The sequence below is a fragment of the Sitophilus oryzae genome, unplaced genomic scaffold, assembly GCF_002938485.1.
Source record: "Sitophilus oryzae breed Bouriz unplaced genomic scaffold, Soryzae_2.0 scaffold_942_pilon_pilon, whole genome shotgun sequence".
NCBI lineage: Eukaryota > Metazoa > Arthropoda > Insecta > Coleoptera > Curculionidae > Sitophilus > Sitophilus oryzae.
In genome coordinates, this window is record NW_022147575.1 from 2,856,520 (window position 1) to 3,144,877 (window position 288,358).

Consider the following 288,358-nt stretch of genomic DNA (forward strand, 5'->3'; position numbering starts at 1 on the left):
TCAGCAGACGGAATTTACACCGACCAGAAGTAAATCGCTGCAATCAAGGATTGGCCTAAACCTCGCGACAAACATGAACTTAGAAGTTTTCTGGGTTTATGCACCTATTACAGAAGATTTGTCAAGGGATTTGCCAATATAGCTGCACCCTTACATAGACTTACAGGTGATGAAGTCGGCTACGAATGGAACACCGATTGTGAAGTGCAAGATGGCGAAGAACGAGTGATAGAATATTACAGTCGAGTTCTATCTAAACCAGAAAGGAATTACTGCGTTACCCGGAAGGAGCTGCTAGCAATTGTAAAAGCAGTTGATCATTTCCATAAATATCTGTATGGCCAAGAATTTTTAATTAGGACAGATCATGCGGCTCTCAAGTGGCTTATGGAGATGAAACAACCTGAAGGTCAAATAGCACGATGGCTCGAGAAGCTCCAACAGTATCACTTTACCATCCAACATCGTGCTGGAAAAATGCATGGTAACGCAGACGGTTTATCCAGAAGACCCTGTCAAACCGATTGTAAGCACTGCTGTAAAACGGAACAACGTGAAGGCACTGTCATGATAAGGAGTTTTAAACTTGGAACCGATGAACAGTGGACGACGACACAATTGAGGAAAGATCAAATGGAAGATCCAGACATCGGAGCAATACTACGGCTCAAGGAAGGTAACGGCGAGAGACCACCGTGGCAGGATATTGCGGACAGAGGGCTCGTTTTCAAAGCTCTCTGGGCTCAGTGGAATTCACTGGTTATTGAGAATGGATTGTTAAAGCGCACATGGGAAAGTGCGGATGGCAGCACAGTAACAACTCAGTTACTGGTACCAAGGAAGAAAGTTACCCAGGTATTGGAAGAAATTCACGGTGGTAAAACTGGAGCCCATCTTGGGGTAAACAAGACCTTGAGCAAGCTGAGAGATCGCTTTTACTGGGTGGATTATTGCGAAGATGTCAAGAAATGGTGTCGACAATGTAAAATTTGTGCAGCCAGCCAAGGACCAAGCACTCGATCTAGGGGAAAAATGAAACAATATAACGTTGGACTGCCATTCGAAAGAATCGCTGTTGACATTGCAGGCCCATTCCCTGAAACGCACAAGGGCAACAAGTACGTTTTAGTGGCGATGGATTATTTCAGTAAATGGCCAGAAGTTTTTGCCATTCCAAACCAAGAAGCATCGACTGTAGCTGAAGTATTAGTCATAATGTCTTCAGTAGATTTGGAATTCCTTTAGAGCTTCACACTGACCAAGGAAGGAACTTCGAGTCAAGACTGTTCCAGAAGATGTGTGATCTGCTTGGTATTCACAAGACTAGGACAACAGCTTTACATCCGCAGTCTGATGGGATGGTCGAGAGATTCAATAAGACCATTGAAGAACATCTCTCGAAAATGGTGGATGAACATCAAAGAGATTGGGATCAGCATATACCACTATTCCTAATGGCATATAGAAGTGCAGTTCACAACACCACCGGACTTTCACCATCGAAGATTTTATTTGGTCGAGAATTACGGTTGCCTTGTGACTTGGTGTTCGGATCACCAGACGACAGCACCACGAACGTAGAGGACTACGCGGATGAACTGAAGGAAAGGTTATTGGGAATTCATAAGGCCGTGAGAAGTAAGATTACGCTAGCCAGTGACCGGATGAAAGCTCGTTACGACCTCAGAGCTAATTCTACGGGATTTCAACAGGACGATATGGTATGGTTATATAACCCACAGCGCAAGAAAGGGAGGTCCCCAAAGTTAACTCCAGCATGGGAAGGTCCTTATACAGTCATCAAGAGGATAAATGATGTTGTGTACCGGATTCAACGCAGCCCTAGAAGTAAGATGAAAGTAGTTCATCTGGATCGATTGAAGAGATACCAGACAGGAAACCTTGATCGGGACGATCAAATTTGAGAAGGGGGCAATGTCAAGGTGTATTACTGGTTGCATAACTGCATACTGCTAAAAACTCGCGGCGTGCCTGGCGTATTCGCCAGAAAGTAAAGAAAATTATAGAATTCTTTAGAAAAATCTAGAAACAACCGCCAGGGGGTATATAAGGCCCGCGCTTTGACAGTTGGACAAGTTTTGAAGTTTGAAGTTTGCAGTCTGAAGAAAGTTTTTGAAATTTGAATATACCGCGTGGAAATTGAAAATCGGACAATTTGGTGAAGGAATCTTATAAATAGTTAGTTTGTTGTGTGTTATAAGTTAGTAATTGTGTATAAAGTGAGAAAATAAATTCGTTAAGTATTTTATCGTGAGTTTAAATTAGTGGACCCACGGAATCCGTAACAATATTGTAGATACTTGTATGCAGTGGAATAAAGAAGACACATTTTTTAAAAAGACATTATTTATTATTATTATTAAATACTAACTAAAGTAGCTGATTTAGAATTTAGATCACATCAAGAGTGCGTCCGGCATCTGTAGGTCCTATAAAAATGAACTTAAAACATTTTCTTTAAGTCTGTACCAAAAATGTGTACTAGGATCTATTTCAGGAAAATATTTTAACTTCTACGTGTGAGTGGATTGAGATGATATTTTCAATGGAGCACCCTGTATATAAATTCATTTTTAGCTTCCTGTTTAATCACTTTACGTCGTCCTAAGATATTATTAAATTTTATTATATACATCGCAGTGTTCAGGGTGTTCAAAATTCTATGCCACACTTTTTAAAACATAAAAAAATCTTTTTTTTAATGGGACATCCTGTATTTTAATTTTTTTTTGTTAGATGTAGAATTAAGAAATGAATATTCCTTGCCGAAGTATTTTAAAATTCTTAAAGGGTAAGGATTTTTCAAGAGTAAAAATACCAGACAAAAATCATTAGGTAGCTATGATAAAAATTTACAGTTGAAAGAGCCATATGTAATATAATACCGCGAATATTTGCGAAACCGTTAAACATTTTGAAATACATACTTTAAATTCAACAAATACTAATTTTTTAATCCTGAATCTATAAAAAAATATACAGAGAATGTTCCCTTTAAAGAAAATACAAAGAAAAATTATGTTGTATTTTATATTTTGGAAAGTTTGACTTGGATTTTTGAACACCCTGTATGATTTAGCATTACTATATTTATTCCAAAGTAAATACAAACTAAATACAATAAATACCTTGTATAGTTTTGATTTTAGGACATTTCTTATATTTTTAATATTTTTTAACAAATGCTGAAATAGTTATTTATGGTATGTGCTAAAAGAGGGAATTTTATTTTGTGAGAAGGGAAGCTTGGGACACGACGCCGAAATAAAATCACTTTTAGCACACATATCATACACTATTTTTTCTACAAACAAGTTTATGCTCGTATATATCAAGGTATTATTACTTTTTACGTTAATGAATAATTCATAATAATATGTCATTCTGAAATCAAATTAATTATGAAGTTTATGGTTGCTAGGGTAATTGTTATCGCTTCAGTGTTAAAAGTAAATCACGTGACTTACTTTTAGCACCAGTGCTAAAAGTAAATGACTTTTACCATCCTTGACATAATGTCACATTTTAGGCACTGACAGCATGCGTTAAAAATTACATTTTTACTGACGTTTGTAGAAAAAATAATAATATATATTAATCTTTGAAACTAACAAAACAAATAATTTTTTTTATTTGTTTTGAGGATTATGGAAAGTGATCAGAAAAGAAACCAAAAATGCAATAATATACAGGGTGTGCCATTTAAAAAAAAATCCCGATCCACTTACACTCTTTTGAACCTAAAATAAATTCTGGTACATATTTTAGGTGTGTATATCTAAACAAAATTCCTAAGTTTTTTTATTATAAGAGCTACAGGTGCCTGACGCACTGTTACAGGACCCTGTATACTTGACAAAATATTAAATATATCACAATAAAAAACACTTAGCCCATTAATAGTTTCGTCGGTCCTAACAATTTTAGCATATGTTGAATAATATTTTAGCTGGTTACAAGTACATATTTAAGCGTAAATGATGTAAGTGTTTAAGTGGTTTCCTAAATATATAGTAATTGAACGATAATTTATTTGTTTTTCTCATAGAATAGGCGTAGAATTATTTCTGCGTCAACCAAAATTAAGACTCTGTGAGTTTTTGGTCGAACAGATACACACCCAGACCTTCACCGACTCTTTTCAGGTTGGTCACGTGGTCTGCGATTTCCTTGATGGCGTCCACTTGCTCCTGAAGGTAGTTGGTCTCCAAAAAGTCGCACAAATTCACGTCCATATGGCCCGAGGCAACGCTATGCAGGTTTAGTAGGCTCTATAAGTTGAAAAGATACGTAAATTAAATACAAACTAACAAAAATTACTTTATTACATATTTTATACATTTCGGGCACACATGAAGGTTAACCGCAACCTATAAAGACACCCTTAGTTGTAACGAAATGCGCGTTCAGAGTCCCAATTTAAACTAGTGCAGTGATGGGATAACTCGAGCGAAAACTCGCTCGAGTAGGTACTCGGTTATTGAAGTAACCGACATCGCTCGATTATGAACGAGCGATGCAAGTGACGAGTTACGAGCGACGAAAGCGATCCTAGAATGAAATAAATTGAAATCCGATTTTAATGTGACATACTCGATAAAAAGCCGAGCGAATTTTCTACATACATTGCAGGTAGCAAATTTATAGGACGCCGTATATATATACGGATAAATATATATTTATCCGTTGCGTATCTGAGTGACAAAATTTTACGACCTATATCGACAATGGTTTGAAATAAACTAAATCAAGCGAATCGCTCGTCGCTCTGTCTTTTTTTTACTCATAAGAAGGTAAATAAAATAAAAATATAATATGCAGGGTATCCCATTTAAAGAAACATAAGATTTGGTAATGTTTATTGCATCTTGGCTTTGAATAAACTGCAGTGATATATTTTTTCTTACTTCGTTTACTGTTTTCTCCAGTTCTAAGGCGGCGTGCATGGCCTCTATGGACGTGCCCCATTCTTGTTTATTTGGGGCTGAGATCTCGGTAAGAATGATCCTGCCTCCTCTCTTGTTCATGTACTCCATCAGTTTGTAGGCGTGCTCCCTCTCCTCTTCGGAGGCTTCTTTGAAGTATTTGTAGTGGCCTTGTAAGGCTACGTCGTCCCTGTTGAAATAGAAGGCCTGAAAAAATATTTTTTAGTGTTTAATATGTCTCAAACTTTGAATAAAAAGATTAAGAAAGGAGCACATATCAAAATTCTGGTTCATCAGTGCCGTTCTAATTTTATTCAAAACATGTAATAATATTATGTAGGGTAAACTAAGAATTTGTTGTAGGTTTTCAATAAAATGTTGGTATTAAAATTGTCATAAAATAATAAATATACAGGGTGGTCCGAACTGTATTCCGGAAACTTCGGCAGCTTATTTTGCAGATAAAAATAAGTAAAAAAGTTCGTATAAATGTATGTTCAAAAATACTTAGTTTCTGAGATACAGGGTGTAGACATTAAATTTTTATTTCGATTTTGGTTTGGTTAGTTTTTGTACCTATAGTTAATATTTGGATGAAAATTAGAGGTCTGGAAGTTTTTTTGACATGGGAAATTTGATTTTGATGTTAATATGGCTCCTACTTGTAGCCTACAGTATAGCTCCTACTTTTTTTTTTAGAATTTTTAGATATCTATCATATAGTATCTATCATAACATTATATTTATCATATATTACCTTTGAATTTTTTCCAGACAAACCTCTAATTTGTCCCTGATACACCCAGGGTTCCTGGGCTAGTACCATTGCATAATGATTTTTCTCAAAGAGTCTTGCTATTGTAGCGGAAGACCCTTTTGCATGGTGCAGGTTTATTTGGGATATCCCATGCATGGGGGGGGGGGAGGAAGAAAGGATGTTGGGTTTAGAGGTAAGCTCCCGACCCTTGTTAAAGGAGGTGGTAGCTTGAGTGCTACTAGCGCAGGACGGTCTCGCGCAAGTGTCAGCCACCTCTCCTGTAGTTTTCTTTGGGGGGTTTGACCCCTTGGAACTTTCATTGTTCCTGTTCCCAGTGTCGCTAGGGGGTTTCCCCACAGCTTCTCCGATGGTGTTTTTACTGTTATTTCTGGATCTCATAGTGTTCCCACGAGTCGCTAGGGATAGTCAGTCCACTTCTACAGAGCCCCGCATGTAGAAGTAAGGGGTAAATACAATGGGGTGCCCCTGATGCCCCAAGGTTGAGACCAGTAATGGCTAGTCCTCTATCTAGCCACGCATCCCTTTGACCTGGCCCCGCCATCGTAGGATTTAGGTTTTGGTGAGGTTGTCTCCTCTTGGTCCAGGCGGTTAAGCTAAGACCCCCCACACCCCTCTACCCGCGAGACATGCCCACAGACAGTAGAAGGTGCCTGGTTTAAATGTCTTGGTGCAATTCCCTGGCCACTACAGCCAGAGACAAGACAATGAGTGAGATGCTTCTTGGACCGAGCCAAAGTGCTAGAGGAGATTCTGCCAGCACCTGACAAGGAGCTTCCCCACCAACGACAAGGTCTTGCATCTCCTGAACAAGAACTGGTTTGAAGGCCAGTATTCAGATTATAACTTTCCATCCATACCTGTATAAAACTGAGTAAAAAAATATTCATTTAAGATGTTTTTTACACAAAAAAAGGTCTCTCGGTAAAAATCGCTACTCGTAATGGTTCTCGAGATATTTGGAATCGAACTTATCAATACCTCTCATCATTGACAGAAACATGTTGACTAAATAGTTACTAGACTGAAATCATAATTTTGAAAATGATGATTAAACAATTTCGTCATTATTTTTTCTTAGAAAGATTTATGATGAATTTAAAAAAATAAAAATTTCCCAAATTTATTATTTCAGTCAAATAACTATCATAGATAACATAATCATTTTATCCGTGTAACTATTTGGGTTCACAACGTGTTTATTTTTTATCTACAGGGTGAGTTTCCTACGATGTTCTCTATGGGGATCTCGGGAACTACTGGAGATAGAGAGTCGGTTAAATGGGGAAAGAATTGCAGTTTTGTGGGGTCATAAATATGCGCCTTTCAGATTTTTGAAAAAGTTCATGGCTTACTAGATATTTCGAAAAATACAAATTTCGGCTATTTTAAAAATTGTCCCTAATTCCATTATAATCTATTTTAGACAAAAAGTGTTCAGATAAAAGTTGTAGATAATCACATTCCTAATGAGTTTGTGTTCTCCGATTTTTTCTAAAGCCTGTCATTTTTGACTTATTACACAAACATATGTTTTTTTTTAATGGAAACCATAGTTGGCCATGACTTCATAAAAAGCGCCATTTTTTAAGCTTTTCAGTGATATAAGCTATAATATGTTTCTTTCACAAAATTACTGAGTTATAGCCAATTCTTATCTTTCTTGACTAATTTCACTTGGTTAGCCATGGAAACAAGTTCAATTGTGTTGCTCTCAGAAATGTGAAATTGTCACATCCAATCTTTTTAAATTAAAATAAACTAAAAATGTAAATAAAATTTCAAATGAAGGAAAGCGTGTTGGATTATTGGTTTAACTTTTCTTGGCTATACAGTTTCGAGGACACTGTTACGTTTTTCGTCGGTTCCGTGTGGCTAGAAAGTCACAATTTATTTAAAACTAATTAACAAAAACAATAACGATAAAAGACTTAAAGAACTATTTACAAACGATTTATAACTAGATAAGAATTTATTTTTGAATTTTAGCGCGTCAACTGCACTCGTTTATTTATAACTGCCCTCTCTAGGCCACAGCCGCTTTTATACATGGCTTTTATACCGACAGCTAAAGATCTCTAGAATAGTCCATAGATCGTTAGGTGCATAGAGAAGGTTTCGATTGTTCTGGTATGTACTACTCCATTCTAGTGAAACTCGATTCTTCTCGAATCTTCGAATGAATCATTACGGTGTCTATTCTTTAATGCGATGTTAAGGTCATCCGAGGCGGGCCATATAGCTAGGTTAGGTCGAGTCCACACCGGTCCGCAACAATACGTTGACCAGTGAAAGTTACTTACGTTTTTTAGAGAACGGTTTTCAATGGTGTTCTAATTTTGTTATGATTTATTACTTATAAAAAGATAAAATATATTATTAAACGGCTCTTTACAATTTGCATTAAACAAACTAAAACTTAAAAAAATAATATCACTATAAGTTATTTTAGAAAATTTTCAAAAAATCCGCAATTGTTTTGAGTAAATTGCATCTCTTTAAAACTGAATTTTTAGCTATTCTCACAGAACGACCGGTTGACTTAATTAAACTTCTCCTGTTCCGCTTCTTCGAGTGCCTCTTTCAATTCATAAGTTCTTTTGTAAACCTTGTTGTTAACCATACCGCATAAAAAATCTAAAATGGATAGGTCAAGTGACCGAGGGGACCTATGCAATTGGTCCACCTTTTTCTATCCGTGAGTCTACATAATTATGATATAAATAATTTTTAACATTTCTTTCATTGTGGGGAGGGGGGGGTTGGTGTGTCATAATGAAAGTCATGTTGAAAACACTCTTAATGCGCGAGTATCTAAATTTAAGTTTTCTAACATGTCTTGAAAACCTTTCTCTAAAAAACGTAAATGTTCACCGGTCAGCGGTCAACGTATCTTCGAAACTGTATGGCCAAGAAAAGTTGAACCAATAATCCTACATCCTACACGCTTTTCTTCATTTGAAAAACTCTTATTTACAATTTTTGTTTATTTTAATTTACAAAGATTGAATGTGACAATTTCATATTTCTGAGAGCAACGACGATTGAGCTTTTGTTTCCATGGCTAACTAAATGAAATTAGTCAAGAAAGATAAGAATTAGCTATAACTCAGTAATTTTGTGAAAGAAACATATTATAGCTTATATCGCTGAACAGCTTAAAAAATGGCACTTTTTATGAAGTCATGGCCAACTATGGTTTCCATTTAAAAAAACATATGTTTGTGTCATATGCGAAAAATGACAGGCTTTAGAAAAAATCGGAGAACACAGTCTCATTAGGGATGTGATTATCTACAACTTTTATCTGAAAACCTTTTGTCTAAAATAAATTGTAATGGAATTAGGGACAATTTTTAAAATAGCCAAAATTTGTTTTTTTCGAAATATCTAGTAAGCCATGAACTTTTTCAAAAATCTGAAAGGCGTATATTTATGACCCCACAAAACTGCATTTCTTTCCCCATTTAACCGACTCTCTATCTCAAGTAGTTTCCGAGATACCCATAGAGAACATCGTAGGAAACTCACCCTGTAGATAAAAAATAAACACGTTGTGAACCCAAATAGTTACACAGATAACATGATTATGTTACCTATGATAGTTATTTGACTGAAATAATAAATTTGGGAGTTAAGAGACATTTTTTACGTAAAAAGTCACGGAATTGTATATTTTTTTACTCAGTAGTTTTATACAAGTACGGACGAAAGTTATTAGTCTTCAAATCTCTTCAAACCATTTAAAAAAATATGTAAAAGTCAAAATCAAATTTCTCATGTCAAAAAATTCCAATTTTCATCAAAATATTGACGTTACTTCAGAAATTATTTGGAAAAAATCGAAATAAAAATGAGACTTCTACACCCTGTATCTCCGAAACTAAGCCGGGGGCCTACCCCATTTTAGGACATACATTTTTCCAATATATGATGAAGAATTTTATATACCTACATATATTCACAGCTTTAGGTAGGTAGGTATTATAAGGGTATTATAGATACTAAAAATACATTTGGACCAAAATAAAATGATGATGTATGAACATTTATGTTATATATTATTTTGTCATGGATAGACATTTTAGAGAACTTGACGCCGTTTTTACGATCATACGGTATTTTTATAAGGTCTATTTATTTTAGAAATTAGTCATTAATATTTTCCTTAATAGCTTCCTTAATTTTTCCTGGCAGGAAAATTTTAATTATATTTATTAATAGTCACACCTAATAAAATATTTTATTATTTTCTCAAGGATCACATAGATAAACACAAGTAACAGTGGATGTTGACTTGTATTTTGTATTGTTGATTATAGAAGAATATACAGGGTTGTTCACCACATACGACACGGAGTATTGTAGCTAAACGATTAGATTTTTACAAATTTTTTAGATCGTAAGTTTTGGGTTCGTTGAAGGACTATTAGAGCTACAATTTAAAATTATTTTTACAAAATACAGAGTGTCCCAAATAAGTAAAAAATATTATAGTTGTATTTTTTTAAATGGAACATCCTATATATTATTCTATTTTTGGATTCTACGATTGAATTAAAGGTAAATTTGATTAAGGTTTATCACACTTAAATCTTACCGTTTTTGAGATATTTTCAATTTTATGAAATTGCAGTAAAAATTTTAAGGGTTCATTTCTCCAAGAGTATCAAAGTTTTTAATACTAAATATTTACTGAAGATATTTATTTATCGGATATTGTGTTGCAGTAATTAAAATTTTACTACCTTATACAGAGTGTCCAAAAATTTATATTAAATAATAACTTGCTTTAAACGGCAATAGATTGTCTAATTTAAATGGAGCACTCTATATATTTTACGTAAATCAGATGCACAATGTAATTGTCTGTGAAATTGTAATATACCATTTTTTACCCATCTCTTCAAGTTTTCGTATAAAATGCATTTTCTTATAATTTAGACTTCATTTATTACTATACCTATGGAATTGAGATTTTAGCTTATTTTTAAAGATGTAACAAATTTTAAAAGGATACGGATACTAATATTGTTGCTATAGTTCGCTTATTTAATTAAAAAAATAAAAAAACTGTTTAAATATTTTTTGTTAAAGAGGACCAATTAATATGAGCCCAGTATTCATTATAACTAACCAAAACTACATTAATTGACTGTTTACGTTGATTAATAATAATTGCTCCAAATCCAAAAAAGTGAATTTTGTGTGTGTATTAGACAGTGTGGTAAAAAGTAACACTTTATAAATTGTATTTCATTTTTTGACGAATGCTTATTTATAAAAACAGAGACGTTCATTTTTATAACTTATTATTATATTGATTTCTGAGCCAAATCCATATTTATTTAGAATAGCTTATTAATTAAAACAATTTAAAAGTATGTAATTAACTAAAATTTTTGGTGTTTTTGGTCGGAAATAATGGTGGGCTATTTAATTGGTATACTCTTTTACAAAGATTTTAATAGTTATTTTATATGCCAATGGGCCTGCAATATTTACCACCTGTATATTTTGTACATATATAGTGCTATAAAAAAAATTGAAATGTCAATATTCCATAGGTATATTGATAAATGAGGTCTAAATTATAAGGAAACGCATTTTCTACGAAAACTTGAAGAGATGGGTAAAAATGGTATAATACAATTTAATAGACAATTACATTATGCATCTGATTCACGTAAAATATATAAGGTGTTCCATTTAAATTTAACAAGTTATAGCCGTTTAAAGCTAGTAATTATTTAATAGAAATTTTTGGACACTCTGTATAAGGTAGTAAAATGTTTATTATTGCAACACAATATCTGATCAGTAAATAATCTTCAGTAAATGTTTAGTATTAAAAACTTTGATACCTTTGGAGAAATGCAGCCTTAAAATTTTTACTGCAATTTCCTAAAATTGAAAATATTTCAAACCGGTAAGGTTTAAGTGTGATAAACCTTACCGGGTTGCGTAATCAAATTTACCTTTATTTCAATCGTAGAATCCAAAAATAGGATAATATATAGTGTGTGATTATCCATTTAAAAAAATACAACTATAATATTTCTTACTTATTTGGGACACTCTGTATCTTGTAAAAATAATTTTAAATTGTAGCTCTAATAGTCCTTCAACGAACCCAAAACTTAAAATTTGTAAAAAGTATAAACAAGGATTATTCCATTTTTTAATTATGTTACTATTTTCAATGATCGATATTTTTGATGGCTCTGCCCTGTATAACCTGTTATAATATGTCCTCGAATATAGAACAGATGCATCTCTAATAATATTTTTCTATTAAATTATAAGGCTGATTGATTTTATGGTAATGGGAACACATGATAGTTCAATGTCGAATAAATAGATTCTAATTATACATAAATACCGTATGACCGAAAAACACCGCGTCCAGATCCCATATAATTTTACATATAAAATGACAGCGATCTTCATTTCATAGCCATCTCTGACGCGGTTTTTTTTTCGATCATATTGTATACCCGGTGTGTCCCAAAAGTGTCTCACCCCTATAACTTTTTTATTCTTTCACATAAAAAAACGAGATTTGGTACATTACATCTGCTGGATCTGTGTCTATGAAAGGAATGCGGACAAAAAACATTTAAATAAACAGCAATATATTTTATACGTCGATTTGACGAGTGCGTCACCGCAAATCGCTCCGCCCACTCATTTTATTGGCTACTTGCAAATTTGTTGAATTTTTATTGATGGGACGCGTCGTCTATTTTTTACAAAAAACATCGAGAGAATATCGTTTCCCCTCTCACGGATACCCCGTAGCTACAGAACGGACAGACGTACTGTACCTATGTTAGTATATGACATAAATTAGGATTGATTGACGTATTTATTTGTTTTTGGTCACTTCGCCTGTTTCACCGGAAATGACTATAACTTTTGATTTTTAAATGGCAGCCTCGGCATTTTTTACTTTATTCGATAGAAAATGACACTCTGAATAGAATGGCATATCTTTCATATGTCAATTTTTGACATTTTCTCATATGGTTTATTTGAAATTGTAACATGCGGTTCAAAACGACAATTTGACTCGAAATACGAAGTGCGTGGTACAAATTATTCGTAAAAAATGCTTTTTCCAAATATGCTAATGAGCCACTCTCGTTCCATTTGAATAAAATGAGATGTGATTAAAAATGATGATATTACATCTTCTAACCGGCCAGGATAAGATACGAAAAACTTTCGATGATCAAATCTATTTTTCCAAGGCTTCTTGATCAAAAATTATTGTTTTTAACACAGCCACTCTAAATTAAAATTTGAATATGATTTTTTAAACGTTTTTTCAGAGTGTCATTTTTGTATTGAATAAATTTAAAAAAAACGTGCCATTTAAAAATCAGACCTCAGTGCGGAACTCAGAACTCGAATGGCCAGATGCTACGTCTTCTCTGTGTTACTATGGATGTGAGAGCTGGACACTGGATTCGCAGACCGAAAAGAGAATAGAAGCCTTCGAAATGTATCTATACAGACAGATGCTGCGAATATCATGGGTACAAAGGATCACTAACGATGAAGTACTCCAGCGCATGCAGAAACAAAAAGAGATACCGAACACCATCAAGGAAAGAAAAATGCATTACCTGGGTCATGTGATGAGAGGTGGTAGATACGAAATACTACGCCTCATAATAGAGGGCAAAGTGCAAGGGAAAAGATCAGTAGGATCGCCAACCTTCGGCAGGAGAGGGCGTGATAAGAAGAAGAAGTATTTAAAAATCAAAAGTTGTAGTAATTTCCGGTGAAACAGGAAGTGACAGAAAACAACTGAATTCGTCAATAAATCTTAATTTATGTCATATACTAACATACAAAATCTTGTTTTTTTTTCTGAAAAAAATAAAAAAGTTACAGGGGTAAGCCACTTTTGAGACGCACCTGGTATTTGTGTTCTATACACAACGTTTTTTCTTTTAAGATTAAATTAATAAAATGTCTATCTTTTTCTCTAGACACACTTTCTATTCATACTGTCCTCTATATTTATTTATACCGTATGGTCGAGAGAAAAAGCGGCGTCCAGGTGGCTTGAAAATGAAAATCGATGACATTCCTCATATATTTGAGAAGATCGCTGTCATTTTATATGTATATTTATATGGGAAATGTCATCGTTCGTCATTTCCCAGCCAGCTGGACGCCGTTTTTTTTTTCGATCGTACGGTATTACGAAGTGCGAATTATGGCAAAGTTACGCAATTTTATAGCCAAGAATTTTAATACCGTATGATCGAAAAAAAAAACGGCTGGGAAATGACGATCGATGACATTTCCCATATAAAATGACAGCGATCTTCATTTCATAGCCATCACTGACGCCGTTTTTTCTCGATCATACGGTATTTCCTGTGTTTATTTGAAAAGATATTTTAGGCTTTAAATTAATAAGCGCGGAAAAAGTCTAGAATTTAAAAAAAGTATTTTTTTTTAAAAAAATAATAAAATAGAAATCAATTTATTTCAGTTTACTATAAAATTTTCGCATAGCATTGAAACAAAAAATATTGTATGAAAATTTAGTATTATGTTTCCCTTGTGCACAGACAAAACAACAAAAGCATGGACTTACCAGAGACAAATACGAATAACTCGCGAACAGTTCCATATTAATTTGCTTATTAATAGCATCCTCGCAGTCTTTGTGAAAATTCTGCCTTACTTGAGAAGCTGTCATTTTGCTCCAGTTGAATTACAATATGTTTCACAAGATCCGGACAGGAAAACACGACCATTCACAACAAATTGCGATCAGCTGAAAGCACCGGCAGACAGACTGAAAAAAACACAAGGAAATGCGCGTAGGGGAAGCCGGCGCCTGGCGGACAGTGCGGCGTCGCTGACCAGTGGCGTAGGTTAAGTTTTTTTTGTGATAAAAGATTAACTTCATTTGCTTGAGAGAATGGTTACTTTATGAAGTCTTTCCATGATAATATATGAGTTATATTTTGCATATGGGGTTGGTGCATTTCAGTTGTTTTTTTTCTTGCGTATTAAATTCTTATAACTAAGTTCTAATTATAATCTAAGTATAATATTTTTACCACAGGTAATTACAGATATTTCTAAATTATAGAACATTTAAAAATATAACTAAAATAAATGGTTGTAAGTGAACAACTGTTTACATCTAATGCGAAAAGAGCGCTCAGTCTTTTAGATGTTTTGGTGTTACTTTCATTAATAGCTAACTACATAAAATATACAGATGTATTTAGTTTCTTTTTTGGATATGAATATAAATATCTTTTTAAGTTGAATTTAAGTAATACTTATTGGTAACTAGTTCTGAAGAAAGGATTAATTATATCAAAAACGAAATGCTAATTCTATTGTAAGGGGCTGAAAATAAAACCCTGTATATTTATTTACGTGTTTACAAAAACTTTTTTTTGATTTTTTAAGCTTTACAAAGAATAGAGTATTAAATTAATATGCTATTAAAGACAAAATAGTATAATTAAATTTTTTACAAACCATTTTTTGTTTATTACAGCCAATTTAAGTACGCTCTGAATACATAATTCAATTTTCTGAATTCAAAACGTCACTTATATACTTAGAAAACCATATTGAACAAAAATAATTTAAAAAAATACATACATAGTATCCATACATAGTTGATACATAGTAAGTTGAAATAAATTAAATAATTATTTTTTGTCACTTTTCGCGTTTTCGGAATCACTGTGCGCCGTCATGTTGATCGCATTAAAATAATATTGAAATCGTTATTTTGTCATAATATTTTAGTTATTTTTTATACAAGACGATAAAATGGTATTTTATCGTCGACCGAAAAGATTAATTCACTAGCGATGAAATCGCGAGTGAATTAATCTTTTACTTATACTTGAATTAATTTCAAGAAAAAATATTGTGCTGGGTTGGCGTTGGTTTCTATGTAATCTGACAAATAAATAAAACTGCGTTTTAATAATAAGCGTTTTAGTTGTCAGTTTTGAGTCAATATTTTTTAATTCTCTTTCGTGTCGATTGCTGATTGAATTGGAGCCAGAAATGGCTCAAAACGAAATAAGTAAATTACCAACAGATATTAAGGCTGAGAGGTAACAAACGCCATATCCAAACTACTTCCATTTAAATCCTGAATAACTTATGAAAAAGAATTCAAACATTTTCAAAAATGGAAGCAATTAAAAAACGTGCCAGAAGAAATAAAGCTTTTAACCTATCGTCGCTGTTAAAATATCATTTAATCTACCCTTGCGGTTAAAGTACTATGTTATCTACTATTTTTGATAGATATAAGACAATTTTAAAAACACTCAGGTACGAGGTTTGTGTGATAACATGCTGTAAAGGGTAGTAAAACATAAGTGAAAATTGTGTTGTGACAATTTCAAATGTTAATAAAATTGCTGAAACGCGTAAAGGAGATCGTTATGAAGGCGTTGTTGGGAGCAATAACATTCAATAATTCAACTTTGCCGGATATTCAACTCTTCCGAAGCAATATTTTTATAGCTTCATATAGTTTCTCACGCCGATTTGATCAAAAGCAAAAATGGATTCAAGCAGTTTCGAATAAACAAGTGAGTAAACAAAGTGCCCATTATATAATAAAAAAAAATAAATAGACATATACTATGAGAGGATAAAATATAATTTAAATTCTCCATACCAACGAGAAATTGTCCACTGATGTTAAGGTACATTCAGGCTGAGAGCGTCGAGCGTCGCGTCGCGCTTGCGTTGCGTCCGCGTGTCGAAATGGAATCAATTCACTTAACTTAAATTAGACCGTTCAGGCAGTTCGAAAACAGAAGCCAACTCGGCAAGGCTTTTTTTGAGACAACAGTTTTCGAAAATTGTCAATAAAGTTAACTGAAGATGACAGTTTTTTTAACAGACATTTTTCAATATGCAAAATATAAAAGAAAACCCTTGTACAGTACATCTGCTGGATCTGTGTCTATGAAAGGAATGCGGACAAAAAACATTTAAATAAACAACAATATATTTTATTCGTCGACTTGACGAGTACGTCACCACAAATCGCTCCGCCCACTCATTTTATTGGCTACTTGCAAATTTGTCGTTTGTATTCATGAGACGCGTCGTCTAATTTTTTACGAAAAACATCGAGAGAATATCGTTTCCCCTCTCACGGATACCTCGTAGCTATAGAACGGACAGACGTACTGTATAGCTAAACAGATAACACAGAAACTGGTTAAGTCTATATAGGTTCCCTCTCTAAGTATATTATATATTATAGTGTCAACAAATACAAAACAAATACAAAACCGCAAACATAATCATGCTACGCTACTGTATAGTTAATAAGCGATAAATTAGTCTAATAACCAGACTTAACAACAAGCTGTGTGCAAGCTTTTAAATAGTAGTGTATGCCAAGGAATGGAATTTTTATAACTTTTATAAAATATATCAGGAACATCGTTATTGGCAGTTGGCAGTTTATTTATAATCAATAATACCGTATGATCGAACAAAAACGGCGTCAGCGATGGCTATGAAATGAAGATCGCTGCCAATTTTATATGGGAAATATCATCGATCGTCATTTCCTAGCCAACTGGACGCCGTTTTTATTTGATCATACGGTATTTCTCCAACACTTTTAGTTCCTCCCATTATAATTATACTCCTAAAGTACAAAAAAATAGAAAAAAAAATGAATTCTGGCTTAATCTAAAACTAAATTTATTTATTTATGATTTTTATTGTAATCGTTGGATACTAAAATTGTGCAATGGCAATAAGGAATGTGTCTTTTTTTATTTATAATTACCCAACAAAAATAACAAGACACAAAATAAATCCACAACTTAAAAAAGAAACAAATAAATTAAGGGTTGATATTAAAACATCTTTTTTGGGTCATTTTATCTTCCATATCAGTAATTAAATAAAAACTTTTTAAAATATATAGATGTTATATTATATATAATAATATTTATATTGTTAATAAGGAAATTATTAAAATATTATTTATTCAGAAAATTTTCAAATTTATAAAATGTATATAAAAAGAATGGCCATCTATTGAAAATATTGCGAACTAATCCTTCTACAATATAGGAAATCTATAATTTTAGAGTGATGCTACAGTTAGACCATCGATAGATGTCGCAAGTAGTATTTAAAATTTATTAAAATTCAATCAAAATTTAGAAAAAAAACTTGTTAAAGCATAGAGTAGGCTAACGATAAAGTTCATAAACTCGTGTTTGTTTGAGACCCTTGATTATAGATGATATTTGAGACCTTTGAGAACATGTTAAATAAAAAAGATTTAGGGAATGGTAAGAAAAACCAATTAAAATTATTTTTTAGTACATATATAGAGTGATATAGATATAGCATATAATTTTTAAACGTAAAGAACCATCTATATTTTTTTTACTTTTAAACTCTACCTAACATTCTATAACTTTTTATATTTATACACCTACAACAAGTAGTTTTTGTAATATTTCAATTTATTTTACAAATATGTTATTATAGATTTCAGGAAGTTGGAGTACACACTTTTGGTAGGAGAGTTTTCTAGAAATGAACAAAAAGATATTAAAGATATTTTAGTTAGATGCTACAAGGTGGTTCAAAATAATTTTATGAATTCCGAATATTTCATAAATATAAAAATCATACTATTTTATGTGACAAACCCTATAGGTCTGTTTTTTTTTATTGATTTTACTGTACCATTCAATTCCAATTTTTTATATGATATACCTCGTTTGTATTTTTTGCTATTTATTCCCAGTTTTACAATTTTTATCCCTCGCTATTTAATTATAAGCGATACTAATTATACTCTTAGTTACGCAATCGAGGGCGCGATTTTTAAATTTATTGTTACCAACCATGGACATATTTGGCGCCAGGCTGACTAACTGGAGTTTAAATTTCCCGCTGGGGATTCAGGTGGTAGTTCTGCTGTAAAAAATGTCAAGGTGCCATATTTATTTATTTATTTCCTGACATTGTCATTCGTTTTGACACTTTAGTTTTGTATTACGAGTTATTTTATCCTTTAAAAGTAAGTTTTATAGTATACTTTAAGCTTAAACATTTTTACAAGCAGACCTAGCAGTCGAACATTGATCTTTTTAGAACCTCTTTTGGTGCAAAGTGTACAAAACAGCTTAATAGCCGTTGCAAAAAATTCATCGCAACCTTTTTAGATTATTTTGAACGGGAAAGTGGTAGTAAGCCTCTTATGTTCTTTAAGTGGTGATAAGGAGGTGAGCTTTGTTGATATAAATAATAAGTGTTTATATATTTATAATTAATTTATTTTTGTTTCCTAAAATAATTTTGATTAAAAGAAAATATGTAAAAGTGGGCAACGCTGTGCCGGTTAAGCTTAATCACGTGACTAAAAGTTTATTTGGTATGATCACAGACTAACTTAGAATTAAAAAAAATAAAAAAATAAAAATAACTGAAACACTTAAACTAATTAAGTATATTAGTTTGTGGTGTGATCTGTATATGGTGAAGTAAGGATGTATAAATAAAACTCAATGCGTACGAATTGTTTTCTTTAATGAAAATAATGTACACGTTATTGCCTATTTGTATTATTTATTTATTGCCTGTATTTTACACACTGGAAACAAAATTCTTAACATCGTCAACTTACTATAAACTGAACCAATACAAAATTCTGATTTTGAATCCATATCTTTTTCATTCATGTTTTCATTCAAGGTAGAAATTGATTTGTTTTTTTTTCTCCTTTTTGTCATCTATTACATACACAATTACATTAGTTTTGTATACTTGTTTTGCATATCTTAAGTTATAACACGTATGTATACTACACACATATACCTACTTGGATCACCTATATTCTAATAAAAGATTTTTACAAAGAAAAATACATCATTAATTTAATCGTAAAAATCTTTTATTATCTAATTATTACAAAATTATTTTTTCGACATACAGATATTTTTAAAATATACGATTCTAAAATTACACATTGATATGACTTTTTAAAGACTATGTCCACAGACTAACATTATATATCTTACAGCATTACAGATATGTAGTATGTTTTTACATGTGTTTAAAAAAACCTTCTGTGAACATTATTTTGTACAGTTTTTATACACATTCCTAGGATATTTTTTTATACAAAATCATTTCCATTTTTCCTTTAGAAAAATCAAATTGATTCGTAAAAAAATCTGTAAATATATGTGTGCGAAAAAAATATTTTTTATTTGATAATTTTGGGAAATTGGAACATTTAAAATACATTTATCTCGATGTCAGTCTCTAACTTTTTTATACACTTACGTATACAGCTATTAACTACTCTTTAATGATATTATTGTTATCGTTAATATCAACAATTAAATTTATAGGAACTTTATAATGCTTCTACTTGGTCCTCTTTGATTGAAAAAAGACCTACTAGACGTTTTAAATTATTTACACAAAACTTTTCATTCAACAAATCATGACAGTATAACAACCAAAATCCGTCAAATCTCTCGTTTTTACTACAAAGATTTTTTTGAAATGCATTATTTACAGACTTTGACAATAGTAAAATCGACAAGTGACAAAAACTAAGAACTTAATATTGTGAGACCCTGTAGACAGATAAATGTCACTTGTCAATTTTTAACAAAAAAAAAATGGAAAACATACAACGACACAAAAGAAAAATATTGTAAACATTTAAATTGTTTATTTTTTTACATTAATATACAAGCAATATAAAAAAAATAATAAGTAGATATATAAGATTAAATTATAGGTTTGTACATTATATAAGAGATATATAAAATTATATTATAAAATATGTTACAAAAGGTGAGGGGGTCGGAACATACACAAGATTTGTAGATAGAGTTGATAAATTAATATTAAATAAATATATAGGGTGGATTCTTAAATCTAAGCTCACCTATTCGTTTAAATGTTCTGTTTATATCGCGGTTTTATTGAAACTACTGTAGGAATAATGGTAGAGTATAATATAAGTGCCATTAACGGCATTTTAACGTCGGTTTTTTAGTCAAAAAAGAAAACAGTCAATGAGGATATTCTAAATATCGGAATTTTAATCAGACATTTTTATAATGTTCATTGAAATCACATAAACTTTATTCATTAGAGATTAGTTATTCATTAAAGGTCATGAGAGTTCTCTATGTGACAAAGATATTCTGAGACATTTTTAATGAACCTTTAGCCCCAAAAAATTATACATATAGACTCCGATGCAAAAAAAACGCAACGGAGAATATTTTGGTTAAATTTAGTGTTATATTTTTGTTATTTTTAACCCTATTTTCATGAATTTTTTAGCAAGCTGTATATAATTATATCAACTTTAAAATTCGTAAACTCAGTTTGTTTTAAACTTTAGTATTTGGCATATTATACAGTGTTAATCGAGGGGTTGTTTTCTTTCTTAAATTTGAAACACACTGTGCAATAATTTCGTATGTGAATTTTCGTAAAATAAAATTTTACGGTCTCCTGAGTATTTTGTTTTATGGATCATGTCAATGCATGCCTTGGGTAATTTTTAAGAGCGAAATGAACTTGCAACCAACAATTTGCAATTTTTTCAATTATCATTTCTTCTTGAAGTTATTTTTTAGTATGACAATGCGGCTTTGGTGATTATTGTTAACTATATACTACTATGCTAACTATATACTACTATGAACTATGTTCGACGTTTGGGAAATGCCTGGCAAAATAAGGTCACGAAGCGGTACCAGCTTCATTAAATGAACTTCGCTTGGTCCTTAAAGAAGAATGGTAAAACATAACGAAATATGAGATATGCAGCCTCAATGACAATATGAACGTACCTATACAGGTAGTTATAGTATCCAAGGGAGGTTATACAAATTAGTATTAGGGTAATTTTTACATTCTTTTTTCTGCTTGTATGACGATGATGTTTTCTTTAATATCGTTAGTTCTGTTATTGTTATTAATGTTTATTAAAACCCAGGCTGTATCGTTAGTCTTTAACGTTTTTCTTTAACGTTACGACAATAGTCACCAAAACCATCTCGTCATATTAAAAAATTACATCAAAATGTAATGATAACTGAAAAAATTGCAAATTATTCGTGATCAGTTCATTTCGCTCTTAAAAATTAACCAAGGAATTTATTGACATGATTCAAAAAACAAAATGCTCAGGAGACATGGTTTTGATCGTAAAATTATATTTTTGGAAAATTTACACACGAAATTATTGCACAGGGTGTTTTATTTTAAACTTAGGGTAAAAAACAACCCCTCGATTCACCCTGTATAATATACCAAATACTAGAGTTAATAAAAAAACTGAGTTTACGAATTAAAGTTGATATAATTATATGCAGTTTACTAAAAAATTCATGAAAATAGGGCTAAAAATAACAAAAATATAATACTTTAAATTTGACCAAAAAGTTCTCCATCTTCAATATTTTATTATAAATACTACACTTCTCAGATAATATTTAGATCATGTGCAAAACGTCAATGTAGACGCTAGTCGACAGTTACCTATATTTAGAATATTCATCAATTATTAAACAAAATAATTTAAAATGACGTTAACGAAACTTGAGAATACTGCGATAAAGAATGGCGTTGTAGTTTTATAAAGACGCGCATGTGTCTTGTGAAGGAACTCTTCATCAACTTCACGGAAGACTATTCGTTACGTAACCTCAAAAAAAAATCGTTTTTTTTTTGAGTGAGCACAAAACACTGCTTCCTGCTTCTACGATCATTGCACTGATAAATATCTCGACTATTCCAACGTATCTGTCTATATCTTTGGATAAAACACCTTCCTAGACCACTAATCCATAAAATGATCAGCGAAAAAATTAACGTGGGGTCATTCCTGCTTTACCATCACGTTCGGATTGAAGCTCTGATGGCTCGAGGTCACCAGAGACAAGGGACTACTAGCTAAGTTATTCGCTAGGGCGTATATTGGAGTCGTACCGTTTCCTATCGAACAAGGAGAGCCCATAGCTGCCGGGGGTGGGTTAATCCTCTTTTCTTTTTGTCTCCTGTTACAAAACCAAACTCTTACAACTTCCTTTTCCATGCATAAGCTATCTGCCAACATCGATATTTCTTCGGATGTCGGTTTGGGGTTTTGAAGGAAAGCCTTTTCGAGGGCTACCCTCACGCTGGTTTCTATAGAAGTGCGCTTCTTTCTTCTTCTGCCAATGGTTTCGGGTGTTGTCAGAGGATTGCTCAGGGCTCCGGGGTTTGTTAAGGTACTGTCAGCGTCTTCGAGCCATTTTTGGAGGAGGGGTTTCAGCTTGCACATGTTTTTGAAGCTGAGGTTGAGGGCCTCGAACCTGGAGATTGTTGTTTGGGAGAAGTCGTTGCCGTAGAGTTTGCCCATCGCCAGTCCAACGTCTCCTTGAGTGAAACCTGAAAGAAGGAAATTATCATTGAAGATGTTTATGGTATGAGGGAAAAAAAGTATAAAAAAATATCGAATTTGTTGATTCGACAAATTCAAAAGTATTGTCAAATACCAGTAAAAGTCAAAGAAATATCCAAACAAGCCAATTTTGAATTACATATTGACTAGTAAGTCAAAGTAGCCGTACGAGTTTTCAATAAAAAACTGAAACATTTAAATTAAAGTAAATTACTTAAAACTTTTGGCATGAGTGCTAAAAGTATATTACCGTTGATTGAAAGAATTGGGAAGATACGCAACCTATATAATGGGCAAATTCGTGACATGGATGATTTGATTTCCCCTTACGACTCAAGCGCTGTACCGTGGAGCCTCTACTCGTTCTGCGATCAACGCATAAGATACTCATTTGCTCTAATTCGGTTAGCAAAGATATATCGAAGACGGTGTGGAACCGAAAGCGACAGTGTTGCCATATTGAAATGTGTAATATCTGTAATAAATTTCGACGAAAATATGTTTGGATGAAAAATCCGCGTTTATGTATTGAAAATTTATTCGTTCGTTTTTTTTCATTTCATATATTGAAAGCACCCGTTACAAGTTATAATTCTCATATATGTAAACTAATCATGATTAAATACAAATCGTTATCAGTATCTAAAGTATCAATATTTAATAAGTTAATAGATTCTGAGAAAAGTATTCGTAATTGAAAAAATATATATTTTAATCAGAAAATTGCAAAGAAATCAATTTCATGATATGTTTGTGACTAATTTCAGAGAAAATAAATATCTACTTAAAATTTTAATAAAATTGATTGTTGATATAAACATTTAAAATTTAGATGACTATTTTTTTGCTTCCTTGTATGATTTAATATAAATAATTTATTTGTTTCTCATAGATTATTTATGATTTCTGACAAAAAAAGTGACAAAACTTTTTTTTTGTATTCTACTGCTAACTCTTTTTCATGCACTGGAATTTTTTCTTTTGATATCAAAATTATGTAGGCCGTTTAATGCCTATTAAAAGTTGACCTCCTTGATGAGATAAACGCAATTTTATTTAACCACAATAATTAATAAAATAACAATAAAATTAAAAAATTATATATTTTACCTAATTTATTATTAAATACTATAACTATTAGTTATTATTACTATTAGTCCAACCTACAGCCATTTCAAATAAAAAAAATAATGGTATTTAAGATAATTACAAAAAAACTAATTTTAAAAAGTTTTAACATCCTGTAACTCTAAAACTATGCATTTCCATGTTCATAGGAACTTTTTTCATATTTTTTGATGAGCAATCAATAAGTATTTATTTAAAACTTTCTCAAGTTAATTAAATTGATATTTTTTAAAGGTTGCTGTTAGATCGGATCAAGGCAAATTAATAAAATTGCGTTTATCTCACCAAGGAGGCCGAAGTCGACCAAATATCAAGAGACAGCTTTTATTCAGCATTAAACTGTTTACACTCTTTCGTTAACAAGAGAAAAAAAAGTCAGTGGCGCACGTAGTTTTTTTAAAAAAATATTCCAGTGATAACCCATATGCACGTCCATGGTTGAATATATCGCATTTATAGTAACTTTTATACTCAAAATTTTATTCTAAACGCTAAAAGTACTTGGAAGAAAATTATAATAAATCGAAAAAATATTAAGACTTTCACACTCTATAGTTACGAAACAAAGCAGAATCGGACCTATGTTGATATGAAAAATAAATCTTATCGTTACGTGAGGAATCTCCCCACGAGACATGGCACATGTTTTTTGAAACACCCTGTATAAACCTTTAAAATACATGAAAATTTTACGGTGCCCGTTTTGCGTGCCCCCCGTGACTGTATATTCAGACTCTTTCAGACTCGGTCAATATAATTTCGGTTTTTATAAAACTAGAAATAAATGCCGTACCTAATTTTATCCTCCTCTGCTTAAAAGTCTTCGCAAACTGTTCCAACTCCTCCAAATCTGTTGTTTCTTCAGGACTGGGCTCCATCAGCCTAGATGGTGTCTTCAGATGTTGCGGTGTCAGTCCTCCGGAACTCGGAGTGCTGGGAGTGAGTAAACTGGCGGGAATGTTGTGCCCGTTATTTGGAGGTGTTGTTTGATTTTGGCCCATGCCCTGCGAGAGTTGTGTGTTGGGAGGAATGGAAGTATTGAGCTGGTGAGGAGAATGTTGTTGGTGGGGAGATGATTGCTGATGGTGGCTTTGTTGTTGCTGTTGTTGGGCTTTTTGGAGTTGCTGAAGTTGTTGAGCAGCTTGTGCTATTTGATGGACCTAAAATACGAGAAAAAATTGCTATTACTTCCATTAATTGTAGATAATTTTATACATGCCAACATCGAACTATGGGATATCAATTATTGTTTTTCATGTTTTATGTTGCAGGCAATGTTAAAAGTGTTATTTAATTCTTTTAGATATTTTATATTGTAATTACTTGACAGCTGCCTTTTTAAGGATTTTAAAAGCAGTTCCTTAAGAGTCCATTTCACTAGTCCGAAAAAGAAGAAAAAAATAAGCGTTCGGCATTTAACTTTTTATGTAAAACTGGCTAGGTATTTTTACACAAATGAAGAAAGAAATTAAAAATAAAGGATTATACTATAATCGTATTGTAGCACATTTTTAGACAACTTCTTTATTTTTAAGATTTTGATGGTCAAACATCAACAAAATATTCCTTATGTTTGGACTAAATTTTCTCGAAAATATAGACACAATTTAAAATTCCGTGACAATAAGGAAATAGTTTGAAGTTTTGTGATTACAGTGATATATAATTTATATGGTTTTGTAACAAATTGGTCACTATTTTATGGCAAATGCTGAAGCTCTGCAAACCTTAATCAAGCCTTAATCAAAACACGTGTGTTTGGAATTTTGGGTGTGGCTTAACAGGACAGGACTGGGCTAAGCCTTAGGCAGATTTCTGAAATATAATATATATTTCCTTCGCCCGATCCCTGAGAGCGACCCGAACAGTACAGCGTAATAGACTCTTAAGTAAGGGAAAACAATTATTTAGTTATACATTATATAAAAGATCAACTCAATTTATAACTCTTATAATAACTTATTTTAATTTCATTTTAAAACCAAACAATGCTAGTTTAGTTCATAAATTAAACTTTTCCCAGAATCGTGCCATAAATTATTTCTTTGTAAAGTATAAACAATATTCTCCTAATTAATGTCAATTCGAGTCTGTTCTTATCTAATATAATTGTGCTCATAAGTGGGAAATTTTATATTTTTCATTTTTAGTACTAAACTTGTATCAATACAGATATTGTTTTATTGACCCACATTACTAAGTCCGCCTTAATATTTGATAAACATGTTGATATTTAATAAGCACTTTATCTCTAACATCGTAATAAATTGAAAATTTATTTTAAATCGATTATGTCTGAACGTTTATGTGTGTTTGTGTTTGTAGTGTAGACTGAAAGTGTATATATAAACATGCACTAAAAAAAGATCTAAGAAAAAGTGCATCATATACACGTACATTGAGAAAAATACATTCTTAATTTAGACAATAAACAACGATATAAAATATATTCACAACACAGTCGAAAACATTACCCACGAAAGTAGATATAGTATAAAATGATTTAACTCAGTGAAAACACACCTGCATTGAATGTGGATTTCTAGTCGATATACTTGATCTATGAAACCCTTGTAGAAATCCCTTAAAATTCAAAGTATTCTCGTGTTATTTTAAGAAACTCTTATACATTTAAGTAAAATCAAATCTTACCTGATTCTGTAAAAAGAATTGTGCTTGTGGATTTAAAGGTTGCCCGCTGGCTTGCTGAAGCATTGCCAATTGTAGACTTTGGGGGTTCTGAAACGCTTGCAAGCTACTCAACATTTGAAGGGGGTTGCCAAAAATGCTGCCTAATCCACCCAAGGCTGCCAAGGCTGAATTCACCCCCGAATTTGAGTTATTGAGTTGGGATGGTGAGGGTATTCGAGGTTGTTCAGGATGGCCCGTAACCTGTAAAGAAAAAAATTAGAAATATTAATAAGAAATATTTTAATGTAACTGGTAAAAATACATCATCGAATATGAAGACACAAAATTTAATTATTGACGTGAAACTTCTTCAGGCGCGTTGGGAGTAAAAATTCAAGGCCGTGACACAAGAGCTAGCGTCAGGAAAAAGTGGTAACGGCAGTATTGCCACAGCTACCCCATTCGGTGTTGCCAAACGCGGCTAATAAAATAACTATAATAAACTTGATACTGCACCTGTGTACCAGTATCCTATAGTTGTGTGCTAGAAAGTAAATTTTCATGCATATTTTCATCGATGGGTTTGTAGCTTGTCTAGGTAAAGCATCTAGCTCAATTGCCAGCTTAGAATTAGAATTATTAGAGTTAAGCAACTCGCATTTTCATTGGAGGACACTTGTCATATTTATTTGAAACCAATAATCAACGAGAATATTTCTATAATTTAACAGAATTACTCTAACCCACTATAAATACGAATTGTTGGTTAGGTTCAAATTTTTTTCTCTTCTTAAATAAATTTAAACACATTATTAGGCATTTGCATAAAAGTATGTATCTTGGGTTGTATTCCACAAAATTTGCAGGCTATAGAGAAAACAGAAAATGTATAGATTACAGAAATTAATTGAAATTAATATTTATATTAAAACATAATTACATTATGTCCCTTTTTCAAGGGACCAAACAAGTCATTCAAATCCATTCATTTTAATAGATGTTAGTAAGAAGTTTCACTTCAAATATACGCACATAGTGCACACACTTTATTTTTATAGTTTTTGACATAACCCGCTCATTAAAGTATTTATAGTCATTAGTTACATATAAAAATCTCAAAGTCTTCGAAATATTTAAATTTTCTGTTATTTTTAACAGAACGTCAACGGTTTCTTGTAGACGTATCTGTTTTAAAAAAGTAAAGTGTTCTCGAATAGTTGAATTTAAATATTTTAAATAGTTTTTTTCTTTAATAGTTTTTGCCTCCGACGACGGAAAGAGATAAACTTTCCGAAACTTTAAGCATTTTTTTCTTTGTTAGGCAAATTTGTATAACTGCAAACATAACTTCTGACAAGTAGTGTCCATTTGGGTTTAACGCAGAAGTGTTACAATATAACAAAAAATAACTATTTTATTTTGTAGATGTTCTTGCAGTGCACTGGCGAAATACCCATATAGGATTTTTTTGGAGAGATAAATCCGCCACATAGGTATAGACATTTTTTATTTAAATTTTATTTAGCTTCAAAACTACAGATCAATTTGTATAAAGTTGTTTATACCTAAATAATAGAGTGTACTTGAACTTGAGGTAATACAATTCCGTCTGTAGCATATCAGTAGTACGTGAATAGTGATTGTTTTCGACAAATTATATAAATAAAATAATTATCTTTATAGTAAACAAAAATTTAAATAGATGTGATTTAAATAATTTCCGATAATTCATATCTACATTACAAGTAGAAATCAACAGATACATTTTTATTAAAATAATAATCAAACGTATATATCATTAACGATACCATAAAAAGGCACTTAAAGCCAATTTTAAAAGTATATACATAAGTAACGAAGCATATCAGACCCGATTAATATTTTGAATAGTATTTCTTCCTTTTTTTCTCTGTGATGATGCACTTTAAAAATTCTGCTCGGTCATACAGTAATAATTGTTTTAAAATCATTAATCCAAGTTTTATTAGGATGAGCAAGCTCAATATAAAAAAGTAATAGGCGTAAAATTTTTACTAATTGCGGTCATAATGCAGGCCGGTTTAGTTTTTCGCTTATATTAACTAGATATAAAATGAAATTTCTAAATTATTGGGGTTTAAAAGTTGTAAATGAATTAAACATATATATCATTTTACCTAGAGATCCTAGATTGTAGAATGTATGGTTTATAATTAATTTTTTATAGGTTGAAATAGTGTTTAAAAAGCATGGAATCTTTAGTTATAATTTAAAATTTTACAGACATATTTGTTTAATTTCTTTTTTATTTTTAACGAGAGAATATACCGTATGATCGAAAAAAAACGGCGTCCAGTTGGCTGGGAAATGACGATCAATGACATTTCCCATATAAATTTACATATAAAATGACAGCGATCTTCATTTCATAGCCATCGTTGACGCCGTTTTTTCTCGATCATGCGGTATATGAACTATTTATAATACTCCATAGATAGCTATTCTATTATTAAACTATGTTATGTTATATTTTTTAACAAAATTTATTGATGTCTAAAAATTATAGTTTTGAACACGGGAGTGTAGTGGCAATATTTAAGTAATGTACTTGATTTAAATTAATTTTTTATCTAATTTATAAATTTCTTACTGGGAGGTATAATTACCCCCATTATTCCTCCTATATATACTCACCTGATCTTGAATCATTTTATTAGGATTCCTGGAAAAATTCCCGGGTTATTCACCAGTGAAACAGAAATCTACAAGATAAAAGTTATTTTTTCTTGTAAAACGCCTCTGCGTTAGACCGTCGAATGAAAGAATTGGGAAGATACGCAACCTAATGGGCAAATTCGTGACAAGGATGATATGATTTCCCCTTACGTCTCAAGCGCTGTACGGTGTTCGTTCCGCGGCCAACGCATAAAAAACTCATTTTCTCCAATTCGGCTAGCGAAGACATATCGAAGACGGTGTGGAACTGAGAGTAACAGTGTTGCCATATTAAAATGTGTAATATCTGTAATACGTTTGACGAAAATATCTTTGAATGAAAAATCCGCATGTATGTGTTGAAAATTTATTCGTGTTAAATATAGAATAAACAACAAAAATAAAAATTCTTTTAAAGGTACTGAATCTTACGCATGATCGAAAAAAATCGTTTAGTTAGCTTGGAAATGAATAAACGACATTTACCATAATATTTTACATATGATATAACAACGATCTTCATTCCCAAACCAACTCTCACGCCGTTCTTTATTTAATCATATAATATTATATTATATTGTGCAATGATAGAAAACCCGTATTATTAACGTACTGCACCGAAAATCCGTAAATCTACTGGCATCCGTAATTCTGGCAACACTGTCTCTAGCAATCACCCACTCTGTCGACTGAATGCAGAACTTCTATACAGCATTATTTATCCGCTGCGCTGTAAACGACTATCAGCGCGCAGCGGCGCAGAGCAAAACTAAATCTCGGACATGTAACGGTAACGCCATCTACATGTTGGACATGTTCTGTGCCACTATTTGTGCGACTCTTATTATTTCTTCAATCAACGGTTAGACGGAGATGGGCTAGTTAGTGACTTTTTTTACTCATAAACAAATTTAAAAAAATAAAGATGAGAAATAAATAAAAACAAAAACAAGAAAGCAAAACTAATTTTAATCGTCTAAACGAAACTATTATGCAAATACTTTGATTTTTTACTACAGATATGTCTATTAAAATCATTGACGAGTAGAAATAAATCTAATAAATAATAAAAAAATAATTCTGAAGTAAATTAATATTGTTCTGTCGTTTTTCTTGTACAAAACTGAAGGCCCCCTTTTTAATAATGTGGGCAAACAAGACTGGCAAGCATCAAACAAGCCCCAGGCAGCACAAGTCGATTTCCCTGCAGAATTTCAAGTTTTCCGACAGGAACAATTGCCCTTTTGACAGAATAGATTTATATATTATGTTTAGAACAAATGTTTAGAAAAAGAACAATTCTCCGTTGATCGGTTCATCTCCGGGGAATTCATATGTTGAGAAATTAGTAAAAGTAAATATTTTACGATCTTAATAATGTTTTAGTTTTAAAGCTATCGTTTGTATACTTTGTTTTTCTATTTAATGTTTGGCATTTTGAGACAATAATATAGAGCATACCAAATTTTAATTGGTATCGCTTATATAAGAATATTTATTCATAATTTGTAATAAATAAAAAAATATTTTTTTCCTAAAAATCGTACTTTCCCTAAAAGTATAAAAAGTGACGAAAGTATTAATGATACTTGACAGATTTGTTTACTTATTAATTATTCATAACACTTAAGGAAAAACACAAATATAAAAATGTACGAGGGTCGATTTATTTATAGATTTCATCATACAGCTTTATAAATATTAATAAATCTTCGTCAAGTGCTTAATAGAATTCTTCAAATTATCTTAAATGCAAATTTTATCAAACCAAAAAAAGAACGTTATCTATTAATTAGTATAGTTTAATAATAACATAAGCAGTTTAAATATAAAAATTGGAGTATATAAATAAGTGCGAGATAATTTGACAAGGGATATGTTTTTTGTAGAAACTAGATGTTTTGGAGAAACTTAGATGCAATAAAAATAAAAAACACAACGGATTTTTTTTGTGAAGTTTTTAAAGTGTTATATTTTTGAATCATGGATTTTTTACCAAACTGTATATAAATCTATCAACTTTAGTTCATAGACTTTTTACCCTAACTTTATGATCAACATCAAAAAGTAACGATAATTGAAAAAAAATGCAAAATGTTTGTGGCAAGTTCATTTTGTTCTTAAAAATTAAACAAGGTATGTGTTGACATGAGTCAAAAAACAAAAAAAATCAAGATACATTACTAAAATTAAACAGAAATGAAGTATTAAAACTTACCAAGTTAAGAGCTCCATCCTTTTCTGAATCGAGAGAGTTCTCATCGTGAATCTCTGGATTGTTGTCACTATTGATACTGTGATCGTCTCCACTAAAATCTTGATGATCGCCATCTGCAACAAATATATTTTTTTTAGTTTTGTCATAATCCAGAAGTATATGATTCACTATTTCTAATATCATAATAATATACAAAGTAATCAACAGGTTTCGACAAAATTTGTATAACACACGTTTATATTCTTCGTACTACTTCGTGAAACAATCACGGCCAAACGTTGTGGTGGCTTGAGAGTAAGTAAACATGGAGTATGAATAAATATCATTAGTTTGTAATTGAGTGTAATGTAATACCACTATATTTTAAACTGATATGAAAAATCATCTAGATGCACTGTTTTGCACGTTGTTTTCTGACAGTTGCCGATACTGATTTGTAATATATTTCCAAAACTTAAATTATATTATATAACTTAAATATAGTATTAAATTATTTAAAAAATGGTCTAATTATTTCTTATTTTTAATGGAATTATATCAAAGCAATGTTATTATTATATACAACAGTATCTTTTACAGTTTTTACAAACCAATAAGAGAACATTGTTTTTGAAAAATGTCCGTGGACCACACTTTTATTGACATCGGGTCAATCAATAATTCTTCCAATCAGTTCGATGTATTGATAATGTTGCCAGTGTTGTTCATCAAGCAATACTACTGTTATATATTAAGGCCGTAAATAAACATAAGATATACAATTTTATATACTAATTCATTTAACAAAATTAAATAATAAAAATATTGTAATTATATTCCTGCAGATTAAGTGAAAAGTTTTGGTCTTAAATATCTATACATATTATAAACGAGTGTTCAAATATTAATCTTGAGGAATCAACAGAAAACGAGATGTAATTAACGAAATGTCATCGCATCAACAGATATTTTAGAAACGTCTAGGTTTACTTATTTCACTGAGATTTATCAAAAAAAGTTCTTTGCCTCGGGTATGGATACCGACACGTCATGGAAATGAACCGAAATTGATCGAGACAACAGGTGACGCCAAAAAAAAATCCCCCAAGCCATTCTCCGCAATTTCACGAGTAGTTTTGAGGCGCTTTTAAGAGTCTATTACGCTTTACTTTCGGATCGCTCTCAGGGGTCGGGTTATACATATATCGCCTTAGCCCGATACTGTCGTGTTAAGCCACACCCAAAATTCCAGACACACGTTCTTTGATTAAGGCTTGATTAAGGTTTGCAGTGCTTCAGCATTTGCCATAAAATAGGGAACAATTTATTACAAAACCATACAAATTATATATCACTTTAATCACAAAACTTCAATCTACTTCCGTATAGTAACGGAATTTTAAATGATGTCTTTATTTTCGAGAAAATTTAGTCCAAACATAAGGAATATTTTGTTGATGTTTGACCATCAAAATCTTAAAAATAAAGAAGTTGTCTAAAAATTGTGCTACAATACAGATATAGTATAATCCTTTATCTTTAATTTCCTTCTTCATTTGTGTAAAAATACCTAGCAAGTTTTACATAAAACATTAAATGCTGAACGCTTATTTTGCTACTTTTTCGGACCAGTGAAATGGACTCTTAAGAACCTAAAGTAGGTAAGTCAAGACAAACCGAAATAGACCTACTGGACAAGAAAGACAATCGGAGACAAGTCAAAACGTGACAAAGTTAGGCGATGAAACAGGACCTTGACCTGCTTCGGCCTATTCTCCGAATAGTGAAGAGGGTGTATTAAGCTTGTATTTAACTGAAACTAACCTGGAGCTTTTTACTGAACACAAAAACAAATTAAAGCGTTTTTTGTTAACAGAAACCGCACATATTGTGCGCTTTTTTCTCTTTTCTTCTTAAATCGAATCGATTTGGATCAAATTTCACGGATTAGCTGGCCAAGTTTTTGTTCTGCCGTTGCAGCGACTACCCTTTGCCGGTTAAAAATTCACCCCAGTCGCCCTTAAACTGGCGTTTGATCGTCGCTGAAACGTCCGCTTTTTTATGATTGATTGGCGACCGAGAAGGCGAGAATATATCACCCCCTCACGCCAACGAACGATGATTTTTTATGGCTTCAATGATTTCAAATTGGACTCGAATTAAGGTAGGTTCATATACACGCGAATTGTGAAATGCGAATTGCGAATATTGAATTTCAAAAAATAGTTATTTTTTACGATATTACTAATTATATATTATTATTACGATAAATGGTATTTTATCGTCGTGTATAAAACAATACTTTTTTCATAGCGAGTTACGTTTTAAAAAATATTCAGAAATTATTATTTCAAGGAATTTATTACGAGTAGAAAAAATATTGTACTCGGTTGGGGTTGGTTTCTATGTAATTTGACAAATAAATAAAGCTGTCTCTTTAGTTGTCAGTTTTGAGTCAATATTTTTTAATTCTCTTTCGTATCGATTGCTGGTTGAATTGGAGCCAGAAATCGCTCAAAACGAAATAAGTAAATTACCAACAGATATTCAGGCTGAGGCGACAAACTCCATATCCAAACTACTTCCATTTAAATCCCGAATAACTTGAAAAGGAATACAAAAATTTTCAAAAATGGAAGAAATTAAAAAACGTTTGAGAAGAAATAAACTTTTTAACCTATCCTCCTTGTTAAAGTATCATTTAATCTACCTTTGCGGTTAAAGTACTATTTTATCTACTATTTTTGATAGATATAAGGCAATTTTAATAGTTGCTATGGTAAAAAATACAAATAGGCATCCCTAGAATTAATTTCGAATTTCGCTATTACATCAACTACGTAGGTAAATAAAAGATTAGGTTATATTTTGCGATATTTTCACAATTCGTGTGAATATGAATCTACTTTTAACGTGATTATTTTTTAAAACCATCTTTTTATGGTACTCTGGCTCCATACACGTAGTAGTAATTTTTTAAAACTAGAAATTTTATTTTTTCCAAATAGCCAAACACTAAAATACAGCTTTCTAGTTGTATATGAATTTGACATGACAGCCTCTATGTTGACTGCCGTTTAGTTGACAAAATGGTGGCAATCTGTTAAGTTTAATAATTTTAAATCATTATACATACTGTGTTTACATTCAGGGAAGAAAAAAAAAGATGACGTCCATACCTATCAATTTATTTCACTAAAAAAGTTTCTAATATTTTTTAACTATGGATGGATTTACTTTTTTTTTATATACCGGCGTCTCAAATATGGCATATAACATATAACTTTTATATTTTTTTCAGATAAACGAGATTTGGTATGTTAGTATATGACATAAATTAAGATTGATTGACCTATTCGATTGTTTTTGTTCACTTCCTGTTTCACCGGAAATGACTACAACTTTAGATTTTTAAATGACACCCTCGGTATTTTTTTACTTTATTCGATAGAAAATGACACTCTGAATAGAATGACATAACAAATGTCAGCGTGATATTTTCGCGTACGGTTTATTTGAAATTGTAACATGCGGTTCATAACGACAATTTGACTCGAAATACGAAGTGTGTGGTATCAAATTATTCATAAAAAAATGCCTTTTCCTAATATGCTAATGAGCCACCCTTGTTCCATTTGAAAAAATTGAGATATGATTAAAAATACGATTTGACCATCAAGAACAAGACATGAAAAACATTAAACGATTAAATCTATTCTCCCAAGATTCCTTGATTAAAAATTAGTGTTTTTAACACAGCGATGGCACTCTAGATTGAAATATAAAATTTAAACAAAAACATAAAATTTATGTTGAAACTTATTATGTCCTTACTTTTAGTAGTCCTTATGAATAAGTATTTTGGAAAGACGATACCATGCTGTAACTATATCTCCGCCCCAAAGAAATCAACATCCAATAAACGCCCATGTTTAATAATTTAAAAAGAGGCCGACACGTGTCGGGACAAGCTCGTGCACGTGCGACCTTTTTTATTAAAAGGGGTTAGGCGGTACTTAGGGTTTTATTTATCTTCTTTGGCTGGTTTCTTTAGAATTCACCGTCATTTTATGACGTATTTATATTACGTGATGTAGATTAATAATTTAAATACATTTTAAAATTATTTGATACTAATTCTGTCATATTTATTTCAAACCAATAATCAACGAGAATATTCGTATAATTTAGTAAAATTACACTGTAAATTAATATAAATAATGAATAATAAACACAACATTTAAATAAAAACAGACCACAGGCCACACAAAACAAATTTTTGGTTAGTAGTATTCGGAGATATATGTAGATGTAGGATAGGTCATAGAATTATCGTTTTTTAATAAAAATTATAATAAACATTATAAAATTATAAAGCTAGAATATAATATAAGATATGAGGCACCTGTCATTGTGCCTTCAATAAAAACAAGTGGAGTTCGAGTTTCGTGCATTATACCTGCCCATACCATAATGCTTCCTCCTTGAAACGGGACACGGTGTTGAGCAGCATTCAAGCGTGCTCGTCTTCCAGATGATCTCGAGACTAAAGTTCGTCGCGAGTCTGACACTAGGCCTATTCTTGTTTCATCACTAAATATGACGAAATTCCAATTAGGTCAATTTGCTCTCATCTCCTCAGCTCATTGTAGTCGCGTAATTTTGTGCTGTAAATTAAGCTTCGGAACACGTAGAGGCCTCCTTAAATGTAATACTCTGTCATGGAGTCTTCTTGCTATGGTCTTTCTTGAAATATTTACTCCTTCAAGGCGAGCTAACTCATATTTAATAGCAGTACTAGAAAACAGGGGATTGCGTCATGCAATTAGGGATATTTGACGGTCTTACACAGCAGTAGTAACTCTCTCTCTACCTCTTCCAGTCCGGTCTGTAACCTCGTTTGTCTCCCTGTTTTTTTTTAATATTCGCGAAACATCGCTTTGGTTAACTCCTACAATTTCAGCTATTGCAACTTACCGATAGCCCTGTAGAGACAGTGACTATTCTGACTCTATTAAACTGTGAAATAATGTTTCTAGGTATTTTAAGTCCAAAACAATGGTCAAATTTCTTCTGAAACCCAAGAGACCACAAATCAAAATATGCAAGAATTTGCATTGGGTTTGAACGACAAACATTGTTTACCATATCCATTTTAACAAAAAAAATGTTTATTACAGATTGTCAAAGCGATGTATAAAAAAAGATTCTTTAAATTCCTTTCCGGATATTTTTAAACGATATATGCAATAATTTTGGCCATGTGTATAGTTTGCTAAAAAATCATTAATATAGGGTTAAAAATAACACAAATATAACTATATAGTTGCGTTTTTTTGCATCTGAGTGTAATACATTTTTACATACATGTGGTGTTTTTTCTACGTTTTTTTTCAAACACGTTTTGGTCCATTTTAGGTCTATTTAGTCAGTTTGATGGAGTTTGGTGCGAAAAAATCACTGTTGCATGAGTGCTCCGGTCTCCCCTAAATGTAAAAATTCAGATGGTGTGAAATTTTCACTTGAGGCTTATCTGTCCGTTATTCGCTTTATCGAGGCCCATGCAAGACTTAACATGCTTAAGGAAACTGGCCCGGAAAATTGCTGCACATATTTTCCGCATTATTGTACACGCTTAGAGGTTTTCCAGTAAAAAAGTTACAAGAAAAACAAATAAACTGCTATTCAAATTTCACTTATTAAAATTACAATTACTTTAAGCAAAACCCATAACAGTTTTTTGTTTTTGTTTTTGTTTTTAGATGAAACTTGCCAATTACACATTAGTTTAGTGTCTAGTTTTTTTCTAAAAACCGGGAATTCCCGGTTCTTTTGAGACATCAAAAGACTGAGACTCGAAATTATTAATTCCCGGTTCTTTTGGTACTTTCGGGACTCGGTAATAATAATTAAAAACATATTTTTTTACGTGAGAAAGTCCTTTGATACTTTCAAGCGGTCGAAATCAAACTCTCCTAAATAAGCTATCTCTTACTGTTCTTACTTCTGAAGTTGTTTTGAATTTTCTATAATGTTTATTTATTAGCAATTATTGAAGTTTAAGTATGATATTTTATTATTTAGAATAATATTGCTGAATGTATTACATAGTTATATTGTTTTGTTATTTTTTTATAGGCATTTGCATCTTTAATTGAAAATTGAAATTATCTTTTTTTCTAATTTAGTTAAGTTGGTTTCGAGGTTGTTTGATGTTGTTTGATGTAATTGTTAAGCTACCTATGTGTTTTCATTTTTTTTCGCTTGTGTTCATTATTTGTGTTCATGTTTACTTTCTCATGACTTAATAATTTTATATTATTTTCGTTTGAAACTCAATTTTTTATCGGTTTTACTTTTGAGAACCATACTTTGCTTGCTAATTGACCAACTCCACAAACGTTGAACGAAAATAATTTAGTACGGTTCTGGAAACTCTAATTAATATTACCAGTTAGGGTTCAGATCTTTTTGGCCATCACCGAACCGGGCCTCGGTAACAATAATGAAAAAAATATTTTTTTGTTACGCGAGAAAGTCCTTTGATACTTTATAGCGGTCAAAATCAAACTCTTCTAAATAAGAATGATGCTATTTCATATTGTTCTTGCTTCTTTTTTCTTTCGAAATTCCTATAATATTTATTATGTTATGTTTTAATAGATATTTGCATTTTTAATTCAATATTTTAGGGCTTTTGTCTCAAATTCAGTTAAGTTGGTTTATGTTGTTTGAAATTTAAGTTACCTATACTTGTGTTCATGTTAATTTTTTGATGACTGATTACTTAATAGTTTTATATTATTTGCATTAAAAATCTTTTTTAAAAAAGTTTTTATCTATTTTATTTTGGAAAACCATCCCTTGCTTTCTGATTGATGAACTGCACCCACCATTGAACAAAAATTAGTCAGTACCGAAAAAAACGGTTCCTAAGAGGCGCGGTACCGAAATTCCCGGTTCCAAAAAACAGCTCCGGTTCCAGAAACCCTAATATTCTATAACAAGGTCTTTTAATTTTAATATTTTGTAAAAAACATCGCTTCCAGTGTAACCACATCGATCGTACGAATATTTTGTCCGAAGAATATTTATTTTAAACTTTTTAAATTCCATTTTAATCATCACCCTTCGCTATCAAAATGGCGCGCGCCTCGTCTATTCTTCTTTTTTCACTCTCAAAGGGGTCCTAACCCCTTCTCATTCTGCCGCGTATTATCGCAGGGGTGGCACGCTCGATTTTTGATTAAGAAAAATCACCATTGGCGCACGCGGTCTACTACTATACAGATTAGGGTTAAACCCGGTTTAGTGGAACGTTCACAATGCAAAAGAATCGGAGGGGGAGGGGGACAGACGCGGTAAACGACGTCATCAATCTCTTTTAATGACGTGGCGGTTTTGAATTTTGACTCTCCCTCAGAGAGCTGGCCCGCTGTTCGGTCACTTTTGGATTGGGTGTAAACAAGAATGCGATTAGCTGTTTTTGGAGGTGAGAATTTTATCGAAGAATAATTTGAGGCGGTTGGAATAAATGAATTTATAAAACAGTTGTATTTTTTGTTATAGAAAGCTCTAATATAAGTATGTTTTATACGAGAATTCGCAATTTTTGCTTAAAATATTGTTGGCACGTTCAATTTTTTGGTTTGGTTTGCTGCTATTTTATTATCCGTCTACTAAAGAGTCCATGACTATCATTCTAATTTATCGTCTGTCGAAATTTTCCCTGAATCGTTTTTAATTTTCTCTAAAACGGTATGGAAATTTGAAGTACAAACGGAATTAATCATTTTAAAACAAGCAAACATTTTTATAAAGGATGTTTTGTTTTCATAAAAAAGTTTTTCCTCTTGGGGACATACTGTACATAAGTGAGTCAGTGGGATAATTGTTATGTGGGATTATCTTATTTACTTAAGTTATGGAAAAATTATTATACTAATAATATTTATTATTAAACTCTATGTGTGTCAAGATAAAATAACATTAATTCGTATTAGCAATAAACTAACTGTTCGCATATATTTGTAAACTTTATAATATATTTTTCATTTATAAAAGCGGCAAGAAAAAAATATTTTTGACATATTCCATATAAAATATGAAAGTAACCTATGAAATAATTTTAATGTTATCTTATTTCAATTTTCTTTAAATTATTTGCTTTTAATATATGTATATTTTTTAATAGGTTTATTAAAACTATATTTAATTGGAATTCTAAAAATGGTAACAGTAAGTAGGTGTTATTATTTAAGCCAAAAAAAGGTTTGTGAACTTACCATCATGGGATAACGGTGTTGGGGGCTTATCTATCTTAGTAAGTAAATGCTTTGGTTCAGCTGAAACAACAGAAATAAAATTAGTTTAAAAGAAACTCATAAAAGTATTGGAAATGATTCGTTGAAAACATATGGTTGTATATTATTATCTTGACAAATGATTTTATGTTAGTGTGCAAATACAAGACCAAGACTTCATTGGTCTTCGCCTTGCAGGGTCCCGATGTCTTGTTCTTGGTTTGCTGCAAGACATTTGGAAGTTTTTTCAATTTAAAAGAAATAACATTTTGAGAACCGCTAGAATCAGTCAGTATAGATAAATGAAACAAGTTTAGATTGGAAAGTGCCCATAAGGACAATGTACACACTATTTGGCGCTATTCTTGCAACGGTCGCTACTCAAACCTTTTGATAATTTGGGATCGGTTCGGCTTTTTCCGGAATTATATCGTCAAATAATATTGTTTATTCAAATTTATTATTATTTTCTTTTAATTTTATAAATAAAATACAGTGTGTTGCATACAAGAAACTTTATTTTATATAAGGACATGCATGAAATAGCTATGAAACATTGGAAACCGACGTTATGTCACGATCCACCATGGTTTTTGCAGTTCACAGCACAGCTTTTTAAGTTTTTAATGCCACTTTTTCACAATTATTACGGGTTTGAGTAAATAAAACTTAAATTAAACTCACAAGATAGCATTTAAACACTTTTCGGAATTTTTTCAATGAGAGCGGTTTAGATTGGTTTAGATTTTGAAAGATTTTATAATTTTTGAAGATTTTAACAGTTTTTAAATAAAGTACTTTTCAATATTAAACACCATTGAAAACAAGAAGCAAACGTAAAAGCAGAGAATAGGTACATTAAAAATGCATAAAAGATAAATTTTATAATATTATTAATTCACAAAACATCTCCCTTTAGAACTTTTTCTTTAATGGCCATAAGTGGGAGTAAAAGACCAACCGCCCGAACAAACACTAGAGGCGCCACCGGTCACCAAATGGTGCAAAAATTCCGAAAATTTAATCATTTAATTTTGACACAAGGGGTCGCGCTTAACTTTTGTAATTTGATTTCAATATTCATTGCTTTCAAACTATATTATTAGACTTTGTTGTATTGTGTGAGTGCATAAAAATGTTTTCTTAGTATAAAGTTGCATTATATTAATTTAAATTATATTACATACCTATTTAAAATTCAAATATTATGACATGTATGTCAGTTGCCGTGTAAAATGTCATCTTGATCAAAATCTTGAAAACAAAAAGTTAATTATTGTCAGAAATAGTTAAAATCATGTTAAAATATTAAAATATTTACAAGTTATAATTAGATATTTTCATAATGGTAGAGCGTAATGTTGATATGCAGGTCCAAAACAAAAAGTGCCGTTATATTTTTCAGTTTTCGTTGTCAGCTGCGGAAGGTTCAGTGATTTTAGTATTGTCGGATATTTTTATTTGTGAAATAGAAATATTGCATTTGGATTGCAAAACTAAAAGTGGAAGTTTTATTGCAATGTAAGTAAGCGTTTGTCCATTTTATATTTTACTTTTTTCATACCTACGACAAATATACATATATTGAAATTTAAAAATTCGTTTTATTTAAAAAATGTTAGAAAACGAGCCTATAATCCTGTAATTGACATAATTGTAATGTAATATATTCCATTTAAATGCAATATATTACTTTACAATTAGAAAAATGTAAATTTAAAAAATATATACAAGCATTAGGTAATTGAAATTTTTAGAGTGCGAACAAACACGAGAGGCGCTTTATTATTTACTTTCATTTCTTAACATGACAGATGAACTTCTAAAGGGGGATGTTTTGTGGAGGTATTGAAATTTAAAAAACGTCAACATTTGACGTTTCCAATATTTTACCAAACCGTTCCGTATCAAACCGATGTTTTTCAGGAACCGCTTTTTACCCTAGTTTACCAGTCGCCTGGCTTTGCAACGGAATACAGCCTAAATTTATTTGGTTTAGTCAGTTGTCATGTTGTCAATATATTCAACGCCGGCGCCGTGTCAAACTTTGGCCGTGTGTTGCCACATGAACAAGAAAGTATACACTCTAAATTATGAATATGATAATAATTGTGAATATCAATTTAAATACATTTTTAGCAAGTGTACATTTAAGTGGCTAACTCATTTATACATACGCGTAATAATTATTTTTAGCGAATCATTATCATTAGAACTTAATAACCAAATTAGCAGTATTTAAAATTGTATACTTTTCCGCGTTTTTGACGGAATTAAGATAAGATGCGAACGATATGAATTTGTAAACATTTTTTTTGTCGACGCTTTTGATCTTGCCTTAAATATTCAGAATTCTAATCCCTCCTTTCGAGCATTTATTGGCAACGCGTTATCAGATATTAGTAATATTTACGACATATTACTATTCTAGATTTAAGTATGTAATCCTTTTTTAAATATTTATAACCTTTGTAATTTTTCTTGAGTGTGTCACTTTCTCCGGAATTATACAAGATGACAATTTGAAAAGCCGAAATAAGGAATATTTTTCACAGTAAAAATATTAGAAGTACGAAATTAAATACATATAGGCGGACTGAAGTGTTAAGCTTCATTCAGAACCTCGCAATTAGTGGAATAGCTTAATGGTTTCAATTAGCGTAGAAGTTTGTTCCTCTAATTTGAATGTCAGCATTTAGAACGTCAAAATTAGTGATAGGAATTTTCAATTAATGGAAAAAGTTAACAAACTTTTCACTTTTCCACTCTCTATACTTTAAAACTTGCGAGGAATGTCATTTTGGCCTTTGATCATCGTCGCCAAGAAGAAATTTGGTTAGAAATCAAAAGTTTATTGTTTTGTAAGCTAAATAATGGAGTTTCTCTATGTATACAACTGATTATCGCAAGATGTTGCTAGGATATTTTATTAATTTTAATTGTGTTTTTTAGACATTTTGAATGATCGTACACTAAAAAGTATAAAGGGTAACTGAAACCACTAATTTATTCCACTAATTGCGAGGTTCTGAATGAAGCTTTAATAAAAAATTAAATATAAGGAAATTGAAACAACTTTCGTTGCACGTCATCCATGACACCATGCGTCGTCTTACGGAGTTTGCTGTTGGTCGTATTATGATGTGCAACGAAAGTTATTTTAATTTCCCTGTCTAAGCCACGATTTTAATATTATTTCAATGCCATCAACATCGGAACTGCGTGAAATACAGAGCAAAAACTTCTGATTTCTGCTGTATCGAGCGCTGCGGTCGGAATTTTTAAAATCAACTGAAATGCATCGAGCCTAAAGTCTTCTTCTTCTTATAGTACCATCTTATAATGAAGGTTGGCAACAATCGCGGCGAAACACTGTCTGTCCTGTGCAGCTCGAAACAGTTCGTGTGAGTTCAGTCCAGTCCAGTCTCGTAAGTTTTTCAATCAAAAGTGCTTGCGTCTCCCAAGTTCTCTTCTGCCTTTTACCTTTCCTTCTACAATCAACTTCAGAAGCTTTGCTCTGCTATTGCGCATGACATGGCCCAGGTATGCTGTCTTTCATTTTTTTATATTTGCAAGTAATTCCCTTTCCTTGTTAAGCCTCCCAAGAACCTCGTCACTGCGTACATGATATGTCCAGGGTATTTTCAAGAGTCTTCTGTAGATTCACATTTCAAAAGCTTCCAACAATGGTGTTCATTTTAATCGTCCATGTCTCACAATTGTATAAGAGGATTGAGTATACATAACAATGGACGAAACGCAGATGTATGTTGATGTTGAGTGATCGGTTACATAGTAGGTTTCTCATTTTGTTAAACATTGATCTAGCCTATTCTATACGCGATGTAATTTCTAAGTCGGAATCAAGGTCCGATGTTAGCAAGGATCCCAGGTATTTGAACTTATTTACCGTGTCTACGCATTGTCCGTATACTCGTATGTTGGATGGTGAAATATTTCTCCTACTAACGATCATTATATTGGTTTTCGCCGTGTTTATTTTAAGGACCAATGGATCTCCTTCCCGAACTATGTCGTCTAGAAGTTCTTGAAGAGCCTCAGGGTTGTCAGCGATAATCGCGGTGTCGTCTGCATACCTAAGGTTGTTAATTGGGACGCCAGTTATTTTTATGCCAATGCCTTTATCTTGTAGGGCCTTATCGAATATATATCCCGAGTATATATTAAACAATAAGGGAGACAGTCCACATCCCTGACGAACTCCACGTTGTACTGGTATTTCGTCTGTTTCGTCTTGCTTTATAACCTTATGTATGCTGTCTGATTCCAATATAGTGTTTTTAAGTATTGGATATCGTTCTTGTCTAAACTTTTTTCTTGCAAGATGTTAAACAGCACAGTGTGTTCTACTTTATCAAAGGTCTTTTCGTAGTCGATGAAACAAATGTATACGTCTTTTTGTTGGTCTCTACATTTCTGTAAGAGAACAGACAGACCAAACATTGCTTCCCTGGTCCCCATTTAAATCAATTTCACATTTTTTGTAAATTATTCCTACAGACTTAGTGAATGAAAATAATAGAAAAATTGTACTTTACAGATAATAAATAAGGTTACTGTAAAAGAAAACCATCCATACCTCAAACATAATAGGAAATAAAAGTAGAGTCCATCCATTAGGCCCGAATGTCTCGACCGACGCGACGTAGGCGAGAAAATAGAGAATGTAAGGACGTGTATAAAGTAGGATATATGCAAAAGCCCCGAGTCCCTTCGGGCGTCGAATAATAGCCTGGGGTCGCCGGGCCCCAGGGAGCCCTAAAGGCTAAACTACCCGAGACGGACCGAGATGGACATTTTTCCCGCAAATGGTCCTCCTTATGTGTCCGCATTCATAAATAAGGCAACGGCTAATGTACATAGTTCCAAATGGAAACGCAAGCAAAGGAGACAGTATCTGTAATGGAAAGTAGAAAAGAGATAATGAAAAATTAAATTTCATATCACAACAGTACAACTTTTTGTTTCTCAAAAGTTCAAATTTTTTCAGATAAAAAATACCATACGCCGCGGAAGATTCAAGGAGAACGGTAGTTTATATCGAAATTAAATTTTGGCAGGATATGTAGTATAACTGAAAGCATTTTATAAAAATATATAGAGTTATACAGGGTGTCCCCCAAAAAAGTTACCTACACATCAAAGTTGTGTTTTTTTAATGGAACACCCTATATATTAATTGAATTTCCGATTCTACGAAAAAAAAATAAAGAAGACTTCTATTAAAGAAGCATACACCTAAAATCTAAGGATTTTGACATATTTCATATTTTGTGAAAATGAAGAGTAAATTTTAAATTTCGATAACAGCTACCTACCTAAATCTTAGTTGACCTTGTATAGCTTGATATTTAATTACAGTAACCATTGTATATTAAACCAAATTGAAATTTGACCCGAAAAGTTATACAGGGTGAGATAAAATTAATATTGAACATTAGTCCCCTTAAAAATCAAGTTACTCCTTTATTTTAAATGAAACACCCAGTATATTTTTCCGGTGTTAAATGGGGAATTTATATATCTTCAAAATATTATTAAGTTTGCCTACCCCTCAGACAAAGATTTTACTAGATATTTTAATTTTTATGATTTTGCGTCAGTAGATCTTTATTATTTGAAAAAAATCTAGGTGGCTGTGTGATATATCTTCTTTTAATTTACCAAAAATTAAAGATTGTAGAGTAAAATACTTAAAGGTAATAAAAAGATACACGTTTAAAACATATTTTAATTATTACAGATTTAAAACTAGATATAAACCTATTTATAATTATCTGACAAAAATTAGCTAGATGAAATCAAATGCTCAAAATGCTTCCTTTGCTGTTAACTGCAAAAATGATTGTCTTTTCAAAAGGCCGATCCAGTCGTGTTAAGCCATATCTAAAATTCCAAACACACGTGCTTTGATTAAGGCTGGATTAAGGTTTGCAGAGCTTCAGTATTTACCATAAAATAGCGAGCAATTTGTTACAAAACCATATAAATTATATATCACTGTAATCACAAAACTTCAATCTATTTCCATACTGTAACGGAATTTTAAATTATGTCTATATTTTTGAGAAAATTTAGTTCAAACACAAGGAATATTTTGTCGAGGTTTGACCATCAAAATCTTAAAAATTAGGAAGTTGTTTAAAAATCTGCTGCAAAACGGATACAGTATAATTCTTTATCTTTAATTTCCTTCTTCATTTGTGTCAAAATACCTATAGTGACAGTTTTACATAAAACGTTAAATGCCGAACGCGTATTTTGCTACTTTTTCGGACTAGGTATATACTGAAATGGACTCTTAAGATTGAAGCATCAGACCAAATCAAATCAGTATACGGTTAAGGGACACCAAAAGAAAATCCTATCAAACTGAAAATTAATCGAACAACAACGACAGAGCAAAAATAAATTTTGGCAATTAATAATAATTGCAATTAAGCGAGAACGAAATACGGCGAGACGAATGGAACAGGGGAGGAGAAGGAGAAAGGGGGGGGGGAGGGATACCAAACGCGCGGTAAAAAATTAATCGCTTCAAAAAGCCGGGCAATAATATCCAGTAATTGGATCGAAGCGATGGATTGGTCCAATAATTCACGGGCCGGTATCAAATGCAGCATCTCCTGCTGCAATTAAGTCCTTCGATGTAATTGAAATAATATTTTCTCGGTTATGTTTCGGAGCGCGGATGATTGGGTCTCGCTGGACATTTGGAATTGTCAAGCCGAGAAAAAAAAAACGATTTTTCACTGAATCGGTCTGGTTAACAAAAAGGATCGTATCATTTTTCTCCTTATATTGTAGCTATCTATCAAATCCTTAATTATTATTGAATTGCTGGTAAGATTTAGACAATAAAGGAGCTTTATCACAAGTCAAGTGACTTGAACAAGTCACAGGAATTCAACTGACATGAAATAATGTTGAGTGTTTACACATTTGATATCAAAAAGGTTCTGGACTTTGAGTAAAAAGATTAAAAATCTATTACGCTGTACTATTTGGGTCGCTCTCAGGGGTCGTGTAAAGCGGGTATGTGGCCGAAGGAAATATATATTATAGTTCAGAAATCTGCCTAAGGCCTAAGGCCCGATCCAATCGTGTTAAGCCACAAAATTCCAAACACACGTGCTTTGATTAAGGCTTGATTAAGGTTTGCAGAGCTTCAGTATTTACCATAAATTAGCGAGCAATTTGTTACAAAATCAAATAAATTATACATCACTGTAATCACAAAACTTCAATTTATTTCCGTATTGTAACGGAATTTTAAATTATGTCTATATTTTCGAGAAAATTTAGTTCAAACATAAGAAATATTTTGTTGATATTTGACCATCAAAATCTGAAAAATAAAGAAGTTGTCTAAAAATGTGGTACAATACGGATATAGTATAATTCTTTACCTTTAACTTCCTTCTTCATTTGTGTAAAAATATCTAGCCAGTTTTACATAAAACGTTAAATGCCAAACGCTTATTTTGCTACTTTTTCGGACTAGTGAAATGGACTCATAAGGAAGGAGTATAATGCTGTATTCATGCATGAGTACACAGAAGTAGGGACCTGGGGTGGGGATACTTGACAGTTCTGTTTGACGATTCGTTTGACATATTTGAATTTGATTTGAAATTTTCTTGATTTGTCAGTCTTTACTGAACTTATTTTATGATATTATTATTTATTTTACAACTGGTAATTGTTTAATGGTAGTAAATCTAGAAGGAAATTACAATTGCAATTTGCAAAATCTATTGCAATTTATCGAAAATGACGTAAAATAGTTGTACCACCAAAAAACCTTAAAGTTTTTAGAGTTATATACAGGGCGAGTTTTAAGTAGGTGCAAATATACATATTTAGGGGTGGTATATTTCGACTTCAGGAACACGTCTATGTTTTTTAAGCTAAATGAAAATGTTGATTTTTTTTTTAAATTTTCCTGTATATTTTAAACAACTTTTTAGAACTGCCTGTTCACCGCAAATTTTCCCACGGTATATCTTAATCTCTGATATTACCATGGTCGCTGTTTTGCTCTACAGCACTTACAGCTTACAGCACTAACAAGGATCCAAGTATAAAAGAAATCCGGTGACTCTCAACATTTTTAAAAATATATATGTATAGTTTTTCAAATTTTCAAATTTGAGTAACCCGTTTGTTTTGGACTTATTTGAAAAACGGTAAAAAGAAAATATATTTCTTTTATTGAGATCTACCAACCGTGAGAATATTTGCACTTATTTAAGACTCACCCTGTATATCATAAATGTTTTAAAGTTGTTTTAATGTAACTACTACGAGAACTGCGAATGACTAGGTAGATATTAATTTTTGACAAATTTTTGTGTTCGTTTTAAATAAATGACATGGTTGTACTAGACAAAAATTATCATCGTTTGTCATTTCAAAGGTCACTATGACATCTTTTTTTTTGGTATTTTAATATTAAAAAAAATAAAAAATAGGCGTAGATGTGAGACACTGAATAATGACTAAATCTTTAGTATTTTGAAATAATGGAGATAATATTTTATAAACATAATTAGTGTCAATAAAGATGGATAGCGGGTTTTGCAAATACTGAATTATTGTTAAAATAAACAAGACAATAATGCTAAAATATGGGTGTGTATTCGTTACGATATCAATGAACTAGTCATGCTAATGTAAGTGCATTTTGATATTTTACACAATTTAAGAAAAAAATAATCGTCAGAATTAGTATACCATAAAAAACGGCATTAAAGTAGGCTCGGGAATGAAGATTCGTATTATTTGTATGTAAAATTATATGTGAAATGTCACTATCGTCATTTTTAAGCCAACTAAAAGGCGTTTTTTCGATGATACCGTATATTATGTTAACGTTTATAGAAAAAAAATATAAGGCAAAAGAAATTATTTTTTCATCATTAATAAAACTGCAGAAAAGTAAACTATATTTTATGAAATAAAATAAAATCTAGATACAGTTTCCTTTTTATTTATACAGGGTGAGTCTTAAATAAGCAATATATTTTTAGAGCTGGTAGATCTCGATAAAAGAAAAATATTTTCTCTTTATCGTTTTCAAATAACTCCAAAATAATCCAGTTATTTTTCATTTAAAATCTAAGAAAAAAATGATTTTTGGTTAAATATTAAGAACTGCTGTATCTTTCCTGGGTTTTCTTTCTTGTAAATTTAATCGACTACTTATGATGCCATATTATCAAGAAATTATGTTTTTTAACTAAAAATTCCAAATTTTCAATTTTTTTTTCGTGATATTTTGTTGTGTTATTTTTTTTTTCGAAATATACTACCTCAAAAAATATTTGCACTTATTTAAGACTCACCCTATATAATATCATTCAAAAAATATTTAACTGGAGTAATAGAAAAAATGCTTATACACTAATGAAAATAATAAATAAAATAAACTGATTACCAAAACAAATAATTTTTTAAATGTTTTTGATGCTATTTATTTTTCGTTTAACACCCAAGATTGCCTTTCTGTTCTTATTTAAATATATAATTAATAAATATAACAGAAAAAATAATGAAAATAAAATCAAAGAAATTAAATAAAATAAAAAAAATGTATCATAAAATTAAGTAACAAAATTGTATGATATATTAAAAAACCAAATAAAAATTACCCATATAAAATGCATTAAAAAATCTTAGAAAATTAGCAAAAAAATCAGAAAGGCAGAAAAAAGTATCTCATAAACATTAATGCAAAAATCGATATTTTGAAAACTATTTGATATATTAATTTATTTAACTACTATGTAATGAATACAAAAGAAAAAAAATCACAAAGACAGAAAAAAATACAAAATTAATTCAAAAACAAGTAATAATTTAAAAAAAATATATGTTTCACTGGAATGCAAAAAATCAATATTTTTTCGGACTGTTTGACATAATATTAATTTAATAAAATATGAAATACTTCAAAAATCATCTATCTTTGACAATACTGATAATGATGCGTGCGTGTGTCACTTACCAAACGGAAACGCATTGAAATTTGGCACCGGCATATTATCAAAGGCATTAAAATAATTTTTGTACGGCATACCGTTCGATAACATGGAAGTCATATTGGAGTACTGAAGATAATCTTAAAAGTGAATATTTTAAATAAGATATATTTACTATGTGTGTATGCGTGTTATCGATAGATAATAATTAAACGATATTCGGAATAATATTGATAAGAGCGAGATCTCGCAAAGGTAACGCTGTGGCCGGTAGGTACATAGGCGTAGGTACCCGAGGTATACTTACTCACGCCAGGTAATTTTGGACTAAACCAAGTGAGTGATTGCTGCAGGGCCGTCCTGAGGGGTAGAGCAGAGGAGCAGTTGCTTCAGGCGGCCAAATTTGAGGGCGGCAGTTTCGGTACAATTGTACTGAATTCGGTACATTTTGACCAAATTCGGTACATCATCGTCATTTTTGAAAAAATGGTCATTTTCGGTACGAAATTTCCAACAGTATAAATGCAACTAGTAAACTGTTTCAGAATGAGAAACTCGACATCATTGAGTCCACAAAAGCTCTAAAAGCTATCGACGACTATTTTGCCAAAATAAGGACTGACAACCCTTTTAGAGAAATATTAGTGGATGCTGCAGAGCTGGAAGAAGAGCTGAAAGTTGAAGCAGTTTTTACTAATAACATTAGAGCTAGTTCCAGAAAAAAAACTAGACAGGTTTTGTATGAATCAGTGGATGAGCCAATTTTTGATCTACAGGAAAAGTTTAAAATCGAATTTTCCTTTGTTGTCCTAGATACAATCCATGAGGCTCTCCAGGAAAGGTTTGACCTGTTAAAAGCTCACTCGGACTATTTTTCGTTTTTATACGAATTCACAGTTCTCAGGAATATCAACGAGAGAAAATAGCAAAGCATTGTATGGATCTTCATCTCTATATAACGGACGGAGACAAACATGATATTAATGGCCTAGAGCTTCGGGACGAGATTTTAGCTCTAATTGCTCTAATACCACCGGATAATGCCGAAAACTTCAGTTGTCCAAAACACACACTAAAATATTTAAAAATTGACGATCTGATTGGAAACTTTCCAAATATTTACATCTCCATAAGAATCTTATTAACGCTGTCGGTTTCAGCGGCAATCGGGGAGAGAAGTTTTTCTAAACTCAAAATAATTGAGAATTACCTGAGATCAGGTATGACACAAGAACGATTAAGCGGATTACCTATCTTTTAATATCTATTGAGCACGAAATAGCGAACAGTCTAAACATCGACGATTTTATTTCAAATTTTCCCGAAAAAAAAGCAAGAAAAAAAAATTTTTTTAGTTATGTCCATGTTAGGAATTTGGTTTCTCAGGATTATGTCTATGTATTTATTACGAATTTTGTTTTGTTAATAATTTATATAACCTAGTTTTAGGTGTTAGTTTGGTTAATGTATCTTATAATGTTTTTTTTTTATTCTTGTTAGGTACCATGTGATGCTCCTTTTAAATACAAAATTTAAATGCTAATTCTGAAAATCTTGCAATATTTATTTCCTTTTTTTTTCGAAAAGCGTTTGATAATACCGTATGATCGAGAAAAAACGGCGTCAAAGGCGGCTGGGGAATGACTATCGATGCTATTTTTGACGAGATAGAACTCTAGACGTCAGTTACTGAGAACTGACATAAAATTTGTCAAAAATTAATACCTTATATAGAAAAACCAGAAAAGAATAGAAAGTTTCCAGATACACATATCTATTTCCCAAAAAATTGTTTTTCAAATGTTTCGATCTGCACCAGTTCTACTCAATAAAAATCGATATTAAATCATCCTTAATGCAGTAAACGCCTTTTTTCAAAATAAAGAAGAGTAAGGCCAGTAAGACTCTAACCTAACTAAATCTCGTCGTCCGACAAGCCTCCGACCGAGACATTTCGACAACATTTTGATTATTGTATTGTTAAAATGTACGGATTAGCCTTTTATTATTGTTTCATACACACTAGACCGTTCAGATTTACTAATATTGCATTGATTATAGCTGTAAATAAAAATGTGTGTTTAATACCAGTAAATAATCTGTTAGTTGATGGAAGAAGTATCGTGTTTATCGACAAAATTAATTGTAGGCTTTTAAATTTTGCCTAATATGGTCATATTTTGCAATATTCAACTCATAATTGTTGATACTTCTGGTGGATGATGTTCAATTTATACATATATAAAATATAAACAAACCAAATTGAAGTACTAGAAGCAATAAGGTGAGATAGTTATTTTTACGAATCCCTTTATTATTACTTCTTTACTTATAGAGTATCTGTTTCTGTGTATGCCTAAGTTTCTGTTTTCCAAGAAGCATATTAATTAAATGAACAAAACTGTGTCCAAGAAATAATCTATTGCATAGAGAATTTAATGAAAACAAAATTGGTGATGCTGTGTTCAAGTAAAGTTCCATGCAGGAATCAATGGTTATTGCTAAAATATTTTATTGGTGTATTGTCAATTTTATTTACTTATATATTACGTTATTTAATCTCAATAATTTTAGGCTCCTAAGTCATTTATTTACATACTTAACTTTTAACGTAACTACTGGTAGATTGTAGGAAATAATATACACATTGGAACAATTTAAGTAAATAAATGAATTAATATAATACATACATCAAGAAGTAATGTATAATTTTACAAAAAGCTGTATTAATCACTTTCGAAAATCATAATTGTTTTTTTTAGTAAGTCGCAGACAAATATTTTAGGTTTGTTATTAAATTAAATGATAATGTAATAAGTACAGATTTAGACTCTTGAACCAGGCATAGTATATTAATTAGTAGGGTTCACAGTAAAACATATTTTGTAATACCATTCGAAAGAAAATAAATACCTATATTATACTGTTTATAAAGTGAGTTTCATTGTAACATAACTTAAGAAAACAATTAATATGCATATGTCAATCATAAGAAAAGAATCTATTAATTTAATGAACTATACCCATAGTACTCGGCAAACAGTAAACCAAACCAAAGAAACTAAGACTTACAGTGTTAGATCATGTAGTATATAAATATTTTAATTTTATCATTTAATAAATAAATACAATATAAAATTTAAAATGCCAATTTTTTATTTTAAAACAAGTGATTTATATATGTATAAACAATTTACAATTATTTATCATTTAATTTATTGGCCACAGCTTCCGGGATTATAAGGCTAATATTTTGCTGCCTATAGTGCCTATATCTCAATTATGGTGCCTATATATCAATTTAAATGTTGAATATTATGGACTGAAAAAACTGCTTTCAATATTTCTACTTTCACTGACCGAAGATGCAGAAACCTAGAAGAAATTCAAAAACAAATTGTACAAACATTTTAAGGTTTTCCTTAAATCCTCTATACAATAGACTATTTCTTGGACATAGTTTTGTTCATTTAATTTGTTTCTTAGAGGTTATACACAGCTGTAGATATTCTATAAGTAAAAAGTAATAATACAGATTCGTAAAAATATCCCACCTTACCGTTTCTAGTACTTCAATTTAGTGTGTTTATATTTTATACATGTATAAAATTGAACATCATCCACCAGAAGTATCAACAATTATGAGTTGAATATTACAAAATATGACCATATTAAGCAAAATTTAAAGGCCTACAATTAACCTTGTTGATAAACACAATACTTCTTCCATGTATAGTAATGAACACACATAACTGGTTTACAGCTACAGTTTTACTAAATCTGAAGGGTCTAGTGTGTATTAGACAATTACAAAAGGATAATCCATACATTTTAACAGTAGAATAATCTGATTTTTGTTAACGAGTTATCGAAATGCCTGGAACTGGGACGGGCGATTGTTAGGTTAGAGCCTTTTTGATTTTTCTCTTCTTTACTTTTAAAGACGCATTTAGTATTAATTACGATTTACTGGATTTACCTAATATAGATTTTTTATTAATTAAAACTGGTATAGTTCAAATTATCAGAAAAAAATATTTTTTGGATATAGATTTCTGTATCCGGAAACTTACTATTGTCTTCTAGATTTTCTACATTTAGTATTAATTTTAATTAAAATTTAATTTTTTTGAAGATCTTTAAAGTGAAAAGAAGAAGAATTTTAATTAACTAAAAAAATCAAAATAAAGTTAATTAACTTTGAGCAGAGTTCGACCTCGTCAAAAATAGCATCGATAGTCATTCCCCAGCCGCCTTTGACGCCGTTTTTTCTCGATCATACGGTATTTCTTACCATCTGTAGCACAACTTCCATTTTTTTTTTCACACCTGATTCTTCGGATCAAACTTCGCACTAATAAAAAAACGATTGTCTGTAGGGGGGGGGGAGCATTTTTTCGGGCTTGCTCCAGGCGGCTAACAGTCTAAGAACGGCCCTGGATTGCTGGCTAAACCAGCTTTTTCCGTTTTTTGGGTTTCAAAAGGTTTTAGGCTTAAAGCTTAATTTTCATGTATCCGTTAATTTTATTGGTTGAATTTAAAGATTTTGATTGGTTAGAAAATTACGCAGTTTTTAAATTTATTGCATTTTCATGCCTAAATGTCAAAAGTTGACAGATGATATGTTATTTTATCCAGAGCGTCATTTTCTATCAAATAAAGTAAACATATTCCAAGGGTGTCATTTAAAAATCAAAAGTTGTAGTAATTTCCGTGAAACAGGGAGTAATCAAAAACAATTGAACACGCCAATCAATACTAATTTAGGTTATATACTAACATACCAAATCACGTTTTTTTTTATCTAAAAAAAAAATAAAAAAGTTATAGCCTAATTTTAAAGGCCAATATCGACTCTGATATTCAGCACAGAATTAGCAGCGAATTAAGAGCATTCTGGAAATTAAAAGACAAGCTTTTCTACAATCACGAATTGAGCACAAAGACGAAACTTGCAGAGTACCGAGCAATAATAATTCCCACCATGTTATATGGAAGCGAAATCTGGGTGCCGTACCGTCGGAACATGAACGCATTCAACGAATTGTAACAGAGACACTTGAGACAACTGTTGAGAATCAAATGGTACCATCATGTCTCAAACGTATCGATCCTTGAAAAAGCTAGCTGCGAGAGCGTCATGATTGTTAAATCCCGCTTAAAATAAGCTGGTCACGTATGCAAGAAAACCGCCTACCAAAATCTGTTCTTTACGGTAAGCTTGTAGACGGTAAGAGGAAACCGGGTGGACAACTCAAAAGGCACAAGGATATTTTCCATGAAAACTTAAAGGGGATAAGCATGCAGAATAAGTGGGAGAAAGCAGCTCACAATAGAACGCAATGGAGAAGAGAGTGAACTCAGTTAACAGCGACAACCCAAAAAGTAAAGACATAACAAAGTAATGAGATATTTGAACGTCCGGAGTGCGGAAGAGAGATAACATCACGTATCGGGCTTTTCAGTCACAGAAAAGCTCATGAAAGAAAACGCCTTGCGTAACCATCTTCTGATGCGTGTCAGATACTCGTCAGCGAGTAATGGTAGTAAGTAAGTAAGAACACTGAATCTAAAAAACATCCTGATTTTTTTTTCAGTTATTTACAGTTATTCATTACTGATGAAGAAAATTCAAAATCAGTTATGAATTTTTACCTGTGTTCCAACTTTTGTATATAGGGTAAAGGTATAATAATATACAGGGTAAGTCTTAAGACTGGTAGATCTCGATAAAGGAAACATATATTTTCTATTTTCTGTTTTTCAAATAATCTAAAATAACCGAGTTAATATTTGCTGCTTAAATTTTTGAGAACCACTTGATCTTTCCTGGGTAAATTTTCTTTCTTGTAAATTTAATCTACTACGTATGTTGCCATATTATCAAGATATGTTTTTTAACAAAAAATTCAAAAAAGTTTTCAAAAATCGCAAAAAAGGAGTTAAAATTCTATAATACCCCTAAAAATATGTTTTCACTTATTTAAAACTCACTCTGTATAATAAAATGTATAAAATTAAAAAAATATGTACTTTAACATACCTGTAAAGCACGTTGCTGATATCACAAAAATGAAGTCCATTATGAATAATATACGGTTAGTTTTATATTAAGTAAAGTAAAATAGTTATTATAAGTTTATCAAAAACCACACTGACACAAACTATAATTATAATAAGTAGCACCATTTTTTGAAACATGATTTTTTAACTCAATTATTTTCAAACTGTTTTTGGTTCTTTCATCTGTTAGGAAAATATTAAATTTAATTGTTACACTAATAAAAAATAGTAATTTTAATGTGTTTTTTAAGTATGTTATCTGGAACGCGCCGTTTTTAGAACTGATCGGTAAAATAGCCGATGGCCAAGCATTTCTTGAGAGTTTGACTTTTAATGTCATGCACCCTATACATCCGACACCCACAATATTATTGGGCCATTCTTCGAAAAAATATGATTTCCGAAAACTTTTTTTATACTCCTGAAAGGGAAACTATTCAACGTGCTAATGTTGTTAACTCTATAATACCTATTACCTAGGGTTCAGAACCGGGAAATCCTAGTACTGAAAGTACCGCGAGTTGGTTTAGTTAAGGTTGGTTGATGTAATTTTTAAGCTACCCATGTGTTGCTTACGCTTGTGTTCATGTTTCTTTTCTCATGAGTTAATAATTTGATTTTATTTTCATTTGAAACTCAAATTTTTATCGGTTTTACTTTTGAGAATCATTCCTTGCTTACTAGTTGACGAATTCCACAATCATCGAACGAAAATATTTTAGTACGGTTCGGGAAACTCTAATTAATACTGCCAGTTAGGGTTCAGATCTTTTTGGCCATCACAGAACCGGGCTCGGTAACAATAATTAAAAAACTATTTTTTTGTTACATGAGAAAGTTCTTTGATACTTTCTAGCGGTCGAAATCAAACTCTTCTAAATAAGTAATGATGCTGTTTCTTATTGTTCTTGTTTCTTTTTTTGTTTCTCTTTTGAAGTTCCTATAATATAGCGAGTTGCTGATGCTTGAAAAATATCAATTTCAACAATTCAACTGTAACGGAAGAAGAGTTCAAAAAACATTAACAAATGCCGAAAAAATGGAACTCGCTCAATCAATGACATGAGAACGTACTTACTTAATATTTTCTAAACAATATGAACTGATTTTAGACACACCCTAAAACTTATATATGACAAATAATGATGACGTAACGGTGAACGATGGCCGAACAGTCTTTAGTTACAAGTCGAATATATTAAAGATTGTAACTTTCAATGTGGCAGACAATGATTCAGTATATATATATAAGTCGATTCAGAACGTTCTACGACGTTTTCCGACACCTAACCTCCACTCTTCTCTATTTAGCCAGAGATCATCAGGTATTTCTCTATTTTCTAGTTCTTTATCCACACCCTCCCTCCAGTTTCGTCGCGGCCTTCCTCTTTTATTTCCGCCCCGAGGTGTCCACAGTAAAATTTGTTTTGGTATTCTGTGATCGGGCATTCGTTGCACATGACCAAACCATATGAGTTGTTTTGTTCTTATGTCGTCCACAATTGTGTATTCTGCTGCTCTGTTCTGCTTTTCAACTGCCATACTTCGCTTCCGTAAGTTATTATGCTTTTTACTACCGTATTATATATGTTCTTCTTATTAGCTTTAGAGATTCCTTGATTCCACAGTACACCATTCAACATAGATATTGCTCTCCTGCTTTGCATTATTCGGTCTTTTATACCCTCATGATTCAGTACTAAAACTAAAATAGTTTCGGACTTCCATTGTTTTTATTTATTTTTCTTACACAACGTTTCGGTCAGAAGTATCACTGACCGTTATCAAGTGTGAACTAAACTAAATACTAAAACTACTGACCTTATATTCTAGAGCCGAGCATTCTCCCGAGAATTTGTTGGGTACAGTCAAGCATGAGGTTTTCCACCAAAAACACCTGCATTGGAGCGTTTTATGAGTGGTTGCCGTATTGTTGAAATTTCCATACTTGGATTGCTAAAAATTTTATTATTGTTAGAAGTGAATACAGCCTCTTTAAATTTTCGCTTTTTCCAATGGGGTTCTTTATGAATAACCCAGGCTTCCGACTATTTTATGTTGTGATGCTTGGACCACACCTGATCTGCAATGCTCGACTTCATAGTTTCACCTCTTTGCGTATGTTTTTTATGTTTGTCAAGTCGTACATGTAGTTTCTCTTGGTTTGATGATTCAGGGTTTGTTTTTGTTAGGACATTTCTTAGTTCACACGTTCTAGACTTTCAAACAGTTTTGTTTCATCTGTAAGCAAACTAAATAAAGACAATGGAAGTCCGAAACTCTTCTAGTTTTAATATTAAAGATTGTGAAGCGTTTTGTATTTTTCTGGAAGAAGAACCCTTGTAACGCCATCCCTCTAGCGTCTATCCCTAGCCAGCTATTCCAAACGAATCTATAAAATTTTTGATCGTGCATTCGTCATTGCTGAATATTTAAAGATGTGACGTGGTCAGGTTGCGGCTTTCAGGGCTGCTACTATTCTAGTAGCAGTAATAATCTAATTCAATTTAGAAATTAATAAGCTTTCCCTTTTTGGCCTGGTTTTGATAGATGTGGGATTATTTAACTTGATATTCCTCGAAATAGCTTTACTAGATTCTTATTGTAAAAGAAGAAATGTGGTTAAAGCTTGTTAAAAAAATGTTTTGAAATTTACTGAAAGTTTTGGTCAAATGGATGATTAACCGTCTTGTGCTTTAACAACTACTGTGTGGTGCAATGGAAAACGGGACATAGGAAATCACATGTAAATTTTGAAAGGATCAAATATTATCTCCCCAGATAATTTTATGCAAAATTTGTATTAGCCTTTTTTGAAGAGGCGTTAAATTTGTACTTTTTTTCTAGAATTTCGTTTCATTTGGAATAGTAATTTAAAAGTTAGTTAGTAAAAGTTAGTTTTTTTTAGTTAGTTTGAGATGAACCGCCTATTTAAAAATAGACATATTTCTTTAAATTCAAAATATTCATTTTTAAGACACTCTGTATACATAAATAAAATTATTGATTTTTAAAACATTATTCATAAACTAGGGAGCGGGAAATCAGGCGACGAACAGAGATGATAGTTGCTAAATAATGGCTTCTAGATTATAGACTGACAAAGATAATAATATATAACATGTGTATGCATTTAATGGAATCTATTTATGCTGTAAATAATGTCAGTTTAAAAGTAATTTAAATAAAATCGCTTACTGTTCCTTCGTGCCGATGTTTGTGGTTTGTGAGAATAAGGGCCTTGATGAGTGTACTAACCATTAGCTCGCAAAAGGGCAAACAAAAACAATAAATAGAATAATTCATAGAACAATTTATAAAGATTCTAATATATATAATTTCTAAAGATATTGGCACCAAACCTTCAACTTTAGCATCGATTCCGCAACAAGGGACTTCGTACCTACGGGTGGGGACCCGTTAAACTAACAAAAAAACTCTTCAGTTTTGAACGATATAAATGTGGCATATTTTGAATGTATCAAACTATAAACCTAAGTATGAGGGCAGTTTCTATATTATTATTTCTCTTTCAGGACAGCATAGTTAGATTCTCTGGAATAGTGATCATGATTTTCTCTGCTGTGCTCTTTTACATGTGAATTCCAGGCAAAGTACGGCACTCCTTTCATTTCATTTAATAAAATAAGTAGGGCTATTTACAAATTTAGCGTTTTATTTATATAACCTATTCTCCTCAAATTTCCCAAAATATTGCTTCTGTCGAGGCGCATCCGAGGTAATCACAATAAAAAAATATTTAACACAAGGTAGGTTCCTTTCTTTCATTTAAATTTCTTGTTATACAGTTGGCCAAAATATTACCTCTTCAACTTTGTTGACGAATTTGGGTTGTTACACTACAAGTTATTTGCAAAAATCTACCTTCAAAGCAGTAAAATTTATAATAATACCAGCAAAAATATGATTGTGTTATTGTCAAATTCGATGTCACACTTTGTTTACAAAAATTTGAAGGTACCAACTAGAATAATTTTGTATAACATAATTATGAATTTCCCACCTTGTGAAAAAGTTACGATGGTTAAACGGCATTTTGCTGGAAATAGTATTCTCGCTGTGTTAAACATGTTCTCAGCTCAGTCTCCGGAAAACTATACCGAATAAGTCAACAGTTTAAAGAATAAACCAGAGGTTTGGAACGAACTAAAAGCATTAAGGTATTAAGTACCTGGAAAGGTGAAGACAAAAATAATTGAACAGGAAGAAAAGAACAATCACTTGAATATTCTTCATGTTGAAGAAAAGAGAAACATTGACTCCCGTTTATTGGGGATACAGGAGGAAAATACCATAGGATCTTTCGCCGAACGACTTCTTCCTGTGGGGCACACTCAAAAACCGCCTTTATGTGCATATTAAATACAGAAATTTAGATGGACTGAAAACGACACCTCTGTGTCTATATTTTGCAGATTCCCCATTGTCTTAAATATTGACGTTAGAATGACCATTGAAAAAAATGTCATTTCATAATAAAATAAAACTAATACGTAAAATTCCTAAACCTTGTACTAAAATCCCTATAAATCACCATGAGCTTAAACCGGTTATCTTAATACATTTATAATATTATTAATACATTAATATAATTTATAATATATTATTATTTAAAATACGAAAGCTGGCTTGTCAGAAAACTGTCCTGGAAAAAATATATAATCTTAAAATATCTTTATGGAATGATATTTACATAGTATTAATACATGGTTGAAAACAGATAACACAGGTGTTTGTATTTATTAAAAGTAAATATGCTTGATCTGAATTGATAATTTTATTTATATTTCATCACCGTTCGTTTCATCACATGTCAAAAGAAATCGAAAAAAGCTTAAATAAACTTAAGGAAATCATCTGTGCGCCAAAAAAATTTTCAAATATTATTACTAATAACAGTAATTATAACTGAGGAAATATACCCTCTTTCCATTTTAGTCCATTTCACCAGTCCGAAAAAGTAGCAAAATAAGCGTTCGGCATTTGACGTTTTATGTAAAACTGGCTAGGCAGTTTTATACAAATGAAGAAGGAAATTAAAGATAAAGGGTTATACTATATCCGTATTGTAGACAACTTCTTTATTTTTAAGATTTTGATGGTCAAACGTCAACAAAATATTCCTTATGTTCGGACTAAATTTTCTTGAAAATAAAGACATAATTTAAAATTCCGTTACAATACGGAAATAGAGTGAAGTTTTGTGATTACAGTGATATATAATTTTTATAATTTTGTAACAAATTGCACGCTATTTTATGGCAAATGCTGAAGCTCTGCAAACCTTAATCAAGCCTTAATCAAAGCACACGTGTTTAGAATTTTGGGTGGAGCTTAACACGAGAGGATCGGGTTAAGCCTTAGGTAGATTTCTGAAATATAATAATAGACTCTTAAACGTCAGGTATTTTTACTTAGTTTGGCAAATCTGCTTTTCGCCTATATCACATAAAAAATTCAAATGTGTATTAGGCCAGTATTACACTATCAAATTTTGTCAAAGATTTTTTATAGAAGATATTTGATGAAAAATTTTACAGGGTTATGGAACTTTAGTTTCGGAGATATAAATTTAATCGGACCTTTTTAAAAAAATTAATTTTATTTTTCAGAAACTATTAGAGACAGAGTTTACCAAAAATGCTTTTTATAACTACTAGTGGGTAAATGAATTTCTAGATATATTACGAATATTTTTGGAACTTTAGTTTCGGAGATATTCATTTAATCGGACATTTTTAAAAAAATTAATTTTATTTTTCAGAAACTATTAGAGACAGAGTTTACCAAAAATGCTTTTTATAACTACTAGCGGGTAAATGAATTTCTAGGTATATTACGAATTTTTTTGGAACTTTAGTTTCGGAGATATAAATTTAATCGGACCTTTTTAAAAAAAATAATTTTATTTTTCAGAAACTATTTGACAGAGTTTACCAAAAATGCTTTTTATAACTACTAGTGGGTAAATGAATTTCTAGATATATTTTATAAAATCACACATATTACTGTCAAATTCTTTCATAAAATAAAATCTTTGACAAATAAGTTTGATAGTATAATAGTGCCTAAGAGAGACTTAGTAAAATAGAAAAGCAGTTTCGCCAGCTTAAAAAGCAGCTACCAATGCTATAATGAATGATTGGGGGTTTTATACTTGAGTTCATCTCAATAGTGAGGTCGGATAGCATAAAAATATTTCAGTGCTGACGGCGAATTTTAATTTTTGGATTTGGATAGTACATATACCAAGCATCAAAAAACGCCCCAGACCCCAAAATTTGGGGTTTGGTTTGGTTTTGGTTGAAATTTCTTGTTTGATATCAGTTTATAGGTTTTTGGGGTCGACACATTTAGTGATGATATTAAAATTTTAATACGATACATCTACAACTAGATGCTACCCCAAACAACTCCTCAAAATTTTTCTTTTATACATAACTTCCCCAACACCCCCCTATGCACCAACCTTTATACTAAAATATATACTTCTATTTATGTTCATAATATTTTATTTCATCAAACGTATAAATAAAAACGACTTGAAAATTAAAAATAAGTGAACATTCTAAATAAAAATAACATTTTAATAAAATAAGTTAATACACCCTATTAATTGTTTTCAGAACAATGTCCTTCACATGCACACAGCTGTGTACACACCGAAGACCGTTTTTTACACAATTACATGCTGATCATCTTTGTTTGCAGCTACAAGCGATTAGTTCCTCACAGCTTTTCACAACATCTGGAATGGTAGACCACAATGGCTGAAATCCGTCGTTAGTTTTTTGCCATCCCCAATTATCAGGCAATGGAGCTTGAAAGTCTTTTTCCATACAGTTGTTCCATATAAAGGCTTGTAGACTGGCTCGTTTGATATGTTGAATCAAAGCGCATTTTGCGTTGGAGGTATATTCTCAATTGCCCTATTTTTTATGAAAAGGAAACGTCTACACTCGTTAACAGGACTCAAGGGTGATGTCGCATCATATCTCTTCCCATAAGCAGTTGTTCAAAAGCCGCATTAACATTAGGATCTGCTATCCAAACCTTCCAAGCTCCTTTCTTGCCCACCCCACAGAATGACACAGTATTGCAACCTGTTATAGAATGAAATATTGGTAGATATCTACCAGTCTCCTGTGAAAGCTGGGAACATAAGCCATGGATGCTAATTAATCTTTGATGTTTCCCAGTTCCAAAATCAATCCAGAGTTGTTGAATGTTTTTAATTTTAAAAAATGGTGACACGGCAATGACAACAACATCTGAATCCACCGTTCTAATGGTGACGCAGTTGTGGCCATTATCGACTGCATGTTTAGCATGCAGAAGACGGCGACCGTCTGCTTCTTCATGCCACGATGGCAAAATATCTGAAAGATTCAATTCTGCTGAAGAAGATATTACTGATTCTTCGAGCATACAAACTATTATTTTTCCAATAAAAGTTTCGCTCGTTTTCATCTACTCGTAAAAATTCGTTATATTTTTTGGGAATTTTTGTGGAAGGTGTAACTTGTATATGTTCCCCTATTCCTATTGATTGGCGTGTGTCAGCTTTCAATGAGTCAGAGCTATTTATCAAATTTATCAAATACCAAATCAATTCACTGTAAATTTTGCAGCAGCCGCAAAATATTGGTATAATATTCCAAAAACGTTTTTACGTTTCTTGGAATAAGTAAATGAACTATTGAACAGCACCATCTTTTTTTAGAATTTAGAATGAGTGGGAGGGGGGTTAATCACTTCGACCTTACAGATCCATTGTGTCCCCCTTCTTGAATCATAACTCATCATACAGTCCCAGGGCTTTGACAAAAGCCAGTATCTGGGACGGTTTTATAGAGGGTAGTTCTCCATCTCCAATATCAGTCGTACCAAAATTCATGGCACGAATGGTTGTCGTCTCGGCGCACTCAGTGATGAGGTGTACTCACCATCTTCCCCACAGAATCTGCATTCGCCGTTTCTTCTTAGTTTCAATCTACTGAGGTGTTCATTGAGGAGACAGTGTCCTGTTAAAAACCCCGTGACAATCCGAAGATTGTTCTTACTCAGACCCAGGAAGATCTGTGATTTTTCTTGATCATAAGCCCTCAGAAACTTCTTCGAGTGTCTTAGACCATTGCAAGATTCCCATTCCAGGTTGCGGATGGAATCTTCCAAGTTCTTGAGTTCCGCACAGCACCATCTAGTACTGCAGCAGATGTTTTATTAGATTCATCCAAATAAAATTTTAATACCATCACTAAATTTTCTGACCCCCAAAAACCTATAAATTGATATCAAATTCGAAATTTCAGAAAGAATGTCAAAATGTTGACATTTATGTAACAAAATGGTCGCCATATTATTGAAAACAGTTGAAAATATTTTCAAATAAATTATTTTAGTATAGAAAATAAAATTAAAATGGATTTTTACAGAAAAAAAAGTATTTCTATGCCTAAGAGCCGTTTTTTTGACCCCCCGCTTTAATGACGTCATATCAGTGGTCGAGGGTCTCAACATTTTGGAGTCTGGGGCGTTTTTTGATGCTTGATATATGTACTATACATATCCAAAAATTCAAGTTCGCCGCCCGAACTGAAATATTTTTATGATTTTCAGAGCTATCCGACCCCACTACAATATAAAATCCAATTTCTTATCATTCAATCTGAAAATATTAATAATAAAAAAGTGTTTCCTCTTGTAAAGACACTCCGGGGACATACTATATATATATATATATATATATATATATATATATATATATATATATATATATATATATATATATATATATATATATATATATATATATATATATATAAAAATAATTAAAATTGTCTAAATTCAGAATTTTGTGAAGAATCCGAAAATTATTAATATACAGGGTGTTTTGACAGTATAAATAAGTATTAGTCACTGTGTGTGTCCGAGCGTTTCTTCACACTGTATTATAAATTAATTTGGATAAAGTTATTGTTATTTTAGTGACAAATTATTGAAAATATCGATAGATATAAAGTACCAAAGCTGTTATTTCTTTACGAGTTTTGGTAAATTGAAGAGAGCAGCGGAAATATAAAAAGTCCTCTCTTATTAATAAGTGCCAATTTATCAAAAAGACATTAAAACCGTTCATAAAGGCGCAAGTCTAAGCGAAACTTTGAAACATTTATTAATTTAATTATCAAACTTTCAGACGTTTACTGTGCATTCCCCATTATTTACTGCCTTAATATTAGATTATATACTTTTCTTTCTCCTTGCGAAACGTCCATCTTTATTAATCCTTGTTATTTATCATCGTATTGGATTATATGGCCTTTATATTCTTGTTGGATTATACGTCAGAACATTATTAGACGATGGTATTGAATTCAGAGACTAACCAAAAAGCCAAATATAACGTCAACTTTTCGCTTTGAGTCTTGGAAGTTTTGGTAAAAACTTGAATTTTTGATATAAATTACTGTGAAAGATTCAAAAACGAATTGTAAAAGATTTTTTTTAATTCACCCCAAGAAGGGGTGATAATATAAATAAAGGATGATAATAGAAATTAAAAAAAAATATAAGTTGCTGAAAAATTCATACATTTAAGATTTTTATTCAATTTGTATGGAAAATTATAAATTTCAATTTGGTTTTTTTTAAATTCACCCCAAGAAGGGGTGAAAAATATAAATAAAGTGTTTTTTCCAAATTTCAGAGAAATGGTAAGAACTTTGAAAAAAATGCTTCAATAAAAGGGACTCACTTCTAGCCACCCTATCTCGGTTAATTTTGATTTGAGCAAAAAAATATAGAGACCATTTTTATGTAAAATTGAACGCTCTACAACTCTTATTTGAACTTTTTTTCTATTCTTTACCGCTTCTCCGAAATTTTGAAAAACTAATTTTATTTATTTATTTCACCCCTTTTCGAGGGTGAATTAAAAAAAAATAGTTTTTCTATTCTTTTTTAGACCTTTCAAAGTAACTTATATCAAGAATTCAAGTTTTTATCAAAACTACGTATTTGAAAGCCTATATAATTGGTTTTATGTTGACTAGATAAATCTGGAAAAGCATTGTGTCAGGACTTGAATTGCAGTGAGATTATTGTGTTATACTGTTTTTTTCCTGATAGATTCGTACAAAGATATAACTATTCGTAAATATACCACTTAGCTTAACAAAATTCGGGAAAAACCACTTGTTTTAAACAGATTTATTAATTTTTGACTTGCTTTATTGTATAGTGTTGTGCGCTATTAATCAAATAATCGAAAATAATCAAAAAAAAGTTTTAAAAACATCGATTTTTCGTTACGATCGTCGATACCAAACAGGCCAATGGTATATCAATGTTCAGTTTTTTTCTTTCTCATTTGAATCGACATAAAAAACTAGTGTTCCTTTTTTTATTTTTATGTCGTCACCAAAACAAGCGGGGTTATATCAGGTCTCTCCTACTTACAGTTGAGGGTTGGAACCTTTGGTGTTACACAGCAAAATAAAACACTAAATCACCACAATACACCAAAACACTCTACTTTTACACTGGACGCGCGTTTCGCTAACCATGTTAGCATCATCAGCAGATGATTATAAACTCACACCTCTCCTACTGAAAATTACCATAATCACAAAATTAAATAGGCAAATAATATGAAAAGATAAATAATTATAGTTAATAAAAATATTAATGGTATACTTGTTTTAGTCAACTAGTGCTTAAATTTTTTATGAACAATTTTGCTGCCTTACAAGTGGCTCTAAACTACCAGATTTAGTGGTAAAACCACTAAGGTGACAACACTGCCCATCACTACTTCATTGCAAATTTATCAAGACTAGTCAATTAAATAAATTCTAGTGATTGTCCAAACTTTAACGCTTGCTTTTATCTAAAAAGAAGCAAAATGAATTAATTTTAAGTTTAATGGCGCCTTATTATATACCGGGTGTTTCTCAAAAGTAGCTCACCCCCATGGTACAAAGAAAACAAGGTATGATCGATAGCGGCTCCAATTTCGTTAAGTTTGCGCATACCACCTGTGACGTCATACGCCATACAAAAAATATCCATATTGTTCAATTGCCACTAATAAAAAAAGACCTAAAATAGGGAAGAATTACGATATAACCCCAAAAGTTATGTTTTGACATCGAGCTTGACATTTGAAAAATTATTTTCACATTTTGACACAATCAAATTTCACAGATGACATAATCTGTTTGACAATTTAAAATTGGCGAGCAGAGCTTGCCGACCAATGGTGCCGTTTATCACATGTGGCGTAGTGACCAACCTGCGCAATATCATATCTTGTATTCTTTGTATCATGGCTCACCCCTATTTAACCTAACTAAGTTTTTAATTTTTTAGATAAAAAAACGAGATCTGATATGTCACTATAAAATTAGGATTGATTGACGTATTCATTGGTTTTCCGTGATTTCCTGTTTCATCGGAAATTTCAGACATTTTTCATAATATAATAATATAAATAATAAGATAATTATTTGTAGGTACTTTATAGATATCTACCGCCATCTATTATTCAATTAATGACAACTTAATTTCATTAGTTCAATAAATGTTTATACGATATTTACCTTATGTTCATAAACAAGCGATAAGGCATATAAAAACAGAAAAAAATCTGTGCAAACGTATTTTTAATGTTTAAATATTTATATAAATGAATTTAAATTAAGATAAAACTATTTATTGAAACTAATAAATGGTTTTATGTGTAAAAATGCGGATTTTTTTGGCTCTTCGAATTTCGATATATTCCCATAGCTATAGATATTATTTTACCATAACATTATTTATCATCATAAATATATTTAAAACAAATTGTAAATCGTATTAAATGTTTTATAAGTAAATCAAAGGAGTTTCAGATCAATTTATCCTTAATAAATATTTTTCTCTTTTTGTTTTAACAATTTTGAGCCATTCGCGGAATAGGTTAATAGATTACGTTTGTCAATAATTTGCTATTAATAAAATAAGGATATATATAAGAAAAAGTCTTTATTTAATTTCTCCTATCTAATTTCCTCGATTATTAAGGTATTTTATAATATCTAATTGTAAATTTATTAGGATTTACGACATTTTATTGTTAAAAATATTAATATGTTATGATCTATTAAAAAAAATCTACATTACGAGTTTACATGACAGGTTTATTGTGTAGTAATTTTTAATTTAACTATTAGCCCCCATACGCCAGAAGATTTGGCCTGCGGATTTGGCCTGTCGCATACCAAAACTCTCGTACCTTATAGGTAAAAAAAATGCTTTCAACGTCAAAAGTAAAGTTTTGAAATTGTTTTATGACACTCTCATGAATATTTTTCATATTAGAAGTTACTGTAAAATTATTATATTTATAAAATAAGTCAATATACAGGGTGGTCCGAACTGTATTCCGGAAACTTCGGCAACATATTCTGCTGATAAAAATAAGTAAGAAAGTGTGTATAAATGTATGTCCTAAAATGCTTAATTTCGGAGATACAGGGTGTAGAAGTTTCATTTTTATTTCGATTTGTTCCAAATAATTACCGAAGTAACGTCAATTTTGGATGAAAATTGGTGTCTGGGAGTTTTTTTACATGAGAAATTTGGATTTTGATGTCAATATGACTCCTACTAGTAGAGGGCGCCATCAACATATTTTTTAACTGGTTTGAAGAGTAATAACTTTTTGTCTGTACCTGTATAAAAACTGAATAAAAAAATATTCATTTACGATATTTTATACGAAAAAGGTCTCGTGGTAAAAATCGCTACGAGTAATGGTTTTCGAGATATTTGGAAAAGAAATTATCAATACCTGTCATCATTGACATAAATTAAACATGTTGACTAAATAGTTATTAGACTCAAATCATAAATTTGAAATGTTTTTGTGCCAAATGTTCAACAGAAACTGTTTTATCATCATTTTTTGCAGAAAAATTTATGATTAATTTAAAAAAATAATTAGAAAACGTAGGTATAGGTTAATGATTTCTGAAAATTCGACTTTTCAAGTGGAGAAAGATACGTCTAAATATTTTTCGATACCGTTTGATAGAGAGTTAACCCGTGGTCTAAAAGGAATTTTTAAGAATGTCAATTATAAACTTGTGTATAGTGCTAATAATAAATTACAACAATTATTAGGTAATCCAAAGGATAAAACACCTCCACTGGAAAGGTCGGTATTTATGAAATTTCTTGTAAAGATTGTAATCAAAAATATGTTGGGCAAACTAGAAGATCAATATTAACTAAATTTAAAGAACATTTAGCTCAGATAAGATATGGTAGACCGGATAAAACTTGCGTTGCCGAACATATTGTTGATAAAGAACATTGTATAGATCTTAATAATTTAAAATTAATTAAACAAGTCTCAAATTACAGACAATTAGATGCATATGAAAGCATCAGAATTAATAAATGTAAAGATAGTATGAACAGAGACAACGGTCCAATTCCTTCAAGTTCTTTGTTCCTACTACTCTAGTGGCGGAAATCTAACTGTTACGCTCAGTGGGCTCTGACTCGGTTGGCTAGAGTTTGCCACGCCCACTCGGTGCCCACTGGGCGAGTATATAAACGCTCAACTTGTAGATTGTACTTTAGTTCATAATCATCTGCTGATGATGCTAACATGGTTAGCGAAACGCGCGTCCAGTGTAAAAGTAAAAGTGTTTTGGTGTATTGTGGTGATTTAGTGTTTTTATTTTGCTAGTGAATAACTATCTAACTCAACGCGTTTATTTTTCGTCAATAATGACATGTATTTACTATTTCCATTCTAAATATCTTAAGAACGGTTGTTTGTAGCGATTTTTACAAAAAGATATTTTTTACGTAAAAAATCACAGATATATATTTTTTCGTTCGGTAGTTTTATACAGGTACGGACAAAAAGTTATTATGCTTCAAAACAGTTAAAACACACGTAGGTGTCGCCTTCTACTAGTAGGAGTCATATTGACATCAAAATCAAATTTCTCATGTCAAAAAACTCCCAGACAACAATTTTCATCCAAATATTGACGTTATTTCTGAAATTATTTAGAAAAAATCAAAATAAAAATGAAACTTCTACACCCTGTATCTCTGAAACTAAGCATTTTAGGACCTACATTTATACGAACTTTTTTACTTGGTTTTATCTGCAGAATATACTGTCGAAATTTCCGGAATACATTTCGGACCACCCTGTATACTAATATATCAGAGTAACTTTAAAAATAAATCGTTTGAATTCAAATATAAATATAAAAAAAAACATTTAAAGCAAAAAATGCGAAGACGCTGGTTTAAATGTAGTCTTGATTCTTGACTAAGGACAGGAGGGGGCGCTTTGACCTAAGATTTTACTATCAAGTTTCAAGTCTATCTTAACAGATGCCTATTTTCATTTATCTACGATTCTAAACTGGACAGATTTACGTGTTGTAGCAATGATAAAATTATAGTAAGGTTATTTTTTATTTAATTTAAAATTAATGAACTTTTCCTTCACCATTTTGTCTCATTATTAAAGAATAACGTGTGATTGAACTATAGTGTAATTGTTTTATGTGCCGTGGTTAACTATGTTACTATGTTACTTAAGGCTAACAAGGAACATTTTAGTTAGAATTTTACTATGTTTAGAGGAAAAATTCTTGGAGAGTCACAATGACATCTAAATGTAATAAGTGCTATTGCTATTTGGCGCTATTCTTACAACGGTTGATAACCAAAGATTTTGAAAATTTTGGAATGGTTCGCTTTTCCGGAATTATATCGCCAAATATTATTTATTCAAATTTATTATTATTTTCTTTTAATTTTATAAAGGACATGTATGAAGTACCTATGAACCTATGAAACATTGGAAACCGACGATCCACGATGTTTTTTGCAGTTCACAGTTCACAGCACAGCTTTTTAAGTTTTTAATGCCACTTTTTCACAATTATCACGGGTTTGAGTAAATAAAACTTAAACTCACAAGATAGCAATAATTACTTTGAAAATGGACGCTTTATACACTTTTCGGAATTTTTTTAATGAGAGCGGTTTAGATTTTGAAAGAATTTTATAATTTTTGAAGATTCTGACTTTGACAAGAGATATGGACAAGAGAAAATTATTTCTATATTTGTTTGCGGTTGTTTTGTTTTAGCAACCGCTATAGCAGCGCCGTACAACGGTCGCGACCCAAAACAATTTCGCGACCCAAAATTTTGACGGGCATTCCAATCTAAATCCGTAGATATCAATTCTGTTTTCAATTCAAAAACAAACCGGTATTTTTTCGACGCAGGTCCAAATTTAATAAAACAATTTTTTTACTATTTCTCATTGACAAGTTTACAATTATGTTAAATACATTTAAAATACATTACGTGTATTTTATAGGCAACCAAATAAAAATTATTTTTCCTACCACTAGCGACATACCGTGTCCTTAGTCAATATTAAATTATTTTCTCAAAATTTCACTATTTAGTTTCCAGGCAAGGACAATTTAAAAAAAAATGTAAACAAAGAAGTGTTTTCGAGACATTGATCGGCAATTTTGAATAAAACTGACATATTTATTATTAAACATTGAAACTGGGAAGTGTTTTCCCATTTCTAGGGTGGTTTTTGAAAGTTTCCTAGAAGTTGCTACATCAACTTTCTTTGTTCGTGCATATTTGAGTTTCCACCCCATACAGCTATGAGTAATTTTCCACATACGTACAGACCCACCCCTTAGTTCTATTCCATGAATATGTGTAATTTAACAAAGGATAATAATTGTTAATAAATTTCCAGTTTAGTAAATAATATGTTATGGCTTCCTTTCAAGGGGTAGGAGAGTGAGTAGGTACATAAAATAATACCTCTAAGTCTCTTTCTCTATAAATTCGAAGAAAAGTCTAACACCAGTTTTGCCTTCACATCATTAATTCTAATTAAAATATGCTAAAATAGTTTTTATTTGACAATGCAATAGTTTGTGGCAACATTTAGACAAAATTTCAAATATAACGTTTATAGAATTTTATTGGCTTTGTGCATTCTCCGCCGGTGCTGCCATCATAGAGGAATATCGTAAACAACTGGTATATACAAATACACGGGTTTAACTAGCGAGTATACGAAACATTTATTATACATATAATTATTCTGAAAGTTTAGGAAGTAAAATTTGTGAAAATTCTAAAAATAAAAATAAAAAAGTAAGTAAGATCTAACTTGGATTATAATAATTTATTATTCCAGCAAAAATAACTTTTTAAATGAGTTCAACTATGGTAGCGAGCATAGTTTTACGCACCCGTTTTGCTAGTGGAGTCATAATAATTGAAGCTATTTCAGCTATAACGAAATTTTTTAAAGGTACTTAATTATAAAAAGATGTTCATGAAAGATTGAATAACTAGCTGATTAAAAAAGTATACCATTAATATTGCAAATTATATTTTATCCTCCCATAGTATATGCCTATTTAATTTTTTGATTATGTAATGAGTACTTTGTTTACTCACTTGTTTCGACGAACTGCTTGAATCCATTTTTGCTTTTGATCAAATCGGTGTGAGAAACATTGAAGTTATAAAATGTTTAAAAACTGAACTCTAGGAAAAAACTAAAATACTTAAATTTGACCACAAAGCCACGAGGTCAAAATTATTTTAATGCGATCAACATGAACTGTAACCGGAACGGCGGAGGCGTGAAATACATAGCGAAAATTTCTGATTTCTTCCGTATACAGCGCTGCGTTCGGAATTTTTTGAAATCAACTGAAATGCACACTAAGCCTATATATAATAGCAAAATCATAAAATGAAAAAATAAAGCTTTCTCGAAGTACTGATTCATCCTTTATTCGCTATACAAAATACGTCTGTTTTACAATGTAAATTAATGTCCATCAAATATTTATTTCCTCTCTATATTCCATACTCTACGCCCCACAAAACGAATATAAAGCAAGTCCATTTGCCCTAATTTCCATACCACACAATTTGGCAATCGACGTAAAACAGGTCCAAGACAGAAAACAAAAATTTAAACTCTATTTACACAGCATAAGTAGGGTTAGACTCCCTTTAGAAAATGCAACTGACCAAAGAACAGCCCCGTCCACCAAGAAATTTATTCAGGGGAAAGAAGTTTAGAGCACTTACTTTGCGAACATTTAAACCGTATATCGAGTATACAGGGTGGTGGTGATTAAATAGCTGACAGAAAAACGCATTTTAAGGAGAAAATTTGATATTAATATATTATGAAGAAATATTCAATTCCAAATCTGATTGAAGAGAGACGTTAAGAAATTTGGGTAGGAGCCATTACTACCATTTTCCCGTTCAAAATATTCTATTAAGGTTGCAATGAGTTTTTTGCAACAGCTATTAAGCTATCTTGTACACTTCGCACTAAAAGAGGTTCTAAAAAGAACAATGTTGCAAGGTTTGTATCACAAATAGTTCATTTAAAGCAAAAACTCGTAATACAAAATTAAAGTGTCAAAACGAATAACAATGTCAGGAAATTGGCAACTTGATATTTTTTGCAGCAGAGCTACCACCTGAATCCCCAGAGGGAAATTAAAATTACAGTTAGTCAGCCCGGTGCCGAATGTGTCCATGGTTGGCAACAATGAATTTAAAAATCGCCCTCGATTACGTAACGCCCTCGATTACGTAACTAAAAGTTTAATTGGTATCGCTTATATCTTGCTATTTTAAAGTATAAAAAGCATAACATTTATAATTACTTTTTTCGTAGTATGAACTATGAAAAATTATGCTGCGTTAACATATTAAAGCAGCATAAGATATTAATAAAAAGTCAAAGTTGATAATAACCATATATTAAAGAACGAAAACCTAAAAATTACATTACCATAGATACACGTTGTGATTTTTAAGATTTGGGAAAAAAAATAACAACTATATTTTCATTTTTTTTTCTAAAACGTTATGTATATTTGGAGAAGTATAAACGGGGATTAAACAATTTTAGAAGAAGCAAAAACTTTAGGAAAGAGCTAATAATAAAATAGATGTTCCTCTTGTAAAGACATTCTGGAGACATACTGTATATACAATCTGAGTCTTAAATAAGTGCAAATATTTTCGGAGCTGGTAGATCTCGATAAAAGAAACATATTTTCTCATGACCGTTTTTCAAATAAGACCAAAATAACTGAGTTATTTTACTTTGAAAATTTCCAAAAAAAATGTTTTTGTTTAAATTTTGAGAACCACTGGATCTTCTCTGGGTTTTCTTTTTTGTAAATTTAATTTACTACTTATGTTGTCATAATATCAAGAAATTATGTTTTTTAATTAAAAGAATCTAAAATTTTTTTTAAAAAATTCCAAACTTTCAAAAGAAAATTTTTCGCGAAAAAAAAATTATAATCGTGTTTCTGGGGTCGAAATGCACTACTCTTAAAAATATTTGCAGTTATTTAACACTCACCTTGTATAATCTCTACGCTATGTCCAGAAAAGTAGATACTTTTATATACAAGAAAGACAGAAAATAAAAAATTTGTCAAGTGCGAGTCGGACTCGCGCACGACGGGTTCCGTACCATTCATTATCTATACAACATTAGACACTATAATATTATAAACTTTTTTCCGATTTAGCTGAAATTTTGAATGCGCGTATAAGTAGGTAATTTAACAAAAATGAAGAAACGCATTACTAAAAATTGTATTAATCAATAATAAATATGCAAAAAGTAAAAATAAATATGTAAAAATTAAAAAAACGATTAAAAAAAAGTCACCTTGACTAGGATTCGAACCTGCCTTACTACGGCTCCAACGTCGTAGCAGCGTAAAGTCCTAACGCTTTAACTACGCGGCCACCGAGGACTTGAAAGATTCTATGTAAAATTCTTACTTAAAAGATAATGTTTAGTGAAAGTACTTTTTTATTTATAAACATTTATTTAATTCTGTTTTTAAGTATTTGTTCTTATAGCGGCAACATAGATACATTATATGTAAAAAATTCAACTGCCTAGCTATAACGTTTCATAAGATAGACCTTTGTGACAGACGGATGGACGGACAGACAGCGAAGTCTTAGTAATAGGGTTCCCATTTCGACCCTTTGGGTACGGAACCCTAAAAAAGAAAGTATGTGATATGTTGGTAACAGAATTGAAAGACTGACGCCTTCTCTATGAAAGCGAATGATCTAGGGTCTCCGGGCCGTGTCCAGACGAACTTTACTTCCCTCAATGCATAGAATATTCGCAGGTCCTTTCGGCTATGGTCAAAGGTCCGCCTGTTTCCAGTGCAGGAACCGACCACTTACTTATGTATAGAAAATGGGTTTTAAAAAGAAAACGCCGCCAAGTAACGGCAAAGGTCCTGTTTTATTCATCACCATTTGAATACTGAATTACATCTAAACCTCTAAAGGCTGCCGAAAGAAATTATAATGGAAGAACGTAAGTATACTTAAATGCTACTTTTATTTTCACTGGATGAAAGTGGAGAAAGTAATAAGTAATTTAGAAAATTCATTAGATGTTTATAAAAACAAGTAAAAAAGTTCGTATATGTATGTCCTAAAATGCTTAGTTTCAGAGATACAGGGTGTAGAAGTTTCATTTTTATTTCGATTTTTTCTAAATAATTTCAGAAATAACGTCAATATTTGGATGAAAATTGGTGTCTGGGAGTTTTTTGACATGAGAAATTTGGATTTTGATGTCAACATGACTCCTATTTGTAGGGGGCGTCACTTACACGTGTTCTAACTGTTTTAAAAAGTAAAATTTTCGTCCATACCTGTATAAAACTGCTGAATGAAATATACAGGGTGCTACAAATTCGAGGTACGAGCATTGGTAACTCGGTAACCGTAATAGATACGAAGATGGTTAAATTGGGGCAAAGTTGCGCTTTGACATGTTCACCAAGATGCCACCAAAAAAGTTTAAAAAATTTCAAGGATTGCTGAGTTTTTTGGAAAAAACGGATATTTTTGAAGATCAATTTTATTTTTTCCTGTCGATACTTTTTATAAAATCAAAAAACTAATTGCACATTTTCATAGCCACTTTATTAGGGCTATCTGATAGTATTTTTTGATTTTCATATCAGCTGATGATACATTGTGAGATACAGAGGCCAACTTAATTTTTTTAAATACGGACCTGCATTTTATATTTCAGATTTTGAAAGAACTCGCTCTTCTGAGTACAATGATATGCCACACTTAATATTTTTATGTTTTGGAAATTTGGACACAATTTATTTAAACTAATTTCAAGTCCGGCTCTGTTTTTTTATTATTTAATATATTCATGGTTACAATATTGATAAGCTTTCAAACTTAACAGTGACGTGGGTTGAATACTGAAAATCAAATGCAATAAAATAATATAAATAAAATGTAATATAAACAATCAAATCATTTCCCCGGAAGATGGATTGGAAATGGTAGAGCAGTATAATGGCCGGCGAGGTACCTGGACCGTCTGATGATGTCAAGTAATTCGACAGGTCCAAATTTTACAAAACAGTGAAATCAACACATCTCGACAGTTACAATAAAGAGTACAAAGTACAAAATGCATTCAAAAGTATAAGAAGATCTATTGAAAAGCTATAAATAAAATTGAACGAAAAATAAATTTATGCAATAGAGAGGGAGGTAACCCTTTCGAACATATAGACTATGTAAAGCATTAGAAATTAGTTTATAGAAGTTAATTTATTCATAATAACTACGATTAATATTATGCAAATTATTAGATCGTACACTGAGAATTTCAAATTCACAATAAGAAAAGTTAAAAATAATATCTTTAAATTGTTGATCTGGATATTATTTCTTTGAATCTTTCAATTGGCTCAATTTTCCTTATTCAATGTTAATTAGCACTGATCAATATAGTTGCGATAAATATAATCAGATTAAATAATTTAAAAAACAGAGTCGGACTTGAAATTTTTTTAAATAATAATTAAATAGTTTTGTTGCTGTTAAGGTACCCAAAAAAAAAGTGTGGCATATCATTGTACTCAGGAGACTGAGTTCTTTCAAAATCTGAAATAAAAAATGCAGGTCCGTATTTAAAAAAATTAAGTTGGCCTCTGTATCTTACAAATTATCAGCTAATTTGAAAATCTAAAAATACTGTCAGATAGCCATAATAAAGTGGTTATGAGAATGTTCAATTAATGTTTTGATTTTCTGAAAAGTAACGACAGGAAAAAATAAAATTAGTTTTCAAAAAAATCCGTTTTTTCCAAAAAACTCAGCAATCCTCGAAATTTTTAAAACTTTTTTGATGGCATCTTGGTGAACAGCCCAAGGCGCAACTTTACCCCAATTTATCCATCTTCGTATCTATTACGGTTTCCGAGATACCAATGCTCGTACCTCGAATTTGTAGCACCCTGTATACAGGGTCTGGCAATAGTGCGTCGGGCATCTGTAGCTCATAGAATAAAAAACTTGAGAATTTTGTTGAAGTGCAGACCTAAAGTATGTACCAGGATGTATTTCGGGAAAATATTTTAACTTCTATAGGGTGGCTCAAAAAAGTGTGAGTGGACCTGGATGATGTTTTTTAAATGGAACACCATGTATATTATTGCATTTTTGGCTTCCTTTCAGATCACTTTACATAACCCTAAGATATGAATAAATATATTTCGATAGTTTCAGAGTTATTAAAAATTAAATCAAAAATATATATTTTTCAGCCCTTCTTAAAAAAATTATTAAAAATACAAGCACTGTCTTGAAATAAAAACTATATTAGGTATTTACATTAGATGGTCTGTTCTCACTTTGCTATAAATATGATAATCGTAAATCATACAGGATGTTCAATATTCTACGCCAAACTTTCTAAAATATAAAATATTTTTTCTTTGTTTTTTTAAATGGAACACCCTGTATATTATTTTTTTATTAGATGGAGAGTAAAAAAGTGAACATTTTTTGTATTTAGAGTATTTCAAAATTTTTAACGATTTCGCAGATACACGCAGTTATTTATTTCATATGGCGCTTTCAATGGTAAAATATGAGAGAAAAATCATTGGTTGTGGCTTTGATAAAAATTTACTGTGGAAAATGCCATATGAAATATAAAATCGCAAATATCTGCGAAACCGTTCAAAATTTTGAAATACTCTAAATACAAAAAAATGTTCATTTTTTAATTCTCAGTCTATTGAAAAAATAATATACAGGGTGTTCCATTTAAAAAAACGAAGAAAAATTATTTTATATTTTAGTAAGTTTGGCGTAGAATTTTGAACATCCTGTATAATTTACGATTTTCATATTTATAGCAAAGTAAGAACAGACCATCTAATGTAAATACCTAATGTAGTTTTGATTTCAGAACAGTTCTTGTATTTTTAATATTTTTTTTAAGAAGGTCTGAAAAATATATATTTTTGATTTATTTTTTAATATTTCTAAAACTATCGAAATATATTTATTCATATCATAGGGTTATGTAAAGTGATCTGAAAGGAAGCCAAAAATGCAATAATATACAGGGTGTTCCATTTAAAAAAAGTCATCCAGGTCTACGCACACATTTTTTGAGCCACCATATAGAAGTTAAAATATTTTCCTGAAATACACCCTGGTAGATACTTTAGGTTTGCACTTAAACAAAATTCTCAATTTTTCTACGAGCTACAGATGCCCGACGCACTATTGGCGGACCCTGTATATGTTACTGTAAATATCCGAAATGCGGTAAAACCTAGGATAAGCGCGGTAAACCTAGGACTTAACAAAAGCATTAACTAATTAGTTTAGCCTGGTTATTTGGAGGGTGTTAATGCATTTGTTAGCCTGGTTATTTAGAGGGTGTTAATGCATTGGTTAGCCTGGTTATTTGGAGGGTGTTAATGCATTAGTTAGGTGGTTATTTGGTTAGGTGGTTAAATAGTTGGTCGGTTTTTACTACCACTTGCTTTTGGTAAATCCTAGGTTTTACTGCATTTCGGACATTTATAGTAACATATACATTTCCGTGATTTTTTTACTTAAAAAATGTGTCTTGGTAAAAATCTCTAACGACAACCGTTTTCAAGGTATTTAGATTGGAAATAGTCAATACATTACTATTGACCAAAAATAAAAATGTTGAGATAGTTATTTGACTGAAATTATAAATTTGGGAACTTTTTATTTTTTTAAAATTAATCCTATTTTTTTCTTCGGCAAAATGATGATAAAACAGTTTCTGTTAAACTTTTGGCACAAAAACATTTCAAATTTATGATTTCAGTCTGATAACTATTTAGTCAACATGTTTAATTTACGTCAATGACGACCAGGTATTGATAATTTCAATTATATATTCCAAATATCTCGATAACCATTATACGTAGCGATTTTTACCGATTTAAGAGACCGTTTTTGCGTAAAAAAAACGTCGTAAATGTATATTTTTTTACTCAGTAGTTTTATACAGGTACGGACAAAAAATTAAAAAATATGTAGGTGTGCAAGTAGGAGTCATATGACATAAAATCAAATTTTTCATGTCAAAAACTCTCTCTCTCCCAGACACCTATTTTCACCCAAATATTGACGTTACTTTAGAAATTATTTGGAAAAATTAAAAATCAAAATGCAACTTGTACACCCTGTATCTCCAAAACTAAGCATTTTAAGACATATATTTATACGAACTTTTTTACTTATTTCTATTTGCAGAATATGCTGCCGAAGTTTCCGGATTGCAGTTCGGGTCACCTTCTATATCTATGTATTTCTATAACTATAAATTACTTTTCCCCAAATTCAGAACTTATTTATATACGTTAGTAAAAATGGCATACGGGCTTGTCCCGGAATATTCGGTCAACATACCGGACTTTCTCCAGTCCCCAAATAAAATAGATGTATATATCTTCGATCCTTCTGGGAATGGGAACGGTCACCTTATTGCTTTGATAGTCCTTATTGATATACGAGCAGGTCACATCCGTATTTTTCGGGATAAGACGTAGATACGTGTTTTATTGATATTGAAATGTTTTCCATACCTGGAAATTTTGTAATAAACAAGGGAGAATTTTCGCCTAAGGCCCAAGTCAAAATTTATTTAAGAAAAACATAGTTTAAATAGGGTTACCAACTTTCAAAATAAAAAATAGAGGATGAGAGGATAAAAAAGAGTCATAGACGGAACATTTTTTTGAAACCTCGTCCAAATGTCTAGAATTATTTACTAAAAAGTTATGTAAACGGTCTTTCTTTCTTTTTTTGAACTGGTTTGATTATTTTTTTAACCTGTTACATTTTTTGTATATTTTATTTTTGTAACTTAAATTGTAATTAAAGACTTATAGATAAAAAAAATCATTAATAAAAAAATTCATGCGGCATGAAAACCAAATTTGTATTTTTTTGAAACCCGCGCCTTAACATCCCAAATATTTATCTCTTTTTAATTATTTCCTCAGGACAATGAAAACTTTCCGCAAGACAATGAAAACAGCGACATAATGGTAAACGAATCGTAAAATCAGAAGAAGGATTGAAATAGCTAGGGCTGCTTTCCTCAACATGCGGAAATTCTTATGCCATCCGAGAATAGCTATATCAACGAGGCTAAGAACCTTAAAATGTTCCTTAAAATACTTCAAAATGGATGCGAAACATGGACGCTAAAACAAGAAGAGTATGCTGAGGATAAGTTGGACCTCCAGAACAACAAATTTTCAAGTTTTAAACAGAATGAAAACTCGTGCACACCTAACAGGCACCTAGGAGGAGGAGGAATTATTTCCTGTTCTAAAAATTTTTGGCGCTTCTTTCAAACGTCGAACTTTTGATACATGCAGCGCCATCTTAAGAGCTCCCTGTTTGATGATCACTTTTCAAAAAACGAAGATAATTCCCCTATCTCTACCCTCCATATTACTATCTTCCAAGGAACAATTTTATATCTCCCAGTACAATTTAAGTTCATGTCACAGTTTAAACTGGATATTTTTCATTAAATAATGAATTACAGGTTGGGGATTGGAGCCTTTGGTGTCACACAGCAAAATAAAACACTAAATCACTACAATACACCAAAACACTTTTACTTTTACACTGGACGTATGTTTCGCTAACCATGTTAACATCATCAGCAGTTGATTAAAATCTGCGATTTGAGGTTTTAATCATCTGCTGATGTGTTTTGATGTACTGTGGTAATTTAAGCTTCATTCAGAACCTCCCAATTGGTGGAATATTTTTTTTTTGGTTTCAATTACACTTTATACTTTTTAGTTTACGATCATTCACAATGTCTATAAAACAATTAAATTTAATAAAATATCCTAGCAACAGCTTGCGGTAGTCAGTTGTATCCATAGAGAAAGCATAATATTTAGCTTATAAAACAATAACTTTTGATTTCTAACCAAAATTTTTCTTGACGGGTGATAATCAAAGGCCAAAATGACATTTCTCGCAAATTTTGAAGTATAATTAGTGGAAAAGTCAAAAGTTTGTTAACTTTTTCCACTAATTGAAAATTACTACCACTAATTATGACGTTCTGAATGCTTACATTAAAATTAGGTGAACAAACTTCTACGACTAATTGAAACTACTAATTTATTCCATTGATTTCGAGGTTGTGAATGAAGCTTTAGTGTTTTATTTTGCTTAAATAATAAAACCCATTTTTATACGTTTCTTGTTTAAACTTTGATATAATTCAAATTACAGGGTTACATTAAATAATTAAGCCTTTTCCTCCCTTTGTGGTTTTTCTGCACCCAGGGAACTGCACAACGCTGCCCTCTGGCGTTTAATTAAGAAAATAATTGGGGTGGGGTCGAATTTATGTCGTCTCTGTCTTCCAAGGACGTTTATAATTGGTAAGCCGTGGTTATTTATTAGAGTAAGGGGTTCCATGCTGATTGCTTTAATATATTTAATCGGAAAAACCGGTAGGGATGGTCAGCTGGATATACGTTAAGCTAAGCAAAAATTTATATTTCGGGGAAGTAGAGTAATGTATAGATTTATACAGGGTGAGTCTTAAGTCCAAAATAACCGAGTTATTTTACTTCTCTATTAAATTAAAAAAAAAATTCTTAAATTTTGAGAACCACTGAATCTTTTCTAGGTTTTCTTTCTTCTAAGTTTAATCTACTACCTATGTTGCCGTATTATCAAGAAATTATGTTTTTTAACCAAAAACTAAAAAAAATCCAAAATTTTTTTCAAAAAATTCAAAATTTTCTTTTTCGCAAAAAAAACCTCATATCCTGCTTCTGGGGTCGAAATCTACTACTCCTAAAATATTTGGTACTTATTTAAGACTCACCCTGTATATCAGAAATTTCCTATACCGGCTGGTGTATCGTCGTTAGAAACATAGGAAATCCCATGCACATTTTTTTACTATCCAAATATTGGGTACCCTGTTAATTTTACAGCAAAGTCGTAAATAGTTTTTTTTTAAAGAATCTGTGTATAACTGATTACAGATGTCAAATTTGAACAATTTTTAAGAAGCCGATTAAACTAATTTAGCAAAAACTACTTCTATTTTTAAGTTAAAACTAACCAGAGGCAACAATGCAAAACTTTGTTCAAATAGATGGAAATCTGCCCTCTCACAAAATAAAATGTCACTTTAAATACTTATACAGGGAATAGTCGATAAAAATATAAAAATAAAACAAATAAATAAAAAATTAATAAATAAAATAAAAAAATAAAATAAGCAAAAATATATATACAAGGTACCACAAAAAGTTAAATACAAAAGTTATAGGGCTTTTAAAGGTCTAGTAGCTAGTAGTAAATTTAAGTATACAGGGTCGGTTATAAAGTTGTGGTACACCAAAATATATTTTTTTAAATGCTACACCCCGTGTATTATTGCATATTGCTACAACCTAAATTCAACCATTTCCGAATTATAAAGTTTTGATTATGAAATGTTAAACGAAAATTTTGTAATTTCCAGACTTGATATAATCTCATTTTATACATCTATAAATGCTAAATAATTGAAAACTAATGTCAAATATTATTAAGAAAGAAAGAAAGAAAGAAAGAAATTGCTTTATTGTCATAAAAAAATTTTACAATTTTGTTGACAAAGCTTAAAAAAAAAGAATATAAAAAACATACAAAACTTCACTTAACAATAGAAAAACATATAAAACTAACAGCAAACATACAAAACTAAAACAATACTTTATACAATTATAGAAATTGTACATTGTCAAAAATTTATTTAATTAAATATAAATAAAATATAAACATACATGTAAATAAACAACTGTATATAATGTCAATACTAAATTTAAATGGATAGAAAACAAAATCATTTCTTAAATTTAGTGAATGTGTGTTAAATTTAGAACCCTAGATATTAATAAAAAAATCGTTAACCGCGTAAAAGGCTTTCTCCAGTAAGTATGATCTCAAGGCTCTGCGAAATGCAGGAAAGGATGAAATGGAATTAATTTCAGATGGCAGATGATAGTGCATTTTTTTTTGCATTGTACAATTGGGAACTCTTTACTAACTCAGAGTGAGGGGTTGGCAGATACATGTTATGCTCTGCGTTCCTAATTGGATAGCCATGAACTGGCTCTAGAGAAATACTCGATACGTGCTTGCGAACTAGGCAGACGGATTCGAGTATGAATAGGGAAGGAAGAGTTAATATTTTATATCTTCTAAACAAGTCCCGGCAGTGAGCACAACTGGTTAGCCTCAGTGAATATCGCACAGCTCTCTTTTGTAATTTGAAGATACGCTCAAATTGAGTCGCACAACACGCACCCCAGAATGGAAGTGCGTATCGGAGATGCGACTCATAAAGGGCATAATAGACTGTCCTAGATGTTGACAAATTAAGCACATTAGCAACTGATCTAAGTGCGAAACAGGCAGAACTTAATTTTTTAGCTAAAGCATCGATTGCAAATCCCATTTTAAATAGTTGTCCACAACAAGGCCTAAAAATTTCACAGAATCAACGACGTCAATGGTGGTATTATCAAGTTGAAAAGGTAGCAACGTACTTTTATATGATAAGACTTTAGTTTTAGAGACGTTGAGACACAGATAATTAGAATCGCACCATGTTTTTATGTTGATTAAGTCACTGGAAATGGTTCTATGAAGTGCCGTGGTGTCCGGGCTGCTCCATGTGAAACAAGTATCATCCGCGAAGAGACAGATTTTACCACTGATGTCCAGACTAGCAATATCGTTGATAAACAACAGAAACAAAATAGGACCTAGCACTGAGCCCTGAGGTACTCCGCATTCTATTGGCTTGCAAGAAGACACAGTCTTATCAACCCTCACACGCTGGTTTCTGTTGTTAAGGTAGGACTTAAACCATTCAAGAGGCGTTCCCCTGATACCATAGTACTGCAATTTGTTAGTAGGATGTTATGATTAACACAATCGAAAGCTTTCGAGAAATCACAGAAAATTGTTGCTGTAACGAGACGGTTGTTCAGACTGGAGTATACATTATTAAACAGCGAAAACATAGCGTCATTTGTACATTTGTTACTCAAGAACCCAAACTGAAAGGGGTGAGTATTTTGTATTTTAGAAGAAATGATACAAGCCTCTTTTTAACCAGTCTCTCCATGATCTTCGATAACGTGGGAAGGAGTGCAATTGGACGATAGTTGGAAGCTTGCTCTTTATCATCTCCTTTATGCAAAGGAATAATTATCGCCGACTTAAGGCAATTTGGAAAAGCACCATCTTTAAATGACATATTAATTAAGGCTGAAAGATGGTTTAATGTACATTCCGGCATACTAGAGAACATTTTAAGAGTAAGTCCGTCAGTCCCTGCTGAAGATTTATTTTTAATATCATTTAATGTATTGCGAAGCTCTGCCAACCCACAGGCGTAAGGAAGAAACTGTGCAAATTAACATTATAGTCAGAGAGAAATGATAGAGGATCAAGGGAGGGTGAGATAGTATTCACTATATTCTTCGCCACATTTACAAAGTAATTGTTTAGGTCCTCAGGTGAAGTTGAGGTTATGTTGGACGAAGAAACCTTACTCCTCAAGTCATTCACAATCGACCATGTTTCTTTGGCAATATTACCGGACTCAGTCAACCTCCTATTGTAATAGATGTCCTTGGCGGCTTTTATAGTCTTATGGTAAATTTTCCTGTAAAGTTTCACGTACTCGTGAAAGAAGACACTACCCGAGAATTTTTAGGTGAGATAAAGAGCGCATGTTTTTGCAGATGTACGTAGGCCCTTAGTAGTCCAGGGTTTATGATGTTTAATTTTGACAGGCCTGAGAGGAAAGGCTTTGGATGCCAGACCAGATAATGTTTGTGTAAATCTGGAAAATTCAGTGTCTACATCACCAGAGATGACATGCCAATCTGTTGTTAGACAAAGCTGCTTAAAATTTATAAAGTTTTTTTCCGAAAAAATACGTCCTAATTTACGAAACAGATGAATTAGCAGGTTGATCTTGGATATTAAGTATCACAGTTTCCGCAGAATGGCATCGTTAAATCAAACACATCGAAATTAATTAAGTCGAATTGTTCAAGTGATTTTTTCAACTCGGAAACTGTTGGTTTGAGGCAAGAACGGTAAACTAATAGGATTGCTCATCTTCATAAGACGTACGTTCGCTACTTCCCGCGCTTCAGCTGACAGTAGTGACGTCATTGTAGTCCTTGTCATGATAATGTGTATTATTCGCTGTCTCTGGTAAACTTATCAAAAAATAACAGCTGAGAAATTTTGAGTTAATTATTTTGTCGATTTTAAATGTGAAAAAGGTGCTTTTAAAGTTATTAGAGCTATAGAGTGTATAAATTTTGTCTTTTTGACGTTTATTTTGTCTTGTGGATCGTGACTAAATGCTTACTAAGTGCCTACGATATTGTTTATTATTTATTTTAAAGCAAAATATGGAAGTACTCTAAAAAGAATACCTGCAAAAGGTGATGCTGGGAAATGCTCTTCTTAAAAATGCATTATCCGAGTATTTAATACGATTTATACAGTTAATTTTCTATACTGCATACACATAAGGTGTCTAAATAAATAAACTAAATAATGAATGTTTTGCTTACGGCAACCAATAATACACACACTATCAAGACAAGGACTACAATGACGTCACAAAGCGAGGAGTTTTCGCATGCACCTGGCAGACACTTTCGGCTGAATGAACAGTCCTATTAGGTTAACTGTTCTTGGGTTTGAGGTACATTGTGTGTATCTCGATTTTTGCTTAGAATTGAAGGAAGAATTGAAATATGCAATAATATACAGGGGGTTCCATTTAAAAAAAGTAAACTTTGATGTGCCACGACTTTATGACCGACGCTGTATACTTATATTTATTATTTGCTAATAAACATTTAAAAACCCTATAACTTTTACATTACACTTTTTGCGGTACTTCCTATATTTTACCTAATAATCGATCGTTCCCATATAATACCCTCTATAATAAATATAATAATAAATAATAAAAATCTGACTTAAAGAATAAATTTAAGTATACTCTAATACTTTACTATAAAGTGATCCTCTTTCAAATACCTTTATACAAAGATATTTAAACTGAAATAATACAAACCGAGTTTAAATATCTTTGCCTTTATACAACCACTACAAAATAATTTTATTCACACTCACTTGTTGCGTCTCTTCATACACCTGTATGAACCCTTTCTAAACTTTAAAAAGCCCACCTCACCTTTTTTACATAATGTTTATGTACGTATTATACAGGTATTAGGTCCCTCGTGGATTCAGATTACCATGTGATATGGTTACACACTACACGCGTACACGATATACATATTAAAAAAGGGCATCTTCGAAAGGGTGAATTTAAATATACCTGAAGGGCTTAAATGACGCTTGTCGCGTGTCATGGCCCCCTTATTCAAAATTCAAAGCGGTAACTTCTTGTATAATAAGATTTTCAAGTGGTTTTATTTATAAGGTGTTGCTTGAGGGGTGAGTGGTTATATAAAAGGGTTATTATAAAGGGATTTAGGTTAAGTAAAAGGGTTACAGAATCTTTTATTTTGTATTAAGGTGTTAAGGAGTACTATTTTATATAGAAAAAGTAGGTTAAATCTTATTTATACCTAGTAGCTTACAAAATCTAGCTGTATACCAAATTTGATTAACATATCTCGAGAAGTATTGTGTTTCTGGTGTTGACGACATTGCAAATCTAGACATTAGCGGTAAAATCTGCCTCTTTGTGGACGATTTTAGTTTCACTTGGAGCGGCCCAGATGTTACGGCACTAAATAATACTATATCCAGTGACGCACCATTAAATCTTGGTGCGATTCTAATCTCCTATGCCTCAACCTATCAAAAACTAAAGTTTTGTCATATAAAAGTACTACACAACTTTTTGTACTTAATAACTCCACTATTCACATCGAAGCTCTATCAAAGAAACTAAGCGCTGCCTGTTTTGCGCATCAGTTTCTAAGGAACTTAACTTATCAACCTCTAGAATAGCCTATTATGCCCTTTTTGAGTCACATATCCGTTATGCCCTTCCATTCATGGGGTACTTGCTGCGCAACAAAATTTGATCGTATTTTCAGATTTCAAAAGAGAGCAGTTCGATATTTATTGGGACTGAAGAGTAGAACTCACTGCCAGAATTTCTTGTAAAAATTTCAAAATACTGACTCTTTCTTCTTTATTCATTTTTGAATCCGTTTGCTTAATCCCCAAGTACAAATCTGCTATTTCCGAAAGGCCATCTCATAATTATCCACTTAGGAATGCGGAGCACGATCTTTATCTGCCAACCCCGAGCTCAGAACTAGTTAAAGGTTCAATACAGTACAATGCCAAAAAAAGGTGGCGCCCTCTACTAGTAGCAGTCCTATTGACATCAAAATCAAATTTCTCATGTCAAAAAACTCCCAGACACCCATTTTCATTTAAATATTGACGTTATTTCAGAAATTATTTAGAAAAAATCGAAATAAAAATGAAACTTCTACACCCTGTATCTCTGAAACTAAGCATTTTAGGACATATATTTATACGAACTTTTTTACTTATTTTTATCTGCAGAATATGCTGCCGAAGTTTCCGGAATACAGTTCGGACCACCCTCTATATATTTCGAATCTTCCTATTGTAAAATTTTATTGATACGGCTTTTTTGTGTTTAGTTTTTTCGTTTGCCTTTGTGAAATATTTTTTCAAAATTTAAAGACAAATCATAATTTTAACAATGTCCAACACAACAACTGCAAAATTAAAGCCTATAACGCCTCTATTTTTCATCTTATTCCCAATTGACTATGCTCGAACATCAACTGCTACACGGCAACATATGACACTAACTAGAAGGGGTGAGTCAGCAAGATAAACTGCCCCTAACAACGTGTCAACTAGAGACGCGGCCAGCAAAATCCGAAATAGGCCAAAATCGATCCCTTCCAAACCTGATGGTTTGTCCCCATTCTCAACAAAAGAGGCGAATAATAGGTGCACATAGGGCCCAAATATTTAAATTTATTCAAATGGAATTCCGAAAACGCATTGACACTGTTTCGTCCTAAAACAACAGATTAGAATTCAGTAAGACACCCTAAAGTGCTAGTTTAAATTGGGGTGGTTGTGGTGACAAAAGAATATTAGATGTTATTGGGAATATCTCCAATAAAAATAAAGATATTTTAAGATATTGAGATGAATCAAAAAACAAACTATCGAGAAAAGACGATGATAAAATAATGTTTAAATTCCTCGCGTTGTTAGCATATTCCACAGGGTGTTTCAAACTTTCACCAAAATTAAACATTTTGTTTTAACTCGTATAATTGAAAGATGGAAATTTTCGTTTTTAATTTAGAAAGATGTCAAATAACTTAGCTAGAGAACAAAATATATTAAACTTTAAAATACATCAAAATTTGATCAGGTTAGGTTAGGTTTAGGTTTAGGTTAGATTTAGGTTAGTTTAGGTTAAGTCTTTTTAAAACTGAATTGTTGCAGTTCTGGTGTACAACCTAAAAATATCATAAGAATAAATAAATAAAATAAATGCCTTTATTGTCAAAAACTCTTTACAATTTGTGGTCAAAGGTAAAGTAAACAAACAAACAAACAAAACATTATACAAATTCCATTGTCAGTCTTATTGTTTAAAATAAACATTTATAAATGTTTACAATGTCAAAGAGTAAAAAAATAAAAACAAGATTCAAAAATATTTAGTAAGTTTATAGTAAATATCAATGAACTCTAAATAAATTAATTTCGATGTCATTGGTAAATATAGTAATGGCAAACATTAGACCAGTATTTACAAGATCAAATTCGATTATAAAAATATAAGTTATTTACCGCGTAGAAAGCCGCGTCTGGTAAAAAGAATTTCAATGCTTTACGAAATGAAGAAAATTATGTTATGGATTTGATTTCAAATGTCAGGTGATTGTGCATTTTTTTCGAGTTGTATAATATTGAAGTTTTAACTAACCCTGAGCGTGGGGTAGGTAGATAAAGATCTTGCTCCGCGTTCTTGAGTGGATAAGTGTGAGATGGCCTATCTTGGGAAGCTGATACATGCTTACGTATTAGGCAAACGGATTCAAATATAAATAAGGAAGGAAGAGTTAATATTTTTATTTTTTAAAAAAGTCCTGGGCAATGAGTTCTGCTGTTTAGTCCCAGTGAATATCGAACAGCTCTCTTATGGAGCTTGAAAATGCGGTCAAATTGAGTCGCACAACACGTACCCCAGAATGGAAGGGCATATCATTTGAGGTGCAACTCAAAAATTGCATAATAAACAGTTCTAGCCACTGACAAGTTAAGCTCCTTAAAAACAGTTCTTAATGCAAAACAGGCAGAGCTTAATTTTTTCGACAAAGCGTCGATATGCATGTCCCATTTCAGATAATTGTCTACAACAAGCCCTAAGAATTTTAAAGATTTAACGACGTCAATGGTGGTGTTCTTAAGTACAAAAAGCTGCAGCGAGTTTTTATACGACAAAGCTTTAGTTTTAGAAATGTTGAGACTCACGAGGATTTAATCGCACCAAGATTTAATGGTGATTAAGTCATTTGATATAATCCTATACAGTGCAGTGACGTCCTTGTTGCCCCAAGTGAAGCTAGTGTCGTCCGCAAAAAGACATATTTCATCACTGATGTTTATGTTAGCAATGTCGTTAATAAAAAGAAGAAACAAAATACGGCCTAGTAATGAGCCTTGTGGTACTCCATATTCTATTGGCTTGCTAGAAGACAACGTGGTATCCACCCTCACAAGTTGACTTCTCTTGTTCAGATACGACTTAAACCATTCGAGAGATGTTCCCCTGAACCCATAGTGCTGCAGTTTATTAATTAGGATCTTACACAGTCGAACGCCTTAGAAAAATCAGAGAAAATTGTTGCTGTAGAATGATGGTTATTTAGGCAGGAGTGAGTCACTAGAAAGAAATTTCATGTTAAGAACTTATGGAATCGCACCTCTGGTGTACTGTACAAGATTTTAAAAAATTGAAACATCATATTATTTTCAAAATTTTGTTCACAACCCTATATCGTTATGGCGTTAAATTAACCTGTCAAAAGACTGAATGTTCTACATTATCAAGGGTTATCCCGTTGTAATTCCTGCCACGATTCAAACTCAAAAATCTACCACGCCCGAATCAACCTGCTAAACATATTCGCTGGCAAAAGGGCCCTCCTCTGTTTAAACCCTTCGAAGTGGGGTAGTAAAACAGTCAATCTTTATCGCGTCGGCACGTCCATTTGTGCCCCGATTGCCCTTCTAGGCCGACCCCCGCGCTTCCGCCCTTTCGGCCGTCCCTTCCACGACACTTTCTCTTATTTAAATTGAATTATACTCGAGTTAAAAGCGCCCTTATTTACTGGGGAGGCGAGCTTTTGAGAAAGTTCGATGGAGAATTAAAAGAGTTTTGGAGCGATGGAAGGGTCGTTTAGGGAAGTGTTCTTCCCAACCCTTGATTGTTTATTTATTTCGTTGAATAAAAATAACCTATTAATGAAGAAGATATACAGGGTCGTTCGTCGTTCACCACATACGACACGGAGTATTGTAGCTAAACGATTAGATTTTTACAAATTGTAAGTTTTGGGTTCGTTGAAGGACTATTAGAGCTACAATTGAAAAATATGTTTACCAGGGACAGAGAGTCCCAAATAAATAAAACATATCAAAGTTATATTTTTTTAAATGGAACACTTTGTATATTATTACATTTTTTGTTTCTACTATTAAAATAAAGGTAAATTTGATTAAGGTTTATCACACTTAAACCTTATCGTTTTTGCAATATTTTCAATTTTGTGAAATTGCAGTAAAAATTTTTTACTTGTTTCATTTCCCCAAGGGTATCAAAGATTTTAATACTAAATATTTACTGAAATTTATTTATTGATCAGTTAGGTATTATGTTTGCAATAATAAAAATAATACTGCCTCATACAGAGTGTCTAAAAATTTATATTAAAAAATTATGTTAGTACATAGCTAGTGCTTTAAACGACAATAACTTGTTTAATTTAAATGGAACACCCTGTATATTTTACGTGAATCGGATGCACAATTTAATTGTCTATCAAATTGTATTATGCCATTTATTACAATCTTTCAATCTTTTCAAGTTTTCGTAGAAAATGCATTTTCGTATAATTTAGACCTCAATTATCAATATACCCATGGAATATTGACATTTTAGATTGTTTTTAAAGCAATAAATATACCAAATGTACAGGTGTTAAAAAGGATAATAATACTAGTCCATTTGTATAAAAGAAGAAAACTATTTAAATCTTTATAAAAGAGTATAATTAAATATACCACCATTATTTCCGCCCAAATATTAATTAATTACATACTTTATTGTATTAGTTAATAAAATATTCTAAATAAATGTGGATTTAAATCTGAAATCAATATAATAATAAGTTATGAAAATAAACGTCTCTGTAAGCATTCGTCAAAAAACGAAGTAAAATTTTTAAGGTGTTACCAAAGGTGTTACTTTTTACCACACTGTCTAAAACACATACAAAATTAAGTTTTTTCCTCTTTAACAAATATTTAAACAGTTTTTTTTTTATTTTTTAATGAAATAAAAGTAACTATATCGACAATATTAGTATCTGTACTCTTTAAATATTTGTTACATCTTTAAAAATAATCTAAAATGTAAATATTCCATGGGTATATTGATAAATGGGGTCTAAATTATAAGAAAATGCATTTTCTACGAAAACTTGAGAGATAAGTAAAAAATGGTATAATACAATTTGAAAGACAAATAAATTGTGCAAAATAAACGTTCGGCATTTAACGTTTTATGTAAAACTGGCTAGATATTTTTATATAAATGAAGAAGGAAATTAAAGATGAAGGATTATACTATATCCGTATTGTAGATTGTAGCACATTTTTAGACAACCTCTTTATTTTTAAGATTTTCATGGTCAAACATCAACAAAATATTCCTTATGTTTGGACTAAATTTTCTCGAAAATAAAGACATAATTTACAATTCCGTCACCATACGGAAACAGGTTGAAGTTTTGTGATTACAGTGATATATAATTTATATGGTTTCGTAACAAATTGCTCTCTATTTTATGGCAAATGCTGAAGCTCTGCAAAACTTAATCAAGCCTTAATGAAAGCACGTCTGTTTAGAATTTTGGATGTGGCTTAACACGACAGGATTGGGCTAAGCCTTAGGCAGATTTCTGAAATATAATATAGATTTCCTTCGGCCACACACCCGCTTTACCCGACCCCAGTGAGCGACCCGAACAGTACAGCGTAATAGACACAGGTAATAGACTCTAAGCACAGAATATCTAGCTACGCGTAGCTAGATATTCTGTGCTCTAAGTCTGTTTAAAACTGATTTGTTGCAGTTCTGCTTCTTGTATTATTATAATTATTTCAGTAGTAATTAATGGCAGTTTAATTTACTTATTTATATTAAAGAACTAAATTTCAGTAAAAAATGTAATGTACTTACTTGGAGAAAGTGCTAATCTACTCTGCAAGGCTGCCTTCGACTCGTCAACAGATGGCGCTTGTACATCGGGTCTCCATGGAGTGTCAGTCTCACTCAACCACAGTTTTCCTAGAAAAACACAAAAAAATCAAGCTATAATAATATTGTGTGAATAATGTTGATTTAAATAGATCCATGCATTATAGAGAAGAGATTACACTAGAGCTAAGTGGCCGAGATAACTAATAACACGCCTGAATAAAAAAATAACCTCTAGAACAGTCTGGTCTATAATTATTTCATTACGATATAAGTTGCTTATTGCATGTAATTACAGAGCGATGGATGTTTTCTTATGGCTTGATCTTGCGGCCATAATGACTGGAAAGATTAGAAATAAAGCGTTTGCTTAATTAGTTTCAAATTAAGAAGCTTTTTCGGATTTAAGAGCAGAATATGTATATTCTCTGTTCTCTTCTAAAGGAATAAGAAGTAATACTATTAATTTCACTTTTTTCTTAAGGAATACAATTTTTTTTGGCTTTTCGGAATTTAAAAAAAATTGGACAACCGCCATTTTCTTATAAATTTCGCCACCTACATATATTTAACTGTTTTGAAGAGTAATAACTTTTTGTCCGTACCTGTATAAAACTACTGAATGAAAAAATATATATCGTCCTATTGCTGCTAAAAGTCACTAACATTTTACCGAATAATCTGAAAATTGAATTACTGACTATATTTTGAAGCGGAGAATCGATTGAAAAAGCCATTAACTACGATTTCTGGCTATTTATGCTGTATTTTAATTCCGAGTTGTTACTAACAACAACTTTATGCAATGCAATTAATCTTTAGACGCGTTTTTCTCCGAAGTAATAAAAAGTAAGTTAGTGACTTTTGGCAGCAAAGATATTTCCGTGACTTTTTACGTAAAAAATGTCTCTTGGTAAAAATCGCTACGAGCAACCGTTCCCAAGATATTTAAAATGGAAATAGTCAATACATGTCATTATTGACAAAAAATAAACCCGTCGAGTAGGTAGTTTGTAGTTATTTGACTGAAATAATAAATTTGGAAAATTTTAATTTTTTTAAATTAATCATATTTTTTTCTGCGAAAAAATGATAATAAAACAGTTTCTGTTGAACTTTTGACACAAAAACATTTCAAATTTATGATTTTGGTCTAATAACTATTAGTCAACATGTTTAATTTATGTCAATGATGATAGGTCTTGACAATTTCGATTCCAAATATCTCGAGAACCATTACTTGTAGCGATTTTTACCAAGAGACCTTTTTTACGTAAAAAATGTCGTAAATTTATATTTTTTTACTCACTAATTTTATACAGGTGCGGACGAAAAGTTATTATTCTTCAAACCAGTTAAAAAATATGTAGGTGGCGCCCTCTGCAAGTAAGAGTCATATTGACATCAAAATCAAATTTCTCATGTCAAAAAACTCCCAGACACCAATTTTCATCGAAACATTGATGTTACTTCATAAATTATTCAGAAAAAATCGAAATAAATATGCACTGAAAAAACTAATGCTTTAATAGCAAATGATTCCGCGCATTTGCCGTTTTAGCTTTTTTGCCAAGGGAGCAAACTTTTGCCTTAAATACAATAGCACTGCTTTTGTGCCAAACAAAACCACTGCAATTGGGGTAAATTCACCATGCATTTGCCTTGTTGTGCCTCTCAGGCAAATGAATTACTTTCACGTCAAATTTAAGAGTTTCAAATTAAAATCCATGCTTTTTTGGCAAATCGGATTTTAGCAGAAAATTATTGCATTTGGGCCAAATTTTGCGAGGATTCAACTTACTTCTTTTATTGGAATTATATGCTTTTATCTCCAATGTCCAATTTTTCAACTGAAAGCCATGCTTTTGGTAGCAAGTCGGCGCTCTTGGCATAAGTAGCCATTGTTGCCTATATTTGCATCGCGACGCGATCAACCTTTTACGTGCGTGTTAGTATTAGTATCATCGGCATCGGTCCCTTTGAACAACCAGCAAGTGGTGCGTGTTTTGTCGACGCATATGAGCAGCGTGGAAGAATTTTTGGCCAAGTGGCATGGCGCCTAGAACATTTGCTATCAACATTTCAAGGTACGTAGAAACAATAAGGCGTTGTTTGATTTTGTTTATGCATGATTTCCTAAGAGGATTTATATAAAAACAAATAAACAATGGGTGGAATGAACAAAGATAACGTGGTAAAAGGTTTTGCTTAAATTTCTGGAAATAAATTTATACACAGTTTATAAACAACAAACAAAGAGAGTACAAAGAAGCATTTACTATTTACTTTTTTTCATATTTCACCCATTGTTGGTTGTACTTTTGACTATTCAATCACGGCATAGAATGTTAAAAAAATATGATGCAATATAAAGCCGCGATCTACGATTGGGTTATATATGATTTTTACATAAATTCACCTTGGTAGCACAGTATAATAATATTATTATAGCACTGTGTTTGTTATAGTTTATTTGTTTAGCGAAATCATAAAAGTATCTTGGAAAATTCGTGATTTCATCAGATAGAACTATACAGACAATAAGTTGGTGATGGACGTCCATCTTTTTTCACCTGAAATCCTTCATGTCCTTAGGTTAAATGCGCGGGCATTTGTAGCAAATGCTAAATATTTCATTACAATTCAGCCAATTTTTTTTTATCAGCTTTTGTTCATATTTTGTATTGTGAATGTCTTGTTGGTAAAATATACTTGTTTTCTTGCAGAGCAAAATATCGACGGAATCGATATAATGCCTCTCACAAGAAGAAGTGAGCATTCTAGTCAATAATGTTCTAGAGGACAAAATCAAATTAATCAAAGCTATTGAAAGTCTGAAAGTAATAAATGAAGTATCCATCAGCCATCATCAACTTGATGAAAACAGTGATGTAAATGATATACATATATTAGTTTTTATTACAGTTGAGGGTTGGAACCTTTGGTGTTACGCAGCAAAATAAAAACACTAAATCACCACAATACACCAAAACACTTTTACTTTTAAACTGGACGCGCGTTTCGCTAACCATGTTAGCATCATCAGTTATTTAGCATAAGTTATCTTTAAAAAAATATTTTTGTTAAACAAAGATACATCCAAATAAGCAATAAAAATATTTTCAAAATTTTGTATTATTTTTAAATTAACCCTAACCCGAACCATACAAAGTCAATTTTTAATTCAAATATATTTGCTGCAAATAATTGATATTGTTGTGTACTTAATTAGGTATAAATAACGCCACATACACTCAAATAACACTTATGTGCAAATATATTTGAAAGAAAAATTGACCGTGTATGATTCGGGTTAAAGTGAATTTTTGTTACAAATTCCCAGTGCTTTAGTTACAAAACCACAGTGCCTTTGTTACAAATTCGCAATGGTTTTGTCGCAAACTTCCACTATGTTGTTACAAATTCGAAGTGCTTTTGTCACAAATTCGCAGTGTTTTATAACAAATTCGAAGTGTTTTTATCGCAAATTCGCAGTACTTCATAACAAAGTTGAAGCGCTTCTGGCGTAAAATTCGCAGAGTTTTGATAATGATCTTTGAAGAGTTTGGTATGAAGTCATGCAAATCGCAATACTTTCAAGATAAGGCTGTAGTCTTTGCAACCAGCGATTCTAAAGCGTTTATCCCAAATGCATCTTGAAATTACCCCAATTGAACCATGCATTTGGCATATATCAAGAGCATGGCGAAATTGGTTCAAGTGCGTTCGCCCTCGGGCCGATAGATTTGTTTTTTCAGTGTGAAAATTGTACACCCTGTATCTCCGAAACTAAGCATTTATTAGGACATACATTTATAAGAACTTTTTTACCTATTTTTATCTGCAGAATATGCTGACGAAGTTTCCGGAATACAGTTCGGACCATCCTGTATATTTTTTATTTATTTATTAATATCTTTGAAGCTATCAAAACATATTTAATAATATTTTAGGATTATGTAAGGTGACAAAGAAGCCTAAACAAGAGTAATGATATATAAAACAACCCCAGAGTTCCAACTCCGAACCCTGTATTATCGATAAAAATGGTAATAAAAATTGGTAAATAATTTTATTTTTTTGAAAAACTATATTATAACTAAAAATTAATTGTACCTTATGACTGAAAATTGAGAAGATATTTCCAAAGACGACACAAAATTGCTTCACAGAAAAATATATTCACGACTGCTACAGTAGCCTGATAGCTGACGACCATTATCTTAATAATAATACCTCTTATGTATACAAGTTTTTTTATGAGATAGTCATTAGGATTGGAAATTGTTATTTTTTCGACGCTGAAGGTTCCGAAAAGACACTCATTTGGAAGGCAGTAGTAATATTAACGGTAGTATTACAGGTTTCGTTTTTTTACTAACAACCGAATAACTTTGTTTTTGGGTACATTATATTTTACATAAAAAACAGAAGATGACTTTTATTTGATTTTGGAGTCTAAAGGAAAAAAGGGTAATGTTCTTTTTTGATTTAGTTTTTATTTTACTCAGATTAAGCTAAGTAGAATAAAATTGGTTCTAGGCATTATTACTTATATTATGTTAAAAACATATTATGGGAAATTTAATTAATTACCTATTTATGTAACAATTATATTGAATATTGTAAAAATACCCTTTATATTGTCTTTCAGTGTTTTTTTTTGTTTTTTCAGATAAAAACGAGATTTCGTATGTTAGTATATGATATAAATTAGGATTGATTGACGCATTCAATTGTTTTTGGTCACTTCCTGTTTCAACGGAAATTACTACAACTTTTGATTTTTAAATGGCACCCCGGTATTTCTTTACTTTATTCGATAGAAAATGACATTCTGAATAGAATGACATATCATATGTCTACTTTTGACATTCTCGCTTAAAACAAAATTGAATTTTAAAATTCAATCTAGAGTGCCATGGTTATGTTAAAAACACTAATTCTTAATCAAGGAGCCTTGGAAAAATAGATTTGATTGTCTAATGTTTTTAGTGTCTTGTCCTGGCCAGTTGGAAAATGCTCAAATCGTATTTTTAATCATATCTCAATTTTTTCAAATGGAACGAGGATGGCTCATTAGCATATTTGGGAAAACCATTTTTTTACGAATAATTTCGTACCAAACCGTTGATATTTCGAGTCAAATTTTCGTTACGAACCGCAAGTTATAATTTCAAATAAACCATATGCGAAAATGTCAAACGTTGACATATTATATGTCATTCTATTCAGAGTGTTATTTTCTATCGAATAAAGTAAAAAAATACCTAGGGGGCCATTTAAATATCAAAAGTTGTAGTCATTTCCGGTGAAACAGGAAGTGACCGAAAACAACTGAATACGTCAGTGAATCCTAATTTATGTCATATACTAACATACCAAATATCGTTTTTTTTAACTGTGAAAATAAAAAAGTTATAGGGGTGAGTCACTTTTGAGACGCACCCGGTATATTCGCCATTCAAATCATTCTAATAAAGTTTCGATGAGCTTTTTACGGTTATCCAGCTATCTTGTATCCACCTCGCACTAAAAGAGGTTCTAAAAAGAACAATGTTCGACTGCAAGGTCTGCTACTAAATTTTTTTAAGCTTAAAATATCACAACACAATTATATACAAAATTAAAGTGGCAAAACGAATGACAATGTCAGGAAATAAATAAATAAATATGGCAACTTGACATTTTTTACAGGAGAGTCGCCGAATATGTCCATGGTTGGCAACAAATTGCGCCCTTCATTACGTAACTAGAATTTTAACTGGTTTCAAAAATACTTTCAAAATTTGGACTTTCCAGTTATTAGTTATTTATTATTAATTATATTATGTATATTTTAAGCCGTCGTCGTGCTAATGCCAAAATAATTCTTCTTTCGTATTTACACTAATTTAAGACTCACCCTGTATAGAGTCGCTCACTTTCCCATTAGAAATTTTTCTTTCAATTTGCAGAAAAAATATTTTTGTATAATTTCTCCTGCCCAAATATTTCTTAGAAGAAAAAGCCTACCCAGACGATTTTGACAGAAACAAAATAGAAACGAAAACAAAAGCCCCGATCTCATTTATGCCCTCGCGTCCTGTTGCCAAATTGTGTACACTCACACAGGCAAACACTGGCGCGAAAGCATAGCGGGAATAAGAGAAATAAAGATGCAGGGGCTTGGCAGGAGACAGGAGGAGGAAGGGGGTAGCTGTAGACTAGCGGGCGTGCTAAGTAGGGTCGCCTCTAATCAATAACTACCCCCTCGCCCCTCGTGGGGACGGCTAGCATCCCCCCCATCCCCCTCATCGTCCTGCAGCCTCCCGTTTGGTCTGACGAAATCACGCAGCCTCGTCGTTGGGATAGAAGTGCCACAACAAATAATTTTGAGGCTATTGTGAGGTTCTTAACCTTGCCTGCTTTTACCGTTCGCTTTTGCCTGAAGAAAAACTTTTATATATGTTTGTATGTGTAGTAGTAAAATCTGACCTTCTTGCCAGTCGAGACACTTTCCCGGAGATTGTTGTTTTATCGTATTGTCGGGAAAAAGTTTCTGGATATATACCAGACGAGGTTAAAACAGTTAATATGTTGTATTTTTCATATTTTCTACCATTCTTCTTGTATCTTAATAATAAGAAGCGTAATATTTTTTATTTATTAACGACAATTTATTAAACAGATAGATGACAGACATCAGACATCTATATTTTATACCAATTTAACTTTTAATAATCGAGGGCGCGATTTTTAAATTCATTCTTGCCAACCATGGACATATTCGGCGTCGAGCTGATTAACTGGAATTTAAATTTCCCGCTGGGGATTCAGGTGGTAGCTCTGCTGTAAAAAATGCCAAGTTGTCACATTTTTTTATTTACTTCCTGACATTATGACTCGTTTTGGCACTTTAGTTTTGTACTACGGGTTTTTGGTTCACATAGCACAAATCACATAGCAAGGGAATCCTGGATTGATTATTTGTCAGAACTATACAAATCAGAAGAAATAGAGGTTGAACTAAATACACCCGAAATAATGACCAACGACAACGTACAGATTGAGGCAGCCGATATAATTACATCCCTTCGAAAGCTAAAGAATAGGAAGAGCCCAGGGCAAGATGATATCCCAAACGAATTACTTAAATATGGCGGCCAAAGTCTCATACAGCAGCTAACATTCCTGATTCAAAAAAATCCTTTACCAACACAGGATACCCGATGAATGGTGAACCAGCACCACTATCTTGATCTTTAAAAGAGGAGATAAGAAGCTGCCCTCAAACTATAGAGGCGTAAATCTTCTAAGCACCACACTAAAACTTACGACAAAAGTGATAACAACCAAAATTAACGACTTAACATGCTTAGCAGATGATCTGCAAGGTTTCAGATCGGGCAGATCATGCACAGACGCGGTTTTTGTCATAAGACAGATAACAGAAAAATCAATCGAATATAACAAACCAGCGTATATGTGTTTTATTGATTTAGAAAAAGCGTTCGACCGTGTGCAGCTAAGATACGTTGTACACCTTCTTTACAATAGGCGAATCCCACACAACCTCGTTAAAACCATACAAAACATATATGAAGCGAACCAAATTCAAGCTAAAATTAACGGTGTCCTGACCGAACCAATAAATGTAGGCTGTGGTATCCGACAAGGTCCATCCCTGAGCCCTCTTCTCTTCAACATCATTATGTACGAAATAATAGGAAATGTACGTTTACTGAACGCCGCGTATTGGTAGCTAATGAGAACGATCTACAGCGCTTATTACATCGATTTAATTGCACTGCCAAATCACTTAATATGATAATATCGACCCAGAAAACTAAATGCATGACGACATCAAAAGTACCACTAAGATGCAAACTGGAAGTCGAGGGCAATGTTATTCAGCAAGAGATGAAGTTTAAGTATCTAGGCATAGAAATCTCAGGATATGGTGATGTAGAAGCGGAGGTGCGAGAACGGACAACGAAGGCAACCAGAATAGCAGGATGCCTGAATGATACAATATGGCGAAATTAAAAACATTGAGGTGGAGACTAAAGCGAGAATTTACAAGGCAACGGTACGACCAATAATGACATACACTGCAGAAACTCGACCTGATACAGCGAAAACTAAACAACTACTAGAAACAACCGAAATGAGAGTACTACGCAGAATAGCTGGAAAGACGCTTCTGGACAGGGAGAGCAATGAAAGCATAAGAAGAGCGTGCAAGGTGGAAAATGTAAATGAGTGAGTACTCAGCAGAAACGACAACTTGTCAGTCTAACCGGTAGAGACGACGAAACCAAACTGGCGATTCGCCTAGTATGAAGAAGGAAGAAGAAGAAGAAGAAGAAGAAAAAGAGTTTTTGGTTTAAATAGTGTTGTGATACTTTAAGCTTAAAAATGTTTACTAGCAGACCTGGCAGTCGAACATTGTTCTTTTTAGAACCTTTTTTAGTGCGAAATGTACAAGATAGCTTAATAGTCGTAAAAAAATCATCGCAACTTTATTAGAAGCAAATTTATTAGAATATTTTGAACGGGAAAGCGGAAGTTAAGAAGGTGAGTTTTGGTGATGTAGATAATAACTGTTTATATAGTCTATAAAATGAATAACTTTGAATTTTGACCGTTATTTTTTACCAACGTGCCAAATATAAAATCCCTCTGTCAAAAAAATGATACTGATATTCTTTAAATTGAGTGCCTGAACGAATCAGATAGGTAACTCTTTTTACTTTCGTGAAATAGAAAAGGAAAATAATAAAACAAGTGATAGTTCTTCCTCTTCTTGCAAAAATCAACACGAAATGTCATAATTGTCAAAAGTAAAATGTCATCAGCTTTTGACATTTCTAAATATCAGACCAATGCCGTTTTTAACAGAACAGCCTTGGAGCGAGATTTATGACGCCACGGTAGTTAGATACTATGGATTAATAAATATGTTGAAGAATACATGGAAACCATAATTATTCCTCGTATTTTTGGATTGCATTTTAAAAATGATATAGTTTACATGAAATATACATAATATACAGTTAATAAATACAATATATATACCTATTTATAGTAATAAATACTTTGAAAAATAAACTATGAACCATACAAATGCAGCAAATGTTTTACAATATACAAATAATGAGTAGGTACATAAGATGATGGGTAAAATGTAAAATCTATTTTAAATTTTGGGGTTTGAAAATTTTGTTTTTCGGAAAATATTTTCATTATTCCAAATGCTCTTTGCTTATTTAAAGTATTTGTGGATCTTTTGACTATTTGATGTTAATCAAATTTCAATAATTTATCTTTTCATGGTCATTGTTGCTTGTAATTTGTAATACTTTTGATCATATAAAGCTATAAAATATACTTCTAATAAAAATCTCTTCTTCACGCATTTATTAATAATTTGATACGGATTCTCAAACCTCTGAATGAAACCAAAAAAACACGGCATTACGCATACCACGGCAACATTAAAATTTAATTTCACATATAATTAAATTCTCTGGGATCGAGAAGGTCAAAAAATAAATCAGAATTCGGCCGGAAAATAGATCCATCCTCCACAATTAGACGATTGTGGAACTGTAAAAAAAGCGGATCCTGGTGTTCGGGTTCGAGTAATAGAACTTTTTTTTCTCTATTATACTAAATTATGTTGATTGTTTTTATATCCCGTCTAAAGAGAATACGCGTTTAAGGTTCATTTTAATAGTTTTTTTTATATTATGTTTCTGAAGTACTGGTATATTGAAAATATTTTAATCCAATGATCTTGTGAAACAATGATGGTCAAGAAATCTCCTTTAATATCAATCAATATTGTAGTTCTCTAGAATCTTCTAATCTAAGCTTGGGACACCTTTAATACATTTTAAAAGTCATTTGTAAAAGTGAAATCAATATTTTTCAACATGTACAATAAAGAGTACAAAATGCATTCGGAAATATAAGAAGAAAATAATATGTTCAAAGAGCTATAAATAAAATTGAACGAATAATAAATTTGTGCAATAGGAAGAGTAGTAATCCTTTCGAGCATGTAGAAGCGTTAGAAACTAGTTTGTAGAGGTTGATTTATTTATAGTAACTACTGTTAATATTATGCATATTATTAGATCGTACACTGAGATTTCAAATTCAAAATAAAAAAAGTTAAAAATAATATCTTTAAATTGCTGACCTGGATATTATTTATTTGAATCTTTGAATTGGGTAGATTTTCCTTATTCAATGTTAATTAGCGCTGATCAATATTGTTGCGATGAATATAATCAGATTAAATAATTAAAAAAAACAGAGTTGGACAATAATTTTGTTGTTGTTAAGGTACCCAAAATAAAAAAAAATTGGCGCCGCCGGGAGGCACGTATAGCCGCCCATACTAAAATATGTTAATAAAAAGTTGGTAGGCAGTTCTTTTAGTTTCAAAGTAAAGGAATTTTTCCCATTTTGGTCCGCGGTTATTTCCCCTATCCGTCACCTGATGTCGCGTCCGATGGGAGTTTGGAGTTCTATCTACACGGATTTTCTCAAAAACGGACTACGGAAACACGGAATATCTCAAAAACTGCGACTTTGACTGATTTTGATGTTATTACAAATTTTGTTGCAAATATTATTCCTAATCTTAAAATGAAAACTGCGTTTCGCTAGCTACTGTAATTTTGGAGTTACGATTTTTTAAAATTTATATATAAATTAATATATTTATAATTAATTAAAATTAAATATTATTAATATATTATATATTATTAATATTTTATATATATATAAAATTAATATATTTATAATTTATGGTAATGTTAATTGCTGATAATTAATATTCAAAAAAAGTTACCTACCTATTTTAATTTGATTTAATGCAGGTTTACATAATATGATCTTTGTCTAATATTTTATCGTTGAAAATCCCATATGTAATGAAATACAGAAAATATTTGCACAACGCCTAAAAATTTAAGAACACTTTAAATACAAAAAATGTTCACTTTTTAATTCTACATCTGAAAGAAAAATAATATACTAGGTGTTGCATTTAAAAAAAATGAGATACAACATTTTAAATATTACGATTTTGGTGACGTCATAAAAAATACCCTGTATACGATAAAGCAAATTATTCTACACGAATTTATTCTGGTGTCCTTGTCATGTTTAAGAAAACATAGCTATGTATTAATAAAGTTATATTCACTCTAGTCTTTTGCCACTTTTCATATATAGGTAATGTTTTTAACCAAAGTTTTAGTAAATAAGAAATAGAATGGCAACACCGCAGTGTACTTTAAATAGAATCCAGTTATCTACAGAAAATTAAACTTGTTTTAAATAAAAAAAAATTGTAGAAAATCTCTGAAATAGATAATAATATAAAAATATGTCATTATATATATTTTCCGCATTTCTTCCCATCTGAAGATTTTCAGATACAGAAGAATTGTTACCTACACGAAATGTGAAAACATTCTGTTTTCAAGCAAGTTTTTACTCGATGATCAATTTATTTCATTTTATTGGGAACTCATATTTTTCTAAATACATATCTGTGAAATTACGGCGAGTGCCACGACTATACTTTGCCTAGTTAATAAACCACAACTATACAGCTACGTCAGTGGTCACGGGAGGCGAGAACAAGGTCATATAAAGTGGCAGAAAAAGAACAAAGGATTTGACAAGGAGTAAATCTACTAGTTTCCTTATACTATGATAATAGGTCAAGGGGACAAAGAATATAAAATACTTTAAAATGTGCATTTAGAAAGAAAAAATACCTCGAAAATTATTTAAACAAACATTTTTATTTCTTATCAGTGAGAAACACCGGCCTCGTCGGCGTTGAAGAATTTGTCGGGTATTTACAATGGTCGAATTGTATAATTGCCAGCTTTTATAGCATATCTAATAGAGAAAATGTATCTGGTCGATTAGTAACCAATTGGCACAGTCCGAAAATTATCGATTTTTATTTTCTCTGTTTTTATTGGTAGCTTCAAAATTCAGAGTAACAAAAAAAAACATTTCTGTAGGGAAACCGGTCCTGCCATCTAGTAGTCTTAGTCCATAAACGTCTTAGGTTGATCTACTTTAAAAATATATATACAAGGATTGTACTCAGGAGACTGACAGTTCTTTCAAAACCTGAAATAAAAAATGCAGGTCCGTATTTAAAAAAATTAAGTAGGCCTCTGTATCTCACAAATTATCAACTAACTTAAAAATCTAAAAGTATACTATTACATAAGTAACGAAGTAACGGCAGTAGAAAAGTTTTTTTTTTCAAAAAACTCAGAAATCCTTATAATTTTTAAAATTTTGATGGCATCTTGGTGAACATCTCAAGGCGCAACTTTGCCCTAATTTAACCATCTTCCCACCTATTACGGTTTTCGAGATACCAATGCTCGTACCTCGAATTTGTAGCACCCTGTATACTATATGGTATGGTATATAGGAACTACAGATGCCCGACGCTCTATTGCCGGACCCTGTAAACATGGAAAAGGTCTATGTGTGCATGTAAAGCGTGTGTCAATTTTCGCGACGAATCGCGCGAACAAACACCGCGCGCATTCGCTCCCCTCCCATCCCCTCGCCTCACCCCTTTTACATAATATCGATAAAAGATATAATGGGCGTGATAACGCAAGCGCAACATGCAAACTAGGCCGCCGCCCCTGCCCCTCCGCCTGCGGCGCGTCCATCCCCCCTCCCGCGCCTCCACTCAAACCCCTTTTTTTAATCTGCATACGCCGCGGTCGAGACGCCTCCCTCAACCGGTGTCGGGACGCTGCTTCTGGGCGTCGTCGGTTCGAAAGGAGAGAGGCGTCGAAGTGGACGACGCCATTTTCTCTCGAATTTTCCGCCAGGTTCATATTTCCCGGAGCAAGGAACTTTGTTGTAAAACAATGAAGATGAATTCTAGGAGAAGAAATTTTAGTCAGAAATATAAACCAGCCAGTTTTTTTCCTAATCATAGTGTTGAGCATAAGATGGCTAGTTTAAATTTCTTAGTTAATTGATTAGTTAGTTTTCGACTTGCCAATGAAAGATATGAAATAGAAAGAAATTACATTAGGAATGTAGCTGTGATTTACTTATACGTCAAAATATTTTTCAATACGGTTTGATATAGAGAGTTATCCTGTGGTTTAAAAAGAATTTTTAAGAACGTCAATAATAATGATAAATTTGTGCATAGTGCTAATAATAAATTACAACAATGATTAGACGACAATATGTTCAGGCGACAATTCACTAAACAGAGATATAAACTACACAAAAAATATATTAATAAAAAACGACAATCCACTATCTTTCATTGTCAAAGACATTAAATGAAATACAAACCCCAAATCATAGGCAGAATACACACAATGATAACAATACACAGTATATACAACTTACAATTCCATACATACCAGGCATTTCGGAAAAAATAAGAAGGATAAGAAAAGAATATAACATACGAACATCTTTCAAAACACAAAATACACTTAGATCCATTTTAACACACACTAAACCAATGAACACTGAACAACAAACAAAAAAATGTAATTTACAAAATACCATGTGAATGTGATAAATTTTATATTGGTGAAACATCTAGACCTTTAAATGTTCGAATTAAAGAACATAAAGATTACTTAAGAAAGGGCGAATTTCACAAATCTGAGATTTGTCAGCATTCATGGGACACAGGGCACAGAATAGATTTTAACAACGCCAAAATTATAATGAAAGAAGCTATAGCGTCTATAAGAAAAATAAAAGAGACTTTTTTAATACAATCTAATAAAAATAAATGTATTGCTCATGCATCTGTAGATGTTAATAATGTATGGCAATCGCTTCTTTGATTTTAAAGAACATAACATACGTAAAAAATAAATACGAATTAAAAATAATCATACAGGTTTTACCTTATTAAGTAAATGGTATCAGGTAGTAATTGTTAATTTTGAAATTTAACTTGATATAATGTCATTTTAACAGAACGTCAACAGTTTTTGTAGACGTATCTGTTTTAAAAAAAGTAAAGTGTTCTCGAATAGTTGCATTTAGATATTTTAAATAGTTTTGTCTTTGTTCTTTGTGTTTTTTTTGCTTCCGACGACGGAAAGAGATTACTTTACGAAACGTATGATGAGTTATAACGAGTTATAACTCATAACAAAAGCCAGTATCTGAGACGGCCTCACAGAGGCCAGCTCTCCATCTTCGACATCAGCCGTACCAAAGTCAAGGCACGAATGGTCGTCGTCTCGGCGCACTCAGTGATAAGGTGTTCTGGTGTTTCTCCATTTTCCCCACAGAATCTGCATTCGCCGTTGTTTCTCAGCTTTAGCCTACTGAGGTGTTCGTTGAGGAGACAGTGTGCTGTTAGAAACCCCGTGGGATAATCCGAAGATTATTTTTACTTAAATCAAGGAAAACCTTTGATTTTTCTCGGTCGTATGTTGGGCAAACTAGAAGATCAGTATTAACTAGATTTAAAGAACATGTAGCTCAGATAAGATATGGTAGACCGGATAAATCTTGCTTGGCTTATCATCATTATAAGTGATTCTCTGCAATCCAAGAATTCATTTTTTTTTCACAACAACTTTTAATTAGGATATTGAATACTGAGACGCAGGCATCGTAAAAGAACGTGAAAGAAAACCCTTGGAAAACGCGCTATTTTTCTCAGCTATATCGACACACGACGTCGACATCGAGAAGATACCCAAAAGTAAAAGAGGGAGGTCTTTAATCTTCAATTTCCCGAAAGTTAGTAGTCAAGGTTTCGGGTGGCCGGCACGGCAGATAAAAAGTCCGTTTAAATAAAAAAAATAAATAAAAGTAAAATGGAGGCTATTTTCACAGAGAACGGGATAGGGGGATTTCCTTTGAAGATTGTTGATTCGATTCTTGAAAGATGGGGATGGGGGAGCAAGATTTAGAAAAGAGAGGGAGGAGATAAATAAATTGCGGATGCATCTCTGATGTGGATAAGTTGTCTATGGATAGTTGGAGAGTTCTAATGGAGAGTTCAATGTTGACCTGTTAAGGATAGCCATTTAATCTACTTAAGAAATTAATATACATACATTAGTCATGCAGACTGATTTTTAATTATACAGGATGAGTCTTAAATAAGTGCAAATATTTTCAGGGCTGGTAGAAACATATTTTCTCTTTACCATTTTTCAGATAAGTCCAAAATAACCGAGTCATTTAAGTTTGAAAATTAAAAAAATATATTTTTTTTTCGAAAAAATGTCGAGAGACACCGGATTTTTCTGTATTTGCATCCCTTTTAGTACCGTGACCATGGAGTAAAGCTGTAACTATGGTAATATCAGAGATTAAGAAATTATACCCTGGGAAAATTTGCGGTGAACAGGCAGTTCTAAAAAATATTGATGTCACTAGTTTAAATGAGCTATTTGGAAAGTATTCCCACTGACAATGAAAAAGAGGCATTCAGAGCCATTTCTGAATTGCTTCCAGCAAAATCGAAACAGAAGTATGGCTATACATACTCTAAGTATGAAAAATGGTGCACCGGAAAAAAGTACACAACTGTGGAAATGAAAAGGTACTCATAACATATTTTTCCAATTTAGTGCAAAATAAATGTTTTACAAAATATTTTTTTCTCTTTGGTAGTCATCTAAACAAGGAGTGCGGTAATGAAAATGCTCTTAACTCACTCAAAATGCGTGAGTTAAGAGCTTCTTAACTCACTGACGATAAAAGTTTATATGAAACCCAGTACATTATGTTCCATTTACCCCGCCTCGGGATCGATCTAAAATAAAAGAAGATATCCCAGAATATACACATATCTAAAGAGTGTTGTGTGTCTGTAAATACCTAGAGACACATCTTGGGCACGAGTAAGTCTTTAAGGGTGTAGGTAACGTTAAAACCTTAAAAGGGGTGAGACTTTTAACGGTTAAAAATATAATTTGTGGCTTTTCATGGTTTCTTTACAGGACAACTGAATTTTTTAGGAATATCGCATATACAATAATAATAAAAAAAAAATTAGGACAGAGTAAACTAAAGTTTATATGCATACATTACATTTTACATTTTCTTATTTATACGCCTACCTGTATAACATAATTTCAAATTTCCTATTCGGACCGGACCAAGAAAAACCATCTTTTTAAGTGAAAATCGATTTCAATTACGTACACACAGAGATAAAGAGAGCGAAAATATAGAGGAGGAAAACCAACGAAAGCCAGAAAAACGTCTTCTTCCACCTTTCCCTGCATTTTGCGAAGGCAACGACTGATTTTCCTACCCTCTCCGGCCAAAATTAACCCTCATAAAATATAATTGTGCCGGGGTATGTTCCATTTACCCCGCCTCGGGATCGATCCAAAATAAAAGGAAATATCCCAGAATAAACACACATCTAAAGAGTGTCGTGTGTCTGTAAATACCTAGAGACACATCTCGGGCACGAGCGACTCTTTAAGGGTGTAGGTAACGTTAAAATCTTAAAAGGGGTGAGATTTTTAACGGTTAAAAATATGATTTGTGGCTTTTCATGGTTTCTTTACAGGACAACTGATTTTTTAGGAATATCGCATATACAATAATAATAAAAAAAATAGGACAGAGTAAACTAAAGCTTATATAAAACCCAGTACATTACTCTTCAAAATACATTTTCTTATTTATACGCCTACCTGTATAACATAACTTCAAATTTCCTATTCGGACCAGACCAAGAAAAACCATCTCTTTAAGTGAAAATCGATTTCAATTACGTACACACAGAGATAAAGAGAGCGAAAATATAGAGATGGAGAACGAACGAAAGCCAGAAAAGCGTCTTCTTCCACCTTTCCCTGCATTTTGCGAAGGCAACGACTGATTTTCCTACCCTCTCCGGCCAAAATTAACCCTCATAAAATATAATTGTGCCGGGGTATGTTCCATTTACCCCGCCTCGGGATCGATCCAAAATAAAAAAAAATATCCCAGAATAAAAACACATCTAAAGAGTGTCGTGTGTCTGTAAATACCTAGAGACACATCTCGGGCACGAGCGACTTTTTAAGGGTGTAGGTAACGTTAAAACCTTAAAAGGGGTAAGATTTTTAACGGTTAAAAATATTATTTGTGGCTTTTCATGATTTCTTTACAGGACAACTGAATTTTTTTGGAATATTGCAGTAAAACAAACATTCACACACAAAATATATATATACAGTACATAATATATAATTTCTTTCTCGTGTTAAAAAATAAAATAATTCATTAATACCATAGTACCATCGAAAAAAAACCTTACAGACTCGCGCAACCTCCCAAAGAATAATATAAATATATTCAAAACCAATTCAACTCTTAGTTACGTAATAGAGGACCCGATTTTTAAATTCGTTTTTGCCAACCATGGACATATTCGGCGCGGGGCTGAGTAACTGAAATTTAAATTTCCCGCTGGGGATTCAGGTGGTAACTCTGCTGTAAAAATTGTCAAGGTGCCATATTTATTTATTTATTTCCTGACATTGTCATTCGTTTTGACACTTTTACTAGTTTTACTAGTTTCGTATTACGAGTTTTTTGGTTTAAATGAATTGTGTTTTGATACTTTAAGCTTACTAATTTTTACTAGCTGATCTTGCAGCCGGACATTGTTCTTTTTAGAACCTCTTTTAGTAAGAAGTAGTACAAGACAGCTTAGTAGCCGTAAAAAACTCAACCTTATTAGAATGTTTTGAACGGGGAAGCGGTAGTAATGGCTCTTTATATCCCTTAAGTGCTGTTAAGAAGGTGAGTTTTGTTGATGTATCAATCATCTAGTCAATATTGGTTTGCCTATGTAACCAAAGAGGAAAACGTAACATTTTTATATAAAACTCCCTTTTATTTTTAATAGCAATCGCCTCATTTTCGAACTTATTCTATACAGGGTGTCAAAAAAGTAGTGTAGCTTTTTATTTTTTTAAACTAATCATAAATTTTTCTCCGAAAAAATGATGATAAAACAGTTTCTGTTGAACTTTTGGCACAAAAACATTTCAAATTTATGATTTTAATCTAATAACTATTTAGTTTACATGTTTAATAATTTATGTCAATGAAGACAGGTATTGGTAATTTCGATTCCAAATATCTCGAGAACCATTACTCCTAGCGATTTTCACCAAGATATCTGTTTTACGTAAAAAAACGTCATAAATGTATATTTTTTAACTAGCTAGTTTTATACAGGTACGGACGAAAAGTTATTACTCTTCAAACCAGTTAAAAAATACGTAGGTGGCGCCCTCTACAAGTAGGAGCTATATTGACATCGAAATCCAAATTTTTCATGTCAAAAAACTCCCAGACAGAAGATTTTCATCCAAGTATTGACGTTATTTCAGAAATTATTTGGAAAAAATCGAAATAAAAATGTGACTTTCTACACCCTGTATCTTCGAAACTAAGCATTTTAGGACATACATTTATAAGAACTTTTTTACTTATTGTTATCTGCAGAATGAGTTACCGAAATTTCCGGAATACAGTTCGGACCACCCTGTATCACCCTGTATATCAGAACCTTTTTTAACTAAAAAATTCCTACCAAAAAACAAACACACACGTTACTATTTGCACTCTTGGCGTACAGCTGACGAAACTTTTGCAAAATAAGGGTTGATCTGAAACCGTACTAATATGGAGGGTTAAATCTGCCCACCGGTAAGGGTTGGCAGAATTCAGGTAGCTTGGGACCGTGCCTTAACAATAGCCGACGCGAGTTGATTGAAAAAAAAATCCCTACAAATGGGCCAGGCTGCCGCCTGGCTTGATGCACAATAATATAAACGGATGTATACCTTTTTCTTCCAACGTGTGGCTGTCGTGTGCATGGAACAATGCCCATCGAAGGTTCTTATCGGAGCACAAGACGGTTACAAGTGTCTCTATGTTCATGGTCGTCTTGAAAGAGAGATCGGTTGACAAATAAGGATGAATAGAGTTTAACGGATATGTAGGGTTATTAAAATGCTTTTACCTTATTATAACTCAAGTAGAAAATGGATAAATTATCAGGCAAATTTGCTATACATCATTTAAAAGTGTCTAAAATGCTAACCAACCTAATAATATTTTTACAAAATCACAGTTAATTATTAAAATATAAAAACCACAGCTTAACACCCTCCACAAAAAAAGCTAACCAAAGCAACCCAAATCCTAACCAATCTAATAATATTTTTGCCAAGCAACCCAAATGCTAACCAATCTAACAAATATTTTTGCAAAATCATAATTAATTATCTATACTAATATATAAAATCCTTAAGTGACTGACATACTGATTAATCACGATCCTGCTCAAACCACTCAACGTAAGAAGCTCAATTTTGGCATACAGGTTGGTTCTAGGGTGTAGAGGTTCGATAAGAAGGGATTTTTCGAAACTCGTATTCTAAGGGGGTGAAACTATCCCTCAAATATTAAAATACTTTTTATTTTGTGGTGTCTTGGACCACGTGATTCCAACTTTACTGAGGCTGAGTAAAACACAGTTTGAAATTTGATACTTCTATTTCAACGCTCAGAGAAAGAATGAATTTACAATGTCGTACCATCAGTACCTTATGCCTGCGCATACATCTACCGGAAACGGATGGTGTACTATATATTATTTTACATATGGTAAAGGCGGAATATTTAAATATAATTTTTATAACAATACTACATATTTAAAAACCGGTGAGTTTTTCGGAAAAAATCTTAAACACGTATATTTTATTTTGTTGTTTTACATATTTTAACATTTTTTTATAAATTTATACAGGGTGTTTCATAAAATACGACCATTGAGTAATCACGTTTCTGCTTAAACTGCTTGACGTTTAAAGCTGATTTTTGGCAAACGGATTGACTGTGGAGTGTAGAGGTTCGATAAGGAGGGGTTTCTCGAATCTCAAATTCCAAGAGGGTGAAAACGCCCCTCAAATATTACAATATTTGTTATTTAAAAAACGGTTAGTCTTTCGGGAAAACGCTTGAACAAGCATAATTTATTTGGTTTGTCTACATATTTTGAAATTTCTTAAAAAATCATACAGGGTGTTCCAAAAAGTTGGGTAATTTCCTAACCACGATTCTGCTTGACGTATATAAAAAGCTTATTTTTGGCAAACGGATTTTTCGAAAGTAAAATTCCAACGAGATGAAACTACCCTTCAAATATTACCAAGTTATATAATAATATCGCCATATTGTTTTTTCTCATGCTGACATAAATGTGAGAAAGTTTTATCCAGTTTGTATGTTAATAGAAATTCTTGCTTTGCTTGATCATCACCATTACAAATGATTAATTCGACGCGAACGAAGTCGCTGGTACACGCTAGTTAATATATAAAAGAAAACTGCATGATCCAATGATTTTTTGTTTTGAATTAGCCCTATTTACGTTAAGCTTTAATAAAAAACAAGAATAAGTGCAACATTCCGAGGTACTTATAGTTTACAAGAACCTATATTATCTATTCTACAAGAATTGTTATTCCTCCGAAAGATGTTTTACCCCACCCAGCACCCCTATTAGCTCCCGGGTCCAGTAAGCTAATTTTTGACAATAAAGGCATTTATTTATTTAAAAAAATCAATCCGATCCACTTACACTTTTTTGAGCCACCCTATAGAAATAAAAATATTTTCCTGAAATATATTCTAGTACATACTTTTTTTAAGGTTTACACTTAAACAAAATTCACGGGTATTTTATTCTAGGGGCTACAATGCCCGATGCACTTTTGCCGAACCGTGTATTATATGCGCTATTTTTTATGAAATTTGCAAAAAACAAATACGTTTTATATGCCAAACACTCAAAAGACACACTATGCATATTTGGGCTTCCCTAATAATTTCATACGTTTATCAGTATAGAACGAAAATAGATGATATTCATACAATTTCTCAAAACCTATAAATATCAATGAATGTTTAATGTATGCTGTAAATTAATTCTTAACCACATACGGTCGAATAAAATTCAAATAAATTTAAACAAGTTTATTGCTTGGGCTTGGAAAGCCTAGCTGGTTTCATTTGATTGGTGAGTGATTAGGGCGTGGTTTTAACTGCATTACCATATTAACAGACGCCTTAAAATAAAAACAAGACCATAAACGATTCAAGGCGAAATGACACTTGATTTTTATATAAGGATTTGAGATTGAAAGAAAAAATATGGCTGACATTTAAAGACTGTAGTTACTGTTTTGCTATTAGCAATTAGCACAGTAACTAACTTATTATGTATCGAATATGGTTATCATGTATAGTGTTATTACGACAATTTTATAATGAAAGTATCAATTAAAAATAGTAGATTGTTGTGTATAATGTCAGTATTAATTCACTGTTCATTCAAATTGTATTACAAAAAAGTCGTGAAATTTTAAACTTAAAGACCAATATAAAGTAGAGTAGACTTAATAATTGTAACAGGTTAAAAAATAATAAAACTAATTTAAAAGAAAAACTCAATTTAAGTAAAAAAACAAAGCGATGAACGCAGCTGTTAGATAAAAACGTTAACGCGTAAAGGAGAGCGTAATTAGGGCGTTATTGGGTGCAATAACATTCAATAACTCAACTTTCCCGGATATTCAACTATCCCGAAACAACATTTTATAGCTTCATAGTTTCTTACACCGATTTGATCAAAAGCAAAAATGGATTCAAGCAGTTCGAAGAAACAAGTGAGTACACAAAGTGCTCATTACATATTGAAAAAATTAAATAGGTATATACTAAGAAAGTAACATCTTCTAAAATTATAATTATGTAGATACCTTTAAGAAATTTCGTTATAGCCGAAATAGCCCCATTTATGCCCCACTAGCAAAACCGGTGATTATAACTATGCTCGCTACCATAGTTGAACTCATCTAAATTTTTTTTTAAACTGGAATAATAAATTATAATACAAGGTAGACCTTCTGAAGATATCAAAATATTTACTTTTTATTTTTCTTTTTAGAATTTTCACAAATTATACTTCCCTAACTTTTAGAATAATTAAATAATATTTTTAGCCGACCATACCAACAGGTACGGTAGGCTATTAAAATCGGCAAAAAAAAGTTTTTTAATTTCACTCAAAATGAGTTATTTGGGTCATAAATGACCTAAATACAAAATATTTTCATGGTGTCTGTCTGTCTGTCCGTCTGTCTGTAACACGATAACTCAAAAACCGCTAAACCGATTTTAACCAAATTTGGCGCAAAAATAGTGTGGCCCCGAGACTCTGGCCATTAGTTTTTGGTGGGGGTGGGGGATTGGTAAGGGGGTATGGGAGGGCGTTAAAAAATTTAAAAAATAGTAACTCCAAAATTACTGTAGCTAGCGAAACGCTGTTTTCAATTTAAGATTAGGAATAATATTTGCAACAAAATTTGTAATAACATCAAAATCAGTCAAAAAAAAATCCTTTATTTTGAAAAACAACTTTTTATTAATATATTTTAGTATGGGCGGCTATACGTGCCGGGCGTCAATTTTTTTAACTAAATTAATAAATTATAATACAAGTTAGACCTTCTGAAGATGTCAGAATATTTACTTTTTATTTTTGTTTTTAGAATTTTCACAATTTATACTCCTAACACTTTTAGAATAATTAAATTATAAATTTTTCATATACTCGCTATTTAATTAAACCCGTATATTTGTGTATACTAGTTGTTTACGATATTCTCCGATGGTGGCAGCACCGACGCGACGGAGAAAGCACCAAGCCTATAGGAGATCTCGAGTGTCGTTTTTAAAATTAAAACATATTACAATATTCTAAAGGGATGCGGCGCATCATCATTTCAATGGAAGCTTCGCAGCTGGACAATACCACTCCAAAAGAAACATTTTATTTAATACAGTTTGGTTTGGTGGGACACAGTATACATTTTCTCAGATGCAGACTGCTTATTTTACACTTATCCATATGTTTTCATGTTTTTTTTCTGTTAAAAAAAACTCAAAAAAAACTCTTTCACGTAAAGCCCGGTAATTTTCGTAATGACACGGCAGATTCGTATTCGCCAAACCGAAGGAATAATTCAACGAACGAAGACTCGCGTGCAACGAGTCTTGGGCGCCATTTTAAATTTTCTATCGGTACAAAAGGTATACTTAACCCCTTCGAACGATCCCCGTAATTTATGCAAAACTGCATCGCCATTGGCCCGCCGTTTTCCAATCGAAATAAAAAACGGCCGATTTAACAATAGAGCATCGAGGAAGAGCGGTTTCAAGCACGCGATCCGTCAAAGGGTTGGCCCTCTGTTCAGCTCTACCTTGTTTACAAAAGAAATCCCGATCGCACGCTCCGTACATTTATCAACTTTTAAAACTGATATCGAAAAATATGATTCTTTTTCAATTCTAGTATTTGCTTTTTGAGTGGGGTCGAGTTTTGAATCGGAACAGTGTAAAAAATAACGAATTTTCTTTTGTTAGGTATGATCATAATGTTGCATAAATAGAGTTTTTTTAACATAGTCGTGTATAGAGACTATTTACAAATGAATATTTCCAAAAAATCCTTTATGGGTATTTCGCCACTGCAAGAAAATCTACAAAATAAAACAGTTATTTTTTGTAAACACTTTTGCGTTAATCCCAAACGGAAACTACTTATCCGAAGTTAGGTTTACAGTTATACCAATTTGCCTAGCGAACAAAATTAGAATTCAACTATTCGAGAACACTTTATTTTTTGTAAAATAGATACGTCTACTTACAAGAAACCGTTGGCGTTCTGTTAAAATGACATTATATCCAAGTTAAACTTCAAAATTAACAATTACTACCTGATAACAATTACTTAATAAGGTAAAACCAAAAAACCCCAAACTTTCTGCATGATTATTTTTAAATTTTATGTATGTTATATTCTTTAAAATCAAAGAAGCGATTGCCATACATTACTAACATCTACGGATGCATGAGCAATACATTTATTTTTATTAGATTGAATTAAAAAAGCCTCTTTTATTTTTATTTTAGAGGCTATCGCTTCTTTCATTATAATTTTGGCGTTATTAAAATTTATTCTGTGCCCTGTGTCCCATGAATGCTGACAAATCTTAGATTTGTGAAAATCTCCCTTTCTTAAATAATCTTTATATTCTTTAATTCTAACATTTAAGGATCTAGATGTTTTACCAATGTAAAATTTATCGCATTCACATAGTATATGGTATATTACATTTTTTGTTTGTTGTTCTGTATTCATTGGTTTAGTATGTGATAAAATGGATCTAAGTGTATTTTGTGTTTTGAAAGATGTTCGTATGTTATATTGTTTTCCTATCCTTCTTATTTTTTCCGAAACGCCTCGTATGTATAGATTTGTAAGTTGAATATTGTGTATTGTTATCATTGTGTCTATGATTTGGGGTTTGTATTTCGTTTAATATTTTGTCAATAAAATATGGGGGATAGTCGTTTTTTATTAATGTATTTTTTATGTGGTTTATATCTCTGTTTAGTGAAATGTCGTCTGTACATATTATTTTTGCCCTATCATATAAACTTTTAATAACACCTTTTTTTACACATACTGTGATTAGATGTGAGATTTAAGTATCTATCTGTGTTTGTGGGTTTTCTGTAAACATCTAAAATTAGTTTATTTTGAAACTTTGACACTAAAACATCAAAAAATGGCAAACGATTACCTCGCTCTACTTCTAAAGTAAATTTTATGGTACACTGTAAAAAATCAGCCTGAGTGAACACATATTTCTCAGGGAGTGAATTTTTTGAGTGAAATAATTGAGTACATTTTCATCTAAAATAGAGTAAATTCATCATTTTACTCAAATATGATCTTTATTTAATCAATAGCGATTGAATAAGCTCATGTTCGAGTTATAACCCCTATCTTTGATCTAAGATATGAGTAAATATATTTCGATAGTTTCAGAGTTATTATTAATAAATAAATAAAAATATACATTTTTCAGCCTTTCTTAAAAAAAATATTAAAAATACAAGAACTGTCCTGAAATCAAAACTATATTAGGCATTTTCTTTAGATGGTCTTTACTTACTTTGCTATAAATACGGTAATCGTAAATCATACAGGATGTTCAAAATCCTACGCCAAATTTTCTAAAATGTAAAATAATTTTTCTTGGTTTTTTTATATAGAACACCCTGTATATTATTTTTTAATAGATGGAGAATTAAAAACAAACATTTTTTTAAAGTATTTCAAAATTTTTAACGGTTTCGCAGGTTTTATATTTCATACGGCATTTTCCACAGTAAATTTTTATCAAAGCCACCCAATGATTTTTCTTTGATATTTTCTTCGTTCTAGCCACAGATATAGATAACCATGTGGCAAATCGGTTACAATACTCCTACCCAACCTATTTTTTAAGAAACCTGAAATAATATTTACCGAACTTACTGAGACCTTAAAGAAAAAAATCCATTGTATCCATACCTGCGGCTTAGAATGAAAGAAACAGAATTAAAAAGATCGATTAAAGTAGAAAGAATCGCATGTCAACCCCCCGAAGCATTCATCTTATTTTTATTGAAAGGCAAAAAACTCGACACATTAAAATCTAACGGTTTTTATTCTTTCTTTTTCTAAAAAAATCGAAATTTTAGACCTACATAAAAACGATAAAAAATCTGAAAATTCCCACGTTCTACATTCCGCGAAATATAAAAAAACGGCGAAAATTCACCCCGAGAGATTTAAAATTCATCCCCCTTATTCAAAACGTACTTTTCACCCCATTTTGTGCGATTTTTACCCTATTCGGCATCAGTTTTTTAGCAATCGGGTGAAAAAATTGTGCCGAGGGGTGCGGATGCAGTTCGAAGGCACCTTGTTCTTCAATTAAGCGCATTGAAGATCGTCTAGGGGGATGAAAAAACGCTAGATTTCGCTAAAAAACGACATTTTTGACCCCGATTTTTGAGGGAATGGGGTGGAATTGATGGTATAACGGAATTTCCCACAGATTTTTGGGTAGAAACTGCCCAAAAACGTTATTGTTCTCAGGATATTTTTGGTGATGGTTTAAGATTTCCAAAAAAATAACCTTTTTTCGATGGGGTTCTGAATCAATTACTCCCTTGATACTTTCAAAAGATTTATTTTAAGAAAAAAAAACCGTTGAACATTTTACTGACGGTTTGCTGTTTCTTTGTAAAAATAAGGAAGGGAAGGGTTTCTAAAATTCAACGGTTTTATGTAAATTGAACCTTCAATAGACGTATTTCATTGAACCAATAGACATTTTCGTTGAAAAATAAACGGAGTATATAATAACGGTTTTTATATACTTCTTGTAAGGAGGTAACATTGGAAAGTTCGTTATAGAGTATATGTATCGCACCATTGTTGTGGTGCTATGTACAATTTACTTTACGTATAATGATGTATATAAGGTATGATTTTGAAAAAAAAGGCTGTGATTGGTTCCTTTAATGTATTTTTGTTTGATACTGAGTTATTACGATTTTAACGACATTTTGTAACGGATATCGAATATTATAGAAGCCATTTTGAAAGTGACATATAACGGATATTTTTGGTCGAAGGGCATGGTATATACAGTGGCACAAATAAAATCCACATTAGGTATATGGATTTTTTTTTGTATTATCAATTTAGGTGATATTTGACCTAGGCCCCGTGAGTTTTTCTAAAGTTCTAATAAATTTCTTGCTTTTAGATATCTTGCAAGTTGGATATTTTGAGTAATGTGGCTAAAATGCATAAGCCGAATTTTGAAAAAATTTAATTAAAAAATATTTCTTATTTATATTTATACAGGGTGGCGCATCTCGTTCGCCTCGGTTGATTATACGAAAACGGAAAGATGTAGACACCAAAATTTTTATGGGTGTATGTAGAGAGGCAATGTACATAATTTAAAATTATTTTCGAATGTACAGGGTGTGTCAGAACTAAGATCCATACCAAAGTTATATTTTTTCTTATGGAACACCCGGTATTTTATTTCATTTTTGAATTTTTGGGCATAAAATTTTAATACTTAATTTTAAACGCATTTAGTATAAGGGTTTAATATGTTTATATGATCTGGTTTTTGAGATATTTAAAGATATTTAAATATGCATGCTCTGTACTCCCTGTACAGGGTGGGTCAAATTCGACGCTTTTAAATGGAAACACCCTTTTCTATAGGAGATAGACGAAAACTAATACCGGTGTCTGGAGCTCAATTTTCATCAAAAACATGATGGTGAAAACCGCACATCAATATCTGTTAGCGTTTCGGAGTTACGGGGTGTTTTTCAAAAATGTGCATTTTTAACAAATCGCTGTAACTTTTTTGCTATGGAAAATTTTGTATTTCTATAAAAACATTTCCAAAGCTCCTTTTTACGTAGAATTTAATGGTTTAAGTATAATTTTTTTTAAATTAATATTTTAAGAGTTATCTACGGAAAAATTGATTTTTTATTTGGGACACCCACTATATTTTTAATTAGCTGAAAAGGATTTAAAATTACCTTTCCAAAAATATAGCACACTTGATATTTTGTTATAATCCCCTTCGAAATACAGAATTTTTAAAAGTTCCCCACTTTTAACTAGTAGGCTTTGGACCCCTTATTGATGATATGCCCTTAATAAAACTCGAAAACATATTTTTCCAGCAAGACGACGCACCGCCACTGAACGCTGAAGTTATCAGCAAATTTTTGCAGCCAATTTCAGGAATAATAACTGTATAGCTAACCTAGATCCCAGCCGTTGGCCGTCGAGGCCGCCTGACTTAGTGCCCATGGATCTAATCCTATGGATATATTTGCGGAAGAATAAGGGTTCCTTATTCTTCCGTATAATCTAGACAAGAATTAGAAATACTTAGCAGTTATGAGAGGGTACCTTTCACCCCCACTGAGTTAATGAATTCCGCGATGAATGTTCAGAAACGGTCCCGTCTGTCCATAACAGAAGACAGTCGATATGTCGAACACCTGTAGCAAATCTCATGTCTTGGTTGGCTATTTATTTTTATTGTTATTAGATATAGTTTAAATGTGTTGATGTAGATTAAATATATTTTAAATTGTTATAAAATTATGCATCTCTCATAGCAAATATAATTTTCCTTTTAATTGATGCTCACAGCTAGAATTTTTTGCATTACAGCCGGTGCCGTTCAAAGCCTACTTATTTAAAGCGGGCGAATTTTTATATACTCTATATTTCGAAGAGGAATCGAGGAAAATATCAAGTGTGTTATATTTTTGGAAAGGTAATTTTAAATTATTTTCAATGAATTAAAAATATACAGGGTGTCCCATATAAAAAATCAAATTTTCTGTTAATAATTCTTAAATTATTAATTTTTAAAAAATTATACTTAAACTATTAAATTCTACGTAAAAAGGTGCTTTGGAAATGTTTTCATAAAAATACAAAATTTTCCATAGCAAAAAAGTTATAGCGATTTGTTAAAAATGCATATTTTTGAAAAACACCCCGTAACTCCGAAACTGTAACAGATATCGATATGCGGTTTTCACCATCATGTTTTTGACAAAAATTGAGCACCAGACACCGATATTAGTTTTTGTCTATCTCCTATAGAAAAGGGTGTTTCCATTTAAAAGCGTCGAATTTGACCCACCCTGTACATTACTTTCCAGAGTTAATTATTGTGATAACTTTTAAACCAGAGAAATAAACTTTATACTAATAAATTTTATTGCTTCCTTAAATGTATACAGGGGTATCAAAAATTGCTGGTCTATTTTAAGTATCCATTTTACATAAAAACTTCGTTATTTGTATAAAACTCGACAATTAACTATGTATTTTTTTTAAAATAAGTCGAAGCAGATTTAAATGCTCTTTTAAACTATATTAGGGTTTTCTATACCAATCTGGGTCAGATTTTGAATAAAAAGTGCTTTTTCAATAAAATGGTAATGAGGATGACATGTCGCCATGGCAATTTGCTAGTGACAGTTATTAGCTATTTTCAAAATCGACAATAATTACTAATACTTTTATTTAATTTACCTACAGTAGTTTAATAATAATGACTACAGTAGTTTAATAAGGATGACTTCTAGACATATTGGATTTTCTATAAAAGAACCAATTAAGGCAAATTCAATTTCCTCACTTCTAACGACAGGTTTCTGCCTAATAGGTTTTTCAGATAGGTACCACACTATCAGCTCTGCAAAAAAGGAAAAGTAGTTATTCAAAAGAACGCTGGTCAAGAAAATTCCTATTTGGATACCTTTGAGCATAAACCCTTCAGGCCAGCAAGCAATTGTTCTCACAAAATGAAATCACTAGTAACATATCCATTCCTTCCTCCAGCTGATACTGATTCATTTTTATTGATAAAATAATAAATACTTACTTATTATAACCTTATTGTAGGTAAATTCAATAAAAAAAAACTGTTAGAAATTTAAATAGATTCCATAAACTAATGTCGATTTTGAAAGTAGCTACTAAGTGTCACTAGAAAATTGCCTTGGCGATACCAGCCATCTTAATTAGAATTTTATTGAAAAATCGCTTTTTATTCAAAATTTGAGCTAGGTATAGGAAACCCTAATATAGTTTGAAAGAGTGTTTAAATCTGCTTTGACTTATTTAAAAAATACATAATGTTGCATTTGAAATAACGAAGTTTTTATGTAAAACAAATATTTAAAATAGACCAGCAATTTTTGATACCACTGTATACATTTAAAAAAGCAATCAAATTTTTGTTTGTAAAGTTTATTTCTTTGGCTTGAAAGTCAGCACAAGAATTAATTCTGAAAAGTAATGAACAAGGTGTTGACAAATTTCAGTTGAATAGTTTGAGGAAAAAAATCAAGTACAAGAAGTTAATTTCATTTCATTTTTAAAATAAGTATTTAAATTTTACTAAGAGATAATGATTCTACTTGAACCAACAGCCCTCTATCTACAGGTCTTTCAAGAAGTCCCGTTCTCTATTATACAGGGCTCAAACAAAAATCCAATTATACTATCGACATTGAAATCTGAAAAGTGCTTGAAAACAGGTAGTTTTTGGCATTTTATCATAAACGAATGTAGAATGATTGACGTGTCTAAGCATGCCACCGGTCGCCTCGCATTATACTATCGAAGGCAAAATATGAATTTCATAGAAACCGACTGCAAATGGGCTTCGGTTAAAGGAAAAATCGGAGAAAGACGCCATTCTTATTAGTTAAAATGCCCTTACGTTGAGTCAGGTTAATTTCCTGTCGATAGACTTGAGGAACAAAACAAATTATTAGGTCTGACCCAAATTTTCAAATTAGGTTTATCGTTTTACGATGGAATTTGAATTCATATCTAGCCTTCAAGGAAATACGATATTTTATATTAATATTTATAATGTGTTTCCATAGCAACCATTAAAATTGCCTTATATCTATCAAAAATAGTACTTTAACCGCAAAGGTAGATTAAATGATACTTTAACAACGAGGATAGGTTAAAAACTTTATTTCTCCTCTAGTCATTTACTTATTTCGTTTTGAGCCATTTCTGGCTCCAATTCAATCAGCAATCGATGCGAAAGAGAATTAAAAAATATTGACTCAAAATTGACAACTAAAGAGACAGCTTTATTTATTTGTCAAATTACATAGCAACCAACGCTCAGCCAGCACAATATTTTTTCTACTCGTAATAAATTCCTTGAAATCATAATTTCTGAATAATTTTTAAAACGTATCGTCTTGTTTTATACAAGACGATAAAATTGCATTATCGTCTCCCGAAATTAATTCACTCGCGATTTCATCGCTGTTCAATTAACCTTTTCGGTCGTTTTTATTTATTTTTTTTCGGTAATTTTGGTCAGATTTATCACCCCTTAAAATACTTGCACTTATTTCTGGGACACTCTGTATAGTTGAAAAAACTATTTTTCTAGCGAGCAACAAACGGAACGACGAACAAGTCTCCTGCTTCGGATAAACCTAAACAAAAATTATGTTAAATTATAATGTTCTGCTGGTAGGTGTTACGCCATGATTGTCACACATCCAGGCCGCATTAAAATCAAATTAGCGGTAATCTGAACGTGATTCTGCTTTTTTCTCTATGCCCCCCGCCCCCTCGCTTTCTTGTAGTGACGATTCTCTTACGTTCGGTGTTGTCAGTTTTTTCATATTTTCAGAGATTTTTCAGCAATTTTTTCAACTTTTCAAAACCATAAAAATTCATTATCAATAAATGATAATATTACAGTTGAGGGTTGGAACCTTTGGTGTTACACAGCAAAATAAAACACTAAATTACCACAATAATCACCGTTTCGCTAACCATGTTAGCATCATCAGTAGATGATTATAAACTAAGTCTAGTTTAGAATCATCTGCTGATGATTATAACGCACGCGCGTCCAGTGTAAAAGTAAAAGTGTTTTGGTGTATTGTGGTGATTAAATGATAATATAATATCAAAATATCTATTTTCATGAAAAAAGTCTGGATATTTCGTCACTGAAAAGGAAGTCTAAATAATAAAAAGTTTTTTTGGCAAAATGTGTAGTATCCAGGCGGAAATCAGCTTGTACGTAGCTATTATACAAATTTGCCTAATCACCAAAATATGTTTCAGGTAAAAGAAACAATTTGAACATCATTATCTTTTTTCCATAACTGTTAAAATTGCCTTATATCTATCAAAAATAGTGGATAAAATAGTACTTTAACCGCAAGGGTAGATTAAATGATACCTTAACAGCGAGGATAGGTTAAAAACTTCATTTCTTCTCGCACGTTTTTTAATTGCTTCCATTTTTAAAAATTTTTGTATTCCTTTTCATAAGTTATTCGGGATTTAAATGGAAGTAGTTTGGATATGGCGTTTGTCGCCTCAGTCTGAATATCTGTTGGTAATTTACTTATTTCGTTTTGAGCCATTTCGAATCGACACGAAAGAGAATTAAAAAATATTGACTCAAAATTGACAACTAAAGAGACAGCTTTATTTATTTGCCAAATTACATAGAAATCAACACCAACCCAGCACAATATTTTTTCTACTCGTAATAAATTCCTTGAAATAATAATTTCTGAATATTTTTGAAACTGAAAACGTAACTCGCTATGGAAAAAAAATATTGTTTAATACATGACGATAACATTGAATTATCGTCTCCCGAAATTAATTCAATTCGAATTAATATTTTCGGTCGACGATAAAATACCATTTTATCGTCGTTATACAAGACGATAAAATGGTATTTTATCGTCTTGTATAAAAAATAACTATTTACAAAAATGATCGACAAGAGACCACCAGCTTAAACCACCGAAATTCTATTCATTAAATTGTTTAAAATACACGAACAAAAGTGGCGTGTTTAAGTAATTAGATGATTTAGCGGGGTATCGACAGCTGGAGAACGCATGCAGTATGTAGGCGGTGGCGCCATCTTGCTTTCCGACAATCGAATGGCGAAGAGTCAAATAATTACATACCATCATCCCTGTCGTCAAGTGCCAATAGTGCTATTGAAGCGTACTTGTTCATTTCATGTCCCTTTTCATTATTTACCCCTTTTTTCGGTGCTTTCGTAGTAGCGAATAAAAAAACTCGGCCGGTTTATCATTAAGAAGCCCTGACTATTATTTCTTTTTATTATTATATAGCCACCGGTAAAGTGGGCATTTCGGCCTATAATTTCACGTTTTACGATGATCCGCCTCTGGATCGCTAATGATTTCCCCGAACGGACGCTAGAACAGTCAGTTCAAATGTAATTTGTTTAATTTTATGATGGATAATGATGAAAAAATACAGAAAATTAGGAACAAAATAGGAGAAATTGTCTGTGAACAATTTTTATCTGTTAAATAATGTGGATGAAGACAAAATATTATGAACTTCCACTGGCCATAGCCTTTATAGACTTTGAGGAGGCTTTCGACTCGATATAGCGAATCAAGGTATTAACAGGCCTTACATAGAAACTCTAGTCAATATACAGGGTGGTCCGAACTGTATTCCGGAAACTTCGGCAGCATATTCCGCAAATAAAAATAAATAAAAAAGTTCGTATAAATGTATGTCCTTAAATGCTTAGTTTCGGAGATACAGGGTGTAGAAATTTTATTTTTAATTCGATTTTTCTCAAATAATTTCTGAAGTAACGTCAATATTTGGATGAAAATTGGTGCCTGGGAGTTTTTTGACATGAGAAATTTGATTTTGATGTCAATATGACTCCCATTTGAAGGGGGCGCCTCCTACATGTGTTTTAACTGTTTTGAAGAGTAATAACTTTTCGTCGGTATCTGTATAAATGTACTGAGTGAAAAAATATACATTTCCGTGACTTTTTACGTAAAAAAATGTCTCTTAGTAAAAAACGATACGAGTAACCGTTCTCAAGATATTTAGAATGGAAATAGTCAATACATGTCATTATTGACAAAAAAATAAACACGTTGAGTAGATAGTTTTATGACTGAAATAATAAATTCGGGAAATTTTTGTTTTTTAATTACTCATAAATTTTTCTGCGAAGGAATGATGAAAAAACAGTTTCTGATGAACTTTTGGCACAAAAACCTTTCAAATTTATGATATGAGTCTAAAACCATTTAGTCAAAATGGTTAATTTATGTCAATGATGACACGTATTGATAATTTCAACTCCAAATATCTCAAGAACCATTACTCGTAGCGATTTTTCCCAAGAGACCTTTTATACGTAAAAAATGTAGTGAATGTATATTTTTTTACTCAGTAGTTTTATACAGGTACGGACTAAAAGATATTACTCTTCAAACCAGTTAAAAAATATGTAGGTGGCGCCCTCTACAGTAGGAATGATATTGTCATCAAAATCAAATTTCTCATGTCAAAAATTTTCCAGACACCAATTTTCATCCAAATGTTTACGTTACTTCAGAAATTATTTGGAAAAAATCGAAATAAAAATGAAACTTCTACTACACCCTGTATCTCTGAAGCTAAGCATTTTAGGACATACATTTATAGGAACTTTTTTACTTATTTTTATCTGCAGAATATGCTGCCGAAGTTTCCGGAATACAGTTCGGACCACCCTGTATACAAAGAAGCCAAAGAAATAGTAATATGTGATATAATAACAACCCCAGAGTTCCCAACTATCAAAGGAGTAACAAAACTTTTTACAGCAACACTAGAAGAAATCTTCCGTCATCTAGACTGGACCAACAAAGGATTAAAAAAAAGTGGAGAATACCTTAATCATCTAAGATTCGCTGATGATATATTCCTAATAGCCAATAGTCCTGAAGAACTACAAACACAAATTAACGAACTAAATACAGGCAGCAATAAAGTAGGCCTCAAAATGAATTTGATAAAAACTATAGCAATGTACAACGAACTAATAGACAGAAAAGACATTGTAATAAATAACAAAAAACTGGAAATAGTAGAACACATACATACATACTGCCATAACTCGCTGACAGTCGCACAACGCACAATGGAACGAAATATGCTGGGAATAAACAGGAAAGACCGCAAAAGAATAGAGTGGATAGGACAAAAGACCCAGGTAATAGATGTCATCCACAGAATCAAATCCCTCAAGTGGCAATGGTCAGGACACCTGGTAAGAAGAACGGACAACAAATGGACCACAGGAATTATAGCATGGTACTCACGAAGAATTAAGAGACCTAGATGAAGACTAAACCTGAGATAGGACCATGATATTATTAAATTAGCAAGGATAATTCCTAATATCATTGTGAGAGAAAAAATCACTATCACATGTGAGAGAAAAAAGTAAATATTTCAGTTAACGTCTCCTTTTTGCTGCCAGGGCTAATCTGGACGGGGCCTACTTTGTTTACGCGGAATCCGAACCGCGGTCCTCGGCCATATCATGGTCAATGGCCTACCGACTTGGTAAGTGTCTAAATCAACTCTTACTCACGAGATATCCGATCTCATCAGGCCTCGAACCGGCGTGAATGAGCAGTGTGTGTCAATAAATTTTACACTTTTGCCTTTTTTGGACAACAGCACGATACAGAGTTTCGAACATGTGAGAGAGGCTACACTATAATTGGTAATGGTTGAATAAGCTGGAAATGATGAAATAAATGTAGATGAATGAATCTTGTGTTTAAATCGCAATTTTCTTATGACGATGGTATCAATCAACGGAATCACTCTGTACATACAAAAATTGAAAAATGTGTGGTATTGTTTCAGTGGTTTACTACTAAAAAGAAACAAGAAAATAAACGGTGCTTTCACTGAACCAGCGTGCGATATAGAGTTTTAGCGGTGACTGATTTCTAACAATCCAAAGTTTGTCGCCAAGATGTTTGTTTTATTCGATTTATAAGCGGAATGATTACTTGAATCATCTAAAGCAAGTGTCAGAGAAATTATAAAACTGTTATTTATAATTAAGTAAAAACTTATTGTTTGGAGATATTAGAACATAGCGGTTTTATTCAGGATTGACACAGTAAAAGTGTTTTGGAAATGTAAACATTAATATTAATCAACAAAGTAAATAAAAATATAATAGTGAATTTTATATAGGGATAGGCGTCTTTTGCTGCAGTTTGGGGACTATGTTTATGTAGATTTCGGGGTCCCACTATTAATACATATACATATATGTCATTAGGCTAATTAGGCTGTCATTTTTTTAATGAATAAGGCGGGTATTGCAACTTGACGCCTCATATAGTGACTTCTATTTAAAATTAGAAAATTTCGGTACCTACTTCCACTTAAACTGACAGTGATAGGAAGTACCAAAATCTTAAAATATAGAGTACGATCGTCATTTTTAATACGTCTCTATTACAAGTTTAACATGAGATTTTATAAGTGACATCAAAATAAAAACGTGCATAAATGCAAAAATTGAGAGGAAATTAAAGTCCTACATTATGGGATGCTTAAACACATTAATTTACAATCGTACTGTGTTTGTAAAGTAAAATAGTAGGTTGCAACAGTACAATAATAATAAGTAATGCTAAAACTCGTCATTTTAGGTATGATGATAATTGATAATATGTCTCCCTATAATGATAAAACCACAATATGGCAATAGTATTATTCAATTACAAAAGCTTTTTAACCAAAAAATTGTAATGTAATTAATACATATCCATACATAATTTAACAGCTATTGCGTTCGATACTGATTGACCTGATTTTTTCAAATCGCAGATTTTTAGAATGTCATAATCAAATAATTAAATAATACCCGAATGTTGAAAAAACCTGAAGAAACGCGAATTTGGTTCAAAAATATATTGCAAGATCCTTTTTTTACTGTTTTTGGTTTCGGTACTATTCGCAAGAATTTCCTAGAACCTTCCATTTAGCAGGGATTATAAAAACATTTTTTGTACCTTTTTGTACCTACCTGGGTTTTTGACTAATGAAAAATGATCGGTGTTGGGTTTTTTTCTACCTGTAGAAGGTAAAAATGATGCGTTTTTTGGCGCCAATACGAATATTACATGAATAATTTTTACTCGTATTTTTTAAAAAATCTTTGAGATAATACTATTTCGAAAAAAACGTAAGCAATGAAAAAAAAACATTGAAGGGAAAATTTACATAAATATTTTTTATAATCCTGAGTAATTAAATAAAATCAAAAAAGATGATTCTCAAGAAGAGTGATATGGTTTCTAAAAAATGTAAATGTTTAATAAAAAAAGACCTTTATTTAATTAAATAAATACGATTTTATGTTAACTAGTCGCTACTGAGGTATTGTATGTTAATGTGAACTTCTTTTACCATATACCCATTCAAGGTTGCTAAGTAATATTCATGCGGAATATATGATTATTCTGAATTATTCTTTTGCTACCTTATAAAGACTTTTTCTGAAGTGAATATCAGTGGTTTTATTTTACGTAAATAGTAAATTAAAGACTATTCTATCCTACTTTTAACTGTCTATAACTTTTTTATTTATAGAGAAACAAGATTTATTAAAAAATACAAACAAAAATTACTCAGCCGTGACTATGAGCGCGGGAAAACTATGCGTTTTCGAGTACAATAAAGTATTTAAATATTTTAAAAATACTTACTGCTTTCAAATTTTCCAATATTTCCTTTTACAGTATCCAAACTATTTAAAAACGTAAGTCAGAGAATTCAAGGTGTCTTGTTTTTCAAATTAATATTTTTTAGAAAATATGCGATAATGGTTTTGAGTAGTTTGTGTGCAATAAATTAATTTATTTTAATAATTATTAATTAATACTTTAATAAAAAAGCTCATCTTATTTAAATAGAGATGCAAAAATATTAAAAAAGCAGTAAATATTTTTAAAATAATTAAATACTTTATTGTACTGGAAAACGCATAGTTACGGCTAAATAATTTTTGTGTTTAGAGGATATTTGGTCATTACAATCTGTCTGACTGATTAAATATAACTTTATAATAGCTATCTTGATAAGATATATGTAAAACTCAGACATGTAAAAATAAGTAAAGCTCATTTATTTCTTTTAGGTACCTTTCTCACCTGGTATCTCCCAAGGTGTGTCACAGAGCGAACCCCACAAACACGCGAGTATTCAAAGCACATGAGAGCCTAAGGTTTCATACTTGTGAAAATAAGTTATGTAGGATCGCTTTGGGATCTTGGACTAATAAGAAAATAGAAAGAACACTACTTAAAAAAAGTTTTTGGGATTCGTGTATAAAACTATTTTATTAAAGTCAGCGGAAATAAAAATACAGTGTATTAACACAAAAAAAAGGAGATTCATTGAAACGAAACAAATTCAGTTGTGGCCTTGGACTAATTGTGGTGGTAACATTTTTTCGTTTACGGACCAAATAGCGCATAATACCGCTCAAACCGCCAATTTTACCGAAATTAAATTAAAAGTCGATGCAAATCAGCCACCCGCTAATCGTTACCAGCAATTTTCCGGTTAATTCTAACAGATTTTCCGCTTTGGATGCCAAATTACACGGTCGGAGACCAAAAAGAAACTGGCTTAGCTCTCTTTTGGCCGCAAGAAGATTTAATTGCTTTATGATTTTTAATAGCGCTAAAAACCCGATCTGTGGTTTATATAGTTATATCGAACGGATTCCAATCAGGGATGGGCAAAATTAATATGTCCTTATTCTACACTATTAGAAGAGTTAATAGCTTGGGCTGTATTCCGTTTCAAACGTTTGTTATGGGTTTCTGTCGCGTTTCTTTCATTATTATTTGAGTTCATTATTAGACCTCAATGAATCCTCTGGTGAATTTTTCTACCGCTTATAGCGTGCTGGTGTCAACAAACAATTTCATTAATTTTCAACAAATTAATAAGAAAGGACACAAAAATAAAGTAAAACGCATTTTTTAGGAATTTTTTTCTGGAACAGAAATATAACTTGGCTGGGAAACCCATAGAAATTAAAAACATATATATTTTATGATTTTACCGTATTATTAAAAGTACAAACAACTGAAATGTGAAGAAGTAATAAACATAAATTATTTTCAACAAAACTGTAAACTTGAATGCACATAACTTTTTCAAATACAGTTTATGCTGATATAGGATCTGCATTTGCCGCACATGTATCGTGCACATTTGATTCATGAGATTTTTGTTTTTTTTTCATTTCTTCGTTGACATATACCACACATGTTTTCTTTTCTGGTATTGATTATTCAATTTTCTCTCTTCTGTTAGTAAGAGATTCAGAATCGGAGTTATGGTTACTCTTCGGAGAAAAATCAATGTCTCGATGATCTTCATCTCACTTAAGCCTAAGTTCATCAAACCATTCAATAAATGCTTTCTCAAAATTAGCGTCCCAGTGAGGCACACTTTTTAGACTACCCGCCATCCTAATAATGAAATATTCTTGGCGTGGTGGTGCCACACAGACCCCAATGAAACTTTAGTCCGCGCTGGTAGAAACAATACTTGATAAAATCAAGTGCGCCTTTAGCAGTTGCATATTGGTACCCTTACTAAAAATGGCGCGGCGAGGCCTAATTCTTAAACGTAAACATTTTACAGAGGTTTAAATAGAGCTTGGGGTCCGCTAGACCCCACCACGCCATTTTAGGGTTATGGATTACGGTTCCTGAAAAATATTTATCATCATTTTCACTACGGCTGTCTTTTATTGTTCCCTAACAGTTTGATTAAATAGTAGAAATGTTGATATCTTTTAAATTTCCATACATTTATTACAGACTGTATATTTAATATTTCATTAATCTTTTCAGTGAAGTTTATTATTGACAAATACGCTTAACTGTACAAACTATTTTTCTATTTATACTTTATCGCCAAAGCAAGAGTAATGATAACCCCAGAGTTCTCAACTGGCAAAGAAGTAAGACACGTAGACGTAATATCCTCAAAACTGTTTACAGTAACACTAGAAGAAATCTTCCGTCAACTAGACTGGACCAGCAAAGAAATAAAAATCGATGGAGAATATCCTAATCATCTAAGATTTGATGATGACATAATCCTAATCGCCAATAGTCTTGAAGAACTACAAACACAAATTAACGAACTAAATACAGTCAGCAATAAAGTAGCTCTCAAAATGGATTTAACAAAAACTAAAGTAATGTAGAACAGAACAGACATTCTAATAAATAACACAAAACTGGAAATTGTAGAAGAATACATTTATTTAGAACAACTAATACACAGCTCGGGATTTCTATACTACCAGAAATCATTGGAAGAATTAAATTAGCATGGATTTCTTATGAAAGAAACTCAATTATATTCAAATCTAGAATGCCACTTTATCTAAAGAAGAAAACATTCGACCAATGTATACTACCTGTCATGATAAGAAAACTGCAGGTCGCACAACGTTCAATGGAACGAAATATGCTGGAAGTAACCAAGAGAGACCCTAGAATAGAGTGGATACGACAAAAGATCCAGGTAATAGATGTTATCCACAGAATCAAATCCATCAAGTGGCAATGAGCAGGACATCACCTGGCAAGAAGGACGGACAACAGATGGACCACAAAAATTATAATATCCACGAGAAATTAAGAGACCTAGAGAAAGACCAAAGCTGAGATGTAACAATGATATTACGAAATTAGCAGGGATAACTTGGGCCCGCATAGCCAACAATAGTCAGCAATGGGCTCGATTACAAAGAGATCTAAATATGCGAGGAAAGCTACACTAAAATTGGAAATGGTTGAATAAGCTGAGAATGATGATACTTTATTGTAAAATATAAATATTTTACAATTCTATAATAAAAATATTCAAATTTAAAAAACGTGAACATTATTTGACATTTCTTCTATTGTATCACATCGTTCTCTATTTAACCGACATTTTTCAGAAACCGATCTAATTAACCTGGTCTTACAAATAAGAACCCAACCCTGCTTTTAATATATTACTTGCAATATCGCCTTGCACTTTCATAAAACCCTTTTTGTCGCCAGCTTTTTTCATCATTACCTACCATCTTTTGTCACCCATGATGCGATATTTCAAGCCATGGATGGGTGCGGTGATATCGTTATAGAAGAAAGTGAGGTTACGGTTATCTACTTTGCAGCTTTACAGTTCGGGGCGCAAATGTGATTGGCTTGGGCGAGTTAACTGTTTACGGACCAGAGAAAATATTCGAGATGTTTTTAACAACGAACGACTCGAACGAATGACGGTAACAAACTTGATTTTGCTGAAGAGAGTTTAATAGAAAATGTTTTTTGTTGGAGGATTGAATTTGGATTTTTAGACGACAGTGTTGCAAAACATGATACTAAATTATAAACATCTTAAAAACAAATACATCATGTTGATATACACTCCAAGAAACTATGAAATTAAGTTTAATTAAATTTAATGTTTTAGTTGGCAAATTGTAATGAATTATGAATTTTTTAGCTATTTTAGACTATTTATACAGGATGAGTCTTAAATAAGTGCAAATATTTTTAGGGGTAGTATATTTCGGCCCCAGAAATACGACCATGAGTTCTTTTTGCGAAAAAAAAAAATTGAAAATTTTGGAATTTTTTGAATTTTTTCCTATTTTTCTTTAGTTAAAATACATAATTTCTTAGTAATACGGCAACATAGGTAGTTGATTAAATTTACATGAAAGAAAACCCAGAAAAGATACAGTAGCCCTCAAAATTTAAGCAGTTATGTTATTTTTTTTGGAGATTTGAAGTAAAATAACTCGGTTGTTTTGGACTTATTTGAAAAACGGCAAAGAGAAAATATGTTTGTTTTATCGAGATCTACCAGCCTTGAAAATATTTGCACTTACTCTGTATTTCTGTATTAGATTGCAATTACTGATTGCGAGACTCTGTATTATTTCTAAACTTAAAATGAATTCTTGAAAAGATTTTTTGACATTTTATTTTAGACATTATATTTTAGAAATTTGTCTCTTTTACAAGACAAAAGAAAAGGGTTGGAGAATATCCTCTGGAATAGTTTAACAAAATAAAGTATTTAAAATGCATTTCTTTCGGCAGTTTTTTTTATTTTTCATTTCATTGGCTTTCTTTGTATTGGACATGTTTATTTTTGAAGAAAACAGTATCGATTTACAGCAATTTTCGCAATAAAAGAATGTTTTAGCTCTTGGTTCTAATCAACATCGCTATGCAATAGTTTTTATTGTTTGTGTAATATCACTGTAATTGCCAATTTTATTATTGTTTGTGTCTGCAGATCCTCTAGTAGAGATGGTTTTAAACCAGGAAATTGATCTCTACGATTTTCAACCAAAGCCAAAACAATTAGCCGATAGGTACCACTTCTGGACTAAAAACCATCTCTGAATAATAATATGACATTTCAATGCCAGTAACATTACCCAAAAATAAATACTATAATAATAAATAGTTACTACATTCTTTAAAAACTAATATTTCCAAGCAAAAAAAGGCTATCGAGATGAAAGTCTGAAAGAACATAACTCTTTCATCTGTAGTGATAAAATTTATGTTGCATTCATCGACCTAATAAAAGCATTAAACATTAAAACGTTAAAATAATAATTATTAAATAATTAAAATGCATTATATAAACAAGTTGCAACAGTTAGTTACCTTAAACAACTGTTAAGAATGAAACGGTAACACATCATATCTCAAACGTATCGGTCCTTGAAAAAGCTAGCTGCGAGAGCGCTGAAGTCATGATTACTAAATCCTGCTTAAGATGGGCTGGTCACATAGGCAGAGTAAGGGAAAACGGATGGGCAAGTCAAAAGGTACAAGGATATTTTCGTCGAAAACTTAAAGGGGACAAGCATGCAGACTCAGTGGCAGGAAGCAACGCACAACACCGTAGAACGCAATGGAGAAGAATTGTAAACTCAGTTAAACAACAACAACCAATAAGTAAACAGGCAACAAAGTAATGAGATTTTTGAATGTCCGGAGTGCGTAAGAGAGATAACATCACGTATCGCGCTTTTCAGTCACAGAAAAGCTCATGAAAGAACGTCTTGCGTAACCATCTTCTGATGGGTGTCAAATACTCGTCAGCGAGTAATAGCAGTAAGTAGAATATAGAATGTTTAGGAGGAGAGTTAATCACCGCGACCTTATAGATCTATTGTGTGTTCCCCTTTCTTGAGTTATAACGAGTTATAACTCATCATACAGTCTCAGGGCTTTAACAAAAGCCAGTATCTGAGACGGCTCCACAGAGGCCAGCTCTCCGTCCTGGACATCAGACGTACCAAAGTTCAAGGCACGAATGGTCGTCGTCTCGGCGCACTCAGTGACAAGGTGTTCTGGTGTTTCCCAATTTTCCCCATAGAATCTGAGGTGTTCTCCCTACTATGAGGTACATCTCCCTACTGAGGTGTTCGTTCAGGAGACAGTGTCCTGTTAGAAACCCCGTGACAATCCGAAGATTGTTTTTACTTAAATCAAGGAAAACCTTTCATTTTTCTCGGTCGTAAGTTCGGAGGAACTTTTTCGAGTGTCTTAGACCGTTGGAGGACACCCATTCCAAGTTACTGATGGAGTCTTCCAGATTCTTCAGTTCCGCTTTATAGCAGTAAGTAAGTAAGTGATAAAATTGATTGCTTGACTTAGAAATCAATGATTCGTCTGACTTAGAAATTGGAAGATGTATATTTCGTCGGGCAAGGTTACCATGGCGTATCAAATACTTCTCTATTTAGAAACAAAAATGTATTTAGGTAAATTAAATCAACAGGTAGTATACCAAAACCAAAGGATATTCAATCGTACATACAATATGATAATGATAAAGGAGAATTCGGTCTATCAATAACCCCCGCCGACTGAATCAAAAAACGATCAATAAAGCTCAGCAGATCATTAAGCGTTGCTCGTGTTCGTCTTCTTGTGGGAAATTAGGATATAAGTAAATTAATTTCAAGACAAATTTGATGACCGGTGCCGGACCATCGATATCTCCTCCTATAGCGCTTTAAATGGCTCGTACCAAACACAAAGTACGACCTTTTGATAAGGACGTTTTCGACGGTACGACTTTAACGTACCGTTAAATATCAAAGCTTTATTATATTATATTTTTCTAATTCTGGTAAATTTTAACTGAATTTTGAAAATTTGGAACCTGTGACCTTTACTTCCTTGAATTATCTTGCTTACATTTTTCCTTTTGCTTCTTTAAGTGAAGTATTTTAATAAAGTACCAATGTTAAAATAGCATTTTATCCAGAGAAACACAGACAAAAAGATAGAGTCCACTTACTCTTTCAATCTCTTGCTACAGAAACGAGATACCTACCTTTATGTTGAAAACAATATGGTAGAAAAAGACACCACGTAAAATCATCTGCATTTAGGTAAAGTGCGACAATAAAATATTTTCCTTGATTTAAGTAAGAACAACCTTCGAACTGTCACGGGCTCGGTCACGGGGCTTTTGAACAGAATACTGTCTCCTCAACGAACACCTCAGAATACCTCATCATTGAGTACGTATCAAGGTTGTAGATTCCACAACAATAGATTAAAGAAAGAAATTCGAAAATATTAACAAGGAAAAAAATTGGTCAAGTGCGAGTCGGCCTCGCGCACGAAGGGTTCCGTACCATTCATTATCTATGCAACATTAGACTCTATATTATTCTAATTTTTATTCCGATTTAGCTGAAATTTTGAATATGTATATTTTGTTGTTTTTTATCCTAACTTTTAAACACCATGTGCAATAATTTCGTGTGTAAATTTTCCTAAAATATAATTTTATGGTAAGAACAATGCTCCTGAGCATTTTGTTTTTTGGATCACGTCAATGCATGATTTGGTTATTTTTAAAGAGCGAATTGAACTGATCACGATCAATTTGCAATTTTTTCAGTTATCATTACTTTTGATGTAATTTTTTAAGAAGGCGAGATGGTTTTGGTGACTATTGTCGTAACGTCATATTACGCTGCATCGGATACTCTATACTAAATTTAAAAAACATTTTTTAAATACTAACGATACAATCCTCGTTTTACTAAACATTAATAATGATAACAGAACTAACGATATTAAGGAAAACATCTGTAATACTGAAGTAAGTATACAAACAGAAAAAAAATTGTAAAAAATGCCCTAAATGCTTTGTATTGCCCCCCCTGGTTGCTATAACTCCCTGTATACGTTTGTTCATACTGTCATTGAGGCTGTATATTTTATCATATTGCGTTATGTTTCCCATTCTTCTTTATGGACCCAGCGAAATTCATTTAATGAAGCTGCTAACCGCTTCGAGACCTCTAACCCTTCTGCCCAGCATTTCCCAAACGTCGAACATGATGGGCAGTTTATAGTAGTATATAGTTCACAATAATCACCAAAGCTGCCCTGTCATATTAAAGAAAAACTTCAAAAATAAATTATAATTGAAAAAATTACAAATTGTTGGTGGCAAGTTCATTTCGCTCTTAAAAATTGACTGAGGCATGTATTGACATGATCCAAAAAACAAAATGCTCAGGAGACATGGTTCTGACCCTAAAATTATATTTCAGTAAAATTTACACACGAAATTATTGCACAGGGTATGCCAAAGTTAGGGTAAGAAAACAACCCCTCGATTAACCATGTATAATATGCCAAATACTAAAGCTTATAAAAAACTAAGTTTACAAATTAAAGTTGATATAATTATATACAGCTTGCTAAAAAATTCATGGAAATAGGTCTAAAAATAACACAAATATATCAGTTTAAGTTTTACCAAAATTTTCTCCGTTGCATTTTTTTTTTGCATCTGAGTGTATGATCATTCTCAGAATCCAAACAATTATAATTAAAAAAGATATAAATAAAAGAAAAAATAAAACAAATACCAAATTATAGTAGTTTTTTTCAAATCAAAAGGATGCAACAATAAAAATAGCAAGAAAATATGATTTCAATCCATTGAATTTCGCAAACGAACCGTTTGGTGAAACGGTACCGCTAAAACTCCCCGTTGATTATCTCGACTTAGCTAAAACGTAAAGTAGATGCAAGGCGGTACCGACGTGGTGGTACTTAAGGCCGCGCGGTACTCACAAAGCGATCGGCCGACTTGTATTAATCATATCGCATGCTTTCGAGGAGTAACGTATTCAAAATTGTCTGAAATATTGCACACTTTTTTACGGGCCGCCGAGGATTTATAGTATGGCGCAAAGTCAATCAGGGATTTATGTTTTCTGCGCTAGGAACTTTTAATAACCTTTTGGTTGATATACTGGACGGTCAAAAAGTAATAATAAAAAATAACAGATACTGTAGAATACTAGATTGTAGATTCTTGAGTGACAACTCATCATACAGTCTCAAATAGTGATGGGTTGTTATTTAACCATCTGTTATTTTATAACAATTATTTAGAAATAACATAACGCAACCGTTACTGCTTTTAAAAAATAACAGATATAAAATAACGACACGCAGAGATCGAGTGTTCGTGAAACGAAGTCGACGCTCTGCACCGCCACGAAATTCGATGCTGCTCGTAAATTAGTTAAAATCGGCTTGTCCAAAATATTTCAGTATAGGCAGACATTTAAGAAACCTATTTACGACTTCGCTGTAAAATTAATAGGAGAGCCAATCTTTCGATAGTTCAAAATTTGCATGGGAGATAAATTTGATATTATACCCCCCGTTCTGTTTATTTTTTCTCTATATTCTTTCAAACTTTTGAGATTATTCATGCAGTATTTTCAATTATATAAACTGACTAACGAAATGTCTAATTATTAAATGTAACTGTTACGTAAAGGTGCGTTCACACTGGCTGCGCCGCTCCGCGCTCGCCCCGCCTGTAATTTTTTTAACATATACTTTTGTGCGCGCTAAAAAAAATACACTTCAAAAGTACATGTTAAAAAATGTTTTGCGCGGAGCGGCGCAGCCGGTGTAAACCCACATTTAGGTTAATTCTAATTAGTATTGAATGGCTTCATTTATAAAATTAACAATCAATAACACAAAGAAAATTCATCTATGTTAGAATAATATAAGATTACTAGCGTGTACCGGCGACTTCGTTCGCGTCGAATTAATCATTTGTAATGGTGATGATAAAGCAAAGCAAGAATTTCCATTAACATACAAACTGGATAACATTTTCTCACATTTATGTCAGCATGAGAAAAAACAATATGGCGATATTATTATATAACTTGGTAATATTTGAGGGGTAGTTTCATCTCGTTGGAATTTGACTTTCGAAAAATCCATTTGCCAAAAATAAGCTTTTTACGTCAAGCAGTTTAAGCAGAATCGTGGTTAAGAAATTACCCAACTTTTTAGAACACCCTGTATGATTTTTTATAAAATTTCAAAATATGTAAAAAAACCAAATAAATTATGCTTGTCCAAGCGTTTTCCCGAAAGACTAACCGTTTTTTAAATAACAAATATTGTAATATTTGTGGGGCATCTTCACCCTCTTGGAATTTGAGATTCGAGACACCACTCCTTATCGAACCTCTACACCCCACAGTCAATCCGTTTGCCAGAATCGTGATTACTCAATGGTCATATTTTATGAAACACCCTGTATAGATTTATAAAAAATCTTAAAATATGTAAAACAACAAAATAAAATATACGTATTTAAGAGTTTTTCTGAAAAACTCACCGGTTTTTTAATAAAAAAATATTTTAATATTTCAGGGATAGTTTCACCCCCTTAGAATTCGACTTTCAAAAAATCCCTTCTTATCGAACCTCTACACCCTAAAGTCAATCTGTTTTCCAAAAATCAGCTTTTTACGTCAAGCGTCATTAATCCATGACCAGATTTTTCGAAACACCCTGTATACATTTTTAAAAAATCTTAAAATATGTAAAAAAACAAATAAAATATACGTGTTTAAGTGTTTTTTCGGAAACTTGACCGTTTTTTAAATAACAAATATTGTAATATTTGAGGGGTGGTTTCACCCTCTTGGAACTGGAATTTCGAAAAATCCCTTCTTATCGAACCTCTACACCCTAGAATCAACCTGTATGCCAAAATTGAGCTTCTTACGCTAAGTGGTTTGAGCAGGATCGTGATTAATCAGTGAGTCAGTCACTAGTAGTATAGATATCAAAGTATAGATATCAAAATACTCATTAATTAATAAGGTAAAAAAATGTTATTTTCCATTACTTTTATATCTAGTATATGACTATAACTTGATTAATTTTTTTATTTAATAAAATTGTCCTAGAAAATTTGTCCGTTATTAATTCATTTTATATTTACTTGTTTAAGTGGCTTTTATAATTGAATTCATTTATAATATTAATTATAACTTGCTAAAACTCTTTAAAATATTTTAACTATCGCAGATTCATGATTTACAACAAAGTCGCCACCATTGAGGCAAAGATTTGATTTTCTTTTACTTGCTTTGTTCTTTAGTCTACCCTTCTCCGAAATACTGGCATCAAAAACAAAACGAAAAAATATCTCGAATGACGTGACTGCTTATTATTTCAAACCGACGACTGAAAACTGTTAATAATAATCCAAATTATCCCGTAACTCGGTAGCATCTCCATTTTCTATATTCTTTTTATTGTAGAAGTCCCTGATGTTAAAACTACAGGGTGTATGTACACATTTGTGTAAACTATAATATATTTTTTTTTGTTAATTATAATAGAAGAAACTCATTCATATTCAAATCTAGAATGCCACTGTATCTAAAGAAGATGACCTATGCATGCGAAACCTGGTCAATTAAAACGGACATTATAAGGAAACTGCAGGTCGCACAATGCTCAATGGAACAAAATATGCTGGGAATAACCAAGAAAAACTGTAAAAGAATAGAGTGGATACGACAAAAGAGCCAGGTAATCCACTAGCATCCACAGAATGAAATCCCTCAAGTGGCAATGGGCAGGACACTTGGCAAGAAGTGTTAGGACCACACAATGAACCACAAAAATTACAGCATGGTACCACAAGGAATTTAGAGGGCCGTCGTGAGAGAAATGAATAATTTTGTAAATAACGGACACCCTAGTGTAGATAGCACAACAAATTACATTTGACAATACTAAAGTCATAGGTTGGCAAAAAACTAGTAAAGTCATTGGTTTTGAATTGTTAAGGAATTAAGGGACCTAAAGGAAGACCAAACCTGAGATGGGACCATAATATATTAGGAAATTTGTAGGGATAACTTGGGCCAGCATAGCCAACAATAGACAACAATGGGCCCAAATACAAAGAGAGTATCTAAATATGCAATGGAGGCTACACCATAATTGGAAATGGTTGAATAAGCTGAAAATGATGATGATATTTTTGGTCAAGGTGAATATTAATGAACTACAAACTATTACGAATTCGTAGCCAATAACCGTAATAGATATCACTAAAAGAGTGTGTAAATGAATATTTTTTTGTATGAATTCTTATGAATTTGTCCACAATCTTGTAGGAATCCCATCAATATAACAGCCGCCTTCTAAGCAAGGTTTTGACACACCTTGTACATCCAACTTCAGTTCTAACATCGCCAGGACCGGCGGTTTTACCTGCACGATCTTTCGGTATATTTTAAAATGCATTAAGTCATAATTTTGAAGGCGAAAATGCCAGATGGCCGTCAGAAACAATAGCGAGAGACAAAAGATGCTCACAAGCAAAAAAAGGACCAGAAATAGATGAATAGCAAAAATGTATAACTTTGTGCTGATGATGGCGTCGGAAAGCAAAAAGGAAACGCTTATGTTTTCGTTACTAATAGTCCTTAATTATGGTTATTATTAAGAGAGACGGATTTTTGAGGCTGGTTAAAGTGATATTGGATCCTTGAAGCAAATATATGTATTTTTCTGGTTTGTATTGGGAGTAATTTTACAGGTTGAATAACTAACATAAAATATTTATTTAGTTATCTAAAAAAACTGATAAAGGAAATCGTTCTTTTTATATGTTAGAATAGCAATTGCAAACAAAAAACTGCAACAATTGATGACAATATTGCTCAAGTTGACCAAATGGTGTTAGACAATCACTGAATTAGAGAAAGAGAGGTAGTAGAGACCAACATACATGTCCTAATAATGTTTTTATTACGAACTCTATGTCATAATTTGAGTTTGAGAATGATATTTGCGCTCTATGAATGCCCACTACGTATCAAAAATCGTTACACACCAGAACAAATTATGTAAAATCTTGCTTAGGCGTAAAAGTGCATCAATTTTATGCATTAAAGGCGTTAAAATGACGTTCTGTCAATCACGTCGCAAAAATTAACATTTTTGTTTGAAAAAAAAATATTTAGATTATTTAGTTTCATCAAGACAATGTGCCATTACATCTCTCTCCGATTGCCAAGGCAAAAATTCACGTGTTACAGTTTACAGTTGGGAGTTGGAACCTTTGGTGTTAAAATAGCAAAACAAAACACTAATTCACCACAAAAGCAACTGCAACACCTAACCGTGGTGTTGCAGTTTGAACTGCTAGAATAGCCTCCATATTCGCCAGATTTAACTTCTAGTTACTTTTTATTCTCCAAGTTGAAAGTTGCGTTTAGAAGGCGAAGAATTTCGCTGAACGAATCGCCTTTGTAAATAATTGAACTATCTTGCTGATAAATCCACCAATTACTATTTCCGGTTGTTGAGTAAAATTAAAATTAATATAAAAAATATTTTGTATCACTATGAGTGCGGAAACTTTTTCAATTACCCTCGTAGTCTCCCCCGTATTAATACTATTAAGATATTTAAAAGCTTCTTCTACTTTTCGATACACCCCTATTCGGTAGTTAAATGTAACTTTACAAATTCGTCGGTTAACATTCTATATCTATCGGTCTTTCACAAAAGGCATTTCGTTCAATTAGGCTTAAAGAGCTGCGTTGTTCTTTGGATGTCTACCTGCCGCCGTTTCTGCCTTTGTAAAGCGACTGAGATGGAAATACAGAGAACAGAGAGAGATGGAAAAACCGCGGCTCGATTAATGATCCGCCCGCCCTCCTGAAGAGAACAAGTTCTACCGATACATAATAAAATCATCGACGGAATATAAATATATGGAGCTGCTCCTTCGAGAGGTTTGTTTTTACATGTGTTTCTTCGCCAAGAGGCGGCTCATTTTTGTTCTTTTGCTCTTGGTAGTGATTCAATAACTATAAACTTTCATGGTTTCTAATACTGCACAAGAATTTAAGATTTTTCAAGTCACAAAGCTGCCCACAGTTTTGTGACTTTTTTATTGAATTATCCTGATTACATATTCAACCATTTCCAGTTATCGTGTAGCCTTCCTCATATATTTAGATAATATCTTTGTAGTTGGGCCCATTGTTGTCTATTGTTGGCTATGCGGGCCCAAGTTATCTCTGCTAATTTCCTAATATCATGGTCCCATCTTAGATTCGGTCTTCTTCTAGGTCTCTTAATTCCCGTGGATACCATGCTGTAATTTTTGTGGTCCATCAGTTGTCCTTCCTTCTTGCTATGTGTCCTGTCCGTTGCCACTTGAGACATTTGACTTTGTGGATGACATCTATTACTTGGGTCTTTTGTCGTATCCACTCTATTCTTTTGCGGTCTTTCTTGGTTATTCCCAGCATATTTCGTTCCAATGAGTCTCTCGATTACGTAACTAAGGGTGTATTCCGTTGCTTACTTTGGTTATGGTTTTATGTTCCGTTTCTATCGGTGTCCTGAAAGTTTTCTTATTACGGAACACGGTTCCTGAAAAATTCGGTTATAACTGTCACCAAACTAAAGCTACATTCGAAATCAATTCGCTGGCCGAGTGGCACTTCGACGTTAAAGTCGGCAAGAAATTTACCATTAACAACAAATTTCAATTCGAATTTTGCGCATGCGTGTTTAAACGTTCTCCTGACATTTTTTAGGTTAGTTGTTGGTTTTGATTTTGGAAGAGTCAAAATCCGGGACAGTTGTTAATTAAGTTTTCCAAGTTTTTATGTTTAGAAAAATGGAAACAAAAACGTCATTTATTGATGATTTTTTTTCTAAAATGTGTCTCAAGCACTTAAAGGCTTTATACATTGGTAATATGGGTCGGACACCCCTCATTTTTGGGTTTTAGGTAAACCCCTTGGTTTTCAGTCCAGCTAATTATTGAGCTGCAGCAATAGTTGCCGTTTTTCTAACAACAAAGCCACAAGTCCTAATAAAATAAAAGAATAGCGTCCTTCACTCATTTTTTTCTTTAATGGTTATTTACTTTTCACAGGAAAAATGAAAACTGTAACGACGACACAAACAAAATAATTATTAAAAATTTAAATGTCAAATTTGTCATAATTGTCAAACGAAAATTCCGTGCTGAAGTGGAAGTTTGCAGCTTGCAAACCAATCCAACTTCTGCACTCTGGCGTCGAATTTTATTTGTGAATGAGTGCGATTAAGCATAGAGATAAGCTTGGTGTGCCAAAATTTACGACTCGGCCAGCGAATTGATTTAGAATGGGAAACTTAACCAGCGCGAGAAGGTTGGTTTTTCTGCTTTTGTTTGTCAATCAATGTCATTTATGTGACAAAAAACAAGCAAATATTGGAAGTTCCAGTGAAACTCTCATTTAATTTCTAAAATTTGTAATAATATTTGGTATTTACATCCAAAAGCAATGGAGGTAGGCTGTAAAGGTAAATAAATTTCATTAACTATATAGAATGACTTTTTAGGACCATTTAAACTTATCATGCAGCCATTGTTTTTTAAAGTCAGGAACATTTAATGAAAACATGAAAAACAAGACACCAAGTAATCGTGAATGTTTTGTAAGCTGTAAAAATATAAATATTGATTAGATTTGTTTATTTATTATTGATCTGTTTTAATATTGGACCTCCAAATCTTCACTTGGTCTGTCTAACGAGTTTAACAGTTTATTAATAAAGTACTTTTCAATATTAAACTCCATTGAAAAGATGAAGCAAACGTAAAAGCAAAGAATAGGTCTATTAAAAACGCATAAAAGATAAATTTTATAATAAAGGTATTGAGATTTAGAAAACGTCAACATTTGACATTTCCAGTATTTTACCAAACCATTCCGTATCAAACCGATGTTTTTCAGGAACCGCTCTTTACCGTAGTTTACCGGTCTGATTCGCCTAGTTTTGCAACGGAATACAGCCTAAAAGTTTAATTGGTGTCGCATATACCTGACATAATTAAGTATATTATTATGATGAAAGGTCAAATTATAGTGTTATAAAGATAATATATAACCGAATAAAGATAATCAGTTCTGTGATCCTCTTCTATTTCGAAATGGAATCAATCAGAGCCAGATCCAAAGCAAAGATAGACGCGGACAGTTCATAGAACGCTCCCCAAAAAAACAGAGGAGATAAAAGAACGGAATGGGCGAATCGATGATTCCATTTATGCGGGGAATGAATATCCATTTGCGAATAAAAAGAGGAGAGGATCACCTCTTTGACCCGAGCGCATTTGCGACCAAATTGCTCCTTATATTTTTTTATTTCCTATGGCGGGGGCATTCGATTACACCAATATTTCTGTAACCGTGGGTTACATTGCGGTAGGTCCGAGGACTAGGGGTGATGCAGCATGTCTGAATGCCGAAATCAGATCAGAGATCAAGTTACAATGCCGGAGTAATTTAGGTACGATTTTTAGAGGTTTTCGTTGATATAGTTCTTTGTTATATGAAATGTTTAAACCTAAGCAGTGTCATTTAGCCTCTTTATTATAACACAAAAATTAGCCAAAATATGAAATCAGAATTCTAAGCAGTACTTTAGTTATTATACTTTAAAGTTGTCCTAAAGTATACTTTAAGACAGATAAATTTTACACGCCGTAAAGAAGCATTTTGTACCAATGATGGACACACAGCTATAGGCATATACCGTGTGCGTCTCGAAAGTGGCTTACCCCTATAACTTTTATATTTTTTCAGATAAAATAACGAGGTTTGGTATATTATATACTATAATATGGCATAAATTAGTATTGATTGACGGTATTCATTCAATTGTTTTCGGTCACTTCCTGTTTCATCGGAAATGACTACAACTTTTGATTTTAAATAGCACCCTCGCTATTTTTTACTTTATTCGACAGAAATTATCGTTTATAATATGTTCGACCTAATTAAAGCACACAAAGTGTTCTTATTGGCCAGGACAGATTAGTGGGTTAACTCTAATCAATATCCAAAGATATTGAAATAAATGTTGATGTTGTTATTGATAGGTTTTCCAAACAAAGGTACTAGAAAACTTGATTTTTGTTTTGTAGTTTTATTTATAGTTTATAGTTTTTATAGTTTTTTTGATAGTTTAGAGTTTTTTTTTTATAGTTTATAGAAAATTAACTAATAAACGTCGTTGTTTCATTTTTGTTTATGTTATTTACAAATCTATATTTTAATTTTTGTGTTATGTTTTTATATCTTTTTGAAGAAAAATCGCCGTCGTTTTAATTCGACAAAAAAATTCCGACGGTGATTTTTTTTGCGACTTAATCATAGTACCACCCCCAGAGCATACACCTATCTACGCCCCTGGCTATAGGCATATACCATGTGCGTCTCAAAAGTGGCTCACCCTTATAACTTTTTTATTTTTTCAGATAAAATAACGAGGTTTGGTATATTATATACTATAATATGGCATAAATTAGGATTGATTGACCGTATTCATTCAATTGTTTTCGGTCACTTCCTGTTTCATCGGAAATGACTACAACTTTTGATTTTTAAATAGCACCCTCGCTATTTTTTTACTTTATTCGACAGAAAATGACATTTTGAATAGAATGACATATCATATTATGTCAACTTTTGACATTCTCGCTTAATAAAAAATCGTATTTTAAAATTCAATCTAGTGTGCCATGGTTATGTTAAAAACACTAATTCTTAATCAAAGAGCCTTGGAAAAATAGATTTGATCGTCTAATGTTTATAGTGTCTTGTCCTGGCTAGTTAGAAAATGCTCAAATCGTATTTTTAATCATATCTCAATTTTTTCAAATGGAACGAGGGTGGCTCGTTAGCATATTTGGAAAAAGCATTTTTTACGAATCGTTTGATACCACACAGTTAGTATTTTGAGTCAAATTTTCGTTACGAACCCTAAGTTACCTATAATTTCGAAATATACTGCGAAAATGTTAAAAGTTGACATATGATATGTCATTCAATTCAGAGTGATATTTTCTATCGAATAAAGTAAAAAAATACCGAAGGTGCCATTTAAAAATCAGGAGTTGTAGGTTGTAGTCATTTCCGGTGAAAGAAGAAGTGACCGAAAACAATTGAATACGTCAATCAATTCTAATTTATGTCATATACTAACATACCAAATCTCGTTTTTTTAAATGAAAAAATCAAAAAGTTATAGTGGTGAGCACTTTTGAGACGCACCCGGTATAACCGTTAGTAACATTTTATATTAACTGAAATAAGTGTTCAGAAACTCAAACGATAAAGGAGGAACTCTGGCATTCCCCATAACACTTTTCGATTGCACCTTGATTTAGTTTGCCATAAGTTGGAGGAAAACCGCACCACCGCTCGGCCATTTTGCTCCTCCTCGTCCTCCAGTAATTGAATTGTCTTGTTAAATTGTCGGCAACGCTGGAAAAAGTGAACAACTCGCGCCCGAGACTTAAATGGACGGTCCCCGAGTTACTTATCGCAGCCAGTAATTGAGTTTTACCCTTGGATGTATATTTACTGTCGGATAAATCCAGTTCCGATAGGTGGGGAGAGTCTCTCTCTATCCAAATGAAAATATAAATAAAACCAATTGACACATGCACGATATTATTATTGGGTAGATATACGGTTCGTATCAAATAAACTTTAAGTTACGTCATCGAGGGCGCGATTTTATATTTCATATCCGGCGCCGCGCCGGCGCCGTGCTGATTGAACTGGAATTTAAATTTCCCGCTAAGGATTTAGTGGCAGCTCTGCTGTAAAACATGTCAAGTTGCCGCATTTATTTATTTATTTCCTGACATGCGTTAATATTTATCTCACATGGATGATAGAATGACATTTCTTGACATTCCTTTACTAATTGTATGCGGCAAAATATACGATTTATTGTTTAACTGTATACATAAATTTTATACAAAATACATAGAAAAACAAATACATAATTATTGTATTAAAATAATTCTCTTAGAACATCACCGATTTTGCATATATCGATAAATCAATAAATATCAAACACGAGTACAACCTTGAACGCAAGTAGGTATTTTAAATACTACTGTAACTTCCACATTTGCAACAGCGTTATCGTGATAACCACTTATTAAACCTAGTAGGAAATATATACCGAGAGTGAGATTCCTCAGGCATTTGAATAATACCGTTATGTTATTGTTGATTAAATTTATTTCAAGGTGGTGTAACGTTATATACTATGCTGGTATTTTAACCCAGGGGTGACAATAAGATGAAAGAATATGGATTAAACCATATAAAATGCCTAGATCATAATATATACTTACGTAGATAAATCAACGCCATAAGTTTAGCATTAAAAAATATGTCTCCAACATCACGACATGCCATTTTCAAACCTTCTTTATTGCACTTATGAAACGTTCAATAGGTTTGTATATCTCGGGGACCTTGCTTTGCGCATGCGCATTAAAAGTTGCACGTATTTCCTAAATAATCACAATTTTATATGGTTTAAAAAGTACAAATTATACATTGTTATGGAAACCAAATTTTCATTGTCATCATATTGTCATAATCATATGTCATAATTTTATTTCCATTGTGTAACGATGGTGTAACGACGCTTGTTTTTTTGCGTTTTTTAATTTAAAAATTGTTTTAATTTCTTTCTTATTGACCGCTTTTATAGAGCCCCAAGGATGCAAGTGTGTTCAGTGAGAAGTTAATTTTAAGTTTGTTCAATTATATTTCTATTTTTTTTTTCGTTTCGACTTTCTAAATACTCGTAAAAATGACTAGAAAGTGTTTAGTGTGTGAAAGTTCTAATATAAAAGTCCCCGAATTATCTTTTCATAGGCAAGTAAAGTATTCAGTTGTTCTTTTATTTATATTAAGTCACATGCATACTTTCTGGTTAGATTTCCTAAGAATATTGATATTCGTACGGAGTGGCTAAATGTATTTTTTATGTAATTTAATTTTTGTGACAGTAAACGTTCAATTTATTGTTCAAATATAAGCATTTTATAAATTAAATTTTTAAAATTAATGTTCAAATTTGGCGCGCGGACGATAGGTCCTTGACAAGGATAGATAGAGTAGAAGCACCGCGTGTGCAACAAAAAAAGAAAATAAATGGAAGTCGTTGATATGTTTGCGACAGTTTCCATAGTGATTTACTTATCCACGTAAGTATATATGTATGATCTAGGATTAAACCATATAAAATGACGTCTACTAAAAAGCTTTACAGTCTGACTGTGTATATTAGATCTACTTATTAATTACTAAAAATATATATTTATATGTAATTAATTATACAATAATCTGAGGAAATGCTATATTAAAAACTTACGTAAAAAAGATAATTCGATAAAGAATAACGCATCCATAGAATGAATGAATACATACCATACGTTTATGATGTGATTTGCATGAGCAAGATACCGTGACAGGTGTATATTAATTCCGTTTTTATTGTGAGCTCGAATGTTTATATTAATATTATAGACAGAGCCTGAGTTTTAGTAAAATTAACATTAAAAGCTAAAACGATTTCTCTAGACTTGAACAAATTATAGATGTTTAATTTTTTTATTGTTCCTTTTCGTGCAATTAGTTCAGTGCTTTTTATTACCACCGTTTTTATAGTTTAATAATTGGTTAGTAATAATATGTTAATAAGAGATGTTTTGGTTTGAATTTTATTAATTTTTAACTGTGTAGTATATTATATAATTTGACAGGGTGTCCCAGAAATAAGAGCAAGTATTTAGCGCCACCCTGTATATACAAAAGAAATCAAGTTAGGGTCTCTAAGAAAAATACATCGTGGAGCCTTTTAAAACAATTTGATCTCCCTGTATATTTTAATTTAAAATGTACAGGGTGGTCCGAACAGATTAAAATAAGTAAAACGGCTCTTATAAATGTATGTCCTAAAATGCTTAGTTTCGGAGATACAGGGTGTACAAGTTTCATTTTTATTTCGATTTTTTTCAAATAATTTATGAAGTAACGTCAATATTTGGATGAAAATTGGTGTCTGGGAGTTTTTTGACATGATAAATTTGATTTTCATGTCAATATGACTCCTACTTGTAGAGGGCGTCACCTACTTATTTCATAACTGGTTTAAAGAGTAATAACTTTTGTCCATACCTCTATAAAACTACTGAGTAAAAAAATATACATTTACGACTTTTTTTAAATAAAAAGGTCTGTTGGTAAAAATCGCTACGAGTAATGGTTCTCGAGACATTTGGAATCAAAATTATCAATACCTGTCATCACTGAGATAAACTAAATATGTTGACTAAATGGTTATTAAACTGAAATCATAAATTTGAAACTTTTTGTGCCAAAAGTTCAACAGAAACTGTTTAATCATCATCTTTTCACAGAAAAATGTATGATTAATTTAAAAAATATATTTTTTTTTATTTCAGTCAAATAACTATACTCAACGTGTGCTTATATTTTGTCAATAATGACATGTATTGACTATTTCCATTTTAAATATCTTGAGAACGGTTACTCGTAGCGATTTTTATGAAGAGACATTTTTTACGTAGAAAGTCATGGAAATGTATATTTTTCCAGTCAATAGTTTTATACAGGTACGGACGAAAAGTTATTACTCTCAAAACAGTTACAACACATGTAGGTGGCGCCCTCTACAAATAGGAGTCATTTTGACATCAAAATCAAATTTTTCGTGGCACAAAACCCCCAGAGACCAATTTTCATCCAAATATTGACGTTACTTCAGAAATTATTTGGAAAAAATCGTAATAAAAATGAAACTTCTTCACCCTGTATCTCCGAAATTAAGCATTTTAGGACATCCATTTATACGAACTTTTTCACTTATTTTTATTTGCGAAATACGCTGCGGAAGTTTCCGCAATACAGTTCGGACCACCCTGTATATTGTCAAAAACGAATAATTTTCTGTTAAATACAAACAACCGTGAGAACCATGAATTAAACAAAAAATATTGCGGCATCATTATCATCAGTTTGTAATACATAAAAGGTATATTTGTATGTGTGTGTATGCTTTTCTAACCTCCATATATACCATAATGAAATTACCTTTTTTGTCAGCAGCTAGTTGCTAATGTGTTGGTAATTAACATAGCGGTACTTTATGTAATATAAATTCTCTTTGATTCTCCGATTTATTTTATATTGATTGCGCACAAGTGATTTGCATAAAATTTTATGGTATACATATTAATAATTATATTAATAAATTACTTTCAATATTTTAAGTAATTTATTTCAAAAACATCAGAAAATTATATATCTACTACCAGGCAAACCTTACCCTAGGCCTGGTGCAGTTCAATTTATTTTAAAAAATTCGACAACAGCGCTCGATACGGTAGAAATCAGAAGTTTTCGGTTCTAACTAGTATTTAGAAATACACGGGTTTAAATAGCGAGTATACGAAAAATTTATTATTTAATTATTCTAAAAGTGTTAGGAAGTATAATTTGTGAAAATTCTAAAAATAAAAATAAAAAATTAAATATTTTGATATATTCAGGTCTGTATTATAATTTATTATTCCAGTTAAAAAACTTTTTAGATGAGTTCAACTACTGCAGCAAGCATAGTTTTAATCACCGGTTTTACTAGTGGGGCATAATTGGGGCTATTTCGGCTATAACGAAATTTTTTAAAGGTACATAATTATAATTTTAGATGTTCATAAAACATTTAATCACTAGTTGATTAAAAAAGTATATCATTAATATTGCACACACACACAAATTATATTTCATCCTCTCATAGTATATGTATGTTATTTAATTTTTTGAGTTTGTTTACTCAATTGTTTCGTCGAACTGGTTGAATCCATTTTTGCCATGATCAAATCGGTGTGAGAAACTATGAAGCTATAAAATGTTGTTTCGGGAGAGTTGAGTATCGGGGAAAATTGAGTTATTGAATGTTATTGCACCCAACAACGCCCTGATTACGCTCTCTTTTATGCGTTAATATTTTTCGGCAATTTTATTAACATTTGAAATTGTCACAACACAGCACGACGCGACGTCTAGTTCGAATTTTTTTTCACTTATTTTTTACAACCCGAAACAGCGTTACATCTAGTGTTGCACAAGAGTCTTGAAAAAGTCTTGCAAGACCAAGACTTTTTCAAGAAATTCAAGACAAGACTTTCAAAATTTCTTGTCTTGAATTTCAAGACAAGACAAGACTTTAATATGCAAGAAATTTCAAGAGTCTTGCAAGATTTCTTGAATTCAAGATTTCTTGAAAGTTAGAAATGATACATTTTTTTAAGCGATAATTAGGTCTTTGCGCAAGTTATGCCGGGTTTATACAACATTTATATGGTCGTAATCACAATCATAGTCATAATCATAAAAGTTAAATTATTCAATTCCTATAAACCTGTTGACATCTACCATGAACTTAGCCTTTAATTATGTTACCCAACTTCACTGATATAAAAATTATGATTATGAAAATGTTCTATACACGCACATTAAAATTGGGTTGTGATTATGACGATGATTAGGACTGTGATTATGTTCCGACTTATGCAAATGTTGTATAAACCCGGCGTTAATATTGACCAGTGATAAAATAAAGTCGAGGCAACAAACCGTATATTGGTAATTGGTATTATACACAAAATTCTATTGGTATAATGGTATTATAAAAAAACGAACGGTAGAAACTAATGGTGGGTTCGTGGAGCACGCTATTTGCGCTATTTGGTACTACTTTTCATGCACGAAATTGCTCCGCGAGCAAAAAGTAATATCAAATAGCGCAAATAGTACACTCTATCATGACCTTTCCGTATTCTTATTCATCTTTTATTTGGTAATGGCCCCTGTTTCGTCAAACGGGCGAGTTGACGTAGTTCGTTTGCGGTCCGTTAAGATTTTTTTTGCTAAAATTAGCATCGTTGTTGTTCATTTTTTCCCTATTACATTTTGTATACGACGCTTTCTATGAAATAAAATATAGAAATATTATTACCTTTTTGTTAGAATGTAAAATTTTTCAAGACAAGAAATTTCAAGAGTCTTGCAAGACAAGACAAGACTTTGCCATTCAAGAAATCTGCAAGAAAAGACAAAAAAAAATTCTTGCCTTGAATTTTAAGACAAGACAAGAAATTGAGAGAGATTTTTAAGACAAGAATTCTTGTCTTGTGCAACACTAGTTACATCATACAAACGAGTGTTTTCTAGTTCCAATAACTGCACTAGCAAAAAACTAAAATATTTAAATACTATGACAAAACCACGATTTCAATATTATTTTAATACGATCGACATGACGGCAGCGTGAAATAAAAAAATACTGATAATTTCTTATTTCTGACGTTGAAGCGCTACGGTCGGACTTTATTGAAATCAACTGAAACGCACCAACCCTATGGATACCTGAAAAATATGACAATATTATAAGACGAATACAGTATTTTAGAACACTTGTGAAGTAAATTAACTTTTTCTCCGGACATCGTATATATTTAAATACATTGAAAATGAGCGTTTGAAGTATTCTTTTAGAATATGTTTTTGCTAGATGAACTTTAGGTAATAAACTTAAAATAAATTTTCAGAATTATTGCAGAATATATTCATCTATCTATTTTTATTACCTGTATATTTTTTTCTAATTCTATACTGTTCCCTTGTGCATACATATTCATAAAATGCATATATTCGTATCTCCCTAACGCGAGCCGCACTGACTATTTAAATTTTAAAATGATTTAATGAAGCTTCATTTCAATCTTTAATAACTAACTCGGCCGAATTTGCATAACGCCGATTAGCATTCCTCAAATATTAATATTAATTACATTTTTTTCCATTATTTGCCCTCGGAGGTTTATTTAAATCTTGATGATGTTTCGTTTTTAGTGGTTGTGAAAAAGTTTTTCGAATAATTTTTTCTTTCAGGTTTAACATACCAGGAAACGACTTGAATGAATATTGAAAAGTACCAAGAGATCGAATTAAAAACTGCGTCAAAATGGCATGTGAAAAGACAATTGATGCAGCGTCGTTGGAAACATGGGAAATCCCATGCAAAGTTTGAAATGTCCAAGTATTGGCTTTACTATTGAGTTTACAGCAAAGTCGTAAAAGTTTTTTAAAGATTGTAGCTTGCTGAATACATATTCCAAATTTGAGCAGTTTTGAACTAGACGATTTTAACTAGAGGAAGACCAAGGGATAACCTGGGCCCGCATAGCCAACAATAGACAACAAAGGGCCCGATTGCAAAGAAAGTATCTAAATATGTGAGGGAGGCAACACCATAATTGAAAATGGTTGGATAAGCTAAGAATGATGATCATGATGATTATTAGTATTACATTTTAAAATTATATTGATATACATATTTAAACAAATAGACATTATACAGGGTGGTCCGAACCGTATTCCGGTAACTTCGGCAGCATATTTTGCAGATAAAAATAAGTAAAATAGTTCGAATAAATGTATTTCCTAAAATGCTTAGTTTCGGAGATACAGGGTGTAGAAATTTCATTTTTATTTCGATTTTTTCCAAATAATTTCTGAAGTAACGTCAATATTTGGATAAAAATTGGTGTCTGGGAGCTTTTTGACTTGTAAAATTTGATTTTGATGTCAATATGACTCTTATTCGTAGGGGGCGCCACCTACATGTGTTTTAAATGTTTTGAAGAATAATAACTTTTTGTCCGTACCTGTATAAAACTACTCTGTAAAAAATATACATTTACTAGGTTTTTTACGTAAAAAAGATCCCTTGATAAAAATCGCTACGAGTCATGGTTCTTGAGATATTTGGACTCGAAATTATCAATACCTACCTGTTGACATAAATTAAACATGTTGACTAAATAGTTATTAGGCTGAAATCGTAAATTTCAAATGTTTATGTACCAAAAGTTCAACAAAAACTTTTTTATCATCATTTTTTCAAAGAAGTTCCCAAATTTATAATTTCAGTCAGATAACTATTTACAGCGTTTTCAGATGGAGCGAAGCGTCCGCGAGTTCCACGAGTTTAAATGAACAATTTCACATGAGTCGCGTATGCTCCGTCCGGATGAGCTATCTTGAAAAAAACGGTCCGCTCCATCTGAAAGCGCTGTTACTCGACATCGTTTATTTTTTGTCAAATGACATGTATTGACTATTTACATTCTAAATATCTTGAGAACGGTTGCTTGTAACGATTTTTACCAAGAGATATTTTTTACGTAGAAAATCACGGGAATATATGTTTTGTCACCCAGTGGTTTTATACAGGTACGGACGAAAAGTTATTATTACTCTTAAAATCATTTAAAACACATAAAGTGGCGCCCCTACAAATATGAGTCATATTGACATCAAAATCAAATTTCTCATGTGAAAAAACTCCCAAACACCAATTTTCATCCAAATATTGATGTCACTTCAGAAATTATTTGGAAATCTCCGAAACTAAATATTTTAGGACATACATTTATACGAACTTTTTCCTTATTTTTATCTGCAGAATATGCTGCCGAAGTTTCCGGGATACAGTTCGGACCACCCTGTATATCAATAAATAAAAATCACCAAGTCCCTTTGTAGTTTCAATATAATATAAGTTATAAGTATGTCCTTGGATAAAGGCTTTGGTATGCTTATACCCCTGTAAGATTCTCTTTTTCTTTTTGCATATAATATACAGTATGTCTCCTGAGTCTCATGATTGTCTTTACAAGAGGAAAAACTTTTTTATTATTATGATAAAAATGCATTCTCCATAAAAATCTTTGCCTGTTCTAAAACGGTTAAAATATATTTGAAGAGTTTTGTCCTAAAAATCAAAAGGCATTTCTATGGTAATGTAATTTCGATTAAGATGGCTATATTTAATTTTGATTAACGTCATATTTTTTGCTGTTGTTAAAGTATCACATTTTCCGATAACTATTAGAACCCTTTCCGTAGCATTGAGCTAAATAAATGTTATGATTCTTTAACATTTTAGAACAGCAAAAAATATGACGTTAATTAAAATTATATCAATAAAAATCTATCAAAGAATGAAAACGAAGTTATGTTACCATAGAAACGCGTTTTGATTTTTAGGAATCTCTTCTAAAAAATTCAACCATATTTTCATATTCTTTTTAATTGCCTCTAAAACGATATGGAAATTTGAAAAAGTATAATCGGAATTAACCATTCTAGAACAAGCAAACATTTTTATGAAGAATGCATTTTTCTCAAAATGTCAATAATAATTTTTTTTGTGCCATATATGCTTTTAATAACTATTTTTTACTGGGCTGACCAAATTATCCACTATCGATCGATATAAACGAACTAGTATCACTCTACCTTTTCTGAGAAAATCGAAAATCAATACAAACCGACAGTCGATCAATTAAAACTGTTCTGTTTTTGTTGGCGGAATTTATTTGAGAACTAGACCGGAGGAATTTTTCTGTTAAAGGCAAGACGAGGCATAAAAATTCTTCCTGTATCTGATCTGAAACGGGGCAAACACAGCTCCGATGACGATAATGTAAATGAACGCAAAAACGGTTAGTTCACAGTACTGCCTTATTGCTTTCTCAGTCGTGTTAACACGGCCTTAAACTGAATTGAATTCTTACGTTTACTCTACGTATTTTAAAGTCTTTTTAAAAGAAGAAAATGAGTGAAGCAAAAAGCTCCATCTTTTACAAAAGTTTTATACTATTAGCCCACGGCCACACAGAAAGCGTTTTTTGCGTTTTTAGCGTGAAGCGTCTTTTGCGTCTAAAACAAAATAACAGGATTATATAGGAGTGGCCCCACCAAAAGCGTCTAGCGTTCGGCGTGTCTCGCAAAAAACGCAAATGAAAACAAATCAATTTGTTTTCTGTAGCGTCTTTAGCGTTTGCTATGAGACCCCGTCATAGGCGGACTTAATATTTAATAATATAATAACAATAAATTAAATAGTATGCATTTTTTTCATTTTAGAGCAATCTAAAAATATTTTTATGCAGAACATCTAGCCTTTAGGAAGATTCTATTAAATTCAAAAATTTAAAGGAAATGTTTGAAAAAGTGTAGTTTGAAATGTTGAAAAAGTAATAAATTAAAGGAATATTTTCTTACGCGCAAAAAAATAGTTTCTTATGTGTAAAAAGTGTTTTTTTTTCTGCGTAAAAAAGGTTTTTTAACAGAAACAAATAGGTTTTGACGCGCAAAAATAGTTTTTTACACGTAAAAAATTTTTTTTGGGATAAAAAAGTTTTTATTACCCGAAACAATAAGTTTCTGACGCGTAAAAAATAGTTTTTTACGTGTAACAAATAGTTTTATAAACGAAAAAATATTTTTTTTTGCGCAAGAAAGGTTTTTTTTACCAGAAACAATAAGTTTTTGACGCGTAAAAAATAGTTTTTTACGTGTAACAAATAGTTTTTTACACGTAATTTTTTTTGCGTAAGAAAAGTTTTTTACCAGAAACAATAAGTTTTTAAGGCGTAAAAAATAGTTTTTTACGCTACCAAACCAGAAACAATAAGTAGATTACCAGAAACAACAAATAGATTTTTACACGTAACAAATAGTTTTAAACGCATAAAAATAGTTTCCTGCCAGTAACAAATAGTTTTATACGCGTAAAAAATAGTTTTTTACGTGTAACAGATGGTTTTTTACATGTAATAATTTGATTCACTTTTATAAAATTTGTATTAAAATATAAACATTTTTGATAAACACGTGGACTGCTCACAAATACACGACGCGTCATTAAGTATTTCTAAGCCGTTAACAGGTTTCGTTAAAACTAACTCGTGTGTCAGGGCCGTCTCGCTAGCTCGTATGTCACGGCCTTGAATTTTCACTCCCAGCGCGCGTAAAGAAGTTTTACTCAAAAAGTTTTATAAATCATGTCCTAAAATTGCGTTAGCAACTAGTAATGTTTACTATTCTATTATAATAATTATAATTATTTATTATATTATAATTATAACAAGTAACCACTACACTACAACATAAAAAACTAAATACATATAAACTAAAACTCATAAAATAAATGGGAAATAATAATTATTATTTTTACACACACCACTGGTACTAGCAGTAGATTGTGTTTGTCGCCGATTGTATGCCCCGGCCCGTCCACAATTCAATCCCAGCATCTTTTATCTTCGTCTCTTCAACGCTAACCGCGCCGATCTCGCCTATCTCTTTCTCACAGGATTGATTGTTGAACGGGCCGGGAGTCCACGAGCTTGCGACGTTACTAATTAACATCTTGATAAAAACTACAGACCTGCCGCGTCTTTTGTGTTGGACATAAATCGAAAAGAAAACGCTTAAAACGGTAAAATCGCAAAAAGCGCTTGAGACGCAAAAGACGCAAAACGCTAAAAACGCTTTCTGTGTGGCCGTGGGCTTATTATTAGTAGATACTCTAGATGGCAGACTTTTTGTATGCATTGATTTTCGGTAAATTATTGTCGAAAAGGGTGTAATTAAGGGTGAAAACTTGGTATAAATCTTTATAATCGCTGGCTTTAGAAGTACACAAATTTGCACAAATGTTTCTTAGTCCTCTGGTAATCGCTCGGGGTATTTTAATGCCCCACAAGATGTTTTACTAGATATCTTTGTGAGGGAATGTCAAAATGACATGTTAAAAAATACATGAGGCGGATGTATTCTTTAACAGTAGTGTGTAGGTATTATAGGTACCTATGTGCACTCACGCCACTTAAATTTAAGAATTACTTCTTATGGATGTCGAGGAGAGGTAGGTACGTCATTTTCTTAAAATATTACATCTGTAAAAAAGCCCAAACCTATAAAACCAATTGAGGTGAATCAAAAAACAAACTATCGAGAAAAGACGTACCTAGATGCTAAAATTATTTTTTGCTTTGTTAATATGTCCCACAGGGTGTTTCAAACTTTCACTAAAATGTCAACATTTTGTTTACTTTCGTATAATTGACAGATGGAAACTTTCATCACTTTTGCCAAATAATTTAGCAACAAATGGCTCAAAAATCATCAAAATAAAAAAACACTCTGTAAATCCAATCCCAAATAGGTATTAATTCAAGCATTTCGATCAGTTTCTTAAGAAATGTACGTTTATTTTTGTATTTGCATTTTCCTCAAACGAACAGTCTGGTTATTTGCAAAGAATTCGAATTACAATTATTATTCACTACATTTCAGTTTGGATTTTTCATAATCGAGCCATAATCTCATTCAAATGCGACAGTAACATATTTATGACATTTATTTTGAATTATGGAATGAATTCAAACTGGGTGCTTATTTCTAGACATCGTTGCTTTTTCATTCCGTTTAAATCAAAATGTAAATAACAGATAGAGTATACAGCAAAAGATACCATAGAATCGAAAAGAAAAACGGCGTCGAAGATGGCCGGGAAATGAAAATCAATGATAATTTTAGCGATGTCAAGCCTTAAACGTCATTACTTGACCCGTGCTCTTCTTTATTTTTTGTAATGGCGCTTACTGCCAGTTGTCTTTTTTTATATTAAGTAAAAATTATTTTTAAACGGTGTAAATTTCGAAAAAAAAATTTTTTTAGGAGTAGATTTGTGAGTTCTGTTTTATTCTTTCCGAAATTAGTATAATTCCCTATTTCATCGTTAAAAAATCGCGATTTATCTAAATGACGTCTTAATGTGAGTGCTATTTATTATTTACAAAAAAAACGCACATCTATAATTGCATAGTAACATAAACGCACCTTGATAATTTATTAATTCGCAACAATGAAAGTAGATCCTTTTAAATCAATTATTGTTTAGAGATCGGCATGAAACAGTTCTGCTGTTGGATAAAACTTAGAGAATTGTCATACCTTGGGGCCATAATATTTACCAATTTTATTGAAAGAAATCGTTTAGCAAAAGGGCTGCTCGTGAATGGCCTTTCGTCTTGGAAGGGCACACGCATCAGGGCAACAGGTTTCGAGGCTCTTTTCATAAGCATATTCCTTGGGGGAAATTTCGACACCGTCAGGGGGAGAGGAAGTTTTTAGGCTTAGGCCAGGGGGCACGCGTTCCTGTCAAGACATATTTTTTAACTGGTAACAGATTTCGGCCTAAAGGGGGTGAAATCCCTTTATTATTATGTGTCGAACAAGTGTTGGAAGGTCGGGCGAGATTGTCGTCGCCTGTATGCAGCAGCGGCTTGCGATAATGTCATTGATATTTTTCTGGGGAATTTATTGAGTGGTAGGTATTCACAGGGCCCTCCAGCAGAGAAGAAGTGCCATAAAAATCATGTTGGTATATAGGGTTTTTTAAACAACTCGTTTATGGGAGGTATTTTAGATTTTAGGATGTTGGAGATTTCTATAATTAATATACAAATCTCAATGTTTTGCTACGTCTTAGAAAAAATCGTCCGATTTAAGGTTGATTTGATCACTATACTTTCCGTTTCCATTCCATATCTGTTCCTTATTTTTTATTGTATTGACTCTATACGCCAGCTTCCGTTCCGTGTCAGTTCCATACTTTTTATTGTACAATTTATATCATTACGAAAGTTTCATTTTAAAAATTAGTATCTTTTGAAAAAGGTAATAAATTCAATTAAGGGGTGAAAGAATAAATAAATATCAACCAAACTTTAACAGAGCTGGTACAAATGTAAGAGCTTGACAACTCTGTTTCCGATACGCTTCAGTCCGTCCGCCAAAAAGATGTATGGAAGGAAAGGATATGGAACGGAAGGGAAACGGAACGGATAGTGTTCGTTGTCCTATTCATTTACATGATGACTTTATGTAAACGGAAGAGAAAAAAAATCGTCCGATTAAGGTTGATTTGATCACTATACCTTCCGTTTCCATTCCATATCCGTTCCGTATTTTTTTATTGTATTGACTCTATACGTCAGCTTCCGTTCCGTATTAATTTATATATACGGGATACGGGAGGTATAGTGAGAATCAACCTCTAAATGGAATTTGGTATGTCGATAGATTGGCCCAAGACCAACATACCACACGTGTCATTGTGACAGTTAGTTTTGACGTAAGAAACGTCAAAAGTTGATGTCGTCCGATCGCGACCAAATTTAGTGGGTAGGCTATGTGAGCGACGGTGTACACGGTCCCACCCTGCAAAGATGGATACGACGTTTCGTTTACATCTTCATCAGGGTGGGACCGTGTACACCGTCGCTCACATAGCCTACCCACTAAATTTGGTCGCGATCGGACGACATCAACTTTTGACGTTTCTTACGTCAAAACTAACTGTCACAATGACACGTGTGGTATGTTGGTTTGGTTTGGTTTGGATGGATACGACGTTTCGTTTACAAAGATGGATACGACGTTTCGTTTACATCTTCATCAGGGTGGGATTAAGGATTTGAAATAAATGTGGGTCGATTTCGGCATAATTGGGGACGGGCTACAGGATGACGCCCTCGACGTTTCGAACCGATGCCTCTAAATGGACGAAATCATCAGGATTTTTCTTAACTATGGGTCTGTTGGAACCAAACTCGGCACGTGGATAGAGGTACCCGAATGGAATCCTCAGGCGGACAGACGGTTATTTTAATAGAAATTTTGTGAAATTATTTATTAACTTTTAATTTATTGCTTTTTCAACATTTCAAACTACACTTTTTCAAACATGTCCTTCAAATCCGTCAATGTAATAGCTGTTACTAAGAACTGACACTACAAATATTCGCACATAGTGCACACACAATTTTTTTTATTATTGATTCACTCCTTATTAAATACCATATAAAACAAATTAAATAAAAAAATAAATCGTCACATTATTTCTCAAAACTTTCGAATCTAAATTTTGTAAAATAAACAGGCGACAATTTCATATTAAACGATCAAATTATAATGTTTCCAGTCCCATTGTTCTGTTAGGTAAACGAAAACGGGGAATTTATGGTGTGTTAATCATGATAAGGATCTCCAAATTTCTAAAACGAAATAAAGAATATAATATGTATAAGAATTAAACCGCTATAATTTATCTGAAAGTTCCTTCCGTCGCGGCGGCAAAGATATCCATCGGCTCATAACACTGTCAAACGAAATCGAGGTAGGCGTAAATGACAATGGTTAACTATCCGTGAGTTACTGCACTGTTGAGGTTGGTCACCGTTATGGTTGGTGTTTATTTTTGCGATAGAAACACGAAAGAAAAATAAAGATGATTATACAGGATTATTCAACACATATGCCACGGAGTATTGTAGTTCAACGATTAGATTTTAGCAAATTGCAAGTTTTGGGTTCGTTGAAAGACTATTAGAGCTACAATTTAAAAATATTTTTAGAAGATACAGAGTGTATATAATAGCGGAAATAATAGTGGTATATTTAATTAATTGTATGCTCTTTTATAAATATTTAAATAGTTTTCTTTTTGCATACAAATGGACTAGTAATATTATCGTTTTTAGCACCTGTACATTTGTTGCTTTGTTTCTAAAAACAATTTAAAAACAATATTCCAAGGGGGAATATTGATAAATGAGGTCTAAATTATAAGAAAATGAATTTTCTACAGAAACTTAAAGGGATAAGTAAAAGATGGTATAATACAATTTGATAGACAATTAAATTGTGCATCTGATTCTCCTAAAATATACAGGGCGTTCCATTTAAATTAAACAAGTTATTGCCGTTTAATGCTAGGAATTATTTAAAATAACCTTTTGACACTCTGTATGAGGTAGTATTATTTTTATTATTGCAACACAATAACTGATCAATAAATAAACTTCAGTAAATATTTAGTGTTAAAAACTTTGACACACTTGGAGAAATGAAGCCTTAAATTTTTACTGCAATTTCACAAAATTGAAAATATTTCAAAAACGGTAGGGTTTAAGTGTGATAAACCTCAATCAAATTTACCTTTATTTTAATCGTAGAGACTAAAAATGCAATAATATACAGGGTGCTCTATTTAAAAAAAATACAACTTTGATACTTTTTATTTATTTGGGACACTCTCTATCTTGTTAAAATATTTTTAAATTGTAACTCTATTGGTCCTTCAACGCACCCAAAACTTAGAATTTGTAAAAATCTAATCGTTTACCTATACAATACTCCGTGTCGTATGTGGTGAACAATCCTGTATAGGGTGACACAGCATTCCGAAAAAATGTTCTATATCAACTTCTTGGTTTCTTTGAATGATCTAGTATCTTTAAAAAGTATGAAATATTTCCCTATTTAAACTAATGAGATGTAAGGTCTTTTAAAATATCAAAGAACAACATATGAATTAAAATTTATTTATAAAATTAATGTATAAACTTGGTGCATTCTATCGGAGAATACTGTAAACAGCGAATTAAAGCAATGCACAGATTTAAACAGCGAATACTCGAAAAATTTGTGATATAATTATTCTAAAAATGTTAGAAAGTATAATTTGTGAAAATTCTAAAAATAAAAATAAAAAAGTAAATATTTTGATATATCTCCAGAAGGTCTAACTTATATTATAATTAATTATTCTATTTAGAAACACTTTTTAGATGAGTTCAACTACGGTAGCCAGCATAGTTTTAATCACTGGTTTTGCTAGTGGGGCATAATTGGGGCTATTTCGGCTATAACGTATTTTTTAAAGGTACAGAATTATAATTTTAGAAGATGTTCATAAAAAATTTAAGCACTAGATGATTAAAAAAGGTATACCATTAATACTGCAAGTTATATTTTATCCTCTCATAGTATATACCGTATGATCGAGAAAAAACGGCGTCAACGATGGCTATGAAATGAAGATCGCTGTCATTTTATATGGGAAATGTCATCGATCGTCATTTCCCAGCCAACTGGACGCCATTTTTTTTCGATCATACGGTACCTATTTAATTTTTTCAATATATATAATGAGCACTTTATTTACTCACTTGTTCCATCGAACTGCTTGAATCCATTTTTGCTTTTAATCAAATTGTCGTGAGAACTTTATTAACATTCGAGATTGTCACAATATATCGCGATGCCCTGTTTGGGTTCTTTTTCACTTAATTTTTACTACCCGAAACAGCGTTACATCACACAAACTATTTTTATTCCCATGTGATATCCATTATTATTTAATTAAAATAAACCTGCAAAATATTTGAGTATTTTGCTTCCTTAACCGCAAACCCATACCCCCATGCCATGTATAGAAAACCGCCTTTTCAAACAGGTGTCTTTTATTCAGCAAATTAATTAGTGTTGACGAATTTCGTGGTCCGCTGGAGGGGTCACAAAACTCAGCAGACCATTCTACGTAGGTTCCGAGCCCCATAAAACCCTAAAGGCATCAAAAAATAATATTCACCAAACTTTTTTTCCAGTTTAATTTTTAACCATAGCCATAAAAAGTACCCCTATTTAAAAAAGAATTAGAGTTAAGAGTAACAATTTTTTAAAACTTTAAATATTTTATTGAAGTAAGGGTTTTTTACAAGCACAAAGGTTTGCGAACTTTTTTCCGTTTTTTTACAGCGTCCTATAAATATTTTAAGCTTTCTATTGCTTCGAAAATATTGACGTTTGTGAGTTATATGATTTTCGCAAGAGAAAGTTTTTTAAGAGTACAATTTTAAAATATGGCCAGTTCTTTGTGAAGAAGCTAAAACATGGTTCTAAGAATAGTAAAAGGGTTCTCTAAAAGGGACTTACCATATTGCTTTTCGGTAGGAGTGTTTGGTGTTGAGGTCACTAAGGTATCTGAAAAAAAAAACGTTTTGCTTTAAAATCTTGACAGAAATATATGAGGCTATGAGGAATAAGATTTAAAGAGCTTTGTTAACATATGAATTTAAAAAATATATCACGTATATAGAGTTGTTGTTCACCACATACAACACGGAGTATTATTGTATCTAAACGATTAGATTTTTAAAAATTGTAAGTTTTGGGTTCGTTGAAGAACTATTAGAGCTACAATTTAAAAATGGTTTTACAAGATACAGGGTGTCCCAAATAAATAAAAAATATCAAAGTTGTATTTTTTTAACTGGAACACCCTCTATATTATTTCATTTTTAATTTCTATGACTAAAATAAAGGTAAATTTGATTAGGGTTTATTACACTTAAACCTTACCGTTTTTGAAATATTTTACATTTTGTGAAATTGCAATAAAAATTTTAAGGCATCATTTCTCCAAGGGTATCAAAGTTTTTAATACTGAATATTTACTGAAGTTTATTTATCGATCAGTTATTGTGTTGCAATAATAAAAATAATACTACCTCATACAGAGTGTCTAAAAAATTATTTTAAATAATTTTTAACTTTAAACGGCAATAACTTGTTTAATTTTAATGGAAAGCCCTGTATATTTAGGAGAATCAGATGCACAATTTAATTGTCAATCAAATTGTATTATACCACTTTTTACCTATCACTTCAAGTTTTCATACAAAATGCATTTTCTTATAATTTAGACCTCATTAATCAATATACCCACGGAATATTGACATTTTAGATTGTTTTTAAAGCAACAAATGTACAAAATATACAGGCTAGTAATATTATCGTTGTTAGCAAAACGATAATATTACTAGCCCATTTGTATGCAAAAAGAAAATTATTTTAATCTTTATAAAAGAGTATACCATTAATTAAATATACCACATTATTTCCGCCCAAATACTAATTAATTACAAACTTAATTGTGTTCGTTAATAAATTATTTTAAATAAATGTGGATTTGAATCAGAGATCAATATAATAATAAGTTATGAAAATGAACGCCTCTGTTGTTATCAATAAGCATTCGTCAAAAAATGAAATATCATTTTTAAGGTGTTACTTTTTACCACACTGTCTAATACACATACAAAATTCAGTTTTTTAGTATTTGGAGCAATTATTATTAATCAACGCAAACAGTCAATTAATGTAGTTTGAATACTGGAATCATATTAATTGGTTCTCTTTAACAAATATTTAAACAGTTTTATTTTTTATTTTTAATGAAATAAATAAAAATTAATAGTAGTATCTGTACTCTTTAAAAGTTTGGTACATCTTTAAAAATTTTGGTACATCTTTAAAAATAATCTAAAATGTCAGTATTCCATGGGTATAACTGATCAATAAATAAACTTCAGTAAATATTTAGTATTAAAAACTTTGATAACGTTGGAGAAATGAAACCTTAAAATTTCTACTGCAATTTCACAAAATTGAAAATATTTCAGAAAATGTAAGGTTTAAGTGTAATAAACCTTAATCAAATTTACCTTTATTTTAATCGTAGAAACTAAAAATGTAATAGTATATAGGGTGTTCCATTTAAAAAAATACAACTATGATATTTTTTATTTATTTGGGACACTCTGTATCTTGTAAAAATATTTTTAAATTGTAGCTCTAATAGTCTTTCAACCTTCAACGAACCCAAAACTTACAATATGTAAAAATCTAATCGTTTAGCTACAATACTCCGTGTCGTATGTGATGAACAACGATGTATGAGGCTACGAGGAATAAGATTTAAAGAGCTTTGTTTACATATGAATTTAAAAAATATATTAAGTATACATAGAGGCAATTTGTTAAAGAAGATATTATTTCAATTTATACAGGGTATGTTATGTTTCTTTGAAGATGGAAGACATATATAGCATAATATAATGGACAGTTCAACATTTGTATGGGATTACTTATGTTGCCAACGCTGATGCACCACCCACTATATTATTATTGAGGATGTATGTATCGGTTGCCTTGTATTTTGATTTCTGTGTCTAGTATCTATGGCCCTATATTAATCAAACTATCGACATATCCAAAGGTAAAAAAAGTCGTTTGCTAATTATATAGTCGCAGGTGTACAACACGACTATCTCGCCTGTGGTTTGCTTTGCGGTTTGGGATCTTTAATTTTTGAAAACAGGAAATGGCCTCCGTCCCTCTGTGTGCATGTCTTTAATAAAATACGTTCAACATTTGATTACGGACTTTCTGGCTGTGTCATTTAGGCAATTGGGTAAAAATCTTCTTCGGGTTTTTAGTATTATATTTCCTTTTTTTTAAGCTGGAGACACCACCGTAATTTTCTATGGTTCCGAAGCTACCTATTAATTAGGGTCCCTTTTTTTCGGTGGAGGTCCTCTATTTATGTAAAATTGACTCTGTCATTCATGAGAACCACATTAGACAGCTTGAATGGTCTAGGTGTATTATATGATTCTTTAAGAAAGTTTGCCGACAAAAACTAATCATACAGTCTACTGGATTATCTCTAATTTCTCCAGCTCTAGGCGAGAATAGACTCGTCAGTTTGTCTCCAATATCGGTCGAACCAAAATTTATCGCACGAATGGTTGTCGTCTTGGCACACTCATTATTGAAGTGTTCTGACATTTCCCCATTTTCCCCACAGAATCTGTATTCGCCGTTGTTTCTCAGTTTCAATCCACTTTGGTGTTCGTTGAGGAGACAGTGTCCTGTTAGAAACCCCGTGACAATCCGAAGATTGTTTTTACTTAAATCAAAGAAAACCTTTGATTTTTCTCTCAGGAACTTTTTCGAGTGTCTTAGACCGTTAGAGGACACCCATTCTAAGTTACGGATGGAGTCTTCCAGATTCTTCAGTTCCCCTTCCAGTTGGTTCCCGTTTGGAAAACAGAATTCCTTGGTGAGCAGGCACCCAGAGTAGGAGGACTTTATTTTCTTTGTCTAATTTGTTGAGCTTCTCTAGACATTCCTACCTGAAGGATGCTGGGGTAGGTGCCTATTGATAGTTCGGAAGATTTTTTACACACGTAGTTCACTTTACAGCAAAAAAACTGCAATAGACAAATTGTTATTAATGGAAACAACCAATTCCTATTTTTCAACAGCTATTATATCGAATAAATCAAAATACCGTCTTTATTACATTCTACATATTACAATATATTAAGTACTTTATGCACACGCGCTTAGTTATGCATCTAACAGTCGGGAAACGGAAAAAATGAAATGAAAAAGTTCTTATTAATGGAAAGGAGCCATAGCAAAGTTAATTAGAATAATAAACATGCAACACTTCGTGTTCGGTCGGTGTGTTCGAATTAAATTTTAAAGATTAACTATCGATTACTGGTCGGAGTGGCTGCCTCAGACTGTAATTAACGCAAATACTTATTTAATGAGTATTAGACAAGCGGCATTATTCCGAAGAACAACAGGAAACGTGCCGCGATAAGTGGCGTCCATGATAACTGCGTCGAACTTGACATTTTTTTACGAAAACGACAATTTTTGTGACTGTTAATTGTGACTAGAAAAACCCAAATATACCAAAATAATTTTAAAAATATGTATATACATAATATGTACAATACATGCAAAAGTTTACAGAATGGAAATTCTGTGTCTGAAATGAAAAAAAGTAAAGAAAAAAAGTCATTATATTTAAGAAGTTACATAAAATTACCCACACAAATTTTAAATTATACAGGGTGGCGCCTCTCATACGCCGCGGAAGCTCCAAGGAGAACGGTAGTTTATCTCGAAATAAAATGTTGGCAGTATATGTAGGTTATCTGAAAGCATTTTATAAAAATATATAGAATTATACAGAGTGTCCCCAAAAAAAGTTATACATCAAAGTTTTGTTTTTTCTAATAAAACACCCTATATGTTAATTGATTTTCGGATTCTAGGAAAAAAATAAAGGTGAATTTTATTAAAGAAGCATATACCTAAAATCTATGGATTTTGACATATTTCACATTTTGTGATAATGAAGAGTAAATTTTAAATTTCGATAACAGCTACCTAAATTTTAGTTGACCTTATATAGCCTGATATTTAATTACAGTAACCATTGTAGGTTAAACCAAATTGAATTTTGCCCCGAAAAGTTATACAGGGTGAGACAAAATTAATATGGAACATTAGTCACTTTTAAAAGCAAGTAACTCCTTTATTTTAAATGGAACACCCAGTATATTATTCCGGTGTTCAATGGGGAATGTACATATCTTCAAAATATTATTAAGGTTGCCCACCCCTCAGACAAAGATTTTCCTAGATATTTGAATTTTCATGATTTTGCGTCAGTAGATCTTTATTATTTGAAAAAATCTAGGGTGGCTGTGATTTACATTTTGTTAATTTGACAAAAATTAAAGATTGTAGAGTAAAATACTCATCGGTAATAAAAAGATACACGTTTATTACATATTTTATTTATTACACAATTAAAACTAGATATAAACCCATAATTATGTGACAAAAATTAGCTAGATGAAATCAAATGCTCAAAATGCTTCCTTTCCTGTTAACTGCACAAAATGATTGTCTTTTCAAAATCATCTTTTCATTTTAAAAGGCATTATGTGGAGTTCTACCTCGAAAAGCAGCTACAATAATTTCTCTCATGTTGTCGACAATAGCTGGTCGAGTTTTTTAAACACTGTCTTTAACATATCTCCGTAAAAAAAACAAACTAGACAAAATTAGGAGCATTTAAGTATTCTATTAATTGATGAATGCACACTGCATTCACCAACTAATAGAAGCATATCACTTCTCTGTGATGTAGGATAAGTTTGCATTTTCGGCAAATTTCTGAGAAATTTTCTTGTTTTAACTGATACAGAATGATAACTAATTGTTAAATTTGAACTAATTAGACAGCTATGTTGAAGTAACGTCAGCCATATGACAGCCACCTAGATTTTATCAAATAATAAAGATCTGCTCAGATCAAATCATGTAAATGAAAATATCTAGGAAAATCTTTGTTTGAGGGGTAGGCAACCTTAATATTATTTTGAAGAGACATGAATTCTCCATTGAATATCGGAATAATATACTGGGTGTTCTATTTAAAATAAAAGAGTAACATGCTTTTAAAGGTGACCAATGTTCAATATTAATTTTGTCTCACCCTGTATAACCTTTTGGATCAAGTTTTAATTTGATTTAAAGTAAAATAGTTAATTTAACTACATATTAGGCTATACCGGGTAAATTCAAATTTAGGTAGCTTTCTTTGTAATTTAAAAATTGTTCTTTATTTCTAGAAAATGTGAAATATGTCAAAAACCTTACATTTTAGTCATATACTTCTCTTATAAAACTCACCCTTATTTTTCTCCCAGAATCCAAAAATCAATTAATATATAGGGTGTTCCATTACAAAAAACACAACTTTGATATGTAACTTTTTTTGGGGGTACCCTGTAGAAACTCTCTATAATTTTAAAAAGTGCTCTGAATTAACTTACATATACTCACAAAATTTAATTTTAATAGAAACTGTCGTTCTCCTTAGAGCCTCTGCGGCGTATGAGAGGCGCCACCCTGTATTACTTATACATACCGACAGTGGCGGCTCGTGACTCGGATGTGACTGGGTAGGCGACAAAATTTTAGTTGCGTCTATTCCCCCCCCCCCTTAAATTTACATAATACCATAACCCAGTTCGTAAATATATGTTATCTTTGGGTTAAAAACATAGCTCAAAAATATTTAGGACAAAACGAAAGCAAAAATAACAGCATTCAACGTAATGACATAATGATTGACATAATGTACAAGTATATGTTTTTTTATCTATTACTATGGAGTACACCATAGAATTTTATTTTATTTTTATTTACAAAAACTTAAAAAATTGGTAGTATTGAGAAAAAGAATAATTATGTTTTATATATTAAATTGATGAGTCGGTCTCTTGGTAAAGAAAAGTTATTTAATATTATATCAGTAAAATCATCAGATTGGTGAAGAGCTGCGAAAAGATTTTTTTAGATTGAAAGTGAGGTAAGTGGCGATCAATGTTTATTTTTCATGGAATCTCTACTATAAATTTTAATGCATTTCAAACATGAAAAATGTCTCTTAACCCAAGTACTTGTAAATGGTGTAGTAACAATCAAAACAAACAATTTGAAAGTCTCTGGATATATATTTCCAGGATTATTCTCTTTAAATTATTTTATAATCGAAATTATCATATCTATTATTAATATCTGCAATTTATTCATTAATTTATGTTGGTCAATAACATGTTTTGTTTGTTAAATTATTGGAAATGTATCAATATAACAAGTTTGTTAAATCAGATATTAAATGCGTTTTATAAAATGAAATTTTTTATAGGATTCTTTTTAAATTTCGGATTTATTAGGATAAATAAAAATAATTGAGACATACGAGTACCTATCTGCAAACCTTATTTCCAAATGTATAATAATGTTATCTAATATTTCATAAACTTATGCTACATCATAACTGGAAATGGTTGATTAAGCTGAAAATGATGATGATAATGATACATACTTCCAATCTTAAAACAAGCTGATAACGTGTTCAATATCTACAGGGTGATCTAAATTGTATTCGGGAAACTCAATATGAGTCCTAATCGTAAGAGGCGCCACCTATATGTTTTTTAATTTTTTTGAAGAGTAGATAATAACTTTTTGTTCGTATCTGTATTACACTATTGAGAGGAAAATCGTCGTTTTTTTTGCGTAAAATATATCTTGAGAGCGGTGGCTTTTAGCGATTTTTACCAAAAGACCTTCTTTATGTAAAAAATGACGGAAATGTATATTTTTCTCTAACATGTACAAATAAGAAATTCTTACTCTCATAGTTAATACAAATATAAATTATATAGGTGGTGTTCCCTAAATGTTGTAGTTATGTAGAAGAATATAGGGGGAGTGTAATTATTCACCGCAACTTTAAAGATCTATCGCCACCTAAAGTAGGAGCTATAATTAGTGCGCCATGGCTGTGTTAAAAACACTAATTTTTAATCAAGTAGCCTTGGAAAAATAAATTTGATCGTCTAGTGTTTTTCGTTTCTTGTCCTGGCCGGATAAAATATACCCAAATCGTTCGTATTTTTAATCATATCTCAGTTTTTTAAATGGAGCGAGGGTAGCTCGTTAGCATATTTGGAAAAAGCCTTTTTTACGAATAATTTGGTACCACAGACTTGGTATTTCGAGTCAAATTGTGTTGTTATAAACCGGATGTTACAAATTCAAATAAACCATATGCAAAAATGTCAAAAGAACATATCATATGTTATTCTATTCAGAGTGTCATTTTCTATCGAATAAAGTAAAAAAATAACGATGATGCCATTTAAAAGTCAAAAGTTGTAGTTATTTCCGGTGAAACAGGAAGTGAAAGAAGGGAATTGAATACGTAAATCAATCCTAATTTATGTCATATACTAACATACCAAATCTCGTGTTTTTATCTGAAAAAATAAAAAAGTTATAGAGGTGAGCCACTTTTGAGTCGCACCCGGTATCTAACATAATGGTATATATATGTATAACGAGTATTAAAATAATCAATTAAGATATTCGTTTGGAGTTAACAAATTAATGTTCTTATACTTGCATTTTCATACAAGTTAACTTTAAATATTTCGTTGATTTACCCATACATAATACATATAATCTAATGCGTATAAACGTAATTTCGATCCTCTCTCATTCCATACATAAATCTAATAATTTCCATTAGCATTGCTCGCTCAAAGAACTCACAGCGATTCATTATCAACACCAATTTAATTCATTAAAATAAATTCATTTCTTTTACCTCTATGACTCAGCTTTTTGAAATACTTAATATGTACCTTGATAGACACTCCTAGCGGTACAATAATCAGCGTTGTACACTTTGGTTTTGGTACTCTGATAAATAATTTGCATAATATGTTGGTTAAAACGTGAGTTTGCTATGCTAATTGGACTTAATAAGACTTAGACTATTTTATGTCGTAACGCTTTAATGTCCGATGTTGAGACAGACCTTTAATAAGAATGTAATATTTCATAAAATGGGATAGTATGGTAAACAAATTAGTATATACTTATTTCTCCTTTTACAGAAATATTATGTAGTATAACGATAAATCTGTATCAAGTTCTTAAAGTTTTTTAGTATAAGTAGTCTATGAAAAAGTACTACAATAATTAATTGGTATTATGTAAAGTTTTTTCTTGGTATTTTACTTTCATCGATTATAACTCTGATATACAGGGTGTCGCAATATTCCGTAGACATAGAAACTTTTTTTCATATTTTTTGATGAGGAATTAATGAGTACTTATTTGACACTTTCGCAAGTTAATTATATTAAAATTTTTTAAACGTTGCTATTAGACTTGGATCAAGGCAAATTAATAAATTGCGTTTATCTCTTCAATGAGGCCGAAATAGACAAAATATCAGGAGACCACATTTAATTGGCATTAAACTGCTTACAGTATTTCGCTAACAAGAGATAAAAAAAAGTCAGTGGCGTACATGCTATTTTTTAGAAAAATATTCCAGTGATATCCCATATGCACGTCTCTGGTGAATATGTCGACACCTTTTTAGTTTTAAAGTATGTCGCATTTTATTTTACTCTCAAAATTTCATTTGAACTCGCTAAAAGTACCTACTTGGGAGAAAGTTATAATAAATCTAAAAAATATTAAGACTTTAACACCCTGTAGCTACGAAACAAAGCAGAATAGGACCTATGTTGATATGAAAAATAAATCTTTTTTAATATGAGGAATCTCCCCACGAGAGATGGCACATGTTTTTTGAAACAACCTGTATAATTATTCTAAAAGTGTTAAGCTTCATTCAGAACCTCCCAATTAGTGGAATAAATTAGTGGTTTCAATTACACTTTATACTTTTTAGTTTACGATCATTCACAACGTCAAAAAACACAATTAAAATTAATAAAATATCCTAGCAACAGCTTGCGGTAATATCCATGGGGAAAGCATAATATTTAGCTTATAAAACAATAAACTTTTGATTTCTAACCAAAATTTTTCTTGACGGGTGATAATCAAAAGCCAAAATGACATTCCTCTCAAATTTTGAAGAATAATTAGTGAAAAGTCAAAAGTTTGTTAACTTTTTCCACTAATTGAGAATTACTACCACCAATTATGACTTTCTGAATGCTTATTTTAAAATTAGGTGAACAAACTTCTATGACTAATTGAAGCTACTAATTTATTCTACTGATTTCGAGGCTCCGAATGAAGTTCTAGGAAGCATAATTTGTGAAAATTCTAAAAATAAAAAAGTAAATATTGGGACACTGTGTATAAAGTACCGTATGGTCGAAAAAATATGGCATCCAGTTGGCTGGGAAATGCCGATCGATGACATTTCCCATATAAATTTACATATAAAATGACAGCTGTATTTACAAATAATATAGACCAGCTATACTGGTTTTACATTAGGAAAACCTTACTACAAATTTTAACACTTTCTTTCTCTTTAATTCGATTTAAACCAAAACGAAACCATTTTCTTAAGAAATTATATCGTTATTAACACTCTTCTTCTTCTTTTTCTTATTTTTGGTGAGAATTGGCGCTTTGGTAAATTGATGACTGAGGCGCTTTCACGGCCACGCAGCAACGCATTAGCCGCCTAATAGGGGAGCTTTTGCATACATTTGCATGGACAAAAAGTAGAAGAAAAGGAAGAAGCAAATGCTCGCTTCCGTTGATGACCGGCCCTGAAGAGCGCTTTTTCTCGCCGGCCTAATTCAGTAGGGATGCGTGGACGTATCGATATTTCAAAATATCGATATACCATATTATCGATATCTCGAATATCGATATTATAAACCTTTTTACTTTAATTTTTTTTTCTTACACTTCTCGACTACCACTATGTAATTTTTCTGGTCTATCTTGTTACCTGTTACCTGTTCATTGAAATTTAATATATTTAACTGTGTAGTATCACGTCAGTTTTTTGAGCTTCTGTCTTATATATTACTAGCGTGTACAAGCGACTTCGTTCGCGTCGAATTAATCATGTGTAATGGTGATGATAAAGCAAAGCAAGAATTTCCATTACAAACTGGATAAAATTTTCCACATTTATGTCAGCATGAGAAAAAACAATATGGCGATATTATTATATAACTTGATAATATTTGAGGGGTAGTTTCATCTCGTTGAAATTTGAGTTTAGAAAAATCCGTCTGCCAAAAATAAGCTATTTACGTCAAGCAGTTTAAGCAGAATCGTGGTTAAGAAATTACCCGACTTTTTGGAACACCGTGTATGATTTTTTAAAAAATTTCAAAATATGTAAAAAAAACAAATAAATTATGCGTGTCCAAGCGTTTTCCCGAAAGACTAACAGTTTTTTAAATAACAAATATTGTAATATTTGAGGGGTGGTTTCACCCTCTTGGAACTGGAATTTCGAAAAATCCCTTCTTATCGAACCTCTACACCCAGGAACCAACCTGTATGCCAAAATTGAGCTTCTTATGTTGAGTGGTTTGAGCAGGATCGTGATTAATCAGTATGTCAGTCACTTAAGGATTTTATATATTAGTATAGATTCCAAACATGCATTGCTCTGTTGATGTTTATACTAAAGTTTAGAGAATATACCACCTGGAGTTATTTTATTTAAATAAAATACAGCACTTTTATTTCTAATTTGGATTTAAAGAAGAGGTTTGCGATGTGTTTGAAACCAAACTATTTAAAATATTTAAATGCAACTATTGTGTTGCAAACCAAACACAAGTTTTTTTAAAACAGATACATTGAAGATACGTCTATAAAAACCGTTTTCTTAAAATGACATTATAGGTATCAAGTTAAACTTCAAAATTAACAATTACTACCTGATAACAATTATTTAATAAGGTAAAACCAAAAAAACTTCAAACTTTCTGTATGATTATTTTTAATTTTTACGTATGTTATGTTTATTTATGTTATGTTCTTTAAAATCAAAGAAGCGATTGCCATACATTACTAACATCTACAGATGCATGAGCAATACATTTATTTTTATGAGATTGTATTAAAAAGCCTCTTTTATTTTTCTTTTAGAGGCTATCGTTTCTTTCATTATAATTTTTGCATTATGAAAATGTATTCTGTAACCTGTGTCCCATGAATCTCAGATTTGTGAAAGTCGCTCTTTCTTAAATAAATTTTATGTTCTTTAATTCGAACATTTAAGGGTCTAGATGTTTCACCAATCTAAAATTTATCACATTCATATATTATTTGGTATATTACATTTTTTGTTTGTTGTCCAGTGTTCATTGGTTTAGTCTTAGTGTGTGGTAAAATAGATCTATAAGTATATTTTGTGTTTTGAAAGATGTTCGTACGTTATATTTTTGTTTTCCTACCCCTCTTATTTTTTTTTCCGAAACGCCTCGTATGTATGGAATTATACGTTGTATATATTGTGTATTGTTGTCGTTGTGTGTATTCTGTCTATGTGATTTGAGGTTTGTATTTCGTTTAATGGTTTTGTTAATAAAATATGTTGAATAGTCGTTTTTAATTAATGTATTTTTTTTGTGTTTTATATCTCTGTTTAGTGAATTGTCGTCTGAATATATTATTTTTGCCCTATCATATAAACTTTTTATAACACATTTTTTTACACTTCCATGGTCCCAATCTATAAGTGCGGGGTTAGGAATGTATCAATACCATTCATTTATAATATTAAGACATAAAAAATTGATATCGATTTTTTAGCAAAACTACGTCTCTAGTAATCATTTGGCACACGACTTTGTGATTCCAAAGCTGGCTTAATCTCTTTCCGATTAGTGCACAGGCAGAATGATATAGATGGCGTTAAAAGAGTTAAGGTTACGTAAAGTACTTTTGAGATCGCTGCATAGATTACGCTATTTGCGAGAGAATTACGCGTGCTTTTCGATGTCGGTGCTTAATTATGTTTATTTCATTTACATCCATAGATAGAGGTAATTATTCAAATCATTCCATTAAGAGACATATGTTTAGTATTGTTCTTATAAGTATGAAGATATTAATGGATACACAACATTAAACAAACTACAAACCCCAAATCATAGACAGAATATACACAATGATAAAAATACACAATATATACAACTTACAATTTCAAACATACGAGGCCTTTCGGAAAAAATAAGGAGGATAGGAAAACAATATAACATACGAACATCTTTCAAAACGCAAAATACACTTCTAGATCTACTAGATCCATTTTATCACACAATTTTGATCCATTTATCACACAATCACACAAACCAATGAATACTGAACAAAACTATTTTAATAGTCCTGCCAAAGGGGGACTCGGGCACGGCCTCCGAATCGGCCGGATTCAGTATTGCGGTATAGAGTACCTGCCGTGGAGTCATTAGCATGGGAAACCGAACGCAACCTCCTCCACTCCGAAACAAAGGTCGGCCCGTCGATAATATTATGCGAAATATGCCTGGCTTTGACGAATGCGTCGATCGGTAACCATGGGCGGTACCCAACTGGGGTTATTGCTGGGAACCGTCGGCGTTCCGTTAAATTATCTTGAATAAATGTAAGGTACCACTTTACTCCCATTTTAATATGGCATTTTAATAGATCTTGTTTTGAATTTATTCAGTATGATATCAATGATATTATTGAGTTTCCAATTGTAGTCTCAGGGCTTTGGCGAATAAAGCCAGTATCTGAGACAGTTTTACAGAGGTTTTTACAGGAGTCGTACCAGAGTTTATGGCATAAATGGATGTCTTCTCTGCGCATTCAGTGATGGGGCGTTCTGGTGTTTCCCCATTTTTCCTACAGAATCTGTATCCGCCATTGTTTCTTAGCTTCAATCCACTGAGGTGTTTACTATTAAAATGACCATTTGTCCGTCTGTGGATTCCATTCGGGTACCTCTATCCACGTGCCGAGTTTGGTTCCAATCGACCCATAATTAAGAGACAAACCCTGATGATTTCGTCCATTTAGAGGCATCAGTTCGAAACGTCGAGGGCGTCATCCTTTAGCCCGTCCCCAATTATGCCGAAATCGACTCACATTTTTCTTCAATATCAAATCGTTAGTCCTACCCTGATGAAGATGTAAACGAAACGTCGTATCCAACTTTGCAGAACAAAATACGCTGGGAATAACCAAGAGAAACCGTAAAAGAATAGAGTGGATTCGACAAAAGATCCAGTTAATGGATGTCACTCACAGAATCAATCCCTTAAATGGCAATGGGCAGGACCCCTGGCAAGACCACTGGCAAGAAACAAACAGATGGACCACAAAAAATACAGCATGGTACCCACAAGGCATTAAGAGACCTAGAAGTAGACCGAACCAGAGATGGGGCCATGATATTAGGAAATTAGCAGGGATAACTTCAGCCCGCATAGCTAACAATAGACAACAATGAGCCCAACTACAAAGAAAGTACCTAAACATCTGAGGGAGGCTACACTCTAATTGGAAATGATTGAATAAGCTGGGAACGGTGATGATGATGACATTAACATACTAGTATTTGATATTATCGGAGAATGGTCTTCAACATGACATTTAATGTAAATTATGACATACCTTTTTAAAAACTAGGCTGTATTCCGTTGCAAAACCAGGCGAACCAGACCGATAAACTACGGTAAAGAGCGGTTCCTGAAAAACATCGGTTTGATACGGAACGCTTTGGTAAAATACTGGAAACGTCAAATGTTGACGTTTTCTATATTTCAATACCTCTATTATAAAATTTATCTTTTATGCATTTTTAATGTACCTGTTCTCGCTTTTACGTTTGCTTCTTCTTTTCAATGGAGTTTAATATTGAAAAGTACTTTATTAATAAACTGTTAAACTCGTTAGACAGATCAAGTGAAGATTTGCAGTTCCAATATTAAAACAGATCAATAATAAATAAACAAATCAAATTAATATTTATATTTTTATAGCTTACAAAACATTCGCGATTACCTACTTGTTTTGTTTTTCATGTTTTCTTTAAATGTTCCTGACTTTAAGAAACAATGGCTGCATAAATGGTCCTAAAAAGTAATTCTATTTAGTTAATGAAATTTACTTACCTTTACTGCCTACCTCCATTGCTTTTGGATGTAAAAAATACAAAATATTATTACAAATTTTAGAAATTAAATGAGAATTTCACTCAAACTTCCAATATTTGCTTGATTTCTGTCACATAAATGACATTGATTGACAAAGAATAACCAGAAAAAAGCCAAGGGAAAAAAGCAGTTTTCTCGCGCTAGTTAGTTTGGTGACAGTTTTAACCGAATTTTTCAGGAACCGTGTTCCGTAATAAGAAAGCTTTCAGGAAACCGATAGAAACAGAATATAAAACCATAAAACCAAGGTAAGCAACGGAATACACACTTAGTGTTTAAATATAACAAACACTTTATCGTTCTCTACATTGCTACAAAGTATGACCAATTCCCAAGTCCCAAAAAAATAAATAAAAAAAGGGACCGCTATGCAAAACATTTGGCCATAAATATTTTAATTTGCTAGAGGGCGTTACTTCGCGCCTATGCCTCGATTCTGAAAGAGTTATCGTTCAGTCGTAATAACCCTTTTAGAGATCTTTTTTAGATAAAAGGCAACCGAGCTGTATATAAAGCGGTATCGAATTAAATTGATACGAGTGGCGTGAGTTAAGGTGCTATGTTTTCGCTCTCGGTACATTCGCTTTCAACATTTAAAAACATTTTTATGTCTCTTTAATCACCATAAAGATTCATACATATCGGTTTGTTTCTAACAATTATTTACCATTTTTAATAAAATATGTATTACGGTTTTGCTGTAAAATGAACAGGGTAGCCAATATTTGAACAGTTCAAAATTTACATGTTACACAGTACCGGTAATTCCTAGACAATAAACGTACCTAATACCCTTAATACTGTCACATGGTTGTGAAAATAGTTTATCAAAATGATTCACAAAACATCCCCCTTTCGAACATTTTCTGTAATGGCAATGGAAGTAAAAGCTATACTGTGCGAACAAACACTAGAGGCGCTGGTAGTCATTAAAAAATTATCAAATACTCATTTGTTTTTTAAATATGTCAATATTTTTATTTCGTTGTGTTTTGTGAATATTCGGTGTGTGTAATTTTGGTAATTTTCTCATTAATTACTGGTGTATTTGTACTTATTTTACCAAGTACATTTTATTTTAATTATTCATATTCAATTACAATGGTTTTTTTCGACCGAGAACGCAAACCTTCGAATAAAAGAAAATTTTTTTGAAACAAGTTTTTTTCGTTTTCCAAATCCCGGAAAGATTATAACAGAATAGTTTTCTACGCCTTTTTTTCAGTTTATATGTATGTAAAATACACAATTATTATTTATAATATGTTTTATTTTTATAAACGTTCGATCGGGTATTGATATAAACATTTTTTTTTATTGTGACGAAATAGGTATATTAAAATTAAATTATATGTTATATTTATATGAATTACAATTTTTTATTGTAATTTTTAATATACAATAATGTAATTTTAATATACCGTTATTCGTTATTCGTTACAATTAAAAAAATGTTTCTATAAAATTCAAAAAAAATAAATAAATTAAATATAGGGATGGATATTTCATGAACTTACTGCGCGAACAAACTCAAGAGGGCGCTTGTTATACATTCATTTCATGACATATAAGTCAAAATTCTAAAGGGTTATGTTTTATGAAATGGTTTAACCTTTGAATAAGAAGACTAAGGAAGGAGCATATCAAAAATGTTAGGTCCGACTTAAATTCCGGTATATCAGTGCCGTTCTAATTTTATTTAAAAAATGTAAAACTATGATGTAGGGTAGACGTGGGGTAGACTCAATAATTTTTTTTTTTATTTTCGGGTGAGAATAAATGTTGGTAGTTATTAAAATCGTTATAAAAATATAAAATTCTCATAAAAATAGATAAGTTATAATAATTATTTATAACCATATACATCCGATACGCTATTGAAGCAGAGGTAAGTCAAATTGACGTATCTAAATTATTTGACATGTAGTAAATAAAAGCAAAAATGCAAGAAAAAATATATAACTAGTTAATTTAAGTGAATTTCATAAATGATCGGTTTACTACACGTATGTATATTATATAGTCACTTTGTTCCATTATTTCACTCGATTTTTGCCGAGATCTACCGCACGCTACACCGCTACACAACCAACTATTTTAGAGTATTTTTCGATAAATCGCGATAGTGTCACTGTTAATTTAAGTTCTGCCACAATTTCCATCTAGATTTACTACCTTTATACAACTATTAGTAGTAGAATAAATAATAAATAACATAAAATAAGCTCCGTAAAGGCTGACAAATCCACAAAATTTCAAATCAAATTCAAATGTGTCAAATGAATCGTCAAACAGAACTGTCAAGGATCCCCACCCTAGAGTCCTTTTTCCACCCACCATGCATGAATACATGGATAGCGTTATGCTCCTTCCTTAGTCTTCTTATTCAAAGGGTTTAACTGTTCAAATTTCTAGTTACGCCACTGACTTAATTACAAGATAATTATAAAACTATATATAACTACAGGCTAATTGGCAAGAAATATCTACTTTGAACTAAGTCTAGAATCATATTTAAAATAAGTTTAGATGTCCAGTCGAAGAAATTATTGACAATTGACAACCATCATCTCATGACTTTTTCAGATATTGATTGAAGTTTAATCTCCTTATTATCTTCACGTTAAGATTAAATATATAGATATATTTCCTGAAATAATATTTGATTTAAGTTGATTACTGTATCTGGAGTTAACTAAGAATCAAGATTTGTTGCAGATTTAGTGTTATAAAGAGATTTCTTAACTTGATAGCTTACCATAAACTTGAACTTTCAAATTATTTAGATTATATATTTCAGATTAAAATGTATTAGTTTGATATCAATGATTAGCAGAAACTATGTACATAAAAATTTATATTTATGTTTATAAGGACAAGTTAGAAAATATCTATAGGGCTATCTATAAGGATTTTTTCCTAAATTTGGATATTTAATTAGAGATACCTGCTCCATGTATCCAAATTGAAGGTTCCAGGGAAAAAACATCATTGCAAACCGGCTGGTGGTTATCAAATACTTTACCTGTATTCTATATTTATACTAGGTATACCGGGTGCGTCTCAAAAGTGGTTCACCCCTATATTTTTTTTATTTTTTCAAATAAAAAATAGAGATTTGGTATATTATTATATGACATAAATTAGGACTGATTGAAATATTCAATTATTTTCTGTCACTTCCTGTTTCAGCGGAAATGACTATAACTTATGCTTTTTAAATGGTACCCTCGGTGTTTTGTTGCTTCATTCGATAGAGAATGACACTCTGAATAGAATGACATATCATATGTCAACTTTTGACACTTTCGAATATGGTTTATTTGAAATTGCAACATGCGGTTCATAACAATTTGACTCGAAATACCAAGTGTGTGGTACCAAATTATTCGTACAAAAATGCTTTTTCCAAATATGCTAATAAGCCACCCTCGTTCCATTTGAAAAATTTGAGATATGATCAAAAATACGATTTGGGCATCTTTTAACCGGAAAGGATAAAACACGAATAACATTAAACGATCAAATCTATTTTTCCAAGGCTACTTGATTAAAAATTAGTGTTTTTAACACAACCATGGCTCTCTAGATTGAAATTTAAAATTCAATTTTGTTTTAAGCAAAAATGTCAAAAGTTGACATATTATGTTATGTCATTCTATTCAGAATGTCATTTTCTATCGAATAAAGTAAAAAATACCGATGGTGCCATTTAAAAAACAAAAGTTGTAGTCATTTCCGGTGAAACAGGAAGTGACCAGAAATAATTGAATACGTCAATCAATCCTAATTTATGTCATATACTAACAAACCAAATCTCGTTTTTTTATCTGATAAAATAAGAGGGGTGAGCCACTTTTGAGAAGCATCCGGTATATCATAGGATTTAACTACTTATTGCCCTGCAGAGTTTATATATTTTGCAGGGACCAGTTAGACCTATAACTATAATATTGTAAAATCCTAAAATTAAAAAATTGGCGCTTATCTAGTTTTACCCCTGAACCCTTCAATCATTCTCAGAGCTACAGCTTTGCCTCTTCATCGTAAAAGCAATAGAATTTTTCAAAAATTCAATATTGTGTTTTGCCAATTATTTCAATCATTGTTGTTCGCTCAGTATCTACAAAATCGTTCATTATCTCAAAATATGGTGCTGGTTTCAACACAGCAACTCTGAACTCGTCTCTATGTATCATATAGTCCAAGATCTATGCTAACAAGAATCTGTATACCTAAAAAATTGTGTATTTACGTATTTTAGACCATTTTTCCTGAAACCTCCGGCCAGGTAAAACACCCATTTAGGCTTCCCGTCCATTGTTAGGCAGAAATACCTTCGAAAAAAATTTGAATAGACCGACGCACGCATTATTCCACCACGATGTGAGAACCGTTCGAAATATCGAATTTGAATATAGTCAATGAAGGAACTAACTATACGTGCTAGGTCCATCTGCTTTTTGGCAACGTTCTACCTGCCTCGTCGAATTCAAAGACGCGCTGGGCCCGATATTACGATGCACAAAACCGTCTCTTTGTGCAGGTGTGAATGGAAGATGCACACACGTATCGGCGAGGGCGAACTAAATTTCACGGTGGATTTTCGATTTCGGAATTTTGTTCTGCTCGTGATCGATCGATTGATTACGGAGACCCTATCAAGAAGGCAGAAGGGTTAACAAGTGTTCTGGGAGGCGAATAGAAAATCTGCAAATTCTATTTGTATATTAGAATGTAGAATGTTTAGGAGGGGAGTTAATCACCGCGACCTTACAGATCTATTGTGTGTCCCCTTTCTTGAGTTATAACGAGTTACAACTCATCATACAGTCTCAGGGCATTAACAAAAGCCAGTATCTGAGACGCCTCCACAGAGGCCAGCTCTCTCAACATCTTCGACATCAGCCGTACGAAAGTTCATGGCACGAACGGTTGTCGTCTCGGCGCACTCAGTGATAAGGTGTTCTGGTGTTTCCCCATTTTTCTACTGAGGTGTTCGTTGAGGAGACAGTGTCCTGTTAGAAACCCCGTGACAAACCGAAGATTGTTTTTACTTAAATCAAGGAAAACCTTTGATTTTTCTCGGTCGTAAGTTCTGTGGAACCTTTTTGAGCGTCTTAGACCTTTGGAAGACACCCATTCCAGGTTCCAGATGGAGTCTTCCAGATTCTTCAGTTCCGCTTTCAGTTGGTTCCCGCATGGAAAACAGAACAGTTCTGGTCCAGTTAGTGGAGTGTCCGCTCCTTTTCTAGCTAGATCATTTGCTTTTTCATTGCCTTCTATCCTTTAGTGAACAGTGAGCAGGCACCCAGAGTAGGGGGACTTTATCTTCTTTGCCTAATTTGTTGAGTTTCTCTAGGCATTCTTTGACCAACTTCGAATTAATGGTTACTGAGTAAATCGTTGCTTGACTATCGAATATGATAGCTATTTCCTGTTTTCGATAGTTCCTATCTAAGATAAATTGTACGCATCTTTCGATAGCGTAAATTTCTGCTTGAAGGATGCTGGGGTAGGTGCCTCTATTTTTAAGAGCAAAATTAACTTGTCACAAACATTTTGCAATTTTCTCCATTATCGTTACTTTTTGATGTTGTTCTTCATAATGACGAGGTGGCTTTGGTGATTATTGTTATGTACGATTGAATATGGTTCTTAGCGTCGAAGATTGTGCAAAAGTCACTGATCTTGTTGAAGATGGCCGAAATTATGAATATTCGCTTGATCCTTGAAGAAGAATGGGAAAACAGAACACAATATATTTGCAGCTTCATTAACAGTAGGACCCGACGTCTAATGACAGTTATAACAGCCGGAGGAAGCAATAAAAAGTATTAGAGTATTTTAACAAGTTTTTTGTTTGTTGGTACACTTAGTTATTACAGTTATTTTTTTTAATAACCTTATTTATTAATTTTAAATACTGGTTAAACCGCGAAATAAAATATTCCTAAAGTGGTTAAACGAATAAATACTTATATGATCAGTAAAACCATCAATAAATTCCTAATGATAGCGGAATCATTAGAGATAAATCATTCGAAGACAGATTGCTAATAACGATAGAAATGCCGATTTAAACAGAGTTGAAAAAGGAATTGCGTTTAAAACATTCAAGATGAGAGTGTTATTTGATTGATATTACTAATAGAAAGGATTACTTCATCGTGTAATTTAGATTGTACATCTAATTGATTTTTATTTACCAACAGCATTTTTAGCTGGCTTAGAGATGTCGATCATTAATATTCACTATATACCATTTTACGTATAAAATGACAGCGATATTCATTTCTTAGCAAACTTTGACAAAAATTCAAGACTTGGGATGATGGGGGGATGGGAAGAGATAGACTTCCCGACACATAAAGCATTTATTTGTCTGTTGCAAACCAAACCAAACCAAATCACTGCTGACAAGTGACTAATCTCCGATAGATTAACACAGCAGTGTTTACAAAAAATAACTATTTTATTTTGAAAATTTTCTTATAGTGGCGAAATACCATAAGACTTTTTTGGAGAGATGAATTCGCCAACTATATGTATAGACATTTTGTATAACTGTAATCTGTTCAAAATAACTTCATTAGTAACCATTTTCAGTTAACCGGAACTGCTAAGACATGGAAAATATGCGAAAAAGAAAGTAAACCACAAAATATTCTACAACAAAAAAACTTTAACGAACGAATTATGTGAAAACCCTTATAGACAAAAATAAAATAAGCTAATTTCGAATCTGTAAAAATGTTGATTCTCACTATACCTTCCATATCAGCTCCCTTCCGTTTCCCTTCCGTTTACATAAAATATTATATCATGTAAATGAATAGGATAATGCACACTATCCATTCCGTTTCCCTTCCGTTCCATATCCATATCCATACATTTTTTTTTGGCGGACGGACTGAAGCGTATCGGAAACAGCGGTGTCAAGTTCTTACATTTATACCTGCTCTGTTAACATTTTGCTGATATTTATTTATTCTTTCACCTCTTAATTAAACCTATTACCTTTTTCAAAAGATACAAATTTTTAAAATAAAACTTCCGTAGTGATATAAATTGTCCAATAAAAAGTATGGAACTGATACGGAACGGAAGCTAGCGTCAATACAATAAAAAATACGGAACGCATATGGAATTGATATGGAAGGTATAGTAAGAATCAACCTTAAACCTAAAATTGAATAATTAAATATGGCATCCCGTGTTTTTCGCTATATAATAAAGTTATTCAATAAAAAATAAATTAAGAAATCGCTCGTCATTAAACGAACCACATCAATCTAAGGCAACCCATGTCGTCATTACTTAAAAAAAAACATGATACCTTAAGTTAATTCAAATGATCTTTGCTACATAAGATGAATACATAATGGTTTGTATATTCTGCAAGTGATAATTCGCTCACCAATGAGAAACAAGTTTCGTCACTGTAAATCGTATTCACTTAGGCAATCCCCATCATTTGATATACAATTTAAATTAGGGTTCTTAACATGCAACTACGTGATTAGATTTTTATTAGTATTCTTATTAATTTTTGTTTATATTTCTTCTTTTCATTGTGTTATTTATGTTTTTTTTTTCTTATTTAAACTTTCTATTTTATGAAAACGCTTGTGTGTTATCTAAAATTTCTAGCCTTATAGTCTAAGAGCTGGCCACATAAAAAACCTTATCATCGTTACATGGCTAATTTTTCTTGTGAAGTCTTCTTATGTGTAGCCATTATGAAATAGTCATGTCTGCCAATGCGATCCCGGGGCTTAAAACGGGGGCGGCCAATCGAAAGGGTGAAATTTTGACACTAAAAATATTATAAGGTACACGAGTTATAATTGCGAAAATGGCCTTTATTTATTATTAAGGAACGTGAAAAATTATTGGCAGACATTTCTCTTGTCGTTAAAATGCCGGCAGACAACGCAAAAGAGGCATGAAATAAAAAAAAATACGGCTCATATGCATGCCGATTTGTCGAATGTCATATTTATTCATTTTAGAAGCCGTATGCAAAAGGGTAGACAAAAAGATCGTAGCTAAATCAGCGGCAGACATAGAAAAAGCGCGATATTACTCTAGCGCTTTCAGGGAACTCTCCCCGCCTTGAAAATTGTGCATTTTTTTAAATTTTCATTTATATTTTAGAAAACTTTGTAGAACTGCCTGTTCACCGCAAATTTACCCACGGTATAATTTTTTTAATCTACCATGCTTTTACTCTATGGTTACGACACTAAAAGAATGGATGCAAATACAGAAAAAAACAGGTGACTCACAAAATTACTTAAAAATAAAGCTTTCTAAAAATGTCTTTTTAAATTTTTAAACTTGAACGGTTATTTTGGACTCATTTGAAAAACGGTAAAGAAAAAATATATTTTTCTTTTGTCGAGATACCAGCCCTGAACATATTTTTTGTCTGCCCTTTTGTATACGGCTTTTTAAATAAACAAATATGACATTCCACCAATCGGCATGCATGTATGCGATAATTTTTATTTGTCAAAAATTCATGCCTCTTTCGCGTTGTCTGTCGGCATTTTTGCCACGGAAAAAATGTCTGCCAACAATTTTCCACGTTTCTTAATAATAAATAAAAACTATTTGGCAATTATAACTCGTGTAACTTATAATACATTCTACATTCTCTAGTGTCAAAATTTCACCCTTTCGATTGGCCGCGTCTGCTTTAAACCCCGGGATCGCGCTGGCAGATATGATTATTTCATAATGGCTACACAAAAGGATACTTCACAAGAAAAATTAGCCATGTACCGATGATAAGGTTTTTTATGTAGCCAGCTCTCCGTCTATTACACTACGATAGTTGTATAACGTATTAAAATGCATCGAAAATGTGTCGAAAAAGTTACACAATGCGGCATTTCTGCTAAAAACAAATGTCACTGTCTCAATTATCACGCCTTATTACCTTTCTTTATGCTATAAATAAATTACAGTGAAATAATTGTTGCGTTGCATGCGATATGGTAATTATTGCACGCGCAAGAAACTTTAAAACGTACGAGTTCACATGTTACATCCGTCTTCTAATGTTTTAATATGATAATTTGGATTCGTTATTTATTGGATACATTTGTTGGGCTAAACTATTCTTAAATTATATAGCTATGGATTGTATTTAATATAATCCTAGATCATATACCGTGTGGTGAAATCCTATGTTAATTTTGAAAAGGTCAAATATTACTTCTCCAGATGATTTTATGCAGAAGTTGTATTAGACTTTTTTGAAGAGGCGTTAAAGTTTGTACTTTTATTTAGAATGTCGTTTTATTTGGAATAGTCATTTAAAAATTATTTGCAAAAATCTACCTTCAAATTAGTAAAATTTATAATACGGCCCAGAGAAAGCTATAAGTAAAATATCTTAATAGAAGATTATTTTCTTTTATCTATGGTAAAATACCAACAAAAATGTGAATGTGTCATTGTCAAATTCGATGTCACATTTTGTTTACAAAAATTTGAAGATACCAAACAGAGTAATTTTGTATAAAATAATGGAAATAGTATTCCCTCTGTGTTTTCAGCTCAGTCTCCGTAAATCTTTACTGAATAACTCAACAGTTTAAAGAATAAACCTTAGGTTTGAAATTAAAGGCACTAAGGTATTAAACACATGGAAGTGTGAAGGCAAAAATGGGTCTTGTGCAGAACAGGTCCCCACGAAATCGTGGTTTTTTTAATTTTTAATGTGGATCCCATAGTTAATGGAATGGTTTAAAAGAAAAAAATTGTTGGATGAACCACTTTTTCTACGAAAAAAAATAATTGAAAATTCCAAATTTTCACTACATTTCAATGCGAAAACTCCCTATATTATAACCTTCATAAAGACAGTAAAATACAAGGTTATGCACAGTGTTGCCATACTCACCCTGTGTAAAATCGACGACAACGTTCTACTTTATATTCATTTTTTTTACATTTAGTACGCACTTTAAGAACACGAAAAATTAAAAATATAATAAACGAGGCAAAACAAAAACACTATAAAAATAAATTGACAATAAAATCATTACACAGTATTTAGCACAATTGTTTAAAAATATTACCGTTTTAAGTCCCTCCACAACAACTTTATTTCAGAAGAAAATCATATAAAGTAATTTTATTGACAACGTCGCAAATTCTATGCGAAGGCCATAGATGACATACCGATGATCGATTAACTGTCAATCGACAAAGTCATAAAATTGCTAGCTTGAGCTGATGTAAATAAATATATTTTCTTAATTTTTATGCTTACAAAGAAGATTCGTTATATTTTTGTGCTTAAATTAGATCATTCCACGTCTATATAAGGTAATAAAGTACTAATATGTGATGTTTTTACTGAATCCGTGTAGAAAATTTAACATATTTAGTCTCCGTCGCCTGTACCTAAAATACGTTTTTTTGCCGCTTTTTAAAGATAAAACACATTCATCCAACAATTTTTATGCTTAAAAATATTCAGTTTAAGATAATCTTGCAAAAAAATCCCAAAAAAGTGTTAAATGCGTGGGGACCTATTGTGCACCAGAGCCGGCAAAAATAATTGAACAGGAAGAAAATAACAATGACTTGAATATTCTTCAGTTTGGAGAAAAGAAAAACGTTGACTCCCGTTTATTGGCTAGGAAAAGACTACAGGATCTTTCGCCGAACAACTTCTTCCTGTGGAGCACACTCAAAAACTGTCTTTATATGGGCATATTAACTACAGAAATTTAGATGGACTGAAAACGACACCCCTGTGGAATGCTTAAGATTCTCCCTTTAACATTTTTGTATTGGGAGGCGCGAATTTCACAATCATTTGGGGTATTATTTGGCTGTGAATGGGGAATTATGTAAACATTTTATTAATTAGTATCCATACATATGTATATAAAAGCTCAAAGGTTTTTGTTGTTACATCCATCCCGCCGAAATCACTTCACCAATCTTAATGATTCTTTTTTTAAATGAAAGGTATATGTGTGTAGATTTGTTATGAAGTATTTTTATATTGTTTAATGGCTATTTCTTTGTGTAAAACGACTAAATACTAAAACATACCTGAAAAATACCTACACACAATACCTCCAGAAATAAATTATTTGTCATTGTCAGTTAGATTATATCTCAAGTTTTTAGATATTTTAGGGGTCAGTTCATACCGCCAGCTTTAGATACATAAATATTAGCACAAAGATTCGTTTAAATCACATTAGTGATTAGTGAATTAACTACGTAAAACGCGATTTTAGGAAATTCATCCTCTTAGGGTGTAAAATTATGTCGAACAATTTGTTGTATGAAAATTCCTTACTATCTGGTCTAGCAGAATGAAATTCTACAGAAAGAATTAGAAGAGATTTTTGAAATTTATCAACCAAATGGGTAAAGTTAGTCAAAATGTAAATAAATTTTCGTGACCTCTGGATTATACACATAAAAAGTTGCACAAAGGATCATTTAAAAGACATGAGTTAATTATTTAGACAAAGCGAATTTATGAAATTCATACCCTTAGGGATTAGAATAGGGAATGAAAGTTGGCTGTACGAAAATGCATTACTATAACATCTAGAAGTATAAAATTTTATACAAGAGTTTATTTAGTGATATCGTTAATATGAACGAAATATTTCTTCTTCAAATAATCCGTCTAGGAATAAAAAATAACGTATAAAGAGTGTATTAGTGCTCTTGAAAAATAAAAAAAATAAGGGGAGTATAGCAAGAAAATCGACAATTGAAAACTTTATTTGTCAGAGCTATTTATTTTAGTCATACAGTTTATATGTGACCATTGGTAGGGTTCTATCCATAGAGGGTACATAATCATTTGACTATTTATGTTTTTCGAGAGATTTTCTTTTTTCAGATTTAGCAAAATTTCGACTTCGGTTTTAGTTTAAAATAACAAAATCGATTTTTTAAACAGGACGAGTCTTAAATAAGTGCAATTATTTATAGCGGTAGTATATTTTGACCCTAGAAACACGATTAGTGAGTTTTTTCGCGAAATTTTTTTTTTGGAAAATTTGGAATTTTTTGAAAACCTTTTTTTAGTTTTTAGTTAAAAACCATAATTTCTTGATAATATGGCAACATAGGTAGTAGGATAAATTTACCAGACAGAAAAACCCGAAAAGCTCCTGTGGTTCTCAAAACATAAGCAAAAAAAATTTTTTTTGAAAATTTTTAAAGTAAAAACTCGGTTATTTTGGAGTTATTTGAAAACCGGTAAAGAGAAAATATATTTCTATTATCGAGATCTACCAGCCCTGAAAATATTTGCTCTTATCCTTCTCTTATTCACAGGGCCGGCGGAAGGGCCGGGCGACCCGGGCGACTGCCCGGGGCACCTGATGCGAGGGGCGCCACGACAGCAACTAAGACATTTAAAAACAGTAATCTAAACAAATAGTAACGAATAACCAGATCAATAATTAATCAATACTAACAATTTTCACATTAAAATATCAGCAGTTATCACACAACATAGGGAAAATATCTGACTAAACATTATAAACACTACTAGATATATCCTAGACCTATCCTATTATAATTTACTGAAACTATGCTCAACAAATCTTTAGCACTTTGTTAGCACGAAAGTTTTGGGAGAGTTTCGATTTTTATCTATTGGTAACTGGGATTTGCAAATTCTTAAACAAATTAAAATAAAAAAATATAAATCAAAATGATTTGTTCGTGGTATTTTACTTATAACTCAAAAGCTGTAAATTTGTAATGCAATTTTTTGTAAATAACCCTTCTTTCTATAATTCTTGTTGTTATAGATTTTTTAAAAACAAATTTGTTTGGTTCAAGAGCCAGCAAAATTGACAGTTTTAGACTGACTGCTTTACTTTTTTACTGCTTTTTTTGCACGCCCTTTATTTGTTATTAATGGCTGATATGCTCTAAAATTATATGAGGCAAAAATTCATTCGCAAGAAGCTGAAGAGGATCCTGATATCCTTATTATAAAAAAAGCTTATAAGTTTGCCTCATTAATTAAATTACTTTATTAACAGTAGTGGGAAAAGATATCAATCTTTTGGTGGCTTTGATTGTTCCGGATTGAATATTTAGTAATACACAGAAGATGGTAGTGGAATCGTAGAATTTTCTCATTTGCGCAAAATAAAGGAATGCATTTCAATCACTGGCTGAACCTCATTTTGAAGCCGACAAAACTATATCCGATCATATACCATATACCTACTGATTCAGCACGAAATAATTGATTGTGAAAAAGAAATGAAAAGTTTCTTAAATTCTTATAGAAAAATAACGGAACTGCTTGCAACTAAATACTAATGTTTTCAAAGATCACTTATGCCAGAACGAAACTGCCGAAGTTGGAATTCTAGTTCTTATAACTCGGATTCAGCACGAAATAATTGATTGTGAAAAAGAAATGAAAAGTTTCTTAAATTCTTATAGAAAAATAACGGAACTGCTTGCAACTAAATACTAATGTTTTCAAAGATCACTTATGCCAGAACGAGACTGCCGAAGTTGGAATTCTAGTTCTTATAACTCGATATACCGGGTGCTTCTCAAAAGTTGGTCGCCTCTATAACTTGTATATTTTTTCAGATGAAAAAACGAGATTTGGTATGTAACTATACGACATAAATTAGGATTAATTGACGTATCCTATTGTTTTTGGTCACACTGTTTCACCGGAAATTACTACAACTTGTGATTTTTAAATGGCACCCTCGGTATATTTCTACTTTATGACATATGTCATAAAGTTGAAATTGTAATATGCGGTTCATAAAGACAATTTGACTCGAAATACCAAGTGTGTGGTACCAAATTATTCGTAAAATTATGGTATATTCTTTTTCCAAATATGCTAATGAGCCGCCACCCTTGTTCCATTTGAAAAAATTGAGATATGATTAAAAATACGATTAGGACATCTTTTAGCCGGCCAGGACAAGACACAAAAAAGATTAGATGATCAAATCTATTTTTCCAGGGTTCCTTGTTTAAAAATGAGTGTTATTAACAGTGTCATGGTACTCTAGATTGAAATTTAAACTATAATATATATTTTTTGAGCAAAAATGTCAAAAGTTGACATATGATATATCATTCTACTCTGAGTGTCATTTTCTATCGAATAAAGTAGAAATATACCGAGGTGCCATTTAAAAATTAAAAGTATTAGTCATTTCCGTTGAAACAAGAAGTGACCAAAAACAATTGAATACGTCAATTAACCCTAATTTCTGTCATATACTAACATACCAAATCTCGGATTTTTTATCTAAAAAAAAAATAAAAAAAGTAATAGGGGTAAGTCACTTTCGAGACGCTCTCGGTATAGAAAAAACGACGAATTGAACGAAGAGAAGAATTTTGAAGTATCTTTAAGTGAAAATTTATTGATAAAGTAGCATAAATATGCTTAGTTGTAGTTAAAGTATAGTATTGAAAGAGAGTTATAATAACTATGGGGAGGCGCCAGATAGGGCACTCGCCCGGTCTCCACATTTTCCTTCCGCCGGTCCTGCTTATTCAAGACTCGGCCTATATAATATCCAGAAAATCGACAAATGCAAATTTCATATGAAATACGAGTAGCTAGAAAACTGTTAATAACGTAGTTTAAGTGCATTTGTTCACAACAATCATTCAAATCAATGCATGAACGATTCGAGGTGCAACGCGAACGTAGTCGCGGGAAAAAAGCTAGTAGTTTAATAAAGTTCCTTGTGATAAAAATATTTCGATTATTCCTTGAATTATTCTGGATGCATGTGCTATGCGCGAGGCCTGCAAATGATCGAGTAATGAACAGCAAACAAGTCATACACCGCGAGTACTATTCTCAATTCAACTAATTCTTTTAGAGGTGATTATTTCAATTCAGAAAAATATTAACCAACTTTTTCAAACCACAGGAACTTTAACAAGACATCTTATTACTTTGCAATTATTTTAGACAAACTCAAAATTACTTAACTTTAAGGGGTTATAAACTTATTGTCAACTGATATTTCTGTTAAACATGACAGTGAACATACAGGGTGACGTTTGTATCAATAGGTATTTTAGAACCTCTAGGTTTATTTATTTCTCTGATGTCTTAGCATTAATATAGTTAATTATAAATTTAAAACACTTCATGCTAATTAATTTACATAATGAGTGTGTCACAATGAGCTTTAAAAACCTAAATGTCAACAAAGAGAAATTATGAAAGTGCATTTTTTATATGTAGTTATATTTTTAATTTATTAATTACAGATATTAAATCTACTAATTAATTAGCTTATTCCTAGTGGTTTTAGTTCATAAAAAATAGATAAACTACTTTATAACGTCATTAAATTTATTATTCTTATTTTATTTATATTTTTTTTATTTATTATTTCTTATTTTATTTATATTTTTTTTATTTATTATTATTCTTATTTTATTTATATTGATAAATTGAACACTGCTTGGTGGTAAAACTAAAATCTTTTGTGGACAATAAGTGGATAAATAAGCAATAAATTAAATTAGCACTAATCAATTAACAGTTATAATAATTAAATATGATTAAAATTAGTTTGGTGAGTATTATTCTTCTCCTTTAGCGAGAAGTTATTAATCAACGGCATTTTGATTATAAAAAAATATAATTTTATTTCTATTTTTCTATTCTCAGCAGGTACTCAAGTCTCTTTTGCTATTGTGAATTTTTGATATATTTATTAATACTTAATTAATATGTTTGGATTAATTATCTTCAATAATTTATTATAATTAACCCTCCCCCTCCCCCAATTTTATGTTACTATTACCATCAATTTTTATTCTTATCTTATTAATTATTGCGTTTGATATTTAAAATATTATGTGCAATATTTATAAGATAAAATGATTTTGCTGCTGACTGGTAATTGTTCTTTTATACTTACAACTAACGATATTAACAAAACTATATTTTTATATATTTATGAGGAGTTATTTAAAGAAACAAAGAATATTCTATTAGAAATTAAATATAACAAATTAAGATGAATAATTACGAAGAAGAAAAAAGATAAATTAAAAGAATGAACGAAAAATAAAATAAAAATTTTGAAGAAATTAAAGATTTGATTATACAATTTGGTGCATTTTTACATAACTTTTTTTCTATCTGTAGAGATAAGAAAACAATAAGTATTTATGGATATTTATCATTTCAGATGTATCTCATCAACGTTTTGTAGCATCAAGGCGTTGTTTATAAGAAATAAACTCTAATCTTTGATAATACTCTCGTCATTTCTTCAGAAGAACAAAATTATATTTTCAGATGCTTATTGCCAATTTTTTAATGAACTATGGTATTTTTATAATAAAATAACAATAAACAATGATGAAAACATGAAATAAGATGAATTGGATGTTTGGATGAATACTATAATTATTTATTAGTTCATATGGGCTATGACAATTATTATTGTTCTTCTGGCAAAAATAACAGATATATTTATACTTGCATAACAGCTCTTTTATAGGAATTGAGACAAATTTTATCAAAAACTGTAGTACTTAAAAGATGAAAAATCTTGAATAAGAATGATTGGAAGATAGATAATTAAACAACTTAATGTATCTATTATACACCTCTCAGTGTTTTTAGTAACAAGAATGCTACATTTTTAGATCATTCTTATTAAAATGTTTTGCAGAATTAAGATACTTTTCGTAAAAAATTAACTCAATCACTGACTGATTATCATTTCTTCCTTTAATCGGGTTTTTACCAGGACTCATCGGTTCTAGAACATGAAAATTACATTTAGCTGTTTGTTTCCAATTTTTATTAACGACTTAATCCATCAATTAAATAAAATAACAATAATAATTGATGGAAATGTAGAATAAGACGAATTGGAGGTTTAGAGAAACACTATATTTATAAATACTTGTTATCAGCTTTGTTAAGAATGCAATTTAAATGATATAAATGATGATGCATCCTAATAACTGGATGAAATAATAGAATTAAATACACCCAATTTAATTAAACAATTTTACGTATTCATCATAATTTTTTGTGAAGATACGGTATTTATATTAGAAAAATTAGCAGGTGTTACTGATAAAAGGTTTGAATTAAAATAATTTAAGATGTATAATAGAAAACATCCTGATGCAGTCACTCTAATTGCAGTTTTGACACTACAATAGAGAAATACACTTTAGACCTAATAATAATCAGGATTTTTATAAGAATCAAGGGGATGCCAAAGATTTCTTGAAGAAATTAGGTACATGAAAGACGAAAAATAACATCTTCTGGAGAAACCTTTAAAGGAATGGCAATTACATGCAATTAAACAACCTGATGCATCCACTCACCTTCCTCCTTCATCAGCCTCACCCCTGGACTGCACCTCGGACTCCCCATCGGGGGTCCCACCCCCTCCTCTTCGCTACTACTCGAAGCTGGAGAACTGCCCCTCGTAAAGCTCTTGTTATTATTACTCCTATTAAAATACAACCCGTTACTCTGCAAAAACATCTGCTGCACGCTACTATTAAACTGCTTGATCTGTGAAGCCACAGTTGCGTTCTTCGTTTTAAATTTCGACATGGTAAAGTCCAGAGGTTGGTCTGTTTCGTGACCCGCCAGCAGCATGTGACTGGGGGGTTGGTGCAGCAACATTGGCATGTCTTGGTGGTGCGGTTGGAGATGGTTCTTCCAAAACGTCGTCGACGTTTGACAGAAGTCTATGGTGTTGTTGTTGTTGTTTAGCTTCTTGGGGGTGGAATCCAGCGGCGTGGGAGATGGGGTGGACTCTACCCACCTCCTGACGGTGTCACTTTTTAAATCCAGATTCGACGCCAATTTTGACAGTTTTTTGGGTCTCGCGATAACTTTGGAACCGGAAACACTATAAATTCGAGTCTTCTATGTCACTTATACATCAGTCCTTCGCGCACGAGGAACAAAGTCACCTTGATGTTGATATGCGTGTTTTTTTTTTCGATAAAAAATGTGTGTTTTGGACGTGAATGGACATACAGAGAATGCGATAGACTGGTCAACATACACGCTGCTGTAATGTTACCGGCGCCAACGCTGCTAGCCGTATAGCGGTCGGTATTTTGCTACGTCCCTTTCAGCCGCTAAAATTCCGGTGGTGGGGGTTTCGAATCCGGGGCTTCGCCAAGGTGGGAGACCCAGAAGCGACCAATGGGAGCGCGCCGAGCCTCGATATACAATAGTACATAAATTCTATAGATTATTTATTTATTCCTCATCTTATGTATGTATTTATGTGAATATATGTATAGGAGCAAAGGATTACGTTTTTGTTGGGCTCCGGTTTTTTTTCTTCGTTTCCAGTTTTCAGTTTTAAATCAATATATCTGATAAAATGGTGTATTATAGGTACGATTCTTGGATTATGTTTATCATTGTTGGGTTTATTGATAATCAAGCTGATTTATATTATCTCTCTATAACTTTTTAGGGTATTTTTGAAGCAAATTTTTAACAATTTTACCAATAAATCAAATATTTAATAAAAATGGTATTTCTTTTGGCCATTAATTGACATGAATGTTGAAGTAGGATCTTTTTTACTAATTTTTTATTATTTTTTTATTATTGACATATTGAGTAAAATTTATTAAAATTTTTGCCTATTTTTTTAGCTGCAAATTTCCACGCCGTTTTAGAGAAAATTAAAGAAAAACATGAAAATATTGTTGTTGTAAAAATTAAAAGGCCTTTCTATGGTAATATGCTTTCAGTTTCATTCTTTTTTGATTAAAGTCATATTTTTTGCTGTTGTTAAAGTATCGTAATTTCCGATACTTAATAATAAATTTTGTGCTTCTCTTCAATATTTAAATAACAGCAAAAAAATTTACGTTAATTAAAATTCTATCAATAACAATCTATCAAAGAATGAAAACGAAATTACATCTCCAGAGAAATGCGTTTTGATTTTTAGAACGTGAACATATGGTTAAATTTTTAGAAAAAATTAAATGTTAGATAATGCGTTTTCTGCACTATTTCAAACGGAACATTTAACATCATCAGTAGATCATGATGTTCCAACCCTCAACTGTAATATATTTTACAATACTTTATCAATAAATGAAAATGGTAAGTATACACCTCCCCAAGAACCACTTCCCCCCCTTTCTTGGGTGTCTATGTTTAGAAAAAATTCTAGAATGAAAAACAGAAGCATGTTTTAAATCCGTTATTACCAAATTTATACGTTATTTTTTACCCCTAGAGAATTGATTTGAAAAAAACCAATAGACAATATACAATTATTACTGATGTCTGTGATTTGAAAAAAAAACTTTATACTTCTAGATGTGATTCATACCCTTTTAAAGCTATGTCTTTTAAATGCCTATTTTTCTTTGAGTTAATTTTATATGACTATAATCCACTGGTCACGAAGTTTTATATGCCTACATTTTTACTAACTTTACCTATGTAGGGGATCAATTGCGAAAATCTCTTCTAAGTGTTCACTCAAGGATCGTTTATGCAGAGTTTCATACTTCTATACACTAGATAGCAAGGAATTTTCGTAGAACAAATTTTCCAATACATGCAATTTTACTGCCTAAGAGGACGAATTTCCTAAAATCGCTGTGTGCAGTTAATAAACTAATGCTATGATTTATAATTTATATGTATATGTTACGGTTAAAGTGCGATGTCCGGTTAATGTCGACATTAACAGGTTAATGTTTGGGTTTGGTTTTGTTCTTGATCGTTTTGTTTTGTGTTATTCTCGAGATTAACCGGGTAATGTGATATTAACCGAATATCGGACCTTAACCCTAACATATAAGGCAAATTAAAACAAGTTTGGGTGCACGTCATCAATGACACCATGCATCGTCTTATGAAGTTTGCTGGTGGTCATATTATGATGTGCAACCAAAGTTATTTTAATTTCCCATTTCTTTCCCATTTCCCATATACTGAACTCTATTTCAAATAAAAACTAATGACTCTAAGTGACATATCACTGACAATGACAAATAATTTATTTCTAAAGGTGTCTATATTGTGTTGTTGTTTCTCAGGTGTTTTTTAATGTTTATTCGTTTTATATAAAAATACCGATTAAACGATACCAAAAAACTTCATAAACAAATATTTTATTGTATTTGATTTTCCGTATTCAATGTTTTATCCCACGTCATTGTTAGGTTCTAAATCTCATCAATATTGTAACGATGAATATTATATTAAATATTAAAAAAAGCAGAGCCGGACTTGAAATCAGTTTATATAAATTGTGTTTAAATGCCCGAAACAAAAAAAGAATATAAAGTGTGGCATATCATTGTACTCAGGAGACCGAATTCTTTCAAAACCTGAAATAAAAAATGCAGGTCCGTATTTAAAAAAATCAAGTTGACCTATGTATCTCACAAATTATCAGATACTATCTAAAATAACTATCAGATAGCCCTGACAAATGGCTATGTGATTATCGAATTAGTTTTTTGATTTTCTGAAAAGTAACAAAGAAAAAATAAAATTGATTTTCAATAAAATCCATTTTTTCCAAATAAAGGTTAATTCTCACTATACCTTCCATATCCATATCAGCTCCCTTCCGTTTCCCTTCCGTTTACATAAAATATTATATCATGTAAATGAATAGAACAATGCACGCTATACGTTCGATTTCCCTTCCGTTCAATATCCTTTCCTTCCATACATTTTCTTACATTTGTACCAGCTCTGTTAAAATTTTACTGATTCATTCTTTCAGGTCTTAATTAAATCTATTTCCTTTATCAAAAAATACAAATTTTTAAAATAAAACTTTCGTAATGATATAAATTGTACAATAAAAAGTATGGAACTGATATGGAACGGAAGCTTACGTATAGCGTCAACACAATAAAAATACGGAACGGATATGGAATGGAAACAGAAGGTATAGTGAGAATCAACCTTAACTCAGCATTCCTTGAAATGTTTAAAACTTTTTTGATGGCATCTTGGTGAACATCCCAAGGTGCAACTTTGCCCTAATTTAACCATGTTCGTATCTATTACGGTTACCAAGATACCAATGCTCATACCCTGAATTTGTAGCACCCCGTATATGGATATGAATTTTTTACTTGACTGATTTCACTAAACAAAAATTGAGCCCTTTACTTTATTTTCTTAGTTTTAATCGTACTTTGGTAGTTGTATAGGAAATCACTTATAGTATCTTAAAACAAAACGATATTGACTTTAGTTACGCTCCTGTTTAATCGGCTAGTTATACATAGTGCAAGTCCATGCAGAATAAACTGTCAATCGGGATGATAACTGGAACGAATGGCGACAAAAACGATTGATTAGTGGCCGTGATTGTGTGAAAAAGCGGCGCTGAATCTATGGTTGGAGCAGATCGTAACAGAGCAGAATTAATATCGGGCAAAAAAACGCGAACGTAATTATAGGGTACGGTATAATATCTTCACCATATCGAATAATTTGTTTTCAGGAATCCGTTTGCAAGAAGTTCGTTTTTTTTTCTGTATTAATCCTATTAAACGCTCCTATTTGCTTTTTGTCAAATCCAAAAAGACTTATAAAAATATACACGTAAGTTTCCTATAATCGATCTTCAGTTAAGCAGGTATATTCTGGAATAAAATTTAACATATACCTAAACAATTTACAGGGTGGTCCGAACTGTTTTCCGGAAACTTCTGCAGATAAAAATAAGTAAAAAAGTTCGTACAAATATATGTCCTAAAATGCTTATATAGTTTTGGAGATACAGAGGTTCCATTTTTATTTCGATTTTTTCCAAGTAATTTCTGAAGTAACGTCAATAATCGGATAAAAATTGGCGTGCCGTAGTTTTTTGACATGATAAATTTGATGATTAAAATTAAATGATTTTGATATCAATATGACTCCTACTTGTAGAGGGCGTCACTTTCATATTTTTAACTGGTTTGAAAAGTAATAACTTTTAACAACGGTACAATATACTACAGACAACTTGGACCACCCTGTGTAATAAAACTGTTATACAATTTCATCTGTCTGTAATATCTAAAAAAAGAAAATCCTTTAACACAGTCTTTTTGGCGGAAAGTCTATAGTGTTTTGTTGAACAAATTATACAAAGTGTTTCAGAAAATGTGTGCCATCTCTCGTGGAGAGATTCCTCACGTAAAAATAAAATTTATTTTTCATATCAACATAGGTCCGATTCTGCTTTGTTTTGTAGCTACAAGTGGTTAAAATAATGAGGAATCAATAAGTACTTATTTAAAACTTTCGCAAGTTCTCCCAAACCAAAGATCACGATACAATTTTTAATTGGCATTAAACGGCCTATACAATTTTGTTATTTGTTACGACACAAAAGAAACAAAAGTCAGTAGCGGATTTATAGTAACTTTTACCCTCAAAATTTCATTGGAATCACTAAAAGTACTTGGAAAAAAATTATAACAAATCGAAAAAAATAAATAAAACCAACACCCTGTAGCCACGAAACAAAGCAGAATGAGAACTATGTTTTGATATAAAAAAATAAGCCTTATTTTTACGTGAGCAATCTCGATAGATAGCACGCGTTTCTTGAAACACCCTGTAGTTAAAAATTAAACTCCCATACCTAAACTCTCGTAAAACGACACATGGCGTTAATTTCTCGAACCATCCAAGACGATGGGCGGGTGGTCCAAACTTAACTGCCACCAGCCCTTCGCTCCGGTACTGTAAAACACGCGCCGTACCTACAAAGGAAAGGGTTTCTCGATATTTCTAACCCTTCCTCTGGCACGGGACACGGCCGAACTTAACGGTAAAGGGATGAAAAGGGAAAAAAAGGGTCGTGACGATTTACATTTCCGCTTTAACGCGTGGCTCGAATTACGTAACCATTAAAAAAGATTTTTACGATTTAAAATGGCGGAAGGCGTGGCGGGTGTAGGTCCAGCACGATGAAGGGACGAAATTGGAAATTTATGTGGCGAAAAATGAGGATAATCGGTCACATTGTTGTTAAAGGGCAAGCATTTTCATAAAATAATCCGTTATCAGAGATGCAAGCTTACAGAAAACTTAAGTCTTTTTTTGCTTTAAATCATTTTAATGTCATTTTTCGAAAGCTGACTTAAGATTTAAATGTTTTTCAAAATGATATGTAATTTAAACTTTATTCCGAAATAGGAAAAGATTTAAGTCAGATTTTTATATATTTTTATGATAAGTTTTTAACAGCAGCATTTATAACTGAAAGGTAGTATCAGACACAGCTACTTTTGTTGCGCAATTTTTTTGCAGCCGCTGCAAAAGTTGCATACGGTGTTCATACACCAACAGAAAGAAGCCCAAAACGCGCAGTTTTAATTCAGCAGCTGCCTAAAAAAGTTGCAGGTCGACAATACATGCTTTTCATGTGTTCACACCAAAGCACTACTTTTGCAACGTATTTTGGTAACCGCACTTGGAGGGGCAACATTCAACAGTACACAACCCACAGCTCAAGATATCGTGTGTATGCCTTTTGGTAGAGCAAACCGGATTTGGAACTTTTCATTTTTGAACGTTCTTTCGAATATTGTGCACGCAACGTGTGAATTTTCTTTTTTATGTCTTCATCGGGCATATGTAATTCAGAAAAAATTTCCGAAATAGCGGCTCGTCTTTTCGTTTGGTTGTGATAGAATAGATTTTTTTTACGTTCCATAAACACTCTCTTGCTTCTACCGCTTCTATTAAACATTTTACTTGTTCTCTTTTCCAAATCTCTTGTTTTGACTTCGACGACATCGCAATTTGTCGGTTAATTCTTTACTAAATACCTACATATAAATCCTGGAGTTAATTGAAAAAAAGTGTATATATTTCGGGCATACCACCAGAATACTGCACTGATGTCCGCAGTAAAAGTTTCAACTGATTAGTAATCTTTTGCTGCACTTGCAATCGTCCTCAACAACTGTTCACACACGGCTATTTCTTAAACTGCGCGCAACAAAAAAGTAGCCTACTCAACCAAGCTGCGATGGCAACGTTGCAGGTTGCCTAGGCACCACACCACACTTGCAGCACTTCTTCACATCAAAATAATAAGTATTTATATACCGGGTGCGTCTCAAAAGTGACTCATCCCTATAACTTTTTTATTTTTTCGGATAAAAAGTCGAGATTTGGTATGTTAGTATATAACATAAATTAGGATTGATTGAGGTATTCAATTGTTTTCGGTCACTTCCCATTTCACCGGAAATGTCTACAACTTTTGATTTTTAAATGGCACCCTCGGTATTTTGTTACTTCATTTGATAGAAAATAACACTCTGAATAGAATGACATATCAACTTTTAACATTTTCGAATAGGATTTATTTGAAATTGCAACATGCGATTTATAACGACAATTTAACTCGAAATACCAAGTGTGTGGTACCAAATTATTCGTAAAAAAATGCGTTTTCCAAATATACTAATGAGCCACTCCGGTTCCATTTGAGAAAAAATGATTTATGATTAAAAATACGATTTAGGCATCTTTTAACCGGCCAGAAAATTTTTATATTATTATATTGGTTTGCTCCATCCTTATTTTTTTCATCTTTACTTTTTATAATTCTATGATCTCCTAACTACTAGATACTAAATTATTAGATGCACCATAAATACCGTATAATCAAATAAAAACGGCGTCAAGGACGGCTATGAAATGACGATCGTTGTCATTTTATATGTAAACTTATATGGGAAATATCATCGATTGTCATTTCATAGCCATCGCTGACGCCGTTTTTATTCGATCATACGGTAGTTCTGAGGCTAATCCATTTCCTCGCCTATATTCTTCTTTTACGTTTTGTTTTTTTACGTAATAAACTTTCTGTTAATTCTATTGCCATTATTTGGCAGTTTGAATTAGAGCCTTGAGCACTGTCGTCATTTTAAATATGCTTTCAAGTCAGTTGAATTCAAGTGACTTCATTATTTCACTTTAACACGCCTTCAAACAGTCACTGACATAAAGTCTTAACTTAGTGACATTTTGAAATTCTTTAAAAAAGATATTCCTACATTCTGTATTGACAAAGTTGGATGGGATAAATAATATATAATTATTAAAATAATATTTTTTATTTACTCTTTTCTTTATTATTATTTACATTGTACTTTATTATTTTTAGTAATTCGTTTACTTTCAACCCGGCCTTACATCTTAACGATATTTTTGTTTTGCTTCCTTTCCTTAATTCGACTTGCTTTGATGTACATTCTCGGTATTTTTAACAAAAAAAGAACGAATAAAATGGCAGATACGCTATATATCCTTCCCGTCAGTTCTTTTTCTATATTTTTCCCCAACCATCACCCCACAACATCATCCCCCTCGCAGATCCATAAAAAGCGCCAATGGCGCGTGGCTTTAAACTAAAATATCTCCGTCCCCCCCTGCGGGTGGTTGCGAATCCGCATTGGTGCATACCTAATGCGAGGCGAGTTTGCGCAAACTCACCTATATCATATCAAAATCTGATCTGAATATAGGGCGCCCTTTTGCAAGGGCGGAAGCGGGACGAGGAGGGAAATCAAAAATCCTAGAGGAAAAGGGTCGGGAAAGTTTGATATATATGTGTGCGAGTTTCTTCGCGCCTGTTTGATGCGCTGTTTTCCTTCTCTGACTGCTTAGTTTACCAGATCGATAGGTCGATGTGAGCGTGTGAAAAAGTACCTTAAACGAAAATGTATTAAAAACGAGGAAAAAGTTATAAAAACTTTTAAGAAGAATCTAGAAAAATCCATGTAAATATACAGGGTTATTCACCTCATTCGACACGGAGTATTGTAGCCAAATAATTGGATTAGAATTATTTTCAAAAGGTACAGAGTGTCCTAAATAAATAAAAAATATCAAAGTTGTATTTTTTTAAATGGAATACCCTGTATATTATTACATTTTTAGTTTCTACAGTTAAAATAAAGGTAAATTTGATTAAGGTTTACCGCACTTTAATCTTACCGGTTTTCAGATATTTACGATTTTGTGAAAATGCAGTAACAATTTTCCTATACAGCACATCAAATCACATTTACGATGTGTTTACATTATTAGATGTAGACACAGGGTGACACAATTCCCCCGATGTAAATATGCTACGTTTACACATTGTAGTTCAACACGTATGAACAAAGACAAAGGTTAAACGTCCGCCTCACAATGTAGCCACAGTATAGCATTTACGTATACACAAAGTAAGGGATACACAGTGTGCCGTAGGATACACAGTGCTTGTGTATTACGTTTAAACTATGTTTACACATTGCAGTTGTGATTACCGCGTGTATACGTATGTATTTTACTTCGTATATACATCTTGTGCTAGATAAAACTACTTCTTATGAACGAATTTAGGAAATAATACAAGTTTTGGTGAATAACTTTTCGTTCTTTTTAAGAAATATTTATTCAATGATACCAATTATATCTTTTTAGAACCAAAATTAGGAAGGCAAAACTTTGTATTTTCCAAAAGTATCTCGATCGTAAGTTCAAGAGAAGTAGCCTTAAAATTGTTCCATTTTTGTTTTGTATTAAATGTATCATTTTTCTTCCATAAAATGGATTAAGTGGTTAAAAAATAAAATTCTTATATTTCTTTATATCATGGAACGCAATAGCGCAAACAATACAATAATAATAATTATTTACACTGCAGAAACCAGAAGTAAGAAAACACTGTAAAAGAATAGAAATTGTATCTAAATGTATTAAAAATATAAGTACCTAGTATAACAACATACTAAAATGGTAAACACTGGTATATCGCCACGATTTGGTGGACCTCGTTTAGTCATTTTTTCTCCTCTTTTCCCTCCAAGCAGTTGGTTTATTAGCATACTCATTCAACGAGCACTCTGTTGGACTTTGTTGTATTTTATTTCCAGATTAACAATCTCACCCTTAAATTTTATATGAAACTGATTATTGAATATTAAACATATCTGTATAATTATCCATCAATAACTTATCGAATATCAGTGTAAGAAGTTCTTTGAAGTGTTTAAATCTTTCTTTCACTGGTCCATTTAGATTTGTATTATTTCCAAATTAAAAAAAAAATATATTGCAGAGCTAACTCAGCTAACCTCTTTATCATTATACGAGAATATTTGGAGTTTTCATTCATTGGAGTCAAAATTTGGTAATTTGGGTATCGAGTAAGGGACGAGTCGCTGCTATAATATTAATAATACTCTTAGGAAGGTGTAACAAGGTAATTAAAAACTTGGACTTACCTTAAAATCTCTTTTAAACTACACACAAACAGAACATTTATATAGAGCTTCCGAATGATAAAACAATAATGGCTGCTAACACATACCACTCCTAGAAAGGAGAAAGGAGAGAGGACACATAAGATACACTTAGTCGGTGTATCTACGCTGAGGCTATCCGCGCACACCTTCATTTCATGCTAGAACGTAGACACAACAGTACACTATTACAAAGTGTCTTTATAGATATTTATATTATGTGTATACGTCACATTTTTACAAGGTGTGTACTACAGGCACAACTATGGTACGAAGTATCACACAGGCATATGACTTATACATTGTATGTCTCATATACAGACGTCAGACTTCATCATTTGAATAATTATTTGTTACGTTACAAAAAACTCTTTAGAATCTTGAGTTCGTACGGTATACAACTAGTAAACACTGTATCACACAATTTTATCAATATAAATCTACGATATATCTCATATGTATATGTTAGAACTAAATGAACACTTAGGTTCACTTTAACATATGTTGTTTCTCATGTGTCTTCCTTGTAGAAACGTAATTTCATTTAGACGTGCTATATGGGTTAATGCTTCATTTCTCTAGGCGTAGGTATTTAAGTTTTTAAAACCAAATATTATACTGAAGTTTTTTCATTTACTAAATTTTGTATTGCAATAATAAAAACAATACTACCTTATATACCGGGTGCGTCTTAAAAGTGGCTCACCCCTATAACTTTTTTTTCAGATAAAAAAAAACAGATTTGGTATGTTAGTATATGACATAAATTAGGATTGATTGACGTATTCAATTGTTTTTTGTCACTGTTTCACCGGAAATTACTATAACTTTTGATTTTTAATTGGCACCTTCGGTTTCATTACTTTATTCGATAGAAAATGACATTCTGTATAGAATGACATATCATATCATGTAGGTATACAGTGGCGGATTCAGAGGGAGGGGGGCATGGGGCCAAGCCCCCCCCCCTAAAATCTATAGATTGGGTTAAATATTACGCTTTTGTGTTAAAAATGGCACTGTAAAAACATAGTCTACATTACTTTTTATTTGCCCCCACCTAAAATAAATTCCTGTATTCGCCCCTGTAGGTACACCATTTAAAAATAATTTTTAGTCAATATAAACTTTACAGCAACTCGTATTCTTTTTTTTTATTTGCTTTACAAAAATCGTATTTTAAATTTCAATCTAGAGTGCCGCAGCTATGTTAAAAATACTAATTTTTAATCAAGGAACCTTGGAAAAATAGGTTTGATCGTCTAATGTTTTTCGTGTCTTGTCCTGGCCAGTTAAAAGATGCACAAATGGTATTTTTAATCATCTCAATGTTTTCAAATGGAACGAGGGTGGCTCATTATCATATTTGGAAAAAAGCATTTTTTTACGAATAATTTGATAACATATACTTGGTATATTTCGAGTTAAATTTTCCTTATGAACCATATGTTATAATTTCAAATAAACAATATGCGAAAATGTCAAGAGTTGACATGTGATATGTCAGTATATTCAGAGTGTTATTTTCTATCGAATAAAGTAAAGATATACCGAGGGTTCCATTTAAAAATCAAAAGTTGTAGTCATTTCCGATGAAACAGGAAGTGACCAAAGACAAATGAATACACCAATCAATCCTAATTTATGTCATATACTAAGATACCAAATCGTTTTTTTATAAGAAAAAATAAAAAAGTTATATTGGTGAGCCACTTTTGAGATTTGTATTAAATAATTACTAGCTTTATAAACGGCAATAACTTGTGTAATTTAAATGGAGCACCCTGTATATTTTACGTGAATCAGATGCACAATTTAATTGTCTATCAAACTGCATTATACCATTTTTATCTCTTCAAGTTTTCGTAGAAAATGGATTTTCTTATAATTTAGATCTCATTTATCAATATACCCATGGAATATTGACGTTTTAAAAAAAATAACTATTTTATTTTGTAGATTTTCATGCAGTGGCGAAATACCTATATAGGATTTTTTGGAGAGATGAATAGGTATAGACATTTTTTAATATTGATTGACAGTTGCTCCAAACACTAAAAAAAATGTTGTGTTGACTTTCTACACTAATAAAGTATAATGAGACACTGTAAATTGTAGAGTATGGGTGTAAACACCAAAACGTAATGGTAAAATCATGAAATGAAGTAGTGATATTCCTTCATTCAAGTTTGTTGATAATCGTGTTCAGAAAAAAAAATATGCTAACAATTTTAATTTTCGCAAATTTACACATCAATTTCTCGTTGGTATATGGAGAGACAATAGGGAAGCTAGAGAATAAATTTTAAAGTCCTATCTGTACCAGCTGACGCCACTGCATCGCATGCTCTTTAACCGCACAGCTGACATCTTTCTATTGGCCCTTAATTTTTTCTACAAATTAAGTTAGTTAAGGCTTTAGGGGCACTATCATTGTTAGTCTGCAGTTTTCTTACTTTTTTCGAATAGTTTTATACGACATTTGGTAGTTATACGACAATCAGGCTAGATAAATCAGGAGTATTTAAATAGTTCTATTAACTGATGAATGCGCTCTTCATTTACCAATTAATAGAATCATAACATTATTTATTTCTGCTGTATGATAAGTTTCTACTTTCGGCAAATATCTGAGAATTTTTTTCGTTTTAACTGATAAAGTAAAAATATGATGTAGGGTAGACGTGGGGTAGACTCAATAATTTGTTGTTTTATTTTACGTTGTCAATAAATGTTGGTAGGTAGTTATTAAAACTGTAATATAAAGTATACAATTCAAATAAAAATATACAAGTTATAATAATTATTTATTAACACAAACATCCGATACGCTACTGAAGCAGGTAAGTCAAATTGACGTATCTAACTTCTTTGAAATCTAATCTTTGACAAGTAGTAAATAAAAGCAGAAATGCAAGAAAAAATTATTTTAAGTGAATTTCATTAATGATCGGTTTACTACACGTATGTATATTATATAGTCACTTACTAGCGAAAAGTTATTCCATTATTTCCCTCGATTTTTGACCGAGATCTACCGCACACTACACAACCAACTATTTTAAGTCTTTTTCGGTAAATCGCAATAGTGTCACTCTGTTAATTTAAATTCTGCCGCAATTTCCTTCTAAATTTACTACCTTTAAACAGCTATCAGTAGTAGAATAAATAATAAATAACATAAAATAAGCTCAGTAAAGACAAATCCACAAAAGTTCAAATCAAATTCAAATGTGTCAAATGAATCGTCAAACAGAACCGGCAAGGATCCCCACCTTAGGGCCCTTTGTCTGTCTATCTTGCATGAATACTTGCATTATACTCCTTCTTTAACATTTTTATTCAAAGAGTAATAAAGATCTAGGTTAGGTTAGGTTAGGTTGCTGGGGTTTGGGATCATATTTGATCCCTCACTCGGCCTTGGGCCCATTGCGATACACCTGTATTGTTTTACCAAACCTTCCTCTCATTCTTTCTTTGCGTTAAAACACTTCCAGCTCTTTGCAAAGTTCCCGATGTCGCTGATGTTGGCTTCTGCTACTTCGTCTAGTCCCTCCAAAAAACTTTGCCCTACAGTTTTAAAGCGTCGGTATTCCAGTGCCGGACAGTGGCAGAGCAGGTGCTCTATGGTTTCTTCTTCCTCTCCGCATTCTCTGCAGTAATCGTCGTCGGGAACTTTCCATCTTACGAGGTTTACCCCCGTGGGACAGTTTCCAGTGACGACACCTACAATTATGCGTACTAGGTCCTTTTTGTGCTCTAGTAGTTGTTTTGTCTTTTTGCTGTCTACCACTGGCCAGTCTAGTCTTCGAGCTGTAGCGCAGTCCTCACGGTGTTGCCACGTCTCTCGCTGCTTGGCTTTGATGGCAGTTCCTATAGCCTCCTTCAGTGTGTTGATCGTCACAAGTGGTGGGTCATCTGCCACGGCCTCTCCCCTGAGCCCGTCTTTGGCGAGTCTGTCTGCTTCCTGATTGCCCACCACATTGCTGTTAGAATGGCACCCAGCACAGAGTAGTCCCGCCCCGACGCAGCCAGGACAGTTTTTTTTGTTTTTTTGGGGGTGTAAAATACCTTTACGTACGGAGTGTGGGACTCAATCTCTCCTTAAGCTGCCTGGAGGACACTACCCACTAAACATCACCCCCTCGCTCCTGCCACGTCTACCTGGACCCGCTGGACGCATCTCCTCAAGTAGACACCGGACTGTTCTTTTTGTTTCATTACCCCTGCTCTTCGCTGTATTTTGCCTCTAGTATATTTTGGGCCAGTTTTGAGATGGCTTCAAAGTTTTCTCTTCTTTCTGTTACCGATTTTAAGAAGGTATCCGCGGAGATGTTGCCACCAATCGTCATGCGTGCCTCACATCTTTCCTGTTCCCATCTTGGACAAGCAAACATTGTGTGTTCTAGAGTATCATTGGGTTCAGCACTGTATCGGCATTCCGCGACTTCCCTCTTTCCAATTTTACACAGGTAACTCCCAAAATTTCCGTGGCCACTCAATATTTGAGTAATATAGAAGTTTACCTCTCCATGCTTTCTTTTAATCCACATATTTATATTTGGGATGAGCTTATATGTCAATCTTCCTTTTTGTGATACTTCCCATTCTGCCTGCCACTGCTGCACTGTGCGGTTTCTCTCCATCTCTCTGCTTGCCCTGGTTTGTACTTCATCCTTGAGAAAGAGTCGTTCTCTTTCTCTTGAGAGAAGATGCAAGGGCACCAGACCCGATATCACCAAGGCTGCCTCAGTTGACGTAGTCCGATACGCCGAGCAGACCCTCAAAGCCATGACTAGCCAGGACAGTGCTTCTCGGCATTCCATCACAGTTTTCGATCTCACTGATTGCATGGTGATGCTTCTTAAAGCGGCCAAGCTGCCAGAGTATATCACTATATCCCCTATTGGTCTATCAGCAATTTTCTCTCGTATACAACTAGCCGCTTCCTTTATGGCGTAAGCCTCTGCTTGTAGAACATTACAGCCATCCGATAGCCTCAAAGATCGTCGGATGTCTAGTTTCTCTGAGAAGATGCCTATACCTGTGCCCCATGAATTTGCGGATGCATCTGTGTAGACTGCTATCTCTTGAGTGTTCATTACTCGGTTGCTTTCCCATTCTTCTCTTGTCGGGATGCGAATCCTTATCTTTCCTCCAAAATCATGTTTGGTGAGCATATAGTCCGTTTTCTGGTCTAGCCAGATGTGTTCACCATGATTTTCCCTATCACTGGCAATATCCTCGAGTGACCGTAGTTGGTCTGGTTCCACAGTTTGGATTCCCTTAATCTTAGGACACCTTTAGCGGCCAGATCCTTCACGAGCCAGTCGACTGATTGCAGGTCCAGAATTGCTTCTAGCGCAGCTTGCGCTGTGTTGTTCCTTGCTCCAGTTGTACCTAGAGCTGCTAATCGCTGTACTTTTGTGAGGCTTTTTCTATTAGTACCGCTTCTCTTTTCCCTTTAAGTACCTACCGCTTCCCACCATACTAGTGCTCCACAAGTGATTATTGGTCTAACTATAGCAGTGTACATCCAGTGTATAATGTACGGTTGCAGACCCCATATCTTTCCAAATAATTTTTTACATGCATAGAATACATTTATTCCCTTTATCATCCTTTCCTCCGTGTTCCTTTTCCAGGAAAGCTTCGAGTCCAGAATGATTCCTAAATATTTTGTCTCCTTAGCAAGTACAAGTGTCTTCCCTTCCAGCTTTGGTAGCGTGAACTTGTATTTTCTTGTAAACAGAATTAGCTCGGTTTTGTCTGGGTTGATGCCCAAACCATTCCTTTTTGCCCATTCCGTTAACTTCTTCAGAGCAGATTCCATGATGTCACTGATCGTCTGCAAGTCTTTGCCAACGATCAATATTACCAAATATTGCCACGTCGTCTGCATATGCCTTTATCCTAATTCCCTTCATTGTCAGAGAGGTCAGGATCGGGTTCATTACAATCAGCCACAGCAGAGGTGATAATACCCCTCATTGTGTGTGGCGTGCCTTTTGTTGCACACTTTTTGGCTGAGCTGTTTCCCATCTCCGATGTGATAGTCCTGTTCTCTAGCAATTCTAACATCCAGTTGATGGTTAACTGCTCTACCTTTAGTTCCTCCATGGCTTTTTTTGATCGCCTCTGTCTTTACATTATTGAAAGCACCCTCTATGTCTAAGAAAGCCACTAATGTGTATTCCTTATCCCTGAGGGATTTTTCAATTGTACCTACTACCTAATAAAGATCTACTGACACTAAATTATAAAAATGAAAATATCTCACAACATTCAGCAGTGGGCAATTGAGCCCTATATCATCATTGTAAATACCTGAGTAAACTAATAGTATACAAAAAATAAAAACCTACAGGGTCATATTGTAAATACCCTTTCTACTTCAAAGTGATAATTATAAATAATCTAAAAGGTAACTTTGACAATGACCCATTGGCCATTTAAATTGCCTGTTGATAATTTAAATAATTTAAAGGTTGGGAGTAAGTATTGACTGTAATGATCTGAAGAAAGATAAGGAAAAAAGGGACACAATGGCTCTATTTCTAGTCTAATAATCATGCCGCACGTAAACATTATTATGGGGCACAATAGGTGAAAAATCGACATCGGATAGCTGCATCGGAGTCCTGGTAGCAATAAAATAGTTACAGGGTTGTACTAGGAATGTTTTTTTTACGGAGAATAATAGAGTTGACATTTTTTCTTTATTTTTACTGAACAAAATTCAAAATTGTCGGTAACTTTAACAACATCTATAACAAATAATTCTCAATAGTACCAGACCCAAATTGATTTAATCTTTTTTATTTTTGTTTACATTCCTTTCAAGTATTTCCTATACAGGGTGCCCCAGAAATATGTGCAAGTATTTTAACTGGTTGAATAGTTCACGTTCCACACCAGGAGACATGCCCATGAGGTTTTTTTGAGAAAAAAAAAATGTTGAAAACTTGATGTTTTTCTTGACATTTTCCGGAAAATATTGAAAAACTTATTCAGCTTTCAGAAATTTGTTTTTCCACTGTACGTTCTCTATGTTTATAAGTTATAAGTTCACATTTTTAAATTTCCACAAAAAAATACTTACATTAATTTTATACCTTGTAGATTTTTTAATCATTGTAGAATACCTACTTCTCTTGTGAAATTGAACGAGCGTATACATAGTCTCTCGATATACAGGGTATTCCGAACTTCGGAAGCATATTTGCAGATAAAAATAAGTAAAAAAGTTCGTATAAATACAGGGTGTCCCAGAAATAAGTGCAAGTATTTTAAGGGGTGATAGGTCTCGATAGAAAAAACATATTTTCTCTTTATCGTTTTTCAAATAAGTCCAAAATGACGGAGTTATTTTGCTTTTTACGAAATTTTCCAAAAAAAATGATTTTTTGATAAAATAATTTTGAAAACCACTGGATCTTTTCTGGATTTTCTTTCTCGTAAATTTAATCTAATACCTATCTTGCCATATTATCAAAAAATTATGTTTTTTTCTCTAAAAAGTAAAAAAAAATCCAAAAAAATTTTCAAAAAATTTCGAATTTTAAATTTTTTTCTTTCGCGAAAAAAACCTCATAGGCGTGTTTCTGGGGTTGAACTATACTACCAGTTAAAATACTTGCACTTATTTCTGGGACACCCTGTATATATGTCCTAAAATGCTTAGTTTCGGAAATACAGGGTATAGAAGTTTCATTTGTATTTCGATTTTTTCCAAATAATTTCTGAAATAACGTCAATATTTGGATGAATAATTCACACCAGAATTTATAAAAGATGCGAATACCAACTAGACGAAACTCAATTTGGATTTCGCAGTGGCCTAGGTACTAGTGAGGCGTTATTCGGATTAAACGTTATCACTCAGCGTTGCAGAGACATGAATGTCAATGTAATCGCTTGTTTTATAGATTATAGAAAAGCCTTTGACTGCGTTAACCATCAAAAACTTATAGAAGTCCTCAAAACAACCGGAATAGATAGAGAAGAAATTCGATTGATTACAAATCTCTACTGGCAGCAAAACGCAGTGGTTAAAATTGAAGGAACATCGTCAGAAGAAATCACGATTAAACGAGGTGTAAAACAGAGCTGTGTGCTGTCACCGCTCTTATTTAATATATATTCAGAGGCTATCTTCAAAGAAGCTCTAGAAGGAATCGAATGTGGAATTAAGATTAACGGGAAAGTGATCAATAATATCAGGTATGCCGACGATACATTGTGCTGGCCGAGAATGAACAAGATTTGCAGAGGCTAATGAATGAATTAGTTCGGCATAGTGAAAACTGCGGTCTCCTCATAAATACCACAAAAACGAAGGTTCTTGCATTCACCAAAACACCTGTGCAGATTCACCTGGATATCAACGGTGACCCAGTAGAGCAAGTGTCTTCATACAAGTATTTGGGGTGTATTGTAAATGATCAATGCGACCCGAAGAAAGAAATTAGAAGCCGCATAGAACAAGCTAGAAAAACATTTATAAATATGAGACAATTTTTCACAAGGTCAGATTTGAGTTTGGAGCTACGGGTACGCATGGTCAGATGCTACATTTTTTCAGTTCTCCTGTACGGGTGTGAGAGTTGGACTCTTGACATATCGTTAGAAACAAAACTAGATGCCTTCGAAATGTATATTTACCGCCGTATATTAAGAATATCATGGGTCCAAAGAGTTTCAAATGTGGAAGTTCTTAATCGAATGAGAAAACAGAAAGAACTCATGCTTACCATCAAAGAAAGAAAAACACGCTACATAGGCCACATAATGAGGGGTAAAAAGTATGAACTTCTCAGATTAATAATTGAAGGCAAAGTCCAGGGCAAAAGATCTATCGGCAGACGCCAGAATTCCTGGCTAAAGGACATTCGTAGATGGTTTGGTTGCTCATCAATCGACATGTTTCGTATGGCTGTATCTAGAATGACGTTAGCTATTTGGATCGCCAACCTTCGAAAGGAGACGGCGTCGTAAGAAGAGAATTTGGATGAAAATTGTTGTCTGGGAGTTTTTTGACATGAGAAGTTTGATTTTGATGTCAATATGCCTCTTACTTGTAGATTGTAGAGGGCGCCACTTACATATTTTTTAACTGGTTTGAAAAGTAATAACTTTTTGTCCGTACCTGTATAAATAATAAAAATAAATATAATATAAAATACCATTTTATCGTCTTGTATAAAAAATAACTATTTGTGCCTGCCTGTAATGTGAAACGTACAGTCTCGCACTAAAACGTATCATTTTTACTACTAATAAAACAATATACAATTACTTATTTTTTTCAAATCCGGACCTGTTGGAATTTTATTTCGCCATCGCCACTGGGGCGTAGGGGGTGTAGGGCCACTCTGCCCGCAGGTAGTTCCAACCCCCGACGGTTCAAGGTGACGTTTTGTTCGCAAAGATATTTATTAAAATTGGGTCTAGCGGCAGCAGGCTGCCCTTAAAGACCGGCCTCAGGGCTCGAATAGATAAAAAATAGGACCGCGCCAATGCTGGGGTAAAAAAGGGCATTAGGTGGACGAGGAATGCGAGCTTAAAGGAGCCGCATTTCACTCTAGAAACGTTAGATTTACTTAAAGGTAATTATAGTAATTAGTTTTAGTAATTTTTGTATAGTTACATAACCCTAGCTCGAGCCCTAGATTTATATTTAAAATTAAATAAATTTCAGAAAAAAAGAGGAGCAATAAAAAGAAGAAATTAATCAAAAAGAAAAAATAAGAAAAAAAAGAGGATAATGTCATTCAAAGATTGAGGGGAAGCTAGGTGGTATTGAATAAAAAAAACTAAGAGATGAGTTTAATGGCTGTTTCATGCTTCCAATTCATGGTTCATGCATCGATCTTAGCATTGTCTTAGTCCCAACGAGTCCTAAGTTATAGGAAAAAAAATGTATTCTTAAGGCTATACTGAAAGCGGAACTGAAGAATTTGGAAGACTCCATCAGTAATTTGGAATGGGTGTCCTCCAACAGTCTAAGACACTCGAAGAAGTTCCTCAGAACTTACGACCGAGAAAAATCAGAGGTTTTCCTTGATTTAAGTAAAAACAATCTTCGGATTATCACGGGGTTTGTATTATATTATCAGCAGGACACTGTCTCCTCAACGAACACCTCAGTAGGCTGAAGGTGGGAAACAACGGCAAATGCAGATTCTGTGGGGAAAATGGGGAAACACCAGAACACCTTATCACTGAGTGCGCCGAGACGACGACCATTCGTGCCATGAGCGTTGGTACGGCTGATGTCGAGGATGGAGAGCTGGCCTCTGTGGAGTCGTCTCAGATACTGGCTTTTGTTAAAGCCCTGAGACTGTATGATGAGTTATAACTCGTTATAACTCAAGAAAGGGGAACATACAATAGATCTGTAAGGTCGCGGTGATTAACTCTCCTCCTAAACATTCTACATTCTGCAAGGCTACTTTCGAAGCCAAAATAATTTACGCAATCAGTGCAAGAATCCTTGTCTCACAAACTTCTTGGCGAATGATTTTTTTCACGTTACAATTACTACAACTGATGTATAATAGTATATTTGATATCAATTAAACTTTTAGTTACGTAATCGAGGGCGCGATTTTTAAATTCATTGTTGTTAACCACGGTAATGATATTGGGCGCCGGGCTAACTAACTGAAATTTAAATTTCCCTCTGGAGGCTTGTACTATGATTCAGGTGGTAGCTCTGCTGTAAAAAATGTCAAGTTGCCGCATTTATTTATTTATTTCCTGACATTGTCATTCGTTTTGACACTTCAGTTTTGTATTACGAGTTTTTGGTTTTAATAAATAGTTTTGTGATACTTTAAGCTTAAAAATTTTTAATAGCAGACCTTGCAGTTGAACATTGTTTTTTTTAGAACCTCTTTTAGTGTGAAGTATACTTAATAGCCGTAAAGAAACTGATGGCCGTTTATATCCCTTAAGTGCTGTTAAGAATGTGAGTTTTGTTGTTGTAAATAATAACTATATACCATATGATCGAATAAAAACGGCGTCAGCGATGGCTATGAAATGAAGATCGCTGTCATTTTATATGTAAATTTATATGGGAAATGTCATCGATCGTCATTTCCAAATCAACTGGACGCCGTTTTTATTCGATCATACGGTATTTATAATTATTCTTTATATTTATTTTTGTTTCCTAAAATATTTTGATTAAAATAAGATATGTAAATGTGGGCAACGCTGTGCCGGTCAAGCTTAATGACGTGACTAAAAATTTATTTGATATGAACTGTATATTATTTTATTAGGAGTAAAATTGACATTTTCGTGACGAGGCTGTACGTTGACACGCGTTGTTTTTTACAGGCGAGGTACAAAAAGTCATTTTTACTCCGAATAGAACATGCTATTTTTTTCAAAGGTCACAAATAATTTTTTAAACAATTTGAAACGTTGCAAATTATATAAAAAGATTTAAAAGTAACACCTTATAAATAATCATACAGGGTGGTCCGAACTGTATTCCGGAAACATCGGCAGCATATTCTGCAGTTAAAAATACGTAAAAAAGTTCGTATAAATGTATGTCAAAAGATGCTTAGTTTCGGAGATACAGGGTGTAGAATTTCCATTTTTATTTCGAATTTTTTCAAATAATTTCTGAAGTAACGTCAACATTTGGATGAAAATTGGTGTTTGGGAGTTTTTTGACATGAGAAATTTGATTTTGATGTCAATATGACTCCTACTAGTAGAGGGCGCCACCTACATATTTTTAACTGATTTGAAGAGTAATAACTTTTCGTCTATCTTATAAAACTACTGAGTAAAAACAATACATTTACGGCGTATTTTACGTGAAAAAGGTCTCTTGGTAAAAATAGCTACGAGTAATATGGTTTTCGAGATATTTGGAATCGAAATTATCAATACCTGTCATCATTGACATAAATTAAACATGACTAAATTGACTAAATAGTTATTAGACTGAAATCATAAATTTGAAATGTTTTTGTGCCAAAAGTTCAACAGAAACTGTTTTACCATAATTTTTTGCAGAAAAAATTATGATTAGTTTAAAAAAATAAAAATTTCCCAAATTTATTATTTCAGTGAAATAACTACCGTATGATCGAAAAAAAACAGCGTCCAGCTGGCTTGGAAATGCCGATCGATGACATTTCTCATATAATTTTACATATAAAATGACAGCGAACTTCATTTCATAGCCATCGTTGACGCCGTTTTTATTCGATCATACGGTATCTACTCAACGTGTTTATTTTTCGTCAATAATGACATGTATTGACCATTTCCTTTCTAAATATCTTAAGAACGGTTGCTCGTAGCGATTTTTACAAAGAGATATTTTTTACGTAAAAAGTCACAGAGATGTATATTCTTTCGCTCGGTAGTTTTATACAGATACGGACAAAAAGTTATTACGCTTCAAAACAGTTAAAACACATGTAGGTGGCGCCCTCTACTAGTAGGAATCATATTGACATGAAAATCAAATTTCTCATGTCAAAAAACTCCCAGACCCCAATTTTCATCCAAATATTGACGTTGCTTCAGAAATTATTTAGAAAAAATTGAAATAAAATGAAATTTCTACACCCTGTATCTCTGAAACTAAGCATCTTAGGACTTACATTTATACGAACTTTTTTACTTATTTTTTTCTGCAGAATGTGCTGCTGAAGTTTCCGGAATACAGTTCGGACCACCCTGTATGTCGAGAAACTATGGTTACGCTCAATGAATTTGACACTTTATGTTAGTTTAATAATATATTTTCGTACTTTTGTGCTTAGGCGTAAAAGTGCTTCACTTTTATGCCTAGACGTTAAAATGATATTTTTTATTGTCAATCACGTCGCAAAAATTAATACTTCTGTGACGTTTGAAAAAAAAACACTATTTTAAAAAAAATACCTGTAATATTACTATTTAATATCTATTCAGAACTCGAATTAAGTCATTACTATATCTAAGCAAAAATATAATAACACAATATTCTGTCCAGCCACCCCCATAAATTAATATCGATCTCTTAATGCGTTAATCCCCCACAGGGCAAAAAGGGTTCTAATGAAATAAATAGCCTTAAGTGAAGTGAGACAGTAAATCTATCATGAGAAATATAAACATCCGGTCCAGTTCTCTTACTCTTTTTGTTCTAATCTTTTTGAACGCATCCATCTTTAGATTATCGAAAATGACAACTGAAATACGAGAGTAGTGTAAAAACTATCTTGTACACTTCGCACTAAAAGAGGTTCCAAAAAGAACAATGTTCGTCTGTAGGGTCTGCTAGTAAAAAAAATTAAGCTTAAAGTAGGTCACAACACCGTTAATTTAAACCAAAAACTCGTAATACAAAACTAAAATGTCAAAACGAATGACAATGTCGGGAAATAATAAAATAAATGTGGCAACTTGACATTTTTTACAGCAGAGCTACCACCTGAATCCCCAGCGGGAAATTTAAATTCCAGTTAGTGAGATCATGGTTGGCAACAATGAATTTAGAAATCGCACCATTGATTACGTAATTAAAAGTTTAATTGGTATCGAATATACAGGGTGGCGCCTCTCATACGCCGCGGAGGCTCCAAAGGAGAACACTTTTTAAAAGTATAGAGAGTTCTAGAGGGTGTCCCCAAAAAAAGTTACATATCAAAGTTGTGTTTTTTGTAACGGAACACCCTATATATTAATTGATTTTCGGATTCTGGGAGAAAAATAAAGATGAGTTTTATAAGAGAAGTATATGACTAAAATGTAAGGTTTTGACATATTTGACATTTTCTAGAAATAAAGAACAATTTTTAAATGAAGAACAATTTTTAAATAAAAAAAGAACAATTTTTAAATTACAATAAAAGCTACCTAAATTGGAATTTACCCGGTAGAGCCTAATATGTAGTTAAATTAACTATTGTACTTTAAATCAAATTTAAACTTGATCCAAAAAGTTATACAGGATGAGACAAAATTAATATTGAAAATTGATCTCCTTTAAAAGCATGCTACTCTTTTATTTTAAATAGAACACCCAGTATATTATTCCGATATTCAATGGAGAATTCATGTCTCTTCAAAATATTATTAAGGTTGTCTACCCCTCAAACAAAGATTTTCCTAGATATTTCCATTTACATGATTTAATCTGAGTAGATCATTATTATTTCATAAAATCGAGGTGGCTGTGATATGTCTGACGTTACTTGAACATAATAGCTGTCTAATTAGTCCAACTTTAACAACTAGTTATCATTTTGTGTCAGTTCAAACAAAAAAATTTTTCAGAAATTTGCCGAAAATGCAAGCTTATCCTACATCAGAAAGAATTGATATGATTCTATTAGTTGGTGAATGCAGTGTGCATTCACCAATTAATAGAATACTTAAATGCTCCTGATTTCATCTAGTCTGGGTTTTTTACATTTTTGGATATGTTAAAGACAGTGTTTACAAAACTCGACCGACTCGACCATCTATTGTCAACAACATGAGAGAAATTATTGTAGCTGCTTTTCGAGGTAGAACTCCACATATGCCATTTAAATTGAAAAGATCCTTTTGAGAAGACAATCATTTTATGCAGTTAACAGAAAAGGAAGCATTTTGAGCCTTTTATTTCATCTAGCTAATTTTTGTCACATAATTATAAGTTTATGTCTAGTTTTAATTCTGTAATAATTAAAATATGTTTTAAACGTATACATTTTTTTACTACCGTTGAGTATTTTACTCTACAATCTTTAATTTGTGTTAAATTAACAAAAGGTATATCACACAGCCACCTAGATTTTTTCAAATAATAAACATCTACTGACGCAAAATCATAAAAATTAAAATATCTAGGAAAATCTTTGTCTGAGGAGTAGGCAACCTTAATAATATTTTGAAGATAAAATTCCCCATTGAACACCGGAAAAATATACTGGATGTTCCCTTTAAAATAAATGAGTAACTTGCTTTTAAAAGTGACTAATGTTCTATATTAATTTTGTCTCACCCTGTATAACTGTTCGAGTCAAATTTCAATTTCGTTTAACATACAATGGTTACTGTAATTAAATATCAGGCTATACAAGGTCAACTAAAATTTAGGTAGCTGTTATCGAAATTTAAAATTTACTCTTCATTTTCACAAGATGTGAAATATGTCAAAATTCTTAGATTTTAGGTATATGCTTCTTTAATAAAACTCACCTCTATTTTTTGCCTAGAATCCGAAAATCAAATAATATATAGGGTGTTCCATTAGAAAAAACACAACTTTGATGTGAAACTTTTTTTATGGACACCCTGTGTAATTCTATATATTTTTATAAAATGCTTTCAGTTAACCTATATATGCTGCCAAAATTTCATTTCGATAGAAACTACCGTTCTCCTTGGAGCTTCCGCGGCGTATGAGAGGCGTCACCCTGTATGTAGATATACAGGGTGGTTCGAACTGTATTCTGGAAATTTTGGCAGTATATTTTACAGATAAAAATAAGCCAAAAAGTTCGTATAAATGTATGTCCTAAAACGCTTAGTTTTGGAGATACAGGGTGTAGAAGTTTCATTTTTATTTCGATTTTTTCCAAATTTTCTAAAAAGTTTTTTGACATGAGAAATTTAATTTTGATGTCAATATGATTCCTACTAGTGGAGGGCGCTACCAGATATTTTTTTAACTGGTTTGAAGAGTAATAACTTTTCGTCGAGTAAAAAAATATACATTTACGACGTTTTCTTACATAAAAAAGGCCTCTTTGTAAAAATCGCTACGAGTAATTGTTTTCGAGATATTTGCAATCGAAATTATCAATACCTGTCATCACTGACATGACTAAATAGTTATGAGACTGAAACTGTTTTAGCATCGTTTTTTTTGCATAAAAATTTATGATTAATTTAAAAAAATAAAAATTTCCCAAATTTATTACTTCAGTGAAATAACTATCGACTCAACGTGTTATATTTCGCCAATATGACATGTATTGACTATTTCCATTCTAAATATCTGTTGCTCGTAAGGATTTTTACAAAGAGATATTTTTTACGTAAAGAGTTACAGCGATGTAAATTTTTCCCTCGGTAGTTTTATACAGGTACGGACAAAAAGTTATTACGCTTCAAAACACTTAAAACACATGTAGGTGGCGGCCTCTATTAATAGGAGTCATATTCATATCAAAATCAAATTTCTCATGTCTCAAAACTCCCAGACACCAATTTTAATCCAAATATTGACGTTCCTTGAGAAATTATGTGGAAAAAATCGAAATAAAAATGAAACTTCTACACCCTGTATCTCCGAAACTAAGCAATTTAGGACTTACATTGATACAAACTTTTTTCCTTATTTTTATCTGCAGAATATGCTGCGGAAGTTTCCGGAATACAGTTAATACCACCCTCTATAATATCTTTAACAACCAAATATCGTCCTATTGCTGCCAAAAGTCACTAACTAACATTTTTCCGAACAACCAAATTCCATCACTATGTTTTGAATCGGAGAATCGATTGCAAAAGTCATTAACTACGATTTCTGGCCATTTATGTTTTATTTTAATACCGATTAGTTACTAACTCTTCAATAGTTAGTTCAATACCGAATAGTTACTAATCTTTATGCAATGCAATTCATCTTTAGACGCATTTTTCTCGGAAGTAATAAAAAGTAAGTTAGTGACTTTCGGCAGCAATGGGACGATATAAAAATTTCTACAATATGGCTTACCTCTAATAAAACAAACTCATATTGGTCAATTTCAGGCTTAACTACATCCACACCGTCATGGGCTAATATCTTGCTCTATATTATAAGCTGAGTAGTTTTGACATTTGGATTATTGATAACGGTCAGTGATACATCTGAAAAAAACTATATTATGTATAATTTTTTCATAATTTATCATTTTCCAGCAATATCAAACAAAAGTTTTATCTTTTTATGTCATTAATCCCTTTAAATGTCGTTTAAAATTTCAATATCAAAGATAGTATCAGTGCGAGAAGATATTATTTCACCATTTTCATTACTATTTTGAAGAGAAAAGATTTATTAAAGCCACTGTCGATTTATGATTAAACAGCTTTGCGCGGATGCAGGGCTGTATATCGGTCTGCGGAAGAAATTCACGAAAGACCAGGCGTGTTAGAGGCGATTTTCCCAAGCAAAGACATTAAAATCAATACAGGACAGTATATGCCATAATATATCTGCAGTTCGCCATTTCCATAGAGCCCGGACTCGATGTAGTACGAAGTTCGCTGTACTAAATAGTACGGAAATCAAAGATAATCTAAGCATAATAAAATCTCTTGTAATAAATATACCGGGTGCGTTTCAAAAGTGGCTCATCCCTATAACTTTTTTTTTTCAGATAAAAAAACGAGATTTGGTATTTTAGTATCTGACATAAATTAGGAATAATTGACGTTTTCAATAGTTTTTGGTCACTTCCTGTTTTACCGGAAATGACTACAACTTTTGATTTTTTTTTCAGTTTTAATTTAGTGTTTTTTTACTTTATTTGATAGAAAAGGACACTCTGTGAATACACATCATCTGAAAATAACATTCTGACCTTTGACATTTTCACTTAAAAAATCGTATTTTAAATTTCAATCTAGAGTGTCATGGCTCTGTTAAAAACACTAATTTTTTCAAGGAATGTTGGAAAAATAAATTTGATCATGTAATGTTTTTCGTGTCTTGTCCTGGCCGATTAAAAGATGCCAAAATCGTATTTTTAATTATTATCTCATTTTTTTCAAATGGAACGACCGTGGCTCATTAGCATATTTGGAAAAAGCATTTTTTTACGAATAATTTGGTACCCACACTTGGTATTTCGAGTCAAATTGTCGTTATGAACTGCATATTACAGTTTGAAATAAACCATCTGAGAAAATGTCAAAAGACATGTGATATGTCATTCTATTCAGAGTGTAATTTTCTATTGAATAAATTAGAAAAACCGAGGGTGCCATTTAAAAATCAAAAGTTGTAGTCATTTCTCGTGAAACAGGAAATTACCAAAAACAATTGGATACGTCAATCAATCCTAATTTATGACATATATACTACTGTCTACGCCAAAAACGAACAATTTGAAATTTTCATCTATGTTTATCACTTTGATATTAAGTGTCAGATTTGTCGACAGATTTGTCGCCTTTTTGCCTAGTTTACATGCACGTCACTGCCGCTTGTAGCGAAAAGACTTTGTTAACAACAATTTACCTAAATAAATTGAGTAAAAGTCGAAAAGAAAGACAACAGAATAATATGGATTTTTCTTCAAATTTGAAGCATTCCATCGAAATACCTTGGAGAATGGACTAACAGGCCCCGTTAGCGACGGTATAATTAGACTTTTCCATTTCCCTGCAGTTTCCACCGTTTTCCAGGCCCCGTCATTCGCCGAGAAGAAAGTTTTCCGGATAGGGATGTCTTTAATTCAAACATATCGATATCTGAACTTTTTTTCATAATTATTAAAATACAGTCTCACAAATAAAGACTACTTTGTATGGGAATTTTTTTATATTCATTCGTTAAAGTGTGTAGTATAACATACGGTCTTCTCCTAGGAGATGCAAGACCTTGTCGTTGGTGAGAAAGCTCCTGGTCAGGTGCTGGGGGGAATCCCCCCTAGAGCTTGGCTTGGTCTAACAAGCATCTTACTCATCGTATTGTCCCTGGCTGTAGTGGTTTGGTTTGGTTTGGCCAGGGAATTGCACCAAGACATATAACGATGCCGGACGGGGCTACCCCTGTCCGTCATACCAGGCACCCTCTTCTGACTGTGGTCATGTCTCGCGGGTAGAGGGTGTGGGGGGGGGGTCTTGGCTTAACCGCCTGGACCAAGAGGAGACAACCTCACCAAAAACCTAAATCCTACGATGGCGGGACCAGATCAAAGGGATGCGTGGCTAGATAGAGGACTAGCCATTACTGGCCTCAACCTTGGGGCATCAGGGTGCACCCCATTGTATTTACCCCTTACTTCTGCATCTGGGGCTCTGTAGAAGTGGACCGACTATCCCTAGCGACTCGTGGGAACACTATGAGATCTACTAAACACCACCGGTGAAGTTGTGGTGCGCCCTAGCGACACTGGGAACATTACAAATTAAAGTTCCAAGGGACCAAATCCAAAGGAAACTATAGGAGGGGCGGCTGACACTTACTTGGTATCATCCTTCACAAGTGGCACACAAGCTACCACCTTCTCCAGCAAGGGTCGGGAGCCTACCTCTAGACCCAATAAAAGACATAAGCTACCGTTTCGTCTACCCGGCCTGGGTCAACCAGGCGGGCTAAACGATCCTCTGAGAGTCATTTTTCTTAGTCTTAGCGGAGCAGAAGCACGGAGATACCTCCGACTGCTCCACGAGGAACTTGTATGCTCCAGAGGAAAAAAACGCGAAAACACTCCTCCGAAAAGGGGAGAGTAAAGAAACCAAGAAACAACTTGACTCATCTCCATCAAAGGGCAAGAGAGGGAGCGAGAAACTCTCACCTCTTCTCCGGCAGGGAGAGAAAAAGCCAGGATGGAAAGCCGTCCAACACCGGGAGGCCAGCAGGGACGTATCACCAGCTTTGCCGCTGTTGCTGGATAAGTGAAAATGGCGGTGCTGCCAAAGGATTTCTCAGAGGTTGCTCTGACCACCGACCAGCAAACGTCTCTAGATGAATCTATACTCGACGAAGTGGTGGCGATTTGGTGGTGATTGCGAGGTTGTTCAACAAAGTTGAAGTGGTAAAATTTGTTCCAACTGTACAGCAAACAATTTAAAGGAAATAAAAGAACATATACATTTTATCTGGACATACCTTGGATGCGCTTGACAGAACAGATTAGGGAAATCTGAATAGGTTATATAAACAAAACGTTAAATTTGTAAATAGCCCTACTTAGTTTACTAAATGAAATGAAAAGAGTGCCGTACTCTGGCTAGAAATCGTTAGGGAAAAGAGCATAACAGAGACTACCTTAATCGCTATTCCAAAGAATCCAACCATGATGTTCTGAACTTCAATAAAGAGGCAATGAATCGTTGAATTTGACACTTTATGTCAGTTTAATAATATATTTTCGTACTTTTGTTCTTAAGCGTAAAAGTGGTTTACTTATTACTTTTTATTATTACTTAGCCTAGGCTTTACAATTACTTTTTTATATTGTCAATTACGTCACAAAAATTTATACTTTTGTGACGTTTGAAAAAAAATATTTTTTCAATTAATTAGTTATAGGTAATTACCAAAATTGCGTTAATTAATTTCATAAACCTTAATTAAAATTTATCAACAATACTTATGTCGTTTATCGATTCCCTATAATTAAGCAAAAAGTAGAAAAAAGTGTAAATAGAGTAGCGTGTTATATTTAAGTCATTTTATTTATATTAAGTATTGCGTAGTTTTCGATTTTAAAATTAAAAAAATACGCTTTTGTCATGTTTTGTCCTGAAAGAAAATAATAATTTTGTTAATTTTGCCGACTGCTAAGAGCTCGGCGCGGCAGATGAAGCGCGGGTACGCAAAAATTAAAGTTCCCTAGCTGGCTAGTGCGTCAGCTGTGGTAGCACTAGTCACTGTAGCTAATTTATTAAAGTATCGATATTTTAATATGTACACTTTGTACATCCCTACGCGACGTCACTAATGAGGTTTAGTGCCGCTAGACTTTTCGACATTTACGTTTAAGCTTATTTCGAATCGAGGTTTTTCGCTTTTTCTTTTTCATTTTTGTCTTTTGAACATGGCGAACGGAATTATGCTTAGCGATTGGACGGCCATAGGAAGTAAAAAGAAATACAGAAGCATAACGAAGCCAAGTTTGGTTATATATAAAAGGAGAAAATTGACATAAGCGCATTTTTCTCGGGAAATTTTCCGGTAAAACGTAACCTACTTTTTTCCTATTTTTCACTAGATTCATTTTTTTAAACTTTCTTTTTCTTTCCCTAGTAACTCAATATTCTTGTTTTTTTCCCTTATAAACTGATGTATTTCAAACAATATCTAGACGTAAAAAAAGATTTGAAATTTTCGAGGAATAATAATAATAATAATTTTTTTTTCAAGCGTCACAAAAGTATTAATTTTTGCGACACGATTGACAATACAAAAATGTCATTTTAACGCCTAGCCATAAAAGTAAAGCACTTTTACGCCTAAGCATAAAAGTACGAAAGTATATTATTAAACTGACATAAAGCGTCAAATTCAACGAACGTAATCATAGTTTCTTGATATATAATTACTTACAAACTATTACTCTTAAATATTTTTATATTGTTTGGTTTAAAATTGTTTAAAAAAATATTTGTGAGGTTTGAAAAAAAACCAGAATATTCTATTCCGAGTAAAAATGATTTTTTGTGCCTCGGCTGTAATGTCAAACGTACAGCCTCGTGTCATTTTATATGTAAAATTATATGGGGAATGTCGTTGATCGTCATTCCCAAGTCAACTGGACGCGGTTTTTTCGATCATACAGTACAATTTTACAGAAATTGGCACAGGTGACAATGAAAATGAACCGACAATGATATTGACATGACAACTATTGCTTTTTCGGTCAACTTTCTGGTTCGTGAAAATGTTCTTAGGTTTCTAAAATATTTTTGTTCAATTTTCCATTAGGGCAATCTTCGTTTCTGTGAGTTGCTTTCGATCAATATTCCTTCAGTATATTTGTTTTCAGGTAATTTTCCGGATACAGTAAAATCTACTCTGTGCCCTGTGTCCCATGAATGCTGACAAATCTTTGAATTGTAAAAATCGCCATAATCGAGCAACAATTTATACACTCGTTGAATTTGACACTTAATATCAGTTTAATAACATATTTTTGTACTTTTGTGCTTAGGCGTAACAGTGCTTTACTTTTATACCTAGGCGTTAAAATGACAAAAATTAATACTTTTGAGACGTTTAAAAAAAAATTTTTGATCTGAAGTGAGCGACATTTTGCGAAGTATATTGGTGACCGATGTGGAAAAATGACAAACGCACCCTAGAATTATTAATGTTATCGAAATCAGGCAGAGTTATACAGATTTAGCCATTTAGGATAGGACTTTAATTGGAAATAGGTCCTAGTCATTTGGAAATCCGATTTAAATATTGTTTTGAATTAAAATCAAAAAAATCTGATTTAAATAAAAAAAATCCGATTTAAATAAAATAAATCTGATTTTTTTTATTTTTTTTTAAAATCATGATTTTTTCCAACCCTGCTTTTTAGGGAATTAGTGTCTGAACATATTGTTTTGACTCTATTATATTTACCCTCAGACCAAATTTTGATCTGAATATTTATAACCATCGGTTAAAAAGGCAGGGAAGAATGAGATGAGTGGTGGCCCTCAATATTTTATGATTTTACAAGCCACTATTATAAAAATTTGTAAACAATACTTCAACCCAATTATTTAGTTTTCTACCTGGTAACTTAATACAGGCGACCGTTATTTCCAAATATAAGTAAACTTTAAAAATGTACCGTTACGTCAAATAAATGCCTTAGTTTCGTATTACCGCCTGCGACCTATTTTTTCGGCAAACAATCTCTGGGACCTTCGAAAATGAATAAATTTCGAAAATACGAAGCGCTGCCCTTTGAAAGAAGCCCGTGTTAGGTAAACAGCGGTATTCCGAACAGTTTTAGCATTGAGGAGTAAAATATAATTTTACAGCTATTTATTAGGTATTGTAAAGGGTGTAAAATATTTCTATTGACTATTTTTTAAATAAATTAAAAATAACCGAGTTATTACCTACTTAAAATCTTAAAAAAATGACATCTAGTATTACAAATAAACTAAAAACACAGTTAATTAAATTATACGGTGCTTGACAGTATTCTGAACTGTATTTTTTGAATGTCTGGAATAAATTATTTTCCGTGTTTTTTCCGACATTTTAATAGTAATTATTCCGCTATACATGGTGTCCCAGAAATTATTTAAATTAAAGGGTGGTAGATCTGGCCAAAAGAAACATATTTTCTCTTTACCATTTTTAAAATACATTGATAATAACCAAATTATTTAACTTTGAAAAGTTTAAAAAATAATGGCAACATTTTGAGAACTGCCGGCAGCAATCGATCATCAGCCGCAAATACCAAGCAATTACCTGGATCTCGGATTGTCCGATGCCCAGTGTTGACACATCGACTAGAAAGATTTAAAAACTTTTAGAATAATAATGAATTTAAATTAAAAGAAAAAAAAAATATAATAATATTAGAAAATGGGACTCAGGATGGATAGCAGATCGATGTAACTTTACACTTAACAACATTACAATTGAGGGTTGGAACCTTTGGTGTTACACAGCAAAATAAAATTACACTAAATCACCACAATACACCAAAACCCTTTTACTTTTACACTGGACGCGCGTTTCGCTAACCATGTTAGCATCATCAGCAGATGATTATAAACTGAAAGTTATACTGTATAGTTATAGTAGTAAACTGAAAGTTATGCTGTATAGTTACAGTTTATAATCATCTGCTGATGATGCTAACATGGTTAGCGAAACGCGCGTCCAGTGTAAAAGTAAAAGTGTTTTGGTGTATTGTAGTGATTTAGTGTAATTTTATTTTACTTAACAACATTTCATTTCACTTCGATTCTTGACAGCACTAAAAAATACCCACACGTATTTAAAAATATTGTAAAATATTTATACGTTATAACTGTTGAGGGAAACGATTAAAAATATTTCTTAATGACAGAATAAAGCAGAAGAATTAAGTTAGCATGGAGTACTTATGGAAGAAACTCAATCATATTCAAATCTAGAATGCCTCTCTATCTAAAGAAGAAAACATTCGACCAATCTGTACTACCAGTCATGACCTATGCATGCGAAACCTGCATACTTAAAACGGACATAATAAGGAAACTGCAGGTTGCACAACGCTCAATGGAACGAAGTAGGCTGGGAATAACCAAGAGGGACCGTAAAAGAATAGAGTGGATACGACAAAATATCCAGTTAATAGATGTCATCCACAAAGTCAAATCCCTCAAATGACAATGGGCAAGACAACTGGCAAGAAGTACCGACAACAGATGGACCACAAAAATTAGAGAATGGTACCCACGAGGAATTAAGAGACCTAGAGGAAGATCGACAATAGACAAAAATGTGTCCAACTACAAAGAAAGTATGTGAGGGAGGTTACACCATAATTGGAAATGGTTGAATAAGCTGAAAATGATGATGATGATTTTTTTTGTCGAAATTAACAAATGTCAACTTATAACTTACAGAGTGTGGATAACGTAGGGTGGCAACATAGCATTCTCTTGTAGCACTATAAACAAATTTCCCGAAACAAGCGGCACTCGAAAAGTTTTTTATCATTTTCCGAAAAATATCAACAAAAACATAAAATACTCAGCATTTTAGATTTCACTCGGTGAATAAGTCAATGCGATTTAATGTGCTATTTTATCTAAAAATAATCATTTTGAAATAGAAACTTAAAAAATATTATTTTTGTTATACTGTACGGGGCCTTGTTATAAAGTGTATGGTACTTCCATACACTTTATCTACGTACACAGTACACTAATATATTTTTTTTCCATAGCAACTGAAAATTGCTACCTATTAAAATCTATCAAAAATAGTAGAAAATAGTAGAAAAAAGTAGTACTTTAACTGCAAGGGTAGATTAAATGATACTTTAACAGCGAGGATAGGTTAAAAACTTTATTTTTTCACGCACGTTTTTTAATTGCTTCCATTTTTGAAAATTTTTGTTTTCTTTTTCATTTTCGAAGTTATTCGGGATTTAAATGGAAGTAGTTTGGATATGGCATTTGTCGCCTTAGCCTAAATATCTGTTCGTAATTTATTTACTTATTTCGTTTTGAGCAATTTCTGGCTCCAATTCAATCAGCAATCGACACGAAAGAGAATTAAAAAATATAGACTCAAAACTGACAACTAAAGAGACAGCTTTATTTATTTGTCAAATTACATAGAAACCAACGCCAACCCAGCACAATATTTGTTCTACTCGTAATAAATTCCTTGAAATAATAATTTCTGAATATTTTTTAAAACGAAACTCGCTATGGAAAAAAATATTGTTTTATGCACGACGATAAAATTGCATTATCGTTTCCCAAAATTAATTCACTCGCGATTTCATCGCTCGTGAATTAATCTTTTCGGTTGGCGCTAAAATACCATTTTAACTTCTTTTATTAAGAAATAACTATTTATTATATTCCGGGCTAACCTTATTTTTTCACAGCAGTGTTAAGATTTGATGCGAAAACTCCCTAAATATATCTCAACCCTCAGGTGTATTATTTCGATGCTTTTTAGGTAAAAAATAAATGGAACTAGGTCGCCTATGTTATGTATATAGAAAAAAAACGATTTTTTTTACAAAATTCGTATATCCTGGGAAAAATACTCTCGCCACCCCTTATTCATGTCCCTTTCAACCCTCCTCTGAACAATTCCGCGAGCTTTTTTTGACATAAATAAGCCCTTTTTCACCCGAAAAAGGTGAACAAATCCGAGCCGACGTATCTTGTGATGGGATCGAAATAATTCTGTGAGAAATTTACATTTTTTGGCGTGGTTTTTTATTTTCTCGCAGAAAGCTGGAAGTTTTCTGGAAGAATGGCCGATTTAGGCAACCCTTTTCAAATCTTTTCAGTTTTCGTAAAACGATACTGATCTAAATTTTTATTGTAATAAGGTTTAAGGTAAAAAAGATCTTTTTTGGGATTAACAAAAGGAAATAATTTTGATCGAGACCAGTTGGGTTTGAGGAAACCTTACATTTTAAGGTCTTTTTTCAGTTATTCATTATATTATACGGGGTGTAAATAAATTGTAGGTTGTAGATTGTATGGAAAAGGGGGGGGGGGTAATAACTGCGGCTTCATAGATCTATCGTGTTTCCTTTTCTTGAGTTATAACTAAGTAATAATATGGTGTGGTACAGTATAGTAGTAGTGTGCAAGAACTCTACCAATATTACGGTCTGCCGAATACTTGGAACAGAGTTAATTTACGTTTAAAATTTCCAAAAAAAAAATATTTTTTGCTTAAATTTTGAGCTCTTGCCGAGTTTGCTGGATCTTTTATAGCTTTCCTTTCTTGTAAATTTAATCTACTACCTATATTGCCATATTATCAAGAAATTATGTTTTTAACTAAAAACTAAAAAATTTTCCAACTTTTTTTTTCAAAAAATGCCAAATTTTTTAAATATTTTTTTTTTCGCAAAAAACTATATTACATAATTGTGTTTCTAGGGTCGAAATATACTATCCCTAAAAAATATTTGCACTTATTTAAGACTCTGTCGTATAACAAGTATGACGCGCGTTTATTACAACTATATTACAAATACTTGGGATTGCCATAAACGTAGATTTTATAACAGTAGATAAGTTATTCGTTGTACTAAACCATCACAAATAATTTTCTTCACATTGATTTTGAAGAAGTTTAAAATCAATGTATTAATAATTGCCCAAATTGGACAAATATAACTCCCTTTCTCGTTAATATTAATGAAGAATTTAAAAAACAACAATTAAAAGAAAATATTATTTAATTGTTAATAAACTTTTATAGGCTTGGTGCATTTCAGTTGATTTAAAAAATTCCGACCGCAGCGCTCGATTCGGCAGAAATTAGAAGTTTTCGCTCTGTATTTCACGCATCTCCGATGTTGATAATATTAAAATTGTGGCTTTATTATAATATTTAAATATTTTAGTTTTTAATAGTGCAGTTATTGAAACTACAAAACACTCAGGTGTTGTAACGCTGTTTCGGGTAGTAAAAATTAAGTGAAAAAGAACGTAGCTTTGTGTTATGACAATTTCAAATGTTAATAAAATTGTCGAAAGAATCTTTTACGTGTTAATAAAAGAGGGTAATTACGTGGTTGATGTGTGTAATAACATTCACAAAACTTTTCCGGATATTCAACTCTCTCGAAACAACATTTTATAGCTTCACAGCTTCTCACACCGATTTGATCAAAAGCAAAAATGGATTCAAGAAGCTCCACGAAACAAGTGAGTAAACAAAGTGCTCATTACATAATCCAAAAATTGAATAGGCTAGTATATGCCTATTCAATTTTTTTTGAGCGGATAAAATATAATTTGCAATATTAATGGTATTTTTGTTTTAATCAACTAGTGCTATTTTTTTTGGTTTAGTTTGGTTTGGTTTCTTAACTAATATTATAATTACCTTATACCTTTAAAAAAAATCGTTACAACCGAAATAGCCCCATTTATGTCTCCAGAAATCATCAAAACAGTGTTTTATTAGCTGGAATAATAAATTATAATACAAGTTAGACTTTCTGAAAATATCAAAATATGTACTTACTTTTTAGCCGACCATAACAGGTATGGTAATTAAATGAGTTATTTGGGTCATAAATGACCTAAATACAAAATATTTTTATCGCGTCTGTCCGTCTGTCCGTCTGTCCGTCTGTCCGTCTGTCCGTCTGTCCGTCTGTCCGTCTGTCCGTCTGTCCGTCTGTCCGTCTGTCCGTCTGTCCGTCTGTCCGTCTGTCCGTCTGTCCGTCTGTCCGTCTGTCCGTCTGTCCTTCTGTCCGTCTGTCACACGATAATTCAAAAACCGCTAAACCGATTTTAATCAAATTTGGCACAAAAATACTGTGGTACTCGAGAATCTGGCCATTAGTTTTTGGTGGAGGTGGGGGTTGGTAAGGGGGTATGGGAGGGGGTTAAAAATTTTAAAAAATCGTAACTCCAAAATTACAGTAGCTAGCGAAACGCGGTCTTGAATTTAAGATTAGGAATAATATTTGCAACAAAATTTGTAATAACATCAAAATCAGCCGAAGTAGTAGTTTTTGAGATATTCCGTGTTTCCGTAGTCCGTTTTTGAGAAAATCCGTGTGGAGAACTCCAAACTTCCATCGGGCGCGACCCCAGGTGGCGGATAGGGAAAATAACCGCGGACCAAAATTGAAAAAATTCCTTTACTTTGAAACTAAAAGAACTGCCTACCAACTTTTTATTAACATATTTTAGTATGGGCGGCTATACGTGCCTCCCGGCGCCAATTTTTTATTTTTATTTATAAAATTTTTACAAATTATACTTCCTAACACTTTTATAATAATTATATTATATTTTTTGTATACTCGCTATTTAAAATCTGTGTATTTGTATATGCCGGTTGTTTACGATATTCTCCTATGGTGGCAGCACCGGCGGAGAATGCACAAAACCTATCTAAATTACTTCTAAATTCATTATAAAGCAAATCCTATTTTAGATCCGATACAAATACAAGAGACACGTAATTCAAGGAACACTTGAATTATTTAGTTATAAATTTTAAATCACTAATTGTACATGGCACATGGTGATGCAAGATTTAATATCTTGAAAATGACGCGATTTCGAAGAAGTGACATAGATTGATTATTCCACAGTTCCGAAGAAAAAATCCATAAAAAAATAATTATTTCTTTTACAATAGCATAGTGATTAACAAATTCCAATCTGAAAGGAATAATTTAAGCAAACTATTATGTAACATTACTGGAAAAGCTGAAACAGAAAACTACAAAAAAATCATAGATCATTGAAACAGTTCAAACCACAAAATGTTGAAACAGTTTTGAAATTTGGCGTAAATTAAGTTGATAGAAGTAATTTTTATTTATAGTTTCTTTAGTTTTTTCTTAGTTTTTTTAGTTTTTTTAAAATCGTTTTAACGAAGTTTGCCATCCCAATTAGATATATCAGTCAAGGCTCTAAAACTAAAACAATAAACCAACAAAAGCAAACTTCTATCCATATGTCGGTATATGACATAAAAAATAAGAAAGGTGTAATATCTACACAACGAAGAAGGCGATTTTTGAAGAAAGTGGGAATATTTTCATGTTCTGTGTTGTGGATAGTTAAGGCAGGACTTGCACGCTAAGAACATAACAAATAATAAGTTAATAAACATAATATCCTATTTAAATATCAGAGGTAAGTTTTTTTCTATCTATTGTGTTTGATAACAGTGCTACTGGCAAACACCATTAAACAAGAAACGGTTAAAAAATATAATATCTTGAAAACGTGGCAACATCGGTAGTAGATTACAATTAGAGGAGCAAGTTTCAGAAAAAATTCGGTGGCCCTCAAAATTTAAAAAAGATCTTTCAAATTTTTTTTCGTTTAAAATTTAAAAATTTTTAAAATTTAAAATTTTCAAACTTAAATAATTTGGGTATTTTGGAGATATTTGAAAAACGGTAAAGTGAAAATATGATTTTTTATCGAGATCTACGAGCTCTACAGTACGCCTGCTGGATCTGTGTCTATGAAAGGAATGCGGACAAAAAACATTTAAATAAACAGCAATATATTTTATATGTCGATTTGACGAGTGCGTCACCGCAAATCGCTCCGCCCACTCATTTTATTGGCTACTTGCAAATTTGTCGAATTTTTATTGATGGGACGCGTCGTCTATTTTTTTACGAAAAACATCGAGAGAATATCGTCTCCACTCTCACGGATACCCCGTAGCTACAGAACGGACAGACGTACTGTATTAATTTTGTTTGTCTGTGTGTATTATTTGACTGTATAAAATACCTATGAAACATTGGAAACCGACGTTATGCTACGATCCACGATGGTTTTTGCAGTTCACAGTTACCAGCACAGCTTTTTAAGTTTTTAATGCCACTTTTTCACAATTATCACCGGTTTGAGTAAATAAAACTTAAATTAAACTCACAAGATAGCAATAATTACTTTGATAATACTTGTCAGCGAGTAACGGCTCTATGTATGTAATTACTTTGAAAATGGACGCTTTAAACATTTTTTGGAATTTTTTCAATGAGAGCGGTTTAGATTTTGAAAAATTTGATGGCATTCCAATCTAAATTTATTTCCTTTAACTATGGCACAAAATACGAATAGTATATGCTCGTTGAATAATATTCAACGAGCATATAATGGTGGCTGTTATTCACGCGAATGACGTTTATGGCTCGTGTCAGTCGCAGGCGAGTGTCATAAATCTTCCAAGTGAATAACAGCCATTATATGCGAGTAGAATACTATACTTTATCCGGGACTATCAAAAAAATTTAGATAATATTAATATAAGTTTTATTTTTAATGTTAATAAAATACTGAACGAGTATAACTAGAAGTATCATGGAAACAAAACATTCAAATTTTCTTTAACTAGGTAGCTAACTAATTTAGCATTAACTAATTAAAACAAAAATTATTTATTTACATTAATGGTAATATTTGACAGCTCTTGTTTGGAGTTTGGATCGAGATATCCGTGGTAGCGGTGAATAATGAAACCATTATTCACTAGTGAATAATGAATATTATTATTATTTTTATTATTTTATAAACTCATATATAATAATCAAATTATAGACGAGTGGTGTATAATAGTTTTGTCTATTTCTTTTCTGAAATATCTAATAAAAGAAACTTAGTAATATGTATTATTAATAAATAACATTGATTAGTACCTGTTTGCTGTTTACAAAAAAGTACAATATTGTCAGATTTCTTTAAATTTAGTAACCATATCCTTTGCTACTTTTTTTCCTATTTAGGATTAAAACGTACACTTTCTCAACAAAAATTATAGAAGAATGCCACATTATCCCACCTGAATACAACGTTTCACGCTGAATTACCCATATCACCTACGCACATTATATGCCAATCAACCGAGGTATAGTTGAATTAATCCTGTGAGATGTCTTAATGTCTACACATTCACCGGACTGTCTCTATTCAACCTAGATTTTGGCAGTTTTTTAGTTTTGGCAATTTTTGACAAAAGCAGGTAGTGGATTTGAATTTTTGCGCCGTTTACGCAATTCCTTGGAGAAGAATGACCTGTATACAAGTTGTTGGCGTGTATTTGACCAGCTTACCTCGATCTTCGTGTGAATTTCCCTCAAATGCGGAGAAATATTTTCAATCGACAAGACCACCTGTAGTTATTATAGTAGATTATTATCCAACCTATATTTTTTATATATCGGGGTCTGACCGGATTTTTTTTATTTTTGAAACGTTTTGTTGATGTATTGAAAATAACATGGAAAAAATCCAAATACAGGGTCCGACAATAGTGCGTCGGGCATCTGTATATAGCTCCGAATTTTGCATAAGTACAAACCTAAAGTGTCTACTAAAATATTTCAACCCTGTAGTTGCTCAAAAAAGTGTGAGTGGATCATGATGATTTTTCTTGAATGAAACACCATGTATATCATTGCATTTTTGGCTTTCTTTCTGATCACTTTACATAATTCTAAGATATTATTAAATATGTCTTGATAGTTTCAGAGATATTAATAAACAAATAAAATAAAAAATATCTAAAATAGTGTGTGCTGAAATCAAAACTATATCTAGTAGTAGTAAGTATTTACAATAGTTGGTCTGTATTAATGGACGTTGGTATTATTATTAATTATGCTATAAATATCGTAATCTAAAACCATACAGGGTTTTCAAAATGCTATGCCAAACTTTATAAAATACAAAATATTTAAGTAGGTATGTATAGTTGGTAATATACATCCCAAGTAGCATTTGGACGTTATCTAACGTCGGGTATACGTCGCGTTCAATAAACCCGACGTCGGGTACCAACGTCGGTTCGACCGCCTGACGACCCTTATTTGCACCTAAATGGGGAATACAGATTCGGGTCGCCTCGACGTCGGTATCTGACCTAATACGGAATGTAATTCCACCAATTACCAACGTCATATTACGTTGGATTTTAGTCACTTATTATTCGTCGCTAAGCACTTACGTTACGTTTGGTTTCATATTCGCTACCAAGAATACATAAAAATCTAACCAAACTACCTAATTACAAATGGATTCATAATCACTTCTCGAATATAACTATAAGTGCCTATCTAATTTCATATTATAATAATTCTGAATCATTAATCCAGACATCAGTTTTGTTAACGGAAGTCACTTTTTTGATATATCTGATTAAAATACTCCGGAAAACAACGAGCGCCTTCAAAATTAGGTAGATTTATGAAATAAAAATATCTATAAAAAAGTAACTCGCAAAATGTTTTTTTTTTATTTTCTAGCTGGTTTAATCATAAAACTGAACTGTGGTTCCCCTCAAACTCAACCCTATCAATATTATTCTACTAGAAATCGAAATGTGAATATAAATTTTAAAAACAAAAAACGATTTTAAAATGGCTGACAATCGGATACGTGTTAAGAATGGCGGATTTCTGTGTCCGACTTAATATGAACTACCAATATACCAATCGTATTATGACGTATATAATTCCAACGTACGCCACGTAACCTCACTTTGCGTATCAGTGATTTGTGGATTTGTGCAACTATATTTTAGTTTTTGTTTTCTCCTTAAAAAAATGGGCAGCCACTTTTTTAAGCCTAACCTCACATGTGGGAGGAGGATGGGGTCTGCTTGTTTCCTAAGCTAAAAAATGAAATTAAGATGCACCAGTGTAATGCAGCATCTCTTCCGGATAAAAATCATTTATGGGTGGAGGCAAGACATTACTACTACTATTATTATTTTGCTTTTGTAGATGAATGTCTAAATGCCTTTTTAGTGTTTTTTTAGGCATAAGTTTGTTTACAAAAACTTTTTATTAGGTTATGTTCATGATGTTCATTAGGTCGCAAATGCTACTTAATAGGTTGTATTTACGGACGTAAATAGAGATACGTAAATTAGGTTATAAATAAGAACATAAAATACAACAAAATATAATTGGACGTTACTTTAGGGATTATCAGTGAGACGTATCCTATTCGGACAACGGGTAGACGTCGGGCTAGTTCAAGTATATGTACGTCGTGCAATCCAACGTGGGAACGACGTTGGGAAATTAATAAAAATGGTACGTTGTTATTTTGTACGTCGACAGATCGTTGGATTTATCGACTCGGATCCAACGACGTCGCTTTTAATAGGAAAGCGACGTCACAGGTCGTATCACCAGCACTCGACCTAAATTTGCACAAAGTCTGACGTCGCTTCAGGTCAGATTTAGTTCGAAGTCAGATAGATGCTACTTGGGCAGGGTGGTCCGAACTGTACTCCGGAAACTTTGGCAGTATATTCTGCTGATAAAAACAAGTAAAAAAGTCTGTATAAATGTATGTCCTAAAATGCTTAGTTTCGGAGATACAGAGTGTAGAAATTTAATTTATATTTCGTTTTTTTTCAAATAATTTCTGTAGTAACGTCAATATTTGGATGAAAATTGGTGTCTGGGAGTTTTTTGACATGAGAAATTTAACTTTGGTGTCAATATGATTTCTATTTGTAACGGGCGCCACCCAAGAACAGTTAACCTAATAGGACTGCCCATTCAGCCAAAAGTGTCCGCCAGGTGCATGCGAAAACTACTCGCTTTGTGACGTCATTGTAGCCCTTGTCATGGTTATTAGTCCTTATCCGGCAACCAATAATACACACACGTGCATTATTGGTTACCGAATGCAAAACGTTCATTATTTAGTTTATCTATTTAAACACCTTATATGTACGCAGTATAGAACATTAACTGTATAAATCGTATTAAATACTCGGATAATGCATTTTTAAGAACAGCAGTTCCCAGCATCACCTTTTGCAGGCATTCTTTTTAGAGTACTTCCATATTTTGCTTTAAAATAATTAATAAACAAAATCGTGGGCACTTAGTATGCACTTTGTCACAATCCACAACACAAAACGAACGTATTTATACACTCTATAGCTCTAAAAACTTTAAAGACACCTTTTTCACATTTAAAATTGACAAAATAATTAACTCAAAATTTCTCAGCTGTTATTTTTATAAGTTTACCATAGGCAACTAATAATACACACTATCATGACAAGGCCACGAAGGCTTTGACAAGGACTACAATGACGTCACAACTGTCAGCTGAAGCGCGGGAAGAGGCGAACGTACGTCTTATGAGGATGAGCAATCCTATTAGTTTACCGTTCTTGGGCGCCACCTACATGTGTTTTAACTGTTTTGAAAAGTAACAACTTTTCGTCCGTACCTGTATAAAACTACAGAGTGAAAAAATATACATTTCCGTGATTTTTTACGTAAAAAATGTCTCTTGGTAAAAATTGCAACGAGCAATCGTTCTCAAGACATTTAGAATGGAAATAGTCAATACATATGTCATTATTGACTAAAAATAAACATGTTGAGTAGATAGTTATTTGAGTGAAATGATAAATTTGGGAACTTTTTATTTTTTTAAATTAATTATAATTTTTTTTCTCGAAAAAAATGATGATAAAACAGTTTCTGTTGAACTTTTGACACAAAAACATTTCAAATTTATGATTTCAGTCTAATAACTATTTAGTCAATGTGTTTAATTTATGTCAAAAAATAAGTTGGTTGGGTTTTTACCAAGAGACCTTCTTTACGTAAAAGACGTCGTAAATGTATAGTTTTTTACTCTCTAGTTTTATACAGGTACGGATGAAAAGTTATTACTCTACAAACCAGTTAAAAAATATGTAGGTGGCGCCTTCTACAAGTAGGAGTCATATTGACATCAAAATCAAATTTTTCATGTGAAAAAACTCCCAGACATCAATTTTCATCCAAATATTGACGTTACTTCAGAAATTATTTGGAAAAAATCGAAATAAAAATGAAAATTCTAAACCCTGTATCTCCGAAACTAAACAATTTAGGACATATATTTATATAAACTTTTTTACTTATTTTTATCTGCAGAATATGCTGCCAAAGTTTCCAGAGTACAGTTCGGATCACCCTCGGATCGGATGTATAATATTTTTAGTAACAGTTAATTAGTAGTCTATAATATTTTTACTATATTATAATTTAATTGTTAAATAAAAAAGGCGCTATGTGCTATATTGTTGGTGTTTAAAATGTATGTATTAATAATTTTATTTTTGTTATCACTATGTTACACTTCTAGTGATCTAATAAAACAAAAATTTAGTAAAAAAGTCTATATTTATTATTTTATATTTTACAAGGATTAATTTTGCGCTTGAATAAGGTTACCGTTTTAGGGAGCGTTAATAAGTAACGGACCGCTACAATTATTTTATGCCAAAACTCTTCATTAGTTTCTTCCGGGTCACCAGGAAAATGGGTAAATGACGGACGTATTTGTTTTCTATCAGTGTCCCATCTATCTCTAGTACATGACCATGAGACAAAAAAATTGGGCAGCCACTTTTTTAAGCCTAACCTCACATGTGGGAGGAGGATGGGGTCTGCTTGTTTCCTAAGCTAAAAAATGAAATTAAGATGCACCAGTGTAATGCAGCATCTCTTCCGGATAAAAATCATTTATGGGTGGAGGCAAGACATTACTACTACTATTATTATTTTGCTTTTGTAGATGAATGTCTAAATGCCTTTTTAGTGTTTTTTTAGGCATAAGTTTGTTTACAAAAACTTTTTATTAGGTTATGTTCATGATGTTCATTAGGTCGCAAATGCTACTTAATGGGTTGTATTTACGGACGTTATTATTTTATGCCATATGGCTACAATTATTTTATGCCAAAACTCTACATTAGTTTCTTCCGGGTCACCAGGAAAATGGGTAAATGACGGACGTATTTGTTTTCTATCAGTGTCCCATCTATCTCTAGTACATGACCATGAGACAAAAAAATATGTTTCCTTTGTATCATGGTACATGACATTAGTCTACGTACCTCGTCTGTCAAACTTTCGTATTTTGGCCTGCAGACAAGGCCTGTCAACTGTTTTGTTGCGTCAGTACCTGCCAAACTCTCGTATTTTGGTCCGCGGATTTGGCCGGTCAGTGACAGGCCAAGTCTGCAAGCCGGATCTTCTGGTGAATGGGGGGATATTGAATATTTTGTAATAAGAACCTTGCTCTAAATGTTCGATTGCCTCTTTCTGGATTGTCACCTGTTGGATTTCTATTGAAATATCAGTCCTAGTTAGGCAATTAAAATTTCTGATTTTTCTTTTCAATAAAGATACAATAAGTTCGCAAGAGACCCTACAAGACGGTTTTTGATTTGTTCTTCTGCGAACAGTAAAAATATTGGTATTTTTACGATCATCGTCTTCTCTTTGGAGAAAGAAAATAAACGTTGACCGGAGTTGTGAGCTTCTTGCGCGGCAAATTGCTTATAATTTGCATCACGCATGTTCGCGCACATTGACAATTATCATTCGATAATTGCGCTGGCAATGTCAAAGGAAGAAGACGAGACCGCAACAGTAAAAAGGAGAAGTGGAGAGAAAGACACGTCGATAATAAAAATTTTAATTCTATACTGCCTGCGACGGGATATGTCACGGCTGTTGATGCTTGGCGCCATTTATTTTTCACGTGGGTATATGTATATAGTTCTGAATCTGTCTTAAATTTATATTTTTACTATAGCTACCTGTCATACGGTGTTCTGGCAAATTTTGTTTGCAATCGCCATAAAGGGTATAGCCGGATTAATATGGGAAATCTGTCCTAGCGGCTTTTTTGACTCGCACTCATGGGATCGATTTGGTGTCGAATCAAAATAATTCACCTACATTTTTAGCTCTTTAACTCAAACGGTTTTCGAGATTTTCCAAAAAACCTGTTTTTTTTTCAATTTTCTTTTTATTTTTATAGTAAAATTCAAGATTAATTAATGATGATTTTTTTGAATTCTTAGAAGTCAAAGAGTTCAAAAAATAATATGATCATGATTCTTAAACGAAAAGCCAATTTTTAGCGGAGGAAAGAAAATTAAAATCTTCATTTTATTAACCTTTGTGAAATATGTCACTCATTAAAAATCGTCAGAAAATGTCTTTTATACTCCTTTACACTAAGGATTTTTTTAGAATTTTTTGAAGTGTGGACAATATGAAAAAAATTTAAAACTATTTTTTTTCTAAAATCTTCTGTTTTAACTAACTTATATTTTTTAGTTATGTTTTTTAGTTACTGAAAATTCCAGTAGATTTAAGAGTATATTATTATATACAGTAGAATATATTAACGTGTTTTGAGTGTTTCATTTAAAAACTTCCCCTAGGAGATGCAAGACCTTGTCGCTGGTGGGGAAGCTCCTTGTCAGGTGCTTGAGGAATCTCCTCTAGCACTTTAGCTAGGTCTAAGAAGCATCTCATTGTCTTGTCCCTGGCTGTAGTGTCGTGGCCAGGGAATTGCACCAAGACATATAACGATACCGGACGGGGTTACCTTTGTGCGTCATACCAGGCACCCTCTACTTACTGTGGTCATGTCTCGCGGGTAGAGGGTGTGGGGGGGTCTTGGCTTAACCGCCTGGACCAAGTGGAGACACCAAAAACCTAAATCCTACGATGGCGGGACCAGGTCAAAGGGATGCGTGGCTAGATAGAGGACTAGCCATTACTGCCTCAACCGTGGGGCATTAGGGGGGCACCCCGTTGTATTTACCCCTAACTTCTGCATGCGGAGCTCTGTAGAAGAGGACCGACTATCCCTAGCGACTCGTGGGAACACTATGAGATCTAGTATTAAAAACACCACCGGTGAAGCTGTGGGGAAGCCCCCTAGCGACACATGGGAAAATTACAAAGAAAAGTTCCAAGGGACCAAATCCTAGGAAACTACAGGAGGGGCGGCTGACACTTGCTTGGGATCATCCTCCACAAGTGGCACACAAGCTACCACCTTCTCCAGCAAGGGTCGGGAGGCTACCTCTAGACCCAATAAGCGATATAAGCTACCGTTTAGTCCACCCGGCCTGGGCCAACCAGGCGGGCTAGACGATCCTCTGAGAGTAGGTCTTAGCGGAGCAAAAGCACTGGGATACCTCCGACTACTCCACGAAGGACTTGCTCCAGAGGAAGCAAAAACGAAAACACTCCCGCGAAAAGGGGAGAGTAAAGAAACCAAGAAACAACCTAACTCATCTCCATCAAAGGGCAAGAGAGGGAGCGAGTACCTCTCACGTCTTCTCCGGCAGGGAGAGAAAAAAGCCAGGATGGACAGACGAAGTAGTGGCGATCGGATCGCAATACAACGATCTACAAAATGTGGGTCAGCTGCGTTTTGCGGGGATACACTTTCGGGTGGGCATGATCCTCATAGATTTTGTATCTCAAGAATCGGCGAATCGGTTGATGGAAATTACACCTAAGCTTAAAAATTGGCAAGGGCCGGTGCAGTGAAGGGAGAAAACATCCCTAAATGGGCGGCCATATCGGTCCTTATGCCGAGGAGCAAGGGAAACACCACCTACCTGCTAAGCCTTATCCAAGGTCAGAACTTCAATGTAAGGACATCGAGTTGACGAGTCATTAACTCGAGGGAGGAGGGTCATGGTCAGGTCCTCACAATAGGAATTGACCTCAAATCCAAGGAGGCAATAGAGAAACAGTGACATATCCTCTATTATAGATACGGGACAACACCGGTATCAGGTCTAAGGAGAGACCAAGTTAAAGAGGTGGAGAAAATGGAGACAGATCCTCCAGCTTCCACCTCACGGGTTCCTCAGCCGGAGGCAAGCTCCTCGACTGTGAAGAGCGGCACGGAGGGCCAAACTCCAACCGTGGAAGGGTTACCCTCGGAGGAAGAACTGTTGTCAGAGATGGGAAATACCCTGTCCCCTCTACAACAGGGGTATGATGGGTTATAGATTGTGTGATGACTCAAGGAAGGGGGGCACACAATAAATCTTTAAGGTAGCAGTTATTAACCCCCCCTCTTACTCATTCTGCATTCTACATTTAAAAAAAAAATTATCCCGATTCGCTTACACTTATTTGATTAACCCTATAGAAGTTAAAATATTTTCCTGAAATACATCCTCATACATACTTTAGCCTCATTTTACTTTTGCTCGACGCATTATTGCCGGATCCTGTAGAATTAAAGAATGGACAATCAAAAAGTAACAGACCAAAAACGTTGAAATAGCCAATTCCGAAATTAGCGGCTTGGCCGTGCGTGTGTCGCCACAGATCTGTCGGCTCGTTAAGCCGCCCATATGATTCAGGATCGGAAACATAAAAGAGCGCAAACGACGATAGTTAAATTAATGTAAATTAGGCGCACTTAAAATTAGCATGTCGTATTAACCCCGAGTGTGAGTGTAACATCCTAGGCGTTTGATATGCCGCCTTTGCCGCTCGCGAGCTGGGAAATTTACACTGCACTAAATTGGCAATGACTTCCACGTTGCCAGATCACTACTATACAACCCAATGACTAAAGAATATAAGGACATGTAAGCCCTTATACGGGCTGCAGCAGAATCGGTGACATTAGACGCCATTTTTTTGATGGCAACGAATGAGTCATCAGCTGGCCATCAGCGACAAATTTAGCGATATTTAATAGTTTGTGTGTAGTAAACTTTGTATAAACTTTATTATAATGGTGATTAGTTGTTCAGCTTTCAAGTGTAAAGGAGTTACGTTTCATAGGTAAATAAACAGTCCGCTCCACCTTTTTAGCGTTTTATTAGTTTTCTTATTGAATTCGATCATAATTTTTCTAATATTATATGTACTTGATGCGTGCTATACGTCGATACTATAGTTTTGTACCCTTTGTTAACGTTTTAATACGTTTTTTCGTAATTAATTAGTATGATACTATACTACATCATAAGCGTAGTTAAAACATTTATTAAAAAATATAAATATCTCTTCAAACAGCTAATTAATACAATTTGCTCTCAGGTATTATTTTGTCCTTGGATTCTTTAGTTATTGGTACAATCCATTGACTAAACAATAAAAGGACATATAACACCCGAGACCAAATTGTTATCATGGCTCCAAACAGTGCCGTGGCCATATATTTTTTTTAACTTAGCTACTTGAAGGGATGTTTATATTTTGATAAATGTTTTTACCACGCCTATGGTGTAGGCGGTGGTATCATACTAATTAATTACGAAAAAAAAAAAATGTTAACAAAAGGTATAAAACTAGTATCGATGTATAGCACATGTCAAGTACATATATTATCAGAAAAATAATTACCAAATTCAATAAGAAAACGCTAAAAAGGTGGAGTGGACTGTTTATTTACTTATGAAACGTAACTGCTGGCTCTTTCTTATCGTTGCGGCTTTTACACTTGAAAGCTGAATACTGTCTCCATTGTAATAAAGTTTATACAAAGTTCACTACACACAACAATTAATCGCTAAATATAAAAATCGCTAAAATTGTCGCTGTTCCGAGGTGGTGACTTAAGCTTGATTTTCATGCATCCGTTGTCCGTTGATACGATATTAATTTCATTGGTTGTATTTAAATGCTTCGATTGGTTAACCGTTTCTAACCAACCGAAGTCTTTAAATTCAACCAATAAAATTAATATCGTATCATCGTATCGTCGGACAACGGATGCATGAAAATCAAGCTTTATTCGTAGGCTCCAAAATGATGGCGTCTAACGTCACAAATTCTGCTGCAGCACGTATATGGGCGTAACACGTCCTTGTATTCTTTAGTCATTGGTACAACCGGTTTATAACATTCTCCGTTTCGGATATTCAACATTCAACATGTCTCTGTTTTTGCCCACATGCCCTTTGTTGGGTTATTTTCATCTCGTATCTGTGTACTTCAGAGCTAATCATTCTACGGGATTTCAACTAGACAATATGGGATGGCTGTATAACCCGCAGCGCAAGAAAGGAAGGTCTCCAAAGCTAACTCCAGCATAGGAAGGTCCTTATACAGTCATCAAGAGGATAAATGATGTTGTGCACCGGATTCAGCGTAGCCCTAGAAGTAAGATGAAAGTAGTTGACCTTAGATAAGGAAAGAGAGGGGACGGGTAATACCAGTAGAAATTTTGTGAGCGAAAAATCGCTAGGCTCCAAGGCCGTTTGTAAAAAATTATTCCTGGTCCTTTCTCTCGTTACGGCTCTTACAGTTGTAAGTACAACAAAACACCATATTTAAATAGTAATAATTTCAAGTCTATAAAAAGCTTTTTACGGCACAATCTACGAAAAAACACGCAATCGGACGCCATTTTTAGGAGCCACGCCATCACAGAACTTAATATTGGCGGTAGATGTCATTTACGCGTCCCCTCTCTTTCCTTGTCTAAGATCTGGACCGATTGTAGCAAATACGTTTAAATTACCTATAAGGAGGGTACCGGAAATGTAAACGTATTTGGATTGTAGAGATACCAGGTAGTAAACCTTGATCGGGACGATTAGATCTAAGAAGGAGGCAATGTCAAGGTGTATAGTGATATCTGTCGGAAGAACGTAAAAGCATTTTTATATTGCCAAGAAGCCTGGCAACAACTTTCGAGAATTGAGCGGCGCGCCATCTTTTAGACTTCATGGAAAATCCCGAACCAGGTAACGAAAATTGCCAGAACCAAAAAGATTACAACAGATAATTCTCGAAAGTTCACGAACCAGCCGCTACAGTACACCGGGCGCATCTCAAAATTGCTTCACCCCTATGACTTTTTTATTTTTTTCAGATAAAAACGAGATTCGGTATGATGGTTTGTGACATAAATTAGGATTTATTGATGTATTTAGTTGTTTTCGCTCACTTCCTGTTTCACCGGAAATGACCACAACTTTTGATTTTTAAATGAGACCCTCGATATTTTTTTTACTTCATTTGATAGAAAATTACATTCTGACTAGAATGACATATCATATGTCAACTTTTGACATTTTTATTTTCAAAATAATAGCATTTTAAGTTTCAATTTAGAGTGGCCATAAATGTAACGACAGTTTGACTCGAAATACTAAATGCGTGGTACCAATATATATATATATATATTATTCTTAAAAATATGCTTTTTCCAAATATGCAAATGAGCCACCCTTGTTCTATTTGAAAAAAAAAAGAAATATGATTAAAAATACGATTTGTGTATCTTTTAACCCGCCAGAACAAGACACGAAAAACATTAAACGATCAAATCTATTTTTCCAAGGCTCCTTGATGAAAAATTAATGTTTTTAACACAGCCATGATGGCACTCAATTATTTAAATATAAAATTCATTTTCTTAATATGAAGTGAAATGACAAAACCAAATGTCAGTGTCAGGGATCTTCCAATTCTACAGACTATTATAATCTGTGTTTAATTATCTTTTTATTAAGGTTAACTGTACCCGAATTTAAATACCACTTGACAACGCCGCTAGAATATATTCACAGATCTCTCGAAATCGCGAATAAGACTCAATTAAGGCACTTTTCCGTCGTTTCTTAAAACGACAGATGTATATGCAAGCAACTACGCATTTAGCGAGCCAACCAATTCTGAATTACGGCACGACATAATATGTAAATGGCTCTAATTAGCTTCAGCATAAACGCGACGATTTCAAACGATTCACCCAATTTGTTGTAGATAAAAAGGACCGACAGTCAAGCACAAAAACCTATTTATTTCCGTTGCTGATTGGTTTTAATTAATAAGTATTTAATGCAACTTCTATTCTTGGCTTGGCTGTCTTGGTATTCATTATTAGTAATTTAATTCTTTCTTTGTATTAATTAATCATAACAATGCTATACAAATCGGAGAAGAACTATTGGAATATGTAGCGGAATTCAATTACCTCGGCAGCTTGAGTTTGAAAAAGGCCAATATCGACTCTGAAATGTAGCAAAGAATTATGGCAGAGCCTTAAGAGCATTCTGGAAATTAAAAAAACAGGGTTTTTACAATCATAACTTGAGCGCACAATCGAAAGTTGCAGTGTACCGAGCAATAATAATCCCCACCATATTATATGGAGGCGAAACCTGGGCGCCGCCTCGCCCGCGCCGTACCGCCAGCACACAAACGCATTCAACAAGTTCCAACAGAGACACCTTAGACAACTGTTAAGAATAAAAATGGTACCACCATGTCTCAAACGTATCAGTCATTGAAAAACTAGCTGCGAGAGTGCTGAAGTCATGATTACTAAATCCCGCTTAAGATGGGCTGGTCACGCCTACCGATACCGAAATCTCTTCTTTACGGTGAGCTTCCAGACGGTCAGAGGAAACCGGGAGGACAACTCAAAAGATACAAGGATATTTTTCACGAAAACTTAATGTAGAATCAGTGGGAGGAAGCAGCGCAAAATAGAACGCAATGGAGGAGATTTGTGAACTCAGTTTATTAACTGAACCTGTCATTATTATGACAACGAAAAAGTAAAGAGGCAACGAGGTTGTGAGATTTTTGAATGTCCGCAGTGCGGAAGAGAGATAACATCACGTATCGGGCTTTTCAGTCACAGAAAAGCTCATGAAAGAAAACGCCTTGTGGGTAACCATCTTCTGATGAGTGTCAAATACTCGTCAGCGAGTAATGGCAGTTAGTAGGTAAGTATTAATTATTAGCTAGTTTAATTCTGTACAAAATTGTTTTCTGCGAGTTAACTACCAAAAATTCGGTTTTCTTAAAGCTGATTTTTAATCTCTACCCACCAAGCAAAAAATCTCACATTACATTTGCCACATTGCAGTCAATCCCCAAACAGTTTGCTTTGTAATGTTGATTTCTAAACGTTGTGTCATGATTGATGAAACCTTGCTACAGAAACATTGTTTTGAATGGTGATTAAAACGTTTTTTCTGTTCTGTTCTTTCTTAGCCATGAATAAGCATAACAAATTTTGTTTAGTTTAGTTTGTTTTTAGGCTAAATTTTATGTTTTAGGTTAGCTTTTAGCCAACTGAAAATTGAAGTAAATAATATCCGGATACGAGTATATCAATCTAATAATAAAATCACAAATATTATTTCAGTATTAATTATTCTCAATAATATTTTTTTAATGATGTTATAATAATTTGAAATTTTTAAAATAAGGACATAAAGGGGCCTCAAAGATTACTGTCACAAGAGGTAAGTTTCTCATTGTTTTATTTATTACAACTGATTGTTTTTATTTTTACTACTTCAGAAATGATTGGATATAGATTTCAAAACTTTACCGAAGAGGAATTTAAAACCATGAATAAGACAATTCAACATGCGAAGACAAAATATGAAAGATCCAAAAAATCAATTAAGATATAAGTTTGCTTTTCCTTCTATGTACATACATTTAATGTTATACTTTCCTTTTGTATTTTTGAATAAGAAATACTCGAAGAAATATAAAATAATGTTTATACTGTACCTATATATTTTGTATTATACCAGACATTCAACTTTAAGATTTTTTTTAGAAATTCGACTCGGAGGTCAGAGTTGAGTAATTCCTTGTTTAATGAGTTTGTTTTTTTCAATTTGTTTGACAAATTCGACTTTCTTGGTAGGGATATATTTACGGAGCATTTTTAATTTTTCTAAGTCAATGGATATAGAGATATACCTACATATTTTTATCAATATTGTTTATGTTTTTCGTCAATACAATATTAGTAAAAGTATATTATACCTATCTGAAAGTCTACAATTTAATACCCATTAATGTTTCTGTTGATTATAACCTATTACTGAAGTATTATTGTTATTGTTAACATAAAATAGCATAAAATTGCTAATGTTCGCAAGGAAAAACTGTTTCACTGATTGATAAATAAATATTAAAAAATAATTTTTATATTTTCCCCCTGATGAATGAAATGGTTTTTTAATGCAAACATTATCTATTTTTTGCTATATTATTTTAGCAATAAGTCAGTCAATTATAATTAATAATATAATTTTACCAATATTGTATTGACGTAAAATTAACAATATTGCTAATACATCCCAAATTAGTACTTTCTTGAACGTTACATTAGCAACGTTTCAATGATATTGTGAAATGCAACTTGCACTGCAATGTTATTTGGCGGAAGATTCAGCTACCCTGAAACCTTGCATAAACCTCCCTACAATGAAAAAAGCAATGTTACACCTTGCTTTACGAAGTTTTGGCAATGTCCCAGCAATAAATTTTGCTTGTTGGGTATCCTTGATATTCTTCTGTAACCTGTTTAACATAAATTCTAGATCTATAAAGGGTGAGGTGGACTTCTCTATCTACAGCAATTTGTTTTTTCAGTAGTTGTTTTAAGGCTTATCGAAAACTATCTCTATAAATAATTAATTCCAATAAATATGGTAGCTTTAAAATTACCTGTATTCTGAAGGAATAATATCAACCTTATGCTAAACAAAACAACCCTGATAATGGCATTGTCGTACCCACGACATTTTTTATGTCTATATAAATAGCCTCGCAATTCTGCTCTTCTAGAAACGCGTCTATTCAGATTCAGAAAACTTTTCAACCAGCCATATTTTAATTACAATGGCCTCAATAGTTTAATTGTTCCTTGCGATAATGCCTTCTATTGTTACATGGCACGCTTAGATTTTTTCAGTTTCATTTAAATAGAATTTGAATCAGAATGGAGACTTAGAAATATGCGTACCCCGAATGCATAAACAACACAACACCATCTAAAATTTTAAACATTTATTTTCATTTTAAGAAATAATATAACAACTATGGTCTCAAATATACAGCCTTATATAATTTAGTTCTTCGGGTATAAGTATAAACAGAAAATTAATTAGTGTTAATATATGTTCACATGATAATAATCACCAATTTGAATCAACTGGTACTTTTTCCATATAGCGCTGCGTGTCGTGTGGCCTAATCGGTCGATCTCAAGCGTTTCTGTTTTTTAATTCGGTAATTTTTATTGAAGCCCTCGTCGCGTTTAACTAAAAATCGCTATCTCTCGTGAACGAGACCGCATTTATCCAGCTAATTATAATTTGGGCTGGCGGTGCGTGGTCGAAATTATGAAATTTATAGAAGAACAGGTCCGGACCACAATCCGGACTACGGAATAAATACGAAGGTTGGCTCTTATACAGGGTGAGTTTCCTGCGATGTTCTCTATGGGTATCTCGGAAACTACTGGAGATAGAGAGGCGGTTAAATAGGGAAAGAATTGCAGTTTTGTGGGGTCATAAATGTGCGCCTTTCAGATTTTTGAAAAAAGTTCATGGCTTACTAGATATTTCGGAAAAAACAAATTTCGGCTATTTTAAAAATTGTCCCTAATTCCATTATAATCTATTTTAGACCATAAGTTTTCAGATAAAAGTTGTAGATAATCACATCTCTAATGAGTTTGTGTTTTCCGATTTTTTCTAAAGTCTGTCATTTTTAACATAGGCCACAAAAATATATTTTTTTTAAATGGAAACCATAGATGGCCATGACTTCATAAAAAGCGCCATTTTTTAAGCTTTTCAGCTTTCTTAATAAGTTTCATTACACAAACTAAAACTTAAAAAAATAATTTCACTACATACACTTTAAGTTATTTTAGAAAATGTTCAAAAAATCCGCCATTGTTTTGAGTACATAAATGCATCTTTTTAAAACTGAATTTCTATCGGGTCGACTTAATTAAACTTCTCCTGTACCGCCTCTTCGAGTGCCTCTCTTAATTCACAAGTTCTTTTGTAAACCTTGATCTTAACAATACCGCATAAAAAATCTAAAATAGATAGGTCAGGTGATCGAGGAGGCCCATGCAGTTGGTCCACCTCTTTCTATCCCTGTGTCTACATAATTATTATATAAATAATTTTTAACATTTCTTTCATTGTGGGGGGGGGAGGGGTGTCATAATAAAAGTCATGTTGGAACCACTCTATTAATGCGCGAGTATCTAAAAACTTTTCTAATATGTCTTGAAAACTGTTCTCTAAAAAACGTAAGTAGCGTTCACCGGTCAACGTATCCTCGAAACTGTATGGCAAAGAAAAGTTGAACCAATAATCCTACACGCTTTTCTTCATTTGAAATATGCATATTTACAATTTTTGTTTATTTTAATTCACAAAGTTTGGATGTGAGACTTTTACATTTGTGAGAGCAACGACGATTAAACTTGTTTCCATTGCTATCTAAGTGAAATTAGCCAAGAAATATAAAAATTGGCTATAACTCAGTAATTTTGTGAAAAAAACCATACTATATCTTATATTGCTAAAAAGCCTAAAAAATGGTGCTTTTTATGAAGTCATGGCCAACTATGGTTTCCATTTAAAAAAATATGTTTGTGTTATATGTCAAAAGTGACAGGATTTAGAAAAAAAACAGAGAACCCAAACTCATTAGAGATGTGATTATCTACAACTTTTATCTGAAAACTTTTTACCTAAAATATATTATAATGGAATTAGGGACAATTTTTAAAATAGCCAAAATTTGTTTTTTTTTCGAAATATCTAGTAAGCCATGAACTTTTTCAAAAATCCGAAAGGCGCATATTTATGACCCCACAAAACTGCAATTCTTTCTCCATTTAACCGACTCTCTATCTCCAGTAGTTTCCGAGATACCCATAGAGAACATCGTAGGAAACTCACCCTGTATTTTGCATATAGAGGTAGAAAAAACAGTAGATAACTTTTAAACACTATTATAAGTATTCTCCATAAAGGGAAATGCATTTTTGCATCAGTTGAAACCAATTCTGAAAGCAGTATTCCACTCGCTTTTTGGTACCTTCGAAATCGACTTTTTGAAGGAGTTGACTGTATCTTCTGGAGACAGGAACTTTTGATCACGCAGTTCATTCTTACTTTTGGAGAAATAAAAAAGTTGATAGGACTTAGGTCGGGACTGTATGAGGATGGTCCAAAAATTCGATGTTTTCTTGCTTTAAAAAACTATTGTTTTTAGAGCTGTGTGGTAACTTCGATTGTCTTGGTGGAGGATTTTGCGTCGTTGAGGGTTGATTTTTCAATACTGAGCAATTATTTCTTACAAAAAATAGGTATGCACCCATCAGCGGTAACAGTTCTTTGACTTCTTTGACCTTGCAATGTCGAAACCACCTTTTTGGAAACTTCGAGAACGGATAGACACCCAAATAGCCGATTGACGTTTATTTTCGGGTTCATAAGAGTAAGATTCAGGGTTCATCACCACTGACAATACTGTATATATTTTTGAGTTTACTGCGTTAAGAGTCCATTTCATTAGTCCTGAAAAGTAGCAAAATAAGTGTTCGGCATTTAACGTTTTATGTAAAACTGGCTAGGTATTTTTACACAAATGAAGAAGGAAATTAAAGATAAAGGATTATACTATAGCCGTATTGTAGCACATTTTTAGACAACTTCTTTATTTTTAAGATTTTGATGGTCAAACATCAACAAAATTAGGTTTGGACTAAATTTTCTCGAAAATAAAATATAATTTAAAATTCTGTTACAGGAGGGAAATAGATTGAAGTTTTGTGATTACAATGTTATATAATTTATATGGTTTTGTAATAAATTGCTCACTATTTTATGACAAATGCTGAAGCTCTGTAAACCTTGTCTTAAAGCACGTGTGTTTGGAATTTTGGATGTGGCTAGATAGGTATTAAATATGTTATTGTCTTCATAAAATTTATAGTGTTTGTAATATTTGTTAAAAAATAATATATTATTAATTTTTTTCCCTTTTTTACAAATGCGGTCCTGGATTGAACTCAGAAACAGGATAGTAGTGTTCATCGTTAAATGCTTTTAAATACTCAAATTAGACGATCGCTGGATAACATTAGTGGGTGACCAAGATGGAAATGTGATAATGTGACTTTGTTTCGGTCACGAAACATTTAAACACGCAAGCGACAATTTACATCGTTAGGAAACATAATTTGCGGAAATTTCTCAAAACACTAATTCAATAAATTTAAGAAATAAGCCTTACTCTATTTTTTTAAGCGGTTAATTTTTTAATTAATCCTTATTTAATTATAGAGTGAAAATGTGCTCAATTAACTATAAAACTCATATTATATCATGTACTCGACTATTTTTAGACGGGAGTAGAAATATATACTACTTCTTTTACAATGATCTGTTTCAAAAAACATGTACCATCTAGTCCGGCCGAGCCACCAATATCCGTGTGTTTTTAGAATGGAGCCTTTTTTATGATTCTAAATAATTTTTAAGACGTTGAAATTAAGCGTGGAAGTCACTTTGAAAAGTTTGGCATTTGGTCGCTACATGCAGTTATACCAGCGGCAAAAAATTTAAGGTGTAAATCAGTGGCGGCTCGTGACCCGTGTGACTGGGTAGGCGACAAAATTTTAGGTGTGTATTTGCCCCCCCCCCCATTTTATAAAATAAAATTCGTAAAGTTATTTGACTTAGCCGCTTTCATTAACATATCGAATTGAAATAGCACACTGAGACTTTTCTGTAATATCTGTTGTATCGTCTTCTTGCACCGAATAAAATAACGCGCTTTTTTATTTCGGATTCTTTTATTTCTGTGGCGTGTTCTGAAATACAACCGGTTATATCATTTTTAATAATCTCGGACAAGCTCGAAAAATGTCTCCAATTTGCTTTAAACGTTTTTCAATTTTCATATAAAAGTTTTAAATGCCTACGTATAATGAATCATATGAAATATCCCCTTAACGAAATGTTATATATCCTCTTATGAAATATCGGGAATATCCCCTTAACTTCGAAGCCTACCGAGCCTCCACGACTTCAGGCGAAGGCGACCGGAGATTTCGCCTAAGCTCCGCCTTAATACGATACAACTCCGACTTACGTCGCGTCTCTACCGCACGATGAGTTAGACAGAGACAGAAGACTGTCGTACGTCGTACATCGACTCTGATAGTAGGCGATGTAGAAATGGCCGAACAAAGGCACTCCAACGGTCAAAATTATTTTATTTTCTAACGCAGCGGTACAGTCAGCGTACGCCAGCTGTAGTGAATATTTTAATATACAAGACCATAAATATTAAAATAATATTGATTATTAAAACACACTTCCGTGTATTAACAGTATTTTTATGTATTGACAACATCAATAGTAAATAATGTAATGTAATAAACCGCTTAAATTCTACCAAAATCTTAGGGTAGGCGACCGCCTACCTTGCCTACCCTGACGAGCCGCCACTGGTATAAAGAGAAATAAGAGGCTTCCTATCGGAAACGGTAAGTAGATAAACGACCTCTAAGTATAATAAGGCCTCTACGGATAGAGGTAGCTCTATATTTGCCCTATTTAAACTGTGTTTCGAAAATGCACAGTTTTCGACATATTTAATTTGAAAATTTCGATTGTCGATTTTCTGGATATACCCTTATGAAAAAAAAAATTATTTATTAACTTTTTCCACTTTTCTCGCCTGGTAGGGTTAGAAGACGTTAATGTAAAACTTCTAAATGCGATTTAACCCCCTTTTTAAGTTATGATATATCGAGGGGCAAACTGCTGCCAAAAATGGTGTACAATAAATACCAATTTTGGGAAAAAAGTACCAAAAATACCAAATTATTTCCAAAAAAATACCAAATTAGAACCAAAAATACCAAATTAGTATTATTCTTTTTAGTATCTAAAGAATTTATAAGATATTTGGAGCTTTAGGGCCTATTCATGTCAAACTACGATAATTAGGTCAGAAAAACATATAAGCTTAATTCGAGTTCCAAAAAAGTATGGTTCTAGAACCGTTTAAAACAATCGCAAAGTCTAATTACGACATAACATTCATATCAAAAATTGCAAAAAATCATATTGTGCCAGTGTTTTGAACCGTTCTAGAACCGTACGTTTTGGGAACTCGAATGAAGCTACTGTCATGACACGTTTAAAAAGTCATTTTAACGGTTCCATTAACATCGATACTTTAAAAATTTATAAAATAAAAACTATACATAAAAAGTCATTGAATTTTTTGTTATTTGCGCTATTTGTTACTTATAAGCTCAAAAATATTATTATATGCACAAGAAAAATAAGAAATTCTAACGAGATCCATACTATGTTTCCACGATGCGAGTTCTTTAATTTCCTGACATTTTTTCGTATGACGCTATGTACCGTTTCTGCGTAAAAACCATTTTTATGCATTGAAAAATTGCAAGCTTGATAATTAGGTAATATCGGGTAAAAATAACCGATTTTTCAAATAGGCCAGCAACCTAACCTCGAAACACAAGTAATTATTCTTAAGTATGTTTATTACGAGGTATATTTTATAGTTAAGTAGGTACTTATCTTGAACACTAAATATAAAAACTTTAAAATACTTCATATAAAATAGGTCAACACCAAAAATTTTTGGTCGTGTAAAAAGCGCGAAAGCGGCTCATTTTCAATGCAAGTGGGCTAGAAACATAGACTTAAAATAAAATATAGACTACACTATTTACATCTCAACGCGGACAAACAACCTTTTTTGTACACATGTTTACTTCTGGGTACAGTCGACCGAGCCTTCCTCATCCAGCCTATGTTGTCACGTCTTTAATATTATCAATATTTTTTTTTGTTATACACATATATTGAGATATTAATACTACAGTTTAATAAAGTAGGTTTTAATATTCCATAGATGTATTAAATAGTCCTTATACTACTAAATTATAAGTCGGATACTGTTTAATAAGGATAAGTTCTTTACAATATGACAACACCGATTAGAGGCGAGGGAGCCTATTCATTCATTTATTACCTTGTAGTACGTGTCGCACGTGTGCGGTAAAGCTTTGTTGCCGCTATCTCCCCGGCTGTATTAACGCATTCTCTTAGCTTGTAGTCCTTAAGTGTTTATTTTATTGACTTTTTCTGTTCAGGAACTATAAAATATGGTTCGCCAGTGCCAAATTTGCAAGAAATTTGACTTAAATAATCCATTTAAGTCTTGAAACGACTTTGGACCGGTAGGCAACTCTCAATTTACCCATTGGCAGTCAGTGGCGTTGTTGTAGAAAGGCGCTTATTTAGATAATATTTTAGTAAAATGTAAAATCTGAATTTTTTCTTTTACATTACATTATTTACTTACTTACATTGTAACAAAATCATAATTATAACCCTGTTAAAATTAATAATGTTTTTATTAAAAATATATTCCGGTTTATTCTAAAATTATCTTCAGAATCTAAAATAACGTACAAGAATTTTAAAATGATATTACATTATGAAACAATATTTTTTAATATACCGGGTCGTCTCAAAAGTGGCTCAACCCTATAACTTTTTTTATTTTTTCAGATAAAAAAAACAGATTTGTATGTTAGTAGGTATATGACATAAATTAGGATTTATTGACGTATTCAATTGTTTTTGGTCTCTTCCTGTTTCACCGAAATGATTACATCTTTTGATTTTTAAAGGCACCCTCGGTATATTGCTACTTTATTCGATAAAAAATGACACTCTGAATAGAATGACATATCATATGTAAACTTTTGACATTGTCGCTTAAAAACATATCCTATTTTAAATTTCAATCCAGTTTTTTTTTCAATCCACTAAGTTTTAATCAAGGAGCCTTGGAAAAATAGTTTTGATCGTCTAATAGGTTTCGTGTCTTGTCTAGGCCGGTTAAAAGATGTACAAATCGTATTTTTAATCATACATATATCAATTTTTTCAAATGGAACAAGGGTGACTCATTAGCATATTTGGAAAAAGCATTTTTTTATGAATATATTGATACCACACACTTGGTATTTCGAGTCAAATTGTCGTTATGAACCGCGTGTTACAATTACAATTAAACCATATGCGAAAATGTCAAAAGTTGACATATGATATTTCATTCTATTCAGAGTGTCATTTTCTATCGAATAAAGTAGAAATATACCGAGGGTGCCGTTTAAAAATTAAAAGTTATAGTCATTTCCGGTGACACAGGAAGTGACCAAAAACAATTGAATGCGTCAATCAATCCTAATTTATTTCATATACTAACATACTAAATCTTGTTTTTTTATTTGAAAATATAAAAAAATTATGGGGATGAGCCACTTTTGAGCCGCACCCGGTATAATAAAGACAGTACCGAGTTAAATAAATGTAGTTTTTATTTTATCCACTTCCTATCACCTTCCTTGCTTTAATGGAACAGATTTATGTTTTCTCTAATTTACATAATAAGACATCACTTAACTAGAAAAAAAATTACAACAATCATTTTTTTTTCTCTCCCTGTCGCCGATTCTATTATATCTGTGGAATAGATCCGGTTTTGATTAATATTAGGGGTTGTAAATGTTTGACTAAAATTAATAATTTATTATTAATTTCAAAAATTACGTAATTTCGATTATAAAATTTCTTCTATAACGTGTATTTTATTATGTTTATCCTTTTCGGACTCTAAGACGTTTTTTCTAAACTTTTATGTAAAAAACCTGTCCTAAATCTTAATAAAATATAAAAACGTTTAAATACGATATATTTTTAATTTAATTATAGCTTCATTAAAATAAAAAAATTACCCGGCTATGATACGGAGAGTTCAGGTGTACTTGAGAAACGAAAGACAGTGTTGTGTTTCTCGGCAGAGTCGTCAGGGAACGACCGTTACGACAGAGACAACCTATCTATCGCTCGTGTCGCACTCGTTATAACCTAAAACAATAACACAACAATAACACAACAATAACAAGACAGTGTCTGACCGCATGTTCCAGCTATTTATGAATGAGATGCTCAGTCTATATTTTATTTTAAGTCTATGGCTAGAAATGATGCAATCAGCTTCCCGGCCGTCGCCACGTGCGTCTAATCCACATCTACCGTTGCCAGATGTCCAACAAAATACCTGTTTAATACCAAATAAAACCAGTTTATTACCAAATAATACCAGTTTAGTACCAAATAATACCAAATTAGTACCAAAAATACCAAATTGGTACCAAAAGTACCGAAAAAATTCCAGTATTACCAAGTGCTTGTACAATAAATACCACCAGTAATTTGCCCCTCGGTACGTACTTTTTTGACAAACTGCGTATACTAAAAAATATAAGTAATCAATCTGTAAGTAATCTCCCCACAAGAGTTTGCACATGTTTTTTGAAACACCCCATATAAGAAACGTCCCCTTTCATTTAAATATTAAAATTTCCCCTTCAGTTATATAAAAATTTAAATTAGAGATCTGTCTCCATTGATTAGAATCCCGTTATTTTCAAAATTAGCCGAGAATTTCGGAAACAGCTGGTCACCATCGATTCTAGATAGAGCCATATTCAGCTCGGAAACCCGCTCATGAATATTTATAACCAGCTTTTGTCGATTTAGTATGGGCAAGTTCCTTAATGATGTAAAGAATTTTGAGGCAGTCTGAAAATTATAATATGCGGGTGAAAAATAATTGAAAAACGGCCTGTTTGGGTTATTCAAATGAAATTAGTTTAAATGTGAAATTAACTTTCTTGTTTTTATTTAAAGTACCTATTACAATAATTAGCAGGATCATCAATTGGTGTCCTTGAAAAAATATATGTATTCCAGCAAATTTCGTATTGATTGTTTTTTTTACAGTATGTCCCCGGATTGCCTTTACAAGAGGAAAAACTTTTTATTATTGAGATTTTGAGAAAAATGAATTGAAATATGATACTTTAATAACACCCAAAAATATGATGTTAATCAAAATTAATAATAACCATCTATCAAAGAATGAAGTAGAACATTACTGTTACGTTTTTCGTCGGTTCCGTGTGGATAGAAAGTCACAATTTATTTACACTAAGTAACAAACAATAACGATTAAAAGGCTTAAAGAACTATATACAAACTATTTATCTAGAAATAATTTATTTTGAATTTAGCGCGGCAACTGTACTTGTCTATTTTCTGTCCTCCTCAGGCTCCGGGCGTCGGCTTATATCCCCACAGCTAAACAGTTCTCGAATAATCCGTTAGACGTTAGATCATTAGGTGCATAGAGAAGGTTTAGAATGTTCTCGTATGTACTACTCCATTCCAGTGGAACTCGATTGTTCTAGAACGTTCGAATGAATCATTACGGTGTCTTCTGTTTTTTAATGCCATATTAAGGTCATATGGGGGAGGGACATATTAGTTAGTTAGGTTATGCCGAGTCCACACCGGTCCGCAACATTACGATAGAAACGAGTTTTTAGGACTTTCTATGGAAAAAATTCAGCCATATATTCGTGTTTTTTTAATTTATTCTAAAGCGATATGGAAATTTTTCGAACAGTATAATAGATATTTACGATACAAGTAAGTTAACAGCATCATTAAGATAAGGGTGTGAAAGTTGCACAACGATTGCGTAGCACGAGTTGTGTGACCACACAAGTATCATAATGGATTTAACTCGCGTGTATTGTACAATATTTTATCTACGTCTAACTATAAAAACACACAATGAATTTTAAAAATTATTGTACTTAACTTTGTACCTATCCTAAAAATCAATTACCTTAATACCTTTGTTCAAATAACACCATGCATGGCAACAGTGCCGGTTTAAGCAACTTTTCCGCCCGGTGCTAGTGACATTTATTTTGCTCTATCTTTAACCGTTTTGCATACAGAATTTGATAAAGTTAGAAAAAAAAGCTTGAAAAAGCTTGAATTTTTCAAGGAATCAAAAATTTACAAATATACAGGGTGTTTAATTTAAAAAAATCTTTTTCTGTGCTACCACTTCCGTGGCGCACCCTGTATATTGGTAAATATTTTAAGAATATGCAGCTTTACTACCTCTACTCTTTGAGGTAATGCGAGATGGCGTTAAAATATAGAACATATTTATTTAAAAAATCAGGTGCTAATTTTCTAAAAAATGCTCGGATACGACCATTATATTTTTTTTTTATTTTTTGCACTAAAATTAAAATATACAGGGGGCTTCAAAAAGTAGATATGGATATGACAAGAAATTTTTTTAATGGGTTACTCTGTATATTGTAATCTAAAATGAACGATCTTTGTGTTCTGATTTCAAAAATAGATACCATACAAGTTAATATTTGGTTCAGCCATTTTAGCGCAATTTTTATTTAAGGTTGTTATACTTAATAAATACCCTAAAATACCGTAAAATACGAAATATTATAATATTAATGAGGAAGTTATGGCAACTTAGCTTAAAAATTAAGTAATATCCTTGATTATGTATAAATAGATATACAATGAGGGCTTAGTAAAATCCTATCTTCTAGATGGCGCCTTGCCCGTTTTGCATTTTTGTATTCCCCTACGATTTTCTTTGAGGGGAATCCGTTAAACCCGCCCATCGTTCAAAAATGGAAGGGCGCGAGGTCATATCTATTGGGCTACTTATTAGCACGTTTCACGCATGTTTTACGAAAATAGCTTTATCCTTGTTTGTTTCAACTGTGACAAGAAAAAAGAAAAAAAAGTCATATTCGTTTCTAAATTCGGCAGTTTTGTTTATCTTTCTCGACTTCTGATTTCGTTTCGTTTAGGTTATGTCTTAAAAAATAATTATTTATAAGCTTTTGAGTTGAAATATACCTTAATGCATATCTAAATAATTAAAAAAAATCAATTTTTTCGTCCCTCACGAAGAAACGAAACAGTATTTTTGAATATTTGGATTACAAACTATTGTTTTATGAGTTTTATGTGTTGTGTTTACGTGATGTGTAATGTGTATTTTGTACCTGCTGGATAATATTTTGAAACATATTTAATTAAACAAAAAGCATCTGTATTACAGGTGAGTAAATACTGTTCATATTTATTTCTAAATTTATATAAATTTGTTTTAAATCACTCTCTTGGTTTTAGAGTTTTATCTTAGAGTTTTACCTCATATAGAGAGTCTGAGATAAGTTTAATAATAAACATTAAATTTGATAGATTGATAGATAGATTAAACGATAATGGCCAGTTGACTTAAAAATTTAAAAAATACTGATTTTATGCTATAAATTATGTTTCATTTCTTACTTTGCTTTTTTGGAACTGTCAGATATATTGTGTATTTTATAATTTTTCTTAATTAATAACGTAAAATATTGTTTATCTACACTCAACCCTGTGTTTAGATAAAGCTTCATATCAGATTTCCTATTTTATATTTTCACTCAAATCATATTTTTGTAAAATAGGTATGCTTGCATGCAAAAGTAGCGTAAATTTGACAGGGAGGTATTTTTATAGATATACAGGATGATTCGTAGATTTAAATACATATTTACTTTAGAGTTGTATAGTTTGTCAAAAGAAAAGCTATATTTTTTATTTTTTCTTGGTGAATTTGTCAAAAAATTGTCATTCCAGAAAATACTATAATGTCGTAATCGTATAGAGTTCATTTTGACCATTTTTGGATTAAATTTTTTTGTTTATATAATAAAATATATATTTAAAGCCCTTTCTAAGTTAAAAATAAGTAATATGGAAGTTTTTTACTGGAACTAATTTAAGGTAATGTTCTCTTCATATAATTATATAAAAATATGCTAAATTCCTAAATTATTTATATGATTAAATTTTCTTTATATTATTTTTTTTGTATTATATACAGGATGAGTCAAAACTATATATTATATTTTTCTTTGCTATTTCAAATGGAACACTGTATTTTATATCATAAATCAACAAATCTTTTATCCAACTTTTGTTTTGTTAAGATCTATATCCCAGATTAATAGTTATTGGATTGTTCTCAATAATTGTCTCTTTGAGAATAAACATGATTTGTTTTTCGCAATTTTTATTAGTAGGTTTGTCGTTAAAAGTGATGTATCTACATATTTATCAGCGACAAAAATTAAGAATTAGATGTCTAAAATAATTTCCTAATTATTTTTTTACTTAGCGTATCAGTAAATATTATTTATTTTATCGCTGCAGCTGAAAATAATTATGTATTCCAAAAAGAGGACATTACTGTATAAATATCGATTATTGGATTTAAAAATTATTTTTCAAAACAAAGTTGGAGAAAACTACGTTTATGTCATAAAATGTGGAGTTCTCTTTGAAATAATCGAGAAAAACCCAACATCTAGTTTTGACGCCACCAGTATATATCATGCATTATAGTTGATTACATACGTAGTTTTGTTTGGTGAAAATGAAACTTTCTAAAAGTATTCCCAATTAAAACATATTAAGAATTTCCTACATTATAATTTTGAAAGACGTTTGAGTGGGCAGACAATTTGGTTTAAAATAATCATATGTCTAAAAAATTTAGTCTAAAATAATCAAAAACCACTTAACACATATAACTCGCTTTTAAAAAATCTAAAAGAAATAAGTTTGTTTATTATATGTATATTTTATTAAATTATTATAGGTGTGACTGATAAGTGGTCGTACTCGCCACTTTAACCAACCATTGTTGGGACCATGGTAGGACCTTCAGAGATTATAATGCGAATTTTTCATACCATGTAAATCTATATACATATATTAATAAATGCGTTTGTTTTATTAAATTTGTTTTCTTATATGGTATGAGCGAAAAAAAACGGCGTCTATTTGTTTATGTACAAATATATGACATCGATATTCATTTCCAAGCCACCTCTGACGCCGTTTTTTTATCGTATGGTATACACTTACATATCTCTTATCCTTTAAATCCGATTTATTTCTAATAATTATAAAAATAAGATACCTGATTGATTCTTCCGAAATATTATAAAATGAGATATCAGGAAATAAATAAAGTTAATTATCTCGTTTATTTTGGGAATTCAAAAAAAAGGGTATAGAGAATCTTAAGAGACACAGTTCAAATATTATTTTTGAGTATAATGGGTGCTTCAAAAAATGTCGCGGATATAATGTAACATGTTTTTTAATGCAAAACTCTTATTTATAACTTTTATTTTATTTTCGATTCTGCCTAAAATTCTATAACTTATTTTCATAAATAACGTTAGTATTTGCAAAATAAAATTATTCCTATGTTACATAATTGTCAGTTGTTTCCGAATTTGGGCTACACAAATTTGGTAGGAGTGTTTTACAGAGGTGAAGAAAAAGATACCTATATGTAAAAATACTTGGAGTTAGATGCTACACTGTGTTCAAACAGTTTTTTTGGGCTGATCCTATATATTATTATTTTTTCTAGTGATTTTACAAAACCTTTCAACATTTGTTAAGAAAGTATATTAAGTACATCTATACTCTATACAGCTTGCAATCTGTTCTGAATTTTTCAATTTTTATCCTTCTTTTACTTCATTTACACTATAACAAGTTTTGCCATGACAAAACAAAAATTATTTATTATTAAGCATTAAAGTAATTTATATAGTTATATGACATTATTAATAGAAATTGAAGAATTTTGTAAAATCTATCAGAAAAAAATATAATATACCGGGTGTTTTTCAAAAGTGGCTTGATTGACGTATTCAATTAGTTTCGGTTATTTCTTGTTTCACCGGAAATGACTACAACTTGGTTTTTAAATGGTACCGTCGGTATTTTTTTACTTTATTTGACAGAATATGGCATTGTGAATAGAATAATTTAATGTCAACTTTTGACATATTTACTTAAAAAATTGTATTTTAAATTACAATCTAGAGTGCCATGATAAAAAACAACATGTAACCGGTCGTAAAGGTAACGACAGTTTGACTCGATATACGAAGTGTGTGGTACCAAATTACCTATTTACCAGGACCAAAAAGGAAAAGACAAAAAATATTAGACGATCAAATCAATTTTTCCGAAGCTCCTTGATTAAAAATTAATGGTTTTAACACAGCCATGACACTAGATTGAATTTTAAAATGCTATTTTTTTTAATTGAAAATGTCAAAAGTTGACATATGATATATGTCATTCTATTCAGAATGTCATTTTCTATCAAATAAAGTATAAAAAATACCGAGGGTACCATTTAAAAATCAAATGTTGTACTCGTATACATTTCCGGTGAAACAGGAAGTGACCGAAACTAACGGAATACGAATCAATCTCGATTTATGTCATATACTTACCTACTAACATTCCGAATTTGGTAAACCCTGAATTTAATTTTTTTATCTGAAAAAATAAAAAGTTATAGGAGGTGAATCGCTTTTGAAAAAACACTCAGTATAGGCTGCGTCATTGAAAGAATCTGCAGATATTTTTCTATTTTAAATACGTAGTCGAATTTCAAAAACATATATTAAACACCCTGTAGCTCTACCTTAAATATCTACATATAAATATCTAATATTTTTTCTTCATCAACAAATTGAAATATTACAAAACTAGTTTTAGGTTACACCATTATTCAAGAAATATACGTAAAAAAAGTAATAGAATTTTACGCAGAATCTAAAATAAAATAGGATGTTACATGTAAAAAAAACATTATGTTAAATTCGCCACACTTTTTACAAAGTTACAGACGTAGGTAGGTATAGTTTCATATTATATTCTTTAATTATCCATCTAAAAATAAAATATTTATATACCTAATATAATACTTTAGTATCCAACAAGTGGCTATGAAAATCAAAATAAATATAAATCCATGTCCAAAAAATAAAAAAATGTAAATAACGCTTTGAGGTATAAATTTGGTTCGAATCAGATAAGATATTTTATTCTTTACCGAGAATTAAATTCGAAGAATTCCTAGTCCCTACTTCTTTGCCAAATTCAATAGTCTCCGCCCCTTTTTACGTTTTAATTTCTGCCACCAGTTGGCAGCATCGACTTATACAGGCACATTGACTAACTATTAATATATAAACAAGGGTAATATTAAGTCAATAACCTAATTCCTTTTTTTAAGTTAAGTTGCAATGTTGACTATCTCATTAATATTTCGTATTTTTAGGGTATTTTATCATTTAACTTAAAATTGCGCTAAAATGTCTGAACCAAATATCAACTTGTATGGTATTCTTGAAATCAGAAAAGAAAGATATTTCATTTTAGATTACAATATACACTAGGGTGACCATTAAAAAATATATAAATTTCTTGTCAAATCTACTTTCTGAAGCCCCCTGTATATTTTCTTTTTAGTGCAAAAAATGCATCAGAAAAAATTATAATGGACGTGTTACGTGTTTGAGCTTTTTTTTAAAGTAGTACCTAATTTTTAAATGAATAAGCTTAGCCCATCTCTGTACAAGTTTGATAAAAAACAATATTCTCGGAGAAAACTTACTTTACTCTATCGTTCGAACACCCTGTTCATATCTAGCGAGTTACTTATCTGATTTTTTCAAAAATTGGTAGGTTTCAGTTATAAGTTACCGCGGATCCGCTCATCGCGAATTTCAAGTTCGTAATTCCGTCTCAGCATTTTCAATTTAGTTGAAATACATACCTGTCTTTAAAATCCGTCAAAAGCTAAAGGCTGGTAAAAAATTCACCAGAAAAGCTTGCGAAAACAAACAAATTCAAAATTACTCGCTGGAAAAACTGTACAAATAACCTTAAAATTTTTTAATACAACAGGTTGCAAAAGTCAAAGTTTTTTTTTGTTTCAAAGTTTGCTAGAGTCTAAATTTTTATTCTTATTCTTATTTTATTCTATTTTATTCTTATTTTATTCTCATGACGGTGCTAAAGGATTTAGGATTAAGGCAAATTTTATTGGTTAAGAATTTGGCCCCATATTTTAAATATATTTTATTATTTCGAAGAAAAATTAAGTAAATACATACTAACATAATTCACATTACCACAGTTCTGTCAACGTGACACCGCCCTCCTAAGATTTGCCGCCCGGTGCTGTAGCACCAAATAGCACCCTTGTAAAACCGGCACTGCATGGCAATGTCAATATGACAGTAAATAATATTGATGTCACTAGTTTAAAAAATGAGCGATTCGGAAAGTATTCCCTCTGATATTGAAGAAGAGGCATTCAGAGCCATTTCTGGATTGCTTCCAGCAAGATCGAAACAGAAGTATGAATATACATACTCTAAGTATGAAAAATGGTGCACCGAAAAAATTACACAACTATGGAAATGAAAAGTTACTCACAACATATTTTTCCAATTTAGTACAAAATAAATGTTTTACAAAATATTTTTTTCTCTTTGGTAGTCATCTAAACAATAAGGAGTGCGGTAATGAAAATGCGTGTGTTAAGAAGCTCTTAACTCACTCAAAATGCGTGAGTTAAGAGCTTCTTAATTCACTGACGTAGATAAACGATATTTACCACTTTAGATCAAGCAAACATTTTTATGAAATTAAAAAAAAATTATGAATGCATTTTTCTCAAAATGTCAATAATAAAAAAGTGTTTCCTCTTGTAAAGACAATCCGGGGACATATTGTATAAACAAATTGTACTTATCTAAGAAACCCCCTGTAGTGTTATCCCTCGTATATAGCGGTGTAACGATATGCACGAGCATGCAGAATACCAGCGACCTCTTCGAAACAAAACCGAACGCCGCGCAGCAAATAACAGGCTTGACAATAATCTGATACATAATATTTTACCCGTTAATTGCAATATCGTTACATAAATCTAAATTGGAAATGCCTGTATGGAACATTCTTCAACAATAAAACCATAAAGTTCTCGGCAATATCGTGCTGTCTAATTAATAGTCAGGGGGCGAATGTTCAGTGCGGTTGAAGACCACACAACAACTATTATAGTCTAGCCAACGACAAAATCCTTGACAGTGATAGACGCGTCTGTCATTTTAATTTCAAAGTAGTTTATTTTCTTTTACAGAGAAATAAGTTGGGACAACTGGAACGTATAGCAGAAAATTATTAATATATTTAAAATTTGACTGATAAGTGGTTAATTCAAAATATTGTAAAAAAAAACTGTATAAAACTGGATAAACGTAATCGAGTTATTTTATTAAAAAAAACGGTATGTATTAATTCAAAATAAACAAGAACAAAACACCACATACCAAAAAAATATAAAAAAGGACTATTTCTTTTCTTTCAAGCTTCAAGAAACTCCCGCATTTATTATTATATTTATCAATATAGCTTATGTACAAATACAAATTTGTAATGTTCCACAGGAATAAATAAAACAGCATAAATAAAACAAACCATTTTATTAATAATAACATTTACCGAATTTTATATACCTTAAAGATTGATTAATTAACTTTAATCTTAATTTTTTTTAAACAAGTACCTTTTGATATTATATTTTTGCAGTACTAAAATCCATTATTTACCTATTGTGTGATATCGATATTTTACAGCTACTCCAGTAGTGTAACTAATGTTTAGTACGATCCTTGTTCCATATTATACATGATACAAAGAGGGTTAAATAAGATATTACGCATGTAGTGGGCGGAGCTTAACAAAAAATTACTATCCGGGAGACGTCATGCGCGCGGAGAACCGATTTGCCACCGCCAGAGATCTTTTGAGAGAAGATATTGCGCATGTAGTTGACGGAGCTTAACAGAAAATTACTACCCTAGTGACGTCATGCGCGCGGAGAACAGATTTGCGACCGCCAAGGATCTTCCAAACCAAACCTTCTTGTATCATATTATACGAGATGCACTTATCTACGTCGAGATGGTGTACAAACTTTATTGATGGTAACTTTATTTGTGTATAAGTCTTTCTGCCTGGGCAGCGAGTATTAACTATACACTGTTAACTATACACTGTGCTTCCGGTCAACAGTTAATTTTCCCTGGATGTTTCGTCCACTTGACTTCAAAAGACACAAAATACACGTAATAACACAAATCAAATGATTGAAAATGCATCATGTTCCAAAACGCAGATATTTGACATAAGTTGGCACAAAATTATAACCTATAATTTGACAAGCCTCAAAAATCTAAAGGCAAGTTCATACGCATCAGCGTCCGTTTGTCGTTCATCCTTCCCTCAAACCAATAATATTGAAATATGATCTGTCATTTTCGAAATAAACCAATAAAACTGGTTAAAAACAATAAGAGACGATGTATGACGGATTTATATTTAAACCCATCCATAGTTAACTTAAAAAATATTAGAAACTTTTTTTAGTAAAATAAATAGATTCGTATAGATGACGTCATCTGCTTTTCGTCTGTCATCGTCTGTCGAAATCTTACCTGAGAAAAAAAAAACAGAGTATAGCTTGATTTTCATGCATCCGTTATACGTTGATACGTTTGTCCGACGGTGCTCTGATTGGTCAATTGGAAAAATTGGCGTTTTCGCGCCCCTTTTCATCCGTAAATATTTTACTTCAACCAGTCAACGGATCCGTTCATACGATAACGGACGTTTTAACACTTTTTTGACAAATTTGATCTAACCTTAATAAAAATATAAGTAAAATAGCAAAATTGTTATGGAAACGAAAATATAAAATGACACCATCGTATATCCGATAAACGGAGGCATGAAAATGCAATAAATTTAAAAACTGCGTTATTTTCTAACTAATCAAAGTTCTTAAATTCTACCAATAAAATTAATATGATATCAACGTATCGTCGGAAAACGGATGCATGAAAATCAAGCTTATAACGTATATTTAAAATTTGGGTGACAAGTGATTACTTCAAAATATTGTGAAAAAAAAACTATATAAAATTGAAATAATCTAATCCAGTTATTTTATTAAAAACAATTTACAGTATGTGATAATGCAAAAAGCAAGGGTGTATTTTAAAAAAACACTACATACCAAAAACAGATATAAAAAAGATTTCCTGCTTTCAAGCCGTGTTTCAAGCTCAAGCAACTTCCTGCCTTTATTATTACATTTATGAATATAACTTATGTAATAATAAAAAAAATATTATTGCATAGAACTAAATAAAACATAGCATAAATAAAACAAAATATTTTATTAATATAATAAAACTTAATGAATTTTTGTACCTTAAAAGTTGGTTAATTAACTTTAATTTTAATTTTTGTAAACCGATATCTTTTTTGACATTATCTCTCTGCAGTACTAAAATTTATTATTTACCTATTGTCTGCTGCTATTTTACAAATACTCCAGTTTTTGGTAGGTATCATATACAAGATAGTATATAAACTTTATTTGTGGCTAATACAACTGTCTGGCCATAATCTCTGCGAAACTGTCTCTGGCGGACGCTGGGCACCGAGAATATTATTTTTCCCTCAAGTTTTCCTCCACTTAATTTTAAAAAACACGAAACACACGTAATAACACAGTCCCAAAATGCAATATGCAAAATATTTATCATTTCTATTGGACATAATTTGACACAAAATTATAATCTATAATTTGGCAACAGTTTGACAACTCCCAAAAATCGGCGCGGCGTCCGTTTGTCGTTCATCGTTCCGTCAAACCAATAATATTGAAATATGATCTGTCATTTTTGAAATAAACCACTAAAACTGGTTAAAAGCAACAAGTGATGACGCATGACGGATTTATATATAGGGTGGTCCGAATTGTATTCCGGAAACTTCGGCAGCATATTCTGCAGATAAAAATAAATAAAAAAGTTCGTATAAATGTAGGTCCTAAAATGCTTAGTTTCAGAGATACAGGGTGTAGAAGTTTCATTTTTATTTCGATTTTTTCTAAATAATTTCTGAAGTAACGTCAATATTTGGATGAAAATTGGTGTCTGGGAGTTTTTTGACATGAGAAATTTTATTTTGATGTCAATATGACTCCTACTAGTAGAGGGCGTCACCTACATGTGTTTTAACTGTTTTGAAGCGTAATAACTTTTTGTCCGTACCTGTATAAATCTACAGAGCGAAAAAATATACATCTCTGTGACTTTTTATGTAAAAATATCTCTTTGTAAAAATCGCTACGAGCAACAGTTCTTAAGATATTTAGAATGGAAATAGTCAATACCATGTCATTATTGATGAAAGATAAACACAGGTTGAATAGTTATTTCACTGAAATAATAAATTTGAACATTTTTATTTTTTTTTAATTAATCATAATTTTTTCTGCAAAAAATGACGATAAAACAGTTTCTGTTGAACTTTTGGCACAAAAATATTTTAAATTTATGATTTCAGTTTAATAACTATTTAGTCAACATGTTTAATAATTTATGTCAATGATGACAGGTATTAATAATTTCGATTCCAAATATCTCGAAAACCATTACTCTTAGCGATTTTGACCAAGAGACCTTTTTTACGTAGAAAACGTCGTAAATGTATATTTTTTTACTCAGTAGTTTTATACAGGTACGGACGAAAAGTTACTACTCTTCAAACCGGTTAAAAAATATGTAGGTGGCGCCCTCTACTAGTAGGAGCCATATTGACATCAAAATCAAATTTCTCATGTCAAAAAACTCTCAGACACCAATTTTCTTTCAAATATTAGCTTTACTTCAGAAATTATTTGGAAAAAATCGAAATAAAAATGAAACTTCTACACCCTGTATCTCCGAAACAAAGCATTTTAGGACATACATTTATACGAACTTTTTTACTTATTCTTATCTGCAGAATCTGCTGCCGAAGTTTTCGGAATACAGTTCGGACCACCCTGTATAAACCATAGTTTACTTAAAAAATATTACCTTTTTTTAGTTGAATAAAGGGATTTGTATGGACGTCATCTGCTTTTTTTCTGTGATCGTCTGTCGAAATCTTACATGAGAAAAAGACAAAGAAAAAAAAAGAGTGTTTGAGTACTGAGTAAACCTTAGTCTCGGACTATAATAGCCTTGAACGTCAGCAGTAGTGTGTGTGCAAGTCCATATAAGGGTGTCAAATGGCCGTCATTACGTATGCAAACGCGACATGTCCTCCTCTACTGGAACAATCGTTACGGGCAAATTACAAATATCGAATTAGTTGCGTAATTTCTTCGATTCCCATAAGACCGGGGCCATTTGCATAGAATGGCTTCGGTACCGTTTGCGACATTTCGAATTCCTCGAAATAAAAATCTAAGTTAACGGCTGCACCAGTCGCTTTTCGATTCTAATTAAGTCTGTCTTTGTGCGATTTCGCAATCGCTGGGAAAACTAATCGATGTTTCTTTCAGAGATAACGAGTAGATGCATCTCCTTGAATTGCTAACGTTTAATGATAGAATTTGTCTCTATAAATTTCATACAGTAAATCGTACAGTGTCCTAGACGCCTGGACGTATGAATTAAAACAGTATACAGGGTGATTCACGGCCATGGAACGGTTAGACGTTTATGGAGAACTAGTGATAAGAATATTTTAAAAATTTGAATTATTGCATAAAAGCACCCAAGCAGCATTTGGACGTCGGGACAACGTTGTGTCACGCGACAAAACGTCTGGGCACAACGTCGGTACAACCTCGTGCCAACCCTAGTCTGCACTAGTTTGGAGATTAATTTTTGGGTTTGGTTTGGTTTGGTCGAAACGACGTTGGATACCTAAGTTGTCTAGCAGCCTAATTTAGTACAAACTGCAACGTTGTTTAAAATCTTAATTGAGAGAAATACAAAACTATAATAATATGGCGTCTAAATCGCGTTTTATCCTAAATTGGGATAATTAAAGTAAAAATATTATGATTTAGTTAGAGATATATGCCAGATGGCAGTAAAGGAAAACAAAACAAAAGTATTTAAGTGTGGAGGATGTTTGAAGATCATAATTATTGAAACACTTTAATCAACTCTGTAACTCGTTACCCAAGGCAAAAAAGTTAAAATGCAAACAACTTTATTGATAAATGTATTGTTTCTACTTTGAAAAATACTAATGGGCCTTAAAATTAAAGAAGTTTTAAAAATTTTCTTGAATTTTTTTTTTAGTAAAATGAGAATAATTTATTCGCAGTCGAAAAAAATAGTTACCGCGTGTTGTTTAGGGTTAAATATTTCAAGTTAATGTATTCAAAAAGCAGGAATTGCTATTTCAGGAACGAAACATTTTCTTATTCAAAAACATGGCGGCTTTCACTTTGTTGTTTTGGAGATTAAGATGGAGTAGTTCGAGAAGTCGCATACTGGACTAATAAAGTCGTACTTCAGCCTTAACAAGTCGTATACTAGTTGCAAGATTGCCTAATTTAGTCATTCTAGAGTCTAGCTTGTGCCGCCCTTCTATTCGTATATTCTAAATAAACGAGGGAGTGGTAAAGTATCGGTAATATGCAATCAGGTAAATGGCCTTTCTTACGTCCCATTTTAATTAAGTTTTTTTATAAAAACAAAAACAGCACTGAAAATTTTATATACAGAACAATGAAGTGAAATTTTAATATTTAAGGTTATGGTTCAATACAGTTGCAAAAAGATAGTGGCTCGACGTCCTACCAACGTAAGAATAAGGAAATCTAAATAACGTTGGAATTAGTAAAACAGACGACGTTTGCATAACGTTGGAATAGGTCCTGAAAGTGACGTCGGAAAACTCTTTATTGCCCAACATTGTCCGAATCACCTAAAGATCACTTAAGCAAAAAAGGTTACAAGACAACGTTTATTCGACGTCGCAGAAGCTTTTACTTTGTTGCAGTACTAGTACAACGTCGGCACAACGTTACAACAACGTTTACATTTATTTTAATACCTAAGGTACGGAGCTAACTATTTTTTGTAACTAATCCAACGTTGTGTTTAGTAAACATGTGGTCGCAAGTCGTGAAAATGCTACTTGGGTACCTTCTCCATTATGTCTAATTTACTTCCAACATTACAGTGTTGCTGCTTCAGGTTAAAAGTAGAAGCATCTTTGTTACTTTAAATTTTAAATAAAACACCCGGTATATTATTACATTTTTCGAAACTACTTTCATATCTCATATTTTTTTAACTACACTAATCTACAAATATCTCTAATAGATTTCGAGATAAAAAGGAAAAAAAAATAGGTTAAATGCGCCACCCTATCATAAAGGATAAAAATGATAGCTAGATATTTAAACCCTATCTGAAATGAATCAAATGAAAAAATCGTCAGATTTAAGGTTGATTCTCACTATACCTTCCATATCAGTTCCCTTCCGTTTCCCCTCAGTTTACATAAAATAGTATATGAAGTAAATGAATAGGACAATGCACACTATACTTCCGAACGTTCCATTTCCCTTCCGTTCCATATCCTTTCCTTTCATACATTTTTTGGCGGACGGACTGAAGCGTATTGGAAACAGCGCTGTCAAGTTCTTATATTTGTACCAGCTCTGTTAAAATTTTGCTAATATTTATTCATCGTTTCACCTCGCAATTAAATCTATTACCTTTTTCAAAAGATACAAATGTTTAAAATAAAACTTTCGTAATGGTATAAATTGTACAATAAAAAGTATGGAACTGATACGGAACGGAAGCTTACGTATAGCCTCAATACAATAAAAATACGGAACGAATATGGAATGGATATGGAATGGAAACGGAAGATATAGTGAGAATCAACCTTTAAATAGAATTTGGTATGTCGCAGCGGCGTGCGGTCCCTAAATTTTTTAAAGATAAAAAATAAATAGTTAAACGTTAATAATACTGATATTTTATAACAAAAGATTAATTTAATTTGTTAAAATCATTTATTTGAAACCTTACATAAACGTAGTAAATTTAATTAGCCTTTTACAGCATGGATGCGCGTCTGGAAATCGCCGCCGGTCGCCTATCCCTCTTTCATGTATAGGTGTTATTGACCTCGACCGCAAACGACAAATTTAAGCCGGAAAATCGCGCACATTTGCTAGAAAATCGCACATTAATTTATCGGGACGGGTTCGCTTGAGATTTTATAGGTAGGTAATATTGTATTTTTTTCGGATTTAACTTAGTGTTTACACTTTCGTTTGTAATGGAGGGTCAAGAAGGACAATCTTCTGCTTCTGCTAGTGTGGACAATAATTTAGACTGTGTTTGTGTTGTATGTGTGTTATTAAAAAGCAGATTTTCTAGTCGGAACTTCCAAGAAAAAAGTGATTATTAAGTCTGGTAGGCCAACGGTACCTATCAATTTAGAGACCAGAGAGGAGAAGTCGGTAAAAAAATTCACTAGACATTTTCATCTCGGGTTTTACGACATATATGGGTGGTTAACCGGCTGCAATAAATTATCCAAATTATTTTTTTGGCCCTGTTTACTTTTTAATATAAGTGAGAAGACTAACACTGGAACGTAGACTTTCAAATTTAGCCGTGTTATCAATAGAGAAACAGCGCGTAAAACATTTAACGGAAAATCCAAAATTTTATGATGATGTTATAGACAAATTTGCAATGGCTGATAGACCAATAGACCTCAAATACAAATAGGTGCATATCGCACGTCAATTGCTTCGGAAAATTAATTTAAAATATCGTATTTTAACTATTATAACTTTATGTGTTTTTGTTTGTTTGACAATTTTCGATAGAATTTTAATCGAACAATGGAATTGGCCTCCGAATTTTCAAAGGTAAGTTTTTTAAGAAAATGTAAAAGCAAGGGTAAAAATAATGTCTCGAAATAGGGTATTTTGCCAGTTCGCTTACCCGCCTATAATTGTCACCGCACGCCGCTGGTATGTTGATAAATCTATCGACATACCAGCGGTCAAGTTTACCTTGGTCCGATTGGATTTTTTTTTTGGAAGTTTGGATGGAAGTTTACCTTGGTCCAATCGGACCAAGGTAAACTTGACGGCTCGTTTACGGTTCGTTCGGCTTGTACGACTCGTGTTACTCTGACAGTTAGTTTTGACGTAAGAAACGCCATGCTAAAGTTGATGTCGTCCGATCGCGACCAAATTTGGTGGGTATGCTGTTAGCGACGGTGCACACGGTTCCACCCTGCAAAGTTGGATACGACGTTGTGACAACGTCTCGTATTATATATATATATATCTTCATCAGGGTGGGACTAAGGATTTTTTTTGCATAAACAAGGGGCCGTCCTCTGCCGGAAACACTGCGACCTGTGAGGCCTATTGTGTTTGTCCCCCTTCTATATATCTGCACCCATTCTCCTATCCCTGTACCCTGCACTAGCTTTTGCAGGTCCTTAATAGGATGGGAGCATAGTTCCTCCGGTTCTAGCCTAGCTTTCCCAAATAAAAAGTGTCGCTTGCGATTCAGAGCCTCGCAGTGATATATTATGTGCTCCGCTGTTTCAGGATCTTTATCGCAGAGTCTGCAGCAAAGACTTCCTTGATACAGGTTGAGCTTGTTCAGGTAACACTTGACAGCCATGTGTCCTGTAAAGAGGCCTGTTGTATTCCGCACTTTATTCCTGCCAAGCATTAGCAGTTCTTTTGCGGTTTTAGAGCTAGGTCCTTAGATAAAAGGCTTGCTGTGCCTGTGCCCTTGTCTGTTTCTCCAATGGACATTGTGCTTTTCCCTGATCTAGAGTTTTGACTAAGGATTTGATAGTGAAGAAAAATTTGGGTCGATTTCGGCATAATTGGGAACGGGCTACAGGATGACGCCCTCGACGTTTCGAACCGATGCCGATGCCTCTAAATGGACAAAATCATCAGGATTTTTCTTAATTATGGGTCTATTGGAACCAACATCAACATCGGCACATGGATAGAGGTACCCGAATGGAGTCCTCAGACGGACAGACAGACAGACGAAAGTAAGAAGAAGTTTCACTTCAAATATGACCAGGGGCGCAACTAGACATATACTTTTAGGGGGGCTTAAGTCTTTTGGGGGGGCTTAGATCACTATAAGATAAGATTCATGTGAGGTTAAAACCAATTTTATACGACACGCACTGGTCATCTGGGGGGGCCAAGCCCCCCCTGCCCCCCCCCTAGTTGCGCCTCTGAATATGACCACATAGTGCACACACAATTTTTTATATGTTATTCAAGTTAATTAATAAAATTAGTGAAGTGTGTTTATTGTGTATATTAAAAGCTCTTCAAACAGAAAATTTGCGTAATTACGTTTAATATCTATCTATTAACAATATATAGCTCTTCCAAAACATTTTTTACTTAACGCTTCATACTCCAACCACCCTCGTATAAAACTGTCCTCACTTTGTCGTTTGAAATCTGCAGCTGTCGTCTAAAAAATGAAGATTTCAACCACCGTCTTAGCTACAGTTAATTTAACCGGGATCTTTCTTCTTAAGAAATCGCGTCCCTGCCACCTGGATGGACTGTCGTTTGCAATGCGAGCCGGAAAGGTTCAGGCGACGCGCTAACCGCCCTTTCACTTTTTAATATCGCTTAAATTTGCCCAGCGAAGGTTAAGAACGACGACGACAAAAAAAAACGGATGGTTCAAAGGGTGACAATGTCGAAGAAAAAAAATCGGCGGAATAGATTAAAGGTTTGGCCAAATTGCGACCAACAGAATTTGACAAAAGTACAACAGTTTTTCATTTTTATTGCTCAGTTTTAATGAAGTTTTAAGAATTTTAATTAAGTATACAGAGTAGTTTATAAAGTCGTGGTACATCAAAGTTTCATTTTTTTAAACGTAACCCCCTCTATATTATTACGTATTTCAATTCTTCCTTCAATTCTAAGCAAAAATCGAAATACACACAATGTACCTCAAAGCAACCGTTTCCGAGTTATTGACTTTTGAAAATATCACTTACAATTCGATTTAATTAATTTTGATATGTTTGGTTTGATTTAATGATGTCATTCTGCCGAAACTGTGATACAGTTGTAATGAGTTTTAAAATTCCTATTAGCTACTAGTAAATTTAAGTATACAGTGTCGGTCATAAAGTTGTGTCACATCAAACTTTATATTTTTTTTAATGAAACCCCCTGTATATTATTGCATATTTCAATTCTTCCTTCAATTTTAAGCAATAATCGTAATACACAATGTACGTAAATTGATGAATTGAAATGTTAAACGAAAATTTTGTAATTTCCAGACTTGATATACTCTCATTTTATACATCTATAAATGCTAACCTGAGAACTAATGTCAAATATTATTAAGTATCACAGTTTCGGCAGAATGGCATCGTTTTGTGTGTATTTCGATTTTTGCTTAGAATTAAAGGAAGAACCGAAATATGCAATAATATACAGGGGGTCCCACTTAAAAAAATGAAACTTTGATGTGCCACAACTTATGGCCGATCTTGTATACTTAAATTTATTACCCGCTAATAGATATTTATAAACCCTGCAACTTTTGTATTTAACTTTTTGTGGTGCAACCTCCTATATTTTACTGCAACCTCCATACATAACAGCGACCCTGTATGCAGATATCATAGTTACCCGAGTTATTGCTGAATATTTTTTGAATACCTTATATAATTAACAACGCGTACTTTTTGACAGTCATTGTATATAAAGTTTGGATCAGATTTCAACTGAACCTCCATTAACGATAGACATGATCGGATATGACCAATTAAAAGCTCATTATTGATGTCGCTTTATGGTGTATCGAAAGACGCGAACCCATTGGTGATTCTCGTAGGCGATCGGGCGAGGATACAAATCACCATGTCGTGAATATTTATGGCGATCCATGCTAAAGAGGGTCTCAAATTTTCAAATTAGTTCATGCTTATTGATGGGCACCTGTTTAACACCTGTGGATACTGTCGGATTTCCTATGTTGGAACAATGTCGACGTCATGTAAGTCATTCTAAAAAACAAACAACTACGTTCTAGAATTAGTACGAACGATTTAGTCTCAGAAAAATAAGTAATAGTAGAGGGGTTATAAAGTATGTCTTTCTCTATTTCTTTTTGGAAAGAACCAGTGCCGGATACAGAGGGGGGACCATGGCGCCCGGGCCCCCCTTAAAATCTGTAAATTGTGTTAAATATTAGGCTTTCGGGTTCAAAATGGCGCCCTAAAAAGTATATTCTACATGACTTTATTTTGCCCCCCCCCCCCCAAAATAAATTCCTGTATCCGCCCCTGGAAAGAACAATCGAAATCGATAAGGTGAATATACCTATTCACCTTATTCGACACGGAGTATTGAAGCTAAATTACATTTTCAGGACTACTAAAGCTACAATTTAAAATTATTTTCAAGAGGTACAGAGTGTCCCAAGTTGTATTTTTTTAAATGGAATACTGTATATTATTACATTTTTAGTTTCACCAAAAAACAATAAACCACCTAACCAAGTTACAACAAAAAACAAAAAATAAAAAATAAAAAACAAAAAACAAAAAACAAAAAACAAAAAACAAAAAACAAAAAACAAAAAACAAAAAACAAAAAACAAAAAACAAAAAACAAAAAACAAAAAACAAAAAACAAAAAACAAAAAACAAAAAACAAAAAACAAAAAACAAAAAACAAAAAACACTAGATTTTAAAATAAATAGAAACGAAAAAATTAAAGGAAAATGTTTTGACTTAACATTACTATGCAGTTTATAGTGTGCAATACAAAATATAAATATTTGAACGCAGTTTTTATTAAATAAATTATTAATAAACACTTTTCGTATTAATATCTAACTAAATTATCACTTTTTAATATGGTAAACGCGATATGAATTTCTGTATAAGGCCCAAGGCAATGTTTTTGATTTATTATTAGTGACAATGATCGCAAAGGAAAACAATAAGGCATCGACACGTTGAGAATGTTAAAAACACAATTCGTGGAATTAAAATTGGTAAGTTTAGGTCGTTTGCCTTATCGATGGGTTTTCGTAGACTGCTTGTCACCAAACCACCAGACTATTAAGGAATATTAATATAAGAATATGTTTGAGCAACTTGCCCAGCTTGATTTTTTTATTATTGGAAACAGTTGGGTATTTCATCACTGAAAGAGAAAACTATTTTTTTATAAAATTAAACTAAGTTTATAATCCAACAATCCATACAAACTTCTCATTGACGAAAATTTGTTAAAACGAACTCTTACAAATTCGTTCAAAAAGAACTTCCCTGTGCGCTCAGAAAATTAAAGTATCATAACAAAAAAATAATTAAAATATGAAAGAAGTATCAGTTGAACTAAGAAATAAATATATACACTTATTTATTAATGTATTAATTGAAAAGCAATATCTGATATTTCTATTATTTTCATTAGGTTTGACTGAAATATTTCAGTTGTTAATATAGTTTGACTATTTTATCAAGAAAAATAAAGAAGTAGTTCTTTGATTTATATTACGATGACTTGTAGATCTTCACTTCCAACGACAGGCTTCTGCCTAAGAGGTTTTTCATATACCACACTATCGGCTCTGCGAAATAGAAAAAGTAGTTTTTAAACGGAATGCTTGTCAAGAAATTCTTGTTTGGATATCTTAGAGCATAAACCCTTCACTTCAGGCCAACAAGCAATTGTCTTCACAAAATAAAATCACTAGTAACATAAAATATATCCATTCCTTCCGCCAGCAGATACTGCTCCATTTTTAAATAATAATAATAAAAATAACTTGTTATAAATTTAAATAAAGTCCATAAACTAATATCGATTTTGAAAATAGCTACTAACTGTCACTAGCAAATTGCCATGGCGACACCAGCCATTTTGATTGCCATTTTGTTGAAAATCGCTTGTTTGCGCCAAAAATTTGAGCCAAATATGTATAGAGGAAACCATAATATAGTTTGAAAGAGCATTTAAATCTAAATTTTTAAAATTATTATTAAATTTTATCATTTAAATAATAATTAATTAATTAAAAAAATACATAGTGCTGCATTTGAAATAACGAAGTTTTTGTATAAAAAAATATTTAAAATAGACCAGCAATTTTTGATACGCCTGTATAGATTTAAGGAAGCAATAACATTTTTTAGTAAAGTTTATATCTCGGGCTTCAAGATCAGGACAAGAATTAACTCTGAAAAGTAATGTACAAGGTGTTGAAAAACTTTTTTATTATAGTATGCATATAGAAAGATCTTTAAATATCTCAAAAACCAAAGCATTTAAACATATTAAACCTTTATAGTAAATACCTTATTTTATACCCAACAATCTAAAAATGAAATAAAATACCGGGTGTTTCATAAGAATATAACTTTGGTACATATCTTAGTTCTGACACACCCTGTATATTTAAAAATAATTTTAAATTATACACATTGCTTCTCTACATATACCCATAAAAAATTGTTTCTACATCTTTCCGTTTTCGTATAATGAACCGAGGCGAATGAGGTGCGCCACCCTGTATAATTTACGGTTATAAAATATACAGGGTATCCCAGAAATAAGTGCTGGCTGAGGCGCGCCGCTGACTCAGGAGAAGGATCGATACGGCCACTGAGTGGGGGTTTAAGACTATTATTGGTAGACATTGTATTGTCAACTCTGACGCGTGGCGCATCTCTCGCGTAACACGTGCCCGACGACATCAGAAGTGGTTGAGAACATTTAGTGTTGGTGTTTTGTGAAGTTTTATCTGTTCCAAGTTCAGATACTCAGTTATAAATCCCAATCGCAAAAAAAATCATGTTGTGAGTGGTATCTTTAGAAGAAAGCTCTACATCGAAGTCTCAATAGTACAAAACACCGGATAACACAGTACACGTCCACAGTACTGTTGTCCACAGTACTTTTGAAATAGAAAAACGACATTACCATAGATAAACGACACTTGAGGACCGATACTGAGGGCTCCAGTAGACCATATGAATGGTTGGTCTGTTTTGGGTGAAAGTTTCTTGAAAAGGAATTGTCTGTTTAGAGGATATAATGATCCAAAAGTTAAGGTAAATTAATTAAAAATAAAAATAATTAATAAATAGGAACGAGACCCTCAAATAACCCATTGGTTTTGCTATATCACAATTTTGGTAGCCATCGCAGGCAAAACAGTGATCGCCATCTTAGGCACAATTTTGGTCGCCATCTCAGGCAAAACAGTGATCGCTATCTGGGGCACAATTTTGGTCGCCATCTCAGGCAAAGCAGTGATCGCCATCTTAGGCACAATTTTGGTCGCCATCTTAGGCAAATAATCGCCATCTTCGGCACAATTTTGGTCGCCATCTCGGGCAAAACAGTGATCGCCATCTTAGGCACAATTTTGGTCGCCATCTCAGGCAAAACAGTAATCGCCATCTCAGGCACAATTTTGGTCGCCCTCTGTAGGCACATTGATCGCTCTCTTCAGGTATACTGACCGCCCTCTCCTGGCATACTGATAGGCATATTAACCGCCCTCTCTAGGCACACTGACAGCCCTCTATAGGCAGATTGATCGCCCTCTCCAGGCATACTGACCGCCCTCTTCCAGGCATATTGATAACCATCTTAGGTAAATAGATAGATATATAGATAGATGATTTTGCCTTCTCAGGCATTCTCGTCACAATTTTGTTTGATCATCATTTTGAGCATAATCTTAAACGTTAAACTCACGCGTACTTTGTCAATAATAGTTGGCCTAAATTATTATTTTTTTTGTTTTGTTTTGTCGTTACAGAAAACTAGCTTTCGAGGACGAAAGTTCTTCAGGATGGCCGTGCTGGCTGAGGCGCTCCGCTGACTCAGGAGAAGGATCGATACGGCCACTGAGTGGGGGTTTAAGACTATTATTGGTAGACATTGTATTGTCAACTCTGACGCGTGGCGCATCTCTCGCGTAACTCTGACGCGTAACACGTGCCCGACGACATAACTGCAAGTATTTTAACTAGTAGTATAGTTCAACCCTAGAAACACGCCTATGAGGTCTTTTTCGCGAAAAAAAAATTTGAAAATTCGGAATTTTTTGAAAAAAATTTTTTTTTTAGTTTTTATTTAAAAAACATCATTTCTTGATAATATGGTAACATAAGTATTAGATTAAATTTACAAAAAATAAAATCCAGAAAAGATTCAGTGGTTCTCAAAATTTTAGCAAAAAATCATTTTTTTTGAAAATTATCAAAGTAAAATAACTCCGTTATTTTGGACTTATTTAAAAAACGATAAAGAGAAAATATGTTTCTTTTATCGAGATCTACCACCCCTTAAAATACTTGCACTTATTTCTGGGACACCCTGTATAAATGAGATAATATTATGTCCACAATCACTCTTATTGGATGGATTTTATTGAAAGTATCTAGCGCCTAAATGTCTTAGATTTTTGCTTTTTAGTTCATATTTTAAATATTTTTAGAAAAAAAAATGGTTGTAATTTAAATTTATTAATTTTAACTGATCTCGCAGCTGCCAGAGGGCACAAGTCTCTAATGCGAGGGTGGCTACGACCGCATTCCCAACAATAATCCTTTACAAAAGGCATTAGAATAAGTTTAAGGTAATCTTCTGGTATTGTTGGCGATCACAAACGTCTTAACTGAGGCCGATTGTCGTTTTCACGAACTGTAACAGTTCGCTTTAGTTTCTTTGTCGATGACCATTGGCCATTTCGAATGAGTTATGGCGCCCACTGCGGTGACAAATTTAAAGTGTATGCCGCCTACCGCTTAGCCGGGACAATAGGGCAGATGACGACTTGATGATCTGTGGCTAATGGACGCTTCTAACGTATTTTTTTAAGAAATACTCGAAAAATCCAATATAATCTGCTATAAAGATACGAAGTACAGAAACGTATTAGTAAAAGTGCTTTCAATATCTAAAAATATTATTTTTTTTTTCGTTTGAAACACGTAAACAAAGTAAGATCTTAAAAGTGGCTCACCCTTATAACTTTTTTATTTTTTCAGCTAAAAAACGAGGTTTGGTATATTAGTATGTGACATAAATTAGGATTGATTGACGTATTCAATTGTTTTTGGTCACTTCCTGTTTCACTTCCTGTTGCATAGTGCTAGGGCTGTGTTAAAAACACTAATTTTTAATCAAGGAGCCTTGGAAAAATCGATTTGATCTAATGCTTTTTTGTCTTGTCCTGGTCGTTTAAAAAATGGCCAAATCGTTTTTTTAATCATATCTCAATTTTTTCAACAAGGGTGGTTCATTAGCATATTTGGAACAAGCATTTTTTTACGAATAATTTGATGCCACTCACTTGATATTTTGAGCCAAATTGTCGTTATGAACCGCATGTAAACCATATGCGAAAATGTCAAAAGTTGACATATGATACGTCATTTTACTCAGAGTATCATTTTCTATCGAATAAAGTAAAACAATACCGAGGATATCATTTAAAAATCAAAAGTTGTAGTCATTTCCGGTGAAACAGGAAGTGAACAAAAATCATTGAATTCGTCAATCATTCCTAATTTATGTCTTACACTAACATACCAAATCTCGTTTTTTATCTGTCAAAATAAAAAAGTTATAGTTGTGAGCCACTTTGAGACGCACCCGGTATAATTATTGCTTAAACTCTAACATTTTATATAGTATTAAGGTCTTTCCAGTGGATCGGGGTATGAAAATAATGCACTTAGTTATAGCAAAACAGATTTATTGAATATTAAACGAAAAGCGTGTTTAAACCACGGAATTTACCAATGAACTAAAAACTCTATAATATAATAAAAGGCTTATCTTCAGAAATACACAGTTAGCAGCGTCAACGATTCTTTTAAACCAAACCACAACCTCGGGTCGCCGCCGCGGCCTTCACGTCATCGGGACATTATTATTTATTAGTTTAATGTTTTCCTTTTAAAACTACCAAATAAACTGATATCTTAACATATAGCAACAATTTGAACAATTAATTATTGAATCTCTAAATATAATTCATCTCTTTATTATAATTTTAGAGCCGATTATATTCAGGAAGCTAAATTGAAATTAACCAAAAAAATAAACAAGAAACAACATTTTTTTCTAATAAATGCATGAATGATTGATGTTATAAATAAACTACTACGCTACTTGTTATACAAGTAATATTACCTAGAATCGAGCTATAGTATTGACGTGAGAAAACCTTGCTTACAATACATTATGCATTTTGACATCAGAATCAAGCATATCGTATTACAAGGCATCGATTCTTGACGGTTCGTATAAGCAAAATAACGAATATTACAAGCAAAATACAAATAAACAAATTGTGATATCTTCTTGCTTAGTAAGCAGTAAAACCACAAAATGACCCATACATACAAGGTGTAGTTAGTAGCTTATTCTGAAAGAAAATTATTACGAATTTTCATTGTCTCTATCTTATGATTTATACAGGATGGTCTGAACTGTATTCCGGTAGCATATTCTGTAGATAAAAATAAGTAAAAAAAATCTTATGAATGTATTTCCTAAAATGCTTAATTTCGGAGATACAGGGTGTTGAAATTTAATTTTTATTTCGATTTTTTCCAAATAATTTCTGAAGTAACGTCAATGTTTGGATGAAAATTGGTATCTGCGAGTTATTTGACATGATAAATTTGATTTTGGTGTCAATATAACTCCTACTTGTATGGGGCGCCACCTACATATTTTTTAATTGGTTTAGAGTAATAACTTTTCGTTATATAAAACTACTGAATAGAAAAATATGTATCTACGACGTTTTTTACATAAAAAAGATATCTTGGTAAAAATCGCTACGAGTAATGGTTGTCAAGATATTTGAAATCTAAATTATCACTACCTGTCATCATTGACATAAATTAAACATGTTGACTAAATAGTTATTAGACTGAAATAAAAAATTCCAAACGTTTTTGTGCCAAAAGTTCAACAGAAACTGTTTTGTCATAATTTTTTTGAAGAAAAAATTTGATTAATTTTAATTTTAAAAAAATAAAAAGTTCACAGATTTATTATTTCAGTCAAATAACTATCTACTCAACATACTATTTATTTTTTGTCTTAATATTGACATGTATTGACTATTTCCATTCTAAATATATTGACAACGGTTACTCCTAGCGATTTTTACGAATAGACATTTTTACATAGAATGTCACGGAAATGTATATTTTTTCACTGAATAGTTTTATACAGGTACGGACGAAAAGTTATTATACTCTCCAAAACCGTTAAAACACATATAGATGGCGCCCCCTAAAAATAGGAGTTATATTAACATCAAAATCAAATTTCTCACGTCAAAAAACTCTCAGGCACCAATTTTCATCCAAATATTTAGGTTACTTCCGAAATTATTTGGAAAAAATCGAAATAAGTTTGAAATTTCTACATCCTGTATCTCCGAATTTTCTTTTTACTTATTTTCATCCGCAGAATATGTTTTATCAATTGACGTTTAAAATGTTTTTTGATTTATACATCCTGTATAAAGCCTATATACACTATTGTTGTGCACTGTAGGAAATGCAAAAATAAGTAATACGTATTTGCATATCACGACTTGGTAATTTTAAACAAATCATTTCATCATTATCCTATGGACTCCGTCAAATTAAGGAAGCAAGCAACGTGCATATCATTAGAGAGCAGGCATAGAAAACTGCATTTTCCTAATGTCGATTGTCTTAATGGCTGTTAATATAAACATGAGTAATAAAATAGAAGAGAAGTGATAAACAGGTTGCCATAAAATGTGTTTAAGATTATGTAAACTGA

General features: G+C 32.3%; 2 protein-coding genes across 2 annotated transcripts; both read right to left on the reverse strand.

Annotated features, from left to right (window-relative positions):
- Positions 1–3,878: 3,878 nt before the first annotated feature.
- LOC115891035 (soma ferritin-like) lies at positions 3,879–14,558 on the reverse strand. The gene is made up of 3 exons (XM_030911428.1): positions 14,339–14,558; positions 4,929–5,153; positions 3,879–4,292 (listed from the first exon to the last, which is right to left on the reverse strand). Exons 1-3 carry the CDS (start codon positions 14,441–14,443, stop codon positions 4,104–4,106), a joined length of 519 nt encoding a protein of 172 aa, XP_030767288.1. The 5' UTR covers positions 14,444–14,558; the 3' UTR covers positions 3,879–4,103.
- Positions 14,559–22,128: 7,570 nt separating this feature from the next.
- Positions 22,129–198,031, reverse strand: LOC115891036 (POU domain protein 2-like). The gene is made up of 8 exons (XM_030911429.1): positions 197,324–198,031; positions 165,702–165,749; positions 93,292–93,399; positions 40,133–40,192; positions 31,869–31,981; positions 26,978–27,217; positions 25,119–25,485; positions 22,129–23,184 (listed from the first exon to the last, which is right to left on the reverse strand). Exons 1-8 carry the CDS (start codon positions 197,634–197,636, stop codon positions 22,634–22,636), a joined length of 1,800 nt encoding a protein of 599 aa, XP_030767289.1. The 5' UTR covers positions 197,637–198,031; the 3' UTR covers positions 22,129–22,633.
- Positions 198,032–288,358: the final 90,327 nt, after the last annotated feature.

Bases quoted from the DNA above. Each gene is read 5' to 3' on its own strand.
- LOC115891035 (XM_030911428.1), bottom strand. From the start codon at position 14,443: ATGACAGCTTCTCAAGTAAGGCAGAATTTTCACAAAGACTGCGAGGAT. The intron at 5,154-14,338 runs GTAAGTCCATGC...ATATTTTTTCAG, and splicing joins GTTATTCGTATTTGTCTCTG to GCCTTCTATTTCAACAGGGA. The intron at 4,293-4,928 runs GTAAGAAAAAAT...TTCAACTTATAG, and splicing joins TGGAGAAAACAGTAAACGAA to AGCCTACTAAACCTGCATAG.
- LOC115891036 (XM_030911429.1), bottom strand. From the start codon at position 197,636: ATGCCAATGTTGCTGCACCAACCCCCCAGTCACATGCTGCTGGCGGGT. The intron at 165,750-197,323 runs GTGAGTGGATGC...TTTTTTTTTCAG, and splicing joins GAGGCTGATGAAGGAGGAAG to ATACCTTAGTGACCTCAACA. The intron at 40,193-93,291 runs GTAAGTACATTA...CTGTTGTTTCAG, and splicing joins TAGATTAGCACTTTCTCCAA to CTGAACCAAAGCATTTACTT.